The following is a 261898-nucleotide window of genomic DNA, read 5'->3' on the forward strand; positions in this document are numbered from 1 at the left end:
CTGCCATTCTGAAAGGGACTCGTTAATCCCTACACTTTGTTTCCTGTCTGCCAACCAATTTTCTATCCATGTCAACACCCTACCCCCAATACCATGTGCTCTAATTTTGCCCACTAATCTCCTATGTGGGACCTTATCAAATGTCCTGATTGAATGGCGGAGTGGACTCGATGGGCCGAATGGCCAAATGCTACTCCAATAACGTGAACTTGTGAAAGCATTGATGTCAAACCTTGGTGAGGCAGCACCTGGAGTATTGTGTTCAGTTCTACTCACTCACCCATGGAGTCAAGAGTCAAGAGAGTTTTATTGTCGTGTGTCCCAGATAGGACAATTAAATTCTTACTTGCTGCAGCACAACAGAATATGCAAACATAATACAAAACAGAAGATAAAAGTTCAATGTGTCTATTGACCATATATACACAATAAATAAACAAATATAGTGCAATAATAATAGGCTGTTACTGTTCAGAGCTTATTTGATGTTGTTTTTAATAACCTGATGGCTGAGGGGAAGAAACTGTTCCTGAACCTGGATGTTACAGATTTCAGGCTCCTGTACCTTCTTCCCGATGGCAACAGTGAAATGAGTGTGTGACCAGGATGGTGTGGGTCTTTGATGATGTTGGCAGCCTTTTTGAGGCAGCGACTGTGATAGATCCTTTTGATGGTGGGGAGGTCAGAGCCGATGATGGACTGGGCAGTGGTCACTACTTTCTGCAGTCTTTTTTGCTTCTGGACGCTCAAATTGCCAAACCAAGCCATGATGCAACAGTCAACATGCTCTCTACTGTGCACCTGCAGAAGTTCGAGAGAATCCTCCTTGACATACCGACTCTCCATAAACTTCTCAGGAAGTAGAGGCGCTGATGTGCTTTCTTTATAATTGCGTCAAGGAAAGATCTTCGGAAATGTGCACGCCCAAGAATTTGAAGATTTTGACCCTTTCCACCATTGTCCTGTTGATGTAAACGACCATAACCTGGAAAGCTTCCATTAAGCCGGAAATGGTGCAGAGAAGATTTACGAGGATGTTGCCATGTATCGAAGGTCTGAGCTATAGGGAAAAGTAGGGCTAGCCAGGACTTTATTCCTTGGAACGTGGGAGGTCAAGGCATGATCTTGTGGAGGAGTGTAGATAGGGTGAATGCACGGCCCTTTTTTCAGAATCATGAAAAGAGCGCCAAGTTTTCCGGTGAATTTAGAGAGATGCAGCATGGAAGAAGACCCTTTGGCCCACTGAATTGGTGCCGACCAATGATCACCCATACTATGTTCTGTGTTATCCCAAATTCGCAGCCTGCACATTAGGGGAAATTTGACAAAAGTCAATTAACCTACAAACCTGCACATCTTTGGAATGTGAGAGGAAACTGAAGCACCCAGATAAAACTCACATGGAGAACATGCAATCTCCACACAGACAACATCTGTAGTCAGGATCGAACTTGGTTCTCTGGTGCTATGGGGCTCTGGTGCTCTACTGCTGCACCATTGTGCTGCCTGTGAGAGAGGAAAAAGTTAATAGGAACCTGAAGGTTAACTTTTTTCACACGGACAATTGTGAGTGTAGGGAACAGGCTACCAGATAAAATATTTGAGGCAGGAACAATAACAACATTTAAAAGGCATTTGTAGGTACATGGACAGAAAAGGTTTAGAGGAATATGGGCCAAATGCTGGTAAATTGGACTAGCTTAGATGGGGCCAGTTGGTTGGCAGGATAAATTGGGCTGAAGAGCCTGTTTCCATGCTGAATGACACTATAAATCTGACATTTGCATGAACATTTCCACATGCTTCCCCTGGCATAAAGAAAGTGCATACAAACATTAAAGTCCTGCACATATCTCCTGATAGCAGGATGGGTTGGAAATTCCTTCATCTTGGTTATTGAGCTGCAATCTACTGATATGTTTGCAAGAGTGATAACAAGTGGAATATTGCTTTTATGTTACTATGACCAATTGATTCCATGTAAGCAGAACACCTCTTAATGATGTAAGAATTCCTGAAATTATTGCTTTAAAATTGAAGTTGAAATATTCTATCAGAACAAAATCAGTAAGTACTGAATTAAATTGTCTTTACTTTGGATAAAACATTGCTGTGTTGAAAGTGCATTTGCTTCGACAGCTAGATTGTTGTGATAGTGAAGGCAACATTGTCATCTTACTGTAATCTATTTTGTACATTCAGGGGTTAGAAAAGCAGTTGTAGCAATAGTTACGGTCCCTCAACATCAGCAAAGACATCATTTATTTCTATGACAGAGATGCAATCACCCATAAAATATTTTTACAACAAACATGGGGATTATGGTTTGGGGAGGTCTCGACACTGACTTGCATCAAAGTTCCGAATCAGCTGTATTAAACAGCTAAGCAATAACACTTGTGAAATAATGTGGAGGAAAAGAGTTTCCGCTGGGGTTTTTAAACAAACAATAACTTGTTGATAAGCTTGTGGAAACGTCAATGTGTATGTCCCCAGATGGAACTGGTATATTGGAAATATAGCTCATGTAATCTACTGTCAGTCCATAACTAGTACAATTCAAATGCAGTTTTTGGTTGCTTGCTCCTTCAAGTACAAGAAACATTTCAAAGTAGGCTTCACCTGTGGAGAGAGGAATAGAGTGAGATCTGAATAGTAACAGGAGATGTGGAAGGTATTGAGGCAAAAGGTGGAGAAACTGATAAAATGAGACTGCTAATCTTGGTAGTAAAGCCTCATTTCAAAAAATCACTGTAGATTCTCAGAAGAAACTGGTCGAACTGACCCTTAACTAATGGGCAGGAACAGAAATGAGTGCAGAAGGTTACAGCCATGGGGTCTATCTGAGCAGCTTCTAGGTTGGAGGTCAGGCAGAGATAGGTTAGATAGTCACAGACTTCATTGCAAGGTGAAGGATTTAAATTAATCCGAGCCCTCCTGTCCGTTTCAGCCACTGTCACATTTTCTCTCCCCAACAACAGACCATGGTTTTTTCCTTTGGAAGACAGTCCAGCAATGATCTTATCATCAGCCACAGCTTCCATGCCCTAAATTAGCCTCTAAAACCTCTAAAAGAATCTTATACATGATCTGAACAGCCAACATGCATTTATCAGGGACTGGGAATAGGATTTTCTCGATTGATTTTTTAATCTTAATGTTACTCCCAACCTAATTAGTTCTATACTAATACTTAGTAGTATTAGATATAACGATTCAAACTAGTAACATTAAGAAAAGCAGCATAAATAGGTGCTGCAACTAACAGGCTTTGGGACCGTTTAAATTAATTAGCAATCTTACAATCACCCGACAGGCATGGAGAGCCATGTCCTGCCACAGTTGCCTTGCATCCGTTTGAGCTCCAGTTAGGACCAGAAATGTCTCTTTGCATTCTTGATGGCTTTCTGAAGGTCGTACCTGGGCTTCAGCTCCATCTTTAAATGCATAACAATACCACTGTTGTTGGATGAATAATGGGTCAGAGTACAAGAGGGAGATGGATTATCTGGTCGAGTAGTGTCGAACAACAATCTTGCTTTCAAGATTAGCAAAACCAAGGAGATTATCGTTGAATTCAGGAAAGGAGAGCTGAGGGAACATACACCTGTCTTCCTCAGTGGGATGGTGGTGAGCAGAGTTTACATAGTCAAGTCCGTGGGCAGGCACATTCCTGATGAACATTCCTTGGCCCAGCACAATAATACAATTATAAACAAATCTCACTAATGCCTCTACTTCCTCTGTGTAGGAAGGAACTGCAGATGCTGGTTTAAATCGAAGATAGACACAAAAAGCAGTTTGAAGAGATTCAGCATGTTGCCGAATAGTCAATCAAACGTCTATAGGTTCACGGTGGAGAGCATTCTAACTGGTTGCATCATGGCCTGGTTTGATAAAAGAATTAAGGAGGCTGCAAAACGTGGTGGACATTGCCTGGTCCATCATGACCATTAACCTCCCCACTATTGAAGGGACCTGAGGGGAAATGCAGCCTTATGGGCCTGTCCCACTTAGGCGATTTTTCAGGCGTCTGCCGCAGACTGGCAGTCGCTTAAAACCGGCAACTGTAGCGGCGACTGTCAGAGTGGAACATACACACACACACACACACACACACACACACACACACACACACACACACACACACACACACACACACACACACACACACACACGCAAAGGCGGGGGCCAGGGCAAATGCGGGGAGCACTGTCTGAAATTCACATGGTGCAAAGCCAAGGTGATACACACACCGCGATGAACAGGAAGGTTGGCGCTGTAATTAAGACGGCTAACACAGTGTACGGTAAGTCCTTTAAAAGAGGGGGGGTGGTGGAGAAGGGGGGTGGGGGAGAAGGGAGAATGGAGGAGAAGGAAGGAGAAGGAGTGAGGAGGAGTGGAGACAACATTTAAGAAGCCAGAGATACACGGCTGTGAAGTTCGGCGGACATTTAACATTACCGGTCAGTTATCCTTGGTTCTGAAAACTCCTGCTTACGTTTTTTTCCCCCCAATGAGCCAATGAAATTCACCGGTCAGCACCGGCTACAACCTACAAGAGCCTAAGAGACCCACCAGGACCTCCTTGCGACCCACCTACGGCTCGTGAATTCTCGTTACTCTCCATGGCGACTTCATTCTAGTCGCCGCCAATTTTTCAACATGTTGAAAAATTCTCAGCGACCAGAATGAGGCCGCGACTAGTTCCCAGAATGTGGGAACTCCTCACAACCATGAAGGCAACTCCCCGGCAACCACCCATGAACATGTGGCGACTGCAGATGCCTAAAATGTTGCCTAAGTGGGACAGGCCCATAAATATGCACTGCAACTATCAGGAAGAAGGTACAGGAGCCTGAGAACCATTGCTTTCAGACTGAAGAACTGTTTCTTCTCATCAGCCATCCAATCTACACAGCCCCAGTTTGCACTATCATGGTCTGATTTATCCTGAATAATTGATAACCTTTTGCATATTTATTTGCTGTGTTGTTGTGTTTAATGGTCCTGTAAAACTGCAGTACATAAAATGTTAATTATTCCAGTCCTATCTTGAACTCCTGAACATAAATCCTTTTGGCTTATCGACATTATGAGGTGAAGTGGGTGATAAAACAAAATGTTACATTTCAGACCACTAACCACTTCTTCTTCTTGTCGAGTCCACACACAAGATTAGAATTTGTTCAGCCAGAGCTTCTCGGCATCCGCATACAATGATGTCTGTCTTGCGCTTCTTGTGCTTCTTGTGTGTGGTGGTGGAAAGATTGATGGAAACAGGGCCGCGATGTGAACGCTCTTTCCTTGACCCCATAACTGACCACTGACCTATCATCAGAATTCACATTTCCAGCATCCACCATGTTTTAGTTTTCATTATAAGTTGTAGTCAACATTTGCTGGTGTAGCCTTTGGCATTTCTGTCAGCAAAGCCATTAGACACAGGTGGAGCAACAAAATGAACATCATTAATTGAGGACAGCAATCTCAACAGCAATGTTTTAGTTTTAGTTTTAAAGATACAGCAGGAAACAAGCCCTTTGGCCAACCGAATCCACGCCGACCACCAATCACCCATTCACCCCAGTTCTGTATTATTCCATTTTTTCCATCCACAACCTACAATTGGCAGGACAATTTGCAGACCCCAAGTAACCTACAAAACCCACGTGTCTTTGGGATATGGGAGGAAATTGGAGCACCCAGAGGAAACCCACAGTCACAGGAAGAATGTGCAATCTCCACAGAGACAGTACCCGAGGTCAGAATTCAACCCGAGTCTCTGGCGCTGTGAGGCAGCAGCTCTACCTGCTGCGCCTTTGTGCCGCAATGCTCGTTCACCATTGCATCAAAGTCATACCATAACAAATACTCAGGTTTTAAAGACATATTTTACACTTATATTTACTGCATAACTTTTAGTTTCCTGCTCAGGGCTTTGCTTGAATTACATATTGCTTTAGTCAGCTGAGTTTTACTTGGCATCAAGAATTGTTCCCACTGTGATTATAATTTTACATTTCAATCCTAAACAAAGATAAACCGTTTGCTTGTGTTCCCTCACTCTGTTACTGCTCTATAGTGGAATCAAGTAGGACCTTCGTTGCACAAAAGGTAATGTGAAGCTTGTGCCATGTGAATAAGCAGCCCCCTCTGTTGTGTTAACATGCTCTGCATGGAATCTTTAATGTTGCAAGTTATGCATCTCGAACACACACTCTCTGTAATAGCAGTAAACAAGCTGAGGCAGCCAATGGACACAGATATTTAGTATTTCTTTTCTGAAACCCATTAGCCACTAATCTAGTCAGAAAAAAAGCAGAGTGGGCATATTTTTCTTAAATATACCCTCATAAAGTGTATGAAGCCAGATGTTATGTGAGAACCAGTTCAAGTAGTTTTGTACATGTTTAATGTTGTGTTTAATGTTAATGGAATGCAAATTTCCATTTTGGTAACTTAGAAATGGTTTCAATAATAGGAACCAGCGCTCTCCGAGCCTTTCAATTGATGCTTTAATTTCCAAGAAAGAAAATGCGTCTATTCAATGTTTGCCTTAATGCTGAACGATTTTCCCATAAATTCAGGGTGAAATTCTGATTTCCCAACCTATCCCATTGCAAACCTTGGTATATTTTTTATATGCACTTTCTCAGTGGATGAAATGGTATTACGCTAAAAGACTATATTCAACATTCTGGCAGGGGTGGAAATCCCAGGGGCGGGGGGGGAGGGGGGACACCCCCCCCCCCCCCATTTTGAGAGGTGGGGGAGGATCCCCCTATTTTTTTGTAATCCGGATTTTAAAACTCGGTGAAATCTCCGCTTTCCGCGCGACAGTGGAGGTGGGAATGCTGATCGAAGGCGCCGATTGGATGAGAGAGAAGTCGGTCAGCAGGCAATGGGGGCGGGACATGATGATTCAGCGAGATATTTGGAGGAGGGAGATGTTGGTCAGAGGCGGAAGTAGGAGGGGTGGGACTGAGGATAGATCACGGTGATTGGAGGAGGGAGACGTGCCAAAACACTCTTGGCAGCCCTGGTCACAGACCTGCGCTTCATCCACAGCCAGGATCGATCCCGGTCTCCGGCGCTGCAATCGCTGCCGAACCGCCACTGGACCATCCCCGTCCTCCCCCGAGTGCCCCCCCCCACGCCTGGGCGTGGCCAGAAACGTCGGGAGTCAGACGGGAGTGGTGCCCCCAGGCCCACAGCCAGCGCAGAGAAGTAGCGCTAAACCCAGCTCAACTCTGCCTGTCCCGCCAGGTTAACCTATAGCCCTGCCTGGAATTATGGGAATGACAGCCCAGGTTTACATCCAGCGCGGAGAAGCAGCACTAGCTCCACAACTCCAGGCTGGTGTCCCGTCAGTTCAAGCAGGGCTGTAGGTTAACCTGGTGAGACAGCTGCATTTAGCGCTGGATTGAGCTGTAATGACCTTCACTAGGCCCATGGCTGAAGCCGCCGAAGCCTCGTGTGGTTGTGTGTGAGTGTGCGCATGCACGCGTGGCCACCAAGAAATTCTGTCCCCCAGTCCCCCCCATATCTTGATAGTGATTTCAGTGCCTACATTCTGGTATTTTTCTCTTTGCTTTATTGTACCTGTTGCACTTGCGTTTGGCTTGATTGTACCCACGTATAGTATGATTTGAATGGATAGCATGCAAAATATAGTTTTTCACGATATCTTGGTACGTGACAATAATAAACCAATATCAATAAATGCTCAGCTATAAGTAAAGATGGAGTCTCCAACCAATTCCTCTTTTCTACCTACATCTTAGATCTCCAGCAAAGATTGAGAACAGTTTGGAAGCACTCAACGATTGCTCTGATGTCCTCAGATTGTAGGACTGCCTATACCTCCTGAACATTACCAGGTTTTATAACCCCTTCCTCAATCTGCTGAGTACTCACATCCAACATACTGAACCCAGAGTGAAAGTCAACCGACATTATAGGGTGACTTTACACAAAGAATTGGACAGAGTCTTCCTGCGGTTATGCAGGAGTATCTTTGGAGTACTGTGTGTGTTTCTGGTCACCACATTGCAGAAAAGATGGAGAGGCATTGTAGAGGGCATAGAAGAGGTTCACCAGGCTATTGCCTGCATAACAGTGTATCAACTAAAAGGAGAGGTTGGACAGACTTGGAATGTTTTAGAGCTTTAGGTCATCACTCTGGGTGTCAAAGGCTGAGGAGAGATCTGATAGAAGTATATGAGAGGCATACTGTAGATAGGGTAGACAGTTAAAATCTTTGTCCTCGGGTGGAATTGTCAAATACTAGAGTGCACAGCATTAAGTTGAGAGGATAAATACTAAAGAAGATTTACGAGGCAGTTTTTATTTATACAGAGGGTGGTAGGTGCACGGATAACAGTAGTAGTGGTGGAAGCAAATACAATAGCAATTTTTAAGAGATATTTAGACTTAACATGTGAACAAGGAAATAGAGGAATATTAAGCATGAGCAGGGCAGGTTAAATTGGCATCGTGGTCAGCATCAACATCATGGGCCGAAGTGCCTGCCCCTAGGCTGTAGTGTTCAATGTTCTATGATCTAAGCCAATTATTCCTAACATGATGTTCCATTCACTCCCATATCAATGAACCCCTGCAACAAGAACCATGCTTTCTGATGGAGAAACATCTCTGCCTTGTCCCTCATGAGTGGTTCCACCACAAAATACTTTTTTATTCACTGAAACAGTAAGATGGGACCAATGTGATTTTGATTAGCATAGAGTGAATTAAGATTAAAGAGATTTTAATCGACCAGATCATAGGGCAGCACTGTGGCACCTTACAGCGGCAGAGACCTGGGTTCGATCCTGACTACGGGTGTTTGTCTGTATGGAGTTTGTATGTTCTCCCCGTGACCAGCGTGGGTTTTCTCCGAGATCTTCGGTTTTCTCCCACACTCCAAAAATGTACAGGTGTGTAGGTTAATTGGCTTGGCATAAATGAATGTAAGATTATGTTAATGGGCGGGGATCGCTGGTCAGTGCAGACTCGATGGGCCGGAGGGCCTGTTTCTGCACTGTATCTCCAATTTAAACTAAACTAAACCAGATGCTATGCCAAGAAAATTTATGCTTCTATTATTAAACACAAGGGAATTAATCATTCATGGAAAGATAGATCATGGAAACAGGTCCTTTCACCCACTGCATCCATACTAACCATCGACTATCTGTTTATCCTAACCTCATTTGGCATGTTTCTGCAGTGTATCTCTAAACTAAACATTCAATAAAATATTTTGTTCAGGTCATTGCAAGAGGCAACTTTGACTATAAAATGTAGTGTTGTTTAAATCAAAAGAAAGTATTGACTTTTTCTATTATTAGCATCTGTATGCAGCAGGCTAAACAAATTACTGAGAAGGCTCGATGGCTTAACAGTAGAGTTGCTGCCTTACAGCAGCAGAGACTCGGGTTCGATATTGACTAGGGGTGCTGTCTTTATGGAGTATGAACATTCTCCCCGTGACCGCGTGGGTTTTCCCCGGATACCCCGGATTCCTCCCTCACTCCAAAGATGTGCATGTGTGTAGGTTAATTGGCTTCGGTAAAGATTGTAAATTGTTCCTAGTGTGTAGGATATTGCTAGTGTACAGGGATCGCTGGTCGGTGCGGACTAGGTGGGCTGAAGGGCCTGTTTCCGCTCTGTATCACTAAACTAACCTATACTAAACAGTCAAATAGTGACAATAGACAAGATTTTTAAACAAATGATTTTTGTATCTTGATTTTATGCTGAATGCACACATACTGTAAGATTTATTTGGACAACAGATGATGATTCGGGAACCTTTGCTCCCATAACATTACAAAAATATTTTCCCCTTAGGTCCCAGCTTGTGGATTATGGTCAAGGGGTTGAGTATTGTTTTTGGCTGCTCAGTTTAGAGAGGGATGAGATAAGATTGAAGAAGCCTCTTGGCTGTTAAATCAGTAAAGATTACTGTTGTGGTTTGGGACTTAATCCAAGAGAGAACCATAGTACTCGAGTTATTTGAAATTTACAACAGTGATAATGCAAGCCGTGTGTCCATATATCTCTTTAATTCTCCAGGAGCTACAAGCAGTTTTACCTAATAACAGGCTGAATAGTGTTAGCATCATGCTAAATAAGCATTCCAGTCAATAAACCTTCTCATTTGGTTGTCGAGCAGATTTAAAAGCAGTGATTACTTTTTTTTCCCACAATAATGTATAATTTAATACACATGCACATTTAAAAAGATTATAATGCTGAAAGGATCTGGAACAAATTGTGTATGAATCTTACTGAATGCTTATTTTTCCCCATTCTGAACAGAGATTTAAGGGATAGATTCAATGGTTTATTATACAAACACAGAACTAATTTCAACAAACAATTGATCAAATATTAAATCTAAAGTACCTGTACTATGTTCAACACAGGATGTTAGCTTGCAAACTGAGACATTAGGAATGGTATAATTGCTTTTGTACATGATTGGGTCCACAATAGTGATACCCCAACATCTTGGTATAAATGAAGCAATGATGATTTTTGTTATCACAAAATACAATCCAAAGAAAGCTAATGAATTATTTCCATGAACGTTTGAACTTGTTCGGCCACGGTGGTGCAGCGGTAGAGTTGCTGAGCGCTTGCAGCACAGAAGACCCAGGTTTGATCCAGACTATGGGTGCTCTCTGTGCGGAGTTTGTACATTCTCCCCGTGACCTGCGTGGGTTTTATCCAAGATCTTCCGTTTCCTCCCACACTCCAAAGATGTTAAGGTATGTAGGTTAATTGGCTTGGTTAATTGTAAATTATCCCTGTGCAAAAAGGAATTTACAAAAGTTAGAGGGAAAAAAAAGTGGATTGAGCAACTAGATCTCCTCAACTTGGTTAAAAAGGCCCACTTCAAAATTTAATCACTAATCTACTCATTCCGACCTGCGCGAGATAACCACTGATGAGGTGTTTGCGCAGTAATCAACCAGAACCAGAACCAGAACCAGAACTGCAGCTGCTGGTTTAAACTGTAGACTCAAAATGCTGGAGTAACTCAGCGGGACAGGCAGCATCTCTGGAGAGAAGGAATGTGTGACGTTTCGGGTCCCATTATCCCTAGTGTGTGTAGGATAGTGTTAATGTGCGGGATTGCTGGTCGGTACGGACTCGGTGGGCCGAAGGGCCTGCGTCCGCACTGTATCTCTAAAACTTAAACAAAGTACACTAGGAAGATATCATTTAACTAAGTTGTCGCATTATTTTGCACAAGTTTTCTAATTGTGCAGTAGAAATATTACATAAAACAGCAAGGTACAAAATGTCTCCTGGTACTGAGAGAAGCACAATCTTTCAAACATTAATGTCACAACAAAGAAGGGAACTTACAGAGCGGTGCTGAAAGCTCAGTTATAGTGCAATATTTTGAGAGGGGTTTGAAGTGAACAGAGATAAGTGGTTGGGGAAAGAGATTTGGGAAGGAATTACAGACCTTAGGTCTGGACAAATGACCACTAATTGTAAAACAATGAAAACAGGATTGAGCATGAATTCAACAATGGTGGGATGCAGATTCCCTGGAGGATTAATGAGCTGGAAAGAGTAACAGATGGCATCTATCCACAAAGAGATTTGAACAAGGATAGCATTTTTTCATTCAAGTTATTAGCACGCATTGAGCCAGTGAATTTGAAGAGTGATGAACAAGTTAGAGTTTGTGATCATTTGGATGTGGACAGAGGGCAGAGGGCAGAGGGCAGAGGGCAGAGGGCAGAGGGCAGAGGTACAAGTTTATGAAGGATGAGAAATAGGAGACCAGTAGAACAGTTTTGGAACAATCGGTTATTGCAAAACTATTCTGACTTTCATCTTCCATTTCAACTAATTATACATGCAGTCACAAGGATTTATACAGCAGGTGGATCAGAATCAGAGTCAGAATCAGATTTTATTCGCCAAGTATGTTTTGCAACATATGAGGAATTTTACTGGCCAGGTCAGTCATACAATTAAAAGCAACAGACTCAAAAACACATTTTTACATGAACACCCACCACAGTGACTCCTACACATTCCTCATTGTGATGGGAGGCGAAATAAAGTTCAAGTCCTTCCTTTTGTTCTTCCTCGGTCGTGGGCCTCGAGCCCCCGTTGACGGGATGATCTTGACTCCCGTAGCCGGTGGCATTTGGGCCCTCCACGTTGAGGCGATCAGCTCCTGCATCGGGGGGTTGTCAGCTCCCCCGCGCCGGACGATCGAACCTCGCGTCGGGGCTGGTCGAACCTTCTGCGACATTGGAGTTTCCCGACTCGGCCTCTCCCGAGACTGCAAGCTCTTGATGGTAAATCCGCAGGCCACGGTGGGAGCGATCTCAGGCAAGGGATCAGCTCCGATGTTAAGTCCGCGCACGACAGTCCGAGGAGGCCTCCAGCTCCATCGATGGTAGGCCGCAGAGCCCGGAGAATGTGATCCGTAAATGGATCACATCTCCGGGAAGGTAAGAACCTGAAAAAAAGGTTTCCCACGATCCCCTCCCCCCTCCCCCTACATAAAACAAACCGAAGTACATCAAAACAAACTTTTAACAAACGCTAAAAATACCAAAAAGATGAAATAATGAACAGACTGCCAGCAGGGCTTCCATCTCCCCGGCACCCCTGGTGAATTCAGGTAGGATGAAGACTTGTGGTGTTGTTGGAAGTGAAAGGGTGGCAATAAGTATGTGCTTCATGTTAGATGGATGATTTATGAAGGATTCCAGTGGGAGTGTATCTGGAACATGGTAACATATCCTCACCCAAATTGGAGCGTTGTATGATTATGTCAGGAATCACTTCATGCAGAGTAATGGAAATCTGAAACCCTGCTCTTCAAAATGTTGTTAATGATAAGTCAACAAAAAATCATGCAAATCTGCAATAAAAACAGAAAACACTGGAAACACTCATCAGGTCAGGCAGAAACTGTGGAATGAATTAATGTTTCAAGTTTATTCATCATAATTGGGAAAGAGAGGAACTAGTTAGCATAGGTAGCAAAGAAGATAGGGGAGAGAAATTGGAAGGGAAAGATATATAAATATTTTCCTTTCCACAGATACTGCATTTTTTGTTTATATTTTAGATTTACAGCATCTGTTTTGTTTTTGAAGATGTTACATTATGACACTAAAATGGGTGGCATTGAAGATAGTGAAGATGGTTGTCAAAATTGCAGCAGGTTCTTGATCAGTTGGGCAAGTGGGCTGAGGAATGTTTGATGGAATTTAATACAGAGATATGTGAGGTGTTACATTTTGGCAAAGTCTAACATGGGCACGACCCGCGCTGTGAATGGCAGGGCTCTGGAGAGTGTTGTAGAGCAGAGGGATCTATGTGTACAGGTACATAGTTCTTTGAAAGTGCCATCACAGCTAGATAGGGTGGTCAAAATACTTTTGGCACATTGGCCTTCATCAGTCAGAGTATTAAGTATAGAAGTTGGGAGATCATGTTGCAGTTATATATTGTGTTGGTGAGGCCACATTTAGAGTATTGTATTCTGTTTTGGTCACAATGTTATAAGAAATATATTGTTAAGCTGGAAAGGGGGGAGAGAACATTACGAGAATGTAGCCAGGACTCAAATACCTGAGCTATCGGGAGAGGTTGAGCAGCCTAGGATTTAATTCCTTCCACAGAAGGGTGAGGGGTGATCTTATAGAGGTGTGTAAGATCACAAGGGAATGGATAGGGTAAATGCTCAGAGTATTTTAGCCACAGTGGCGGAATCAAACTTCTTAAGCTCTCATGGTTGCCTTTGTAGTAACACTATGGCATTTTCATTCGTGTGTGCCTTTATCAAATCATCTCTGAGTCACATCCTTTCAGGTTTAAAGAGCAGTTTCCCACAGTTTTGTCTTATTATTCAGTCTGCCTTCAGCAGCTAAATTTCATCCCCGAGTTTTAATGAGAAGAAATGGATACCCCATTGAGACAGGATCTGTCTGCATCAAAGGCTAAATATGATTTCCCCAGGTCTTCAGTCTATAGTTTCTGCTAAAAGACTTCAGCATTCTATTGGTTGTAATTACCGTTTAGTATTGGTTGGCCTGTTTTATGAAAATGACTTTCAGCATGCTTGGACTATTTATATCATCCATTTCTCTTCATCTTCATCGTCTGCATTAAAATGTAACTTATCAGTTGCCTTTTCTTGCAAATAGTTTATCCAAGGCATTTTGTGTTTCCTAAATTACCTTCTCAGAGGTAATTGGCCATCAGGTTGATACATATCAGGGTAGAACTTGCTCCAGGAATGACCATCATCCTTGATCGTCGAGTAGACGCACAGAGTCTCTTGCCCAGAGTAGGGGAATAGAGAACCAGAGGTTTAAGATGAGGGGGGAAAGAGTTAATAGGAACCTGAGGGATAACTTTTTCACGCAAATGATGATGGGTGTGTGGAACGAGCTATCGGAGGAGGTAGTTGCGGCAGGTACTATTGCATCGTTTAAGAAACATTTGGACAGGTACGTGGCTGGGACAGGTTTAGAGGGATATTGGCCAAATGCAGGCAGGTGGAACTAGTGTAGATCGAACATGTTGACTGGTGTGGGCAAGTTGGGCCAAATGGCCTGTTTCTGCACTGTAAGACTATAACTCTGTGACTTGCATCTGCTAACTGTGCAACTTAATAGCCAATGCACCTTATAACCATATAACCATATAACAATTACAGCACGGAAACAGGCCATCTCGACCCTTCTAGTCCGTGCCGAACACATAATCTCCCCTAGTCCCATATACCTGCGCTCAGACCATAACCCTCCATTCCTTTCCCATCCATATAACTATCCAATTTATTTTTAAATGATAAAAACGAACCTGCCTCCACCACCTTCCCTGGAAGCTCATTCCACACAGCCACCACTCTCTGAGTAAAGAAGTTCCCCCTCATGTTACCCCTAAACTTCAGTCCCTTAATTCTCAAGTCATGTCCCCTTGTTTGAATCTTCCCTACTCTCAGTGGGAAAAGCTTTTGGTCATATGACCTTGTGGTCATAAGACACAGAAATAGATCCTTTATGCATATATCCATATCAACCATCAAAAACTCTGTTCACATTGTATTTACCAATTTTAGGTAACCGTGACCCCAGTGTTCTCCTCCAACACACATTCACCTGTCCACCAGTTTCCTTTGTTCACCTTTACCATCCTGTCTGCACCATGTTCCATCTACTCATTATCCTTTCCCTATCTGGTTCTGCTTTTCAGCTACCAGTGTATAGCACCAACATTGGCTGTGTGGAGGAAGATAGAAGAGAGTGGTGGATAGATGTTTTTCTGACTGGAATTCTGTAACAAATGGTATAGCCACAGGATTCAGTGCCTGGACCAATTTGTTGTTTATATGTAAATGGATAGTTTGAGAATGTAGGGAGTAAATCTTCAGACAACACAGAAATTGCTGAAGTCATACAAAATGGTTGTTTAAAGATATAGTGGGACATGGATCAGCTGGACAATTAGGCAGAGAGGTGGCAGATGGAATTTAGTCCATATTAGTTTGAGGCATTGCTCCTTTGGAAGTCAAATTCTGGAAGGACATATAGAGTAAATGGCAGAGACCTGAGGACCATTGATATGGTTTGGAAAGGCAGAGAGGGATATGAGCCGAAAGTGGACAATGGGATTAGCGTTGAAAGGCATTACAGTTAGCGAGGGTGAGATGGACTAAAATGCCACAATTCTATGCTGTATGATTGTAGGATTAATATGATTGGCACACAGGTCTTTGCAGTGATGGGTGAACAGTCAAGATATTGCAAGAAAATAAGAGCATCATAATGGCCATTAATTTCACGCAAATCTCCAGGAAAATCACAGAAAATGGCACAGTGTCTGTTTATTTGGTGTTATTGACATCTGAAACAAATCTCGGTCACAAAAGTAAGATGTGTGATGTTTGTCAGCACTGTGGGAAAGATGTCAGTGCTTTCAACTGACCAAGACTTGCAGGGTAAGCAGATTTTCTTGTCACTTGCGCTGCACTGAAATTGATGCAATGGACATCAATATTATAATCAATGCCACAAACGCAACAGCGTAGGAAAGGACATCCTTCCCAATATAATTGTAAATTACTTCCAGGTTGGAGGTAGCTGGAATTACTATCTCCATCGCAGGTGATAGACTTCTGACCGACAGCCACTATAAACCTACTGACTCCCATGGCTATCTGGACTACACTTCTTCCCACCCTGCTTCCTGTAAGGACTCCATCCCCTACTCCCAATTCGTCCGTCTACGCCGCATCTGCTCCCAGGATGAGGCGTTCCACACCAGGGCATCTGAAATGTCCTCATTCTTCAGGGAACGGGGGTTCCCTCCTCCAACATAGATGAGGCTCGCACCAGGGTCTCTTCCATACCCCGCAACACTGCTCTCTCTCCCAATCCCCGCACTCGCAACAAGGGTAGAGTCCCCTAAGTCCTCACCTTTCACCCCACCAGCCATCACATACAACAAGTAATCCTCCGTCAGTTTCGCCACCTCCAACGTGACCTCACCACATCCTCCCATCTCCCCCCCATGTCTGCCTTCCTCAAAGACCGCTCCATCCGTAACTCCCTTGTCAATTCTTCCCTTCCCTCCCATACCACCCCCTCCTCAGGCACTTTCCGTTGCAACCGCAAGAGATGCAACACTTGTCCCTTTACCTCCCCCCTCGACTCCATTCAAGGACCCAGACAGCTCTAGATGTCAGATGATCTACATCGGTGAAACCAAGCGGAGGTTGGGCGATCATTTTGCCGAACACCTCCGCTCGGTCCGCAATAACCAACCTGACCTCCCTGTGGCTCAGCACTTCAACTCCCCCTCCCATTCCCCATCCAACCTCTCTGTCCTGGGTCTCCTCCATGGCCAGAGAGAGCAACACCAGAAATTGGAGGAACAGCACCTCATATTCCGCTTGGGGAGCCTGCATCCTGCGGGCATGAACATTGAATTCTCCCAATTTTGTTAGCCCTTGCTGTCTCCTCCCCTTCCTCAGCCCTCGGGCTGTCTCCTCCCATCTCTCAGCCCTCGAGCTCCGTCTCCTCCTTTTTCCTTTCTTCTCCCCGCCACCCCCCATCAGTCTGAAGAAGGGTTTCGGCCCGAAATGTTGCCTATTTCATTCGCTCCATAGATGCTGCTGCACCTGCTGAGTTTCTCCAGCATTTTTGTGTACCTTCAATGTTCATACCGCTGGGGTGTAAGCTACCCAAGCGAAATATGACGTGCTGTTCCTCCAATTTGCGCTGGGCCTCACTCTGACAATGGAGGAGGCCCAGGACAGAAAGCTCGGATTGGGAATGGGAGGGGGAGTTAAAGTGCTGAGCAACCGGGAGATCAGGTAGGTTAAGGCGGACTGAGCGGAGGTGTTCAGCGAAACGATCGCCGAGCTTGCGCTTGGTCTCACCGATGTGCATAAGTTGATGTACAGAAGTTGTGTTTTGTGTGATTGAGAGCTAAACCCTTTTATCGACAAGGTTTGAGGATTAGCATCTTTTATCTGTCTCAATTATAATTAGCTTGCCTTGATAGCTGTCAAATTGCTTTCTCACAAGAACACATTAGGAGCAAGAGGAAGCAATTCAGCCCCTCAAGCCTGCCCCACTATTCAGTTTGATCACTGCTGATCTTTGCTGGCCTCCTCATTAATGTCAGTTCCCCTCAATCCTTAGTTCATTGATCTTTCAAAGATTTATCTATCTTAATTAAATAGATCACATGAACCAGCCTCCAGCACCCTCAAGAGCCAAGAATTAGAGATTCACCACACACTGCAAGAATTCACCTCAGTTTTAAATGACTGCCCCCTTATTCCGTAGCTCTAACCCTTGTTCATGACTCTTCACGTGCCTGTCCAAATTAATTTGACATGTTATTATTGTACCTGTCTCATCTAATTCATTTGGCAGCTTGCTCCATATATCTACCACCCTCTGTGTGAAAAGGTTGCCCCTCAGTTTCATATTAAATATTTTCCCCCTCTAGTTCTTGATTCACACACCTTGGGAAAAAGACGATGTGCATTCATCCTATCTATTCCACTCGGAAGTTTGTACACTGCCGTGTAATCACCCCTGAGTCTCCTTCGCTCCAATAATGTCAGCCCACCCAACCTCTCTCTATTGTTCAGAATCGCGGGTACTGAATACTTTCAGCACTCTTCCCAGTTTAATGGTATATTTCCTAAAGCAGTGATCAAAAATGAACACAATACTCCTGCTATGGCCTCAACAATTTCTTGTACAGTTGTCAAATAATGTCCCAATTTCTAAACTATTCTTAATGTCCCTGACTGATGAAAGCCAGCTTACCAAAGCCTTCCTCACCTCCCTATTCGCCTGCAACACCACCTTCAGGGAACTATGTACCTGTGTTCCTCGATCCCTACGCTATAACATGCCCCAGGGCCCTACATTCACTGTTCACATCCTTTCCTGGTTTGACTTCCCAAAATACAACATCTGAAAATTAAGATCCATTTGCTATTACACGACCCATTTGCCCACTTAGCCATAGAGTCGTAGAGTCATACAGCATGGAAACAGGCCCTTCAGCCCAACCTGCTGCACCTACCAATATATCCCATCTACATTAGTCCTACCTGCCTGCATTTGGCCCATATACCACTAAACCTGTCCTATCCATCTACCTGTCTAATTGTTTCCTAAATTTGCTGGAGTCCCTGCCTCAACTACCTCCTCTGGCAGCTCGTTCCATACACCTACCACCCTTTGTGTTAAAAAAAGTCACCCCTCAGATTACTAATCAATTTTTCCCCCTTCACATTAAACCTATGTCCTCTGATTCTCAATTCCCCTATTCTGGGCAATAGACTGTGCATCTACCCCATCTATTCCTCTCATGATTTTATACACCTCTACAAGATCACCCCTCATCCTCCTGCATTCCAAGGAATAGAGTCCCAGCCTGCACAACCTCTCCCTATAGCTCAGACCTCTCAAGTCTTGGCAACATAAATCTTTACTGTTCCCGTACCAGCTTGACAACCTGATCCTATTCCCACCGTAATTCATGATAACCATTTTCACTGTCAACGATACCATTTATTTTAGTGTAATCTTCAAACTCACTAATCATGCTTTATACATTCTCATCAAATTGGTTTTTTTGGTTTCGTTTTAGAGACACAGCATGGAATCAGGCCCTTCAGTCCACCGAGTACATGCCGACTATCGATCACCTGTTCACACTAGTTCTATGATATCCAACTCTCTCATCCACTTCCTACATACTCATGATAATTTTACAGAGGCCAATTAACATACAAATTTCGTTTAGTTTACTTTAGTTTAGAGATACAGCATGGAAACAAGCCCTTTGGCCCACCGGCTCAATGCTGACCTGCACTAGTTATATCCTACACACCAAGGACGATTTGCAGAAGACAATCAACCTACAAACCTGCACGCCTTTGGAATGTTGGAGGAAACCGGAGCAGCCAGGAAAAACTTATGGAGTCGCAGGGAGAACGTGCAAACTCTGCACAGACAGCTCCCAAGGTCAGGATCGAACCTGGGTCTCTAAGCTGTGAGGCAGCAGCTCTACCAGCCGCATCACTGTACTGCCATCAAATTAGTTGAAGTGTATGACAAACAGCAATGATCCCAGTAACGATCCCTTAGACAGATCTCCAAGCTGAAAATCAATCTTTCACCACCATCTTCTGAGTCATACCATTAAGACAATTCTGAATCCAGTTAGCTGGAACCTATGCGATCTAACCTCCCAGAGCAGCCTACCATGGAGAAGATGATAATAGGCCTTGATGAAGTCCATACAGACTAGTAATATGGTCTTGCCATCATCAATCTTCTTGATTATTTCTTCAAAAAAACTCAACCAAATTCACGAGACACAATCTCCAACACACGAAACCATACTGACTAACCCAAATCAACTCCTGTTTTTCCAAATACATTGTATTTGCAATCATGACGCTTGACCTTGTTGTGCAAGTGCAGGGGCTATTAGATAAGTATTTTTAAACCCTGGACTAATTTTCCTGAGAATGGAATAAAATCCCACACTGACTGTTTGTAAAAAATAATTCAGTTGAAAGATAAATATGGCAATATAACCATTAATTTCTAAAGCAAATAGCTTATGAACAAAGACAATAATATCACTCGTTGAACAGGCTTGGCTTGAATTCTGCTGGGAAAATGTGGATAGCTGTAACAATTCTGCACACAGTTTGTGTTATCAATGTCAAAACACATTCTCTGTCTCAAGCGCAGCTAAATTAAGCCAACTTTAACTTCACATTACTTTCCTGGTCTCAAGATAGTCAAAAGTTATACACCAAGGAAAAGTCTCTATTTTAGGAATGAGAACACTTGTTTCCAGTGTATTGCTATTACCCCAAGGCTGCTTGTGTGGAGACTACGTAGTATTTTAGTTTAAAGGTTTAACCCATTTATTAAAAATGAGGTATTGAGTATGCTGAAATACCAGGCACAAGTTTTTTGATGGAGCTAATATCCATTGGCCCACCAATATGTCCAACAGTAATTTCTGTATCTTTAATCTTTAAAATAAAAAAAATCAATAGAACAAAAAATATCATGATTATTTTGGATAACATTGAATTGATTGAAAATACGACATAGAAATGGGCACTTCGGCCCATCGAGTCCATGCCAAACGCCGATTGTTTATTCATACTATTTCTATGTTGTCCAACTTTCACACCTACACACTAGAATCAATTTACAGAGGCAAGTAACCTACAAGCCTACACCGATTTGGGATGTGGAAGGAAACTGGTGCATCTGAAGGAATCTCATGTAATTATAGGGAAAACATGCAAACAACTCACACAGATTGTAGATCCAGGGTCAGGATTGTCTATCTGCACTTCTAATTACTGGATAATAGTTAATACAATTTAAAATACTACATACTTTATTATTCAAAGTCTAAATTGAATAAGATCTTCCCAATTTGTGATAAATGTCTCCTTCAGGAAGCAATCATAACCCACTCTTTTGCCTCCTGTATAAAGTTACACAATTTCTGGATGGGAATTTTAGAAATTTTTTCTAAAATACTTTAAATAAAATTGGACCCTGACACAGAATTGATTACCCAAGTACGTCAGAAGCCTGTTCTGAGCTAACATAATTTCAAAGACGTTTCCTTAACTATGGCCTGATAACGGCGAAAAAACTAATACTTAAATTTTGGAAACACACGTTAGTGCCTACAGTGAAGATGTGGATTACAAACATGTCCGAGACACTCAATTTGGAAAATATTAAGCTTGTCTTGGCAGAAAAACCAGATCAATTTTTCAAGACTTGGACACCCTTTACCGAATTCTTACAAGGATAGTATGGCGCAACACAAATTTAGATTTAAATCCGATTCTGGGTTGGGTGAGGTGGGCGGGAGCGGGACGAGGGGCAGGTATATCTCCACTTTCTTTTTTTTCTTTCTTTTTTTTTGTTTTTGTTTTTTTTTTCTCTTATATCTTTATTCACTTTTTGGCCACACTACTTTGGTAGTCTAGGGGTCTTTTCTATGTGCTTTTTCGAGCTATCTTTTCACTTCTCACTTTTTCCCTCTCTTGGTTTTTCTCTCCTTTTCAGGTTAAAAGATTAAAATTAAAGCTGTACAATAATTGTATAATTTTAGATGCCGAATGTTTTATCCTTGTACAATCGCTTCTAATAAAAATAATTTTAAAAAAATTAAAAATTAAAAAATTAAAATAATTACTCGATAGTGGAAAAAATTCCATTGTTGAGCATATGTATCAAAATGCCCTTAATGCTAGTCATCTATCAATTATGCACAAAACCTGAACCAATCCTGGCAATTGGGAGAGGGATAAAAAACAGCAAAATGTAACACAGCAAGTGTAGAAACCTATTATATCAAAATCAATATAAATTTTACAATCTTGTTGGGATAAATACAGTCCCTTGTTGTGCTATGATACTGCGAATGAAAACAAGAAAGAGGCTGATATGTTAACCAATTTCTTTAGACCAATATTTGCAATAAATCAAGTGCATAGCAAAATTAATCGTGATATGGAAAGTATGATGAATCACAGTCGTATGATGAAGAAATGAGCCTGCGACCCCCCATGTCCATGTTGAACGTTGTGTCTATATTTGCTAATCCCATTTATCCGCATTATATATGTACCTTTTATACTTTGCCTATTCAGAAATCCATCTATATACCTCTTGTAACAGATTATTCAGAGGTTATAAAATTACATGGAATTAATTCAAAACAACAATCAATCTACAGAATATTTGTTCTGATGCCCATTGCAAACAGACAGTTTGTTCACATTCCAGCCAAATGCTAGACAATGGGTATATTAATTGGCCTACCTCAAATGTTCAGCTTTAGTTATTCCAGACCAGACTTATTTTATCACTTGATGTATCAAGCCATGTTCATATAAATATTTGTCTTTCTATTAATAAGTAGGCTTTTTATGAATTCCAGAAAGTTAACCCTCACAACACTAATTCCTGGTGCCTGAGTTCTCTGTCATAGGGTTCATAGGGTCATGGAGTAATACAGTGTGGAAACAGGCCCCTTTGGCCCAACTTGCCAACACCAGCCAACATGTCCCAGCTACACTAGTCCCCCATGCTTTTGTTCCGTATCCCTCCAAACCTGTCCTATCCATGTACCTGTCTAACTGTTTCTTAAATGTTGGGATGCCCTGCCTCAACTACCTCCTCTGCCAGCTTGTCCCATACACACACCATCCTTTGTGTGAAAAAGCTACCCCTCAAATTCCTATCTTTTCCCCATCACCTTAAACCTTGTCCCCTGTTCCTCAATTCACCTACTCTGGGCAAAAGACCTCAGAAGCATCTATACCATCCATATAAATGAATGTGTCCCACCAAAGATGTTTGTATATTCAGAGGCATCTTGGCAGCGACTGTTTGCTGCCATTATAAGTACATAATTCTGCAAAGTTACGTGCCTACACTAAAAATGTAAAAGCTTAATAGATAATTATGGCCATTGAAACTATAGTTAATCATATATTATAGTCTTTGTGTGCCATTGAAACTAGTTTATTGTTGCCTATATAAATTCAACATACTTTTGAGTTTGGAGACTCTACTGAGACGATTACCAGGAGAATGTCTGTTTCTCTTCACAAATAAAGACTTTTCTCAACTAGCTTCAGCCTCTGAAGGTCCTAGCATTGATCCTTGCTGTAAACCACTGTCACAGGCTTCTATTTAGAAAACCGTTCCTCCATCACAATCTTCTGTTCCCTATCACCAAATCAATTCTGGATCCTATTAGTTTGTTAATCTTGTATCCCATGTGCCATTACTTTATGGAACAGCTTGATCACAATCCTTATTAAAATCTATGTAAACAATGACCATCTCCTACCCTTTCTTCAGTCTTCTATGTTACGACCTCAAATAAACTCAATCAAATTAGATTAGACAAGAGTTTTCTGCAGGTTGAGGGAAGTTGAGGGAAGATCTGACAGAAGTATATCAAAGTATATATTAGCAGCATCGATAGGGTAGACAACCTGAATGTTTTTCCTAGGGTGGAAATGTCAAAGGCAAGAGGCCATAGCTTCAAGGTGAGAGGGTCATGTTGAAAGGTATTGTGCAAAACATGCTTATGCTTACAGTGGTTGGTATCCATAGGAAAGTGATCAAAGCTGATGCGATAGTAGTGTTTAAGAGGCATGTAGACAGACTCATGAATAGGCAAGGAAAAAAGGGATATAGACCTTGAACAGGCTAATGTGATTAATTAGATTGGCATCATGGACAATGCAGGAATGGCATGCCGTCGGGGCCCATTCCAGAGCTTACTTAAGAAGACACAAAGTGCTGAAATAACTTAGTGGGCCAGGCTGCTTCTCTAGAGAACATGAATAGGTGATGTTTCGGCTCAGGATCCTTCTTCAGAATAATAAGGGGAGGGCAATAAAAGCTGAAAGAGAGGAGGAGCAGCACAAAGTCTGGCAGATAACAGGTGAGGAAGTCTTTTTTGATTGGCAAATGGTTGGACGAAACCAGAGGTGAAAAGACAGGTGTTTCTTCTTAAACATTTTGTCTACTCCACAGCGAAATCTCCTCAAGGTATGCCTACTTTGAAGAAGTTCTCCTCCTCCCTCCAAAGACGGTTTAACAACCTCCTCTCTCACTGTGTTGCCCCCCCCCCCCCCTGTGATTCCCCCTTCCCTCCAACCACATCCTAACCCAAACCCGGTACCACAGCCTCCTCCATGGCCAGAGTGAGGACCACCGTAAATTGGAATGAGGACTCTGTAAATTGGACCACCGTAAATTGGACCACCAAAAGAAAGTAGTTTAGACTCAGGATCTGTGATTAATATGACATCAACTGCAGTTAACAAAAACATGGTGGTATCAGCAACATAGAAAATACGTTCAGAAATAGGCCATTCCGCCATTTGAGCCAGCACTACCATTCAATATGATCATGTCTGATCATTCAAAATCAGTACCACATTCTTGCTTTCCCCCCATATCCCTTGATTCTGTTACATCTATCTAAGAGCTGCATCTATCTCTCTCTTGAAAAAATCAAGTGAATTGGCCTCAACTGCCTTCTGTGCCAGAGAATTCCACAGATTCACAACTCTTTAGGTGAAAAAGTTTTTCCTCATCTCAGTCCTAAATGGCATACCCCTTATTCATAAACTATGACCCCTGGTTCTGGACTTCCCCAACATGGGGAACATTTTTTCTGCATCTAGCCTGTTCAATTCCTTAAGAATTTGATATGTTTCTATAAGATCCCCTCTCATCCTTCTAAATTGCAGTAAATACAAGCCCAGTCAACCCGTTCTTTCCTCATATGTCAGTCCTGCCATCCCGAGAATTAGCCTGGTGAACCTACCCTGCACTCCATCAATAGCAAGAATATCCTTCCTCAAATTAGGAGACGAAAACTGCACACAAATACTCCAGGTGTGGTCTCACCAGGGCCCTGTACAACTGCAGTAGGATCTCCTTGCTCCTAAACTTAAATCCTCTCGCAATCATGCATTAGATTTCTTCACTGCCTGCTGTACCTGCATGCTTATGTTCAGTGACTGATGTAGAATCATCCAGGTCTCGTTGCCCCTCCCCTTTTCCTAATCTGACACCATTCAGATAATAATCTGCCTTCTTGTTCTTGCCACCAAAGTAGATAATCTCACATTTATCCACATTATACCGCATCTGCCATGCATCTGCCCACTCACCCAACCTATCCAAATCATCCTGCAGCCTCATAGTATCCTCCTCACAGCTCACTCTGCCTTCCAGCTTTGTGTCATCCGCAAACTTGGAGACGTTACATTTAGCTAGTTATTGCTGATAGTGAGTAAGGTAGTCTTGGATCACAGTATGGTATTGATGAACTGATAAAATGGATAGAGCAATGGCAGATTGAATTTATTACTGATTAGTGTTTGATGATGCACTTTGGGAGAACTAGTACATAGGTTAGACATAATGATTGGTGGGGCTATCGGGTGAACAGAGGAACAAAGTGATCTTGGTGTACAATGATCACTGGCAATGGTTCAATGGTGCTTTTATTGCCATGTGTGCAAAGTGCTAATATAATGAAATTATTTTTCTTACACACAGTCCAGTAGAGTATTGCTATATACCTGATACTCGATGGGCTAGTGTACTGACACAATCTAATTATCCAGCATACAAGAGGCACAACAAACACAAACCAACCTCGCTTCTATTGACACCATTTATCCCTCACGCTGCCTCGGCAAGGCCAGCAGCATAATCGAGGGCGAGTCGCACCCTGTCCATGGCCTCTTCTCCCCTCTCCCATCAGGCAAAAGGCATAGAAGTGTGAAAACGCAAACCTCCAGATTCAGGGACAGTTTCTTCCCAGCTGTTATCAGGCAACTGAATCATCCAACCACAACCAGAGAGCTGTGTTGACCTACTATCTACCTTTCCGATGACCCTCAGTCTATCCTTGATTGGACATTACTGACTTTACCTTGCACTGAACCTTATTCCATTCATCATGGATCTGTACACTGTAAATGGATCGATTGTAATCATGTATTGCCTTTCTGCTGACAGGTTAGCACGCATCAAAAGCATTTCACTGTACCTTGGTACACGTGACAATAAGCTAAACTGAACTGAAAGCAAGGAAGTTTAAAATAAATCTGAGGAAGAATCTTTGTCACCCAGGGGATGGTTGAAATCTGGAATGCACAGGCTCTGGCGACAGTAGATGTAGGAATTCTCACAACTTTTAATGTATCAAGATCTTCTTCTTGCGTATGGCGTGCACAGCCTAAAGTTGTAGGACAACTTGTTCCATTTGATCTTATTTGATTGTGCACGCCGGGTTGATTGCATTCGTTGAAACACGGCGGACCACGTGAAGGTTGCAATCTTCCACCCCAGTATCAAGATGAATACCTGAATCTCCAAGATATAGAAGGTTATAAACCAAGTGCTAGTAAATGGTTTAGGAATAGATGGGTGATTTAGAGTCAGCATGGTAGGTTTAAGGGTCTGCTTCTGAGCTGTGTAACTCGGTGATTATCCTGTTGCTAAGGCGGGGCATAACTACAGCTTGGATGTTAGATCCATGGAGGACAAGATCACACACCAATTCCTCATGTTCTGCCAAGGAAGTGAGAACATCATGTCCAACATCAGAGGGCCCCTATGTCCAGGGAATTTCACCATGCTGGTTATAGGTAATAAATAAGAACCTCAGTATGAATTGGCTGCATTTAGAACGTTCTTGTCAACTGCATTAAATCTACCCTTATCTAATGCGGAATTGAGTTAAGGGTTCTGTCAAGTTGCAACTATGAATTACCAGTGAAGCTTTGCACAATTTTGCCTGATCATTTTACTGAGCATGACGATTAATTTTAGTAAACAGCAGTGCTGATGGTAATTGACTGTAAATTTTCATGGTTCTCTAAAGCCTTCCAGATCGCAGAGTTGTCCAATGTACTCACTGCATTTCTTCTACACGTTTGTTCACATTTATTTATCATAATCATTTAACTCTAAGATCATTCGGATCAACTGGGACATGAAGAGTTGACTGTTGAATTTCATCCCCAAATTAAAATTGTTTAAAATATGAATTGCACAAAGCTTGTATTAAAACACAACGTGCTGGAAATATTCAGAAACTGAGGCGGGAATGATGACTAGAGTTAATGTTACAGGTCAGAGGCTTTTGTCACAACTGTAAAGATTGTAAGCTGAAATTCAAATTTTTATTCCAAATTCAACTCTTTTATTTTTTTGCATAGGATTGCAGTTGCTATGAACATCATTTAGATCTCAGCATTTTAATATTTACAGAATGCTATACATCATTTTATTTGATAACATTATTGCTGTGATTATATTCTGGAATATACACTCACCGATCTAGCAGCTAGCATCAAACAGAATAATGATCTGAAAACATGAATAATTTTATGGGTAGAACATTATCAGAATGTGTGGTTGTAAATGTAAAACATTTCTTAATGACATTGGATTTACAAAAATAACTTTGGTGATAAATTTTATATTAGGCTGTAGACTTGGAAGCAGCCATAATTTAAGGGATTGGTTAAAGTACAAAATGTATCCGATGGCTAATTGTGTGTCTGCAAAGAAGTGTTTTCAACCAGAGTGAGATTTGTTCGTAACGATGTAAGAATTTAACAACAGACATGCAGCCCGATGGAAAATAAATTGTGAATATACCTCCGTGTCCTTAAATCATGTTATCTTTGAGATAAAGTCGTAGTTATAATAAAGAATACAAAACAATTAATTTGTATACACTAATACCCCACCAACCAGCAATAAGGTGATGAACGGATAATTTATTTAGATATTAGCTGAAGGGCAAATTTTTCAACCATGGCACCAGAAGAATTCTCTTTCTCTTAATTAAATTATGTTCTGTTATTTAAATCCACAGTATATACTCAGCCCACCGAGGCCACGCCGACCATCGATCATCCATTCACACTAGTTCTATGCTATTTCACTTTCTCATCCACTCCCGATATGCCAGTGGCAAGTTACAGAAGAAACTTAACCTATAAACCTGCATGTCTTTAGGTTGGGGAGGATACTTTTAAATGGGAAATGTTTCAGTATGAGAGAAAAAATGAACAAAACAGATCAGCAAAATGATTCATGGCAAATAGATTGCAACAGCCATTTATGTTTAGGCTAGCTACTGTTGGCATATTATATTCTTTTGTCTGGATATTAATCGCAGTAATATTTTGGACACTTGGGGGGTGGTCATTTGATGCATAGAGGGGCTTAACATATGGGCTTAGGTGACAGGGAGTGATCAGACCAGGCACAGGAGGTGGAGGGTACACAGTTCTCACCAGATCTGAGAGAACTAAAGCTACAACTTGTATGAGAATGAGGAGAATCTGGTATGTTCATCTCTTTGTTTGTACAACTACTTCAATAAAGAAGCAACTGGAAATAACGACAGGAAGATCTGTTCTTTTTGGTCTGCGTACGATCTACTTACCTGCGTGGTAATGGTAATGGAAAAGAAGACACTGGGAAAGTTATAAATTGCCATTACACAGATGGAACAGAAGAGATTTTAGTGGAGATAACAACATCAGTTAGATGGGCTGAACAGCCTACTTCTGGGTTGTATATTCAATGCAATCTGAAACTGCTGTCTCAAAAGTGGAACAAAAAAACAAGCTGAAAATTATCACAGGAGACCATGGAGAAGTTTAACGGAAGGCCACTGTGGCTGCAGTTTCTTATGTGATAAGACACACCGTAGATGATCGCTTACAGGGCTGTCCCAATTGGGTGACCTAATTGACGAGTTTAGAAGAGTTTGAAATAATGACATGTTGAAGACCTCCTTTGACTATGTAGAAGACCTCCTTCGACCTCCTTCGACTATGTTGAAGACCAGCTTTGACTAGCTACGACTAGCTACGATAACTTTGGGAAAATTGGTCACCGAATAGTGGAGAGTGAAGACGACAGCCTTCGATCTCCTTCAACCTCCCTTCGACCTTCCTTTGACTATGATGAAGACTATCTACGACTACCTTTGACTACCCTCGATTACCTACGACTAACATGACGACCTACTTCGACCTACAACGACTAAACCTACGAGTAAAAAAAGTATAGATTTTTTCCATGGCGACCTTTTTTAACTCGCAGGCATTTTTTAACATATTGAAAAAAATGCCGCGACCTAGCTGAGGCCTCGAGTATGTGGAAACCACTCTCGAGCATGAAGGAGAATTAGGAAAACCTCCTACGACCTCGTGTCGACCATGCTGCGAGTATGAGTCAAAGGCAAACTCGCCAGAACTCGTGGATTAGGTCGCTCAAGTGGGACAGGCCCTTTAGAGTAACATGCACTAAAGAGAAAGGACTTACTTCTTATAAGTGTGGAGTTGGTAGTTTCAATGCCATTGGGCCCTGTTCACCAACCATCTGATCTAGCCTGACATTGTGCTGAGCAGGTTGATAGAATAATGAGACAAATGAGAATCATGGCCACCAGTTCAGTGAACAATCTGAGGGAATTGACATGATGTGAGAGTGATTACACGTACAGGGATTTGTCTCCATGTAAAAGGCAAGATTTAATGGAGATGTAATGGAAGTGTTCAAGGTTGGAAGGATTCAAATAAGAAGAAACTGATCTTATATGATAGTTCCTCAGAGGATACATTGCGGCAATGCCTCTCTGTCTGATCTTTTTCGGTGATAACATGGTTAATATTGGGAGCAATATACCTGTGAACTGCATTTGTTATTCCTGTGTAAAGGATAATAGATTGTCGAGAAAGGGGTCACCAGTTACTGCCATTCAGCTGTTGTGGCAAATTTGATATTTAGAAACCTATGCTGCTATATTTAAAAAATTTTTAAGTCATTATAGTTGAAATTAGCACGTTGACACCCTGATATAGTTTATAAAATACAGCGATTTAGTATCAATCTGGTGGAGAATTATCAAGACACGTTTAAACAGGAATTGTTGTAACACAAAGTTAGTGGGACCCGGTATTGAATATTGAATGACTATAACGGTGGATCCGAGTTTTGGAGCGTGAACATAACAAATCTGCCAGTAAAAAAATCGGGTTTTTCCTTACAAAACTTCGGAATGTCCCAACGCCCAATAAACAGCTTTTCAAAAGCACTCGTCGCTGTTCTAATGTAAGATATGACAACAAAAATGTTTATTTATTCTCCTCCCTGGTGGAGTGTTTGAACCTCTGGACAGTGAAGTTTCCAGGAGCGACATAGTCGAACTCTACAACCCAGGGTGCGCGGGCCACGCACAATCCTTTCCCAGTCTCATCCTGAATGCTACAAGAAAACAATGGGTGTCGGAGCAGGACAGGTGGAGAGAGTTGTGGAACCTGTACATACTCTGCTGCCATTGCACTGACTGAGGTGGTGGTGGACACCGGGGGTGTTTCCATGGCAATCATTAATTAGTTGGTTGTTGTGCCTTGTGAATCAGGCGCATCGATTAGGGTGCTGAAAGGACAGTTCCCCTTGGGAACGCTGGATCAAAGATCTTAGAGCGGCGCTGGACCAAGCACACGACAACGCGAGTGAAGGCAAAGACACCGAGGAGATTGCAGTACAACACGCTCGGTATGCATTCCCGTGAATAAGGAATCACCTATGACAAATAAATGGGGCAAGAGTACACTTGGACTGAGATGATAGTTACCCAGACCGTTCGGAATGAGGCTGTTGTTATGGTCAACTATATTCGTGTAAGGTTAGATAAACATCGAGCAAAATACGATCCGATACGATTCAGACTTATGGTGTTTAAACAATCGCGAAATTTGGCAGTTTGCTTTCATTGGTTAAAAGCAGTCTTTTTTGTAATTAAATAAATGTTTGTATTTTTAATTTAGGAAGTAATGCCACCATTAGCACTCTGCTTTAGAAACATTTTAAAAAAAGTGCAGGAGTAGGCCATTCGGCCCTTCGAGCCAGCATCTTCATTCAATATGATCATGGCTGATCATCCAAAATCAGTACCCCGTTCCGACTTTATCCCCCTATCCCATAATTCCCTTAGCCCTAACCCTTTGAGTTTGAATTGAAAATATATATATATAAGTCACACTTGCTGTGAAATCATAGTAAAGAGCTTAACGTTGCATTGGAATTACCTGGCCCAGGTTTAGTGATATTTGTCACATCACACGGCAGCCTTGACAACAATTCAATACAATTGTCCTTCCGATTGACTGCAGACTTCCCCGTCAAAATAAACACCGTGATCCGGGAGCACTTGTTGCTCTCTCCGTTATTTCTATTCGGTGGGTGGGATAAACTGCAAGGTATATGAACAATATTAAAACGGTTCGTGTCTGATAAAATACGCGAATGACACGACTCCATGTCGATTGCTGGCGGATGATGAGTTAGCGACACTAGTTTGATTTAGGTTTAAAATATTTTTGGTTTGCAAATTACGGCAGATTTATTTTTGCATTCGACGCCAGTAGCCGAGGCGGCTGCGTCGATAACGTGTTTCGAATTCCATATCATTTACAAACTTCCTTCCAACTTTAATCTTTGCGGTGTTTGCATGTACAGCATATAATTGAGAAAACGGGCATTCGGCCCACAGCCCTAGTACCATCTTTATTATGGTGCCACTTCACTCCACAATTCACAATCAATCCCAGCTCCCCCCCCCAAAGATCTGCATGAACCCTAGTTCCCAATAAAGTCGTGCTTGATGTTTCTTTCAGTGAATGAGGCAGCTGATGTGATTTGTACTGCAATTTTTACAATGCACCCACATCACTGTGACCACAGTGGCAGAACAGTGTGATGCAAAGTGGGGGACGCGCTTTATTCTGTCATTTACCACCAAGAAGCCAAGGTTTGCTGGAAAATAAATTAAGCTGTGAAGCATCGACCCGTTTGACAGTATGAGGGCCCACATTGACCCAGCCTCCCACCCTAGCAGTCTTGTGCTGGTGCGTAAAGCATTGTAATTGAACGGAGTAAGAGGTAATTGATTTTATTATTCGTGCAACGTGTCTATCATTTGGAGAGCGACAACTCGCCAACGGTGAGCTGGCGATTGGCTCCGTTGTTTAAGGTGAGGGACAATATGTTCTCCTCTCCTCACTCCTCACTCCACTCCACTCCACTCCTCTCGTGTGGCATCAGCCTCGGTCGCCCAGTGGCGACTGACCGTAGACAGTCTACTGGGACTGCGGCTCCAGTCGCGCGTCTGCGGGCGGTCTCTTGCGAAAGTGCAGGCGAACCGGGAGGGAGGGGGTGGGGGTGGGGGGGTAACTGTGCTTTAAAGTGCGTTCAGTGTGCGGTGCTCACGCGTTATCACTTCCGTGTCAGGGGATTTCAGAAGCAGTCTGCCACTAGCGGCTCTCCACAACTGACTCCTGACTCCCCAACACCTCTCTCTCCTCGTCTTCCCACTTTCCCTGCATCTCTCCCCCCTCTCTAGGTCAATGGCCGAGGACAGGCGGTGCCGGAATAATGAGGATGATCTGCCTGTGTACCTGGCCAGGCCGGGCACGACTGCCCAGGTCCCGCGGCAGAAGTATGGAGGCATGTTCTGCTCGGTGGAAGGGGCGTACGAGAGCAAGACTTTGGATTTCGATGCGCTCAGCTTGGGCCGCAAGAGTTCGCGGAGCTCAAGGAGCGCCGGCCAGTACGGCTCGTCCAGGGACAGCGAGGCTTCCAGCGACACGGCCAGCGTCGCCAGCGAGAGCCCGGGGTCGGCCGACAACCCGGGAGTGCAAATCATCACCGCGGGCGGCAAGGAGAGGCTGCAGAACCGGGATGACCCACAGGTAATCTACCCCAACCCTTCCCCTCCCCTCTCTGCCCCTGCTTGATCAGCTGAATCTCCCAGAGTCAAACAGAACAGATACTTGCTAAACTTTTACAACATTGCATTTCTTTTGTCAATTACACTCACGAATTATCGCAACTGACCAAGCATATTTTGCACCGAGTCAATCTCCCCGTTTTCTTTGGCGATTGTCAAGAGACTGCAATCATATCCGTCATGCGTTTTGTTATTAGAAGTGAATTGCTTGACCTCGACAGCGATCGATAGTAATGAAATGATGCTCTGCAGATAGTTGCCATCTTATGTCAGTCTGTCTGTGACCCGTGGCACCGGTAACCGGATCCGTAGACGAACTGTTGAACAGTAGCAATCAAACAGCATTGAAGGCAACGTTATTCTGGGCCAGCGGCCAGAGGGTGCAAGACATGTCCTAAGAGACTTTATTTTTAAATCTTAAAATATCCATCCGCTGAGTGGATGTTTGTGTGTCCAGCACTGGTCATTCAGGCGTTGATCTGTCAGGCGCTGGTACTGCTCCATTTATTGAGTGAGAGCACCTTTAGAAATCCCTTGGAAAATAAAGGGAGACTGTCTTTATCTGCAACGGTGCGTTTGCAGAGGTTGTGTTTCAGCGCACACAAAGAAAAGGTTGGCGTTGAAGCGGCAAGCCGGTCGTGGGCTGGTGCAGGGTCCGGGACTGGTGCAGGAGCCCAGGGCTGGGGGGTGGTGGTGTAGAGTCCGGGGCTGATGGAGAGAGCGGGGCTGATGCAGAGAGACGTGGGGCTGGCGCGCAGACCCGAAGTGTTGGTGCAGAGGCTGGCTGGCGCCTGGTGCAAAGGGCTGGACAGGCGTTCGGTGTCCGCGCTGGGCTCCCAGGTGCGCCGAGGCAATGGACGTGGAGCCACGGTGTGGCGGCTGCCTGATACTGCACTGCGGTGGTGGAATGCGGTTCTCCCAATCAACCCTGGAAAGCGGGGCTGCCGCACTCCCGTCAAGCCCCCTGCACCTTGCTCAGGGAGGGGCGTGGGACAATAGTCAACAAATTTACATTGCACTTGGCCGGGCGCTCCTCACATTGCAAGACGCACAGACGCGGTATTATTTTCTTTGCATAGATTGAGTAGACTGATTACACAGAGAGTCGTTTAAAAGTGTATGCGGATTGTTGGACAAGACATCTGCTGCTGAGAAAGAAACACAGACATTACTTTTTGCATCAACAGGTCTAGCTTTGCCTTATCGCGGAAAAATAACTCGATATCTCACGAGCCTTTGATTTGAGGCATGTGTATGGAATAACTAATTGAACAACTTTCAAGCAATCCTTCAACGCTGGCCGTCATCTCTCTGTTTAAACTGGAAATCCTATGTGCTAAATGGCATCTAAGATTTACAAGATGACTGGAGGCACAGCAATTCTATTATTAACTGAGAATATATATTTCCCCTAATTTTCATTCATTCACTTAAGGGATTGTGCTAGGGGGTGAGCATTTGGACATGTCGTGTTATACTCAAGAAAGACTAAGAGGAGGCAGAATGATTTCCACATTAAAACGTAATCCTCTGCAGAATGGTCGTGACATGAATCAAGCTACCATATCTCTGTCAGAATACAGCCTCAACATCAGAAGAGTAAATTCCATTGTCAAAATGCAGCCTTCAATTTCATCATCCAGTTTTGGTCACCATGTTATTGGAAATATGTTGTCAAGCTGGAAAGGGCATAGAGAAGATGTATTTAACAAGGAACTGCAGATGCTGGAAAATCGAAGGTACACAAAAAAGCTGGAGAAACTCAGCGGGTGCAGCAGCATCTATGGAGCGAAGGAAATAGGCAACGTCTCTGAAGAAGGGTTTCGGCCCGAAACGTTGCCTATTTCCTTCGCTCCATAGATGCTGCTGCACCCGCTGAGTTTCTCCACCTTAGAGAAGATGTATGTTGCCAGGACTTGAGGACCTGATCTGTGCAGGTTCAGACTTTATTCCTTGGAGCGCAGGAGGATTGAGGGGTGATCTTGTAGAGGTATACACATTCATGAGTGGAATAGATTGGGTGATTGCACTAAGGTCTTTTGCTAAGAACAAGGGGAGTCAACAAAAAGGGGACATATGTTTAAGGTGAGGAGGGAAATATTTAATAGGAACCTAAGAGGTAACTTTTTTACACAATGTGTGGTGGGTCTATGAAACATTCAATTCAATTCAATTCAACTTTATTGTCATTGCACAGATACAAGTATGGGTACAACGAAATGCAGTTTAACGTCAGTCCGTAGTAATAGTGCAATATATAGAAATAAAAATACAGAATAAGCAAACAATTTGGACGGAGAGACTGGAGAAATCTATCAGCGGGACTCCGAGTTCAGCAATGTGATAGTGTTGTTGTAGAAGCTGTTCCTCATCCTAGTAGTACGAGACCTGAGGCTCCTGTACCGCCGGTACACAAAAATGCTGGAGAAACTCAGCGGGTGCAGCAGCATCTATGGAGCGAAGGAAATAGGCGACGTTTCGGGCCGAAACCCTTCTTCAGACTGATGGGGGGTGGGGGGGAGAAGGAAGGAAAAAGGGAGGGGGAGGAGCCCGAGGGCGGGGGGGATGGGAGGAGACAGCTCGAGGGTTAAGGAAGGGGAGGAGACAGCAAGGGCTAGCAAAATTGGGAGAATTCAACGTTCATGCCATCCGGACGCAAGCGACCCAGGCGGAATATGAGGTGCTGTTCCTCCAATTTCCGGTGTTGCTCACTCTGGCAATGGAGGAGACCCAGGACAGAGAGGTCGGATTGGGAATGGGAGGGGGAGTTGAAGTGCTGAGCCACTGGGAGTTCAGGTAGGTTATTGTGGACTGAGCGGAGGTGTTCGGCGAAACGTTCGCCCAACCTCCGCATAGTCTCCCCAATGTAAATCAGCTGACATCTAGAGCAGCGGATGCAGTAGATGAGGTTGGAGGAGATACAGGTGAACCTTTGTCGCACCTGGAACGACTGCTTGGATCCTTGAATGGAGTCGAGGGGGGAGGTGAAGGGACAGGTGTTGCATTTCTTGCGGTTGCAACGGAAAGTGCCCGGGGAGGGAGCATTTCTGCCACCTCCAACGTGACCCCACCACATCTTCCCATCTCCACCTATGTCTGCCTTCCGCAAAGACCGCTCCCTCCGCAACTCCCTTGTCAATTCTTCCCTTCCCTCCCGTACCACACCCTCCCCGGGCACCTTCCGTTGCAACTGCAAGAAATGCAACACCTGTCCCTTCACCTCCCCCCTCGACTCCATTCAAGGACCCAAGCAGTCGTTCCAGGTGCGACAAAGGTTCACCTGTATCTCCTCCAACCTCATCTACTGCATCCGCTGCTCTAGATGTCAGCTGATTTACATCGGGGAGACTAAGCGGAGGTTGGGCGATCGTTTCGCCGAACACCTCCGCTCAGTCCGCAATAACCTACCTGAACTCCCGGTAGCTCAGCACTTCAACTCCCCCTCCCATTCCCAATCCGACCTCTCTGTCCTGGGTCTCCTCCATTGCCAGAGTGAGCAACACCGGAAATTGGAGGAACAGCACCTCATATTCCGCCTGGGTTGCTTGCGTCCGGATGGCATGAACGTTGAATTCTCCCAGTTTTGCTAGCCCTTGCTGTCTCCTCCCCTTCCTTAACCCTCGAGCTGTCTCCTCCCATCCCCCCGCCCTCGGGCTCCTCCTCCTCCTTTTTCCTTCCTTCTCCCCCCCACCCCCCATCAGTCTGAAGAAGGGTTTCGGCCCGAAACGTCGCCTATTTCCTTCGCTCCATAGATGCTGCTGCACCCGCTGAGTTTCTCCAGCATTTTTGTGTACCTTCGATCTTCCAGCATCTGCAGTTCCTTCTTGAACGCTCCTGTACCGCCTCCCTGATGGGAGGAGGGCAAACAGTCCATGGTTAGGGTGGGAGGGGTCTTTGATGATCTTCCCGGCCCGTCTCAGACACCGTTTTCGGTGGAGGGCATCCATGGCAGGGAGCGGGGCACCGATGATGTACTGAGCGGTTTTCACCACCCGTTGTAGTGCCTTCCTGTCCGCTACGGTGCAACTGCTGTACCATACCGTGAAGCAGGTGGTCAGCATGCTTTCGATGGTACAGCGGTAAAAGTTGGTCAGGATCTGGGGGGACAGGTGAGCTTTCTTGAGCCTCCTCAGGAAGTAAAGGTGCTGCTGCGCCTTTTTGATCAGCTTGGAGGTGTTGAGGGACCAGGACAGATCCTCCGAGATGTGTACCCCGAGGAATTTGTAGTTGGAGACACGCTCCACCTCAGTCCTTTTGCTGCCAGAGGAGGTAGTTGAGGCAGGTACTATTGTTATTTTTAAGAGACATTTGGACAGCCACATGGATAGGATAGGTTTAGAGGGTTATGGGTTGAGTGTGGGCAAGTGGGACTAGTGTAGCTGGGGCATGTTGGCCAGCGTGGGCTAGTTGGACCGAAGAGCCTGTTTTCATGACGTATGACTCTATGACTAGTCATATGGCCACCAGTGAAAGTTTGACATTTTAATTGTTGTTTGTCTTTAAAGTGGCTGTCAGATTCTCTAGCTTGATTCCTGGGTTCTCTGAGATGATAACCCCATATTATCATACAATATAGGAGGCAATGTTGGTCCATCGGATCAATGATCATTCATGGAGCAACCTCATTCTTTCCTATTTTTCCATGTAATTTATTCTCCTCAAATGAGAATTCATTCAACCTCCCCTCAACCCAATTCTTCCCACGACTCTTTGTATACTTTGCGTATCGTATGCAAAACAAAGAATTTCACTGTGACCTGTCACATGTGATAATAGAGTATCAATCAATCAATCAATTTTATATACTTCTATCAGGTCTCCCCTCACCTCTGATGTCCCGGGAAAAACAATCCAAATCTCCTGATTCCAAGCATCATTCTTGTTAACCTCATCTCACCCTTTCCTAAGCCTCCACATCTTGATGTTTTGCACCTTAGATCGAGCTTCACCTTCAACTTCACTAAGGAAGGTTTGAGTTTGGAGTTGTGAGGCATATGCAGAAATTCTAACAGCTGCTAAAAAATTTATACTTATGACATCAGGTGGTTGATTTTAGATCATAAGATCATAAGTGATGGGAGCAAAATTAGGCCATAGGGCCCTTCAAGTCCACTGCACCATTCAATCATGGCTGATCTATCTCTCCCTCCTAACCCCATTCCCCTGCCTTCTCCCCATAACTTCTGTTACCTGTACTAATCAAGAATCTATCTCTGCCTTAAATATATCCACTGACTTGGCCTCCACAGCCTTCTGGGTATTGAGTAATGAGGAAGGGTTAGTTAGCAGTGTTGTTGTACGTGCCCCCTTGGGCAAGAGTGACCATAATATGGTTGAGTTCTTCATTAGGATGGAGAGTGACATTGTTAATTCAGAAACAATGGTTCTGAACTTAAAGAAACGTAACTTTGAGGGTATGAGACGTGAATTGGCCAAGATTGACTAGCAATTAATTCTAAAAGGGTTGACGGTGGATATGCAATGGAAGACATTTAAAGACTGCATGGATGAACTACAAAAATTGTTCATCTCAGTTTGGCAAAAGAATAAATTAGGGAAGGTAGTGCATCCGTGGATAACAAGGGAAATCAGGGATAGTATCAAAGCGAAGGATGATGCGTACAAATTAGCCAGAAAAAGCAGCATACCGGAGGACTGGGAGAAATTCAGAGACCAGCAGAGGAGGACAAAGGGCTTAATTAGGAAAGGAAAAATAGATTATGAAAGAAAACTGGCAGGGAACATAAAAACTGACTGCAAAAGTTTTTATAGATATGTGAAAAGAAAGAGATTAGTTAAAACAAATGTAGGTCCCTTGCAGTCAGAAACAGGTGAGTTGATCATGGGGAACAAGGATATGGCGGACCAATTGAATAACTACTTTGGTTCCGTCTTCACTAAGGAAGACATAAATAATCTGCCGGAAATAGCAGGGGACCGCAGGTCAAAGGAGTTGGAGGAATTGAGTGAAATCCAGGTTAGCCGGGAAGTGGTGTTGGGTAAAATGAATGGATTAAAGGCCGATAAATCCCCAGGGCCAGATAGGCTGCATCCCAGAGTACTTAAGGAAGTAGCTCCAGAAATAGTGGATGCATTAGTAATAATCTTTCAAAACTCTTTAGATTCTGGAATAGTTCCTGAGGATTGGCGGGTAGCAAACGTAACCCCACTTTTTAAGAAGGGAGGGAGAGAGAAAACGGGGAATTACAGACCAGTTAGTCTAACATCGGTAGTGGGGAAACTGCGTTAATAACTGAGTCAGTTATTAAAGATGGGATAGCAGCACATTTGGAAAGTGGTGAAATCATTGGACAAAGTCAGCATGGATTTACAAAAGGTAAATCATATCTGACGAATCTTATAGAATTTTTCGAGGATGTAACTAGTAGCGTGGATAGGGGAGAACCAGTGGATGCGGTGTATCTGGACTTCCAGAAGGCTTTCGACAAGGTCTCACATAAGAGATTAGTATACAAACTTAAAGCACACGGCATTGGGGGTTCAGTATTGATGTGGATAGAGAACTGGCTGGCAAACAGGAAGCAAAGAGCAGGAGTAAACGGGTCTTTTTCACAATGGCAGGCAGTGACTAGTGGGGTACCGCAAGGCTCAGTGCGGGGACCCCAGCTATTTACAATATATATTAATGATCTGGATGAGGGAATTGAAGGCAATATCTCCAAGTTTGCGGATGACACTAAGCTGGGGGGCAGTGTTAGCTGTGAGGAGGATGCTAGGAGACTGCAAGGTGACTTGGATAGGCTGGGTGAGTGGGCAAATGTTTGGCAGATGCAGTATAATGTGGATAAATGTGAGGTTATCCATTTTGGTGGCAAATACAGGAAAGCAGACTATTATCTAAATGGTGGCCGACTAGGAAAAGGGGAGATGCAGCGAGACCTGGGTGTCATGGTACACCAGTCATTGAAAGTAGGCATGCAGGTGCAGCAGGCAGTGAAGAAAGCGAATGGTATGTTAGCTTTCATAGCAAAAGGATTTGAGTATAGGAGCAGGGAGGTTCTACTGCAGTTGTACAGGGTATTGGTGAGACCACACCTGGAGTATTGCGTACAGTTTTGGTCTCCAAATCTGAGGAAGGACATTATTGCCATAGAGGGAGTGCAGAGAAGGTTCACCAGACTGATTCCTGGGATGTCAGGACTGTCTTATGAAGAAAGACTGGATAGACTTGGTTTATACTCTCTAGAATTTAGGAGATTGAGAGGGGATCTTATAGAAACTTATAAAATTCTTAAGGGGTTGGACAGGCTAGATGCAGGAAGATTGCTCCCGATGTTGGGGAAGTCCAGGACAAGGGGTCATAGCTTAAGGATAAGGGGGAAATCCTTTAAAACCGAGATGAGAAGAACTTTTTTCACACAGTGAGTGGTGAATCTCTGGAACTCTCTGCCACAGAGGGTAGTCGAGGCCAGTTCATTGGCTATATTTAAGAGGGAGTTAGATGTGGCCCTTGTGGCTAAGGGGATCAGAGGGTATGGAGAGAAGGCAGGTACGGGATACTGAGTTGGATGATCAGCCATGATCATATTGAATGGCGGTGCAGGCTCGAAGGGCCAAATGGCCTACTCCTGCACCTAATTTCTATGTTTCTAATACCACAGATTCACCACCCTCTGACTAAAGAAATTCCTCCTCATCTCCTTCCTAAAAGAACGTACTTTATTTATGTGGCTATGATCTCTAGTCCTATACTCTCCTACTAGTGGAAACATCCTCTCCACATCCACTATATCCAAACCTTTCACTATTCTGTATGTTTCAATGAAGTCCCCCTTCTTTCTTCTAAACTCCAGTGAGTACAGGCCCAGTGCCGTCAAATGCTCATCATATATTAACATACTCATTCCTGGGATCATTCTTGTAAACTCCCCTGGACCCTCTCTAGAGCCAATTTTAAGTTTTTGATACATCGGGAGCAGGATAGCTTGGGGACAAAAGTAATTACTCGCTAACTGCGAAGGAGGGTATCTGATGTAATTTTGCTGTAAGGGAACTAACTCAGCCCTTCCATTCAATATACGGCAGATGGTTAGGCAGAGAAAGCACCGAGGAAACATTTGTACATCAATAACTGCCCAGGGGTTAAAATGACAAATACAGGTCTTCCCAAAACTATGAATGTTGGGCTGCAGGTATCTCCAGCCAGGCTGGACCAGGGTATTTCCACCATACATTCTCTGCCAACCTACTTCTCCCCGGCCCCCACACTTCCCCTGCCTGCCCCCCACCCTGAGCTGCAACAATCAGAGGCTGGGTGGAGCTGAGCAGAGCTGGGAGCGATGAGCAGACACATTCGCCCATTCACTGAGTCAGTGAGGCTGGCTGATGGCCGCTCTCCCAGTCCCTGCTCGCTCTCCCGTTTCGGCTGTTTCTGTGGTCCTGTCCCACGCATACTTTTTGTTCATTTTTGACGTGCAAACAGTTTGGGTTATGAGAGTTCTCAGAAACAAAATCCTGTCCTTCAATTTAAAAAACGATCTTCATTTTGAAATCCTTCACGTTTTACCTTTTCTTGAATTTGAAACCATTTTCTTTCTTCCTGATGCAGGGTCCTGACCTGAAAAAAGAACCATTTCTTTGCTTCCACAGTTGCTGCTTGACCTGCTGGCTTCCTCCAGCAGTTTGTTCTTTGTTCCTATCTGGTTACACATTTGATACTCCAATGTTCCTTTTATCCCCCCCCCCCCCCTTCAAACAATATTGCACTATTTCAGTATTAAAGCTGTTCTGTCTCTGAAATGCTCTCTCCCTGCAAGAGTACAGTTGAAATCTTTCCATACAGTCTATGGCCGCGACACCCAATTCCTCCACTATGGCCTCATTTTATTCTTTTACATGGAAACATTTTTTATATTGAAGATTTTGTATTGGTTGTTATTGGAGGTGTAGAAGAGATAAGAATTTCAGTAAAAAAACAGCAAGAGTGGATGCTATGAGATGTTGAGCAGGGAAAGGCTAGCTGATCTATCCAGTTGATTCAATATTGGTGTGATGTCTCTGGAATGCTGGAAGTTGGAGAGAACAGTTTATACAATTATGTGTTATGTAGTATATACAATTATGAGAGGCATGGAAAGTGTAGGCAGTTGGAATCTTTTTTCCAGAATGGACGTGTCAATGATTAGAGGGCATAGCTTTAAGGTGAGAGAGGCATTATTTAAAGGAGATATGCAGGGTACGTTTTTTATACACAGAGGATAGTGGGTGCCTGGAACATGCTGCCAAGGGTGGTGATGGAGGCAGATACAATAGTGGCAATTAAGAAGCTTTTAGTTAGGCACATGGATATGCAGGAATGAAGGGTTATGGATCATGTGGAGGTAGATGGGATTAGTTTATCTTGGCATCATGTTCAACCTGTTCTTGTGCTGTACTGTTCTTCAATGTCCTATGTCATTTGCATCAGGTCAGGAGACTCTTCCCATCAGGCATCATCTCGGAAGGTGCCAAAAGCGAGATAAGATCCTTGGGACTAATTGGTGGAGGTTTAACATCCCTGTCTTAATCACTTATGTAATTGAGTGTAATTCAGAAGACCAAATTGAACATTGGTATATGAATCTTATTTGGCAGATTTTAAGGGAATATGGAAACAAACACTGGAGTGTTTGAGAAGCTGTACATATGGATGACGAAAGAAGAAGTTGGAAGTGGGAACACATTTTGAGCATAGCCTGTTACAGTGGAATTGGTCACATTTGCTGAACAGGGAACAAGCTTCTTCTTCTTCTTGTGTTTGAGGCAGCATAAGTTATATAACGCCCTCCAGGCGCTGTGGACAGTTGGGCCTTCTGCATTTAGCTGCAGCAGGGTGATGCCATCCGGTTCGACATCCGTAGATGTCCGCCCTAAAAAGGGCGCATGCTCCGGGTTGGCGACAAGCCGCGGCGACTGAGATTGCATTAGGGCTGCGAGCTGCGGCGACTGAGGCTGCATCATTCCTGCTGCTGTCTTTGTTTGTGGTCGTTTGCCTGACTGAGGTCAGTTGACAGGGCTCACCACGGAGAGGTCGACAACATGAGCCGCTGAGTTACTTCAGCAGGTAGACAAAAATGCTGGAGAAACTCAGGGGGTGAGGCAGCATCTATGGAGCAAAGGAAATAGACAACGTTTCAGGTCGAAACCTTTCTGCTGAGTTTCTCCAGCATTTTTGTCTACCTTCGATTTTCCAGCATCTGCAGTTCCTTCTTAAACGAGTTACTTCAGCAGTTTGGTTTAGTGCAATTATTGTACTTGCAGTGGCCTGTTCTGTTTCTGTTCATGCTTGCAATTGTTTTGTACATTAGGAGAGGGCAACCATGGCAAGTGTATAATTTTTATATTCTTAAACACAAAGCAATATTCACAAGGGTCATGACACGGTGCTTTGATTCAAAACTTGCTTTTAACAGTAATAACAGATAATAACAGATATATTATCCCATGTAGTTTATATATAAAAAACAATTGTGATCTTTCTGTTGAGAGATTTCTATTATCTTTATTATATTTCTATTATCTTTTAAATTAATGATATGGTGTGATGGCAAAAACATTGGTGCTTACATCTTTACATCACTGACATCTTTACATTACTACACCCGCATATTGTAGCATCTTCGGTTTCAAGGGAAGGCTCAGATAAATCCAAAAATGATAATTGTATTCCTGAATACAATAAACAGGCATACATTCACTGTTATAGAAACCATGTACGAGTGTTTACGCGGGGAGTGGCCAATGAATCAAGTACAGCAAGTAGTCATTTGCTTCCCTCGCAAGTCAAGGGATTGATCCAATGCAGCTAATTGTCTTTCACTTACAGTATGTGTTAGTTTCTTCCATTTGATCATCTATTGTGACTTGAGTGGAATTTCTGCCAGAGTCCAGTGAGATTATGGAGAGCAACACACAATTTACTGAAGGAACTCACTGGGTCAGACATTATCTGTGGAGAGCAATGGAAAGCCTACATTTTGGATTTAGTCCCGACCACAAACTCCATCTGTCCAATTCCCTCCGCAATGCTGCCTGATCCACTGAGTTCCTCCAGCAGATTATTTGTTGCTCCACATTCCACCATCCGCTTTCACTTGTATCTTTGGGGTTATGGAGATAGGGACAAGTTGACGGAGTCGGCAATACCATTGCAAATGCAGGAAATATGGAAAAATGGGAAGTTGTCAGGTTCAGTCCACAAGAAAGGTGTATATTTTTAATGGGGCATGGATGAGTTCAAAGGAATCTAAATGTTCATGTACAACAGTCACTAATAGCAAAAATAGAAGTGCAACAAGCAATCAGGAAGGCGACCAGCATAAAGTGCAGGCAGCATCTCTGGAGAACATGGACAGGTGACATTTTGGGTCTGAGTCTGAACAAGGGTCCTGACCCAAAACGTCACCTATCCATATTATCCAGAAATGCTGCCTGACCCACTGATTTACTCCAGCTCTTTGTGGGTTTTTTTTGTAAACAAGCTTCTACAGTTCCTTGTTTCTCCAAGACAAATTACAAGCTGGGGGGTTATTTTAAGAGGACTGAAGTACTGTAGAAGCATAAAGATGTATTACTGTAATTACAAGGACAATTCAAACAGGAAATGCTGGAAATACTCAGTCAGATATTCATTGTGGAAAGAGAAAGAGACTCACTGTTTCAGATTAAAGACTATTTGCAATGATGGAGGGCCTTGCTGAGACTACACATCCACTTTTGTTTAGAATTTTGCACTTCCTCACCTAAAAAAAGGTTTAGTTAAATTTATTATTGTCACGTGTACCAAGGTACAGTGAAAAGCTTTTTGTTGCATGTGATCCAGTCAATGAAAATACTATATATTACAATAACAATTACAATTAAGTTGTCCACAGTGAATAGATAAAGGGTATTACATTTGGTGCAAGATAAAGTCCGATTAAAGATAGTTCAAGGGTCTTCAATGAGGTAGATAGGAGGTCAGGACGACACTAAAGCTGGTGAAAGGACGGTTCAGTTACCTGGATAACAGCTGGGAAGAAATTGTTCCTAAATCTGGAGGTAAGCGATTTCAAAATTATTTACCACTTACCTGATGGGGGAACGGGAGAGGAGAGAGTGACTGGGGTTAGACTGGTCCTTGATTGTACCGGCTGCCTTGCCAAGGTAGTGTGAAGTGCAGATGGTGTCCATGGAAAGGAGGTTGGTTTGCATGATGGTCTGGGCTGCGTCCACAATTCTCTGCAATCCCTTGTGGTCTTGAATGGAGCCATTGGCAAACCATGCTGTGATGCATCCTGATAAAATGCATTCTTCGGTGCATCTGTAGAAGTTGGTGAGGGTTGTTGAGGACATGCCAAACTTCCTAAGCCTTCTGAGGAAGTACAGATGTTGTTGTGCTTTCTTGGCCAATGCTTTGATGTGGCAGGTGCAGGACAAATTGATAGTGCTTTTCTTCCTCAGAACTTAGAGCTTTCGACCATCTCTACTTGATATACTTGCCTTAGAGTGATGGTTCATCAGCCAGGTTCCAGGGACAATCCGTTCGTTATGTCACGAAAGATTCCAGAGACTAGGCCTGTAGCCTGTGGAGCTTAGCAGAATGAGATAAAAATCCAACAAAACCATCGTCATTAGTTACTGATTTTATTCAAAACTGAAGTCAATAGATCTCTGGATTTTAAGAGAATCAATGGATACAAGGATAGTGTATGGAAACAGTAGAAAATTAGTCTTGATCGTAACAAAGGCAGACAACCGGAAGCGCCAAATTACCAACTCTTGCTCCATCTTCTTATATTTCTCGATAACGGTAACATGTACATGTGTAGGAAGGAAATGCAGACGCTGACTTAAACCAAAGATGGACACAAAAAGCTGGAATAACTCAGCGGGTCAGACAGCATCTCTGGAAAAAAGGAATAGGTGACCTTGCAGATCGAGACCCTTCTTCAGACTGAAGGGCCTCAACCTGGAACGTCTCCTATTCTATTTCTCCAGAGATGCCGTCTGACCCGCTGAGTTTCTTACATGCGTTTGTATTGTGCTTTCATCAATGCTGAAGTTTGACATTTTTTACAAGAGTGTAATATCAATAAATGTCTTTTTCATGATAAGCCATGGAAGGAGATATCGGAACTGAGCAAAGACATGGGCATTCTAACTCCTTGTAAGGAGAAGGAAGAGAGATGGAAAGGCAGAGAGTTTCACGAATAACATTCCAGAGGATGAAACCACAAGTACGAGTACTGGACTGATTAACATCACGGTAATGCATCAATGAAAGAGTTCAATGGTCACAACTTCATGTGTGGCAGAAGGACTGAGGGATTGCTGCAACACTGGGTGGTTCATAAAAGTGAATCTTATACGGTGGGCCTGAAGTTCCTTACATCAGCAACCAGGGAAAGATGCCAGGGTTCATTTTAGTTTAGTTTAGTTTAGTTTAGAGATACAGCGCAGAAACAGGCCCTTCGGTCCACTGAGTCCGCACCGACCAGCGATCCCTGCACATTAACACTATCATACACATACTGAGGACAATTTACATATACCAAGTTAACAAACCCAACCCAATCAACCTACTCGTCTTTGGAATGTGGGTGGAAACCAAAGATTTCAGAGAAAACCCACGTGGTCATGGGGAGAACATAGAAACATAGAAAATAGGTGCAGGAGTAGGCCATTCGGCCCTTCGAGCCTGCACCGCCATTCGATAAGATCATGGCTGATCATCCAACTCGGTATCCCATCCCTGCCTTCTCTCCATAACCCCTGATCCCTTTAGCCACAAGGGCCACATCTAACTCCCTCTTAAATATAGCCAATGAACTGGCCTCAACTACCTTCTGTGGCAGAGAATTCCACAGATTCACCACTCTCTGTGTAAAAAATGATTTTCTCATCTCGGTCCTAAAAGACTTCCCTCTTATCCTTAAACTGTGACCCCTAGTTCCGGACTTCCCCAACATCAGAAATAATCGTCCTGCATCTAGCCTGTCCAAACCCTTAAGAATTTTGTAAGTTTCTATAAGATCCCCCCTCAATCCTCTAAATTCTAGCGTGTACAAGTCGAGTCTATCCAGTCTTTCTTCATATGAAAGTCCTAACATCCCAGGAATCAGTCTGGTGAACCTTCTCTGTAATCCCTCTATGGCAAGAATGTCTTTCCTCAGATTAGGAGACCAAAATTGTACAAAACTCCAGCAGTGGTCTCACCAAGACACTGTACAACTGCAGTAGAACCTCCCTGCTCTTATACTCAAATCCTTTTGCTATGAATGCTAACATACCATTTGCTTTCTTCACTGCCTGCTGCACCTGCATTCCTACTTTCAATGACTGGTGTATCATGACACCCAGGTCTCGTTGCATCTCCCCTTTTCCTAATCGGCCACCATTCAGATAATTGTCTACTTTCCCGTTTTTGCCACCAAAGTGGATAACCTCACATTTATCCACATTATACTGCATCTGCCATGCATTTGCCCTCTCACCCAACCTATCCAAGTCACCTTGCCGCCTCCTAGCACCTCCTCACAGCTAACACTGCCCCCCAGCTTCGTATCATCCGCAAACTTGGAGATGATGCATTCAATTCCCTCATCCAGATCATTAATATATATTGTAAATAGCTGGGGTCCCAGCACTGAGCCTTGCGCTACCCCACTAGTCACTGCCTGCCATTCTGAAAAGGACCCGTTTACTCCTACTCTTTGCTTCCTGTCTGCCAGCCAGTTCTCTATCCACATCAATACTGAACTCCCAATACCATGTGCTTTAAGTTTGCATACTAATTGTACAAACTCTGTACGGACAGCACCCGTAGTCGGAATCGAACTTGTGTCTCTGGTGCTGCAAAGTGCTGTAAGGCAGCAACTTTACCACTGCACCACCATCAGCTTGACAGCATCTTTCCTATAAAATGGTGACCAAAACTAGATGATGAAAATGAACATTGCATTTTGTAATGTACTTTATGAATCATTTGGGTTTTCAAATTAATTCATCTACTTCCAGATCCCATTTGGCAATTTTCATTTCCAGATTCCTTTTAAAAAATGGATTCTGGTTCTCCAAATTTTTCAATGGCACTTATTATCCTATACTCAACATTGTTTGTCCAGTAATTCTCCTTTATATGAGTAAAATAAGATATAAGTATCTGAGAGGCCTTGACAGGGAGCTGTGGAGAGGATGTATCCTCCTGTAGATGAATCCAGAACTTGGTATCACTGTTTAAAAATTAAGGTATAACCATTTAAGAGAAAGTTGAGACAAAACATTTTGCCATGGGTCCCGATGGTGTCAGCACTAGGGTACTCAATGTGTGTGCCAACCAGTTGTGTGGAGTACTCCAGCATATCTTCAAACTGAGCCTGAGCATGTAGAGGGTTCCTGTGATGTGGAAGACATCCTGCCTTGTTCCTGTACCAAAGAGTACGCGTCCCAGCTCCTCCAATGACTACAGACCAGTGGCACTGACTTCACACATCATGTAGTCCCTCCCTGGAGAGACTGGTGCTCACTCACCTGCGACCCCTGGTTAAACCCTACCTGGACCCCCTGCAGTTTGCTTACCAAGAAAAGATGGGGGTTGAGGACACCATCATCCACCTGCTCCATCGTCCCTATGCTCACCTGGATAAGCCAGGAATCATTGTGAGAGTCATGTTTTTTTTACTTCTCCAATGATTAACACCTGCACTGCTAGGGAGCAAACTGATGAAGATGCGGGTGGATACTCCACTGGTATCCTGGATCACCAACTACCTGACTGGCCGACCACAATATGTCAGGCTACAGAACTGTGTCTCGGACATGGTGGTGAGCAACATAGGGGCCCCACAGGGGACGGTCCACTCTCCCATCCTGTTCACCATCTACACCTCGGAGTCAGATATAACTCGGTCACCTGCCACCTGCAGAGGTTTTCAGGTGACTCTGCAATTGTGTGCCTCATCAGTGAGGGGAGGGAGGCTGAATACAGACGTGTAGTTTGTTGAGTGGTGTGAGCAGAATCACCTGCAACTCAACACAGACAAGACTAAGGGGTTGTTGGTGGACTTTATAAGAGGCCCACCCCTGTCTCCTGTCTCCATCAATGGTGTGGATGTGCAGTTTACCAGGGAGTACAAGTACCTGGGAGTGTACCTGGACAGTAGACTAGACTTGTCCAGGAACGCTGAGGCCCTGTACAAGGAGGGACTGAGCCGGCTGTACTTTTTAAGAAGGCTCCGCTCCTTCAACGTCTGCAGTAAGATGCTGCAGATGTTCTACCAATCGGTGGTAGCCAGTGCCATCTTTTTCGCTGTCGTGTGTTGGGGCAGCAGGGCGAAGGCCGTGGACACAAATAGGTTCAACAAACTCATCAGGAAGGCTGGCACCATCCTGGGGCGGAGTTGGATTCAAGGGAGATGGTCTTGGAGGGGGGGATGCTCCTCAAACTGCGGAGCATCCTGGACAATACAGCTCACCCCCTCCACGACACACTAGTCAACCTACCTTCAGCAACAGACTAGTTCCACCAAGATGCAGCACAGAATGCCACAGGAGATCTTCCTTCCCTGTGGCTATCAAACTGCACAATTCCTCCTCCTTCTGTCGTGGGGTAGACTGAGACTGACCATTGTGGGCTCCACCTTTCCTTCATCATCATTGCTGGCTTTGATTTGTTCCGTTGCATACCTTTCATTCATTTGTTCTTTGTACCTTTTCATACCTCTCGTTTTCATCTCCCCTGACCCTCAGTCTAAAGAAGGGTCTCGACCTGAAAGGTCACCTATTCCTTTTCCCCAGAGATACTGCCTGACCCGCTGAGTAACTCCAGTATTTTGTGTCTATCTCCAGTGTAAACCAGCATCTGCAGTTCCTTCCTGCACATGCTCTTATTAATTTGCTTGGTAGACAAAAATACTGGAGAAATTTAGCGGGTGAGTCAGCATCAACGGAGCGAAGGAAATAGGCAACGTTTTGCGTCGAGACCCTTCTTCAGATTGAGGAAGGGTCTCAACACGAAACGTTGCCTATTTCCTTTGCTCCATTGATGCTGCCTCACCCGCTGAGTTTCTCCAGCATTTTTGTCTACCTTCGATTTTCCAGCATCTGCAGTTCCTTCTTAAACAAGTTACTTCAGCAGTTTGGTTTAGTGCAATTATTGTACTTGCAGTGGCCTGTTCTGTTTCTGTTCATGCTTACAATTGTTCTGTACATTAGGAGAGGGCAACCATGGCAAGTGTATAATTTTTATATTCTTAAACACAAAGCAATATTCACAAGGGTCATGCCATGGTGCTTTGATTCAACCAGAGAGTAATATTGCTTTTAACAGTAATAACACTAGATATATTATCCCATGGAGATTATATAAAAAAAAACATTGGTGCTTACATCTTTACATCACTGACATCTTTACATTACTACACCTGCATATTGTAGCATTTTCTGTTTCAAGGGAAGGCTCAGATAAATCCAAAAATGATAATTGTATTCCTGAATGCAATAAACAGGCATACATTCAGTGTTATAGAAACCATGTGCAGGCCCGTACAAAGTTTTTCAAAAAGGGGGGTGGCATGACAGGATTACAAAAAACTTAATGTGATATAGTGTGCGTGCTGCGCACATCACGAGCGCGAAGCGTGAAGTCCCTCGATGCCAGGGTCCAGGGCCCGCTTAAGGACCCTGGAAGCTCAGGGGTTTTAGATGCTCTCTGATGCATTCTGAGCCTTAATTTGGAGCATTTTTGCACCAAATTTATTTTATTTAAAAAAATAAAAAAAAATTAATTAGAAGTAGACATATTATAAAGTATAGTTGCATATTATAGTAAAAACTTTTCATATACATCAATCATACATTATTAAGATTTTCAATTGTCGATTACTTCTACTTCTAGTGTGTTTTTTTTTTATATCGAAAAAGAGAGAAAGAGAGAGAAAAGTTACAAATATCAAAAAAAAACAAAAAAGGTGGAATGGATTACTTATAATACATCATTGGAGATAGGTTCGTAGATTATAAAGTATGACTTTTCATCTAATCCTGAGTTCGTTTCAGTTGGGTTTTCATGCCGGGCCAATCTATCCCGTCAGATAATTAATGAATGGAAGATAATTAATGAATGGATTTTTTTGCACCAAATTTATGACCAATATTTCAGAAATTAACAGGAATCTGAGAGGTAGCTTTTTCACACAATGGGTGCTGGGTGTATGGAACAAGCTGCCAGAGGAGGTAGTTAAGGCTGGGACTTTCCTAATGTTTAAGAGACATTTGGACACGTACATGGATAGGACAGATTTAGATGGATATATGGGTCAAACGCATGTGAGTGGGACAAGTTTACATGGGACATGTTGGTCGGTGTGGGCAAGTTGGGCTGAAGGGCCTGTTTCCACACTGCATCATTCTATGACTTAAAAGTGAAGAAGAAAAATGAATGTAAATAAGTAGAGCAGATTTGAAAGAGGAGTGAAATGTAAAGGCAGAGAGAGGTTTATGGGTGGAAAGGAACATAGGAAAGTAGGGGGGAGAGTGGGCTTGGGCAGATGGGTGAAGGGAAAATAGACACAAAGTGCTGGAGTAACTCAGTGGGTCAGGCAGTATCTGCAGAGAATATGAATAGGCGACGTTTCACAGTATTTTGTGTCTATCTCCAGTGTAAACCAGCATCTGCAGTTCCTTCCTGCACATGCTCTTGCTTGGTAGACAAAAATACTGGAGAAATTTTGCGGGTGAGTCAGCATCTATGGAGCGAAGGAAATAGGCAACGTTTCGCGTCGAGACCCTTCTTCAGATTGAGGAAGGGTCTCGACACAAAACATTGCCTATTTCTTTCGCTCCATTGATGCTGCCTCACCCGCTGAGTTTCTCCAGCATTTTTGTCTACCTTCGATTTTCCAGCATCTGCAGTTCTTTCTTAAACATTATTAATCTGCTTGGGGGTTTGTGGAAGGGATCTGTCATAAGAGCTACCATTTGCACCCTTCAGTAACCAGTCAAGACTTAAGTTCATTGGTTCATCCGTTTATTCAACCATATGCACAGATGTTACAATGCTACAGAGTTCCAGGATCACATAAATATTACAATTCGAACAGTGTATGGTTACATGTGATATATTATCCAGTTCCAAGATATACATATATAGCTATTACTTCTCGACCAGCCCAGGATAGGACCACTGCCCGTGGTTAGGCTGCGATCATAACAAAACATCCCCATGATTCATTCGATCAATTTTGCATCCCTCTAAGGTCAACAGGCCAGTTATTCACATTTCCTTTTAACGTTTGTTAGCAACATATCCTCTGCTGACCATTTGTGTTCAGAAACCTATCACCTCTCCCTGCATTCCTATACCGGTTAATTGCTTTAGGAACAAGCTTGTGGCTTCTCTATCCCTTTTACATCCTGTATCTGTTCCATAATCCAACCAGCTGAAGCCAAGAGATAATTTATATCTTTCTTGTCTATCTCTATTTGATGTTAAGTGTATTCCCCAAGCTGGCTTGCTCAATTACACAAAGCAGGTCTGACTTGCTTACTAGGACACGGACATTTGTTCTTTAATCAGCCGTTGCAACTTCCTGAATGCCTAACCTGACAGAGCAGAATGACCTTCCTTCCACTCTCAATTCATACCTAGGTGTATTTCATTAGGAATTCATATCAGCATAAATCAGGCCATCATCCTTCTGATGCAGATTCAGATGTGCAGCATTTGTTCTGAAGGTGATCATGGAATATATAGAATATAGAACAGTACAGCACAAGAACACCCTGTTTGGTCAACAATGTTTATGCCGAACATAATGCCATCAAATCCTGGGGATTTTTCCACTTAATGTTTTTCAAGAGCCCCAACACCTCCTCCTTTTTCATCTCAAACTGCCCTTGTTTGTTAGTGTAGGAAGGAATTACAGATGCTGGTATAAACCGAAGATGGACACAAAATGCCGGAGTAACTCAGCGGGACAGGCAGCATCTCTGGAGAGAAGGAATGGGTGACGTTTCGGGTCGAGACCCTTCTTCAGTCCCACTGCTTGTCCCGCTGAGTTACTCCAGCATTTTGTGTCTATCTTGCATATTAGTATTCTCCTCAGTGATCTCACTGTTCTCCGTGTTCTTTTTGTTCCGTCTTGGGGGAGGGGGAGCAAGAACAGACATTTACGACACAGAGGGTTAGGGTTCTATCTTTGACAACAGGAAGTTAGATGGATGTCTGAGAATAAATTCCTAAGTTTGGGAGCAAATGTGGCAGAGAAGCTGAAAATATGGGAGGGCATCTTTGCAAGAAACAGGGTTGGAGGAGGTGTAGTCAAGGTAGATTGTGGAAGTCAGTAGGTTTGTAGTAGGCATCAGTCGATAGTCTGTCCCCTGTGGTGGAGACAGAGAACAAGTAAGAGGAGAGAGGGTTCAGAGATAGTCCAAGTAAATTTGAGGGCTGGGTATAGAAATGTATTTATCCCAGGAGGGAAATTGATTTGCCAACAGTCATTAAAACCCAAAATACACAAAACACAAAACACATGAAATTAAAATGATGAGTGGAAAGGCTTGGGGGATGTGCAAAGATTGGGGAGGGGGGTGGAAGGGAATCAGTCTCAGTCTACCCCACGACAGAAGGAGTTGTAAAGTTTGATTGCAACAGGGAAGAAGGATCTCCTGTGGCATTCTGTCCTGCATCTTGCAGGAACCAATCTGTTGCTGAATGTACTCCTCAGGTTGACCAGTGGGTCACGGAGGGGGTGAGCTGTATTGTCGAGGATGCTCTGCAGTTTGAGGAGCATGCTCCCCTCCAAGACCACCTCCCATGAATCCAACTCCACCCCCAGGACAGAGCCAGCTTTCCCGATGAGTTTGTTGATCTTACCGCAGTCTTCGGCCTGCTGCCCCAGCACACGGCCGCGAAGAAGATGGTACTGGCTACCACTGATTGGTAGAACTTCTGCAGCATCTTACTGTAAATGATGAAGGAGTGGAGCCGGCTCTGACCCTTCTTGTCCAGGGTCTCAGCGTCAATGTCCAGGTACTTTCCAAGGTATTTGTACTCCCTGGTAAACTGCACATCCACACCATTGATGGAGACAGGGGACAGGGGTGTTCCTCTCCACCTAAAGTCCACTCCAACTCCTTAGTCTTGTTGAGCTGCAGGTGATTCAGCCCACACCACTCAACAAAGTCGTTGACTATACCTCTGCATTCAGCTTCCCTCTCCTCACTTATGCAGCCCACAATTGCAGAGTTTTCTGCTGGTGGCAGGAGACAGAGTTATATGTAAAGTTTGAGGTGTAGATGGTAAACAGGAAGGGAGAGAGGATCGTCCCCTGTAAGGCCCCTGTGTTGCTCACCACCATGCCCGTGACACAGTTCAGTAGCCTGATATATTGTGGTCGTCCAGTCAGGTAGTTGGTGATAGACACAAAATACTGGAGTAACTCAGCGGCACAGGTAGCTGGTGATCCAGGACACCAATGGAGCATCCACCCGCATCTTCATCAGTTTGCTCCCTAGCATTGCAGGCGTTAAAAGCACTGGAGAAGTAAAAAACATGACTCTCACAATGATTCCTGGCTTATCCAGGTGAGTTTAGCTTTCTTCCCAACCAATTGTTCAAGCGCTTTTGATTGCAACATGCGCCTTAATTTAGTTCAACAAAGAAACTGACAAGTTACTAAAGAACTTTGGATCAAATATTGATAATTTTCAGAATATGTCATCTATGACTAAACAGAAATTAACAATTGAATATAAAGCACAAAAAAGACGGGTTAATGAAATGAAGTTAATGAAATGCACCAGTTCTGCATGGATGCAGGAGGCAGCTCCAATGCAATAAATCCTGCACTGGAACAGTTAAATAACCTTGGACTTAAGGAGTCTTGAGAGAAAAGTGATCATATGAAATTAAACATGATTTGGTTAAGTCTGGAAAATTAATCTTAAATCTGAACAAAGCAAAATAGGTCACGAAAGAGGCAATAGAAATCTGCTCGAAAATCAGAATAAATATATATTAATTTCAAACTACATAGAAACCATTGACCTCAAGTGAAGAAGTGAAAGACAGAACTAGATTAAAGGGAAAAATGTTAATATTGCCAAAAATGGTGGTATGTTTGAGGGTTGGAGTATTTCAGAATTCAGCCAAAAGTGAAAGGGAGAAAATAAAGTATGAAAGTAAGATAGCAAGAGTGATAAAAAACAGATGCAATACCGAAAGGATATGATCGCAATTCTGCATCCCTTGAAACGAGATGCTGTGGAATTAATGATGGCAAATAAGGAAATGGGCAGGACATTGAACAAATATTTCATGACCCATGTTTGCCGTGAATAAACTTAATTTTAAAACCTAGGGTTCCATGGGAAAGAAAGTCTTAAATAAACAGTAACACTGGAGAGACTACAAGGATAGAAACCAACAGATCTACAGGATCTGAAGATATACATTATGGGGCTTTCAAATGGATAGTAGAAACAATTGCTTCCATCTTTCAGCATTGCTTAGATTTTCAAATTAAGTCTGTAAGTATGAGAAGATTTTAAGGTTAAGATCTGAGAATTAGATAGAGAGATGGAGAAAGAGGTGGGGAGCGGGAGAGGTGGGGAGCGGGAGAGATGGGGAGCGGGAGAGATGGGGAGCGGGAGATGGGAAGCGGGAGATGGGGAGCGGGAGATGGGGAGCGGGAGATGGGAAGCGGGAGAGATGGGGAGCAAGAGAAGGGAAGTGGGAGACAGGGAGCGAGATAGAACTGTTTCTCTGTAGAAGGGTTGGTCTAACATGCTAGAAAGCTAGAATCTGTTATTAAGAATGCAATAGGGCACAAAACCATAATGTGACTGGGCAAAGCCAGCAGGGATTTATGAAAAATGAATTATGTTTGACAACTTGAATTGTTTCATGTGTTAACTACTAGGAGGAACAAGTGATCATAGAAACTTTTCATAGGGCCTACAAGTTGAGATTTGGGGAGGAAGTTTACAGAAGGGTGTGGAGTTTAGAACTAGAGCTCAGAGTAGACCATTTATATTTGAAATGAGTGAAAATGTCTTCACTCAAAGATGGTGATACTTTAGGATTCAATACACTAGAGGGTTATGGGGATCAATCATTGATTGAGTTCAAAGCAAAGGTTGATATAACTGGATTTTAAAAGAATCAAGAAATACGGGTATAGGGCAAGAAAATGGTGTTTGAGGTCAAAGTTCAGTCATGATCTTATTGAATGATGAAGCAATCTGGAGTGGCCAAACAATCCAATTCATCTATTCCTTATGTTCTTACAATATGTTGTATTTAATTTTCCATAAACGATTGACAAAGAGCCACAAAGATGCTGGTAGCAAAAAAATTGAAGACTCACTCGGACTGGGACTGATATATCTATATGGTTTGAAAATTGATCAACAACAGAAAAATAAGAAGCCAAGATGCAGTATAGAACGCCACAGGAGATTCTTCTTCCCTGTGGCTATCAAACTGTACAACTCCCCCTTCTGTGGTGGGGTAGACTGACTCCCCCCCCCCCCCCCCCCCCCCCACCAATCTTTGCACATCCCCAATCCTTTCCACTCATCACTTTAATTTCATGTTTCTTGCATTTGCCATATTATGACTGTTGGCAAATCAATTTCCCTCCTGGGATAAATACATTTATTTCATATCGAATCGTATCTATCTACCTCTGCCTCAAAAATATCCACTGACTTGGCCTCCACATCCTTCTGTGGCAAAAAAATCCACAGATTCACCACCCTCTGACTAAATAAATTTCTCCTCATCTCCTTCCTAAAAGAACGTCCTTTAATTCTGAGGCTATGACCTCTAGTCCTAGACTCTCCGACTGGTGGAAACATTCTCTCCACATCCACTCTATCCAAGCCTTTCACTATTCTGTATGTTTTAATGAGGTCCTCCCTCATTCTTCTAAACTCCAATGAGTGCCGACAAATGCTCATCATAGGTTAACCTACTCATTCCTGGAATCGGAGAAAATGCTGACAGAAAGTTGGAATTGAGATGGAGAATCAACAATGGTTTTATGAAATGGCAGAGCAAGGTTGCAGAACCTGAAGTCTAACACTGCTCTTGTCCCTCGTGTTCCATCAGGTTAAGGATTTGCTGATCCTTGGATCCTGGTTCACTAACGTGCTCAGTGTCTGACATGGAGCTCTTGAATTACTGAATTTGAGAAGGGTCACAGGTGACACTTTTGGGTAGAAAGTTGGAAACAAATATGAAAAATGGGGGCTGGGAAATAAGCACAAGTGTTTTTGCCTTAACACAATAATGGTGTTCCTAAGAAACCTTGTGTTATAGAAAAATGTGTTATAAAACAATTGTGTCAATCGGGAAAGGGGGATTAGGAGCCAGAGGGTTTCAGATTCACAATAATAGTGAAAATAAAGGTATTTTTATTAGCTTATTTATTAGTTTATTTTTGTTACTGCAAGCTAAATATTCTATAGGCTGCATGTTACATTGTTTAATAGTGTATCATTGCATAAGTGTCATAGAGATGATTGATTGTCAATTCACTGCTCAATGTTGTCTGATTACTGCAGGAGATTAATTTGTTTTCTCTGGACTGTTTTTCTTTGCAAGACAGCTTTTTTTCTCTTTGTCAGTTTCCCAAGTAACTTTTAAGTGATCCACTAATTCCCGATCGAATTCACATTATAACCAATTTGGTGGGAGTATTACGAATAATGTTCCCTTATTCAGCACTTGCATGATATCCAATTAGTGTTCTGGGAGGGAACACTCGTTAAAGCAGAATGACCTGTATAAACACATCTTTAGCACATTTTAAAACATGTGCATTGATTTATGAATGGAAACACAGAGCTTTAATAATTTAGGCAAGATCTGAACACAATTGAAAACCAGAAAACTGCAGATGCTGGAAATATAAAGTAAAATTGAAAATATTGGATATAATCCACAAGTTAATCAGCATCTGTGGAAAGAGAACTAGGGTCAACATTTCAAGTCAAAGACCCTGAAATATTAACTTTATTTCTCTTTCGACAGTCTCAACCTCATCTGCTGATTGTTTCCAGCATATATTTATTTTTATTTTGAGTATTATAGTTTTTATCAGTGGCTGGAGTTGAAAGGGATCCTAGCACTGAGAGAATGAATGTGGATTCACACCTACTTCCTATTTTAAATCCTCCTTCACCTCAAACCGTAGTGTGCTTCTGTCTCGAACAAGCTCATATTAACTAGTGAGCAGTCACAGACTGCACCCTCACAGTGAAAGGAAAGATTTTGCAGGACAACTCACAGCTGAATTTAAATTCTAAAGCCCCTGTCCCACTTAGGCGATTTTTTTGGCGACTAGGCCATTGCCACATGGTCGCGGGGGTGACGCCTGTATGGTCGTGAGTAGCCTCCTCAAGTCGCCTAAAGAGTCGTAACGTTTTTCTGGTTGTTGCTGGATTTTGAAATGTTCAAAACTTTTTGGCGACTGTGGGCTTGACGTAGCTTGTCTACTCCTGTTGTAGGTGCTGTCGTAGGTTGTCGCCAGGATGACGCAGGTTGTCGCCAGGTGACGTTGGTTGTCACCGGGTGCTGAATTTGGTGAATTCCATTGGCGACTACCTACGCCAACCTACGTCAACCGGCGACAGGTACCGGCGACTGAGTTTTCTTCAGTTGTCGCCGACAGGGTCGTTGCTGGTCGTAGCTTGTTACGGGTGGACGTAGGTTGACTTTGGTTGCCATAGGTTGTCGCCTGTGTGGTCGTAGGTTGTCGTAGGTGTGGTCATAGGTGGACGTCCTAATGGGTCGGCGGTTGTCGATAGCTTGCCGTAGTTTGACGTCGACTAGGTGGTAGGTGGCCGTAGCTTGTCGTAGACATTGTCGTAGGGGGGGTCTAGTCGCCACTTTTTCGGCGACCTGCTACGAGTGTTACAGTCGCCGGCAGTCGCCGAAAATATCGCCTAAGTGGGACAGGGCCTTAACATGGTGCAATAGCAAATGGAATTTTTTCCATACAAGTGTTAGGCAAAGCTCCTTGGGGGGGGGGGGGGGTTCAATTTCTGGTAGGATGTAAAGTATAAATGGCAGGGACCCAAGGAGAGTTGATGTATGAGAGACCTTAGAGTGCTAGTCATTATACTTTTTTAAAGTTTCTACCTCCCCTTCCCTCCCCCCTCTCTCCCCCCTCCCTTCCCCCTCCCTTCCCCCTCCCTTCCCCCTCCCTTCCCCCCCTCTCACCCCCTCTCTCCCCCCTTCTTCCCACCCACCCCCCCCCCTCGGACTTACCTTACACTGTGCAGCCGTCTTTAACCTTCCTCTTAATCGCGGGGGCGATTAGACAGTGCTCCCCCGCTTTCCCTGGCCCCCGCCTTTGTGATGTATTTGTGTGTGTGTGTGCGTGTGCGTGTGCGTGTGCGTGTGCGTGTGTGCGTGCGTGCGTGCGTGTGTGTGTGCAGATGGTCGATCCAGCTCGCGGTTTCAACGCGGACGATCGATGCAGCTCGAGGTTTCAACGCGGACGATCGATGCAGCTCGAGGTTTTCCAGGCGACTGCCCTCGAGCTTGAAGGTCGAAGACACTCTTCTTAACTCGCGGATTAAGTCGCCGCAGTGGGACAGCCCCTTTAGGTTTCGGTTTTGGTTTATTGTAATCACATGTACCTAGATACAGTGAAAAGCTTTGTTTTGCATGCTCTCTAAACAGATCAGGTACACCATGGATGTGGTAGTAATGGAGTGCAGAAGAGATTCACCATGATATTGAATGAAGAATGTCTCAACCCGAAACGTCACCCATTCCTTCTCTCCAGAGATGCTGTCTGTCCTGCTGAGTAACTCCAGCATTTGTGTCTACCTTCACCATGATGTTGCTTGGAAGGGCTGTAGTTATAAAGAGAGATCAGATAGGCTAGGTTGACTTTCACTGTCGAGTTAGAGGCTGAGGGATGACCTTCCAGTGGTTTGCAAAATTGTGATAGACAGAAATAAGATAAAAGTCTATTTCCAAGGGCAGGAAATGGTGAACTGGAGGACATATTTAAGGTAAGCGTGGCAAAATCTTAAGGAGATCTGAGTGGTAAGTTTTTCAAACAGAAGGTAGTTCTTATCTGGAACAAAATGTCAGAGAAGATGGTAGAGTCAAATACGATCACCATGTTTGAAAGGCATTTGGAAATGTACTTGGATGAAAAATGGAGTAGAGGGATTCGGGCTTAGTGCAGGTATGTGGGATAAATGTAAATAGCCATCAGTGTCAGTATTCACAAGCTGGGTTGAAAGGGTTTGCTTCTGAGCTGTACAATTGTTTAATCATATGATTTTATGTGTCTATGGTACTACATTACTGGACCAGTAGCTGGTCACACCATGTTATTAGAAAATTCCATAAAACAGGGGAACATTGGAGAGAGGAAGACGAATGGCAAGTAATTCTTGCAAAATGAATTATTCTGTGTTAAGTTGTAGCTGCTATTTAACTGTGTAAGGACCGTGTTAATGAATTAATATATTTATAAGGCCCATGCCCTTTGATAACAGTTAATAATTCAGTTATTGTGAACCAATATATGCCACATATTGCACACAATCAGGATTCAAATTAACAGACTGGTTAAAATGTCAAATTTAAAAGGAAGGAAATGCAGATGCTGGTTTAAACTGAAGGCAGACACAAAAAGCCTTATTCAGTTTGAAGAAGGGTCTCGACCCGAAACGTCACCTATTCCTTTTCTTGAGAGATGCTGTCTGACCTGCTGAGCTGCTTCAGCTTTTTGTGTCTATAGATTTTGTTAATATTTCAAATTGATTGGTTATGTATTCTGTCAGAGAGCAAAGGTACTGAGACAATTATTTCTGCATTACATTGCCAGGATTTAGTGTTCCCCACTCCTCAAAGTCTGTGTGTCCGATTATTGGTGGGTAACCAAAATCCATCATGCTGATTCCACAAGTGACACCATTTTAAAAAAAAAGAATCAAACTCCGTGTATTAGGCTCTCTTAGTCGTAAGTTTAACTGTTTAGCTCCATAAGACATATATTTTCCTGTGTATAATTTAGCAATAAATGTTATTCACATAAGACGTGCAACATGGCTGCCAGAATCTTACAAAACATTAAAATGATTACTTTGAACTAATTAATGAGATTATTGGTTTCATAGTTTCCCAAAGAGGACCATGCCCTTTTTGCTTTTGCCTCCATTAGCATTTTACACTTCCAGAAATTTACAGAGCAAATTTAATGGATAAAAAAACAATTCCTGTAGCTCACCGCAAGATGCCCTGTCCAACAGGTTTGGGGCCATTATAATAGACACAATCCATTCCATTTATGTCACTGGTTACCTACTGCTTAGCACAGGAGATTTCCCCTGCTTTGTCAGAAATGGGAATTTTAGAGTACATAAAATATTTAGTTAAAAAAATCTAGCTGTTCCCAAATCATTGGACTCATTCCTGATACAGCTGTCAGAGGAGAGTTATAGAAATATCATCTATAATTGTGTTTGAAGTATCATCTGTTTCCTTTCTTTTTTTACAAATAAAAATTATAATCATTGTTGAAATTATGAGATTGCCTGCATAAACACTTGTAATACTTAAGATATATTGCACAGAAAACATAATTAGTGACATTGCAATGTTAAGATATCTACTGCATAGCGAAGGATATTATGTTAAGTACAATAATGTTTAAAAGTGTACTGGAAACATACTTTTCAGCTAATGTAGCAACAAGATGACTTTGGATAGCTCTGTTGCTGCTCTGGGAAGAAAGTTTGGTGTCTCTCTGGGTTTTTCAATCCAGTCCAATTAATCTAATGAGAATCTCAGTGAACAAAAGAACAATGTGCTGCTTTGAGAGTACCACATACACCAGACATTTCTGATTGAACCGTGACAAAGAAAATCCCACATGGGGCTGAGAGAAAGACACATTATTTCCAATTTTAGTCCGCGATCTTACATAAGCTGTTCAGGAACAAAAGATATTGGCAAAATGATGTCCAATTTTCCAATGCTTCAACGGCTGCTTAGGTCACAGGATGAGGAATGCAAGTTAACTTGCCCAGTTCTGAGCACAGTATTTCATGCCAAGGGAATAGGTCAGGCTTGAGGGGACTGTAAGTCTGTTTAACCATTTACTTGTGGGCAACAGGTTCTTAAAATACCTACACCGTTCTTCCAAAGTGACAAGCCCCATGAATGTGTATAGACACAAAATGCTGGAGTAACTCCGTGGGATGGGCAGCATCTCTGGAGAGAGGAATGGGTGACTTTTCGACTCGAGACCCTTCTTCAGATTGACCCGAAACGTCACCCATGCCTTCTCTACAGAGATGCTGCCTATCCCGCTGAGTTACTCCAGCATTTTGTGTCAATCTTTGGTGTAAACCAGAATCTGTAGTTCCATCCTACACATCCATGAAGGTGTAGACAGGTTAAAAATCATTGACGTTTACAGCTCTGTAGGTAGATTGGCCATTTGGCTTGTTTTTTTCCTGTTCTCTGCAGGAGTAATTCAGAACTGATTCCACTGTCTCAACCTCCCCATAAACCTGCATCTTCCTCTTGTAGACAGATGAATCTACTGTCACCTGGTCTCCATGGAGAGGCATTCCATAGTCGACAACCTTCTGAGAAAGGACTCCTCTGAAGGCTTGAGTGCTCGCTCTTACCCTGATGACACAGAAGAAGGCGATTCAGCCCATCGAGTGCTCGCTGGCTCTGAGAGAGTAATCCAATCAATGCCATTCCCCTTTCCTCCTGTACCCATCAATAAAGGGTCTGTCCCACTTGGGCATTATTTGCACGTCATTTAGGCGACATCATTTACACGTCACGACGCACGACACAACATCATTTACATGTCACGCGCACATGGCATGCATTACGCGCGCATGGTGCGTGGTGAGACGTGGTGGCGTAAGCAGTGACACACGGTCGCGGCGGCGCCCCAGGATTTTGGGATTCACGAAATCTTCGCGCGCCACCTGTGTGACGCGCAACTGACGCCCGCGTGGGACAGGCCCTTTATTCTCTCTCGCATATGCCCATCAGCTCCCCTTTGATTATTTTTTTTAACTATGAACTGACACCAAGGATAATTTTACACCAGCCAATTCATCTATCAGCACCACATCTTTGGAATGTGGAAGGAAAATTAGACAGGTACATGGATAGGACAGGTTTGGAGGGATATGGACCAAATGTGGGCAGGAAGGGCTAGTGTAGCTGTGACATGTTGGCTGGTGTGGGCAAGTTGGGCCGAATTGTCCTTTTCTATGCTGTATCTCTCTACGATTCTACGACTCTAAAATTAGATAGCTATAGGACCTGTGTCCTTGGACAATGATGTAACAGTGCTAACAGCTGCACCACCACAACCATTTCTGATGTATGATTCCTAATTCCAAGAAAAGTGATCATCTGCCCATATTCTCAATTATTTGTAAAATATGCTTTAAAGTAATCAGTGCTTTTGCTCAGTAAATTTACCATTAGTGTTCACAACAAAAAATTTAGATTGATTTGAAGATTCCCTTTAAACTGCAGTCAAGCCTCAAAGAATGCAAGTTTGCCCGATTTTTGTGCCAGTCACACATCATCATTAGAGTTAACGATACAACACGGATACAGGCCCTTCGGCCCACCGAGTCCATGCTGACTAGCGATCACCCTGTACACTAACCTACACACACTAGGGACAATTTTACAACAAACAAAGCCAATTTACCTCCAAACCTGTTCGTCTTTGGAGTGTGGGAGGAAACCAGGGCACCTGGTGAAAACCCACGCGGTCACGGGTAAAATGTACAAACCCCGTACAGACAGCACCCATAATCAGGATCGAACCTGGATCTCTGGCATTGTAATGGGCCTGTCCCACTTAGGCAATTTTTTAGGCAACTACAGGTGACTAGTTTGTCGCCACACTTTCGCCGGTGGTCGCCGGAGAGTAGTCTCCTCAGTCGCGCAAAAAGTCGTAGCGTCTGTCTGGTCGCCGCTAAATTTTCAACATGTTTAAATTTTTTCGGCAACAGTGGGTTTGACGCCAATGAGCATAGCTTGACATCTCCTGACGTAGGTGCTGTCGTAGGCAGTTGCCTAAAAAATCGCTAAGTGGGACAGGCCCATAATAAGGCAGCAACTCTACCGCCCCAAACATTATTTTCCAAAAAGTGTTGTGTAAAAGAGATATACAAACTGGGCTCACAATCTCCAACAAGTGTAATAACCCTGTCCCCACGGTGCGAGTTCATTCCAAGAGTTCTCCCGAGTTTGCCCTGATTCGAACTCGGAGATTTACGGTAATGGCCACTCGTCGGTACTCGGGGCTCTCGTGGACATTTTTCAACGTGTTGAAAAATCTTCACAAGTCTTCCCGTGCTTACCTGCCATTAGCGAGTCTTCCCGAGTACCTGCCGTTAGCGGTACGAGCCGGTAAGAGACGTCCCCGAGCTCCGACGTACCCGCTACGTTCATTCTCCATGCTTACCACGAGTTTGATTTGTTTTAAACTCGGGAGAGCACTTGAATGAACTGGCACCGTGGGACAAGGCTTTTATGCTCTCCCAGGCTGTAAATACAATGCCAATCTTCAGATGGAAGTGTGACCAGCCAAGTCATAATGACCACATTCTGCCAAATTAATCAGACAGGCTGCTATTCCAGCAACAATTTGACTTTCTCTCCTCTCAGAGCACAGGGTGACTGAGAATCGGACGGTGAGCAAACATTATCTTGTGGAGGTTTCTCAGATTATACATTAGGACCATACAAGAAGTAGAAGAACAAATCAGTTAGCTAGCTATTCTTCTCAGCTGTTTCCAGGACACTAATTTTGCAAAATGTTTATATTGAACACCAGCTCAGAGAAACATAGGATCATAGAAAATAGGTGCAGGAGTAGGCCATTCGGCCCTTCGAGCCTGCACCGCCATTCAATATGATCATGGCTGATCATCCAACTCAGTATCCCATCCCTGCCTTCTCTCCATACCCCCTGATCCCTTTAGCCACAAGGGCCACATCTAACTCCCTCTTAAATATAGCCAATGGACTGGCCTCAACTACCTTCTGTGGCAGAGAATTCCACAGATTCACGTCAAAACCTTTGCAGATCCAGAGCATTGTTATTTTCAGAGAGACTCAGTAAGATGCCACAGGAAAGCAATCCCTCTGTTCTGTCTTCAGTGGGGTGACCTATTTTGAAACTTTGCACCATGGATATTTACAACCCTTTGATGTAGAAACAAGGAGCTGCAGTTGCTGGTTTAAAAAACACTATGGCTCCGAGAACAGAAAGTCTTTTAATTTGATGGGGTTTTTTCACTATGTTGATGTTTAACTTCTATGGTGCTGCATTGGTTTTATGAACCAGTACAACACAGCCCATTTGATGAAATGTATTGGCTGGTGGCCAGGAATTTATATTATATACCATGCAGCGAATGTTTTGTCACCCCTCTATTAATCATCATTGCTTGTCCTGGCAATACAAATAACAGCAGGAAAGATGCATGAGAAAGTTCTATGTTGATGTCTGATAGCCAGTTGATGACAACCAGGCCAGTTGAAGAGATTCCCTTGACGATAGACCCAAAATGCTCAGCGGGACAGGCAGCATCTCTGGATAGAAGGAATGGGTGATGTTTTGAGTCGAGACCCTTCTTCAGACTGTGAAGGGAGAGGGAGACACAGAGCTATGGAAGGGTAAGGTGTGAAAATGAGAGATCAAAGGGGACAAAGCTCAAGGAAAATGAAGAATTGATCATTGTTAGCTAGGGGGAAGGTGACAACGAAGCGTACAAAGATAAAATGTAGTCAGGGGGGACAGTTAGACTGGTTGGACAACTGGCATGGGGGAGGGATGGAGAGAGAGAGAGGAAAGATAGAGAAGTCAATGTTCATATCGCTGGGTTGTAAGCTCTACCATTCAAGAAAAATATGAGGTGCTGTTCCTCCAATTTGCGCTGGGCCTCACTCTGACAGTGGAGGAGGCCCAGGACAGAAAGGTCAGATTGGGAATGGGAGGGGGTGTTCGAGTGCTGAGCAACTGGGAGATCTGGTAGGTTTAGGCGGATTGAACAGAGGTGCTCAGCGAAACGATCTCTGAGCCTGCGCTTGGTCTAGCCAATGTATAGGAGTCAACACCTGGAACAGCGGATATATTGGATGAGATTGGAGGAGGTACAAGTGAACCTCTGCCTCACCTGAAAGGACTGGACGGAGTTGAGGGAGGACGTATAGTGACAGGCTTTGCATCTCCTGTGGTTGCGGGGGAAAGTACCTGGGAAGGGAGTGTTTCCCTCCATGAACAGCACAGTGATGCAGCCGTTAGTAATACTGCCCCACAGTTCCAGCTACCTGGTTTACATGCCAATCCTCTGACACTGTCTGTGTGGAACTTGCACGTTAAATAACTTAATAAATTACGTTGGTTCACTTAGTTTAAGAAAAACAAGCAAGGTTCTCCAATATCATTACTCTCCCTTCTCTCTGTGCGACAGTTTGTGTTTCTCACTAACAAAACAATACTGAAATGAGTATCAGAAGGAAACTACGTTTAGTTCAGTTGTCACAAGGCATATGCACATTATTATAATATTTCACCATTGTAAGGATAATTGAAATCAGAGCATGTTTTAAACTTGATAAATGTTAAAATCAATAATAACTGGCAAACGTCACAATATTGCACAACTGTACTGATCCAACAGTACCTATATGCATCAATTCTCTTTGCCTTGTGGTCTTACCTTCAACATCAAGATGACAGCACTAATGTACTGTGCTGCACAAGGGAAGCCTTATGTAGAGCTCACCATCACACATCAAATTGTCCATCCAGTCAGCAAGTTCATCTTCCTTGTCAGTACACAGTAAAATTCCAAGGCAGGCGTGGCCTACGACAAAGCTACGTGCAAATGTGTGGGGGTATCACCAGCAATACTAGAAGTGTACAAATCCGTGGTGGTATCAGTCCTGGTGCCTGCATGTGTAACGTGGACTTGACCACAGGCTGCACTGCAAAACTGAACCACTTCTACTTGGGCTGCCTGAAATGAGTGGAGGGAGGATGACAAGACAGTTTCAAGATCAGGGACCTTGTGTGGGCAGGCATCGCAGTGTCCACACTCGCTGATAGGATCACAGATGCATGCGGAGGTTTCAGATAACCCAGTGCCAAATGGAGCCCATGGATTTTAGTTTAGTTTAGCATCACATGTACCCAGGTGCAGTGAAAAGCTTTTATTGGTGCGTGCTGTCCAGTCAGCGGAAAGAATATACATGATTACGATCAAGCTGCCCACAGCGCACAGATACAGCATAAAGGGAATAATGTTTAGTGTGAGATAAAGTCCAGTCAAGTCCAATTAAAGGTGGTCTGAAGGTCGCCAATAAGGTAGATTGTAGGTCAGGACCACTCCTAAGTTGGTGAAAGGATGGTTCAGTTGCTTGATAACAGCAGAGAACAAACTGTCCTTGAATCTGGAGATGTGCGTTTTCACACTTCTGTACCTCTTGCTTGATGGGAGAGGGGAGAAGAGGCTGAAACTCGTCGTTGATTATGCTGGTGGCCTTGCCGAGGCAGCATGAAGTGTGGATGGATCAATGGAAGGGAGGTCGTTTTGCGTGATGAGCTGGGCTGCGTCCACAATTCTCTGCAATTTTTTGAGGTCTTGGATGATGCTGTTCCCAAACCACGCTGGGATGCATCCCACCGGGTGGCGACGTCAGCGATGGCAGCCTCGCCAACAGTCTGTCTGTCTTTTTGTCTTTTTTGTTATTTTTAGTGTGTTTTAAAAGTATGTGTTAATGTTCTCTGGTTTGTTTTATGTGGGGGGTGGGCGAGGGGGTCGGGAGAAACTTTTTTTCAATTTCTTGCCTTGCCGGAGATGCATTTGTTTTCCGGATCGTATCTCCGGTCGCTCTGCGGCCTAACATCATGGAGCTGGCGGCCTTGCTTGAGACTGACCTTGAGCCCCACCACGAGGCCCTGGACTTACCATCGGAGCCTCGACCTCGATTCCATTTCATCATTATTTGATATTTGACGCACTATGGAGATGTCATCTGGGAATTTGTAAACTGAGTTGGATTTGTATTTCGTTGCACAGTCGTGAGTGTATAAGGAGTAAAGAAGGGGGCTGAGAACGCATCCTTGCAGAGCACCATTGTAGAGGATTATAGTTGAGGATGATTTGTCACCTACCCTCACTGATTCCCGGTGTCCCGGCGTGCAGTGTGCCGGGAGTGTCCCGGCAAGCAGTGGCCAAGCCCACCAGCAGGCCCGGTTCACCGCAGCGGACCAAAGACGGAGGATCTGCTCGGCACTGGCCGACCCCTGAGGACCTGCCAGTAGGCCTGGCTCAGCCACCGTGGTGTCGGAAATTGGCCCTGAGCCACCGGCATCAACGCGACCTACCTGCGTCACTGTGAACGAGGTGGGATCTGCGAGTGAGGAGGGCCATCAAGAGGGAGGTACACCGCCGAGAGGGAGGGGGACTGTCGAGAGGGAGGATGACTGTCGAGAGGGAGGGGGACTGTCGAGAGCCTAGGGGGACCTGTCTGATGCCATACGCGGCGGCAGACAGATGATAGGACTGTTGGATAAACTTGTGAAACTTTGTCAGTGCCAGACAGGTGGCGACTCTTGTCTACTGCCTCGGTGAGGTCTGCTGTACGATTTCACCAGGTTTTATGCAAAACAAAGCATTTCACTGTACCTAGATGCACAATAAAGTATCTTGAAATGATTGAATTATTATTGATTGTGGTCTGTTGGTGAGGAAGTCCAGGATCCAGTTGCAGAAATGAGTGCTGACTCCAAGTTCCTCGAGTTTGGAGATGAGCTTGGGGGGAGAGTGCACACAGGGTGAAATGTTTCAAAGGTGTCTGCAAACGTTTCACCATTAACCTGGAGTCTAGTGATAATCTTACTTATGAACACCCTACTATCACTCAGCTATATACTAGAGCTACTGTGTGTAGACAGGAGAGAAGTGTGGAGGCAGCACAGAAATACAAGGGAAACATAACTCACTACAGATGATAGGCACAAAATGCTGGAGTATCTCAGCGAGACAGGCAGCATCTCGGGAGAGAATGAATGGGTGATGTTTCATCTCCAGAGATGCTGCCTGTCCCATTGAGTTACTCCAGCATTTTGTGTCTATCTTCGGTGTGAACTAGCATCTGCAGTTCCTTCCTACACATAACTCACAACAGCATGGTCTCTGTGAACCATGTGACCCAAAGAACCACACCACAGCAGTAGAGTTGCTGCCTTACAGTGCCAGAGACCTGAGTTCAATCCTGATTATGGGTGTTGTCTGTACGGAGTTTGTACATTCTCTCTGGGACTGAGTGGGTTTTGTCTGGGTCCTCTGGTTCCCCCCCAAATTCCAAAGACATACAGCTTTATAGGTCAATTAGATTCTGTAAATTGTCCATAGTGTGTAGAATAGAACAGGTATACGGATGATCATTGGTCGGAGTGGACTCAGTGGGCCAAAGCACCTGCTTCCGTGTAGTCTAAACTAAACTCAACATGATAGGTCCCACATTTTTGCCCAATAGAATAGGTGTAATAAACCCTGCAAGCATCATGCACACTGAAACCATTTCCCCAATTTAGATAGACCGCAAGGAACAAATCAAATGGATTGCAGGGCTAAATTCAACCATGAATCAATAGAGCAGTAATATTATCAGACCTGGAGGTTAAATTTACCTGCTTATGAGATCAATAGTTAGAGAGAAGAAAAATTGTAGAGGTTGACCATGTGATTAGCAGCGAAGCCCTTTCTTCATCAAAGCTAATCTTGTTATCCCTGCACTAGTTGGGAGGTCATGTTGCAGTTGTATAATACATTGGTGAGACCGCATTTGGAATATTGTGTCCAGTTCTGGGCACCATGTCATAGGAAAGTTATTGTCAAGCTTGAAAGGACTAGAGAGTGTAAGCTAAAGGGAGAGGTTGAGTAGGCAGGGCCTCTATTCCATGGAGTGCAGGAGGATGAAGGGGAATCTTTTCGAGGTGAACAAAATCATGAGAGGAATAGATCGGGTAGATACACAGTCTCTTGCCCAGAGTAGGGGAATCGAGGACCATAGGACATAGGTTCAAGGTGAAGGGGAAAAGATTTAATAGGAATCCGAGGGGTAACTTTTTCACACAAAGGGTGGTGGGTGTATGGAACAAGCTGCCAGAGGAGGTAGTTGAGGCTGGGACTATTTCATTGTTCAAGAAACAGTTAGACAGGTACATGGATAGGACAGGTTTGGAGCGATATGGACCAAGCACAGGCAGGTGGGACTAGTGTAGCTGGGATATTATTGGCCGGTGTGGGCAAGTTGGGCCGAAGGGCCTGTTTCCACACTGTATTACTCTATAACTCTATGACTAATACATCCACATCTCCTCCTCAGTGTGCACCTCCTTCACCACGTGTAGTTTGAAGCTTCCACCCAGCTCACAGCAGTCATCATATTAATCCATCACACTTGACAATGTAATTTGTATGAATTTGATTTTGAAAAGTTCAAGGTTTAGAGCAATGACGTGGTTGAAATGAATCAACAATATTTTTATTCACTGAGGCCCCTGATGGTTCGTGCATGTCATCACATGGCCACTCGGGTAGGGATTGTTTCACAGTAGTGCCGATTATTGTTCAGTTCAGTGAGAGCATTGTTCATCACATGCTCATACAGTAGAAACATATGGCATTGTGGCAAAACATGCAGGGATTTCACAGAAAATTCACACTGTTCCGCTGAGTGGAAATTGGAGCCACTGCCCTGAATTCCATCAGGGAGAAGAATGCACGGCAAGAGAATTAAATATTTTTCTGCTTCTTAATATTTCTCATTTTATACTGTCCTTTATCATGTCCTTTCGCATAATTAAAGCAACTTCATATTGATTGATTGAATTGATAGAAGGATACAGAAGAGAAACAGTCCCTTCGGCCCACTGAGTCCAAGCTAACCATCGATTAGCTTAGTTTTGTTTAGCTTCGAGATACAGTGTGGAAACAGGTCCTTCGGCCCAATGATTATGCACCGACCAGCGATCGCCGCACAGTAATACTATCCTACACACACTAGGGATGATTTACAATTTTATCAAGCCAATTAGCCTACAGACCTGTACGTCTTTGGAGTATGGGAGGATACCGGAGCTCCTGGAGAAAACCCACGCAGGTGACGAGGTGAACGTACACACTCCGTACAGACAGCACCCAGCCGTGGTCAGGATTGAACCCTGGTCTCTGGAGATGTATCCCTACTGCTGCGCCACTGTGCCACCATTGATCACCTATTCATGGTATTTAGAATAGAATAGAATAGAATACATTTTATTGTCATTCAAACAGACAAGGTTTGAACGAAATTTCATTCCTACAGTCATGACATTACAAAAAAAAACCAAGACACACACTTAACACAATTTACACAAACATCCATCACAGTGAATCTCCAACACCTCCTCACTGTGATGGAAGGCAAAAGTCTTATCTCTTCCCATTGTTCTTTTCCCGCGGTCCAGCGTCCAACTGCAGTGTCGTGGTGACTGAGGCTCATGATGTTAAAGCCCCCGGTGGGCGATGGTAAGTCCCACAGCCGTTTAAACAGCGCGGGGCAATGTTAGGCCCCGCTCCGAGACATTTAAGCCCCGCGATTCCGGTGGGAGAAGTTGCCGTTGCGGGAGCTCCGAAAAGCGGTCTCCCACCAGGGACCTGCAAGCTCTCAATGTTCCTGTCCAACAGGGCCTGCGGCCAGAGCCTCCGAAACTCCGAAGTCGGGTTGCAGCCGCGCGCCACCACAGCTCCCCCCGTTTCAAAGTCGGCCAGCTCCGCGACTGGAGCCCTCAGGTTGGTTCCGGTTGGAGGCCGCCACCGGCTCCACGTTGTTAGGCCCAACGACACCGGAGACCCGACAGGGAAAATGTCAGGTCCCCGTACAGGGAAGAGATTAAACAGTTTCCCCCACACTCCCCCCACCCCCCCCACACACACACATATACACAGCTAAAAAATAATAACAATGAGAACCAAAACCATACATCTAATGGGACAAAAGACAGACAGACTGCAGTCGAGCCGCTGCCGTTAGGCGCCACCACACTCCAGCTTCCAGTTCAATTCAATTCAATTCAATTTATTGTCATTTGGACCCCTTGAGGTCCAAACGAAATGCCGTTTCTGCAGCCATACATTACAAACAAATAGACCCAAGACACAACATAATTTACATAAACATCCATCACATTGCTGTGATGGAAGGCCAAAAAAACTTCTCTCTCCACTGCACTCTCCCCCCCGATGTCAGAGTCAAAGTCAAAGCCCCCGGCGGGCGATGGCGAATTGTCCCGCAGCCATTAAAGCCACGTCGGGTGATGCAAGGTCGCACACCGGGTCTTGGTGTTAGAGCCCCCGGCGTGCGCTCGCAGAGACCCGCCGCCATTTCAAGCCGCGCGGGGCGGTGCTATAAGGCCCCGCTCCAGGAGCTCTTCAACCCCGCAACTCGGGCGGGAGAAGTCGCCGCTGCGGAAGCCCCGAAAAGCGGTCTCCCTCTAGGGACATTACCGTCCGCCAAACCCGCAGTTGCAGCCACCGAATCTCCGGGGGTCGGGCCGCAGCAGCGTCCACCACAGCTCCACCCGCTCTGGACTCGGCCAGCTCCGCGACGGTGAGGTGAGTAGTCGGCACCAGAGCCCCCGGTCTTCCTGTTGGAGGCTGCTCCTCGTTGCAGCCCCAACGACAACGGAGACCCGACAAAGAAAAGGTCGGGTCTCCCATGCAGGGAGAGATTTAAAAGTTACCCCCGCCCCCCCCCCCCCCCCCCACCCCCCCACACACATCCCCCAACAAAAAATAACAAAAACTACATAAAAACATAGACATAAAATAATAAAAACGCAGACGGACTGCAGAGGCCGCTGCTGACGAGAGTCGCGCCGCCTACCGGATGTTATCTATGTTATCTTACTTTCTCATGCACTCCCTACACACGACGGGCAATTTATAGAGATCAGTTAACCTAAAAACCTACACGTTATTGGGATGGGGGAGGAAACCAGAGCACCCGAAGGAATCCCACATAGTCACAGGGAGAACATGCAAACTCTGCAGGATAGCACCTGAGGTCAGGATCAAACTGGGCTTACTGGCACTGTGATGCAGCAGCTCTATCAGCTGCGCCTCTCTGCCCCTTGATCTCTGATCATCACGACTATTCCTCACCCTCGACTATTTTCCTTCCATGTCCTAATAACAGGTTAATTTTGCTTTCAAACATTCCCAGCAATGAAACCATACAAAAAATTGCCCCTACAGTTCATTTAGCGTGATCCTTATTCTATGTGGATTTGTATGTGAATTGGAGGAAGGTGATTCAAAGTCTGGGAATTAGGAAAACTGGTTCAGTGTCTGGGAATAGGGAAGATAATTCATTGTTTGAATCATTGGAGATGGAAGTTCAGTGTCTGGTTAATGGGGAGAGTGGGTTCGGTATAAAATTGAGGGAAGGGGATTCATCGATTGAGAACTAGATTTCAATATAAAATGCTTATTTGGGCCACACACTCTGTAAATGCTCTGTATTTTAGCCCTGATATTTGTGATGAATTATACAGTCACACAGCTATGCCTAATGTAAATAATGCTGCTTTCATTCTTATCATACCCAAGACATGGGCAAGCAGATAACTATACATAATGTCTTAAAAGGAAAATGAAGCAACAAAGCGTTTGAATGATAAAATAATAACTCTAGTCATACTGTTTGTTTTACTCACACACTTATTTCACTCCCCTCATTTTATTTATCTTACATGTGCTCGTTTTCCCTTTACTAGTACAACTTAAGACATGTTCACTGCCTTGACCCTCAACTCTTTTGATACAAAAGCCATTTTTTTTGCTACTTTCCCCAAGCAGTTCACCATAGCTACTTGTGCAACATACTGGTGACCACAAAAAGCAGGAGTAACTCAGCGGGTCAGACAGCATCTCTGGGGAGAAGGAATGGGTGACGTTTTGGGTCGAGACCCTCAAGTTCAAGTTCAAGTGAGTTTATTGTCATGTGTCCCTGTATAGGACAATGAAATTCTTGCTTTGCTTCAGCACACAGAACACAGTAAGCATTTACTACAAAACAGATAAGTGTTTCCTATATCATAATATAAATATATACACACATGAATAAATAAACTGATAAAGTGCAAATAATAGAAAATAGGTTATTAATAATCAGAGTTTTGTCCGAGCCAGGTTTAATAGCCTGATGGCTGTGGGGAAGTAGCTATTCCTGAACCTGGTTGTTGCAGTCTTCAGGCTCCTGTACCTTCTACCTGAAGGTAGCAGGGAGATGAGTGTGTGGCCAGGATGGTGTGGGCCTTTGATGATACTGCCAGCCTTTTTGAGGCAGCGACTGCGATAAATCCCCTCGATGGAAGGAAGGTCCGAGTCGATGATGGACTGGGCAGTGTTTACTACTTTTTGTAGTCTTTTCCTCTCCAGGGCGCTCAAATTGCCGAACCAAGCCACGATGCAACCGGTCAACATGCTCTCGACTGTGCACCTGTAGAAGTTAGAGAGAGTCTTCCTTGACAAACCAACTCTCCGTAATCTTCTCAGGAAGTAGAGGCGCTGATGAGCTTTCTTGATAATTGCATTAGTGTTCTCGGACCAGGAAAGATCTTCAGAAATGTGCACGCCCAGGAATTTGAAGCTCTTGACCCTTTCAACCATCGACCCGTTGATATAAATGGGGCTGTGGGTCCCCCTCCTACTCCTTCCAAAGTCCACAATCAGTTCCTTGGTTTTGCTGGTGTTGAGGGCCAGGTTATTGCGCTGGCACCATATGGACAGTTGCTCGATCTCTCTTCTATACTCTGACTCATCCCCATCAGTGATACGCCCCACAACAGTGATGTCGTCAGCGAACCTGATGATGGAGTTCGCACTGTGACTGGCTACGCAGTCATGAGTATAGAGTGAGTACAGCAGGGGGCTGAGCACGCAGCCTTTGGGGTGCTCCCGTGCTGATTGTTATCGAGGCTGACACATTTCCACCAATACGAACAGACTGTGGTCTGTGAATGAGGAAGTCGAGGATCCAATTGCAGAGGGATGCGCAGAGACCCAGTTCTGTGAGTTTGGTAACCAGCTTGGAGGGGATGATTGTGTTAAATGCCGAGCTGTAATCGATGAATAACAGCCTGACATATGAGTTTTTGTTGTCCAAGTGGTCCATAGCGGAGTGGAGGGCCAGCGAGATCGCATCCACCTTTGATCTGTTGTGGCGGTAAGCGAACTGCAGTGGGTCCAGGTTTTTGTCGAGGTAGGAGTTGATTTGCTCCATGATCAACCTCTCAAAGCACTTCATCACCACCGGCGTTAGTGCCACTGGTCGATAGTCATTGAGGCACGTCACCTTACTCTTCTTGGGCACTGGTATAATTGATGCCCTTTTAAAGAAGGTGGGGACCTCAGACCTCAGAAGTGAGAGGTTGAAAATGTCCGTAAAAACTCCAGCCAGTTGGTCCGCACAGGTTTTTAGAACACGACCGGGTATACCATCAGGTCCATGTGCTTTTTGGGGGTTCACTCCTTTGAAGGATTTCCTGACGTTGGCCTCTGTGACTGAGACTGAAATGCCATCACAGCGAATGGGGGATCGGGAAGGCACATCAGTGTTCTCCCTATCAAAGCGTGCGTAAAACGCATTGAGCTCGTCAGAGACCAAACAGTCCTGGAGTTGTTCCTCTGCCCCCCCCCCCCCCTGCCCCCCCCCCCCCCCCCCCCCCACGACCAGCTCTGTACTGTCCTCACTTCTGGGGGTGCACTCTTCAATTGCTGCCTGTAGGCAGGAAGAAGCAGCACCGCGGTATGGTCAGATTTACCGAAGTGAGGGCGAGGGATAGAACGATAGGCATTCTTGATGGTGGTGTAGCAGTGGTCGAGGGTGTTAGGTCCTCTGGTGCAGCAGGAGACATGTTGGTGGAAGTTAGGGAGTGATTTCTTTAGGTTTGCCTTATTGAAGTCCCCAGCAATGGTGGTAAATGCCTCGGGGTAAGACATCTGGTGTTTGTTGACCACGGCGTACAGCTCCTCCAGTGCCAGACGGACATCTGCCTGGGGTGGGATGTAGACCGCGGTCAGGATAATGGAGGTGAATTCCCTTGGAAGGTAGAAGGGACGGCACTTCACCGCCAGATGTTCGAGGTGTGGAGAGCAGGAGTTGGACAGGACTGCCACGTCTGAGCACCACGCAGAGTTGACCATGAGGCAGGCAACCCCTCCTCTCCCTTTCCCAGATGCCAGGGTATGGTCCATACGGTGGATGGAGAACCCTTCAGGCTGGACCGCTGAGTCTGGGGAGCTGGGGGTGAGCCATGTCTCTGTGAAACAGAACACAGAGCATTCCCACTTCTTCATACAGGACCCTTCTTCACACAGGAGAAATTCTTTACTCTAAAGAAGGGTCTCGACCCGAAACTCCACCTATTTCTTTTCTCTAGAGATGCTGTCTAACCCGCTAAGTTACTCCAGCTTTTTGGAGTAACTCTTTGGTTTAAACCAGCATCTGCTGTTCCTTCCTCCACATCTACTCATGACCACTCTGTTTCACATTTCCACTTGGATCCTGGCCTTTATTGGTTCAGGTAGATTGGCTTCATTTGTCGAGTTCAGTTTGGTCCCTGAACTTCACTTGAGCCACTTCTCCAGTTCACAATGTCTATCCTTTTTCCCATTTGCAGACTGTGAACCCCAATTGAACTGTGCTGATTCATTGAACCCCTTCCTCAAAATTCACGGATCATCAGCTCCCCCCTTCCCCCAATTCACAGAAACTAAATTTCCTTTCCCCAGTTCACCTGCACATTATCTTTGGTGCCATCAATATCTTGCTTTCCATTTTGCATCCCAACCCAGTACCACCTAGTAGTTTCTATTTAATTGCACCATTTCCCCTCAGGGCCCTGTTTCTAATGGAGTGTTTCCGCTGTCTGTGTCACCACTTCCAGCAAGTAGCAGAATCACTTTAAACAACGGCTAGAATCTGGAATGTTGTACTCACAATGGTTGAAGTAAAAAATTTTGACACGGTCTGTTAAATGATGCTTCAGCTATTAGTTTGAAAGTGGTACCACTTCCTGTTCATTTACAGCTTGCACAGATGACTGGAGAATAAAACACTATTTATTGCCCATGCCTAATTGTCCTAGATGAGTACATTATGGTTTGAACTGCTGGCGCTTGGCTGTTGTAGGTGCTCCGACATTTTTGTTGGATAAAAGGTTTCAGGTATAGACCCATTGATGAAGATTGAGCAACAATATATATTCCAAGTCAGGAGAGTGTGTGGCTTGGAGGAGAACATAGACCTGATGTTTCTGACTTTCTTGATGATCATAAGTTGAGTTGATATTGATATATAATTGACAGATTTCTGCAGTGCAACTTATGGATGGTACACCTTGCAGCCACGGAGTGCCAAGGATGGAGGGAGTGAATTGGCTACATTATGTTTTGGATGGTGTTAAGCTTTGTCGAAGCTATACTTATCCAGGCAAATGGAGAGGTCCATTACACTACTGACTTGAGCCTTATAGATGTTAGAATGGTTTTGGGAAGTCAGGAGGTGAATAGCTTGCCATAAGACACCCAGTGTCTGACCTATCCCGATAGTCATGATATGTATGTACCTGAGCCAGTTGAGTTTCTGTTTAATAATGACACTCAGGATGTTGTTGGTGCAGATTCAGCAATGATCCAAACACCATCTAATGGATGAAGATGGTCATTTGTGAATTTTTCTTATCAGTCCATACATGAAGGATGTCTACATCCTGCTGACTGTTAAAACAGTCATAGCTACTTTATTTTCTTTGTGGTAGCACAGTGGTGCAGTGGTAGAGTTGCTGCCTTACAGTGCCACAGACCCGGCTCCAATCCTGACTATGGGTATTGTAGATACGGAGTTTGTACGTTCTCCCTGTGACTGCATGGGTTTTCCTGTTTCCTCCCACACTCCCAAGATGTATACATTTTAGGTTAATTGGCTTTGGTAAAATTGTAAATTGTACCTACTTTGTAGGATGATGTTAATGTATGGGGTGATCTCTGGTCAGCACGGACTCGATGGGCTGAAGAGCCTGTTTCCACTCTATATCTCTAAAGTCTACATCTGAAGATACTGCAGTCATGCCTAATTTTGACCTTAGCACGTTGGAAAATTATGGATACAGTAGCTGAAGATGGCTGGGTGCCAACAGCCTCCTGAGGAACTCCTTCAGGGATATCTTGGAGAATAAATGAATGATGTCCCGTTTTTTCTGTGACATATGAGTTGAGTGCCATTGACTTTTGTTTTACGTGCTTCTGTTGATGCACCAGGAGAAAGGTTGCCTAGATATCAAAGGCAATCACTCTCAAAATTCAGCTCTTCTGTCCATGTTTAGACAAGTTTCATTTCGGAGCCTGCAACCAACTGGCTTCTGTAAGGAGATTATGGGTAAATAAGGAACACTTGGAAATATTACCAACAACACCTTGCATGGGACTATTATTGGGTTTTTTTCCTTCTATATAGAAGTATACAGTATATAGTAAGAGTATAAGAGGTTACACTTGCCTTCATTGGGAAGGTTACTGAGTACAACATTTGGGATATCATGATGCATCTGTATAACTCATTGGTGAGACCACCCTTGGAGTAATGTGTTCAGTTCTGGTTACTTCGCTATAGGAAAGATGTCATTAAGTTGGAAAAGATGTGTAAAAGATTCACCAGCATGTTACGTGGGTGTGCCACCTTGAATTATTGGGAGAGGTTGGAAAGGCTGGAACTTTTTTTCTTTGGAGTGTATTAATCTGAGGGATCATAATATTGAAATGTGCTGGATCATGAGAGCATGAACACCCACAGTGTTTTTCCCATGGCAAAAGATTTTAAAACTGAAGGGCATAGTCTTAAAGTGACATGGGGAAAGATTTAAAAGGGATCTTCAGTGCAAACTTTAAACTCAGGCGGTAGTCTTTATCTGGAATGAACTGCCAGAGGAAGCTGCAGAATTAGATACAATCATGACTTTCAATGACATTTGACAGACGTATAATTGAGTTGGGCTGGTAGAGATATTGTCTAAATGCGGGTAAAGGTGATTTGCTCGGAATGCCAACTTGGTTAGCATGGACAAAGTGGGCTGTAAGTCCAGTTTCTATGCTGTGCAGCTCTATCAAAATATGATCCTATCTGCATTTTACTGTACCTTGACCTCTGGGAGGGTCTGTCATTCCAAGGAGGTAGGACAATTACAGGGATTATGATGAATTTGGCCATGTCAATGCCAGGATATTGTGTGACTGGTCTGTGAGGCAACTCTCCTATATTAGGCACCAACCTAATGAGGAGAAGGCAGGAGAATGAGGTTAGAAGGGAGAGATAGATCAGACATGATTGAATGGCATAGACTTGATGGGCTGAATGGCCTAATTCTACTCCTATTCCTTATGGCCTGATGACCCCTTATGAGCCCCAGATTCACATGAAGAGGAACCTGCAATATTGATAATGCTATAAATGACTTTTTGTTGAGTCTGAATCTGGTTGCTGAGATCAATGCAGGTTGATAGACACAAAATGCTGGAGTAACTCAGCGGAACAGGCAGCATCTCTGGAGAGAAGGAATGGGTGACGTTTCAGGTTGGTCAATTCAGTTTTCTTTTTCTTTTGTTTAAACAGAGTAAAACGTGAAGAGTGTTTTATTGTTCTACAGACTGAAAATGGATCAATTAAATTCTTACTTGTAGCAGCACAACATGCTACAACCCTAAAATTCACTGGGACATTAAATAGGGCAGTAAAGATAATCACAATCTGCAGAAAAGGAAAAAGGAAACCAATCAAGTTAATTTCCATACTGTGCTTCAAGTCATTAATCTGTGGGTTGAATAAAAAACAACTTATTTATAAATAGATATCAGTCCAGTGGAATGTTGCTTTATGAAAAAGGAAGTTGCCTGACACACACGTCGTCCTGGTTCAAAGGTCATTTCCTGCTCAGCCAGAAGGTAATGGAAAATTATTTTATCTGTAATAAGGAAAATAAGCTCATTTCATTTCCTCTGAGCTTCAAGTGGAAGTGGAAGGGGAGAGTCTAGGACTAGAGGTAATTGCTTCAGAATTAAGGGACGTTCTTTTAGGAAGGAGATGAGGAGACGTTTCTTTAGTCAGAGGGTGGTGAATCTGTGGTATTCTTTGCCACAGAAGGCTGTGGAGGCCAAGTCAGTGGATATTTTTAAGGCAGAGATAAATAGATTCTTGATTAGTATGGGTGTCAGAGGTAATGGGGAGAAAGCAGGAGAATGGGGTTTGGAGGGAGAGATCGATCAGCCATGATTGAATGGCGGAGTAGACTTGATGGGCCGAATGGCCTAATTCTACTCCTATCACTTATCACCTTATTGTCTATATCACTGAACCACATTCAGTGTTTAATAGGAGTGATCACTGGTTAGTTCCAATACTTTGGGCCACTTCTCGCATGGAGACATTTTTATTAAGTTGACATGCCCTCACGAAAGCATGTAAATATATCAAATTTTACAGTAAAATAGTTGTTGAGGAATTCTATGCTGTGAATTACAATACAGAACAATTGTTGTCTTTGCCTTTCCACGTTGTCCATGACCAATTGGATTATTGTGACCGACGTGAATGCTTGTGGCCTTGAATCATCCCAGAAGATTGGTGCCTGAGACACAGTTTATTATTAACCCAGCAAAACCTGAAGTGCATCAAAATATTGAACATAACAGGATAATGGATTGAAGCAGAGCTTTTCGAAGGGAAATTGAATACAGGGCATGATAAACCACAACTCTGGAGGATGGATTTTAATTTTCCCCTACCATCCGAGTAATGATTATATTATATGATATATTGTTTAATGGTTTCTTTTTGCAACTTAAAATGTAGATAATATAATTACTCGCCACTTGCATCTAATTATTCCGCTTGTTTATTGAACTGATTTGAATCATTTCCTGGAAATAATATGTAGTAACTACATACATATGTTGCAGTTGTTTTAATTGCTCAAAATTTAAAAAAAAACTCCAACTCAAATCAGAAAATTCCTCTGTGCGTTGTTCAGAGTCATGCGTGGAATTATTTGACCGGATAGCACAACTGAGCTGTGTGTGGATATAAAGTGGATAATATTGATTCAATTGCCTGTTTGATATCTCTTTCAATTTGCATTATAGTTGTTTCCAATCGAGGCACGCGTGGCTGAGACAAAATTGCCATTTTTATACAATTGCTCTTATATAATATTGCTCTTGTGTGGCTCCAGGAAAGAGTCAGATTCCACTCCTTGTCTCTACTGCTTGCTCAGGGCCAGAACACTGTAGTTAATCTCAGCATCAGGATACCAATCTCCACCTTCTGCCTGGCTCTGGCAGGGGTTTCTGCAGTTGGTTGTCAGGCACGGACGATGCTAGCTGAATAATAAGCTCAGAGGGCAGTCTGGTTTTGTTTGGCACATGTTTGGAGGGTTCTGTCCTAAAATACATTGATAAGGAAGAGTATCCCAACCTTATGGTTCTTGACAAAACCTTGACAATTTTGCTAATTTGGACGTATATTGAGGTATTCTCAAAGACCACTTTATAAGGATTATTCTTATTGATTAAATATTCTTATTGATTGGATGAAGCCAATATAAATAGATCTTAATATGCATATTTGGCTATTTGTATTGGTTTATAATTGTCACATGTACCGAAAAAAAAAAGTTTTTGTGCTATCCGGTCAAATAGTTCCATATATGACTACATACATGAGCCTGAAGAAGGGTCCCGACCCAAAGTCGCATCCATCCTTTTTCTCCAGAGGTGCTCCTTGCCCCGCTGAGTTACTCCAGCACTTTGTGTCTATCTTTGGCGTAAATCAGCATCTGCAGTTCCTTTTTACACAGGAGTACAATCAAGCCATACACAAAAACATTCTTCAGATAAAGTCTGAAGAGGGTCCTTAGCCAAAACATCATCTGTCCATTCCCTTCACAGATGCTGCCTGACCCACTAAGTTCCTCCAGCTGTTTGGAATTTGCACAAAATCCCAGCACCTGGAGTTTCTTGAGTCTGCATATGCATATACAAATACAACAGTGCATGGGGAAAATAAACAAGAACACAGAATACATTGTTCGGGCATTACAGTGTTACAGCCGCAGAGAAAATGAAGATTTTAAAAAAAAATGCAAGGGCCACCATGAGGTAGGATTGGGAGATAGGGGGTATGGAGAGAAGGCAGGTACAGGATACTGAGTTGGATGATCAGCCATGATCATATTGAATGGCAGTGCAGGCTCGAAGGGCCGAATGGCCTACTCCTGCACCTATTTTATATGTTTCTATAAGAACTACACCCTTAGCCTATAAGAAAAGCATTCAGTAGTCTGCCAATAACAGGGAAGGAGCTGTTCCTGAATTTGGTGGTACAGGATTTCAAGCTTTTAGATTTTCTGCCTGATGGGAGGGGAGTGCAGAGGCGATGGGCAGGCTGGAAATGGTCCTTGATTATAATAACTGCTTTCCCAAGACAGGGAGAAGTACAGAAGGAGTTTAAACACTAGATCCTCTGCATCTTAATCTTCTGGATCAGTTGACCATGGGGAATTTTATCAATGTTTACTCAAATCCACGTAGACAACATCTACTGTCCTACCCTCTCCGATCATCTTTGTCACCTCTTTAAAAAAACTCGATCAAGTTAATAAGGCATGACCTGCCGTATACAAAGTTTTGCTGACTGTCCTTAATTATCACATTGCAAATGGGAGTAAATCTTCCCAAAGAATCCACTCCAGTGGTTTCCCTTCCACTGAGGCGAGGCTCACCAGCCTATAATTCATTAGATCCTTTCTTAAACTAATAGGCCTGTCCCACTTAGGTGGCATTTTAGGCGACTGCAGGAGACTATGCAGTCGCCACATGGTCGCCCAATGTTCACGGGTGGTTGCCGGGGAGTCACCTTCATGGTCGTGAGGAGTTCCCGCATTCTGGGAACTAGTCGCGGCCTCATTATGGTTGCCGTGAATTTTTCAACATGTTGAGAAATTAGCGGCGACTAGAATGAAGCCGCCATGGAGAGTTACAGAGAATTCTCGAGCCGTAGGTGAGTCACCAGGAGGTCCTAATGGGTCGCCAGGAGGTCAAAGGTTCTTGGAGGTTCTCGTAGGTTGTAGCCGGTGCTGACCGGTGAATTTCATTGGCTCATTGGGAAAAAAAAGTTAAGCAGTAGTTTTCAGAACCAAGGATAACCAACCGGTAATGTTAAATGTCCGCCGAGCTTCACAGCCGTGTATCTCTGGCTTCTTAAAAGTTGTCTCCACTCCTTATCCCCCCTCTTTTCCCCCTCTTTTAAAGGAGTTATGGTACACTGCGCTTTAGCTGCCTTTTTACAGCGCTCCTTTTTGTTCATCACGGTGTGTGTCTGTTTCACCTTGACTTTGCACCATGTGAATTTCAGACAGCGCTCCCCCCGCTTGCCCTGTCCCCCGCCTGAATATCGGGCTGGTGAAGGAAGGTGTGTGTGTGTGTGTGTCTGTCTGTCTGTCTGTCTGTCTGTCTGTCTGTCTGTCTGTCTGTCTGTCTGTCTGTCTGTCTGTCTGTCTGTCTGTCTGTCTGTCTGTGTGTTCCACTCTGACAGCCGCCGTTTTGCAGCCGACTGCCGGCAACTTAACAGTCACCGGCAGTCCGCTGAAAAGTCGCCAAAGTGGGACAGGCCCATCAGGGTCAACATTAGCTAATCTCCAGTCCTCCAGGGCCTTGCCTATAGTTAGTACGACATAAAGATCTTTGTTAAGTTTAGTTTAGTTTCGAGATATAGTGTGGAAACTGATCCCTCAGCCCATTCATTTCAACCCAACCAACGATCACCTTTACACTAGTTCTATGTTATCCCAGTTTCACATCCTACACACTTGGTACAATTTACAGAAGCCAATTGACCTGCAAATCTGCATGTCTTTGGATGGACACAAAAAGCTGGAGTAACCGTTTCGTGTCGAGACCCTTTTTCAGTCACTACCTGAAATGTCACCCAGTCCTTCCCTCCAGAGATGCTGCCTGTCACTCTGAATTACCCCAGCTTTTTTTAAATCTTTGGTTTAAACCAGGATCTGCAGTTCTTTCCTACACATTTTGTCTGCATGTCTTTGGAATGTGGGAGGAAACTGGAGCAACCAGAGAAAAACCACGCGATCACAGGGAGAACATACAAACTCTGTACGGACAGCACCCGTAGTCAGGATCAAACCCGGGTCTCTGGTGCTGTAAGGCAGCAACTCTACTGCTGTGCCACTGAGCCGCCCCGTTAAGTCTACTGCAACCTCCTCTCTAGCCTCTCTCAATAACCTGGGATAAATCCAACAGGTCATGGGGGATTATCCACTTTAATGCTCTCCAAGAGCCCAACACCTCCTCCTTCTTAATCTCAAACTGCCTTTACACATAAATGTACAAACTGTGGGTAGTTCAGGCAGAAGTACAGCGGAAGTATTTCTCTTTGAAGGGTCTCGACCTGAAACGTCACCTATTCCTTCGCTCCATAGATGCTGCCTGACCCACTGAGTTTCTCCAGCATTTTTGTCTACCTTCTCCTTTCGAACACATCATACCATGAAGTCAGGCCTACTTTTAAGGCTTTAAGTGATCATATCAAATAGTTTCAATGGAATGAGAAAGGTTTTGCAATGCTACTTTCATTCAAAGTCACTGACCATTAAATAAATATTTCCGACTTTCCAAGTTTCTCGAGCGTCACTTTATAACTTACATATGGTCTTTTACAGATGTTAAATGAAAAGGAAATACAAAATCCATCTTCTGGAACTTGAAAAAGCTCTCCCACTGTCAACTGCGAAGATTTAATGAGTAAAGCTGTAGTTTGTAGCGTGTATCCTGCTCCCTTTAGTCCATTCCAGCTTGAAACATCAAACACAAAGGCCACAATATTTGAACTTATTCAATAGGATCAAGCATTTCAGAGTTTGAAAGTAATGGTTTGAAATCGAATCCTCAAGTGCTGGGTCATGGGCTGGACACAGTATAGGAATATGATCAGTTCTTTAAACTTCTGTGCTTTTCCTTGTCATCAACACAAGGATGCTATTGCTGATAAATAACATGTTATAGGATGGCATGTCCTGGACAGCACAGCGGTAGAGTTGCTGCCTTGCGGCGCTGGAGACTCGGGTTCGATGCCGACTACGGGTGCTGTCTGTACGGAGTTTGTACGTTCTCCCTGTGACCGCGTGGGTTTTCTCTGAGATCTTCGGTTTCCTCCCACACTCCAAAGCCATACAGGTACTGTATGTAGGTTAATTGGCTTGGGTTTGTATACTTGGCATAAGTGTAAAATTGTTCCGAGTATGTGTAGGAAAGTGTTAATGTGCGGGGATCGCTGGTCAGCGCTGAAGGGTCTGTTTCCATGCTGTATCTTTAAACTAAAAACTACTCACTGCCTCCAGTAGCCTCTCAGGCTTCTGAGAGAGGCAACACATTTCCACTAGCTCATGGGCAATCCCCTCAAGCCGGACATACATCCATAACTCCTCCATTTAATGCCAGAAATGTGACTCAATATCCGTCCTATTTTAGCAGCATGAGTAATGGACTGGTTTGGTGTTCCACCATCCCAGACTTGTGGTTTGTGTAGCAGTTGCCCATTCATCCATTCCATAATTAATCCCAGAATTAATCCCAAATATTAAAGGTCAGACTTGTTAATCTATTATCCTCTGACAAATTACTGAATCACACGTTGAGTCTTGAACGGTCAGAATCTCCAAGTGGCCACAGAGGTTTAACCTCAGCACTTCTGTGCAGTCTTACATACCATTTATGGGCCTAATAATCAAAGAAGGGAGCAGTCTGTATTAACTATGGGACTGATGAGTTAACAGACTCGCAGCAAATGTCATTATTTCACTTACTACTTTCTGGATGACATGTCTCCTCTGTTTCACCACATTTGCATCTTTAGCAATGGACTACCGATAATGAACAATCACTAAGGCTAGAGGGGCAGGTTCCAGCTATAAAGTAAACACAATCTTTCCCTTCTTTTTCAAAGGGCCCAGAACTAATTGAGAGTTGGTGTGATCCGCACTGTCAAACAAAGAATCGGGCATCCAGAGACTCCAGAGTCATTGATGGTAGTTCATGTCCCCTGGTCAAAATACACCATACTTAATTTGCACATGAAAGACTTTGATGGATTGGAGAAGACTGTACACTATCTTCTCTTCATTGGATTTTGTTTGTACTGAATGTTGATGATTGGTGTCAAAGGTTGATCGTCACATTGGCATCCTTTAAGCTGGAAGGCACTATCTTTACCTTTCATTTATTTTGATGACATGAAGATGCTTTCCAGAATGTAAATTGTGTTCTTTCACTTTAGGAACGTTGGGATAGTGCTGATCAAGGATGCGTTATGAGTACAAGCTTGACTTAAAACAATGAGGGTTTAATTGCGTATTTGGGCAGCAGAGTGCAGTGGATATTGAATTAACTGAACATTATGTAATTTGTGCCTGGAATCTCCCCTGATCCACGCTCAGTGTCTGGACAATTTGGGAACATATGAGGAGAGTGAGGGGAATCAGACCCCTCATCGAGTGCCCGTGCACAAACCCCACCGTCGCCATAATGGTTTTTCCCACATAACAACTTTCAGTGTACAGCGTTGCAACTGGTCACATTTGGTCAGGAACCATGACCTTTTGAAAGCCCTGACAAAGCAATAAAGAAATAACAACCACCCATATTTCACCGCTATGGCAGGTGGAGTGAGCAAGTGATTATTGAATACTTACTTAAAAGAAGTGAAACCAGCCTGAAATGGAAGAGAAAATCAATAGAAATAGAATAATATTGCCCTAAAGCTAATGGCAATTGTATAATGACCCTTTTAAAGCACCAAGCTTCCTTTTTTAATGGCCATGGTTTCCAATCTTTGTCAATAACATACTGTATACTTAAACTATCCATATAGTACTCAAATGATTATTGCAATACCATTTAGCTCCCAAAGGATTGTGTTTCTTCTGGAGTGAGGCAGAGCAATTATTATGTGGTCGGAGAATGAACGTTGTCTTAATGGAGTGGGTGGTTTTACATTATGCATCAGATATCTTACTTGATCTTGTCCCATTTTAGCCCTTCGGTTGAAGGTGAGCAGACTGATGTTGGAATGCATTTTGTGTTTACGAGCGGCCCACGTTCTGTTGTGCTCGAATTTAAAGTCCCCATCCTTAGCCACAGAGAGTACCTTTAGAGCGAAGCTTTGCATTGTCCCGGCGGCATAGAAATTTGTACAGCCAACTCACAGCTCCAGCGAGCCAGTCTTGGTCCTGATCTCTGTGGCGTTTGCACTTTATTTTATGACCGTATGGGATTCATTCAGAAGCTCTGGTTTACTCCCACATTCCAAAGACCATTCCAGGTTGGTGGGTTCAGTGGATTCTGTAACTTTGCTCCCATCGAGGTGTATGGTAGAAGAATTGAGATAGCAGGAAAGGAATGGGTTGAAGGGAAATGAGTTGCCTGGAAACCCAGTAAGTTTTTCATGAGCTGAATTTCCTCTTTCTATGCCGCAGGAAAATATAAATTTAGTATAGTTTAGAGGTACAGCACAGAAACAGGCCCTTCGGCCCACCGAGTCCTCGCTGACCAGTGATCCCCGTACACGAGCACTATCCTACACACTAGGGACAATGTACAGTTTTTAACAAAGCCAATTAACTGACAAATGTGTATGTCTTTGGAGTGTGGGAGGAAACTGGAGCACCGGAGAAATCCCACGCGAATGTACAAACTCAGTACCGACAGCACCCATAGTCAGGATTGAACCGGGACAGTGGCTCTGTAAGGCAGCAACTCCACTATTGCGCCAGCCTTCATTCACACTCTGTCTCCGCAATATATTTAAAAGGTTAATATTGCCCGTCACCCTGCCATTTCCATGTCAGATAAGATTGCCGCAGTGCAGATAAAATTCAAAGAGTGAAATTATTGCCTCATTGCTGAACTCTCTAGAGGAGAAACATAAACCATTCTGATGGTTGAAAAGCAAAAAGCTTAAGAATTGTGCAACACTTAGCTTTAAGGAAAACATCTGAAATGAATATACAATGGGTTATACAAAAATACCATCTTGAGGACAACTCACTGGAGATTCTCACGGGAGTTGGGATTTTTGTATGTTGGGTGGATGGAGAGTTATTACTTGTCCTGTTTGGAATTTGACAATTGAATGAGTATGCCAAAACGTGCTGAAAATCAATTTCATTTATGATTTCTTCATCAGCAGAAGTAATTTAGTATTTTTTGCGAAATGACCCTCTTCTAAAATTAGAGATTGGAAAAGGAAAAAGAAAGTAATCCTGATTGCACATTGTCTTTCTTCCTGACATACATAATGTTTGATTAAAAACAATGCACATGCCACAGACTTGTGGAGAAGCTGGTACAGGGGACGGGGACGGAGGAGGTGGGGATATCAGATGGAAACAACTGATGTTCCCTGAATTTTTTTTTCGTTAGCTTCCTTTTCTGCTTGTCAATTGCTAAAGTACCTTTTAAGTGATCCTCTAATTCCCGAAAGAAATTCATTACAACTAATTTGGCCTGCGTAATACAGAAAATGTTCCCTAATTCATTAAAGGTATCGTATCCAATTCCTGATATGAATACAAGCGTTTTGTTCTACATTTACCTCGTTTAACTGAAGATGCTGAGACAAGAGACATAGGAGAAGACTTAGGCCATTCGGCCCCTTGAGTCTGCTCCATGTAATGACTTCAACAGAGGGATAGCATATAGTTTATTGACGGGAATGAATTGACATTATTGTCTGAAGAGTTGATGTCTGCTGCCCTGACATAAAGGACTCTCCACATTATTGCGCAGTAAGGAACTGGAGATGTTGGTTTACACCGAAGAGAGACACAAAATGCTGGAGTAACTCAGTGGGACAGGCAGCATCTCTGGAGAGAAGGAATAGGTGATGTTTTTGATCGAGAACCTTCTTCAGACCACGCTCCACATTAGGTCTTCCTGTCCACCTATCTCTTATTCCTCCGGCTCCACCACGTAGACAGGGTTTAAGGCCCCAGCCTGTATCGGTGGTGTCATTGGTTTATTATAGTCATTGTGTACTGCGATACTGTGTGCTATCCTGTCAAATCGGACAAGACATGTGTACAACCAAACCATACACAAATACAACATTAAGGCGAAGGGGAAAATAACAATGTGCAGAATATAGTGTTACAGACTTATAGTGTTACAGTCACAGAGAAAGTGCAGCTGAAAAAAATTGCAAGGGCCACCATGAGGCAGGTTGGGAGATCGGCTGCTTGGAGAAGTCCTTTCAGTAGTCTGATAACAGCAGGGAAGAAGTTGTTCCTGAATCTGGTGGTGCATGCTTTCAAGCTGTTGTATCCTCTGCCTGATGGGAGAGGAGAGAAGAAGGAATGAGTCATTTTGTTTGCATGTGGACACAGGACAGAGTGTTTACCATAAATGCAATGGTCAGTGTAGAGTTGCTTGTTTTTAATCACTCTCCTTACCCCATTGATCCAAGTTGTCTGCTGGAGGTCAGAGTGCTGTTCTGCTGATCTTGTGAATGCTGGTCCTCAGAGCAGGGTGAGTGCAATTTTAAGAACTGCATGACTCCCCCAAATGACCAATGCAGCAAAATCATTGCACAAGGAGACTAAAAGCTTGCTCTATCAGGTTATTATTACATGGTAGAATTGCTTTCATTGGGGCGGCATGGTAGCTCAACGGTAGAGTTGCTACATTACAGCGCCAGAGACCCAGGTTCGATCCTGACTACGGGTGCTGTCTGTACTGAGTTTGTACGTTCTCCCCGTGACCTGCATGGATTTTCTCCGGGATCTCCGTTTTCCTCTCACATGCCAAAGATGTACAGGTTTGTGGATAATTGTCTTGGTATCATTGTAAATTGTCCCTAGTGTGTGTAGGATACTGTTAGTGTATGGAGTCGGTGCTGACCCGGTGGGCCGAAGGGCCATTTTCTGTGCTGTATCTGTGCTGTAACCATGCACATTATCCTCACATGTAGAGTTTGTACATAGGAATCACAGATAGATTCACCTTTGTACAATCTATTTAAGTGAATGGAGAGATCTTGATCTCATTATATACGTGCAAGTTCATTCTTTATTCTTGCTGAAAACATTGGATATGGCAGATAAAAGTAGACCTTGTAATGTGAGGATATGCATCATACAGTATACAATTTCCCTGGATATCACTGCAGCATATAAAGTAGCCAGATTACGGACAACTATGTTCTCAGTCAGTAACAAAAAACTACTTTGTTCTTTTACAATGTCATGTGTAGACAGCCAGAGGTCAAACTTGGATAGATTTATTTGGGTAGGATGTCCAATGTCATTGAAACATAAAAGCTTTCTCTCCCTGTGTGCATACACACAGGCTTTGCAGGCACAGAGGAACTGTAATCTGCAGAACTCCAGGAAGCATATTAGGATGAGAGGGGAAAATGCTGCAGGTTTCCCGCACATGTATCCCTGAAATTGTGCTGGAATATCGCTGCATGGATTTTTGGATCCTGAAAGTCTAGATCCAGTCGCCAATCTTGTTTAAGATTTTCCCACATGTAATTGTTTTTCTACATCTGTTTTAAAGCTTTGGCTACGGTGCATTTATTTAATATAAAGGGATCTCTCTTGATATCTATAAAATGATGGAGAGAATGGTGGAGTTCGGTATATAGAATGTTTTCCATGTGAGAGGAATGTGACTTGGCCAGCACCCTTGATCTTGCACTGTGAAATTAATACTACTATTGTTACAAAATGCCATATCAACTACCGTGACAAATGCCTCTGCAGATTGGTCTGTAACATATCAATTGTCGCAAACTGATAACTTAACGCTCGGACTGATATATTTAGTTGTTTCAAGCTCTTAAATGATAGTCAAATTCTGATAATCTGGTAAGATATTGTTTAGAAATCGCAATGGATTGGCATCTGGCTCACCCCATTCTGTTTAAACTCTTTAAACGTACTGGGGCCACGTTTTCCACTTTCCCCTCATGATCATCATGGCCCTTCTAACTCATTTGGCCCCCATTTCCCACATTCCATTTGAACTCGTCAGGCTCCCCTTTCCTGCATTTCCTTTATATACACAGGGATCCTGTGCTGGTTTATACCAAAGATAGACAAAATGCTGGATTAACTCAGCGGGTCAGGCAGCATCCCTGGAGAATGTGGATAGGCAACGTTTCTTCTTTAGACTTCAAGTTGGAAAAGGAAGGAGTCAAAGGGTAGCTGTGGAGAGTTGTATTTCTGATTGGAGGCTTGTGAACAGTGGTGTGCTGCAGAGGTTAGTGCTGAGTCCACTGTCGTTTGTTGTATACATGAGTCATTTGGATGACAATGTAGTTAACATTGTCAGTAAGTTTGCAGATTATACTAAAATAGGTGGTATAGTAAACAGTGGGGAAGGTTACCCAAGTTTACAACAAGATCCAGATCAATTGGGAAGGAGGGCCAAGAAATGGCAAATGGAATTTAACTGTGACAAGTGTGAGGTGTTGCACTTCAGTATGTCAAACCAGGGTGGGACTTGCACAGTAAATGCTAGAGCCTTTGTGAGTGTTGCAGAACAGAGATATCTGGGAGGACAGCCATATCGTTACCTGAAAGGAGCAGTTCAGATGGACAGTGTGGTGAAGAAAATGCTTGGCATGCTTTTTTCTTTGGCATGTAGGTGGCTAAGGGGTGACTTTATTGAGGTGCACTAGATCTTGACGGGCATGGTTAAGGTGAATACCCATTTTCCAAGGGTAGAGGATTCAAAAACTGGAGACCATAGGCACAAGGTGAGAAGCAAGAGATTTAGGAGAAATCCCAGAAGCAACTTTTTTACTCAAAGAGTAATACATACAGTATCTAGAAAGAGCTGCAGAAATGGATTCAATTACAACCTTTTATAAGATACTTGAACAGATATATGGATAGGAAGGGTGTTGAAGGACATGAGTCAAATGCAAGCAAATGGGACTAGCTCGTTATGCAAACTTGGTTGGTATGGACAAGATGGGCTGAAGATGTCCGCAAAATGCTGGAGTAACTCAGCAGGACAGGCAGCATCTCTGGATGCATTGAAGGAATGGGTGACATTTCGGGTCGAGACCCTTCTTCAGGCTGAGAGTCAGGGAGAGGGAGACTCTTCCCCATAATCTTGAAAATATTCTGAGTACAAATGTAATTGTCGATTGGAAGTTACTTCAGACATTTTTTTAAATACTGGTTTTGTTACTTGATGTTATTCACCTTAAATTGACTCTATCATCTCAAAATTAAACAGCAAGAAATCTCTGGGCAGATTTTCAAATCACTGTTTGGATGAAAAGCGGTCAAGCTGAGTTTATTGTCGTAGGGTGAGAAACAGGTACAATGAAAATCTTAGCAAAAGCAGCATCACAGGCACATAGACACGGGCAACACACAAAAACATAAATCATACAAATATTATACATAAATTACCCATAAATTCTACAAGACAGTACATAGAACAAAACTGTGCAAAATGCAAGACATTTGTGCGAAACACAAATAGAAAATGAGCTCATGATAGTGCAAGAGGCAGTCTGCAGTGTTCCATTGCCGAGGTGGGATTGGGTTGTGCAGATCAATTCATGAACCTGATGGTTGTAGCAAAGTAGGTGTTCCTGAACCCGGTGGTGTAGGGCTTCAGGCTTCAAGTATGAGCCTCGGAATGAGTAGGTTAACCTATGATGAGCAATTGTTGGCCCTGGGCCTGTGATCGCTGGAGTTTAGAAGAATGAGGGGGGACCTCATTGAAACATACAGAATAGGGAAAAGCTTGGATAGTGTGGATGTGGAGAGGATGTTTCCACTAATGCGAGAGTTTAAGACTAGAGGTCATAGCCTCAAAATTAAAAGATGTTCTTTTAGGAAGGAGATGAGGAGAAATCGCTTTGGTCAGAGGGTGGTGAATCTGTGGAATTCTTTGGAATTATAAGCTGTGGAGGCCATGTCAGTGGATATTTTTAAGGCAATGATAGATAGATTCTTGATTAGTACAGATGTCAGACGTTATGGGGAGAAGGCAGAAAAATGGGGTTAGGAGAATACATCAGTCATGATTGAATGGCGGAGTAGACTTGATGGGCTGAATGGCCTAACTCTACTATTCCTTATGACTTTCTGTGCCTCCCAGCAACAAGATGAAGGCATGGTGGGGATAAGCTTTGTTGATTGATTCTGCCTTCTTGAGGCAACAACTCATATAGGTCCTTGTGATGGTGGAGAGGGCTGCGTTGGCCATGGACTGGGCTCTCCATCACTCTCTGCAACCTCTTGGGTGCCAGCGCATTGTAATGGCCATACTGGGTCATAATGCAACTGATCAGGATACTTTCTACAGAATACAGAGATACTTTCTAAGAAGTTTGTTAAGATAATTCGGCGAGATTCCGAATCTCTTTAAACTCCTAAGGAAATAACGGCACCGGTACATCTTCTTCATGATTACATTGATGTGTTGGGCCCAGGACAGGTCATCCGTGATGTTAGCATCTAGGTAAATGAACAAGTTCCAAGGGTCGGTGGCCCATTTAAGAAATTCAGTTCTATTGATTTAAGCAAATCTTAATTCATTTGTATAGTCTCCTGTCTGAGTGACCTGTGTAAAATCTATTCCTGCACCCACACAACTCCCCACTCGCATTAATCAGGTGCAAGACTATTTGGAGTATCACAAGGGGGCAATTTAGTGCAGCAGATGATGTTGCTGCCATATGGCTCCAGTGGCACAGGTTCAATCCTAACATCCGGTGTTGTGTGTGGAATTTGCATGTACTCCCAATGATTGCATGGGTTTCCTTTAGACCCTCGGTTTCCTCTCATGTCTCAAAGATGTGTGGGTTTGTAGGAGACCAAGCCTGTGTAATTCACCCGCTAGTACAACTGGGTGATAGAATCAGTGGGGGAGATGGGAGTCTGAGAGAGAATAATATGCAGGAAAAATGTTTTGGAATGTGATTGATGAGAATGCTCTGCCATAGATCAGCCATAGAATGGATGGGCTAAATGGCCTCCTTGGCCATCAGATGTATATTAGAATGCCTAGAATGTTACCATATGTATGTTAATGGTAATATTATTAAAATGTAATCTCTCATAAGATTTTCTTCTCTGTCGCTTGCAAAGTGTTCTACACAACATTCCACCATGCAGTTCAAAGGGAAGTACAAAGAGATAACACACCATATCAAAGCCAAGCTCACTACAATAGTTTAATGTCTTCCTGGTGGTACAAAAAAAGTAAATGTCACTGACTCAGGTGAACGTTTTATATACAAAAAATTATACCACATTGGGTTTTACAAGGTTCAAAATTTCTATTAAAATAGTGTGTGCTCGTAGTTGTTTAGCAAAGTCCAATATGCCACCCTCCCCAACCCCCTCCCACACAACATGCATTTCTCATTGCTCGCCCTTCCCTGTTATGTATAAGCAGCACACTCAAATATCTGTGTCACTCTTAAAAAAGATAAACAATGACAATCATTTCACACAGGAGCCAGAATGTCTAACCATTGAGTAGACTTAACAACCTCTTTTTAAAAATAAAGAAAATGAAAGTCAGAGGTTATGACCTCCAGACAGAAGATTTTAACAGCATTTCATGTATGCCTAACAGTGATAAGAATTTGTGATTTTAGTGTAACACTGTTCAACAGCAGAATTATATTTTTATTGTCATATTGTGGTAGGTCGTGTTCTGCAAGGGTTGGTTTTGTGATCAACCGTGATTTACAGAAATGCCTTAACTTCTGGAATTCAAAGTACAAATGTAAAAATGTGCAGAAAATGTAAATTTAGAGTTGTGCTTAATATGGAGGAAGATTGCAGCACAATGTAGGAATATGTTATAAATTGGCACTTAATTGGTAGATGAGGTGAGATATTTCGTTTGGATTGAAATACCCTTTGGAAAGTACGTTTCTCAACCGGATAAAAGAACAGAGGCATCTGAGAGGACAACTGATTAAAAGTGGGTTAATAAGGGGAACTAAAGCCAATAACACATTTTTACAGGATTAGAACAGAAAACCAGAGAGGTTAGGTTCGCAATAACCAACTTGATCTCCTAGTGGGTCAGCGCTTCAACTCCCCCTCCCATTCCGAATCCGACCTTTCTGTCCTGGGCCTCCTCCATGGCCAGAGTGAGGCCCACTGTAAATTGGAGGGGCAGCACCTCATATTTCGCATGAGTAGTTTACACCCCAGCGGTAGGAACATTGACTTCTCCAATTTCAGGTAGTCCCTGCTTTCTCCTTCTTTCCCCTCCCCTTCCCAGCTCTCCCTCAGCCCACTGTCTCTGCCTCTTCCTTTCCTCTTCCCGCCCCCCCACCCTCACATCAGTCTGAAGAAGGGTCTCGACCCGAAACGTCGCCTATTTCCTTCACTCCATAGACGCTGCCTCACCTGCTGAGTTTCTCCAGCATATTTGTCTACCTTGAACTTCTGTAAGGTAATTGACATTGTTTTAGTGTTGTCACATGCTCAGAGATACAGTGAAAAACTTTGTTTTGCATGCAATCAAGGTAAATCATCTATACATGGTTACAAGGAAACTGTACATAAACACAACATAAGTGTAAACAAAGGAAAGGAAACTGTAGGGAAAATATGGTGTTACAGCTACAGAGAAAGTTGCTGATTAAAATCAAGTGCAAGCTGTAGATTGGGCGATCGGGATTACTTTCTTAGCTTCTGAGAGGCTCGTTCAAGAATCTGATAACAGTGGGGAAGAAGCTCCCCTTGAATCTGGTGGTATGTGTTTGTATCTTTTGCTGAATGGGGGACGAGGGAATGACCGGGGCGTGAGTGATCCTTGATTACGTTGGCTGCTTTCCCAAAGCTGCTTGAAGTGCGGATAGAGTCAACGCTGGTGCTATAAATAATTCTGGTCGCCACATTATGCAAAGGATAAGGTGAAGGAGAAAAATAAATGTATCGAATAATACCAGCAGAACTGAGAAGATGCAGAAACCCATTGGGGAATATGGAACAGTTTAGAAGAAGCTATAGAAGATTGAAAAAGCAGACGAATGTTTGCAGTATTATAAAGAGATTGGATAGAGTGGACATGAAGAAGATGTTCATAAGGTGAAAACTATAGGCAAGAAAAACTATAAGATGATCATTAGGAAACCTCATGGACATTTAAGGAAAACCAAAATCTTCACACGGATATTGCCTAGAATGTTACCACATGGGAGAATAGAGGCTGGAGGTATAGATGGAAGGGGAGGCAAATATATAAGGATAGAAGATTATGTTGAACTAGCAGCCCCCCTATATTTGCTTGGCTGAACAACTTATATTGAACTTCTTCAACTCTACTCATTACCTCTAAATCAAGAATGGCATGGGGAAAGGGGGGGGCGGGGGGGGGGGCTGCCGAAAACCAAAGACCTAGTGCGGTGGGGCCACTGAGAATTAAGGGGGATCTGGTGTGAGGGGGGACACACACACGAAGAAAGGTTGAGTACTTTTTGTAACTTTGTTGGTGCCGTTGTGGCGACTCTCTTGTGTACCTCGTATGCAAAAACAAAGAGTTTTTCTGCACCTAGCTGGGTATGTGACAATAAAGTATCAGTATCATGTAAATATGGGAACCCACAGTGGCTCTAATGTTTCCAGTCTCATTGTGGGAGATGTGGAACATTTGCTCGTTCAACACTATGTCGACCCCCCTCCCTCACCTCATCTGACTGTCTGTATCCTAACTGTATTAATGTGGCTGGCAGCCTGAGTATATTTCATAAATGTCACCACCTTTACTGACAATTTCCACCTCAGATGGTCCACCTCTCATTCTTCCCTTCTTTTTCTCAACTTCTCTATGTCCTTCTCAGGGGACAGGTTAGCAACCAACATCCTTTGCAGGCCCACAGACTCCCACATCTGTCTTGACTATAACACCTCCCGCACATCTCCTAGAAAGGGCTCCATTCCGTTCCTCCGGTTTCTCCAACTCCATTACATTTGGCCTGATGATGACGTTTCCTATCCCACGAATACCCTCCTTACACCTTAGCCAGGGATTTTGTAGTTGACAGGTTCTCCATTGCTTATGTTCAATTTTTGGTATCTCTGTTCCCATCCCTCTCCTCCCAATCTAAAGCAACTATACTCTTGTTTGCCACTTCAATCCCACCACCCTCCAAGTTTACACTACCTCCAGCAAGATGCCACCACCAGGTGCATCTTCCCCTCCCTTCTTCAACATCCTGAAGGGCTCATTCCCTTCACAACTCCCTAGTTCTCTCTTCAATATGCACTCACACCCACTCCCTTATGCATGCAGCTGCAGAAGATAGCACTCCAGGAAATTTACCTCTTCCTGTTCACCATCCAGAGACTAGTGAAGCACTAATCCAGTTAGTGTACTCTGTTTGGTGAGAACACGTATTATCATCCTTACATTGGGGAAATCAACCACACATTACCTGTACAGTGCTCCACTGTACAGTACCCGTTCTGCCTGCAAGAGTGGATCTCAAGTTTAATTCTCCCTCTATGTATGCTGACCTCTCTCTGTTTGCCCTCATTCACTGTTCCAAGAAATACCAAAGTTAGCTCAAGGAACAATATTTCAGCCTCTGAGTAGACAAGATACAGGACTTGACACTGAACTGAATAATTTCAGATAACCAGCCTTTCTAGTTTCTATCTGAATTGGCCAGTTCTGATGAAACATCTGTAAAATTGACCATTGGATTGGATTCAATTTATTGTCATTGTCTCATAAGAGACAACAAAATGGATTTTCCTTACAGTCATAAAAAATATATATATATTTTCCCCTCTCTGCAGGTTGCTTTCCCTGCTGAGAACGAGATCAAAAGATTTTTTTAGATATATTGCAAATCAAGGGATATGACTTAATGTAGGACAGGTAAGTGAGTCTAAAATAGAGGGCCAGCCAGGCACCAGGGACATAAGGGGTTTCTCCTGCTTCTATTCCTTAAGTTCTTACTTATCTTCCATTTACATCTCTTCCATCAACAAACCGTCTCCCTGCCTTTCACCACCATTTATATCCTTCAGTCTCACTAAGTCATCACTCTATCGCCAATGCTGCCTTTGTTTTATCTGTTCCCACAGCTTCTTTGCAATTTAAAACATGTGTAACGTTTGTTCTCTAACCTTTCCTGTTGTGCTGAAAGGTCATCGACCTGAGACATTCCTGCTGTTCCTCTCTCCACTGATGTTACCTGACTATTTTCTATTTTACATTATAAAAATTATATTAGTGTGGTTAGATGAGGGGCAGGGTTATGTGAAGCATGATCATCTCCTTGAAACTACTGCTTCAAATAACTTATTTCCAGACCATGTATTCTCTGCATTGCAAAATGAAACCCAGCTGCGATTCATATTCATCTTCCAACGGCCTCTCATCCAAGACCTTGCCTGTGGGTAGCAAAGCTACAAACATCTTTGTAAAGATCCTGCAATTTCCACTCTTGCCTCTCTCAATAACAGGATAGATTCCATCAAGCCCTGTGACATTATCCACATTTAAGCTCTTCAAAAGCCCCAACACCACCACTTTCTTGATCTAACACTGCCCTTGCTTATGAGTATTTTACACACTCATCTCACTATCCTCAATGCTAACACATCATATGTGATCTATTTTCTCCTTTTATATCCTCCCCTGGTGTGCACACATATCTTCCACCATCACCATCGCCTGTCCTTTCCCCTCCTCCTTCCACACGTCTCATCTGCAAGTCCCACATTATCTTATTATCCTGCTATTTACTCCTCCCACTCGCCCCCATCCACCCATATCCCTCCTTCCTTCTTTATATTTAATTCCTCCCCTTCCTTGTTTGTCTGACACACTTATGTCACCTTTTCACTTCTAACTTTTGTCACCATCTCCACTCATATGCCTCTCATCCAGCAACCTGTATCCACTTATGTCTGAAGAAGGGTCTCGACCCGAAACATCACCCATTCCTTCACTCCAGAAATGCTGCCTGCCCCGCTGAGTTACTCCAGCATTTTGTGTCTATCTTCCACTTGTCAATTGCCAGGCTTTGCCCCACATCTCTATTTCTTTTTTCAGCTTCTCCCCCCTACTTCATTAGACTGTAGAAGGATCCCGTCAAAAACCATTGTCTGCCCATTTACCTCCTGAGATCCTGTCTGACCTGCTGAGGGCTCTTGGCAATTTGGTTTTGCTCAAGATTCCTGCATCTGTAGTCTCTTGTGTCTCTGTTTAAAAAAGTTGCTCCTCAGGTTCCTATCAAATTTTTCCCCTCTCAACTAAAACCTATGCCCACTAGTTCTTGATTGCACTAACATTGGGGGGAAATTGTGTGGATTTACCCTATCTATGCCCCTCATGATTTTATACGCTTCTAAACGATCATCCTTCGGTTTCCTATGTTCCAAGGAATTAAGTCCTAGCCTGCCCAACCTCTCTCTATAACTGTCCCTAAAATCCTAGCAGCATCTTCATAAATCTCTTCTGCAGTCTTTCCAGCTCAATGGCATCTTTCTAAAACCGAAGACAATACTCCAATTACAGCCTCACCAACATCGTGTACTACTGCAAAATAACACCCCAACTATTATACCCAATGCCCTGACTGTTGATGGCCAGGCTAAAAGCCTCCCTCCTCATCACTCTGTCCGCCTATCACGCCACTTTCAGGCAGGAGACAGAAGGAGGCCAGTCAGCCCATGCGGCTACTAGCTCTGAACCAAGCAATCCCATCATTCCCATTTCCTCTATCTTTAGATAGCCACGAAAAGCTGGAACAACTCAGCGGGATAGGCAGCATCTCTGGAGGGAAGTAATGGGTGACATTTCAGGTCGAGACCCTTCTTCGGACTAGTTAAGGAAAAGGGAATCGATAGATATAGATGATGATCTAGAGAGATAAAGAACAATGAATGAAATATATGGTAAAAGGTAATGATGATAAAGGAAACTGGCCATTGTTAGCTGTTTGTTTGTAAACGAGAAGCTGGTGCGACTTGGGTGGTAGAGGGATAGAGAGAGAGGGAATGTCGAGGTTACTTCAAGTTAGATAAATCAATATTCATATCACTGGGCCTTTCGTTACTGAGTGAGAAGGTGGTGTACAGTGAGGATGGATGTATAAAATTAAAATACTACAGATGGGGACTGTAGTAAATTACTACGCAAGCTGGAAAGGGTACAGAGAAGATTTACAAGGATGTTGCCATGGCTAGAGGGTTTGAGCTTACAGGGAGAGGTTGAGTAGGCTGGGACTCTATTCCTTGGAACGCAGGAGGATGTGGGGTGATCTTATCGAGATGCCTAAAATCTTGAGAGGAATAGATCGGGTAGATGCACAGCCTCTTGCCCAGAGTAGGTGAATCAAGGACCAGCGGTGTAAGATGAAAAGATTTAATAGGAATCTGAGGTGTAGCTTTTTCACACAAAGGGTGGTTGGTGTATGGAACAAGCTGCCTGAGGAGGTAGTTGAGGCAGGGACTACCCCAACATTTGAGAAACAGTTGGACAGGTACATGGATAGGACAGGTTTGGAGGGATATGGACCAAACACAGGCAGATGGGACTAGTGTAGCTGGGACATGTTGGCCAGTGTGGGCAAGTTGGGCCGAAGGGTCCGATTCCACACTGTATCACTCTATGACTCTATTCTGTAATTCATCAACACCAGGGGGTGTCTGGGGAAGATTGGCCGGAAGAGAGCGACAATAAAACCTCCTGTAGCACAGCCAACCAGAATTGGCAGCTCTGATTTCCACGTGTAATATTCTCCAGGCCTCATTGAACAAGTCACAAAATATCCATACACTTGAAAGGAACACTCCCTTTCAATGCAGAAATGTATTGTAAATTTGACCAGACCTTTTATATGTGGCTAATAGTTATTATAATTCTAAGTCGTAATGTTAAATGGTGTTATAAATAGAATACAAATATAAAGCACATGTGACTATAGCTTAGATATCACTAAGGAGGGAGAGGCGTTTGGAATTGAAGATAGACACAAAATGCTGGAGTAACTAATGAAGGCTTGCACAGAATTTTCTTCAGCACCAGCTTCAGGAATTAAGCTCTCCTCTCATCCTCTATCCTAAGCTTTATCAATGACCACATTCAGAAGCTTAGTCGCCTCAATGTCAAGGTCAAAATAGAAAGAATAGGCAGGCATCATCTCTGGATAGAAGGAATGGGCGACATTTCGGGTCGAGACTCTTCTTCAGACTGAAGAAGAGACAAGGAAGGTAAGGTGTGAGAACGAGATATCAAAGGGGATGGGGCAATTAATGAAAATGTAGAATAGATCATTGTCAGCAGGGAGAAGGATGAATTGAGTCCGATGCAGCAACAAAAAAAATCAGAAGCCCAAGAGGACGCAAATTATTTAGTTTTTCTCCCCGGCTGATTTCTGGGGACTTTTTTTTCAGGTGCCGGAGGTTTTGCTGGACATTGGACTGGAGTTGTGCTGGCTCCGCCTGGCGGTGTGGTTCAGACGCGGTTCCCCTGTTCTCTCGCAGTCTGCACACTGGGCGAGGCGAGCGCTGCAGACAGCGATCAATAGCAGGCTCCGGAGGAGGCGCCCACAACAGCCTATAGTCAGTCGCTGCACACTCGCACAGCGCTGCTATTGTATGGGCACAGGAGCAAATCACGTCCCCGTAACACTCGAGCAGACACAGCTAAAGAGAGTGAAAAAAGTGCTGCGTTTTTTTGTTGTTAACATTTTATTTTGTAAACTCCAGACTGTAATACCCTAAGCACGATGATGTCGGGGTATCAGGGTAAAAAGAATATTCCGCGGATAACGGTATGTATGCGAAGCCTCTTTTTGTTTGTTTCGTTGCATCTTGCAGCCGTGCATTTGGGCGTCTCTGGATTCTGTGCGTGGAGGCTAGAGGATTGCAAATGGTCAACAGAGAGGTATATTTGATGCAGCGCAGGACTGACGTCCAGGGCATTGTGCTGCAGATACGACAAGACTTGAGTAGGCTTTTTGTGTGAGAGTGTGTGAGCAAGCGCGCCTGGGATATACAGCCCTGTTGCAAGAAGCCACCGTGTCCCTAAAATAACTGAATCCGCATTGAATTGCAATCCCCTTGTTCTTTCCCCGACAAGGAAAATCCATGTTGATTTGATTCCCCCCACCCACCCAATTGCAGCTTAAAAATTGCACACACAAGTTGCTCGGTGTGTGTTTCACATGTTCATAGGGCTGAACAACGATATGGACTTGCACCTTTTCAATTCATTGCAAAGGCGTGTTCAAAAGGAGAAACCAGAGGCTGAAATGATGAATGTTTAAAGCAATTTATTTTTAAAAAAAGCGATGTATGTGTTTTTATTTAAATCTCCAGCGCAATTGGCAGTGGTTATGTTTTTCCCCCCAAACATGCCGTGTTTGCAGCAGTTGGCGATTGAACTGGGCTGGGGAACGCCGCCCCAGTTAGTGCTTTATGGCACAGACAGCCTCTCCCCTTTACATCAGAGAGGCTGCGTTTTGAACAGTGGAACAAATAGGGACACGCAGTTAGGTTTGGAGGCTGATTTGAGGACTGGCTGGCGGTTAACACAAGTCCCCATTTGGCTCCTGTGCCTTTTCCGGGCCAATTTTATTATTGTGTGCGGCTGTTGTCTTTGTTTGTAACGGTTTAGAGAATGCTTTTTGGGGGGACGGGAGAGGCACAGGTCAAACAAAAGAAATTAACCCAGTGCGGTAAATACAGCAGGTCTGAGATTTTCTTTTAATCTCCCCCCCCCCCCCCAAGGAAATTGGCTGCCAATCAGTTTATAGATCAATATCCAATCTTACAAACAGATTCTAAATCCTAAATGTTGTCCATTTGTGGCATTGTAACGTGAAGTGATTTAAAATCGTCTACAATTTGATTGTGGAGAGCACCAAGTGTTCTATCCTTTGGGGTGGAGTCAGGGAGTGGGTGGGGATCCCTTGTAACTCGTGTGCCCGCTCTCCTTGTCTGAACGAGCTGCATCTCATTTTGCTGAATCAATTACTGCCAGAATTAGTCCGAGACAAATGGAAATGAGCAGAATTATGGTTAAGACGTTTTTATATTTAATTGATGCATTAAAATGTCTCTGTTGTGATTTGTATGAGCAGAGGCCTCTTGTCATGAACACTCAACCAGTTTAATGGGAAATCTAGGAACTATCCCATCTAAAGGGAGTCTTTGTTCCCTCATTTCCTGCTGCCACCCCTCAAACGCTTGCACCTTTGCATCACTTTCTTTCTATTTTGCCTCCGAGTTTGACCTTGACATTGAGGTGACTAAGACTCTCAGCTTCTGAATGTGGTCATTGATAAAGCATAGGATAGAGGATGAGAGGAGAGCTTGATTCCTGAAGCTGGTGCTGAAGAAAATTCAGTACAAGCCTTCATTAGTGATTCCATTATCAGGAGCAGGATGATGGCAGATTTATTTTTATACGCCTATGGTTAATAATAGATGAATAGAGAGAGTGCGTGGAAACAGACCCATTCAGTCCACTGATCAAAACAAGATGATGGAGGCATTCAGCGGGTCAGGCAGCATCTATGGAGGGAATGGACAGGTGACATTCTGAGTTGGAACCCTTCTTCTCCTGGGTCCACTAAGTCTGTGACAACCATTGAACACCCATTTTTTATACACATACTACCATGACCGGTTTTGTATTCCCCACACTTGCATCAACTGTCCCTCTCCTACTCGAGATTGTACCGCTCTGCTGAACCCTGGCCAGCTAACCTACCAACATGCATGATTTGGGGATGTGGGAGGTACCTGGAGGACACCCGTAGGGTCATGCGAAGACTGTGCTCCCCCATTCCCCCATAGACATCTCCTGAGGTCAGGTTTGCATCCAGGTTGCTGGAGGTGAGGCTGTGGCTTTACCCATTCCTTCTGAGTGCCACCCAATAATCTGGAATGTGTGATCTAGATGGGTGGTGGAAGCACATGCAATGATTTCCAGTTATGTGTATAGAGAGACAGTTAGAACATGGAAGTTGTTTGGAAAGAATAGAAGAATTGAATTATTTTGATATCTCCTTTAAAGAGAAACTGGTCTAATATGTAGACAGCACCGCAATCTGCTTGGGTTGCCTAGAATCCAACACTATCAACATTGAATTCTCCAATTTCAAGCAATGCCCCCTTACTCGCCTTCCCATCCCCCTCCCCCTCCCTGTTGGTGCACACACATTTATCCCATCACCCTGAGCCTTTCCCATCCTCGTGCTCACCTCCCATCCATCCCCAAGTCTTTCTTTCCCTTTTTATCCCCCTCCTCCAACCAACTTCCACTTATATCCCTCCTTTGGCTTTACAATTTTCTTTTCTTACCTGACACTCTTTTGTCTCCTTTTCAATACCAGCCTTTATCACTATCTCTACCCATCACCTGCATCCACCTATCACTTGCCAGGCTTTGCCCCACCCCTATCTCTCTCTCTCTCTCTCTTCCAGCTGTCTCCTCGCCCCCTTACCTAGTCTGATGGAAACTGAGTTGCTCCAGCAGTTTTTGTTCAGATGCCGGCTTCTGCAGTCTTGTGTCTCCATGTAGACTGACCTGCACTAAATGATAGGAGGAAAATATAATTACAGTAGGGATGCATTGAGAAGGGAAATGAAAGAGCTTCCATAGAAAAGTGATATTTATAGACAGATTATTTTGATTATTCTTGAGAAGGAGAGGGTGACCTGTTGGATATCATTCCATTTTACCTAAACTGATTTCGGTGTTTTATTGAAATGGTAAAGAAAGGTGAACAATGCAGGAGATCCTTATTGAGTTATACTATTGAGGATCTATTGTGCTTGTTTTCTATCCTCCACCCAATGCGAGATGCTCTGTGGAAGCAGGGTATCTGTCTGATGGGGAAGGTTCATTCACTTTCATTGTTCTTTTGTATCAGTCACACTTGCCGTAGCCATTCTGATTACATTTGGGAATAATTGTTCAAACTTTCCAGCTGATAAAATGTCGAATACATGGAAAAGGTCTTTGGAAGCCCAGTGATGGAGGCGGGTATGACTAGCACAGGGAGAATGGAGAAAAATCTGTTATTTGCAAGAACAGAAGGGAGAATTAAGGCTGCAAACTGGAGAGACAAGAAAATGCAAATGCTGGAATCTTGAGCTTGTGATGGGTGCACAGGTGGTGGTTGGTGAATGGGTGGAGTAAAGGGCAATTTGCGCGTCATTTACGCGACATCCTAAAAATTGGTTGGCACGTCGTGACGCGGGCATGATTCGCGCATGCCGTGTGGCGGTGTATGCAGTTACGAGCGGCGCCCCAGGATTTTGGGATGGTTAAAATCCTCGCGCGCCACCTGCGTGACACCCAAGTAGGACAGGCCCATATGTAACAAAAGGCAGAGGTGAAATGGAGACAAAAGGGTGTCTGATAGGAAAGAAGAGGTGTGAAATATAAAACTGGTGGTGGCAGATATGGGGGAGAAGGACTTCCCCATCCATGCTCATCCCATCCCCAAGTTCCATCTTTCTATTCTTCTTCCTCACCCTGTTCCCTCCCACTCATATCCATCCCTCTGGTTAAATATTTCACTGTCCTTCTCTCTTTATCTGGCACCCTTTTACCTCTAGTCTTTGTCACTTACTGCACCCATCTGCTCATCACCCACCCATGTCTATATCCACCTATTACTTTGTTATTGCTTGAGTATTGAAAATTATGCTGCATCATGTACTAGAGGATTTTGTTGACAGTTTTCTATAGTATTAATGTTTTTTTTATTGGTATTATGGAATTTTGATGGGATTTGCAATTAACTATATGCAATATATTACCTTTTCTGTGAAAATTGGGATAGTGGGAGCAGAAACTGCATTGCCATTTGTGGATTGGAATTCCTGTATTTCATCTTGAGCAAGAAGGGTCTGCAATTCCCACGTGATGCTGGCTATGTTTCAGAGACGATTATTATTTAAACTAGAACTTGATTATATTCGTATTATATAATCAGTAGGATAGGTGGGGTGGGGGGGGGCAGGGAGGAAGATGTTGATCTTTTGCTAGATCTGAAATGTCACCCTTCATTCTCTCCAGAGATGCTGCCTGTCCCACTGAGTTACTCCAGCATTTCATGTCTCTCTTCGGTGTAAACCAGCATCTGCAGTTCCTTCCTGCACATGATCTTTTGCTAATGATACTCATAGGGTGTAGTTTTGCACTTGGGTGTCACTGATATGTTTTGCAAATAATATGTTAAAGGAGCTGTACTGTGGAATACCATACTAGGTCATGCAATTGATAATATTTTACATCCGAAGCATCCTGGATATGGTCCTTTCAATAGCAGATAAATTGACGTGGTTGAATGGATCAACAAATTAGAAGAATATGATTAACAAGGGCACTTATTCAGAACCCAATTCCACAAAGAAATACCATCAAAATATCTCTCCTAAATTACTGTTGAAATCCACCTCAATGGTAGGAACTAGCTGCAACTAAAGGTTTGACTTTAATAATTTGTCTTTTAATATGTAGGATAACAAAGCAATATAACATGTTTGTAAAAAATAAAATAAAAAATCTTGGCAAGGGATTAATGATCTTGCCTTGTTTGGTCTCAATATTAAAAAACTTCTCTATGGTTAAATATGCACAATATAAGTGGGTCAAAGTCAAAAGAGGATTTGTGAAAAATCACGACTCTTCAACGTGTGAGTTTACTGAAACAGGATTTGGCTGTTCCGTGGAGTGTGGTGAGGAAATGCGAGTCATTGCTGGATTGGAGTACTGGAGGAGGCACTTAGCTCTCTCTGCAAGGACACGCCTGCCTGGCTTTGCAGTGAAGGCTTCCAATAAGTCATTTGAACGTGAGGACTCCCTCTTGTGGCTAAGCCCTGCAGTGCATCACTCTGCTCTGCATTTGGCAGTCATTTAACTAGACTTCCTTTCCCCTCTTTCCTGCTCCACCATAATAACATACTCTTCAATCCTATGGAATCTCTCCATCACCCAATTCCTTTCCCCTCCATCCACTCACTTCTCACCCCTCCTCTGGGTACCTATCATCCTTCTCTCTCCCCCCTCTCCTCTTCCACTCTACATCTGTTTCTACATTACATTCCTTATCTTCCCTCCTTATCAGATTTCACCATTTACACCCTTTACCCTTGTCTGCTTCACCCCTGCATTGGTTACTATCTGCACCCTTCTCTCCCCACTTGTCCCATTTGCCAATCACCCCTCCTCGCCTGAATCTATCTCTCACTTGGGTCTGAACTAAATGTCAATTAAAAGCCATTCAGCTACTCGATGTGATCAATGCAATTGGCTGTGGGAGACATGTGGAGGGGCGCAGGGTTAGAATGGGGTCAGATGGCTGAGGGAGTAAGGGTACAAACGTAAGTGGGAGGTGGCCCTTTGGCACATCCTTCAGAGCAAGCAAGGACTGGTTCAAATCATTGTAATTTTTGCTGAAAATTCATAGTTCTCATTCACAAGTCTGTGTGCCCTCCCTGGCTTATGACTTGGATCTGATTTTCCTCCATTCTCTGCCTTTGTATTATTCTGCAGACCTTGCTGCCTGTTTCATCCACTCAGCCACACTCTCCCGTTTAATCACACTGCTTTTCCAATAGCATTTCACTCTTTTCCCTTGCACATTTCCAACCATCATGACCTAACTTTGTGCAGTGTGGTTGCTAACCTTTGGTGTTATTTCTGTCTCTTATCAAAAAGTTTCTTGATTTTTTTTATATCGGCGGTCTGCGTTCGCTAGCACTCATCTGTTGTTCATTTGGGGTATGCGGCTGCATTACAGTTAAATCTTTCTCTTAAACACTTTGACATTTTTTATGTTTGGGAGGAAAAAATAGGATAATGCTCCTGTCAGGTAAATATCTATGACTGTTTTTCCTGTCTTCCATCCCTTCTGAAGCAGGCGCCCATGTTTGGGTAATGGACATCATTTTGTACCTGAGAACCTACCCGCACTTTCATCAAATACCTTAAACAATGCCTGGCTGTAGATTGTTCCGAGCAGAATAGATTTTAGCATTGATGTGCTCCAGCAGGTGCTCCTGGGTAGCCAACATCCTCCTGGTTTAATTCTAATCAGTGTCATGACAATTCTTGTTCCTCTGGTGTCGCTTTTAGGCTTGATGACTAATACATGGAAGATCATGAATCAAACATAGGACTTACAGTCTAGTTGTATTTCCAGTTCCTCCCATCTGTTCTTTGTCCTTGCCTGCAAGTGCCAACTCGTGTGTGGCTATGGTTCAAGAGTCCTCAGCTGACATTCTGGACCTAGTGCAATTGCCCTTTACGTACACATGAGCCCACATACTGATCCATGGCTGGCTGCTCTGTCAAGGCAGTGCGTATGGATGGCTGGACTCTGGGCATTATACTAGGTTAGATCGATATAGTCTAGTTCACAAGGACATCCCAAATGTTGGTACTGATTTTTTTTTCTCTTGCATTTTTCTCATGCAATGGACAACAACGGTGATGTTTAAATTTTGTCCTCTGATCAATTTACCTCCTAAGAACTCCAACTCCTAACACCCTACCATGTGTCGAAAGCTTGGGGTGAGGGTGTCAGAAATAATTAGAGCAACATAGTGGCTTAGTCTCAATCTTAACCTCGGGTAGTTCCAGCTTTGGGTTTGAAACAACTTCTTGTGACTGCATGGGTTTACTTTGGCTGAGGGAGTGAGGGCAGTTACGTTCCCATATCACACAAACGTGTAGGTTTAAACATGAATTGGCCGCTGTACGTTGCCCCTCGTGTGAAGGCGAGTGATAGAATGGAGGGGGGGAGTTACTATAGACAATTGGTGCAGGAGTAGGCCATTTTGCCCTTCGAGCCAGCACCGCCTTTCAATGTGATCATGGCTGATCATCCCCAATGAGTATCCTGTTCCTGCCTTCTCCCCATATCCCCTGACTCCTTAATTGAAAATATTGCGGGGAGAATTATAAAAATAGAATGTAGGATTAGTGTTGGTTGGTTGATGATCGGCATTGGTTGAATGGGCTGAAGGGCCTGTTTTTGTATTGCGCATCTCTATCGTTCGTAAAATCTCTATTGTCCCTTCTAAGGTACCTAACCCAACACAGACTAACCATAGATAGACATGAAAAGCTGGAATAACTCGGTGGGCCGGCAGCATCTCTGCAGAGAAGGAATGGGTGATTTTTCGGGTCGAGGCCCTTCTCAGACTTTAGGGGTCATGCTGGAGCTGTGGTTTGCAATTGCATTGCATGTTGTATTTGTTGCATCGTGGGGAATGGAAACCATGATCTAGTGTTGTATGTTTGCATTGATGTCTCTTTGACCTGATCCATGTTGTATAGAATCGAAAGGCGGTTGCAGTGGCTAAAATGAGTAACACAACCATTTGTGTACAATAGGAATAGAACTGCACATGAGAATTTCAGTTACTTTTTTTTTGTCTCTTAGCCTGAGGTAGGTTGATTCCACCAAGTTTGAGCTGAAAATTGAGAGTGAGGGGTCCTGATGAAATGTGGCCAGCTCAATCTGTCTGTAACCTGGGATATAAGTGAGTTTGGTTTAATTACATGTTTTACACCATTACCCTGTATCTCCCACAGAAACACTGGCAATAGCAGCTGGTTTATGGTGAATATATGGACCTTATAGGAAATAGGTGCAGGAGGAGACCATTTAGCACTTCAAGCCAGCACTGCCACTTTGGACTTGGACTTTAATGTGGAAGATTAGGCAAATATTTAAAGGAGGAAAAATTGACCTAAACTGTTACTGGATAAATGTGAGAAAGGAAGACTGTTAAGTTTGCCCTGCTACTGGACTCGTAGAGACTGTAGTTTCTTGAATCTGGAGCAAAAAACAAACTGCCGGAGGAACTTAGCGGGTCAGGCAGCATCTACTTCGGGAACGGAATGGTCAACATTTTGGGTCAAGGTCCTGATGCAGAGTTTCAACCCAAAACTTCACACATCCCTTTCCCTCTGCAGATGCTGCCTGACCTGCTGAGTTCCTCCAGCAGTTTGCTTTTTAGCATTGTGTGCATGTCTGCTTGTTCTGTACTCACGACTTTAATGGCACAATGAAAGATTTGAGTGGTTTGCTGAACTTCGAGTGGTGTTGCTCGACTCTCCAGCAATGTTGAGATTACTACACGAACTGTAAATATTTGGCGTCTGGGTTTATTTTGCGTACTATAGGAAAAAAATTGGCCTGGACGACAAATTTCCATAAGGTAAGACTGAAGAAAAACTGATTGCTTTAGGCTGGTTATGATTGTCACAAAGTTTAGTATTTTCAGCATGTGAAACAGGGATGCATAAGGACTTAATTGGTTCAGTAACGATCATCTAATTGAGACTTCCAAAGTTGCTGAATAAATTGCCTGACTCAATACAGGTCTTTCATTATTTTATTTGCATCATTTTTTCCAGTTTAATTTACAAAACCTTTCAATTCATGGAAATCCAAACGGCCATCTGCCAGGCTGCTTCTCTTCTTCAGAAATATGTTGTCTTGTGTGGGATATAAATTCGGCAGTGACTTCCCTTCCAATATTACATTGGATTTCTCTCATTTGGATGTGCTGCCCATTCATGTTGGAGACACGACTTCTTTCTGTAATTCATTCTTTTTTTTTTGTATGCGTCTGTTCCTCTTCTAAAACAAATTGTTACTGTGTATGGGTGGGTTGGATCATGTGCCTGTGGTTAAGTGGCGAAATACTGCTTTTAATGGAAGAATGTTTATGATGTGATGTATGTCTGCCTAACCCGTGGTCTGAGCAACAAGCCTCAAAGTCTAACTTGCATTTTTATTTTATTTGCTGGTTTGCTATGTTTGAATATTTTAATGCCTGGATGTATGGAAAGGGCTTTTTGATTAAATCCTACCTGGACCAAAATTTGTTAATGACAACCTGATATGGATGGAAATTAAAGGGCGGCACGGCAGCGCTGCAGTAGAATTGTTGCCTTATAGTGCTTGCAGCACCAGAGACCTGGTTTTAATACCAATTATGGGTGCTGTGTGTATGGAGTTTCTATGTTCCTCCAGCGACTGAGTGGGTTTTCTCCGAGATCATCGGTTTCCTCTCGTACTCCAAAGACGTGCAGGTTTGTAGCTTAATTAGCTTGGTATAAGTGTCAAATTGTCCCTCGGGTGTGTAGGATAGTGTTAAATGTGCTGGGATTGCTGATCGGTGTCGACTCAGTGGGCCGAACGGCATGTTTCCGTGCTGTATCTCTTAAACTAAGCTAAACTAAAAGTCGTTTGATTTTATATGTGTGCCACCTACTAACGTGGCCCACAGAGACAAAAACCTGATCTTCCCTGATTCAAGTACATCTTGATGCCTGGAACACATGGCGAGCAGGAAGTGGCCTTTGCTTTGGAAGGAAGAGAAGACAATAGAACATACAGCTGCAATTCCTAGCCACGTGTCCAGCATCCCCATCTTGCTCACTGCACTGACATCTCAATGGTCAATCAGGCTTGCAGCAGCCTTGTCAGCTCTTGTGTAGTCCCTGATTACATCACTGATTTTAACCCAATTTTCACTTCACTGGCTCCCCTTTGTTAACGTATTGTTTGGGATTCTTTGATCCTCCAACAAACAGCAGCTGGGAAATAAGGGGATAGAATGGAAGGGTCTTTATACATTTGGACAGTAGTAATGGGTGTGACTTATGTGGACATGATGCTGCACCAAGTTCTAAACAATAAACCAGGAGCTCTGAATTAGAATGAGCATAAAATCCCAGTTCCAGCAATGTAGTGTGGGAAGTATTCTTGATCAGGTGCTGTCTGTTCTCTTAATATAGCACCATTTTGAAGAGCAAGGTCATTCTTGCCAATATTCATTCCACTATTTACTCTGGATTATCATCACTTTGCAGTTATTAGTGGGAGCTTGCTTTGTGCAGATTGGCTTGTATTTACACCAACATCTGCAACTCAGAAGTACTTATCTGTAGAGTACTTTGATCTTCTACAAAGTGCTGCATAATTTAAATTCCTTTTTTAAAATTAAATGTTGTACAAAACTCTCTTTGATATTTCCCCTGGCTGAGGAGTTCAGAAACAGATGGCAACTTCTCAAAGTAATGAGAACATGAGAGGTTGCTTCAGCCTCTGGTTGGGAAGGTCCAAGGTCAACATTCCATCCACACCATCGTGTGCTTGTCTTGTTGGGGACGATCACCACATTGAGAGAGGTATCTGTTCATTGTCTTGGCCACATAACATGTAGCAGCACAACGCATTTGACCAGACACAAAATGCTGGAGTAACTCAGCAGGTCAAGCAGCATCTCTGGAGAGAAGGAATGGGTGATGTTTTGGGTCGAGACCCTTCTTCAGACCCTTATTCAATACAAAACATCAGAAGGAGAAAAAGCAAATAGACCTTGACTCCAAGCCAAAGGTTGTGATAAAAGCTTGATCTTCAAGTGGGAGAGCTTTGGCAAAGGAATTCCACAGCTTCAACTGGTTGCCAAGTAAGATCCCAACATCGTAAAACTGAGATGGGGAGGAATAATGCTGAGGAAGGATTTAGTTATAAAGAAGAAATAAATAAATGTAAGGAGCTGGATGTCAAGTCAACAGTATGGTATGGCGAGGGAAAATCTACACGGGGATTCATTCCCTCATTAATTTCTAGATTAATTATTGTGAGATAACTGTGATAATTAACAACGAGCAGATTGAGCAGATGTTGTTCTATTGTCGTCATTTCCAAAATCCTAACAATTTCCAGTTGCAAATCCTATTACTTCGACTGAAGAAGGGCATCGACCCCGAAACATCACCTATTCCTTTTCTCCAGTGATGCTGTCAAAGCCGCTGAGTTACTCCAGCTTTTTGGGTCTATTTTCAGTTTAAACCAGCATCTGCAGTTCCTTCCTACCTATTACTTTGTAGTCGGGAAAATGATACGGATTATAAACACAAAATGCTGGAGTAACTCAGCGAGACAGGCAGCATCTCTGGAGAGAAGGAATGGGTGATGTTTCGGGTCCAGATCCTCCTTCAGACTCTAGGTTCTCGACCCGAGACGTCACCCATTCCTTCTCTCCAGAGATACTGCCTGTCCTGCTGAGTTACTCCAGCATTTTGTCTTATCTTCGGTTTAAACCAGCATCTGTAGTTCCTCCCTACACAAATGATACAGATTGTTGGTTATAAGTCCAACAACCTCCCTTTGTATTGTAATGTTCCTTAAAATTGCCTCAACTTAAAAAAAAAAAAATGAGGTACAGGACAGGGCATTATTATTGCTGAGGCTATGCATCACACTGATTGTGAAGCTTGCTGCCCATGTTTTGCAGCAATGAATGTGTTGTGAATCTGTGTTTGTGGGGGAGGGGAGTGAAGGAACAGGATCTGCTATTCATTGTGCGCAGGTGTACCTCGCTTCTAATTAACTCAATTAAGCTGCAGTGAGAGACATCCAGTCTATAGACCCCCATCTGTATGAGCTAATCAATGGCCATTGCAGCATCTCCAGAAGCATGATATTTTTAAAATGGCACAAAGCTTCATCTGTTGCCGATACTTGCCATTCTGCTTGTCGACGCATAACTCCTATGCTTCTGAAGAGTCTGCAGCATTTGGTGTGCCCCATTGCACACAGGCTGTGCTGCTAGCCCAGACAGATCTTGCAATTGTCTTTCTTCTAACACCAACTTTATAACCTTTGCCTAATTAAGAATGAGAAGATCTTGAAATATTTTTAATGACCAATACTACAGGAACGGTCTGAAGAAGGGTTTAGGCCCGAAACGTCGCCTATTTCCTTCGCTCCATAGATGCTGCTGCACCCGCTGAGTTTCTCCAGCATTTTTGTGTACCTACAGGAACCTTATTGAATGGTTTACAACTCTGCATTTCCACACCGTTGTCATGGGGTTTTGTGGCCAATTCATTCATGGTGCATTGTGCCTCGAATGGCTCTTTACATTCGTACTGAATGTTTTTCCTGTCAAAGGAGTCTTCTGTATCATGAATAGGAAATACATTGTTTTTAATATCTAGCATTATGCAGCAATAGTCAAGTCTGTGCGATGAGTAAAGGCCACCTATTAGTATTTGTACAGCTAATAGGAAAGAACAATGTTTTTTATTTTTTTTGCTGTTAGTGTCTTGTCTTTATGGAAGATTTTGGATTTGTATGGCTGTCTGTTCAAATTATTAGCAGGTCTCTTGGCTGGCCTGCTTCTTTTTAGTGCAAGTATTTGGGGAAGGAACAAAGGGGAATCTGAGCTTTTACCCTTTAATGATCACCAAATGTTGATGCAAACATGCTCGTGCATTCTCTTGCATTCCCTGGCCCAAATTAATCAACTGTTAACTAGAATAGCTCCTGTCAAATAGAGGACTGGATATTGCAACTTGGCAGCACAAACACAGCATCCATTGTAAGAAGCTGCCTCCCAGAACGATGATTCTGGAGTGCTAAACTACCATGGCACTTTATTTTTCCTTCGTATTTCCATCCCAGGCAATCCTAATTCAAAGCAGCTTCTGTAGTAGTGAGTGTGGCTGTTTTTAGACATGATGTCACTGAGCGAATGACTCCCTGTGTGCATTCCGATATTATCCTCCCAGTGCATGGCTTCTGATGCTTGAAAACAAAAGTGTGATATAGTAAATTAGATAAGAGTGTGGCAGAACAAACTTTGGCGAGCACCCAACTTGTCAGTCTCAGATATACCGAATGGAAACGGGCCCTTCGGCCCACCCAGTCCACATCCACGATTAAGTAAAACCAGTTCTACTTCTCTGCAGCATACAAGCAGCAGTTTGCAATGACTAAGTAATGTCTTAGTTTAGAGATAGAGGGCCTGCGACCCACTGAGTCTGCGCCCACCAGCGATCCCTGCACATAACACTATCCCACACATACTAGGGACAATTTTACATATATACCAGGCCAATTAACCTACAAACCTGCACGCCTTGGAGTGTGGGAGCAACCCCGAAGATCTCTGAGAGAACCCACACAGGTCATGGGGAGAACGTACAAACTCCGTACAGATAAGCACCCGTAATCACAATCGAACCCGGGTCTCTGACGCTGTAAGGCAGTAGCTCTTCCGCTACGCCACTGTGCCGCCATTGTCAACCACACGTTTTTAGGATGAGAGGAAACTGAAGCAATCGGAGAGAAATTATACTGAAGGCAAGTTTATCATCTATGCCATTTTATATTCTCTCGAGAATTGCCTGTGTTTCAGGCGACTTCAACCATGTGTGTTCTGCACTTGATTATTCAGAAGTTTCAAAAGCTTGCGGAGTTTAGATGTTAGTTCTGTATGCTTGTGACTCCCACTCTTGGCACAGGTAATGCCAAGACTCCTAGTTTAGACTCTTCCTGTTGGAGATGCTAGTGGTCCTTTACAACCACTTTGAATGATGCCACTTCACCCCTGCAAGGCACCTGGGCATTCCTTGCAGTCTGTTCATTTGAAGGCTTGATGGTGCTCGATGGGTTGGAGGATGAAATGAGAACAAACTGCAGTATTAGGCTAATGTTGCTGGCAGTCTTGAAACGTAATGAGTGGTCCACTGGAGGTTTTTGGGATGATTAAAGGATTCAAAAGGGAAACGGAGAACAACGCCTGTCACTGAGGGGCCCAGGACAGGATGCGTAATCTAAAAAATAATTGAAAGTGGACTTCCAGGAAGCACCTCCATGCAAGGAAGAGTGGAGACCTGTATCTCTTTGCCTCAGTGCTATGTTGGCTGCAGAGCGGTTGATTGAAGATTTGTTTGGGTTTGGCTATTAAAGGTTAAGTGACCAAAATAAGTTATCTAATTGAATAATGAAGCATGTTTGAGGCATTAAGTCTATTCTTGTTTGTGTTCCTCGTGATATATATAATCTGCATTTATGGTTGTACCCAGGAGGGTAAATGTCGGTCCATTGGCTAAACAAGCTAACGTTGACCAGGATGACATGGCTGATGCATTTGGATTGCAATTGAAGATCAGCCCATTGGGTGAGTTGGCGGGGAAGCCGTGAGTTTGTTCCACCTCCTGGAGACTCACTGTTGAGTGAGTGAAGAAAGTTGCTGATGCCTGGTAGCTTTTGCAGGGTTGTGTGCCTTGGCCAGACTGGATTGAAGTTCATTCTCCATTCCTTTTCATTATCAAACAGCTCAATCACACTTGCCATCTTGATTAAAAAGACTGAGCGAGCAACCCATGGGGCCTTGCCACAGCAGAGTCGATCTTTTCTGGAGAGGTTGAACGATTTCTGACATTCATCTGCAGTTCTTGTGTCTGAGGGGGGCTAACTAGTGCAGCAAACATTTGCTCTGCTCTGATCTGAAATAATGACGGAGCAAGCTTGAGGAGTTCAATAGCCAAATCCTGTTCCTAATCAGGCAACTCTTTGATGTTCTCTTCCACTCAAAGCCATTCCATTCGATTTTAAAAAGGAAATGCTTTCATACAAGTTGACCATGCCATGTGTTACTTTGATGTGCCTCTTCTACTTCTGTGCCACATGCAGAGACCACTGATGTATATGGTTGCTTAGTGCTGTCATCAGTTTGTTAGCCTTGTATTTTCCATTGAGGTTGATGCTGTGTTTTATGGGCAAATCCTGTTCTCGTACTGGACTCATTAGACCAGAGGACTCCTTGAAGTTGGCACATCAATCAAGGCTGAAGTGACTGGTTTAATATAAACATCAGAGTGGCCCTCTATAACCTGCTAACAACTAAAACTGGAATCTAAAGATTTTATTATAATCATTATATCTTGTGGGGGCAATAAGTATTGCTAGTTCCTTTCCTTTCAACATAAGCTGATTTTTTTCCCTTTCCTAGCATGTAAATCACGGGGCTAGATGAGGCCTGTTGATAAAGTGGAGGTTTGCTGTGCATTTTTCCCATTTTTATTGCACACGCAGCCATGTTATACCTTTGTATTAGTTTATTATTGTCACGTGTACTGAGATACAGGTAAAGATTTTTGTCAGATCAGATAAATTCAAGCCTAACACAAGTAAAATAGGTTGAGCAAAGGGGAAAATACCAGAATGCAGCATATAGTTCATCAGCATTGTAGCATAATAGTTTTGCAGAAAAAAATCCAATCTGTGCAATGATGTAGGAACAGGCTTCGGGTAAAAAAGTGTAGAGATGGGGTGTATGTCAAAAATTTCAATTATCACCACAGATGTGGCCAAATTTGTGCTAAAACCTTCCTTGCCCAAATTTGGATTACATCTGGAGAGTGCAGAGAAGAAAGATGGTGAGAAGCAGGTACAATATTTCCGATACATTGACCCGAGTGTTTTTTTTTGTTGTTTTTTTTTTTGAAGCTTTGAATTGACTTTGACTGCGGGAAATACTTCCCACATAATGAATGTTATTGCTAACGTGAAGATACACGAAACAAAACGAATAGAACAAATATTCAAGACTCGATTCTAGGTTGGGTTGTTGCAATATTGCCCAGGCAGTTGTGAACAGTCCCTGGAGAATACAGGAGCTTCCTGAATGGCTGAAAATCCCAGGTTTTTGTGCTGCTCCTTTCAAGGAGAGTTGAATGTCCCTTTTGGCCAAACAGGGACTGTGGATCCTGGTGCAATAATAATGTTTAAAAGACATTTGAGCAGGTGTATATGGATATGAAATGTTTAGAAGCATATGGGTCAAACAAGGGTAAATGGAAGTATGTATGTCGGCATCTCGGTCGGCAAGTGTGAGTTTGGCCGAATGTGCTGTATAACTCTGACTTTGAGCTGGAAATAACTCATGTGTTTCTGATCTGCAGAGTGACCGACTGCTGATCAAAGGAAGCCGGATCGTCAACGATGACCAGTCCTTCTATGCTGACCTTTACATGGAAGATGGCCTCATCAAGTAGGTGCAACTTTCCCAACCCCCCCCCCCTCCCCCAATTTTGTATTCTGGTGAGGGATGAGCCAGGGTGAGCAGTACCATTCTGTAACAACTAGTGTAATTATGTTCAGAACCCACCCAACTTGAGAATATTGATTTGATAAAAATTAGGGGAAATATCCTCTTTTTCAGGGAGGTTGGGTATTGATCATTAGTGATGTAACCCAGCAAGTTGTATCAAGATGTCGAAGTATACAGTGGAATATAGATCAGCTACAGGAATGGCCAGAGAAATGGCAGTCAGGGTTTAATCTGAGCAAGTGGGAGGTGTTGCATTTTGGGAGGTCGAATGTAAGGGTACAGCTAATGGTAAGACCCTGAACAGCATCGTTGTACAGAGTGGTCTTGGGGTCCAAGCTCGTAGCACCTAGAAAGTGGCAACGCATGTAGATAGTGGTAAAGAAGGCATCTGCTGTGCTTGCCTTCATTGATCGGGCCATTGAGTATAAGAGTCATTAAGTCATGTTGCAGCTTTGTTGGACTTTGGTGAGGCTGCATTTGGAGTATGGAGGGCAGTTCTAGTTACCCCTTTGCAGGATGGATGTGGAGGCTTCGGAGAGTGTGTAAAAAGATCTACCAGGTGCTTTCTGGATTGGAGCATATTAGGTATAATGAAAGGTTGGACAAACTTGAATTGTTATTTCTGGAGTGTCGGAGCCTGATAGAATTATATGAAATTGAAAGGCTTAAAGCGGGTAGACGGTCAGAATCTTTTCCCTCTGGGTGGATAAAGTTTTAAGGTGAGTGGGGTAAAGTTTAAAGATGTGTGGGGCAATTTGCATCTGCAGATAGTGAGTGCCTGGAATGAGTTGTCAAGGGTGGTGCTGTAGGCAGATTCTAAAGTAGCATTTGGGAGGGTTTTGGATAGGCACATGGATGTACAGGGAATGGAGGGATATGGATTGCTGTGGGCGAACAAGATTAGTTTAATTTGATATCATGTTTGGCATAGACATTGTGGACCGAAGTTGCAGTGGTGTAGCGTTCTATGCTTTATAACATGTTTTTTGTATTGTTGGAACTTAGGATATTGATGTCATTGATATCTTTAGTCTGCTACCTTGCTATTATTTATACTTTTGAAGTGGACATTCTAATTGTAAAACCCATGGGATTAAAAGGATTTTCTTCAGTTCGGAGTTTGAACTGAGGATTAAATTCCCTGTCCATTAGGTCATTTTGAGTTCCGAATTGCCAACACTATGAAGATGCTATCGGCCTTCAGTATCGCAGTCTGCCCGGACCTTATTTGGAGCTCCTGTACCATTTCCAAGTCTGGGTTGTGTATCTTGGCCCATCGTTCACTGTGAGCTGATGGCACTGGTGACTCATAATTCCTTTTAGCAAGTAAACTGGCCATTGACCGTTATTGTGCCACGTCCAGTTTTGCCTTCAATCGGAGGAAAAGGAATGGTAGAGAGGTTTGCACAAGAGGACTGGAGGGTGCTTGAGGTGAACTGAGCCCAGCCTCATGTTTTAGAGCAGGTTAGGAACAAAGGAGTGAAAAACTGCCTGCTGCAGGCAGGATGATGGCTGAATGTCCTTGTTCTCAGGGCTGAGACCATTTGGGGCATCAAGTCTCCACCCTACCAAATAACGAGCCTTGAAATAAAGGCACAGCAGCACAGCCAGTAGAGATGTTGCCTCTCAGTGACAGGGAACCAGTTTCATTTCTGAGCTTGGGTGCTGTTTGCTTGAAGTTTGCATTCTCTCCTTGTTATTGTGTGGGTTTCCTCTGGGTGGTCTGATTTGATCCCACTTCCCAAAGACCTGAGATTCACCGGATTCTTTGACCACTCTAAGTCCCCACAGATTCTACCACACACAGGAATGGGTCTTTTGGTCCAACTTGCCCATGCTGATGAAGCTGCCTACCAAGTTGGCCTCTCTTGCTTGCCTCTGGCCCATATGCCTCCAAACCTTTCCTATCCATGTAGCTGTCCAAGTGTACTTTAAATGTGTATATTTGTACTTGTCTCTACCACTAGCTTCATATTTCCGCCATGCTCCGTGTGGCAAACTCTTGGGTTCCTTCCTCTATTGCATTAAACTCATGCACTCTAGTTTTAAGCTCTTCTACCCAAGGGAGAAGACTGTGGCCATTCTCAGACCCTCTCTCACTCCGCCTGCTGCTGAAAGACTCATCCATGCCTTCATCTCCTCCCGACTGGACTATTGCAACTCACTTCTCCTTGGCATCAGCTCCACCTACATCAACCGACTCCAACTGGTCCAGAACGCAGCCGCCCGACTCATCACCCACACCAAATCCTGGCATCACATCACTCCAGTCCTCAAAAAAACTTCACTGGCTTCCCATCTCCCACTGGATCACCTACAAAATCCTGGTCCTCACCTACAAAGCCCTCCACCATCTGGCCCCCACATATCTCATTGACCTCCTCTCCCCCTACCAACCCTCACGGTCCCTCAGATCCACATCAGCCGGTCTCCTCTCCATCCACAAGTGCAACCTCCGCAGTTTTGGGGACAGAGCCTTCTCCAGGGCAGCTCCCAGGCTCTGGAACTCCCTCCCCCAACTGATCCGCAATTCCGTGTCCCTCCCCATCTTCCAGTCCCGCCTCAAGACCCATCTCTTCACCTCTGCCTATCCTTAGCCCCATGTCCCCGTCCCTTTTCATCTGTGCATTAATTGCCTCATGCTATGTTTTGTATTGAATTCTGTCTTTACTTTGTGTACTAGTCATGTCTCTACTATTTATTTCATTCCCCTTACATGTTTTTCCTATACATGCTCAATTTTTGTAAGGTGTCCTTGAGACTCTTGAAAGGCGCCCATAAATAAAATGTATTATTATTATTATTATTCTTATTGTGTGTGTGTGTGTGTGCGCCCCTCATGATATCATCTATCTTTATCATGTCACCCTCGGACTCCAATCATAGAAGGGGGTAGAAAGCTGGAGGAAATGTGGGAGGCAGACTGAAGCCTGGTAATTGATAAGTGGATGTAGGTGAGGGGGGTTATGTTTGGCAGATGGATAGCCAGAGATGGGAAGATGTCAAGAAATTGAAGGACACTGAGAGAAGAAGCACAAATGTGAAGCCAGAGGAAAGGATATAGGTTGAAGGGACCACGGGAAGGGGAGAGATTTCTTGTTGGTTAGTTAACTGAAATTGGAAAATTTAATGTTCATACTGTTGGGTTGTAATTTTTCTTGTAAACTAACATCTGCAATTTCTTGTGTCTGTCAGTAACAAATTGATGGGAATATGGGTAGTTAATGGAATTAATGTGGGATAATGAGATTCAAGTGTAAGTGGATGGTGGGCACATGACTGGGAGGGTGTAAGGGCCTGTTTCCGTGCTTTATCTGTGTTTGACTATAATATTTGTCCTTTACACTGTGCTGTAGCTGTGTGAATGGAAGGATGGAGGCAGTCTGCTGCTGGCCCTCTGACAGATCTTGCCTATGCATGTCACTGGTAATGTCATCGAACTTTAAGGTCGGAGAAGGAAAGTTTAAAAAGGGACTGAGGTCTAGTTTTTTTCCCCACAGTGTGGTGGGTGCGCTGGCGAGGTGGTGGTGTAAGCAGATATGAAAGTTCCCCTGAAGAGGCTTTTAGATAGACGCATGGATATATGGCGAATGGAGATATGCGGTTGAGTGCAGCAGAGGAGATTACTAAAGGGCCTGTCCTACGAGCATGCGACTGCATGCGGCAAGCACGACCAAACCGGAAGCTGGGGTCGCGCGGAGGTCGAGTGATCCCCATACAGGGCCGGTCCCACCAGCATGCGACTGCATGCGGCAAGCGCGACCAAACCGGAAGCGGGGGTCGCGCGGGGGTCGAGTGATCCCCGTACAGGGCCGGTCCCACCAGCGTGCGACTGCATGCGGAGAGCGTGACCAAACCGGGGGCCACGCGGAGGTCGAGTGAGTGACGTGAAGATCGAGCGAAGTCTGCGGGAAGTTCGAGCGTGACGTACGGCATCAAGACGCTGCGTCCGGCGTCGAGACGCTGCGTATGCCCGTCGAGGCGGCTGTGGGCCGGCAGGCCATTGCCGCGCTGAATTTTTGAACACTGTCAGTTTTTCGGAGCCCCGCGCGATGTCGGGACCATCTCCGCACAACTCCATACGGCTCCGGTGATCGAAGTGGGACCGGCCCCGCGAGGCTGTACGGCTCAAGCGACCACGTTAGGTCGTGCTTGCCGCATGCAGTAGCATGCTCGTGGGACAGGCCCTTAACTTGGCAGTATGTTCAACACAGACATTGTGATCTGAATGGCCTGTTCCCGTGCTGTACAATACTGTTCTAGGTCCAATGCAAGTTGTGGTTTGTAGCGAATCTGTTTCCTCCCACAAACTAACCACACAACTTTTTTTGTAAACGGTTTAGTGTTTTAGTTTTGGAGATACAGTGTGGAAACAGGCCCTTCAGCCCACCGAGTCTGTACCATACCCTACGCACACTAAGGACAATTTTACATATTAGAGTAAAGGACCTGTCCCACTTAGCCGTCATTTGCGCGTCACGCAGATGGCGCGTGAATATTTTGTACATCACAAAATCCTGCGACGCTGCGCGTGGCCGCGCGTCACTGCCTATGTCATCATGCACCATGCGCGCGTAATGCGCACCATGCGCACATCACTTGCATGTCATGACGTGTGCGTCGTGACGCGTAAATGACGGCCAAGTGGGACAGGCCCTTGAGTCAATTAACCTACAAAACTGTACAGCTTTGGAGTGTGGGAGGAAACCGGAGATCCCGGAGACAGGTCACGGAGAAAACGCACAAACTCCATACAGACAAGCAGTCGGATCGTAGTCAGGATCAAACCCGGGTCTCTGGCACTTTAAGGCAGTATTTCTACCGCTATGCCACCGTGCAGCACAGTCTGAATCTTTCTAGCTGTTTTTACAGTTTAGTTTATTGTCACGTGTACTGAGGTACAGTGAAAAGCTTTTGTTGGATGCTGTCCAGTCAATCTTCTTCTTATCGAGTCCACACACAAGATTAGAAGTTGTTCAGCCAGAGCTGAACACATTTCTCGACATCTGCACAATGGTGTCTGTCTTGCGCTTCTTGTGCTTCTTGTGCGTGGTGGTGGAAAGATTGGTTGAAACAGGGCCGCGACGTGAACGCTCTTTCCTTGACCCCGTCCAGTCAGTGGAAGGACATTACATAATTGCAATTGAGCCATTTACAGTGTACAGATACATGGTAAGGGAATAACGTTTAGTGCAAGATAAAGCCAGCAAAGTCAGATCAATGATAGTCCAGGGTCACCAATGAGGTAGGTAGTAGTTCAGCACTGCTCTCTGGTTGTATAATCTAGTGTATAACCGTCATTCATTTTTACAATTCATGAGCAACATTCTTTTCAAATGTTTTTGTCCGAGGCAAATAAGGTGAACTGTTGAGAGCGGTTGCTCCAGGTGGGACTCGGTGTTGCAGGTCTGTAGGAAAAGCTCTCCGGTTACAAGTGGTGGTTGGCCTTGCAGGACTGACGACTTGTACAAAGTAATAGGATAGTGTTTTGAACAGGTGTTCTATTGATTGTTCAGTTCACCGGTCCCTTGTTTGATATGAAACTGAGATGCACAACCCCTGAATGCCTTAGACCTTTGCAGTCTAGCACAATTAGCTGATACTTATCAGTACATCTCTTGGGTTTAGATGGGAGAGAGTTCAGCTACTATTAGCACATAGAACAGTATAGGAAAACAGGCCCTTCATCCCACAAGCTCTGTTCTGAACATAATGCCAAGTTAAACTAATCTCCTCTGCCTGCAAAAGATCCATATCTCTCCATTCCCTGCTTATCCATGTGCCTATCTAAAAGCATCTTAAATGCTACTATTGTATCTGCTACTACCACCGTGTCTGGAAGTATTCCAGGCATCTGCCTCTCTTCTTGTATATGTATGTGTATATATATATATGTGATATGCGTTTGTTTGTATATGTGTGTGTGTGTGTGTTATATATATAAGAGGTTTCTTCCCGCATCCTGAAGATGTGTGGTTTTGTAGGTTGATTGTTATTTGCTTCTAATGTGTAGGGGGTGGATGAGAAAGTGGGATAACATCGAGCTAGTGTAGGCGATGGCCAAGTGGTCGATGGCCAGCTTGGACTCAGTGGGTCGAAGGGCCTGTTGCCAAGCTGTATCTTTCATTTCAATTCAACTTTTTTTTAAAAAGCTTTGTAATTATGCTGTCGGTTTGTGTTAGAGAAATGGAAGGATATAAATGTTTCTTGTGACTTATTATGATGCTGCATGGTCCTTCTGAGATTTACCACAGTTAATCTCGATAACATGCATGATTAATGCAGGAGTGTTTTTTCTGGATCCATTTCGGTGTTTTAAAAAATATATTTATTTGAAAGAAAAATTAAATTGAGCTTGTATCTTTGTCTCCCCCACTTCAGGCAAATAGGTGACAATCTGATTGTCCCTGGAGGTGTGAAGATCATCGAGGCAAATGGCATGATGTTAATCCCTGGAGGGATTGACGTACACACCCACTTCCAGATGCCGTACAAAGGGACCACCACTGTGGATGATTTTGTTCAGGGAACAAAGGCCGCCCTGGCTGGTGGAACCACGATGATAAGTAAGTCGAGCAGCCGCCTCATTCATATTTAAAACAACATCCATTTAAGCTGCCTTTTGCTTAAAGCAATTTATTTTTCCAGTGCTACCTATTCGATGCAACAAAAGGAACTTGAAAAAACATACTTCAACAAAACACATAATGTATGGAGGAAGTGTTTTCATGTGTGCCTGTTTTCGTTTGCTTCTCTGTCACGTTTTAAATCTGCAGCATTCCGCCACCATTTTAGATTCATGTCTCTTTACAATGGATCTGTCAAATTAAATATTCGACGCTAACCTTTCCTGATGTTTCATGTTAATAGGTAGGCTCCAAGTTTGGAATTGAGTAGAATTGAATTCCTCCTCTTTGCACTCTTGCCTAAATGATTACAGCTCAAGCGTTAACTATGATGACTGGGAATCTCAGTGTGCAAGGCTCATGTCTGCCTCCATCCACTGTTGTATGGTGTGCAGTATAGTAGCTACTCCAGTCAGGGGCATCTGTCTCGTTGGCTTTACAACAAAGGAAATAAATTAGGTTAGGAACCTAAATTAGAAACATAGAAAATAGGTGCAGGAGTAGGCCATTCGGCCCTTATATTGAATGGAGATGCAGACTCTGATCTTCCAGAATCAGCACCCTGTTCCTGCTTTTTCCCCCATATCCCTTTACTTATTCCAAGTATTTGAAGTACAAACAATATTAGAGTAAAGGGTAAAGAGAGTAGTCGAGTCAAGTTGGATTTATGCCGTATGCACAAGGATGGTGAGGTATAGGTATGATGAATATGTTGCAGCAGCATTACTGGTGCATAGATTCAAACAACACAAATGTAAAAGATAGATAAATTATTGTGTAGGAAGGATGCTGGTTTAAACTGAAGATCGACACAAAATGCTGGAGTAACTCAGCGGGACAGGAAACACCTCTAGAGAGCTTGAGAGAAGGAATGGGCGATGTTTCGGGTCGAACCTCCCCATTTCCTTCCCAAAGGAGTGTCCTTTAATTCTGAGGCTATGACCTCTAGTCCTAGACTTTCCCCCTTTTGCTATTTGGTACATTTCAATGAGGTCCCCCCTCATTCTTCTGAACTCCAGCGAGTACATGCCCAGTGCCTTCAAACGCTCATCATCTGTGAGAATGCAAGGTACTTGGTAGCTGTCTTAGTGCATTACAATCGTTCAATTGGAAATAATGTGGAGACCAAGGCAAAGGACAGCAATGTGCTACCGCCCAGGAATGAAATTACAGCCACGGGCATCTCCTTGGGGACACAGACTGCACTCTGTAAGGTGGTTTTGTTTCATGGTTTCAGATACAAAGCACTCTTGGTACTTTAGAAGCTGATTGTAGGAAAGACCTGGTGTTGGTGATTGTGATTCGCCACCGATTCAGTGCTTACAATGTAAGCACATCTCCAAATCAGCAGCAGCTCCAGAAGTGGATTGGCAGTATGAGCGGAGCCTTTGCTTGTTAACAGCTCATTTGTAAATGGTGTGAAATATGAACCCTACTGTGGCAGGGCATTACAATGTGTGCACATTTAGCTATAGGTTGAAAAAGAGACTCCCTTCCATTGTAAAAATGTTTTGGAGGATTTCCCAAATGAATTGCTCAACAGGAGCTTTGAAGGATCAGGGAGGCTGGTTCCTTGCACAGAGGTTTTGAACATGCTTTTTCAACAGGCAAGACTGGTGCCTTTGTCAAAAGGGTCTACATTTAAATACAGCCTTTTGATATTCAAACAAGTTTCTAACAGTTGAATTTAATCCAGAGAACAGAGGAGGAGGATGTATAATTTAAGATTCTTTAATTGCCAAGCAAGATACGAAGGAATGGCAGTACAAACAAGCCACTTAGTCAAGAACAAGGTAATGTCCTGATCATGAGTTGTCCTGTCTGTAGTGAATTGAGTTTTCTTCCACCCTTGTGTGGAGGAAGGGGTTTTGGTAAAATATGTCAAATTGTTCATTAGGAGGAAGTTTCTGTTTTCTAACCACACTCTCCTATTCCAATGCTAATGAATCCAGTGAGGATGTTAGACGTAATCTGGGATTAAACCTGACATTGAGGCATTATTTCTATCGGGCGTCGTAGAGAGAGATGAGCCAGGCAGAAACATGGGTACGTAAGATAACACAATAACCAGATTATCCTAGGGTTCCTAGTTTCACAGAATGGAACAGGCCTGTCAGAGTACCGCAACAATCCAGACAAACAACAACCTATTTTGAAGAAGGGTCTCGACCCGAAACATCACCCATTCCTTCTATCCAGAGATGCTGCCTGTCCCGCTGAGCTACTCCAGCATTTAGTGTCTACACATTCTACACTATGCAATGATAACTCTTGATGAAGTAATTCATTGGCTGGGAAGCACTTTGAGATGATCTCAACCTTATGAAAAGTAATTAAGTGCATAGTTATGTTGCATTTTATGCACCAACTAACACATTTAGATTTTGGTTGAGTTTAGAGATACTGCGTGGAAACGGGCCCTTCAGCCCACCGAGTCTGTGTCGAGTAGTGACCGCCCCATACACTTGCACTACCCTACACACACACACACTAGGGACAATTTGTGAGAAAACCCACTTGGGTCACGGGGAGCACGTACAAACTCCGTACAGACAGCACCCATAGTCGGGATCGAACCCGGGTCTCGGGCAATGCAACTTTTATGGAGTTCTTTGGCAATACTGAAATATTTAGCTTGTGTGGTATTTAGTGTACAAAGAGGGAAATTGCATAGGCTTTTGCAAAATACATGGCTGGTTCTCTATTTGAATTGCATCTGGTGAATGAAGTGGTGACCCAGAATTTCCTGGCAAAATGAAGCCTGGCTTGATGCTGAGCAACAAGTTCATGCATACCCACGGCAGATCATTGAACAGTCACCTGCTCTGTTGCATTAAATCAAATCTGGTAGATGATGGTTTTCATAATCATTTCAAAATATATATAAATTACCTTGAGGCACGGGGTCAATGCAAATACCATCCACAAATTCAATTTTCTGTTGACAGCTGACCAAGCTGTACTCTGACTTGGCAAGCTGTCAACATTTTCAAACGATATGTAGATATGTAGATATATAGATATATGATATGGAGTTCGCATCTATGGAGCAAAGGAATAGGCTCCGTTGAGACCCCTCCACAGATGCTGACTCTCCCGCTGAGTTTCTCCAGCTTTTTTTTGTCTACCTTCAATTTTTCCTTCGCTCCACAGATGCTGACTCACCCGCTGAGTTTCTCCAGCTTTTTATTGTCTACCTTCAATTTTTCCAGCATCTGCAGTTCTTACTTAAATCTACATTTTGTATTTTTTTATAATTTCCTTACATAAAAATAAAGTCACCTACAGCTTGCCTCTCTCTTTTTCATTGAAATTAATGATGTGCCACCTTCATTGAATCAAAATTGGTGCCAGAATTGGTGACCGATTCTGCAGCATAGATGTAGGAGGTTGATGCTCACTAAGTGGACTCCATGAGGAGCCCAGTGGTGGAGAGTGGTTAACCATATCTAGTGAGGACATTTGGAAACGTGTATAGTGTCATAGCGTCCTGGCCCTTGGATAAGTAAATGCCACATGGAGCTGCTAGTTGGTGGTTGTTCCACAAGCAATCAATCTCCATCTGAAATGGGTCAATGAGCCAATTAGCTAATTATATTGTCACCTTTTAACCATGGTTGTTTAACTTCCATCGCCTGACGAAGACTGTAGATGGAAATGGTGGTGCTCTGAGCTGAAGCAATTGGATAAATAATTTGCAGGATCCAGATCATTGACCTTTGCGGTGAAAGCAGAGTCTCACTCAGAATTTTTTTTTTATGCCAGAGGTAAATGGGTTCCTATTAAGCAAGAGTAAAGGGTCACTGTGGCCAGATGAAATGAGAAGAGCAGCTTACAATGAGATCAGCTGTGAACTTAATACAAGGTTGACACAGTTCTGGAGTAGCCCAACAAGTCAAGCAGCATCTCGGGAGTACATGGGTGCGTGACGTTTTGAGTTGGAACCCTTCTTCAATGTGAGGGGACAAAATGTCCAAATCCTAGTCCATATGCATTGTGTCCATTCCTTTGTGCATATGTTTCAGTTGATTTCTAATTCTGGCCCTCAACTTTATGGATTGAAGTGACGCACAGGGAGGAACTACTTATTCACATTGCTGGTCCAACCAAGGAAATCGATACTTGCAACATTTTCTGATGGTTAGGTATTTTACGGGAGCAAGGGGTGGCAGTGATGGGAATGAATTTAAAAGCTGTCACTGCCATTGAGATTTTTAAACATTTTCAGGACAGTTAATAATTATCACTCTCCCTTTGCCTAACCTAGTCCTGGGTGAAAATCCTGTCTTAAATACCCACTGGTCAAAGGACATATGAATGGCACTGTAGAAGAGTCAATAAACTGAGTTCAGCTTTCTCAGCTGGTAAAACATCCCTTGATATTACTTGAAGTGATCTAGACAGTTCTGCTATTATTATATGTATTTACCACAAAGATAAATAATGTGGCTGTGTATTTTATTGATGTTCTAGTGTCCTAATCAGAAAATTGGCCACTGTATTTGTCTGCAAAACAGTATTGACTGCACTTCAAGCCAATATAATTGACTGTGAAGAGCTTTGGATAAACTGAGATTGTAAAATTCCCTCTATGAATGCAAGTTCTCCTTATTGGCCTTCCATTCGGTCTCTGACTTGCTCTACTCACTTTCCTGGCTTGATTGGTCCTGAACTTTATTATGATTAAGGTTATTATATTATGATAAGGGTGTCAAGGGTTATGGGGAGAAGGCAGGAGAATGGGGTGAGGAAGGAAAGATAGATTAGATTAGATTAAATTAGATATAATTTATTGCCACACAGCCAGGCTGGTGGAAATTTGGGTTGTCTGCAGCGATACAATAATAAAGAACACACAACCACAATAAAACTGTAACACAAACATCCACCACAACATTCATCACTGTGGTGGAAGGCACAAAATTTGGCCAGTCCTCCTCCATTTCCCCCCCGTGGTCAGGACCAGAGTCCAGAGTCAGTCCAGGATCGGCTCTTCCTCACCGGAGACCGCGGCTTTAAGTTGTTGTAGGCCACAGGCCGGCGGTCAAGATTTAAAGTCCCCGCCGCAGCCAGAAGCACCGTAGACTGCAGGGCCGATCAGCCATGATTGAATAACGGAGTAGACTTGATGGGCTGAATGGCCTATTTCTGCTCCTATCACTTATGAACTCATTACCGGTGAAGCCTTTGCTTTTCAGCCACTGCTTCTGAAAATTTTACTTTTCCGCACTGTGATCCCTAATTTTTGACAATGTGCCAGAGCATGCAAGCAGTCACTTTCACGTGTGATTAAGCAAGATGGGCATTATGGATACCACAGTGGTGTAGAAGAACTGCCTCCCTATGACCAAGACCCGGATTCAATTCAGATGTCGGGAGCTGTCGATGCAAATGTTTGCGTACTTTTCCTTTGACTGTGGTTTCTTCCTGGTGCTCCGGTTTCCACCCGTATCATGAAGACTTGCAGGTGGGTAGTTAATTGGCTGCTATAAAATGCCCTTGAGTTGTAGGTAAGAAACAGAATCTGGAGAAGTTGATAGGAATGTAGGATTATTGTAAATAGATGGTTAATGGTTGGCATGAGCTGATGCATCGTGCTGAAGGACCTGTTTTTGTGTTGCTTTTATCACTAACTTTAAACATTGAACAGTATAGCACAGGAACGGGGCCCTTTTGATCTAATGTCCATGATGGCAGGTTAAACTAATCTCCTTTGCCTGCACGTGATCCAGTCTCTGCCTATCCGTGTGCCTATCTAAAAGCCTCTCAAATGCTGCCGCTATCATATCTGCCTCCACCACCACTTCTGGCATCATTCAAGGTAACCACCAACTCATCTACATTTATGTCCAAGTCACTTGTATATTTAACTATGAGGAGATCTGAAAATTGGAATTGACCCAGCGATAGATTGCAATTAGTTAGTCGAATCTTCCCGCTCCCCATCCTGACTTGACTAAGGGTAAAGGGGCTGTCCCACTGTACGAGCTAATTCAAGCGTTCTCCCAAGTTTCCCCTGATTCAAACTCAAAGAATTACAGTAATAGCCACTCGTAGGTACTCTGGGCTCTCGTGGACATTTTTCAACATGTTGAAAAGTCTTCACGAGCTTACCGCGTTACCCGAGTACCTGCCGTTAGCGTTACGAGCCGCTAAGAGACGTCCCCGAGCTCCGACGTACCCGCTACGTACATTCTACGTGCTTACCACGAGTTTAATTTTTTTTTAAACTCGGGAGAGCTCTTGAATTACCTCGTACAGTGGGAAGTGCACATTTTAAAGAAGCATGCTCTTGCCTTTCCAGGCTAAATTAAGTTTAAGCGCATTGCTCCATACTCGATGTCCATCCCAATGATGCAGTTAATTGACGCATACCTTAGAACTCTTCCCTTGTGGAGAGTGAACTGCATGCAACAGCAGTGTGATCCAGTTGGTGTTTGGCTGCAACACGTTTTGGCTCTGTGCCGATCCTATAATGTGGGCCGTGTAATGAACAGTAGAGAAGGTGTTCTCGAGGGCTTCGGTTCAGGAAGCCAAAGGGCCGAATTTTACTGCCTTTGGCAGCCAAAGCAAAGCAGACGCTGAAGGCCTGGTTTCCAAGAGTGCACGAAGCTTCACAAAGGTATCAGGGGAACAATATAACTTTCAAGGTACCGTCACCAGTTTATTGATAAACTCCCGATGTCTGGCTTCTCCAACCATCCTTGGCGGCTTTTCAGAGCAATGAATAAGACTTCATTGTGCAGAGGAAAAGGAACTTTCATTTTATTGCATCATCTCAACCTCTGGAGGGGATGCTTCACTTGCAACCAAGAACTTTTTGGTCACTGATGTTAATTTTGGACGAGTAAATAGTTTTCCAGATCCTGTAAGGTGGTGATGAAGCTGTATTATTGGCTGTGGTGGGGAGTATTGCCTGCAGTCACTTCTTCATCCAAATGCCCTTTTGGCCCATGCATGCTCCCAGTAGAGCTTGTTGCTTCCCCCCCTGTATCCACGCAACCAATTCTTTCACATGCCAATTAACTCCTCGATTGTCAGCATGTATTGCCTTTCTGCTGACTGGATAGAACGCAACAACAGCTTTTCACTGTACCTTAGTACACGTAACAATAAACTATAATTCTTCTGCTAGCTGCCTACATTAAGGGGTAAATTGCAATCCCTAATTACCCAACTAGCACTAATCTGGGATGAGGGGGGAAAGCCCTTTGGTTACCTGCAGACTCCACACAAGACAGCACCCAAGGTTAGGATCAAACTTGTATTTCTGGGGCTGTTTGAGGTGGCAGTCTATTTGATGAGATATCATGTCACCGTGCTATGATTTGTAATGGTGGTTTGCCGTCTTTCACTCCCACCTGAGAGAATGTGCTGCATCTTGATCTTATATTGGCAGGTTTATGTGGACGTTAACTGGCAGGTGGTGTGGGCCAAAAGTTCTGGAAATTTTATTTTTTAAATGCAAGGGGAAGCAAGATGGCAAGAGAGTGGGAGGGGCACAGACTCTTCATTCCCTGTCCACTTCCATGGGAGTGATAATAATTTCCATTCTAGATCAAAGCATTACTTTCACTTTCTCACCCCCTCCTGCAGTTTGAAAGCAACAGAGAATCTGTTCTATGGGCAGAACTTGGTTTTTCACGAGGCTAGCATGTGACAGATCTTAAAGATTGATTTGTATTTGTGGCATATGAATTATAAACAGAATCTCCCTTGAAGTGGCTTCTGACTTCCAAGAATGAATTGGTAACTGTCTATAAATTATTTAAGGAAAAATGAAGTTTTAGTTGCAACCATCAACAGTTTTTCATTTGTGGAGCTGCAATGCCCTCCATGTTTTGGACAAAGACCCATCATTTATTTATTTGCCTCTCTACTCCACATTTTGAGATTTGTAATAGAAAAAAAAAATCACAAGAGGTTAATTTTTATACATTTTGGTTTCACCTTGTAGAAATTACAGCAGTGTTTATACATAGTCTCCCCCCATTTCAGGGCACCATAATTTTTGGGACACAGCAATGTCATGTGACTGAAAGTAGTCATGTTTAGTATTTTGTTGCATATCCTTTGCATGCAGTGACTGCTTGAAGTCTGCGATTCATGGACATCACCAGTTGCTGGATGTCTTCTCTGGTGATGCTCTGCCAGGTCTGTATCGCAGCCATCTTTAGCTTATGCTTGTTTTGAAGGGCTAGTCCCCTTCAGTTTTCTCTTCAGCATATGAAAAGCATGCTCAGTTGGGTTCAGATCAGGTGTTTGAACTTGAGCAGATGGGATGTGTCTATACACTTCAGAATTCATTATGCTACTACCATCAACAGTTGTATCATCAATGAAGATAAGTGATCCAGTACCTTCAGCGGCCATACATGCCCAGGCTATAACACCCCCACCACTGTTTCACAGATGAGGTGGTATGCTTTGGATATTGGGCAGTTCCTTCTTTCCTCCATACTCTGCTCTTGCCATTACTCTGATGTAAGTTAATCTTTGTCTCATCTGTCCACAAGACCTTTTTCCAGAACAGTGGTTGCTCTTTTACGTACTTCTTGGCAAACTGTAACCTGGCCATCCTATTTTTGCAGCTAACCAGTGGTTTGCATCCAAAAGTGTAGCCTCGATATTTCTATTCATGAAGTCTTCTGCGGACAGTGGTCATTGATAAATCCACATCTGACTTCCGAAGAGCGTTTCTGATCTGCCGGACAGGTGTTTGGGGATTTTTCTTTATTATAGAGGGAATTCAGCTGTGGAGGTCTGCCTTGGCCTGCCAGTCCCTTTGTGATGAGTAAGCTCACCAGTGCTCTCTTTCTTCTTAATGATGTTCCATACAGTTGATTTTGGTAAGCCTAAGGTTTGGCTGATGTCTCTAACATCTTTATTCTTGTTTCTCAGTCTCATAATGGCTTCTTTGACTTTCATTGGCACAACTTTGGTCCTCATGTTGATAAACAGCAATAAAAGTTTCCAAATGTGATGGAAAGACTGGAGGAAAGACTAGGTGCTGAGAGCTCTCTTATACCTGCATGAAGGAGGCAATTAACACCTGAGCAATTACAAACGCCTGTGAAGCCATGTGTCCCAAACATTATGGTGCCCTGAAATGAGGGGACTATGTATAAACACAGGTGTAATTTCCATATGGTGAAACCAAAATGCATAAAAAGGCCTTTAATAAAATCTGACAAGGTGCACCTTAACCACAAGTGATTTTTTTTTTCTATTACAAATCTCAAATTGTGTAGTACAGAGGTAAATAAATAGATGATGGGTCTTTGTCCAAAACATTATGGAGAGCACTGTAGATGCCTTTTCGCCATATTTGTGCTTGTGGTTTGTTAGTGGTTCCCTTAGAAGTAGGATTGAGGTAGAAAGTTCCTCATCACTATTCTTGTGGCCTATACTTTGTTGCTAAGATGTCAGCTGCACTCATTATGTTAACACTGCCTTGCCTCATGCAACAGAAAAGGATTAAAAAGGGAAAAAAATGAACCACAAGCCAGTGCTGGAAGGCGCAGCTGGTTCCCTGGACTGCCTGTTACGTTTGCTAATTTTTAAGGTTATCTAACAATGCTCAAGATGGTTGTTAGTTTCAGTAATACGTTTCCATATTGCACAATTTGGCCCCAGTCCATAGATGTTTCAGGAAATAATCAAGAATTATAAAGCACAGTATCAGGGCCCTTCAGGCCTACAAGTCCCTGGTAACTATTACCCACCCATTTACACCAATTACTGGTTTTTCTCCCCACATCCCTATCAACTCCTCTTGGACTCTACCTCTTAACTTGGGGCAATTTACAGCAGCTGCTTGTGTTCGGGATGTGGTAGGAAACCCGGACTGATGTGGTCACTGAGAGAATATGCAAGCTGCAATCACACAGTTGTGGAAACTTCGTCACTAGATTTGCAAGACATCAGCTGCCTTGCACTAAGGCCTCTTCCCTCATTGCTTTGCCTCCTTGCAACTTTTCCTCTCTTCCACCCACTTGCAGCTGTTCCTTCAGCATTTAAGTGTAGGAAGGAACTGCAGATGCTAGTTTATACCAAAAATAGACACGGTATACTGGAGTAACTCAGCGGACAGGCAGCATCTCGAGAGGAATTGGTGATGTTTCGGGTCGAGACCCTTCTTCACACTGAGTCGGGGAGAGGGAGACAGAGATAAGGAAGTGTAAGGTGTGAAAACGAGGCATGAAAGGGGATAAAGATTAGAGAATGTAGAATAGATCATTGTTAGCTAGGAGAAGGTGACAACGAAGCATACAAGCTCTGCTGTCGCTATTTCAAGTGGCTACTTAGCCATCCATCTCTTCAATGTTGCCAAATGTTTCTCTTCTTGACTTTGGTTTTCCTGTACGCGTGTTAACTGCCTGTACTCTCAGCTTTTGCCTGATATGGTCTTTGATGCTTTGCTTTCAGAATTTCCACATAAATCACAAATGTTTTTTTTGTGCGACATCCCCTCCTTTTGAGGTCTTCCTCTTGTATTCAAAGTATTCAAAGGTTTTTATTAGTCACATTCACATACACCGAGGTGTAGTGAAGTGAAATGCTTTTTGCCATATTGCAACACACAAAGAAAGAATACAGACATAACACCAATGACAGTCTTAAACACAAAGAACATCCCCCCACAATGGCTCCCACCATGAGGGAAGGCACAACACTCCCCCCCCCCAGTCCCCAACCCCAGTTCACCCATAGTCGGGCCTATTGAGGCCTCCACAGTTGCCTCTACGGAGGCCCGATGTTCCTGGCCGTTCTCGCCGGGTGATGGTGCTCCGGCGTCGGGAGAGTCCTCACAGCGGCATGGGAACCCTGGAACGGCCGCCTCCGTACTGGAGGCCGCGGCTTCCGAAGCCGACAAGGCCACGCCGGATGGAGCTCCACAACTAGCGATCTCATCTAGAGATCCCAGGCTCCCGGTGTAAAGTTCGGCGCCGCCGCCCGCAGCTGGCCGCTCCTCAGACCCGCAGCTCCGCGATGTTGTTCCCGGCGGTCTCAGCTCACTGGAGCTCCAGCGCGGCGACCCAGGCAAGGCATCGCCCGCTCCACGATAGCGCTACAGCGCTGTGCTGCTGCCGAAGCCGAGTTTCTGGGCGGTCCGCGACAGGAAACGCTGCTCCAGGCCCGCTGGTAGGCCGCGAGGACGGGTCGAAGCTGCAGCCCAGAGAAAAGCTGCCTCTCCGACCAGGTAGGGACACTGAAAGGCAGTTTCCCCCCCACCCCACCCCCCCACACAAAAAAGTAGACCTCCAAACAAAACACTTTAACTAACTAAAAATAAAAATAAAACGGTGAAAAGACAGACAACTGCTGGCAGGGCAGCCACGCACAGGACAGCGCCCCCTTGTAAAGCTTATTCTGCTAATTGGTCATGTTTCCATGCCAAGAAATGTGCATGTGATGAGTTGGATTTGGATCACATTTTAAATTGCACACTGGTTTTGGGTGTGTCCTTTTCAGACTTCACGGCTTTGGTTCTGTCTCTCTCCAGAGATGCTGCCTGACCTGCTGAGATTTTCCAGCATTTTCTTTATTTTGTATTTCTCCAATTGTGTTTGCACTGTGGTCTGTTTGGATCTGGTAATGGAGTGTTTGTGTGTCTGATTCGGGATGAAGAAAACTTAAATATCTCACGGAAACAGTTATGTATATTTTTTAACCACCAAAGTGAGGGGAATTTCCTGTCATCTCGATAGGCCCAGATTATAACTGGATATGTCAAGGATGATCTGAACACATTTGTGACCAAGGCAGGGTGGTCCATACAGCAAATGGCAAGTTGCAATAGAATTATTTAAAAAAAAAGGTATTTTACCCAAGGCTTGCAAATTCATGAAGCATGTTATTAGATTCAATTCGGGATAGGAGTCGGGTCAAAGTTAATGTTGCACACTTGGTGGAAACACTCGCCTTTTCCTCTTGAATATCTTTTATGACTGAGTCTTTGCTGTTGAATAGCATCAAGTATGTTGTGAGCTGATTTAATGACAGAGTGACAGGAAATGGAGATCTGACCTAAGTAGGCTTGGCACTAGGAAGGGCAGTCATTTGGAGAGTATACTTGTTCTTAACGGGATGTCACACAATGTTTTAAGGTCATTTGAAAAATGTTATTATTTCCAAATAGAATAGCGTTGGTACCATTGGGATGGTTTCTCCAGGCATTTTAAGCAGTTAGAGTTCTTTTCAGTAACCATTGTAGTTTTATTCAGATTACTTCTATTGGATTATGTTTACTTATTAGATAATCTATTCACTTAACCAAGTAAGCCATTCTCATTGGAGATTATTGCACAGACTAGGCCTAAATGGTTAAAATGGCTGCCTTTTGCTGTGCAGATTTCAAACGTCTTAATCGGTCCAATTTGTGGAGGGTGGGGGTGTGGGGGAAACTAAGAACCAGTGATGGGTGTTGATGTTATGTCTGCAAATCCTTTGGATGGATGCTCAAGTTAAGCAATAAGTTAGCCTGCTGTGGCCATTTGTCTCACTGAACCGCATTCCCTATGTTTACTGTGTCCAATTAATTAATTCTTGCAGAAATAAGATCCCAGGGGAAAGGTGCACACTCAGCGCAGCCCAATTTTTGTGTTTTTGCATTTGTCCTCGAGATGGAATTTTTGAGCGCTGGGATTTGGGTTTGAAAAACAATGCAATTGACTCATTCTGACTTGGTTGCTTTGTTCTCCAGCAGTTCCAGTGATTGGCCTCAGTCGATGATTCATGTCACTTAATTGAATTGCCATGGGCGATGTTGTTGCATCTCCCCAAAGAACGTAGATTGGAGCCACGTCATGGCTTCTAAACGAGGGTCCCTGGGGTGGAGTTCCCACAGGAACGCCCCACTGTTGGTATCAGGTGCAAGCAGGTCTTTGTATTAAGAGTCAAAACACAACTTTGCAATGAAAGTCTGCACATAATGACGCATGCTGGTTGTGTGCACCCATCTTCCTAATAGACATTAAAGTCATAATGTATTTGGAAGCACATCAATGCAGCCTGAATTGGATGTTTAGCTGTTGAAAAACCAAGATTGATTTATGTTGGCCAGGATTGGCATTGATACAAATGTAGGGCCAAGAATAGGCCACTCAAGCTGTTTCATCGTTTAATGAAATCATACCTGATTGACCCCAATATTGCATTTACATCTATCTCTTAGTAACCTTATGCTCCCTTGCCCCAACTCCATGGTTGAGACTTGTGACAGTTGTGTAAAGCATGACCTGAAGCTTGGAACATATTGTAGTTTGCACGTTTGCAGTTTTTTAGAAAACAACTTCCAACACAAACTGGGCAAGAAATCAAAGGAGACTCGAGGGACTGCAGATGCTGGAATCTTGAGCAAGACACAAAGTACTGGAGGAATCCAACTACTCAGGCAAGACCTGGAGCATGCAATGGACCACAACATTTTGTATTAGGGTCTTTTGTTGAGCTGAGTTGTAGGGAGACATTATTGAGACGTGAGAAAGGATATGGCCTGGAAACAATTTGTTTATGAACTTCCAAGATCAACCAATAAATCTTTAGTGGTTCTTCCAAGTTTGAATTTGTTGTATAGCTATAATGTTGCTCTAGGCTGTCGCATCATTCATAGGTTGAACACTTTGAGCAATCTAGTGTGCTCGATGGACGTTTTTGACTTTAAAGCAGGTCTTGAGAGCCTTGGTGACGGTGCAGGGAAAACCAGGGTCATGGAAACAGGCTGCTCCACTTCAGGTTTTCTCCCACTTTTTTTTGCTTCTCAACAAATACTATACTGTTTAGTTTAGAGATACAATGCAGAAATGGGCTCTTTGCAGAGCTGCCAAGTAGTACGTATTTTGCACAGAAATATTATTAGAATTACGGATGTACGATTTTGTGTTGTTAAATACGGATTTTAAATACGGAGTTCAGTTCAGTCTGAAGAAGGATCTCGACCAGAAACGTCACCCATTCCTTCTCTCCAGAGTCACTGCCTGTCCGGCTCCAGGTTTAAACAGAATGCTGTCAGTTTAACGCGTGGGAATTTAAACGAAGAGCTGTCGGCTACAGCGCTATGGGTTCTAAACATAGCGCTCCTGGCTGGAGCGCTATGGGCTTTAAACTTTCACAGACTGTTCAGGAAAATTCTCGTATAACGATGAGTCTTTGGAATTCTCTTTCTCAGTGGTAGTTGAGCCTTTAATTATTTTTCAGGCAGTGGTAGCATTCTGGATAAGCCTAGTGGTGAAAGGCTGCCAGTGGGGTTGCAGTTACATTGGGATTGGCCTTGATTTTACAGAACGGTGGGTGGGCTCAAGGGGGAGAGGAAGGAATAGGGGGAGAGGAAGGAATGGAGGGAGAGGGGGAGAGGAAGGAATGGAGGGAGAGGGAGGGAGAGAGAGGGATGCAGAGAGGGAGGGAAGGAGAGAGGAAGGAGGGAGCGAGGGAGAGAGAGAGGGTGGCTTCCAAAATGGCTTCTACATCATCTGGTGCTAAAAGCAGGAAGCAGCCATTCAAACAGCAGTATACAAAGAGATGGCAATGAATGCATTGCTAAGTAAGGTGCGTAGAAGACATGTCAATTGGTAGCAAAGTTATGCATTCTTGTACTCTGACATGGATATGACTGCACATAAAAAAAACATTTTCACCAAAATGGCACCGCATAAAAATACTGATTTCCTCAGCAAAATACAGATTTTCAGGTACTAGAATACTGAAATGCCCTGACAAAACTTGGCAGCTCTGTCTTTGGCCCGCCGAGTCCGCACCGATCATCGATCCCTGCACATTAACACAAGTGTACAAGCCTACACATACTAGGGACAATTTACACATATCAAACGAATTAACCTACAAACCTGCACACCTTTGGGGTGGGAGAGGAAACCGAAGATCTCGGTGAAAACCCACGTGGTCGCAGAGAATGTGCAAACTCCGTACAGACAGCACCCATAGGCGGGATCGAACCCGGATCTCTGGCGCTGCAAGCGCTGTAATGGGCCTGTCCCACTTAAGCGACTTTTTAAGCGACAGCAGGAGACTATGCAGTCGCCACATGTTCGCGGTGGTTGCCGGGGGTCGCCTTCATGGTCGTGAGGAGTTCCCGCATTCTGGGAACTAGTCGCGGTCTCATTAACGTCGCTAGAATGAAGCCGCCAAGGAGAGTGGCGAGAATTCTCGTGCCGTAGGGTCACCAGGAGGTCCTAGTGGGTTGCCAGGAGGTTGTAGCCGGTGCTGACAGGTGAATTTTATTGGCTCATTGGGGGGAAAAAACGTAAGCAGTAGTTTTCAGAACCAAGGATAACCGACCGGTAATGTTAAATGTCCGTTGAACTTCACAGCCGTGTATCTCTAGCTTCTTAAAAGTTGTCTCCACTCCTTCTCTCCCCCCCCTTTTAAAGGACTTACTGCACACTGCTTAAGCTGTCTTAATTACTGCGCCAACTTTCCTGTTCTTCGCATGGTGTGTCTATCACCTTGGCTTTGCACCATGTGAATTTCAGACAGCGCTCCCCACGCTTGTCCTGTCCCCCGCCTGTGATGTGTGTGTGTGTGTTCCACTCTGACAGTCGCCGTTCCAGTTGCCGGTTTTTTAAGGCGACTGCCGGCAACTTGACAGTCGTCAGCAGTCGCCTGAAAAATTGCCTATGTGGGACAGGCCCATAAGGCAGCAACTCTATCGCTGGGCCACCTTGCCGCTGTTGTTCATGCTATTAAGTGAACAGGTGATTTGTGGCCATTGTGTCCCTTGAGCAGAAAATGTACATGGTGGTACAAACAGAGGAACACTTGTCGAACTTGGTACCATTTTGTCAGAGTACATATGGAACCTAAGCTTTGGCAATGCTCCTTTGGATCGAGGTGCGGTTCATTCCCAAGAATCCAGCCATTAGATTCTGTCGTATTCTCCAGCTTGTTTCTGGAGAGTTTTCCATTCATAATTCCCAACATTGTAATTTTACTCCAGGGAAATTGCAGCCTCCTGAACTCTGGGATTGATTAGTTCTGTTGGAGGACAACAAAATATAAATTGCCATGGCAACACATTTTTAATCAAAAAGCACACTTCCTAGCAACAGGGAACTCTAAAATGAGTAGCCCACAGTATACAACCCCGTACAGCACGCTGAGATTTTAGTAGGACCCTGTAGTGATAATAAATGGGCCATCCTGGCTCCAGAGTAATAATTCTTCCATATTTCTGGTGCATGGCAGATTTAGAGCTCGTAACTTTGTTTGTTCACCTTCTGACTGACATCAGAGCCATGAGGCTCACTGCAGAAATATTATTTTTGCTGTCGTAAGTCTTTAAACAGATTGGTAAAGACACTTTGGGGATTTTAAGAATCTATAAGGTCAGAGTGTCTGGTGTTGTTCTTTCCTCTCCTCCTTTGCCTCCAAGTTTCTGAAGAGCAGCCCAGCTGAATATAATGAATCCTTGTTCCTTGTATGCCAGAGGAGATGGTGAATACTGTACAAATGTAAACAAGGGGAACCTGCTGTCAAAGGTTGTAGCAAAGCTAGGTAGTTTGCTCCTTTGTGTAGGAAGGAACTGCAGGTGCTGGTTCAAACCGAAAATAGACACAAAAAGCTGTAGTAGCTCAGCGGGACAGGCAGCATCTCTGGAGAGAAGGGATGGGAGACCTTCTTTGATAAGATGCCATTTTGAATATCTTTGTATGAGCGGCTGTAACTCAACTGAATTAAAAAAGAAAAAAATGCTCTTCACATTGAAAGCAGACCATTAGAGTACCTTTTATCCTGCATTAACTTTTAATACAATTAAAACTTCCGAGGCTTATTGAGGTGATGTTAATCTGCTTTGATGCTTTCTGCCGATCAACCTCAACTTGAAACAAACTTTAAAGAACATTGCAAATCTAGTTCAACAGCAATTGCATGGCCCAAAGGTTGTTTTCTTTTGTTCCATTTGGTTTCTTTATGAGATTGGTAGTCGCTCCAGCCTCAGGGCCTTGCTTTGCATCGAGAGTTCCAGCGATGATCTTTTCACTTCTTACACCTTGCATTGAGTTCACTCCAGGCTCGCATCGAGCGAGCTTCCGTGCTGATGAAGATTTTCTTTTCAAGGTGTTTAGTGTTTGTTCTGTATTTTTTAGATTCTCCCAGAGTGAACATTGGATTACATTAAATGTTAGACTGCATAACCACCACTCCACTACTGTGCATCTTCTAGGGATGTTGTACAGCAAAAGGGAAAATGATCTTCGGTATTTCTAATTCCATTTAAAAGGTGAACGATTGGACTGAACTACTTTTCTGAAGCAGCATTTAGAAAGGGCAGAGACGCTGGGTGAAAGGTAATTGCCCTGTGGGGCACAAGTTTAGGGAAAGGATAGGCATGTTCCAGTTATAAGACTACAGAGTATGCATTCAATCTGGTGAAAATGTTCAAGAATGTGTGGAGGTGAAGTTGATCTCCCAGGTCTAGATTTGTAGTCCGTACAGTGTGGACACAGTTCTTTTGGTCCACGGTGAATGTGCTGGCCATCAAGAATCTTTCAATCACGCTTTCCAGTCTATAGCCTTCTACGCCAAAGGATTTTAAGTGCTCATACGCACACTTAAATGTTGTGATCTCTTTGCCTCCATCTCCTCTGGCAATGTTTCAGATTTCATTCACCCGGATGGGGGAAAAAAATCTTCCTCCAATTTCTCCAGCTCTTGCTATAAACCTATCCCTTCCAGTTGTAGACACCTGCCTCAAGCCACTAATAATCAGCCTAAGCTCCACAAGCTGCACTTTTTCTTCTTATATTTCAGATTTCCAGCTTTTGCGGTTCTTTATTTTCATTTATTGGTGGGTTCTGCTAGTCATCTAGAAATGCAGGTCCTAAAAGAACTGAAGAAGGGTTTCAGACCGAAACGTCGCCTATTTCCTTCGCTCCATAGATGCTGCTGCACCCACTGAGTTTCCCCAGCAATTTTGTGTACCCTAAAAGAACTCTGTCTGAAGACGTGTGTCTACCTGAAATGTCAACAATTCCTTTTCTCCAGAGATGTTGCCTGACTCGCTGAGTTACTCCAGCATTTTGTGTTTATCTTCAGTGTAAACCAGCATCTGCAGTTCCTTCCTACACTTGAACTTAAGGATATAGTTTCACATCCCTAAAGCCCTGCAGGACAGCAAGTCCAAGGGGTAAATTGCAGGTATATTTATCTTGTTAAATGTCTACGCACCTTGTGAACATGTCAGAAGCTTTGCATCATTAGCATCTCAATGCTGAATGGAAAATGCCCAAAGAGTGTGCATGGAGTCTAAAAGATTTGAAGCTTTGGTTGAAGTGTGTTAACCTTCCATTTCCCTTTCTCCCCACAGTTGACCATGTGATCCCGGACCCAGAGAGCAGCATCATAGCTGCGTATGAGAAGTGGCGGGAGTGGGCGGACAGCAAGTCCTGCTGCGACTATGCCCTTCATGTGGACATCACTCACTGGAACGAAGGGGTGAAAGAAGAAATCCAGACCCTGATCAAAGACAAAGGTTTGTTTAATGCTTTACTGATCCGGGTTGGCGTTCACTGTCCCTTGTTAACGCAGTTCATGGGTGGCACACAACATCATTGTCCTCTCTCATTCTGCAGTTCTGGGAGATTCAGCATTTACTCTCTGTAAAATGATCCCATTTTGCAATCAGCTTTGAGCCTATCCCCATCTTGAGGAGAGAATTGCCATCCATTCTCCCATGTTTTGTGCATTCTAATCTTGCTCTATTTAATCTTACCATTTCACCTTGGTTAACTGCGAACACAAACCTTTCACTATTTTTCTATATCTCCCCCAATTCTCGTTTGTGTCCATTCACTTCTATTTAGATGGTCTATTTTCCACATAATGCACTCTCACACGTTTATCACTACTTTTCTGCTTTGTTTCACTCTTTTATTCCTCCTCTGATGGTCTACATGAAAAGGGCTCGTTCCATCCTGAACTGACACCCCAACTGAGCTAAGATTGGGGATTGGAACCTGAACTTCCTTCTGGCAATAATACGTCAATATTATATTGTGTAATAATTCACCCTCTAACTGCACTGGGAGGGTGTTGATATTAATGACATTCTGAGCCTTTTTCTTTGAAGTTAACTACGTTTCAGCAGCAGATGTTTGACTTTCTATTTCAATGCACTGCACTGCATACAGTTGGATGACCCAAGTATCCCCAGGTCCTTTGAGCAGGCTACTGAGAATTATGAGGGGATGTTGTCAGTAACTCCTCCAATAGCAAAAATTGGATTACAAACTAGTTGCTGTGGACTCTGTCAAATCTTCTGTCCTCCACTGATTTGATGGGAGAAGTTGTTCAGACTGAGAAGGGAGACAGCAATTATTGCAAACATGCAAGATAATGAGCAACACAATTACTGAGGAGGTGAGTAGTTCATAGTCATACAACTTGGAAACAAGTCCTTTGGCCCATCCAGTCCATGCTGACACTACACTGGATTCAGTAATTAACCTAGCGATCTGCATGCTCACACAATCACGGAGAAGGTGAAAACTCCACACTGGTGGGAGTGGAGGTTGGGATTGATCCTGGGTCATTGGGACTGGGATGCAACAGCTCTGCTAATCGTGCCACTGTGCCAGTTAATCAGTGTGTACCATCGCTGTTAGAGTCAACCCTGTACTACTGATGGGCTTTGGCCAGCGCAGGTTAATTGGTTGTTGTCAATTGCCCCAAGTGGTGAGGGGGAGAATCTGGAGTGAATTGGTGAGAATATGGGGGGAAATAAAAAGGAGTCAATTTATAATTAGTGTAAATGTGTTTAATGGTTTGTATGGAGTCAGTGGACTGAAGGGCCTGTGTTTCTTTGCTGTATTTCTGTAGAACACTGAAAGGGCAGAAAAGCAGCTTCAATTGTGGATCCTGATGTTTCACTTAGTGAAATGCGGGATTCTTTATCTGAAGTTGAAGAAAAATATAAAAAAGCTATGGTCTCTAATGCACAACTAGATAATGATAAATCAAATTGTGACGCCAGGTAGTTCTGCTATAACGTGTGTTTCCTTATATTGAATTATGAAACACAATTTGTGTTATGCGGACTCAATTGGTTATGACACAATTTTGATTGGAAACTAGAGAATTATTGAAAAGTTACTTGGGAAATTAACGAGCAGAAAAAAGCTGTCTTTCAAATTAAATAGTCTGGGGAAATAATATTCCCATAGTCTCCCGCAGTAATCAGGTATCATTGTCTCTTAAGAACACAGCCCATCAGTTTCACTGCTAGCCATTAAAATTGACAAGCAATTTGTTTTAATGACCCTTGTGTAAAGATTCACTTGTGTACAATGTAACATACAACCTTTGGTATTTTTAACATGCAGTGACAAAAATATACTTAAAAGCTATGACAAAGATCCTTTAAAAAATCCTGTAGGGAATAAGAACTGTTATTGTGTCTGAAACATTCAAGCCTCTAATCCCCACCCACATTGGTTTTTCTAACATATTCTTAGGAATACAACTAATGTGATAGAATATGTAAGAGTACAGCACAAGAACAGGCCCTTCAGCCCACAATGTCGGTGCTAAACATGATGCCAAGACCTTCACTCATCTACCTGCACAGAAGCCATATCCCTTGATTCTCTGCATATCCATATGCCTATTCAAAAGTCTTTTAAATCCCACTGACATATCTGCCTTCAAACACCATCTTCTGCAACACATTCCAGGCACTTGCCACAATCTGTGTATAAAGAAAACTTACCCTGCGCATCTCCTTTAAACTTTGACCCCTCACCTTAAACCTATGCCCTCTGATATTTTATTTTTCCCATCCTGTGCAAAAGATTCTGACTGTCTACCCTATCTATACCTCTCATAATTTTATATAAATGTTATGGCGGAACTATCTGTACCTGGGAAAAGAGAGCTCGAATACAGGGCCTCAAGAGGATTGGGACCATTTGGGTGGCGCAATGTAGGCAGAGTGGGCTAGGATGGTCCAGCACTCCACATATATTTCCCCTAAGTTGTATGACGACACCATGCTCATTCAAGCTCATAATGGGATTTACTCTTGTTTAAAATTTAAAGTAGTGAAGACTTGGAACACAGTTGAGTTTTGACTAGCAAAAATTTCGAAGGGAAAGAGGAGGAGAATAGGGCAAGGTGGAGAAGCAAGGGAGAAGTTCAACGCACACGGCGGCTACTGTACTGACTCCACTCAGAAGGTCAGAGAAGAGGTCACAGGACATTGGTGAAGCAGTGGAGGTATATAAGTCTAGAAATGACAATTGTGAAAATTAGAGAGAAAAATTAACATTGACCAAGGTCAACACGGTGGCGCAGTGGTAGAGTTGCTACCTTACAACGCCAGAGACCTGGGTTCGATCCTGACTACAGGTGCTGTCTGTTCAGAGTTTGTATGATTTCCCCATGACCATGTGGGTTTTTTCCGTTTGTTTCGGTTTCCTCCCACACTCCAAAGACGTACAGGTTTGTAGGTTAATTGGCTTTGGTAAAGCCTTAAATTGTCCCGTGTGTGTGTGTAGGATGGTGTGGGCAGGGATCGCTGGTCAGTGCGGACTCGATGGACCAAAGGGCCTGTTTCCATGCTGTATCTCAAAACTAAACTGAACTAAATCTTAACGAGCAATATTCAGGAAAAGATTAAAGTGTAAAATCAAGCGTGTTTCTGCTGACCTCCAGAGTCAACATGTAATGTTCAAATGAGAGTCAGGGTGAAGTTGCATTAAAGTCAGATCTGAAACCTGGCTAGTTTATAATTTTAACAGCAGTTAACAACTGCGCTTTGCCAAGAGCACAGTGGATACAGAAATATGGGAAAGGTAAATATATTAACTTGATGTGGCATTGTAATGTAAAGCCACCACTTACCATTAAGGTTTGTGTCACATATCTGATTGTTCTCCTCTTTGCAGTAATGTCTCGGATCCTGATAAACCTGCTTGCACTTTGTGTTGCTCATGTCTCCTGCGTGTGTTCAAATGAACATGTGCTGTGGACTCTGTGGGTAGTTATAAGCCCACTGAATGTCCATTGTTAAATGTTGGACTTTTATTGTAGATTTTTTCTTGCCTTGAGTTTGAGTTGCAGGTCGCTCCATTAGTGCAATGAACACAGGGTTCAACCAGAGAACGCCTGTCATATTCCATTTTATTAGATAAATTGCCTGCTGCCGTTTGAATTCCTTGGAGTGAAATTGGCCCTTGGCAGAAGCACAAACCAGCCAGTTTTGAATTGGAACTCTGTTTTATACCCTGCCTAATTTTCTTTTTCCGGCAGCTGAATCACTTTTATCCTTTCTGAAACTGTACAACTGAAATTGTAACATTTCTTAAATATGTCTCGGAATGTTAAAACTAACACTAGCAATTTAATTGTAAAATGCTGCACAATAGCTGGTTCCTGGCAACTGCCGTAGCAAGTTGGTGTGGGGTCGGTGCGAACAGGAACATGGGGAGGCAAACAGGTTTTAAAACGGATGTAATTTTGGGTACGAGTAGTTCTGCTCTCTGCTATAACACACATTTCTCTATTGTAAATTGAATATAATGGATTGGATGGATTAGGGAACACTATGTATTAATGGGGGCTGAATGCTTATTATGCAATTGTTGTTTAGAACTAAATATCCCTTTAAAAATTACATTGGAAGTTGACAAGTAAAAAAAAAGCTGTCTGCGGAAAAAAACAGTCCAGGGGGAAAAAAAACCCCACCTACCCCCTCAGTAACAGCACACAATCGACTCTTCAGAACAGTGTCAGTTTCACTGCCGGTGGCCATTGAAATGGACAAACAATCGCTTAGTTGACATTTGTGCAACTGTACTCTTAAATAACTCAACATTCAGCCTTTAGAATTTCTAGCTTGCAATAACAGAAATAAACTTCATAGCTATTAAAAGGATCTTTGTTTGAAAATCCTGTGGTGGATAATAAGAAATTGTTATTGTGAGTCTGAAACTTTCTAGCCCCAAACCTCCTTTCCCCCCTGAGACGCAATTGTTTTTGTAACACTATTTTCTGTAATATAGTTTCTTGCGAATGGAGTCTTTGCATTAGAACAGAACTACCTGTCCTGGTTTAGTACCGACATTGTTATTTGTGTTCAATGAGGAAATCGCACCTGACAATCATTGCATTCATTATAAATCAGATGCACTGAAAAAATGAGCTGTATAATTTGAGGCCTGGTGCATTTAAACTATGGGTAAAAATAAACCAAAAACACATGCTGGAAATAAAATTAAAAAACGGGTTCTGACAGAGTATCACTACCTGAAACATTGATTGTTCCTCTTTAGATAATGGTACCAGACCTGCTGAGTGCTTCTGCATTTTCTGTATTTATTTAAAAAAAGCCCAGAGTTGTGAGCAATTTCAAGTATGCAACGCTTCTGATGAGGGCTCTTCGATGTGAGATGTTACCTGTTTCTCCTTGCACAGCCATTGTGTTTTCTCATTCCTCTTGTTTCAAACAGCTGATGCATGGGGTAGCACCTATTATTCCTTGAACCTTCATTGAAAGTTTGGTTTCAATGCCTTAAGGAAAGCAAAACTTTAGCAGACGTGAACAATATTATAGGTACACAAAATTGCTGGAGGAACTCAGCGGGTGCAGCAGCATCTATGGAGCGAAGGAAATAGGCGACGTTTCGGGCCGAAACCCTTCTTCAGACTGGGCCCCAGAACAATATTATAGACTGGTTCCACCAAATGCAGTACAGAATACCACCTTTTTGCATGTGGCTATCAAACTGTACAACTGTGATAACCAAGGAATGTATGGATGCAAAGTGGAACTGGCAGGACAACTAGGGTGCGGGAGGGGCGGAGAGAGACAGACTTCGGTTAAAGGCCAGTGTATCAGGTATTCCTGCTTTGCCCTTTGAACTATAGAACCGAGCATCACAATAATACTCAATTAGCCAAGTATATTTTGCAACATACGAGGAATTTCATTTGCCAAGTCAGTCATACAAATAAAAAGCAACGGAACACAAAATACATTTTAACATAAACATCAACCCCAGTGACTCCTCCACATTCCTCACTATGATGGAAGGTGAAAAAAAGTTCAAATCTCCTCTTTGCTCTCCTGCGGTCGGGAACCTCGAGCCCTCCGGTGACGGGATGATCTTGACTCCTGTAACTGGCGGTGTTTTGGCCCTCCACGTCGAGGCGATCTGCTCCTGCATCGGGCGGTGGGGGGGGGGGAGGAATGTCAACTCCCCCACGCCGGGCGATCGAACCTCGCTGGTCGAACCTTCCGCGACATTGGAGCTCCGACATCCACGGCCTGTCCCGAGACTGTGAGCTCCCGATGTAAAGTCCGCAGGCTAGGGATCGACTCCGATGTAAGTCCACACCTCCGCGGTGGGGCCCAAGGTCGATGCGATCCAAAAATTAATCTCATCTTCGGCAAGGTAAGAAACTGACAAAGTTTCCTCCTCCCCCTCCCCCCACATAAAACAAACCGGTGAACATTTACACTAACTTTTAACACACTAAAAATGTTTTAAAAAGACAAAAAATAAACAGACTGTTGGAGGGGCTGCCAATAGTGCACTGCCCTTGGTGGACATATAAGCATTAACCTTGTATTAATTTCTGAGGGATTGTGCCTCGGGGCCCTGTGTTTTGATCTGGTGTGTCCGCAGGTATCTCTACGCTCTCCCCTCACCTTCTATTGAAGGTCCTGTGAGTTTTGCAGTCAGGTTTGGATGATACTAATTTTCTCAAGGCTGACCACAGATGGTAGCACTTACAGAATAATTGCTCCCACCATGAATTATTCAATGTGATTTGAAGGCGGTGCAGAATGTGTCCCGTTCAAATGGAAATGGAAATGGAAAATATTACTTATTTATGTAATGGATTTGGAAAGAATTTTGCTCTGCAGCACTTCAATAAAATATATCCGAGTCTTCTGTCATTGTCTTCCTGCAAGTGAGGAAATTTTATTTTTTAATAAATATATTGCTTTAATTTACACGCATGGGTTCTATTAAATGTTAGATGATATGCAGGTATCAGTCTAGAATTACACAGTGTTGTAAAACTAATAGAATACTTAATTTCTGTTTTTACTGAGAACATTGTTCATTTCTGGCAAACATTAATCCAGATCTCTGCCAATTTTTAGGAGGTCTAATCTTACCCTCTCTATATAGAGTCTGGTTTTAGTCCAAACACATTAGCCAACACAATCTCCCACAAACCATACTGTCATTTTTGCAGCATTCTAAAATGTATTATTTGTTTTGTGAATAAAGAAAATTGGCTTAAGTTATTCCTTGATTACGTTTGCTCAAACTGCAGCAAATCTATTGCACTGCCCTTCAGTTCAATTCCAATCCACCTTCCTTGGATATTAAACTTATAGTAATGGATCTTAAATCGCTTCCCAAATGTTTCTTCAGTTGCATTGATATTTAAACTTTTTTTTAAACAAAATCCTTATTTGCAATCTTAGTGCATATTGCTGTCCTTGAAGCTATTTTAAGTGCAATTAGGAGAAGGCGCTAGCTATGATTAATCTGACCTGGCAATGTGACCAATTTTTCAAGGTATCTTTTAGAGCAATGTTTTTAACATTTAAATCGATGCATTATGGGAACTTCTTTATAGCATCACCATTTCTGCTTAAAATAAAATCAAGCAATCTTTTGCACTGATTGCATCATTCGTTTTGAAAATAGAACTTGTGAGATCAATGTTCAATGTGGAGAATGGTGTGTTATTCTCCATAAACCAAATGCAGGGAGAATAAAATGGAATTAGTTTAAAAGACTGTTTGATGTCACTGTGGTCTTGATGGGCTGAAGGACCTGTTTCTTTGCTGTGTGTCTCTGACTTCCATGAACACCAATTTTATTTTATACATAGACACAAAGTGCTGACGTGACTCCAGCACATTGTGTCAATCTTTGGTATAAACCAGCATCTGCGTTTCTTTGTTTCTACCATTTTACTTTTGTTCTTTGAAGCTCTCTAAGGATCTATTTTGTCACCTGTGAGGTTAGATGGTGTGTAGGAAAGAACTGCCGATGTTGGTTTAAATCGAAGATAGACACAAAATGCTGGAGTAACTCAGCGCGACAGGCAACATCTCTGGAGAGAAGGAATGGGTGACGTTTCGGGTTGAGAGCCTTCAGACTGATTAGATTATGTCTCTGTTTAACCACCTATCCAAAATGGAATACAACTATTGTGATAGAACATATAGTAGTACAGCACAAGAATAGGCCCTTCAGCCCACAATGGCCCATTGTGTGACTATCCATATCATACTGAGAAGTTTTCTCATGTCCCTGCCCAATTGATGAACAGACCATAAATGGAGTGACTAAGATTTCTGAATGCTGATTATGAAGGCCCAGACTAAATATAATATCTGAAAGACAATGTAATCCTTCATCCTTCTGGTGAAATGTAATTGACCTGAAATGTTAACTTTGACTCTTTCCGCGGATGCTGCATGACTTGTATATTCGGCAACTCGACTGCTGCACCACCTGCCAGATTACAGGTTCAGCATGTGCTCCTTTACTTCTGAAAGAAGTGACGGACATTCCGGTTGCCTGTCATCCAGTAACATCTTGGAGCTAGAGTAGGATCTTCAGTGGATTTCGTGTTAGTTTTTGGGTGGGTACCAAAGTCCATGTAACAGGGACACTGAGACTCCTTGTGGTGCCAAACTGATGGATTAAAATAATCGTAGAATCAACAGAGGTGTTCTGTATGAAGTCAGTTGCAAATGTATTATTTGTGTCCCAATATGTGATTGAATCAGAAATTGTTTTTCATGCCCACCGCCATCCATGTAATATATTTGCTCGTCCTCCCATTTCATTGTATTTTAAAATTGTTTTGTGTTTTAATTTCTAACAGGTGTGAATTCCTTCCTTGTCTACATGGCTTACAAAGATTTATATCAAATGTCAAATGCTGAGGTAAAAATTAGAGTGAATTCTGCACTGTTGTATTCTGCTTTCAATTGAATATGCATTGATTCATCCAGCAGGCAAGTTCACAGAGCTGCTTTATTTAAGAACATGTACTTGTGGTTATCAAAGGTAGTTTGCCTTCTGTGGACTCCGGACCATTCCAAGGTTGTGTCTATGAGGAGTTCTTGATAGTTTGGGGAAGGTGCGGATACTCAAACTCAAATGGGCCTGGGTCTTAAGGAAGGTGTGTAGATTGAATTTGGAAGTATTGCCCAGGCACTATTTTAACTTCTCTTCCCTCTATCCTTGCCTTAGAGAGGTTTCCCACAGACTATTATCAATATTCAGTTACTATCCGAGTGGTTCCTTGCTCTCCTTTCATCTTTTATCTGAAATCGCGAAAAGGCCTCATCCATGATTCTCAGCCTCAGTGGTTATTAACTCAGAGTTGGCTACAGCCTAATGGTATTGCCAAATATGGATGCCTCAGGGTGCAAATATGGGTTCAAATGGAGAACTCAGCAATGCACAATCTCTGGCACTTGATTACATTGTATCTACTGTTCTAAAAAAAAACTTGCTTGGTAAATGGATATTAAAGCACACAGAAGTGTTTACACACTTGGTTCGAAGTGAATTAAATTTTATTTGTTACTTAATTGGCTTAATTCGTCCAGTCCAGTCTCTGGTGGTGGTAACTGCAGGCATGGAGATATAACGTGCAAGCCCTGATATTTTCAAGTTTTGACGGCATTGGAGATTCCACTGAGTGGATCAAGCGGTGTAGATGCAAGAGTTAAGAGCATCTAACCCCTCGTTCCTACACTGTTCAAGATGTTTGCAACTGGCCTTTTACGTCTGTGCCATTCTCCTTCACCATCCCCACAATCCTTAATCCTTTTGATATCTAAAAATAGTTTCAATATTCAATTCAATGACTGAGCTTCCACTGGCTGGGTGAGCTAGTGGACATGCATAAATAGTGACCCACACCTCTTCATTTACATTCAGTTGTACCTCTACCGTAGAGGCAAGGCAATAAATTGGAGGGGTGGTTGTGAGAGTGCTGTGGTTGTGTAGGAAACCAAGTGAACAGCCTATTTTGCAGCTGACCAGTTGCAAAGGTGAATCCGTTCCTTTAAATGATGCAGAGTTTGGTCAATGTTAGAGAGGAGTAGTGGCCCCAAGGCTTACAGATGGCTTTTATTTTGTTGCTATTGATGTTTGGCCCGGGCTCTATTATAAATTTGGAGAGGGGAGAGCGGCGAGTGTAGATGCAGAGCTAAAGTTGATCCGTTGATTCCCTGTGGCCCGCGAGAATGCCATGACCTGCCCTTGTGGCAGTAGGTGGAGGGTCAGTGTGGACGACCTTTGCCTTTATAAACATTGCATTATTTGCTGAGTGTGGTAGAAACTTTTTACTCCATTTGCCTTGCAGCTCTATGACATCTGCAAGTACGTGGGCGACCTTGGAGCGATCATACAGGTCCACGCAGAGAATGGAGACATCATTGCCCAGGTCAGTGGATTCGCATCTAGGACTTTGTTTCATCCAATTCTGCTCTTATGTTAGATTTGATCCCATTTTTTTTTTTGTTCCTGTTGTGTGAAGTGCAGCATTTTTGGAACGAAATGGTACCTTTGTGACCCCTCCACATTGAGCAATCCTTTGCCCACTGTACACTGATTGGGCAATCGGTTATCATACATGGTTTGAGAAAAGTAGAAGGGAAGTTTTTTGTCAGGTGCATCTAGTAAATCCAGCGTTCCAGTTTCTAGTAAAAACCCTTCTGATCATTCAAGCTCGTTCATCAGTTCTAAAGCTGCTTGTGGCTGTTTGTCTTACAGGAGCAAAAGCACGTGCTGGAAATGGGGATCACTGGCCCAGAGGGGCATGTGCTCAGTCGACCAGAGGAGGTAATGGATTGAGCAACTTCTAATTTTCCAATGTTCCAACAGTTGTGTCATTGGCTTTGAATGCTTGTGGTTATTCACCTCGGCTAAATTATTGCCTGCAATCTCCAAATACTGAACCAAACGATTACACCACAGAAGTGCCATAAATAGCATGGGAAGGAAATGGGTCAGAGGAGAATAAAAGTTTCTGTTACTTCATCCATCAGTTTGCCTGCAACTCTTGGCTTATTTGTAACGTTCATTCAGTCATTTTATTTCAGTCAATATTAATGGTTAATATGTAAAGTCTGTTGTTTGCTAGTTAAAGGACAACAATTACAAGGAACCGCACTATCACAGGATTTCTGTACATTGCAGATAATTCGAAAGACATTTGGACAGGTAGTTTAGTTTAGAGATACAGCGTGGAAACAGGCCCTTCGGCCCACCAAGTCCGCACCAATCAACGATCATCCAGTACACTAGCTCTACCCTACATACTAGGGACTCTTTACTGAAGCCAATTAACCTACAATCAAGTACGTCTTAGGAGTATGAGAGGAAAACAAAGTATCTGGAGAAAACCCATGTGGTCACGGGGTGAATGTACACACTCCCTGCAGACGGCACCTGTAGTCAGGATTGGACCCGGGTCGCTGTAAGGCAGCAACTCTACTGCTGTCCTGCCATGCCGTCCATATATGGATAGGAAAGGTTTAGAGGGATATATGGGCCAGGCGAGGGCAGGTGAGACCAGCATAGATGCAGCATCTTGATTAGCATGGGGATAAGTTAGGCCGAAGGTCCTGATTCTGTGCTGTCTGAATCTTACTCTATGAATCTAACTGCTGGTCTTTTTAAGAGCGGTGAACTAGTTTTCATTGTTTGGTCAAGTTGCCCTTTCTACCAAAATGGGTGAGGTGCCATTGTCGCTCTCCCCCCCCCCCCCCCAGCACACAATATATGACTGAGCAGCGTGCCCCTGGGCTTTCAAAGATGCGGTCGGGTGCAGTTTCTCTGGCGTTATCAGGCTCTGCAGCTCACCAATCACCTCAGTTGCTTAGCAACCATTGCTTATTGTTTGAATGCAAACACAACAATTTGAAGTATTGGGGACTGTGCCAGTTCTTTAGGCGTGGGCTTGCTTTTGTCTTGTACAATCCAATCACCGTACTGTCAACTATGCAAAACTGGAGTATGTATTTCCATGAAGACTGCGGATGCTGGAATCTGCAGCAAAACACTGCTGGAGGAGACATCTGTGGTGGGAATGGACACTTCGGGTCTGATGAAGAATCCTGACCTGAAATATCTATCCATTCCATCATATGTTGCCTGACTCATTGAGTTTCTCCAGTAACTTTGTGTTACTTTGTGTTTTGTCATATATTGACATAACAGTTTAACACAATCTTCTAAGGCTCGTTTTCAACTCAAGATATCCTTTTTTTCTACCTACCATACACGTATTTTTAAAAAAAAGAACAGTATCCTCTGAACTGCATTGCTTTGATATTTCTTTCCTCATACATTTCTGTACCAACTACAGTAACTCATTGTGTAGGAAAGAACTGCAGATGATGGTTTGAATTGAAGATAGACACAAAATGCTGGAGTAACTCAGCGGGACAGGCAACGTCTGTCGAGAGTAGGTATGGGTGACGTTTCGAGACCCTTAGTCTGAAGAGGTCCCAACCCGAAATGTCACCCATTCCTTCTCACCAGAGATGCTGCCTGTTCCGCTGAGTTACTCCAGCATTTTGTCTATCTTTGGTAACTCAGCATGTTCAGCCAAGGTAGACAAAAATGCTGGAGAAACTCAGTGGGTGAGGCAGCATCTATGGAGCGAAGGGAATGGGCAAACTTTCGGGTCGAAACCCTTCTTCAGACTGATGTAAGGGTGGGGTGGAAGAAGAAAGGAAGAGGTGGAGCCAGTGGGCTGAGGGAGAGCTGGGAAGGGGAAAGGTACTTTTCAGCCAAGGTACTTTTTAAAATAACATCGCTTTTATTAAAAAAATCCTAGTGATATATTTAAGAGTGAAGACCTGGTGATGTTTTATCAATCGATTTACCAAAAATGATATATTTAATCAGAGTACGTTGTAAATAACGTGAATAATAACATTCTAATATACCAAAATCAAGATTGGAAAAACTCTACACAGCCGTGTTTTTATATGACTAGGGAAGAGGCCCCTCAAGTCTCTGATGGTCCATAGGGAAAGTGTGCCACTTAACTTTTAATTGGAATAGAGTACAAACAGTTTCTTTAGGAAAAAAAAAAATCATATTCAGTTTTGTTGTTGAATGGGATGAACCGTGTTCTTCGGCATGAAGATTTAACTTAATAAAGGCCTCAAAGACCTGCAAGCAAGTATAATTATACAAAACATACAACATTGATTGATTCAGTATGGGACAAGCCAAAGTTGAAAGCGGATGCTGGAGCCATGTTCCTTAAACTAGTACAAAGATTGCAGGGCTACAATTTGAGCTGAATGCATTTGTATGGGAAAAAAAGTCACTGCATTTACATGAAATTGGCCAGAAGAGGTTGGGCCATTTTGGTTAATTACACTGAAGAAAATAGTACAATGGGAAAGAGGAATAAAAAAAATCGCAGAGCATCAATAAGGTCAATGGTGGAGAAAAGCAGGAAAAATAAAAGCGATTTTTTTGTTTATAAAGTAGAATTTGAGAAATTTAAAAAAAATGAAGCTAAGTAGGATATCTACACAAGGAAAAGGAGTAAGATATTTAATGTTATTTAAAATTAATTGCTAATTTTATACTTGTATATTAGCATCACTGTTTGTATACCATTTTAGCCTCTTTAAGCAGAAAATGATTTAGTTCACTCCGGTACTGGTGGTTTTAATGGACCTAGGATCCATTAAGACTAAAGGTTAATTTTCCAAGCAATGTAAGGAAGGTGCTTTTTTCTTTAATCAATTATCTCGTGTCACAGCACCTTTGAGATCAGAATGAATCGTGCAGCAGCCACAATGCCTCACTTAGAATTCTCTTCATAGTTTCAGGAATATTAATTTAGTTTAATGTCATGTGTACCGAGGTACAGTGAAAAGTGTTTTGTTGCGCGCTAACCAGTCAGCGTGAAGACAACACATGATTACAGTCGAGACATTCACAGTGCACAGATATGTGATTAAGGGAATAACGTGAATAATGATTAGTGCAAGATAAAGCCAGTAAAGTCTGATCAAAGATAGTCCGAGGGTAGATAGTAGTTCAGGACTACTATCCAGATGTGGTAGGATGGTTCAGTTCCCTGATAACAACTGAAAGGAAACTCCCTGAATCTGGAGGTGTGCATTTTCACACTTCTATGCCTTTTGCCTGATGGGAGAGGTGAGGGAGAGCCTGGGTGTGACTCGCTCTTGATTATGCTGCTGGCTTTGCCAAGGCAGCATGAGGGATAACAGTCCCGAAACGGAACAATGAAATCCCTCTTGCCGCAGCAGCACAACAGGCTATTAGTGCAAGATTTCCCTCTGGGTGTGCTCTCACTGGACTTGATTTTCATTTAGTTCACAGGTGAATGGTGTGGATAATTTTTTGAAGGAGAAATGTTTCTTCCTTCAGTCAGTTAATTTGATTAAACCCTCAAACTAGTGTTGTATTAATGGCTGCATTCATGGGAGATGCTTAGAATCCTAGGAGTGCCTTGTCGGTTGGAGTGGAGTCTGCAAGGACTCTGGTTTGAATATTGGGTGGGGATGCTGCTTGAAGTGTCTTTCCAGCCAAGCTCGCACCAAGACGATCATCAGTTGAGCATAGCACGAGAGGCTGACTCGGTTTCAGTTTAGTTTATTGTCACGTGTACCGAAGTACAGTGAAAAGATTTTGCTGCATGCCAACCAGTCAGTGGAAAGAGTGCATGATTACAATTGAGCCATTTACAGTGTATAGAAACATAAGGGAATAATGTTTAGTGCAAGGTGAAGCCAGCAAAGTGCGATCAAAGATAGTTCGAGGGTCACCAATGAAGTAGACCAACACAGTGGAGCTATACTGTCAAGCGGGCCATGGAAGGAAATTAACGAAGAACAATGAGATGAAACTCTTATTTTCTTAAAGGAAAGTTAAAAAAAAATGTAACGGTATTATTATGGATAATAATATGAAAATGCAGGCAAATGGGACTGGCCTAACAGCTGGTTTGGCATGAACAAGATGGGCCTGTTTCCATGCTGTTTAGCTCTCTGCCTCTACGTTTGCCTTGGTGATGCAGTGGTGATGAAAAGTGACTAACCTTTTGTTGAAAACTCTGATATGAGTGTGGCAGGACCCCATGTTTAAAGTATGAATCCATCCCTGATAAAGACCAGAGTTCACGAGTGGCTCATCGGTCAGGAATGCTCTCTCTGTGCCACGGATGAAATCATACATCATATGATGTACAAGAATTTAAAAAAAAACGATGGCAGCCTTTATTCCTCAGTGAATATTTATGTGGACACTGTTATTAGCAAGTAAACGGAACATAGAGCTGCCGAGCAGCTGCACATCAGTTGTAGGCAGCGAACATTTGGTTGGAGTGGTTGTTCGGCTCAGAAATCAAGTAAAGGGCCTGTCCCATTATGGCGACCTAATTTGCGAGTTTAGAAGAGTTTGCACTCGCCACAAACTTACAGCATGGTCGACAGGTGGTCCTAGGAGGTCTCCTTCATGCTCGAGAGATGTTCCCGCATACTCGCGGCCTCAGTTTGGTCAAGTAAAAATTGGTCGGCATGGTTCTTTTGAACTCGTAGTGCAGTGGTAGTTGGGTCGCCATGTAGTTATAGGCAGTCGAGGTAGCCGTAGGCAATCTCCTTTGCTGACAGGGCATTTTAATTGGCTCATTAGAGTTTTCAGAATCAAGGAAAACCGACCGGTAATGTTACATGCCCGCTAAACTTTATTCAAAGTTGTCTGGCTTCTTAAAAGTGTCTCCACTCCTTCTCTTCTCCCCCCCCCCCCCCCCCGCTCTCTAAACGACTTGCCGTCAAGTAATCGTGGGTGTGAATTGCAGACAGTGCTCCCCCGCTTTCCATGGCCCTTTGCTGTGTGTGTGTGTGTGTGCTGACGGTCGATCCTGCTCATGGTTTCATCGCTGACGGTCGATCCAGCTCGGAGGTTTTTCAGGCGAGTGCCCTCGAGTTTGACGGTCGAAGACAGTTGTTGAAAAGTCGTGTAATTGGGACAGGCCCTTAAGCCTCTCCCACTCATGGACATAGTAAATGGAAGTGGAAATTGGTTTCTTGGCCTCTTGTGGCTGTTCTTGACTTAATAAAAAATCTCGGCTGGTCTTTTCTCCAACAGCTTCCTATATTAATCCTGCGTCCTGAGATTGCCCAAACATACTGTTAACCTGCCTTGCGTATCTCTCGGGGACAGAATCCCAAGAGTTCATTTCTCGCTGAGTGAAGAAATCACGGCTGACTTCTCATACGCTAAAGATAGACACAAAATGTTGGAGTAACTCAGCATCTCTGGATGGAAGGAAAGGGTTGCGTTTCGGGTCGAGACCCTTCTTCAGATTGAGTCAGGGGAGAGGGAGATGCAGAGATCAGGAGGTGTAAGGTGTGAAAATGAGACAAAGGGGGTAGAGATCAAGGAAAATGTAGAATAGATCATTGTTGGCTAGGAGAAGGTAACAACAAAGCAAACAGATAAAATATAAACAAGGACAGTCAGAGTGGTCGGAAGACTGGGAAGGAGGAGTGATAGAGAAAGAGGGAAGGCAAGGGTTACTGGGGTGTAAGCTGCCCAAGCAAAATATGAGGTGTTGTTCCTCCAATTTGCACCGGGCCTCACTCTGACAATGGAGGAGGCCCTGGACAGAAAGGCCAGTGTGGGAATGGGATGGGGAGTTAAAGTGTTTAGCAACTGGGAGATCAGGTAAGTTTAGGCGGACTGAGTGGAGGTACACTAGTTCTCCATATCCCATCCAGGGAGATTGGATTGGCTCTGCATCAACAGTCTGAAGCCCCGTAAGAAGCATTCGGTCCCATTGGGAAGCAGGCTCAATGATGCAGATGTTGGCTGAGGTCCCCCACAGCTGGCTGCCATACCCAATACACTGCTGGGATTAAGCTAATGATCCCACACTTAGTCGGGCTTGCTTGCCGTTGCCATGGAAATTTGGAACACATTAAAATGTGTGGGAGGAGAAATATTCAATGGCTCTATTGCCTGGTTGGATGACTGTATTTTGCCTTGATGCATAAGAGGATCACCAGAACAACCACAGAGTCTGAGTGGAAGCAGGGATTGTGCAATTGACGCATCAAAAGCAAGTCTCCATGGTTTGAAGGTGAAAGAAGAGACTGTCAAATTAAAACCTAATGATCCCTGCGATGTGTTACACCTGGGAACTGAAACTGAAACTTTATTCACCCTTCATTGAACAACAGACCCGACAAATCAGTTGGAATCAATCATCTCCCGTGGGCCATTAAGTAGACATCACCTTGGACTACTTTAGACTCCAGAGATAGTGTGGAAATACAGGGCCCTCCATAATGTTTGGGACAAAGACCCATCAATTATTTATTTGCCTCTGTACTCCACAATTTGAGATTTGTAATAGAAAAAATCACATGGTTAAAGTGCACATTGTCAGATTTAATAAAGGCCATTTTTATACATTTTGTTTTCACCATGTAGAAATTACAACTGTGTTTATACATAGCCCCCCCCCCCCCCCCCCATTTCAGGGCACCGTACTGTTTGGGGCACAGCAATGTCATGGAAATGAAAGTTGTCATGTTTAGCATTTTGTTGCATATCCTTTGCATGTAATGACTGCTTGAAGTCTGCAGTTCATGGACATCACCAGTTGCTGGGTGTCTTCTCTGGTGATGCTCTGCCAGGCCTGTATTGCAGCCATCTTTGGCTTATGCTTGTTTTGGGGGCTAGTCCCCTTCAGTTTTCTATTCAGCATATAAAAGGCATGCTCAATTGGGTTCAGATCGGGTGATTGACTTGGCCACTCAAGAATTGACCATTTTTTAGCTTTGAAAACCTCCTTTGTTGCTTTAGCAGTATGTTTGGGATCATTGTCTTGCTGTGGAATGAACCGCTGACCAATGAGTTTTGAGGCATTTGTTTGAACTTGAGCAGATAGGATGTGTATACACTTCAGAATTCAATATGTTACCACCATCAGCAGTTGTATCATCAATGAAGATAAGTGAGTCAGTACCTTCAGCAGTCATACATGCCCAGGCCATAACACCCCCACCACCATGTTTCACAGATGAGGTGGTATGCTTTGGATCTTGGGCAGTTCCTTCTCTCCTCCATTCTTTGCTCTTGCCATCACTCTGTTAATTTTATTCTCATCTGTCCACAAGACCTTTTTCCAGAACTGTGGTTGCTCTTCTAAGTACTTCTTGGCAAACTGACCTGGCCATCCTATTTTTGCGGATAACCAATGGTTTGCATCTTGCAGTGTTGCCTCTATATTTCTGTTCATGAAGTCTTCTGCGGACAGTGGTCATTGACAAATCAACACCTGACTCCTGAAAAGTGTTTCTGATCTGTCGGTCAGGTGTTGGGAATTTTTCTTTAATATAGAGAGAATTCTACTGTCATTAGCTGTGGAGGTCTTGCTTGGCCTGCGATTAGTAAGCTCATCAGTGCTCTTTCTTCTTAATGTTCCAAACAGTTGATTTTGGTAACCCAGGATTTGGCTGATGTGTCTAACAATTTTATTGTTTCTCGGTCTCACATTGGCTTCTTTGACTTTCATTGGCACACCTTTGGTCCTCATGTTGATAGACAGCAATAAAAGTTTCCAAAGGTGATGGAAAGACTAGGTACTGAGAGTTCTCTTATATCTGCGTGAAGGAGGCAATTAAACACACCTTAGCAGTTACAAACACCTGTGAAGCCATGTGTCCCAAACATGATGGTGCCCTGAAATGGGGGGACTATGTATAAACACAGCTGTAATTTCTACATGGTGAGACCAAAATGTATAAAAATCCCCTATAATAAAATCTGCCAATGTGAAATTTAACCACATGTGATTTTTTTTTTTCTGTTACAAATTTCAAATTGTGGAGTACAGAGGCAAATAATTTAAATGATGGGTCTTTATACCAAACATTATGGAGGGCACTGTAGGCCCTTCGGCACACCAAGTCCATGCCGGCTAGCGATCCCCGTACCCTAACGTTATCCTACACCCTAGGGACAATTTACAATTTTACCGAAGCCAATTATTCTTCAAACCTGTACATCTTTGGAGTGTGGGAGGAAACCCGAGTACCCGAAGAAAACCCAGCGGTCACAGGGAGAGCGTACAAACTCTGCACAGACGGCACCTGTAGTCAGGATCGAACCCGGGTCCCTTGCACGGTTAAGCAGCAACTCTTCCGCTGCGTCACTCTGCCGCCCCAAGATGGAGATGATTTGGCTCCAGCCTTGAAATTTGCACTTCTGGGTTCATAGTCCTGGGTTGCACCCCATCCACACTTTTCTCAATTAAGCTCGGGGTTTGTGTTTAAACCTTTTCCGGGCTTATGTTCATTGAACTTTTTATAGAACTTGTAGAAGCTTTAAACTTTTAGAAATAAAAATGGTAAATGTTGTCAGGGTACCCAATAGCAGACTGTGTGAAATTGGTAGAAAGTCTAGCGGAGGTCTGCGTCAAACCATAAAGGGGCCAGAATAGGTTTTGTGGTTTGCTAAATTATTTTTTGTTATCACTTCGGGAATTACTGAAAGTATTTAAGGACCTTGCTGCATAATAACATGTTCAATAGGAATGAGGAAAAGGGCTCGAAGGTCTGAGCTATAGGGACAGGTAGAGCAGGATTGGACTTTATTCCTTGGAGTGCAGGAGGATGAGGAGGTATATAAGATCATGAAGGGGTTTTATAGGGTAGATGCATAGAGTCTATTACCCAGATTAGGAATCCAGGACCAGAGGACATAGGTTTAAGGTGAAGGGGAAGGATTTAATAGGAACCAGAGGGACAACTTTGTCACACAAAGGGTGGAGGTATATGGAATGAGCTGCCAGAGGAGGTAGCTGAGGCAGGTACTATCACAACATTTAAAATACATTTGGACAGGTACATGGGTAAGTAAGTAAGTTTATTGGCCAAGTATTCACATACAATGAATTTGCCTTGGTGCTCCGCCCACAAGTAACAACATGATATACAGTGACAGTTGCGAATGAAACACTAAACACTCAGAAAACACTAAACATTAATAATAATAAAACATTCATGATAAAACACCATTGATCAAGCATGTGAACCAACAAAATACATGTTTAGAAGGTTTAGAAGGATATGGGCCAAACACAGGCAGGTGGGACTGATGTCGATGGCACGTCTTGGTCGGTGTGGGCAAGTTGGGCTGGAGGGCCAGTTTCCATACTGTATGACTCTGAGGAAGATATTCTAGTCACTTTGGCACCTTGTACTATGTTGTTTGCAATTCTATTTGTGATTGTATTTAACCCCATGCCAAACTTCAGTGTAGGTTCATTTGGAAAGACCAGCCCAATCCCACCAACATAACACATTTGTCTTTGTCAGTGCACTGCACTCAACCATGCTGATCTTCATCCATGCAATGTGGCTTCCATCCTTGGCACCAGGCACTCGGCTCCGGGGGTTTAACATCAGTGTTTATCTTCCCATGCCTGTCCACCTCTCGCTCCTCTTATAAGATGTCTCCAGGCTGATATGTGACTGCATCAAACAGTTTGATTTTTGCCTGTGAAGCATCTTGCTGCATTAATACTTTTGCTGCAACTTCCTTACATGGGTGCTTCATTGTTCTGCTGGTGACTACAATATTTTGCATAGATTTCGATCTTCCGTATTGTCTTGCATTTGTATTTCAGTGCTCTCTTTTCCACCATCTTCCGTGCGTGCCACGTTATTCTCTGATTGTTAGGAGGCCATTTGGCCCATCCCACCTAAACTAAGTCATTAACATAAATCAAGTACTTGATCTGTACCACGTATCTCCCATCACACTCGTTCTCGTTGCCACCCGCTGTCTCTTGGCCAATGTCCACTTTCTCCAACTCTGCTACTGTCTCCATTTCAAAGTACTCTCTTTCATGTTTAACTGTCTTGGTTTAACTGCCCTTCGCTCACCCCTATCATTATAACGTTCCCTTGTCTTAGTCTTTTATCACTACATTTAAGGAGTATTTGGACAAATACTTCAATGACAAGACATAGGGGCTTATGATCCTAATGCTGGCAAATGAGATTAATGTGGATGTGTAAAAATGACTGCATGGATGTGGTGGGTTGAAGGGCCAGTTTCTCTACTGTATGACTGACTACTATTCTGTCAGCTGATACCTGCTGTGATGCTGTTCATCAATTTCCCCATTGACATTTGTGCTGTCAACATTTCTCCCCCTCCCCCTCTGATACTTTGTTATTTAAATCTTCCCTTCTACTGAGTGAGTTATAAAAGGTAGACACAAAATGCTGGAGTAACTCAGAGGGACGGGCAGCATATCTGGAGAGATGGAATGGGTGACGCTTCAGACTGTTGTCGGGAGTGGGCGGGACAGAGATACAATGTAGTCGGAGACAGTAAGACTGGTGGGAGAACTGAAGGGGGAGGGGATGAAGAGAGAGGGAGAGCAAGGGCTATTTGAAGTTAGAGAAGTCAATGTTCATACTGCTGGTGTGTAAGCTACCCAAGCAAAATATGAGGTGCTGTCCCTCCACGAGTTGTGAAAGGTGTTTGGTTCTCACATTAAAACTCCAAAGACATACAGGCATGTAGGTTAATTGGCTTGGTGGTTGTGTAAATTGTCCCTAGTGTGTGTAGGATCGTGTTAGTGTGCGAGGATCACTGGTCGGTGCGGACTCGGTGGGACGAAGGGCCTGTTTCCGCGCTGTATCTCTAAAAACGAAAAAAAATTTGTTTCCTTTTATTTTCAACTGCATCTCTCCTGCCTCAACTATCCTGGTTTTTCCATCGCTGTACAATCGATTGGTGGCCATGTTGTTGAGCTTCAAACTTCTGAATTTCTTTGCTGATTTCTTCCGCAACCCCGCTCCCATTGGCCTCTAAAATGTTCCCGAAAGGCAGCCTCTATGATCAAGAGTTTGGCGCTCTAGTTAGTGTTGAAGTGTGTCATATGTGAAAGGCTTTCTGGCATTCAAAGCCTTCTTTCCCCAGGGTGGAAATGCCGAAGACTAGAGGGCTTAGCTTTAAGATCAGAGGGGGAATGATTGAAGAAGATGTGCAGCAGAAGTGGGTTTTTTTTTTGCAGAGACGGTGGGCACCTAGAACTCGTTGCCAGGAGTGATGGTGGAGGCAAATACGATAGTTGTATTTGAGGTTTTTTTAGACAGGCAGATGGTTATGCAGGGAATGGAGAGATGTGGATTACATGAAGGCAGAGGAGATTAATGTGGCATCAAGTTTGGCACAGATATTGTTATAAGGTCATAAGTGATATGAGCAGAATTAGGCCATTCGGCCTATCAAGTCCGCTCCGCCATTCAATCCTGGCTGATCTATCACTCCCTCCTAACACCATTTTCCTGCCTTCTCCCCATAACCCCTGACACCTGTACTAATCAATAATCTGTCTATGTCTGCCTTAAAAAATATATCCATTGACTTGGCCTCCACAGCCTTCAGTGGCAAAGAATTCCACATAGATATTGATATTGTGGGCCAAAGGGCCTGATTCTGCACTGTATTCTATGTTCTATTTGTACCGTATTAAAGGTGATTAATAATTACAAGTTAATGTGGTTGTAGAAACTTCTACTGGTTACGAAAGGACTGGTTAAGTTGCTTGTGTTCAGAAATGCACTGTGGTTTTTTTTAAATGGGAGATGACAGACTTTCATAAAGAAGCTTTTATTTAATGCACGGACCTGGCCTGTAACAGATGTTTCTTGTTACTTAGCTGGAAGCAGAAGCTGTGTTTCGTGCAATCACCATCGCTGGCCAGACCAACTGTCCCCTCTATGTCACTAAAGTAATGAGCAAGACTGCGGCAGACATCATCGCCCAAGCCAAGAAAAAAGGTGGGGCCCAGTGTTATTTTCCTGCCTGTTGGCCAGATGTGTGTTTCCACTCACTGCGGGAAGGGCAGAGTTCTAACGCCACGCTTATTTAATTTTCTGGTTTTGCAGGAAATGTTGTGTTTGGAGAGCCTATCAGCGCCAGCCTTGGCACAGATGGCACACACTACTGGAGCAAAAACTGGGCTAAGGCTGCGGCATTTGTCACGTCACCACCTCTCAGTCCAGATCCCACCACCCCTGATTACCTGATCTCTCTCTTATCAAGGTAAGTCTGGAATGGAGGTTGAATTGAAGGAAGGGTCATTTTGATAGAGAGAGTTAGATATAGCTCTTGGGGTTAGCGGAATCAAGGGATATGGAGGGAAAGCAGGAACGGGGTACTGATTTAGGATGATCAGCCATGATCTCATTGGCTCGAAGGGCCAAATGACTTATCCTGCACCTAGTTTCTGTTTCTATAAATTAAACCACATGTGCACTTTAACCACATGTGATTTTTTTCCAATTACAAATCTCAAATTGTGGAGTACAGAGGCAAATAAATAAATGATGGTGTCTTTGCCCCAAACATTATGGAGGGCACTGTAGCTAAGTTGGCCAAATTACCTCCTATCTGTCTGCAATTTTTTTTAAAATATTGAAATAAGACACAGAAAAAAACCTTGTATTTATAATTTTCCGTGAATGTTTTGCATGGAGAAACTCACACAGTACAAGGAGCTTTGTGGATGACCACTGTAAGATTATTTTTGCAGTTTCCATCTTGTGCAAAGCCCCACCCAAACTGAACTGAGAAAAAGTTGGTTGGTTTGTCACATTGCAGCCTTTTAATCTTTGTCGGCCAATTTGCCGCAACTGAATTACTGAGTATTAACTGGACCGCAGTCTTGGAAAGAGCTTGAGTTGAGTTAATGAAGCATGTATCAGTTTGATGGCATGCAGACACTGGCAAGATTTGACATGAGAAGCCACGGCTGTCTTTAGTTATCTATCCTCCCTTCTTTCATGGGGCTTTGAGAACCATACTAGAAGTAACACTTCAGACATCACTATCATCACAATAAAGAGTTATTGTCCTTAGCATAAGTTGGCATATTCAGTTAGTTACGTAATACTTTGGCTTTATGCTTGGTTTTTTTCATTGAGTGCTCATCCTGGAGTTATAGCACAAATACTTTGTGTTGTAATTGTAATCTGGGATACTATGTAGGATTATTGTGCTTTTATTCTTTAATTAGTTTTGAACCCTGACTAGTACCATCGCTGATTAATGGACCTCGGTGATAGTCGCAAGTCCTCTCGTTGCCTCTGTCGCACAAGAGCACTCCAAACACCCTGGTGTGTTTTATTAAAGTCTCCTACATCTGGCAGCCTGTGGCCTCTTTGAATCCACCCTGTGGGTTCTCTGAATCATTTTGTTGTCTGAAACCAATGTCGAAAACTGCGAAGGATTATCCTGACGTTCTCACATTTTCACAATCAGTGGAGACGTTGCTTCATTAGTCTTTCCCTCCACTGAGGGGCCAAGACTTCGTTGAGATAAAACCAGCATGTTTCATACTTTCAAATTTGCATCCTTTACAGAATTTTTGATATCAACTGAACACTCAGCTTAGTTTCACAATCCATTGGTTTTGCCACACAAATAGAGATGGACATTTTCCCACTGTGTATATCTATGGAGAAGCCTGTAAGTTGTCTTAGAGCTGCGTTGTGGTGAAATGTGGATGTTACCATCTCCGTCCGAGAATTGATGCTATCCCGTCTTTATCCAGTGGTGACTTGCAAACAGTGGGAAGTGCCCATTGCACATTCAGCACGGCACAGAAGGCGATCGGAAAGGATGACTTCACCCAGATTCCCGAGGGTACAAACGGAGTCGAGGAACGCATGTCCATTATCTGGGACAAGGCAGTGGTAGGTAGATGTTTTTGCCCTCTGGTTTGTAGCAGCCCATGCCAGGATCTACCCCGATTCCTATTGGCAAGCAATGCCCGTCAGTACAGGCAAAAGAAGCTTACAACAGCGATATGAATATTGCTTTCTCTAACTTCAAGTAACCCCTGGTTTCCATCTCTCCCTCTGTTCCTCCTCCACCCTAGTTCTCTGACTAGTTTCACGGTCTTCCTGATTAATTTTATTGTTTGTAAGCCTTGTTGTCACCTTCACCTCAGCTAACAATGAACCATTCTACATTTCCTTGATCATCGACTGCTTTAATCTGTCGTTTTCACACCACACACCCTTCCATATCTCCAGTTTCCCTCTCCCCTGACTCTCAGTCTGAAGAAGGGTCTTAACCTGAAACGTCACCCATTCCTTCTCTCCAGAGATGCTGTCTGTCCCACTGAGTTACTCCATCACTTTGTGTCTATCTTCAGACAAAAGAAGTGTTTGTTTACCATCAATTGCTAGGATTCAGTGACGTGTCATGCTGTCACCACATATTATTATTCGGCATTCCTTCAATGGTGCTATGAACATGGAACCTACAGCTCAGAAGTCAACCGCTGGCCTCTTGATGCTGGGGCTATGACTTGAAAAAAGTAATGAATTAGTCCTGCTTGTCCTATATTCAAAGCTACTCATTTCTCCAATTCCACTTTGAACATTACTGCTGAATCCATTAACGCTGTCCCTTCAGGCATTTTATTCTGAATCAGAAAATCTTGTTGCATGTAAAAATAACGTAAAAAGCCACCTCTGCCAATCTCATGTATGTAATGAAAAAGATTGGTTACATTTAAACACTGGATGACAAAAAAAGCCGAGCAGTGTGCAGAATAATTTTGAAATTAAAATATTTGTAGTTATAACGAAACCAATGTGAATATTTGGGGAACATGGATTAGACTGACATTGCTACCCTGATGTAAACTGACACTGTGCCATGAAGCATTAAAAGATGCCTTGTATTAATCCTGCCCCTGTGGGTAAATTTATCTGAAGCTTTCATGTTTAAAGCAGTTTGGTCCAGATTATTTCTCCTCAGTATTCCTAACTTAACATTTCATTGACCATGCACTGCCAACAGTGTAGTGAAGCAGGGTAAGTGCATTGCATATCTATGGGCAGAAGGTACAGGAGCCTGAAAACTAACGTCCAGGTTCAGGAACAGCTTCTTCCCGATAACCATTTGGCTATTAAACACGACAACCTCAAATCTCTGAACTACATATTATTGGTATTGGTGCACTATTATTGTTTGTTTTGTATGTGTGTGTGTGTGTATACACACACACACACACACACACACACACACACACACACACACACACACAATATGTGTGTACTGAACTTTTTCTCGTTTATTATTTTCTTTACAGTGTACTATGTTTACGTAATCTGTTCTGCTGCAAGTAAGAATTTCATTGTTCTAACTTGGACATATGACAATAAAACACTCTTGACTTGCTTGTTCAACAGCTGATGACCATTTATAAAGCAATCCCAGGACCAAAAGTGTACGTAGGAACTGCAGATGCTGTTTTAAACTGAAGATACACCAGCTTTTTGTGTCTAACTCAACGGGACAGGCAGCATCTCTGGAGAGAAGGAATGGGTGATGTTTCGTGTTGAGACCCTTCCGCAGACTGGAGAAGAGTCTCGCCCCGAAACGACACCCATTCCTTCTCTCCAGAGATGCTGCCTGTTACTCCAGCTTTGTGTATCTATCCCAGGACCAAAAATCTTAGGCTGTTCAGTGCTCTCCTCCCCTGCCGCCGATGCTGACCTGAGATTTTACATTCTTTACCAACAGGCAACTGGTAAAATGGACGAGAACATGTTTGTGGCTGTGACAAGCACCAATGCTGCCAAGATCTTCAACCTGTACCCAAGAAAAGGCAGAGTCGCAGTTGGGTCCGATGCTGATCTCATAATTTGGGATCCGGATACAATGAGGACCGTGTCTGCCAAAACCCACCAGTCGGTAAGTGCCGGTCTCTAATGGCAATTTGTTTAACTTGTCCATTTGTCGGATATTGATGAGGCTCATCCCCTGTTGTCCTTGCGGACTTGGTGAAGGGATGCCACACTGAACTGCTGCAGTCCTTCTGCTGAAGGTGTTCCAATAGTTGGGACTTGCAGGAGTTAGACCCAGAACCAGTGAAGGAGACTTTCCAAGTCGGGATGGTGCATGACTTGCAAGGGAGCCTATATGGAGTTCGATGTTCTTGGCCTTATAAGAGGACAATCAAGGATTAGGGCTTCTGCTGAATCTGCAGGTGGCTGTGGTACATTGTGAAACTGGTGTTGAAGGTATTCGTGGTGTGCGGTTGTTAGTGGGAGTGAATGTGCTCCATGCAGTTCCAATCAAATGCTGGTAGAGTAACAAAGCTCAGAAATGGGCCACATGGTCCATCAAGTCTACCCTGACAACTAAACCCTCACTCAACACTCATCATTTTATTCTTTGCACATTCCACAGTCAAATCAAAAACATGCAAACTCCACACAGACAGCTCTGGAGGTCAGGACTGAAGCCGGGTCACTGAAGCTGTGAGGCTACACCTCAATATTGTTGGAGCTACGCACACCCAGGCAAATGAGTAGTATTCTAACACACTGTCATCTTGTGCCTTGCCGATGGTGAAATGGTTGAAGAGATGAGGGACTCGCTGTAGGATGTCCATCCGCCTTTGGCCTGCTCTTGTTGGCAGGATACCTAAGTGGCTGAGCCATTGCTATTTCTAATCATTGGTGACAGCTTTCCCATTTGCTGAACACACCACCAGGAACATTTCCTGGGGTTTGGTGATGGTCATGCCTTTGAATATCAATGGGAATAGAGTTGGATGTGACAGCTACATGGAACTGGAGCTGTGTGACTATTACTTGATCATATATCAGTAGAGTGTGAACACAATGGAGACTGCGGATGCTGGAATCTAGAATAAGAAACAGAATGCTGGGAGAACTCAGCAGGTCAAGCAGCATCGTTGGAGGCTAGAGGTATATGTCCGCATTTTGGGTCGAGACCCTGCATCAGGACTAAGAGAGAAGAGGAAAGGATACCAGTAAACAGGGGTATGGGGGAGGGGAGGACAGGGCAGAGGCTGGTGGGTGATGGGTGGGGTCTGGTCACCGAAAACGGTGTCTGAGGCGGGCCAGGAAGATCATCAAGTACCCCTCTCACCCTAACCATGGACTGTTTGCCCTCCTCCCATCAGGGAGGCGGTGCAGGAGACTCAGGTCTCGAACTAGCAGGATGAGGAACAGCTTTTTCAACAACACACTTACATTGTTGAACTCGGAGTCCCGTCGCTAGATATCTTTGGTCTCTCCATCCACATTGCTAACCAGTACTCTTCTTACTCTAATGTATGCTTGTTCTGTATTTTTTTTAAATTATTCCTATCTTGCACTATGACTATGACCAGACGCTAAACTGCATTTCGTTGTACCTATACTTGTATCTGTACAATGACAATAAAGTTGAATTGAATTGCTAGGGCTAGGATGCAGGACACAAAAAGCTGGAGTAACTCAGCGGGTCAGGCAGCATCTCTGGAGACAAGGAATAGGTGACGTTTCGAGTCTAGACCCTTCTTCAGACTGAGAGTCAGGAGAAAGAGAAACGAGAGATATAGACGGTGATATCGTACAAATTAATGAGATATGCAAAAAAGTAACAATGATCAAATAAACAGTCCATTGTTAGCTAGGGGCTAGGTGAAAATGAAACTCACCAGGACAACAGTGAAACTAGTAAACGATTAGGGTGGGGGAGGGACGGAGAGAGTGGGGATGCGAGGGTTACTTGAAGTTAGAGAAATCAATAGTTATACTGCTGGGTTGTGGGCAGATGGAGTCAGGTGGGAAGGGGTGAGGAAATGGGTGAGGGGTGAACAAATGATGAGGAAGCTGTGAGAACAGATGAGAGTGCATCAGCAAAGAACACCAAGAGAGTGGGTTACCTGAAATTGGAAAATAACGTATAATATACTTAGTACAGGGAAACTGCTGTCCTTGTTCAATGGTTTCTTCATTGTCACGTGTACCAAGGTACAATGAAACTTTTTTCACATATGGCTCCGCAAGAATATCACCATACATAAGCACAACCCCCTCTCCCCCCCGGTTAGTACAAGATGTACAGAGCAGCCCACTAAGTCTATATGGAAGGGGTGCAATTATACAGCCCCACAAAGCCCCGATGCAGCCGTCGCCTCCTTTGCGGTCGTCCCGCGGTCCGATGTCCTCTCCTTGCATAGCCCTCTTCACACCTTGATGATGCGGAAGGCAAGACCTCTCCCGGTTCTCCTTCCCGAGCCCTTTGTCCAGCCTCCGCTGCCCACTCCCTCCAGCTCCTTTCCCGGTTCCATGCCGGTGAGCCGGACCTGCCATTGGGATGGGTCGCAGTTTGTCGGGATTCCTTTCGCCGCGAGTCTATGTTGGCCTATAAACTGGTTACTTTTTGAAGGTCTTTTAATAGACTCCTTGAAGTGATGTAGCCAGTGCATGCAGTTCACAAGCCAAGGTGATCTCGGGGCCATGAAGGAAGCCCTCACCGCACCTGAGAACGGGCGAAGGAGTAAGCTGCCTGCACTTCTTGCACGCTGTATCTCTGGTTTAGTTTAGAGATACTATGTGGAAACAGGCCTTTCAGCCCACCAAGTCCATGCTAACCAGCAATCGCCCTTACACTAGTTCAATCCTACACACTAGGGGTAATTTGCAGGTCAATTAACCTACAAACCCACACGTCTTTGGAATGTGGGAGGAAACTGGAGCACTCTGAGGAAACCCACCTGATCATGGAGAATATACAAACTCCATACAGACAGCACCCGTAGTCAGGATCAAACCCGGGTCTCTGGCGCTGTGAGGCAGCAACTACCGCTGCACCACCGTGACGAGGAGCATGACAACATTGGGTGCTATATCTGAGATACAACCTTGCAGAGGAAGGGAGGTAGAACTTTAGAGCACATGCTATCAGCCGGGTGGAATTCCTCCACCTACCATTGAAGGCTGGAGATACAACTTGTAATTGAGAATTTGTGGTTGTCACATCTAGTAGGAATCAATCAATGTGTTCTGTTTAGCACCAGATGAAAGCTGGTATCTGTGAACGGATTGCTCTGGTCCCTACCTGCAAGCAGTTGCAGCCATAAACAGGATGAGGATGTTTATAGATCTTCCTGTATATCTTGTCACAAGCCTCAGCTCAGTTTACATATTTACACTGACACAGTTTAGTTTTGACGTTGGGAAGTTTTTCTGTTAATATTACTGCTTGTTGTCCCATTGCAACATGTTGCAATGCTAAAAGCCATACATACCTCATTGGGGTATGTGGCTCAGGAGTAGTGTTGTGTCTTTATTTTAAAAGAATGCTGTATATACTGAAATTCCAAACTGTTATGGTGTGGACAACTTTTTTTTCACTGTAGCTTTGAAAAACAACTTAAGATTTTGGGGGCAGGAATATGTTGGCCGGGTGTGGGCAAGTTGGGCCGAAGTGCCTGTTTCCACTCTATGACTTTTACCATCACAAAGGCATCTTGTCCCCGATCAAACTTTGGGCATAGTCACAGAATGCTGGAGTAACAGCGGGTCAGGCAGCATCTCTGGAGAAAAGGAATAGGTGACGTTTCGGGTTGGAACCCTTTTTCAGACTGAAGGATAGAGGTAAAGAAGGGGGGAAACTGGAGGTGAGAAAAGGTCGGAACTATTCGGGGAGGGGACCAGTTCCCGGAAAGACAGGACTCCATCCATCCCGAGGTTATCTGTTGCCGGCCCTGATCCGCTCTGGCATTTTCTCTCCTCCAGTTTTTATCTCCCACCATCTATCTTTCAGTCTGAAGAAGGGTTCTGACCCACAACATCACTTATTTCTTTTCTCCAGAGATGCTGCCTGATCCGCTGAGTTACTCCAGCATTCTGTGTCTCATCGGTATAAACCAGCATCCGCAGTTCCTTCCTAAGCATTGATTAGGGCATTGATTTTAATTGTTCCATTGTGAATTACCCACCCTGTCGGGTAAGCCTAGCCACTGGAGAAGTCCAAGCCCCAGTTTTCAATGGGGTTGGGATGAAGAGGGGGTACGTGGCATAGGGGAAGAAAGTATGAAGGAAGGGGACTTGGGTGGGGCAGAGAATGATGGCAATAGTGGTGGAGGGAATGAGGGAGAGTGTTGATGACTCTTGACGGTGGGTTAGATGAGGGTCCCCGCCTCACAGAATTGAATCATTTCTTCCTTTGAAGCAATAAATTCCAATTGCATTGGTCCATGAGTGTTCTTAACTTGGCCTGAAGGGCAAGATCAGAGCCAAGCCTCCAGAGAGGATTAGACTGGAGGCTTTGCAACACATGGACTATAAACCCACATCAAAGGCTGCAAAAAATATGGCTTTCTTTTTGCGTTCAGATTCTTCGTTGCAGACTTACCCATTCTCTGCATCTTGCTGAAGTGTTTAGCCTTTACTGCCTGAGATGCACGCTGTCAGCATGTCTATTTCGCCATCTCATCAGTTTTTATTTTATTTTGACGGCATCAGCAAACCACTGTCTTTCATAATTTACCGCCCTACTGCAACTATTAATTGTCCTGGTTTAGATGATTTGCATTCCATCCTTAAATGCGGGAACGGTGGTGCAGCGGTAGAGTTGCTGCCTTCCAGCACCAGAGACCCGGGTTCGATCCCGACTACGGTCGTTGTCTGTACGGACCATGTATGTTCACACCGTTTTCTCCGAGATCTTCGGGCTCCTTCTACACTCCTAAGACGTACAGGTTTGTAGGTTAATTGGCTTAGTATAAATGTAAATTGTCTCTAGTGTGTGTAGGATAGTGTTAATGCAGGTATCGTTGGTCGGTGCGGACTCAGTGGGCCGAAGAGCCTGTTTCCTCGCTGTATAACTGACCTAAAGCTGGCAGTGCCCCCAAGTATAACGGTGCTTCTGTTTCCCCTCAATCCGCACTGCTTGTGGTTGTTCTCTCCCTTGCTGCCACTGCACCCACTGCACCCACCTCCGTAAAGGTGCTGACGTGCCAGTAAGCTATCTTTTCCTGATTACCCCAGGGAAATGGCAGCCGGGGGAAGGAATGAGGAAGGGGCTCGTGGTTAGAGATGTGGGAGATCAGTGAATGGGCAGGAAGGGAACCAGTAAAACGCCCCCCAGTTAAATCCTCCTTATTTTAAAAGTATCCATTATGTCTTCTGTTCCAAGGGGAGTTCAAGCCTCTGTCACCCATCTGCTGAATTTAAGCTTAGAATTCAGTTTTATCATTTGTATGAATTAAAGAGCAAAGACGTAATTCATTCAACAATCGATTTCTGTGCCGACGCCATTAAGATCTGTATTAGTGTAATAGTTATACTGCAGGAAACGGACTCTGGACTAACTCGGCCAAGCTGATCAAGCAGCCCACTTGACCTAGTCTGACTCGCCTGCAATTAGCCCATATCTCTTTAAATGTTTCCTATCCATGAACCTGACCAAACGCCTGTCTAAACAGCAACTAAACCACCCTATCACAACTAGAGAGCAGTCCTGAACTACTAGCTACCTCATTGCTGACCTTTGGACTATCCTAGATCGCACTTTGCTGGCTTTACCTTGCACTAAACGTTATTCCCTTATCATGTATCTATACACTGTAAATAGATCGGTTGTAATCACGTATTGTCGTTCCACTGACTGGATCGCACGCAACAAAAGCTTTTCACTGTACCTCGGTACACGTGACAATAAACTAAACTGAACTGAACTAATGTTGTTTTGATATCTCCCTTTACCTTCCTCTCTGTGGAAAAGCTTCTCCTTCAGGCCCTCTAAATCTTTTTGCCTTCACGTTAAATCTTTGCCCTATAATTTTAGACTTCTCTATCCTGGGAATAAGACAGTGCTCATCCACCTTAGTTATGACTCTCTATAAGGTCATCCCTCTGTTTCCTACACTCTAGGGAAAAAGTCCCCAGCCTATCCAGTCTGTCTTCATAACTCAAGCCCTCCAAACCAAGCAAACTTTGCAACTCTATTCTGCACCCTCACCGGCTGAATCATATCCTGACAGATCCAGTAACTCGGCAACTGAGGGATTTCTGATGCATCGTTGCATTTTGTCATGTCCACTGGTTTCCCATGGCCATCTGGATGTGTGTGTGCTGACTCGTGTGTGGTTTTGTGCTGAACAACCCCCCCCCCCCCCCCCACAATTCCTTGAGTGCATCTCAGCTGGCCCTCCCTACCACGACTTCTGAGAAACCCAATGGCCCGTGTCAACATAGCACAGCTCGGTCTAGGCTTTTTGACACTTCTGGTTTTCCTGGCATGTTTTCTTCCTATTCACCCCCCTCCCCTGAGCTCCCACCAATTTCCCTCCCCTTCCTCTTGCATTCCTTCCTCCGGCTTCATAATTTGCAATCGAAGCAAGCTCTTCAATCAATCAGTCTCACACCTTCTGCTTTAATCTCCGGCCTTTGTTCCAACCATCTGATGATCAACCCCCCCCCCCCCCTCGCCTGTGTCCACCTATTACCTGCCATGCTTTAATGTCTCCTCCCAAGGAGGGTTCCAACCTGAAACATGTTCTTCAGAGATGATGCCTGACCCGCTGAGTTGCTCTGTGTCCTTTCATTTAGGCAATATTTCACAATTTAGGCTGTCAAACCTGTTTCCAACATGGCTTGATACTGTAGCCGGGAATTTGAAGTAGTACCTGTGAGGTTGGGGTGGTCTGGTTACAGGCTGCATGCAGGCATTTTGTTCAAAGGCCTGGTACTGCAAAATTCAATGTCTTGTGAATGGGATTGATGCAGGATTAGTGGTTAATACTGGACACGGATTTAATGGGCCGAAGGGCCTATTTCCACACTGCATCTTTCAATGACTTTTTGGAGCAGTTATTCCATGCTGTCCAATAATGTTCAGCAATAGTTGTCATTGAGTTCAAAATTGCTTCAGATTTATTTACCATGGTAAATGTGACTGAAGAGCATCTAGGGTGACCATGGAAACGATTGTGTAGTTGCTCCACTTAGTGTAATAGTGAACATCCGCAGTAATCTTTGTCCCATTGCACTATTCCCATCAGTCACTTGCACAGGGGTGTTTTAGCACATGTCGCTATGAATTCCTCCTGAAGATCGGGTTGTTCTTCAAGTCTTCTGGGCATTCTGTAAGTTTACATTGAGTAACAGTCTCGAAGCACGAAACAAGAGGAGTAAACCAGGCTGCAAACGAGTAAACAGAGGCTGAGCTTGTGGTGCATCCTTAAAGTCGGGAAGAGAACGGACATATAAAGGTTTTGGAGAAGGGTTCAGCGATCTGTAGGACTCATCGTACGGTGGTATTGATGGGTGATAAATGCAGTATTAACCCACAACCTCAATATTAGAGATTGTGGGCAGCACACAAAGTGGTGGAGGAGCTCCTTGGGAGGGAATGGGAAGGTGATGTTTTGCAGTGGGCCAGGGTAACTATTCTTTTACAGCCTTAAAAAATGCTTCCACTTTCATTTGTGTGTGTGTGTGCGACGGCGTGTGTGTGTGCGCTCGCGATGGCGTGTGTGCGTTCGTGCTTTGGCCCGTGTGTACGTGCGTACGCATTCAGCCAAAAGTGCATGGGTCTGGCCGTCATCTTTAGATGCACATGTGTCTCTAATTCAAGTGATGTGTATCTAACATGAAATGCCAATTACAAACGACTTCAGGGAGTATTTTCACTGTCTGTAAACATGCCGATGTAAGAACCGGAATTTGGCCTAACCGTTCTCCTCTTCAAAATATGATCTGATCAAATCAAGTCCACTTTTAATACACTTGAACCAGTCTCCACCCCGACAGGAAATGCTGCCATCTGTCATTTTCTCGGAAGAATGGTGGGGGGGTGGGGGGTTTGAAAATCCATAAATCTTCTTGTTTGCTGTTAAAAGCTCTCTTTGAAATGTGGTCAGATTTTAACCGACTTGCAGTTTTTTCCCCCTCAAGACAGTGCAAATTTAATGTATCCTGTCCCGTAGACTTCTCATTTAACATTTCTTCAGATACTGAAATCTGGCAAGGTGACCAAAATTTAAAGTGTTTGTCAAATAAACAGTAAATATTTTTACTGGTTCCATTTAATGGAGGAGCTGGCACCAGGTTTGATGCAGCTTAAACATGGATATCGTGGTGATCACCGAGCACTTAAAATGGCTGTTCTTATGCAATGTTGTTAAGTGCTCTGAATAGGATATCCAGTGCCACATGTTTAGTGATACAGCGGTGAAACAGGCCCTTCTGCCCAACGATTCCATGCCAACCAGCCATCCCTGCACATTAACACTACCCTACACACACCAGGGACAATTTGCATTAACACCAAGCAAATTAACACACAAACCTGTACGTCTTTGGAGCGTGGGAGGACACCACGTGGAAGATCTCTGAGAAAAACCACATGGTCGCGGGGAGAATGTACAAACTCCGTACAGACAGCGCCGGTAGTCTATATCGAACCCAGGTCTCTGGCGTTTTATGGCAGCAACTCTGCCACTGCGTCATTGTGCCGCCGTTGCAAGCAGGCCAAGATTATAGATGTTCTTTGTCTATTAATTTGTATAGAAGACAGTGATGGTGTAAGGAACTGGTTGCTGTCATCTCTCAATATCTGAGCAGGTTAAGTCGCTTCTCTCCCTTTGACAATTAAACATGCTTGATTCTTGTTGCTTACTTGAAACGTCGAGAATAAATGCTGTCTTAACCAAACCAAACGACAACATTGGGATGCAAGGTAACTTGATTATATTGCTTTGAGAGGTTTATTTAATAGTTGGAAGTCATTCCATCTTTCCCAGTAATGCTCAAGGGGACTGGTTCCAGGTGTTCATGTACCCAAGACTAAAGATACCAGGCACTGCTGAGGCTTGCCTTCCTACCACATCTGTAAAAATGGGTTGTGTTTGGTGCTCTCTGGTCTTGCATACCCTCCTCGCATCTCCTGGTCTGCTGATGATCATTCTGTTGTAGCCGCTCATGACAAGATAACGCTGTCCTGTATGGAAGGTAGACACAAAGTGTTGGGTTACTCAGCGGGTCAGGCAGCATCGCCGGAGAAAAAGGATGGATGACGTTTCGGGTCGGGACCCTTCTTCATACTGAAAGTAGAGGGGAGGGAACTGGGGGTAAGAAAAGGCCAGAACAAAACAGGGCGGGCAACAGATGACCAAGGAAGGGTGGAGCCCATAATGGCCCATTGTTGACTGGGGAAGAGGTAATAACGAAGGGATACATGGATGTGAACAGTGGAACTAGTAGGATGACTAGGTATGGAATCTTGGCCAATGCTTCTGCACTCAGTCTGGTCCATCGAGAATGATCTGAAGCAGGAGTTGACATTTGGGTTGTGCTGAAGCATAGGATAGTCTGGTGCATGAGAGGATCAGATTTCCTGCATTTTCATGGAGCAGTCATTATCCGTACTCCATAATTCTACCTCATTTCCCTTTGTCTTCCCCGAGCTGTTTATCTGATTATTTCCAAAGGCTGTGGTGAACCTCCCCCAATCTTGACAACTCACTGGGTACACTTCCCCCACATATCGCTCTGCGCCTCTGGTTCGTGCCCGTGTTGTCATTTTTAAGCCGCCCTGTCATTTTTCCCAGTTCCTTTCTCTGCTTTAAAGAGAACAGCTCCGTCTTCATCAACCTAATCCGAGATCTCTGGCTTAATTTGCAGAAATCTCCACTGCATCCTCTCCAAACCTCTGCATTTATCTTCGTGTCGTGTCCAGAATTAGTCAGCGTGCTACAGCTGGGACTGATCTCCTATCACACAGCTCTAGTATAGTATCCTGTTTTTTTCGTACCCTGCTTCTCCTAATAAAACCCAAGATCTCACACTGTTTATTAGCTTTTGTTAACCAGTCTTGCCACGTTTAAAGATTGCTGCAAATAAGCCCTCAGTGTGTGAATGCACTTGTACATGTGTCTTGTTGCAGGCTAGGAAGAGTGCCTCTGTTCTTCCCCTCTGTCTCCGGGGGTGAAGATGTGCCTTGCAGCAGCTGGTATACTGAGGAGCGTTATTACTGTTGCAAGGCAGGGAACATAGCAGCAAGTTTGACCCACAGCAGCCTTGTGTGAATAATCAGATAACCGGTTTTAGCCATGCTGGTGAAGAGACAGGAGAGCAGTCCCCAGACCCTCTTTAAAATAATACCATGGAATGTGTATCGTCTGCCCAGGAGAACAGTCTAACATTCTTGTAGGATTTAAAAAAAGAAAGATCTATGTGAAAAAAAACTCAAAAAAGAAACGGCAAGATGGACATCCCTAAAGTGCGTTTATATAAAATGAAAAGCCTGTATCTCTCTGATCTGCTGACAACTGATGTAGTTGGACTTTGAGTTGGTGTAATTAAACAACTCTAAGCTCCTTCAAGCAACACTTATCAAGGAACACTTCTCCCTTTGTTATCTCTGGAACTAAGCCATTTTTTAGCCTCAGTTTTGTTTTCAGTTTGTATATAAATGGTAATCATAAACTGGGGCCGAGCATGTTTCTATGTGAGGTTTGCACAGACATTTTTGGGCCTTAATTTTATTATTAAACTTGGGAGCCAATTACTTAGATGCCCTTGGCTAACTCATTAAATTAACATCATCCTTGTACAGATTTTCCAATTCCGTTTAGAGAATTGAAAATAATTGCTTCATATATTCCATGCTCTGTTATAACATAGGAGCCTATTCTGTCGGCCGTGTTCATGCCACCTCCCCCGTAGCAGTCTCTTTCTTTCATTCGTTTTCCTTGTAACTTGCTTTCCGCACATTCACCTCCTGCCTAAATGAGAGGCAATTTGCAGTGACAAATTCACCCGTCATCCTGCATGCCTTTGGGAAGTGGGAGGAAGCCCACGTGGTCACAGGCAGAACTTGCAAACTCCACGCAGGGAGCATTGTACACTGTACACTGACAATGACAATTAAAATTGAATCTGAATCTGAATCTGATTTGGTGTCAGGATTGAATCTGAGTAGCTACACTACTGTGTTCTAGCTTCTGCTGGTAACTACAGGAACAGCCATTATTATTCTCCCTTTCCAATCTCTGCTTTGCTTTTTGGGAGGTATAAAGATTCCCAATTTCTAGTGGTCAGGACAAAGTGACTTTGTGCCTGAGAGTGAAGACGAGCTGGGGGCATTGCCTGGTGATAGGAAATGGGAGCCCAGGCTTGCATTCCTTGCCTTCCCCAGGACGCTAAATGAGCAAATTTGTGAACCATATCTGAGGAAGGATGTGCTGACTCTGGAGAGGGTCCAGAGGAGGTTTTCAAGAATGATTCCAGGAATAAGTAGGTTAACCTATGATGAGCGTTTGTCGGCACTGGGCCTGTACTCGCTAGTGTTTAGAAGAATGAGGAGGGGACCTCATTGAAGCATACAGAATAGTGAAAGGCTTGGATAGAGTGGATGTGGAGAAGATGTTTCCACTAGTGGGAGGATCTAGGATTGGAGGTCATAGCCTCAGAATTAAAGGATGTTCTTTTAGGAAGGAGATGAGGAGAAATTTCTTTAGCCACAGTGTGGTGAATCTTTAGAATTCTTTGCCATAAAAGGCTGTGGAGGCAGTCAGTTGATATTTTTAAGGCAGACATAGATAGATTCTTGATTAGTACAGGTGTCAGAGGTTATGGGGAGTAGGCAAGAGAATGGGGTTAGGAGGGAGAGATAGATCAGCCATGATTGAATGGTGGAGTAGACCTGATGGGCCGAATGGCCTAATTCTACCCCTATTCCTTATGACCTAGCGAGTGGGGAAATTGCTCTTCTGTCATTGTCATGCTCCATCTCACCCAACTCAGTGTAGAGCAAGGATCAAACCACTGACTCCATAGCTCTCCTTGTCCATGGGATGCTGACTCTATGGCTGATGGGTAATGAAGGTTTGGTGACCTCTGACTAGTGGCATTGAACACTATGATAGGAAGAAAATTGTGTAGGAAGGAACTGAAGATGCTGGCTTAAACCGAAGAGAGACACAAAAAGCTAGAGTAACTCAGCGAGAGTTAATCTGTAGAGAAGGAATGGATGACATTTTGGGTCGAGACCCTTTTCCAGATCCTTCTTCAAAGAGGATTGACTGGTTCAAGCCATGTCCAATCCCCACCCAGTGCAACCTTAAACTTGGGCATTGGATAGACTGAATCAAGTTGAATTAAAGTCACAACACATGTTCTTTGTAAACAAATCTTCAAAGGAGTACCTCACACTCACAAATATAACTGGAAACTTCTTCTCAACCATCTTTATAGCTCCCTCCGGCTTTCCTGAGAGGCGGGTTGCAATATTCTCCACGGTTCGCTGAAAATCATTGTGGAAAGAGAAGCGATGGCTGCTCTATAAATGGGACTTTTACGTTCACTTGCCACGATCTGTGAACATTAGGGCCTATGCACATTAGTTACATTCCCCTCTTGCAATGTGGTGCTGCACCAGCACCAACTATCTCCTAATGGAGACACGAGATTACAGATGCTGGAATCTAGAGCAACAAGTAATTTTCAGGACCAGCTCAATGGGTCAGGCAGATCTGTGAAGGGGGATAGACACAAAAAGCTGGAGTAACTCAGGCGGTCAGGCGAAAAGAGATAGGTGACATTCAGACTCGGGAGAGAGAAACTAGAGGTATGGAAAGGTTCAGAGAAAATCAGAGCCAGCACGAATGGCCAAGGAAAGGTGGAGCCCACAATGGTCCATTGTTGGCTGTGGAAAAGAGATATGTATAACAAAAGGATATATTGATGCGAACAGTGGAACTGGCAGGATGACTAGGGTGGTGGAGAGGTGGAGAGAGAGGGAGTGCAGGGGTTACTTGAAATTGGAGAAATCACCTTTGGGTTGTAAGCTGCCCACACGAAATATGAGGTGCTGTTCCACCAATTTGTGTTTAGCCTCACTCTGACAGAAGGCGGCCAGGACAGAAAGGTCAGTATGGGAATAGAGAGGGGGCGTTGAACTGTATTGCAACCGGTAGATCACGTAGGCCAAGGCGGACTGAGTGTAGCTGATCAGCAAAACGTTCACCTAGTCTGTGCTTGGTCTCAGACTGGGTGATCGGAAGTGACAGGAGTGTACACACAGAGTAACGTATACAATACATGAGGATGCAGAAGGTGCAAGTGAACCTCTGCCTCGCCTGAAAGGACTGTCAGGGATCTCCCGGTTGCCAAACATTTTAACTCCCATTCCCAAACTGACCTTTCTGTCCGGTCACAATTCCGTACACTTCTATCAGATGTCCCCTCAGTTTCCTCCGCTCCAGAGAAAACAATCCCAGTTTGTTCAACTTCTCCCAATTCCTAATTCCCTTTAATCCAGGGAGCATTCTGGTAAACCTCTTCAGCACCCTCTCCAAAGCCTCCACACCCTTCCTGTAATGGGGTGACCAGAACTACACACAATATGCAAATGCGGTCTAACCAAAGTTTCATAAAGATGCAACACGTCTTTCTGACTCCTATAGTCAATACACCGACTGTTGAAATCAAGCATATCACATGCCGCCTTTACCACTCTATCTACTTGGTTCATTGTAACCGTTGCTAAGAATAGGTTTATTTGAATAATGTTGCACATTTTAATGAGTTACTTGAATCTAAGCTCCCCCAGCTGCCATTTGAGCTTGTGTCTCTGGATCAGTGATCCAGAACACTGGCGGTTAGGCTGTTCACTGAACACTGTGACACAAAGTGCCAGCTGAGTTACCCTGGATCTCCACCTTCCACATGCTCTGGTGTTGTTGACATTTGGATCCAGTTCATTGGAGGGGAAAGAGGTGGGGTGTACCTGGTTCTGTCTGAATAAAAGCAGCAAATTGGTGTTTGGCTTTCTCCACGTTCTTTACCTCCTGATAGTACCTATGACTCAGTAGGTGAGTTTTACGGTTTCATACCAAATTAAAGAATTTGCTTTACCAGAGGAACCACCGCCCCCCCCAATTTATTTCCCTGCAACTCATTCCCTCTCCCATCCCATAAACTTCCCCATAGTCCACCATTCACCTATGCATTTGGGGCAATTTACAGTGGCCAATTAACCTACCAATCCACATGTTTAGTTTAGAGACATGGCATGGAAAAGGCCACTGAGTCCACACTGACCATTGCTCTGAGCCAACGAGTTCTACTAGTACCAATCTGCTGCCTGATTACACGAACGATTGGATCAGATGTAGGGCATGATTCATTAATGAAAACCACTCTACTTATTTAACTCATTTTGAGTAATTGTCTATCTTATTGTTGGGTGAAGAAGATGGCTCCTGAGGTGAATCAGCTTCCTCAGCTTGGACCCAATTAACTATTCCTCTGAGCTATTCCGAGAGGCAACTGCCCCTGTTCAACAAGGAATTCATATCCATCCCTGAATTCTTTGAAAGGCAATACGATAAACTCAAGTGGTTTCACTGACAAAATCTGTTGTGGCCCCACTTGATTTCAAAGAAAGAGGAACTGCAAGAGAGATGGAATAAATTTCACTGGGACATCCAGGGGTCTAAGCAGCTGAATTGGTGAGACAGAGGGTGTTCAAGAGGTGAATGGAAGAATGCAGAGTTCTCAGGGTTGTGGCACTAAGTTTAAAAGTCAACTTGTTGCTGCTTTAACAATTAACAGGGCAGGTTTGCCTGATGAACGGTGTGGGGGCAGTGTTTTGCATGGACTGAATTATATCAAGAGGAGAATTTAGGTGGAAGGTATAAATGCTTCAGAATCATTGAGTTTTAATCCTCTTAAATAAAGAGGGGTGCATTGTGCCTTTGTTCTAATGTTCCATGCAGCTGCAGTGACTAGAATAGTAAGTAGGCGGCTGTGTTAAAGCATCCATTCCTCGCAATGTAACTGGGCAGTGTTTCATAGAATGAAGGAGTGCGAGATGACTTGCACAATATAATAAAGGAGTGGGAATATAACTGGTTTTTGGAAATTTTTCTTCTCTTCAAAATAATGAAACGGGTGTGGAGTGAGGTCTTGTTCAGAGTTCAGCGTGGAAACAGGCCTTTCGGCCCACCCAAGTCCATGCCGACTAGCGATCCCAATATATTAGCACTATGCCACACACTAGAGGCAATTTTTACAATCTTTACCGAAGCCAATTAACTTGCAAACTTGTACGCCTTTGGTGTGTTGGAGGGAACCGGAGCACCCGGAGAAAACCCATGTGGTCACAGGGAGAACGTATAAACTCCATACAGACAGCACCTGTATCAGGATCGAACCTGGGTATCTGGCACTGCAAGGCAGCAACATTACCGCTGCGCCACTGGAGTTAATCTTGCACCTCCGTGCCACAATCCTGTATTAACTCCAAATCCCTTGATTACTTATCAAAATATCTTTGGCACTTTTTCATGGTTGTCGTGACCTGCTGGATCTCCGCAGCCACTCTGGGTTGAGAATTTGAAGGATTCACACCCTCCGTCAAAGATATTTCTTCTCTCTGCTGAATGACCAACTTCTTTTGATGGGCTGAATGGCCTACTTCTGCTCCAATGACATGCACTTATCATGAGACTGGCTCTAGGTTCTAGATACCGAAACTTAGGGACATTTCTAGAAATATACCCATTAAAGCTCTTAGAATGTTGTACATTTTGTTGAGATTACACTCATTGTTTTAAGATCAAGAATACAAGCCTGCTTTCTTACTTGTCAAAGGAGGAAGGAGAGCAGTGTACACCATGTCAACAATTCAAGTTTCTCCAACCTCTCCCTGTAGCTAATTCTTCAGCAATCTGGTAAACCACCTCGAAGATAGACACAAAATGCTGGAGTAGCTCAGCGGGACAGGCAGCATCTCTGGAGAGAAGGAATGGGTGATCTATCTGTCAGTCTCATACACTCATAAGTTGGGTGTTCAAGCTGAGGGCAACCTGTCTTGTCTGATACTGTGTATAGATTTTATAATCTTTAAAATAGTCTTAACATTAAATGAAACTGATCATTGATCGGTCTTTATTGGACACTAAACGTTATTCCCTTTATTCAGTTTAGTTTATTGTTACGTGCACTGAGGTAGTGTAAAGCTTTTGTTGCGTACCAACCAGCCATATATCAGAGCATATCATATCACCTTAACAGCTTCTCCTTCGACTCCTCCCACATCCTCCAAATCCAAGGCATATCTATGGGCACTCACATGGGCCCCAGCTATGCCTGCCTCTTTGTAGGGTACTTCAAATAATCACTGTTCCAGGCGTGCACTGGCCCTATCCCTGAACTACCTCCGCTACATTGACGACTGCATCGGTGCTACCTCCTGCATCCAGAACTCACTGACTTCATCGACTTCACCACTAATTTCCATCCTGCACTCAAATTCACTTGGACCATCTCCGACATTTCCCTACCGTTTCTCGATCTCACTGTCTCCATCGCAGGAAACAAACAATTGACCGACATCTACTACAAGCCCAATGACTCCCATAGCTATCTTGTCTACACTTCTTCCCACCTTGCTTCGTGTAAAGACTATCCCCTACTCCCAATTCCACCGTCTACGCCACATCTGCGCCAGGAAGTGGTGTTCCATACCAAGGCATCGGAGATGTCCTCATTCTTTAAGAAACGGAGGTTCCCCTCTTCCATTATAGATGTGGCTCTCACTAGGATCTCCTCGATATCCCACAGCTCCCCTCTTGCTCCCCCTCACCCCATTCGTAACAAGGACTGAGTCCCTCTTGTCCTCAACTTCCACTCCATCAGCCGTCGCATACATCATATAATCCTCCAGCATTTTTGCCACGGGACCCCACTACTGGCCACATCTTCCCATCTCCACCACTTTCTGCTTTCCGCAGAGACCGTTCCCTCCGAATCTCCCTGGTCAACTTGTACCTTCCCATCCAAACCACGCCTTCCCCAGGTACTTTCCCCGGCAACCGCAGGAGATGCAACACCTGTCCCTTTACCTCCCCCCTCGACTCCATCCAAGGACCCCAACTGTCTTTCCAGGTCAGGCAGAGGTTCACTTGCACCTCCTGCAACGTCATCTACTGTATCCGCAGTTTCAGGTGTCAACTTGTCACATCGGCGAGACCAAGCGCAGGCTTGGCGATCGTTTCGCTGAACACCTCCGCTCAGTCCGCCTTAACCTACCTGATCTCCCGATGACTCAGCACTTTAACTCCCCCTCCCATTACCAATCTGACTTTTCTGTCCTGGGCCGCCTCCATTGTCAGTGTGAGGCTCAGCGTAAATTGGAGGAACAGCACCTCATATTTCGCTTGGGTAGTTTACACCCCAGCGGTGTGAACATTGACTTCTCTAACGTCAGATAGCCCTTGCTTTCTCTCTCCATCCCCTCCCTCTTCCCAGTTCTCCCACTAGTCTTGCTGCCTCCAACTCCATTTTATCTTTGTCCCGCCCCCTCCCCTGACATCAGTCTGAAGAAGGGTGTCGACTCTTCAGTCGAGAAGGGTCAGCCATTCCTTCTCACCAGAGATGCTGCCTGACCCGCTGAGTTACTCCAGCATTTGGTGTCGACCCATATCATATACTGTGGACATCTCGATCGTAATCATGTATAGTCTTTCAGCTGACTGGATAGCACAACAAAAGCTTTTCAATGTACGTCAGTACATGTGACAATAAATTAAACTAAACTAAGCCTCACCCATTTATCGACTATTTTTAACTCTGCCCAGTCTCTTCATAATTATTTCATGGCCCCTGCAACACTGGGTCCTTCATACACGTCCTTGCATTTGGCGATGTGTAATTGTTATCTGAAAACCTTCATTTGGACCTAGACTGGACGGATGGGAGAGCAGTTTACATTGCACTGCATACGGAAAAGCCATAAACCTTTTTCAAAAGCTCTGCATCGCCACATTCTGTTTGCTGAAGAAATCACTCCCCCCACACAATATTTATTCATACCTGTATCTCTTTCTTGGAGGAGTGATGACAGCTGAGCAGCAATCTTTTTAAGCACCCTATCTTGGCTTCTTCCTTAACTAATGCATGTTATAAATTATTGCTGTGTCTGGATTCTTCACACAGCAACACCAGGATGAAAGCAACTGTTACCAGGCAACACATCCTGTAGCTGCGATATGGGACAAACGTGTTTGAAGCCTGTTTCTCAACAACAAGCAGAGTTTTCCTTGGCTCGCCACAGATGACAGTTTTATTTTCAAGTAGAAAACCAGTTGTATTTCTCGAGTTTTTAACTTATTATTTCCTTTTCCTCTGTTATGTTGGAAGCTAGTTATCTGTCTCGCCAGCTGTGCTGGGACTCACAATTCTTTTTTTCTTTCTTTCCTTGGAACTAGGCGTATAAATCATAGGGTGCAGAACTGAGCAATTTTTATTAGTTTTCTCCCAAGGAGTCAGCAGTCCAGAGTCTAACACGATCGTGCTTCTATGCTCAAGAGACTGTACAATTCTTTGAAGGGAGTAAGTTCCTGGCATTGAAAGGGATCCTTTATTTGAGGATGGAAACCAGATCACAGCAGGGCAGCCAGAATGAGGCGGACTCAATTACTTTGTGCCCATGTCCATCTCTCAAAGATAGACTCTTATTGTATCATGGTTCCACTGGTGTTGTGACTAACTGAGAGAGCCTCATAAGTAAATACTGCAAAATGTTGGCTTTTGCAACCGTGTGTCTGTATTTCTCCATTCTTTCTTCCCCTTGCAAAGCCTACTGGATAGTAACTGGGAGACACAAGTACACTATCACTGGTCTCTATTCTCCACCACCACCCCAACCCCTGCCCCACAATCATCTTGGAGGGACCATCAATGACAAGTACTGTTGTGTACCCAGCGATTTGTCTCATTGTTTTTTGCAGTTCTCTCCAAGAAATCAAGAGGATGACTCCTGGGATCAGGCACTTGCCCAGCATATGGGCTTTCACAAGCGGAGTGGGATTGGTTGTTAGTTGGGGAGGCGGGAGGAGAAAGAAGATGAAGGGGTTAGAGGAGACAAAATATTTTTTAACTTCCATCTTTGATCTTAGTGCAGTCAGGTTAGCAGTGGCTTGCTCCTCCTGCAGGATGTGGGAGATGAGACAATCGTCCCGTGTTCTGGGGAAGTGTGTCCTGATTGTCTGCATAAAGGAACGGGAGCTGGAAGCACTCTGGATCATTTAGGAGCTGGGAGCATCATAAAGAGGCACTGTAGCAAGGTAGAGGCAGCTAAGTGCAGGCAGAAAGTAACTTGGTGAGCACTAGAAAGGGTAGGGTAAGGAGACAAGTGCAGGAAACTCCTGTGGCCTTTCCCCTCTACAAGAAGTTTACCATTTTGGATACCGTTGATGGGGGTGTGGGAGGAAGCTAGATAACTCTTCACGGGGAAAGTAGCAGCAGCAACCAAGTCTGTGGCAGTGAGACTGGCTTTGACACAATGGGCAGTGGTGGTGTTTCAGATAGGGTGATTGTATCAGGAGGCTCAGACGTTAAGGGGACGGAGGGGAGATTCTGTGGCCAAGGAAGGGACTCCAGTTTGGTGTGTTACCTCCTTGGTGCCAGGGTCCAGGATGTCTCTGAGCGACTGCAGGATATTCTCATTGGATATCTGGACCAAGCAGGTAGTAATCTGTGGACTATTCACGTGTATTAGTGAGAGTAGGATTAGAAGTATAGAAACATTGGTGCAGGGTTCAGGGAATCACGTTTTACGGCCAATGAGATCTCTGTTCTGGGGCAGAGGTGATCTGTGCCAGGAGGATGGGTTGCACCTGAATTGAAGGGAACTAACATCCTACAGGCAGGTTTGCTAGTGCTAAGAGAGAGGGTTTAAACTAGATTCACAGAGGGATGGGATCCAAAGCAGGAATGAGACAGATGAGAGGCTGGAAGTCAGTGCAGAAGTCAATGACAGCAGGTGCAGTAGACAGGTCAGGCAGGAGCATGGCAGAGAGAAAGGAAAGGCTGTTGGATTAAATAACATCTATCTCAATGCAAGGTACCTGGGAGGCAAGGCAGATAATAATAATAATAATGGATGGGATTTATATAGCGCCTTTCTAATACTCAAGGCGCTTTACATCGCATTATTCATTCACTCCTCAGTCACACTCGGTGGTGGTAAGCTACTTCTGTAGCCACAGCTGCCCTGGGGCAGACTGACGGAAGCGTGGCTGCCAATCTGCGCCTACGGCCCCCACGACCACCACCAATCACTCACACACATTCACACACATTCACACACAGGCAAAGGTGGGTGAAGTGTCTTTCCCAAGGACACAACGACAGTATGCACTCCAAGCGGGATTCGAACCGGCTACCTTCCGGTTGCCAGCCGAACACTTAGCCCATTGTGCCATCTGAACTCTGGGCATGGATAGATGTTTAGCTTAGAGATACAGCGCGGAAACAAGCCCATTGCCCATCGGGTCCAAGCCAACCAGTGATCCCCACACAATAACACCACACTAGGCACAATTTTACATGCTATTTCTGGCATTGCAAATGGTAGCCGCAACTCCCTTGCACTGTCATAATGAGGCATTGAGACCAATCCTGACCTTAGAAACCTTAATTCAGGGTTTTTCTTTGCCCTTCGTGTTTGGTTGACTCATTACGTCACCAGCTCTGGCCTTAGAAACATCAAGTGCGGTGCTTTTCTTAGCCTTTCATGTTCGGTCGAATGGTGAAAGGAAAAAGCACCAGAGTCATCTTGTGGATATCTGTTAAAGATTATTTCTATGTGCATCATTGCAACATAACATTATTGTATCACAAAATGGAATTGTCAACGCCCTCCTCCATCCAGAAATACACATTAAGCAGACGTTTGTCAAAATACTGCCCCAGAAGAGAACCTTAAGAGGTACCTGTCATCACCCAGTGAGTGAGTGCTTTGCTTGCCATTAATCAATTCTCATTGCTTTTGTCTTATATTCTTACAGTGCCCACTATAATGTTTGGGACAAAGACCCATCATTTATTTATTTGCCACAATTTGAGATTTGTAATTTAAAAAAATCACATGTGGTTAAAGTGCACATTGTCAGATTTTATTAAAGGGTATTTTTATACATTTTGTTTTCACCATGTAGAAATTACAGCTGTGTTTATACATAGTCCCTCCATTTCAGGGCAGCAGAATGTTTGGGACACATGGCTTCACAGGCATTTGTAATTGCTCAGGTGTGTTTAATTGCCTCCTTAATGCAGGTATAAGAGAGCTCTCGGCACCTAGTCTTTCCTCTAGTCTTTCCATCACCTTTGGAAACTTTTATTGCTGATTATCAACAAGAGAACGAGTGCCAATGAAAGTCAAAGAAGCTATTATGAGACTGAGAAACAAGAATAAAACTGCCAAACCTTAGGCTTACCAAAATCAACTGTTTGGAATATCATTAAGAAGAAGGAGAGCACTGGTGAGCTTACTAATCGCAAAGGGACTGGCAGGCCAAGGAAGACCTCCACAGCTGATGACAGAAGAATTCTCTCTAAATTAAAGAAAAAAAACCCAAACACCTGTCTGACAGATCAGAAACACTCTTCCAAGAGTCAGGTGTGGATTTGTCAATGACCACTGTCAACTGAAGACTTCATGAACAGAAATACAGAGGCTACACTGCAAGATGCAAACCACTGGTTAGCCGCAAAATAGGATGGATGGGTTAAAGTTTGCCAAGAAGTACTTAAAAGAGCCACCACAGTTGTGGACAATGGTCTTGTGGGCAGATGAGAAGAAGATGGCAAGATGAGAAGAAGAAGAAGATGAGAAGAAGATGGCAAGAGCAAAGTATGGAGGAGAGAAGGAACTGCCCAAGATCAAGTCAAGAGAGTTTATTGTCATGTGTCCCAGATAGGACAATGAAATTCTTGCTTGCTGCAGCACAACAGATTATAGTAAGCATAAATACAGAGCAGTTCAGTGTGTCGATATAGCATAGACCATATATATACACATATATACACATAAATGAACAGATAAAGTGCAATAGGCTGTTGTAGTGCAGAGTTTTGTTTGATGGCGATTTTAATAGTCTGATGGCTGTGGGGAGGAAGCTGTTCATGAACCTGTATGTACCAGATTTCAGGCTCCTGTACCTTCTACCTGATGGCAGCAGAGAGATGAGTGTGTGGCCAGGATGGTGTGGGTCCTTGATGATGTTGGCAGCCTTTTTGAGGCAGCGACTGCGATAGATGCCTTCGATGGTGGGGAGGTCAGAGCCGATGATGGACTGGGCATTGGTCACAACTTTCTGCATTCTTTTCCGCTCCTGGATGCTCAATTTGCTGAACCAAGCCACGATGCAACCGGTCAGCATGCTCTCTACTGGCACCTGTAGAAGTTCGAGAGAGTCCTCCTTGACATACCAACTCTCCATAATCTTCTCGGGAAGTAGAGGCGCTGATGTGCTTTCTTTATGATTGCATCAGTGTGCTGGGACCAGGAAAGATCTTTGGAAATATGCACGCCCAGGAATTTGAAGTTTTTGACCCTTTCCACCATCGTTGATATAAACAGGATTGTGGGCCCCTATCCTACCCCTCCCATAGTCCACAGTTCCTTGGTTTTGCTGGTGTTGAGAGCCAGGTTATTGTGAAGGCACCATTTGGTCAATCGGTCGATCTCACTTCTATACATGGCTCATCACCATCAATGATTCGTCCCACAACAGTGGTGTCATCGGCGAACTTGATGAGGGAGTTTGCACTATGTCCGGCTACGCAGTCATGAGTACAGAGTGAGTAAAGCAGGGGGCTGAGCACGCAGCCTTGAGGTGCTCCCGTGCTGATTGTTATCGAGGATGACACATTTCCACCAATACGGACAAACTGTGGTCTGTGAATGAGGAAGTCGGGGATCCTATTGCAGAGGGATGTGCAGAGACCCAGATCTGAGAGCTTGGTAACTAGCTTGGAGGGGATGATGGTATTAAACGCCGAGCTGTACTCCGTGAATAACAGCCTGACATATGAGTTTTTGTTATCCAAGTGGTCCAGAGCAGAGTGGAGAGTCAGTGAGATCACATCCACCGTTGATCTGTTGTGGCGGTAAGCGAACTGCAGTGGGTCGAGGTTCTTGCCGAGGTTGGAGTTGATATGCGCCATGATCAACCTCTCAAAGCACGTCATCACCACATCCATTAGTGTCACTGGTCGATAGTCATTGAGGCACGTCACCTTGCTCTTCTTGGGCACCGGTATTATTGATGCCCTTTTAAAGCAGGTGGGAACCTCAGACCTCAGAAGTGAGAGGTTGAAAATGTACATAAAAACTCCAGCCAGTTGGTCCGCACAGGTTTTGAGAACATGACCGGGTATACCATCAGGCCCAGGCACTTTCCGAGGGTTCATCCCCCTGAAGGATCTTCTGACATCGGCCTCCGTGACTCTGACTGAAATACCATCACGGCGAATGGGGGCTCGGGAAGGCACATCAGTGTTCTCCCTATCAAAGCTTGCGTAAAACGCATTGAGCTTGTTTGGGAGTGATGCTTCGCTGACAATTGAGCTGCCCACTGATTTCGCCTTGTAGGAGGTGATGGCATTCAAGCCCTGCCACAGTTGCTGAACAACCGTCTCAACCTCCAGCTTGGAGGAGAAGTCCCTTTTAGCCTTTTTGATGGCCTTACCAAGGTCGTATCTGGACTTCTTGTAGACCTCTGTATCTCCAGACCTGAATGCCCGGGATCTGGACCTCAGAAGTGTGAGGATCTTATGGTTCATCCAAGGCTTCTGGTTAGGAAATACTCGGAAGGTTTTTGTTGGGATTTGTCCTCCGCACATTTCTTTATGAAGTCTGTAACGACTGTGGCATATTCATTCAGGTCCATTGCCGAGTCCTTGAACATTGACCAGTCTACAGACTCCAAACAGTCCTGGAGTTAGTCCTCTGCCCCCCCCCCCCCCCCCCCCCCCCCCCGACCAGATCCAAAGCATACCACCACCTCATCTGTGAAACACGGTGGTAGGGGTGTTATGGCCTGGGCATGTATGGCTGTTGAAGGAACTGGCTCACTTATCTTCATTGATGATCCAACTGCTGATGATAGTAGCATAATGAATTCTGAAGTGTATAGACACATCCTATCTGCTCAAGATCAAATGAATGCCTCAAAACCCATTGGCCGGCGGTTCATTCTACAGCAAGACGATGATCCCAAACATACTGCTAAAGCAACAAAGGAGTTTTTCGAAGCTAAAATATTGTCAATTCTTGTGGCCAAGTCAATCACCCGATCTGAACCCAATTGAGCATGCCTTTTATATGCTGAAAAGAAAACTGAAGGGGACTAGCCCCCAAAGCAATCATAAGCTAAAGATGGCTGCAATACAGGCCTGGCAGAGTATCACCAGAGAAGACACCCAGCAACTGGTGATGTCCATGAATCGCAGACTTCAAGCAGTCATTGCATGCAAAGGATATGCAACAAAATAGTAAACATGACTACTTTCATTTACATGACATTGCTGTGTCCCAAACATTATAATGCCCTGAAATGGGGGGACTATGTATAAACACTGCTGTAATTTCTACATGGTGAAATTAAAATGTATAAAAATGGCCTTTATTAAAATCTGACAATGTGCATTTTAACCACGTTTTTTTCTATTTCAAATGTCAAATTGTGGAGTACAGAGGCAAATAAATAAATGATGGGGCTTTGTCCCAAACATTATGGAGGGCGCTGTATTTGCTTCAAATACAGGGGACTTTAAATCTCGACCGCCGGCCTGCGGCCTACAACAATCTAAAGCCGCGGTCTCCGGTGAGGAAGAGCCGATCCTGGACTGACTGGACTCTGGTCCTGTACACGGGGGGGAATGGAGGAGGACTGGCCAAATTGTTGTGCCTTCCACCACAGTGATGAATGCTGTGGTGGATGTTTGTGTTACAGTTTTATTGTGTGTTCTTTATTATTGTACTGCTGCTGACAACCCAAATTTCCACCAACCCTGGTTGTGTGGCAAATAAATTATATCTATCTATCTATCTATCTATGTGATGGTACAGCAGCTGTGACACACAGTTCTATTTTGTTACAATGGCTCTTCTGTGTAGTGATTCTATTCTGGGAATTGGAAAAAAGTTTGCCATTTGAGATTATTACAACCGAATCTCAACTTCTTCAAAGGCGCAGATCAGATGTTGGTCTCCTGAGGAATTGCGTAACTTATCATCAGTTCCATTTGGGTCAATAATGTAGAAACTTCATGATGTAAAGTTTAACTCTGTGTTTTACACTCAATCCAAATTTGAAATTCACATTGCTAGATTTTGACAGTAGAGATTCCTGGATATGAATTTGCACCCATGGTATCCTTCCGATAGATCTACCCAACCTTGCAAGGTGAGCTCTGTACCACCAGATCATCTCATGTCTGCCATCTTTGCCCTCTCATTGCTACTGCAGTATGCTTTCCTCCCTTAGACTCTTCCCATGTCATATTCCTTCTCTTGCTAAATACACTTGCCACTGTAAGAAATCCAAAAACAGCTCTTTCACTAATGCAGAATCATCTTCCCAGGGTCGTTCAGCAACATGGCTTAACCATTTCCTAAACCCAAACTTGTAGTTGTTTGCCAGTTTGTGCGCCTCAACCTCATTCTCTGCCAACATCGTGGTTTTTGTCATCAAGCAGCCTGGAAACGCTTTTCCTTTGGCACGGTGGCACAGCGGTAGAGCTGCTACCTTACAGCACCAGAGTCCCCGGTTCGATCCTGACTATGGGTGCTGTCTGTATGGAGATTGAACGTTTTTCCTGTGACTTACATGGGTTTTCATCGGGTTCTCTCGGTTTCCTCCCACAATCCAAAGACGTACAGGTTTATCATTTAATTGGCTTGGCAAAATTGTAAATTGTCCCTAGTGTGTGTAAGATAGCGATAGTGTGCGGGGATCGCTGGTCGGCGCAGACATGATGGGCAGAAGGGCCTGTTTTGGTGCTGTAAATCATTGGAAGCTGTTTGGTGTCCTCCCAGCCTCTGTTGGAGATTTCCACGGCCTATCACCCCATTCTTTGGAGTTCTCCAGCAACCTCCCACCCACCCACTCCACAATCCCCATTTGGTGACCGCCATCTTGTTTGGGATCCTCCCAACACCGTTTCACCTGCACAATCACCCAGAGTTTGGAGACCACCAGCAAAAAACACTGTGAGATGCCCTAGAAGCCCTCCGTCCTATTAAGTGCTCTGATACCCTCTGCCTTATTAGAATCTCTCCCCATTTCCCCCCCTGCCGGAGGGCTGGTTTTAAACCTACATGGTCTATCAGCTGGAAATATAACTGGTTGTGTAACTTTTGTTCCTAATGTGAATACAAGTTACTGTAACTCCAAGTTCCTGAAGGGACCTTGACAGTTAAAATCCATTTTGTTTTCATATTGTTTCAATTCCCTCCCCGTAAAGTGTTGTTTACCATCTTCTGGTGCTGTCAAATCCGTATAGCCCTGAATCATACTGTGAATGATCTCTGCAGAACTAGTCTGCCAGGAGGCACATGAATCTTGGCTGTTGTTCTTTCTCCGCCTCTCTTCATGTTTCCTTGTTGCCCATTATCCTGGACTAGCTTCAAGTACATAATCCCATAGGGAGTTCAAATTAACGGCATGGGTGAACCGAGAACCCAAGTTCACAGCTTGAAACCATGTGACCAAGGATCCTGACCGAAAATAACTTTGTGTGTCTTTTTTACTGTGAGCTGTCAATAGCTTGGCCTGTCATAGCCCTTGGAGCCAGCATCTCCTCGTTAGGAATGCCATAGAAACAGAAAATAGGTGCAGGAGTAGGCCATTCGGCCTTTCAATATGATCATGGCTGATCATCGAAAATCAGTACCCCATTCCTGCTTTCTCCCCATAACCCTTGATTCCGTTAGCCCTAGGGGCTATATCTAACTCTCTCTTGAATACAATAACAAAGGGGATGTTTTGAATTCTAGTTCGTTCTGCTGTCCCTTTCAGAGCGGCTGAGGTGAAAATTCATAGCTGAGAGTTTTCATGATACACTGGAAGCAAGGCTTCAAACTTGACTCTCTATTTAACTGTTTTATGGAAGCACCTTTGAATATAAAGCAACTTAATCTGGTTTTATTGTTCAGCAAAGCGTCTCTTAAAAGTGCTACTCCAGCTGTGTAAACATAGAAAATAAGTGCAGGAGTAGGCCATTTGGCCCTTCAATATGATCATGGCTAATCATCCAAAATCAGTACCCCGTTCCTGCTTTCTCCCCATATCCCTTGATTCCGTTAGCCCAAAGAGCTAAATCTAACTCTTGAAAACATCGTGAATTGGCCTCCACTGCTTCCTGTGGCAGAGAATTCCACAGATTCACAACCCTCTGGGTGAAAAAGATTTTCCTCATCTCAGTTCTAAATGGCCTACCCCTTATTCTTAATAAGGCTCCTGGCTCTGAACTCCCCCAACATGGATGTAGCCTGCATCTAGCCTGTCCAATCCCTTAAGAATTGTATATGTTTCTATAAGGTCCACTCTCATCCTTCTAAATTCCAGTGAATATAAGCCCAGTCGATCCTTTCTGGGTTGCCCCAGTGATGTCTTCAGGTCGTGGTTCCCCCAAACCCATCGCTGCTTTTGCAGCATTTCTTCTAGTTGTTTCCCATCTTTCAAATACAGTCTGTTTGTTGCCTTTGCTGGTTCTAAACCTCTTCCCATTTTGGGAGCAAAGGCAAATTTACTACCCTGGGGAAATAAGTGAGAGTGAATGGTATTCGAGTGTAGGTTTGGATGGTAAGTGCGAGCAGGTTGATCCAGATTGTGGTCGCTCACATCTGAATTGGACCCAGCCTCCAACTCTTTGCAGGGTTCACAGCCAGTGATCAGATACTGTGCTTTAACCGAGGCAGCCTTGTTTGAAAGCAGTTTTGTTGAGAGATCAAACTGAGCCAAATATTTACACAAAAGGGTACCTTGATTTTTATCAGGAGATGGAATCAAATGTCAACCTCGTCAGGTCAAGAGTGTTTAATTTTCATATATATCAAAACGAAAAAATGAAATTCTTACTAGCAGCAGCACAGCAGATTTGTAAACAGTTGAGAGTCATAGAGCGATACACCGTGGAAACAGGCCCTTCGGCACAACTTGCCCACACCGGCTAGCTACACTAGTCCCACCTACCCGCGTTTGGTACATATCCCACCAAACCTGTCCTATCCATGTACCTGTCTAACTGTTTCTTAAATGCTGGGATAGTCCCAGCCTCAACTACCTCCTCTGGCAGCTTGTTCCATGCACCCACCACCCTTTGGGTGAAAAAGCTACCCCTCGGATTTCTATTAAACTTTTTCCCCTACGCCTTAAACCTATGTCCTCTGGTCCTCGATTCACCTACTCTGGGCAGGAGACCCTGTGCATATATACCCGATCTATTCCTCTCATGATTTTATATATAGATAATAGATAGATGGATATAATAAACACACAAAAAAGTCATTAAATAAAAAACAATATAGCGTAAAAGTGAACAAAAGCCTCCCTAGTGCAACCAAAACTCTTCATAGTTTGAACTTTAGTTGGTGTTTGTAGTGTTCAATAGGCTGATGGTTGTTGGGATGAAGCTGTTCCTGAACCTGGAGGTCACTTTTCAACCCCTATACCTTCTTCCTGATGGCAGGAGTGAAATGAGAGCGGGGCCAGGGTGGGGGCCTGGGTCCTTGACGATACTGACTGCCCTTTTCAGGCAGCTCGTCTCCTAGATTTCTTTGATGGTAGGGTGGTCAGTGCCCATGATGGACTGGGCAGTGTCCACCGCTTTTTTGTAATCTTCTATGTATTTTGGTGTTTGTGTTGCCGAACCAGTCCTTAATGCAACCAGTCAAAATGACCTTTACCTGAAGACGTTCAGCATCCCAAATCTCCTCAATCTGCTAAGAAATTAGAAGCATTCATGGGCATTCATTTTGATTGCATCAATGTACTGGGTCCAGGACAGATCTTCAGAGATGTGCATGCCCAGGAACTTGAAGTTGTTGCCTCTCTCCACCAACGACCTGTCCATGACGACAGGTCTGTGGATCATCAGCCTTCCTCCTCTAAAGTCAACAATCAGCTCAACTGATGTTGAAAGCAAGGTTATTATTCTGGCACCACACAATCAGACAATCGACCTCCCTCCTATACTCTGTCTCATCATTATCTGTAATTCATCCAACAACAGTGGTGACGTCGGCAAATTTTAAGATGGAGTTAAAACTGTGTCCAGCTACACAGTAATGAGTATAGAGTGAGTAGAGCAGAGGGCAGGGCACACAGTCTTGATGGTTATTAAGGAGAATGTTTTTATTGTGTGTTTTGTTATTTTATTATATGTATGACTGCAAGGCAACGAAATTTCGTTCAGACCAAAAGGTCTGAATGACAATAAAAGATACTTTGACTTTGACTTTGTTGGCAATTCTTACCGATTGCGGTCTGTTGGTGAGGAAGTCAAGGATCCATTTGCAAAGGGATGTGCAGAGACAAAGTTTCCTGAGCTGGGCAACAAATTTGGAGGGAATGTTTTAAAAGTAAGAGCAAAAGATGCTGGAAATGCACAGCAAGCCAGACAACACTCGTGGAGAGAGAAATAGCGTTAACGCTCCAGGTCAAAGATCCTTCCGAGCTGGGAAACGAGAGAAAGCAGGTCAGTGTTAAGTTGCAACAAGAGACCACGAATGCTGGGATCCGGGAACTGCAACATGCTTTCTCACTGAAGAAGCTCAGAAGAAGGGTCCTGACACGAAATATTGCCTGCCCCTTCCTCCCACAGAGGTTGCCTGACCCGCTGAGTTTCTCCAGCACTTTGTGTTTTGCCCAAGTTTCCAGCATTTGCAGTTCGTTTTGTCTCCTTCTCACTTTCGCAGCTCTGACAAGGGTCTTCAATCTGATGATGATAAGAGTTTCCAGCATGTTTTTATAAGAGGTTTCAAACATGTGTTTTTTCATTTTTTACATTCTATCTGTTTGTTTGCTGGAACATAATGGGAACACTTTGACTTTCATACAAGATAAACGGTAGTTGTGTCAGCCACATGTTCGACATCCCCCACCATTTTCCTGCCTTCCTTTTGCACTGTTAATGAAAGGGCTCTATTGTTGATGTAATATTGTTGAAACAATTTTGGCTCCATTTTTACTGCCCGTCTAAATTAATTAAGATTTAGCACTTTGTAATTTTTATGCTGATTTTAAAGCATGTGAATATCTTTGTTAATAGTTTCTTTGTGCTCTTTTTCTCCTTGCTGCACTTAGGCTGCCGAGTACAATATCTTCGAAGGGACAGATTTGTGCGGGGCTCCTGTTGTTGTCATTAGCATGGGGAAGATCGTGCTGGAAGATGGAAATCTGCATGTCACCCCAGGAAATGGCCGCTTTGTCCCCTGCAAGCCCTTCTCAGACTACGTACACAAGCGTATCAAGGCACGGAAACAGGTAAAGTGCCCACCGTTCACTGGAATAGTCTTTGAATAACATTTTATCATGGCTGTGATATTGACACACATGCCTTCAGATCCCTAGATCCTGCTCTTTGGAATTAATCTCCACTCCTGTCCTAAGTCCTTCTTTACAACCTGCCGTATTGATCAACTTATTTAATGATCATCTATGCCAAGGGTTCCCAACCTGGGGTAAATTTACTGGATTTGTGCATATTTTTTCTCATTGACAGAACTGTGTTTGGTCCCAGTATACCGGTATCTCTTCATCATTAGTTGTTCATAAATAAGTGAAATACCATTGTTATATGCTCTTAAAGTTGCCCGGCCTGATCTATGCCCTGTATGGTTGAGTGTCTGTTCAAGTTGCTTTGAAGTGTCTATGTTTTTTCTTTACCGGATGCGCAATAAAAATGTAGGTTATTGGTAGGAATAGCAATTGATGAAACGTCGGATGCTGACAGGAGACCTATTAGAAGTTTTGTAAAATGATGAGAGACATTGATCAGATAGACAGTCAGAACCTTTTTCCCAGGGTCGGCACAAACTCAGTGGGCCAAAGGGCCTGTTTCCATTCTGTACCTCTAAACTAAAACTAACCTTCAGCCCTCGATGTCCATGTTGAACATGATGCTGACTTAAACTACTCCGCCTGAACTATGTCCCTCTATTCCCTGCATATTCATCGGCTCATCTAAAAATAAGTTAAACACCACTTCTATATGTGTGGCAGACTTTTGCAGTTGATTAGAAACCCATTGAACTGGAGAGTGGTTGGTGGCAGAAGGAGGTATTGTAGTAGCAATGTTACAAAATTTTGAGATTTTAAAAATCAAGTCTGTAATTTATCCCATCAGATAAAGCATAAAAATAAGTTTAATTTGACACCTAATTCACTTTCATATCTCAAGTATTTAAAAAGTTATGGCCATTTTCATACTCGGAAATGAGCATCTTGTTCCCTATTGATTTTCTATGGACATAACAAAAAAGTTGTGATCGTGAACAGTCAAAAGCCCATAACTTTCTTAAAAATTAAGAGAACTGAATGAAATTTTCAGTTATCATAGATTGAAGCATTCTGAAACAAATATAAAATAATCTTACTTGGATGACCTGAAATTAAAGCATATAATTAGTTAGTTACCTAATTGTAGCTAATTTCAGACTTCAATTACTAGATCTAAACATCTATCCATTTCTTAATAAATGATTAACATTTTTAAATAGCCTAAATGTCCAAATAATATTCACAAATAATTCACAATAAAACATGATTTTTAAATCTCATTTACATTAATTTATAGGCCAAATGGAAGGAATTCAGTGTTCAATTGCTGTAAATAAATGCCCATTTAAATCAGCTTTCCAGTGGGTCTCTGTGGAACGCGCTGGTTTAGAACGTTCACATTGCGGTAGATTTGTGCCCCAAATGCCCAGAAAAATACTGCGCGATATAATGGGCCCAAAATGAGCCACTCGCAATATTAAACTTTGTATAAAGGGATCTTTAGAAGCCCTTTTTAATGTAAAAATATACAACCTACCTTCAGCTGTCTGCTTTATGAGACCCTGCGGTTGCTGGTGGTCGCGGGTTTAGAGATTGATTTTTAAACTACTATAACTATTATTCAAGGCCTTTAAACCTAATAATAGCTTTTGCGACGGGGTCTTCCAGCGATTTTTCGTTAATAATTAACTAGGCTGAACATCTTCGATTTGAACAGCCTAGAGAAAATCGCGTTTTAAACCCGCCCCCTCTAAACGGCGCCAAAATCGCGCACACCCGCAGCGGCAGATTTTCAAAGACGCTTCAGGTAGGCTTTGCAACATACCTAATTGTAGCACAGAACACCACAGGAGATCCTTTTCCCCTGTGGCTATCAAACTGTACAACTCATCCCCCTTCTGTCATGGGATAGATTGACTCCCCTCCCCCCCACCTCCCCCTCCCCAATCTTTGCACATCCCCAATCCTGGACTTTAATTTCATGTTTGCATGTATCTTGTTGCGTTTTATCACTGTTGGCAGACCGATTTCCCTCCTGGGGTAAATATAGTTCCATCGTATTGCATCAAGCCAGCAGCAGATCTTCAACCTCCTTGTGTGATCATTCAATGATGGCTTGGTTCAGTGACAATGTGGTGCTCATTCAGTCCTCCACGGCAGAGTTACACTTGGAGAAGGAGGTTTAGGCTTTCCGTGGATTTGGTGGGCCTGACTGGGCCTGGCTTCTGTGCCATGCAGCTCTACGACTCGAGTGCTTGAAAGGGAGCAACCAGAGTTGGTGGTTCAACCGATCCACCGTGTGGCTTCAGCAGCTGGGTCCACTTGCCTATCGCCGGTGAGAGGTTTGCCAATGTTACTAGCCAGTGATTGCAGACAAGAGATTTAGGGCGACACCGTAGAGTTGCTGCCTTGTACCGCTAGAGACCTTGGTCTGGTCCTGACTATGGGTGCTGTCTGTACGGAGTTGGTACTTTCACCCTGTAACCGCGTGAATTTTCTCCGGGTGCTGCGGTTTCCTCCCACATTCCAAAGACGTGCAGGTTTGTAAGTTAATTGTTGTCTGTAGATTGTCCCTAGTGTGTAGGATAGAACTAGTGTACAGGTGAACATTGGTTGGCACGGACTCGGTGGGCCAAAGGCCTGTTTCCACGCTGTATCTTTAAACTAAACTAAACTAAATTGTGCTGGGAGGGGTGCATACTGGGAGCAGGAGAGTGGTGAGGTAAACCAGCACTGCATCTGGTGCTGGCAAACAAAGGTAAATCCATGGCCCTCCACCCTTCCCTTCACACCCAACTGTGGTGGCCTCTCCCACGAGATCAGCCCTGCAATGACGGCCTGTTCAGACAGGCTTTGCTTCGATAAATCTGCCTTCCCAGAGACGAGGAAGGGATTCAGAGAGCGACAGACAGGCAGTGCTGGACTCGGCCTGAGAGACGATTTATTACTCTCGCCTCCCCAATTTTGAATGCCGTGATGTGGCCAGTGGCGGGTATGCAGAATGTCTGCCTTTGCGTTCTCGCTCTCTCACTCTCTCTCTCACCCCCCCCACCTGCAACGTCACTTTCCACAATCTCAAGATGCTGAGTATTTGTGCAAGAGCTCAAGAAAGATAAACACTGTCAAGAAGAGTAACCAGCTGAAAGGCCCATTGCTAAATCAGGAAGGGATCAGCGGGTGTCTGTTCACTCGTTCAGCATTTAATTCCAGCAGCTTGCCAAGGCTTTTTGTGAGTTGTAGCCTCACTCCGAGGATCAGGTTGAACCTCCCAAATGCTGGGCATTCACCTCCGGCTAACCTGGCAGAACACTGTCAAAAGCAGGCTTTTAAAAATCTTATCGACAAGTTTACAACGTTTCATCGAGCGAGGTTGGAGTGAAACGTGATTTTGTCATTTATTTGTGGATGTCCACAGGTTCTGGCTCCATTTATTAATGTGTCAGGGCCTGGCTGATCGTGGTTCCGGCTGCTTCCCCAGCACCCCACAGATTGCCTGGTTCCCCAGCCCAATGGAACGCTTCCCCCCAGCATGTACTCCTGCATGGCCGTTCCCCTAATTCCCATAATGTCTCCCCCGAAGGCAGGAGAATGGGATTAGGAGGGAGAGATAGATCAGCCATGATTGAATGGTGGAGTAGACTTGATGGACAGAATGGCCTAATTTTACTCCGATCACTTATGATCTAATCGTTCAATATTTACGTGTTTGTCATCCACTGCGGTAGATGGCAAGTCTCATGGAAACCCATCATTTCTCTGCTTCAGCCACAGATCCTGCTGCATTACAGTGTTTGCAGCTTCCAAGAATAACAAGATGTCTCTGAAGAAGGGTCTCGACCCGAAACGTCACCCATTCCTGCTCTCCAGAGATGCTGCCTGTCCCGCTGAGTTACTCCAGCATTTTGTCTCCGTCTAAGGTGTCACTAAATTTTTAGTAGCTATACAGGTGCGGTGTGGCACAATTATTCAATAGCCTGTAGCGTCACTCAGTTTAGTTTATTGTGCATTGTCACGTGTACCGAGGTACAGTGAAAAGCTTTTGTTGCATGCTATCCAGTCAGCGGAAAGATAATACATGATTACAATCGAGCCATTTACGGTGTGCAGATACATGAAAAGGGAATAACGTTTAGTGCAAGGTAAAGCCAGTGAAGTCTGATCAAGGAAAGTCCGACGGTCACAAATGAGGAAGATCGTAGTTCAGCACTGCTGTCTGGTTGTGGTAGGATATGTGATATGTTGTAGGATGCAACACCTGATTGTCTAGGTGCTGCACAACCTGGGGAGTTGTTACAGGTGTCAGAGGTTATGGGGAGAAGGCAGGAAAATGGGGTTAAGAGGGATAGATAGGTCTGCCATGATTGAATTGCGGAGTCGACTTGATGGACCAAATAGCCTAATTCTACTCCTATTCCTTATGACCTTAAACTGTGTGGGGTGGTGTTGCACAGGCTGCTTTAGCTTATGATTCAGTTGATGGTAGACACAAAATGCTGGAGTAACTCAGCGGGACAGGCAGCATCTCTGGAGAGAAGGAATGGGTGACGTTTTGGGGCGAGACCCTTCTTCAGAGACACCTTGTTATTCTTGGAAGCTGCAAATCAGCCACGAGCTGTCAGGGTAGGGAAGGTAGGCACTGACTAAAATTATAAAGTGATAATTATTAAATATAAGTAGTAAAGGCACGGGAGAATTATGCCTACCAAAGAGATCGATCTCTTAGGTTGGCTTAATTCTCCGTGCCTTTCATGCGCAGTACTTGCAATAGTGTGCGCAGCCCACGTGCCGTCGATGCTGCTTCAAGCCATCAATTTCAAGGGGAGCTGAAGGCAGCTGAAATTCTGCCTTTGCACCGTGGACTGTGTACTGCACATGCGCAGCGCAAGTTTCTTGGCGGGTTTTTCAAACATGGATTGTCATTATCTTAAGAAACAAAGAGAGAAGAATGGAGTTTGTGTACAAATAATGTGGTAAGTAGATTTCTTTGAGCTATGTTTTTAAATACCGTATTTCCCGGCAATGAAGACACTATTTATTACCTAAAAATAAGGCAGGAAAATGTACATACATATTGGAGGCCGAAGGTTAGGTTGTTAGCCAAGAAAGATAGACTTGGCTATCCCTCAGTACAGCAACATCAAGAACGATGTTTCTGTACTGAGGGATAGCCAAGTCTATCCCTCATTGCTAGCAGCTGATGGGAAGCGGCTGTAAAAGGACAGCGCCGCTGGGGGGGGGGGGGGGGGGGGGGGAGAGTTCCTTTCACAGCTTGTGGGGAGTCTGGCCAGGGATAAAGTTGCGTGAGGGCAGGAGCGTTGAGAAGGAGGGGGTCGGGGATCATGCCAGCAACCACCTCAAGAGCGGGTCAGTGGGCGGTGGATAACTGGACAGCGGGCAGTGGAGCTTACTCATGTGTCAGCGAGAGTAACCTCAATTGGTCCCTTGTTCGCGCTGACACAGGAGTAAGCTCCACCGCCCGCTGTCCTATTATCCATCGCCTGATGACCCGCTCCGCTCTATCTTTGCTCTTGAGTTGGTCCTCTCACTGTTCAGACTGAGAGCACTACCAGAGGTGAGTGGGCCGGCAGAAGGCGCTGAGGTCCCGGCGGACACTCGCAGCCACCCAAGCTACTTCCCTTCCCGGCCACAATGCGGTGGCTGTGCGCCCGCAACGCCGTGGCAGCGGAGAGTGAGTGGGTTACTGGCATGATCCCCGACCCCCTTCTTCTCAACGCTCCTGCCCTCCCCGCAACTTTACCCCTGGCCAGACTCCCCACATGCTGTGAAAGGGACTCTACCGCCAATTGGTCCCTTGAACTAGTATTGTGATTCAATAAGATCACAACTGATTCAACTTGTGCTTCTGTTTTTCCCACCATCTCTCCACCTGCTGTCACCCTCCACCTCCCACCCATTCAGTAATTCAGAATGAAGGAGATTTAGAAACCTTGGGCAAATTGAATTGTTACTTTCTTTATTTTTATTTTTTTGAGCGTGAGAAATTCTATGTCCCGCCAGCCTTCTTTCAAAATTTAGCAACTCAAAATGGGGGTCGTCTTAGACGCAGGTGCTTCTTCATTGCCGGGAAATATGGTACTTTATTAAGAGATATGGCTTTTGAAGACTTTACAAAAGTTGACTAACAGCTTACGGAGAAGAGAACAATCTGCACATACGCGGTTTAAGATTTTTTTAAAAGCCGACTGACTGCCTACCCTGAGTAATTCCTCACGGCACATGCCTGCTGCAAACACTGGTATGCAGCAGGATCTGTTCACTGTACTGTGATGGTAATTGTATCACAGGCTTAGTGAGTGCGATACACTGTGGGGTCACCTTTGGATTGTCAGCGTTATCATGCTTTTTTTTTGTCAATCAAAAATAAATGTATTCAATTATGATACAAAATACTATTTACAAACAAAACCGTGGTAACACACCCACTGCCATAATACAAGATCACCAAATTATCTATGACACTAAATTTTCAAATAACTATAATACGATGCTTATCGAGGACACATTCCACCCCCCGCGGTGCCCAGCGGTCCCGGAAATCCCTCAGGGTGCCCCGTGGACAGCGTGTTGTCCCTCTCTAGTGCCACCCAGGCACAGACATAACCCCAGAAAAGGGGAAGGCAGCCGGCTCGGGAGGGAGGGGGGAGAGCGTTATGCTGATCACAACCAAGTCTGTGGGCCGTCCACGGACAATCTGCACTTACATGCAACACAGTCCGTTCACCCCTCCGCATTTGTTCTTCTGGCTGACGGCCCCTGGGATGGATTATTATGTAAAGGTTTGGAGTGGCACACTGCCACTTCAGCTTGCGAGTACTCTGTTGGTTTTAATTAATTTTTATTTGAGGTCTGCAGTCGTGAGGTTTTAATTTGGAACGCGCGGCGAGCAGAACAGTGATATGTATAATGCGGCCGGATGTAACAGGATATCACGTTACGTCCCAGCGCTGGGTACTCAGAGGCGACAGAACACGAGAGTGCATTGGCCTTTGTGCAACGAGAACAAAACCAACAGCCACCTCTCCCACTGCCTTTCATTTCACTGTAAGAAAAACATGGAATTTTCCAACCTCCCCTCTCGATTTTCTTCCCAGTAATTCTTGTCAAACAAAGCAGTTATAAGCCCCCTGTGCAAAGCATTAGCGGGTCGGAACAGTGAGCCTTGATATCTGAAGCCAAAGAGAAAGGTTCTCTGCCCTGTGCTTGCAATGTATCAGGTGACAGCACATTTAAAGCCAGATCGGAGATTTAATATTATTTTTATTTTTGTGAGCACTTAATGGAATTTATACATTGTTAACAGCCATTGGGGCACTGTGACCCAAGTGCCCCAGACAGTCTCAAGCAGACTGTACTGTGAACAAAGCGGATGAGTTGTGTGCAGGAGTTCAGGGAAGAGGGACACCCACCTCTGCACTGTGGGGTGGATGCATGCATGCAGCAAGCACTTCGCTTTGCTCCAACATAGCTGCCAGGAGGTCCCGGGACCCAGCAGTTGGCAGACGCACTGTTCTGGGCAGAACACAGATGGTGGTCTTGGATCTCAGCCTGAGTTGGGGTGAAGGCCAATTATCCACAGATCTCCTCATCTGGGTAAGGGACAGTTCAGTCTCTGGAGCACCTTTACTGAAATGTTACAATCATTGACTGTCGGCACATAATAGGGAGATTTTGTCAGTCCTGTTCCTTTGTTCTATCATGATTTATTCACTCTCTCTCTCCAGGCCCTGCCTCTTTAGAATCAAATTCCCCTTTCACTCTCCTAGCTGGCAGTGAGTTCCAGCTCCCCATTTCTCTGAGTTAAACACTTCTCCTTCTGCACACACCACTGGCCTTTTGCATCTTTGGCTCAAAACATTTAAACCTCTGCCGCCCTGCAGTGGGTCATACCTACATCATTAACCTGACAAGACGAGGTAGTTTAGTTTATTATTGCCACGTGTTCCAAGGTACAGTGAAAAGCTTTTGTTTGCGTGCTGTCCAGTTAAAGAAAAAAATTATACATGATTACAATCAAGCCGTCCAGTGTACAGATTAATGATAAGTGTACAACATTTATTTCAAGATTAAGGTCATAAGGAACAGAGTAGAATTAGGCCATTCGGCCCATCAAGTCTACTCCGCCATTCAAACATGGCTGATCTATCTCTCCCTCCTAATCCCATTCTCCTGCCTTCTCCTCATAACCTCTGACACCTGTACTAATCAAGAATCTATCTATCTCTGCCTTATAAAAATATCTACTGACGGTCTCCACAGCCTTCTGTGGCAAAGAATTCCACAGATTCACCACCCTCTGACTGAATAAATTTCTCCTCAGCTCCTTTCTAAAAGAACGTCCTTTAATTCTGCGCTATGACCTAGACCAGGGGTGGGGAACCTGCGGCCTTCTAGGCCGATAAGTGCGGCCTTTTGAATGAATCCAAATTTTGTAGAACACATCCTATTATTTTTATTCGTATGTTTTTGTTTGTCTTTTATTTTTATTTTAATCTTAAAATGAACGTATATAAAATACCAAAAAGTAATAATAATAATAATAATAATAAATTTTATTTTCGGGCGCCTTTCAAATCTCAAGGTCACCTTACAAAGATTAAACAGAAGAGAAAAAAAACATATAGTCGGAGAAAAATAAATAATAAGGACATCATCAATACACAAATTAAAGATAGAAATCGCTCCAAAAACACAAAAATCAAAAAATCAAAAAAACACAATGTGAAGAGAGAGCAGCGGCAGCTAAAGTGCGCCAGCGTCCACTCTCTCTTCCGACAGCCATCTTGGACACAGACTAACAAAGTACCTTACACACAGAAAAATCATCCCCCCACAGTGGTTACCACTGTGGGGGAAGGCACAAAAGTCCAGTCCCCATCCCCAGTTCTCCCAAAAGTCAGGCCTATTAAGGCCACCGCTGTTGCCTCAACGGAGGCCCGATGTTCCTGGCCGTTCTAGCCGGGTGGTCTTGCCCCGGCGTCGGGAGAGTCCTCACAGCGGCTGGGCCACCTGGAACGGTCGCTTCCTAACGGGATTGTCGGCTTCCGAAGCCGACAAGGACGCACCGAGTTGGAGCTCCCAGGCACCCGATGATAATGTCGGCGCCGCCCGCTCCGCTCCGCAGACCCGCAGCCCGGAGGTGTTGCTCTCGGCGGTCCAGCTCACAGGAGCTCCAGCGCGTCGATCCAGCGCAGCGACCCAGGCAAGGCATCGCCCGCTCCGCTCCGCGATGGCGCACCAGCGCTGTGCCGCCACCGAAGCCGAGGTGCTGGGCGGTCCCCACCAGGAAACGGCGCTCCAAGCCCGCTGGTAGGCCACGAGGACGGGTCGACGGGCAGCCCAGAGAAAAAGCTGCCTCACCGACCAGGTAGGGACCTAGAAGTAAGGTTACCTCCTTCCCCCCACAATAAGAAGTCCATTTCTCCGAAAAAACGACGAACAAAACTAACTAAAAACTGGAAAAAAAATGAATTAAACGGACGGCTGCTGGTTAGCAGCCGTTCCCCAAGATGGCTCCTCCTCCTGATGAAGTAAAAGAAGATTCAACAAAATAATCCTCCCCGACTGATGGCCACAATTAACAATTAGTAAGTCATGAGAGCTATTTTATTGCTATGAAGAGTTACTCGCTTTGGGCAGTCTTACAGGTAGAACACGAGGAATGGATTTCTTCAACAACTTTCAAGATAAATGTCGTGAAGTGTATCTAATTGAAGTTTCTTGGATGCGGCCTTATTAGACTATAGCTAACTTAATGTGGCATTCCAACATGAAAAGGTTCCCCACCTCTGACCTAGACTCTCCCACGAGTGAAACATCCTCTCCACATCCACTCTATCCAAGCCTTTCACTATGTTGCATGTTTCAATGAGGTTCCCCCTCATTCTTCTAAACTCCAGCGAGTACAGGCCCAGTGCCGACAAACACTCATCATAAGTTAACCTACTCATTCCTGGGATCATTCTTGTAAACCTCCTCTGGACCCTCTCAAGAGCCAGCACATCCTTCCTCAGATATAGTTCCCAAAAATGCTCACAATGCTCCAAATGCGGCCTGACCATCATCTTATAAAGCCTCAACATAAAGTCGGATTAAAGATAGTTCAAAAGTAATCTTTGCATCCAAAATGAAAACAGAAAATGCTGAAAGCAATTAAGAAGCTTCTGTGGAAAGAAAGAAACAGTTAACATTTTGGGTCGAAGGCCCTTCATCAAAACCTGGAAAGTGAGGGAAAAACAAATGAGGCTGAATGTTGCGGAGAAGGTGGGGAAAGAATGGATTGGGTGCTACCTCTGGCAGAGAGAGGCCATTTGGTTGACAAGTGAATGAGGGAAGTTAGAGAGAGAGGGAATGCAAACTAAGAGCCATGTGAAAGCTTGGAAATGCAGGTCAGAGTTATGGGAAATTTATTTTGAGGCGTTTCACTGCAGAAAGTCCCTATGCTATTTAAAAGAAAAAATGGCCAGTGAGATCAGGACAACGGCGTTAATATTACAGTTGAATAACCTGCAGCCGGGTCTTTATGATACAACCTTGGCTCTGATTCTCCAGATGCTGCCTGACCTGCTGAGTGTTCCCAGCATTTTCTGCTTCAGCATCTAACACGAGGATTAGGTGTCTTGCATCAGCACCAATTTATTTTGATATACACGGCATTACAGGAAAATGCACTACCCGTATCTTTTACCTATTCCAGACAAGGGTACTTCAGTTCTTCATACTTAAAAACCAAACAGCATAACTGCTCAAGAAAGTCAGCACTTGTTTAGCAAATGTAAAATGCCATAAATTCAATTAAAGAGCCCTCGGAAACAAACTACAATTATGTGTGCAGAATCACAAGAAATATCAAGATGAAATGATGACATTACAATTCGGATTTTAAATTAGACTAACCAAAAATAAAATATTGAAGCCAGAACATTGGGAGAAGATATTGCACGATATTTTTTCTTTTAAATAACATAGGGACTTTCTGCAGGGAAACGCCTCAAAATAAATTCAATGCTAAGCAACCTAACAAAAGAGTAACCTTCATGGATGTTAGATAAGAGTTGCAGTGGTCAAAATCTAAGGAAACATATTGTATTATCCCAAAGTAATAGAATTCAGAATTAAAGGACATTCTTTTAGGAAGGAGATGAAGAGGAATTTATTTAGTCAGAGGGTGGTGAATCTGTGGAATTCTTTGTCTGTGGAAGCAAAGTCAGTGGATATATTTAAGGCAGTGATGGATAGATTCTTGATTAGTACGGGTGTCAGAGGTTATGGGAAGAAGGCAGGAGAATGGGGTTTGGAAGCAGAGATAGATCATCCATGATTGAATGGTGGAGTAGATTTGATGGGCCGAATGGCATAATTCCACTCATATCACGTTCAATATTTACATGTGTTATATTTTGTGCTCGTTAGAGCCTGTGTGTTGTGATTGCTTTGCCAAAAGAGACACACAGCTAAGGTTTACCCATGTATCGTCCAGGGAAGTGAAGGCAGTTCTTGTCAGTAACATCCTCCAGAGGTGCTGTGACCATTCACTTCATTATCAGTTGTAAAACTGTGTACTGTGTACATGCCTGCATCTAAATGCAGGCAGATTGGGCCCTGATGCCTCCCTTGTGGATGAGCACCCTCTGATGGAGCACATGTGCGGACAGCTCATTTGGTAGGCAGCATAATGACTGTCAAAAAGAGCTTCCTGAAATATTTTGCTAAAGGGATGAGAATGGTTACAATGCCCATGGTCTGTAGATGAATTGGCAGTCTTGGCAAAAAAAAATACATGGAGCAATAATTTTTCAAGATAGCAAAATGTCTTGAGGTCCTTTCCAATGAGTGTCGTCTGAGGCAGGTTGACAATGTCAGGTCAGGTGCCAAAAATCTTGTTCTAAAAGCTGGGATTTAAACAGAGGAGAGCCTGAGAGTTGGGTGGTTTTGGGTGTCGAGGTCTGAGGTAAGCGTTCAGGTACTGTGCTGAAGAAAGGGAAGTCAAATCAGAGTACCTGCCTGGCACTGGGTCACGAGCAACATACATGAGCAGGGAGGGGTTAAGACAAGATGATTTACAATCAAGATATTGTTTTAGTTTAGAGATACAGTGCGGAAACAGGCCCTTCGGCCCACCGAGTCCGTGCTGACCAGCGGTGCCCACACATAAACACTATCCTACACTAGGGACTTTTTTTTAAGACATTTATACCAAGCCAATTAACCTTCAAACCTGTACATCTTCAGAGTGTCGGAGGAAACTGAAGTTATCGGAGAAAAGCCACTCAGGTCACGGTGAGAACGTGCAAACTCCGTACAGACAAACACCCGTAGCCAGGATCGAACCCGGGTCTCTGGCGCTGTAAAGCAGCAACTCTACCGCTGCCCCACAGATTTTCTTTACTCCAAACTAAAAATAGTGGTGAGGCATTGTTTCAGAAACCTAGAATCAAATGCAAAGTTTATGAAGGAGAGAAATATTCCAAGAATCGTAGTTTGAATGGATATAGTAAAAGGATTGAAAAATATCATTGGTGGGGATAAAGAATGTGCAAGTTTTATAAGCTGGTGGAGCAGACCTTGATGGGCCTGACAAACTATTTCTTTCCCTATATCTCCAGATGAAAGTACACAGGCAGTAATAGTTTCCTTATGTTAAACGGACCTCTCAGCACATCAGAGCGTAATGCTTTACAAATGTGTGTCTGCAACAGGATGTCAGCACCTCTCTGTCCTGACAGCAGACAGAGGGAAGAGTTCAAAGGATTTTTCTTCTCTAATTGAGGTACAAATGCACTATATATGGAGCTGTCTCTTGGATAGCAGCAACTGGGCAAAGGTGTAATAGTGAAACATTCCTAAGGAAAGAGCTTGGAGCACTTCTGCATCTATTAAAGTGTATTAACTCATGTCAGGAGTTGTCACTTCAGTTAGGCTACTTAACCATATAAAACAATGCTTTTTCAACCAACTCAGACTGGTAACATCCCTTGCTATTTTTTTTAAAAGACAATCTATATCAATCTTGTCAACCTGGAATTTCTGTTTTAGTTTGTAGAAAACGTGTATGTGTTTCATTTATTTTTTTGCTTCAGGTATTTTAGATGCAGTCGCAAGATCTTTAGCTTCAATTAAAATAAGCCTTAACTTGTTAGAGGAAATCAAAGCATTGGAGACGTTCAGTTTTATAGTCCTGCAGGAACATTACTTGTTCCCATTCCCTGTGAATATGGCAGCTACCAAGGGCAGTGAAAAGAAGTAACAGAATGTTGGAATACCGAGTGCTTCCGACTCTGAATCAGTTAATCAGCCTTTAGAATCCATGGCAAGAAATGACTTCACATAAACTCCCACAAAAGTGCAGTGTTGTTGAAAATCAGCTTGACCCAGAGCAGAGCAAAACCTTTTGCTTCGTACCTGTCAGAAACTCAACTGACTTTTTGGTGGTGTTTTTGTTCATAAGTGATAGGAGCAGAATTAGGCCATTCAGCCCATCAAGTCTACTCCCCCATTCAATCATGGAAGATCTATCTCTTCCTCCTAACCCCATTCTCCTGCCTTCGCCTTATAACCCCTGACACCCATACTAATCAAGAATCTATCTTTCTCTGCCTTAAAAATATCCATTGACTTGGCTGCCGCAGCCTTCTGTGGCAATGAACTCCACAGATTCACCAACCTCTGACTAAAGAAATTCCTCATCGTCCTAAAGGAACATCCTTTAATTCTGAGGCTATGACCTCTGGATTAGGGGTGTTCCTTTAGGTAGGAGATGAGGAGCAATTTCTTTACCCCAGCATCTTTTTCTTTCACCAGTATAAAACTCTCCCAAAGTGATTTCATAAGTCGTGCAACACCCAGACTATATCTCCTGTTAGATTGTCAACAATATAGGTTTGAGAACTGACAGCCCTTACTTACTCACCATATGGCTAACTTTTACTAACTTCTTTGTCCTGAGACTTTCCTCTGTAAAATGACCGGTGCTCAAATCTCAATTCCTTAGACTATTTGATATCTGTGACCTTGCCTGTAACTGGATGGCTTTGCCCAAATAGATTGCAGCCATGGTCACTCACGGCCATCTAGCCTTGGGGAATTTGAGAGGCAGATGTTGAAACTTTCTGCCAGTTTGTTGCTGCATTAGAAAAGACATCCAGCGAGGAGAGGAGACATCATCCTTTTTTTCCCCCCTTCGGCTCCCAAGTCAAGTCAAGTCAATTTTATTTCTATAGCACATTTATAACAACTCTTGTTGACCAAAGTGCTTTACATTGGTGCAGGTACTAACGTGCTACATACAGTGGTACATAGATCTAACAATACATACATAAAGACATATGTACAGTACTCCCTCCGAGGACCTCAAGAAATGCTTGTGAGTAGAAATAAGGAGTTGATGGGGGGGGGCAGTTCTGATGAGAGGAGGGATGCTGTTCCACAGTTAACCGGAAAAGTGCAGTCGCCCCTGTGCTTATACCTGGACCGCGGGATAGTCAGTAGCCCCAAGTCGGCCGACCTGAGGCACCCGGAGGTAGAATGGTGGGTTAGCAGATTTTGGTTGTAGGTGGGGGCAAGCCTGTTAAGGGCTTTGTATACACAAAGGAGAAGCTTGAAATTGATTCTGACCCGCACTGGGAGCCAGTGGAGAGAGGCCAGAATCGGGGTGATTTGGGCCATTTTTCGGGTGCCCGTCAGATGTCTCGCTGCGGCGTTTTGGACCAGTTGCAGGCGGGACAGGGATGATTGGCTAATGCCAGTGTAAAGGGTGTTGCAGTAATCAAGGCGGGAGGAGATAAATGCGTGGATGATCTTTTCACGGTCATTGAATTGGAGGAATGGTTTGATTTTAGTAGCTACCACAGGGTTTAGCTATCACTGTAATGCCCCTGTCCCAATTATGCCCCTGTCCCACTTAGGAAACCTGAACGGAAACCTCTGGAGAATTTGCGCCCCACCCAAGGTTTCCGTGCGGTTCCCGGAGGTTGCAGGTGGTTGCCAGAGGTTGCAGGTAGTGGAAGCGGGTAGAGAGACTGACAAAAACCTCCGGGAACCGCACAGAAACCTTGGGTGGGGCACAAAGTCTCCAGAGGTTTCCGTTCAGGTTTCCTAAGTAGGACAGGGGCATAAGTCACCCATTCCCTCTCTCCAGAGATGCTGTCTGGAGCATTCTGTGTCAATCTTACACCAACATTCTGTGTCAATCTTTGGTGTAAACCAGCATCTGCAGTAACTTCCAACAGAAGTTTCCCAAAGATTCAGGTATTCAAACCCCACAGTAGCCTTCACAAAGATCCCACGGCAGCCTCATACCAGAGGCAACTGGCTGTGGCCAAGCCTTGCTTCGGTGGACACCTCTTTACCAACCTGTCCAGGTTTCTCTGTCTCTGTGGGAACGTTCTCCCACGCCCCAATGCTGTTGCAACATCCGTTCCCTGAGCTACAACGTGCCCAAGTGCCTGCAAGGTTGTGTGAATTGTGAAATGTCCATTTTAAGAGCAAGCTGCAAGGATCACATCTACTACACTAAATTATGGCAGCTGAGATAATATGCAATAGATCAATAAGGGAGCACTGGGCTAACACTGATGTACAATGCTCTCCATAATGTTTTTGACAAAGACCCATCATTTATTTATTTGCCTCAGTACTCCACAATTTGAGATTTGTAATAGAAATAATCACGTGGTCAAAGTGCACATTGTCAGATTTTAATAAAGGCCATTTTTATACGTTTTTGTTTCACCATGTAGAAATTACAGCAGTGTTTATATATAGTCCCCCCATTTCAGGGCACCATAACGTGTGGGACACATGTAAAGGATACACACTACAATATTAAAAAAATATTGCTATATAGCAATAGTTGCATTCCTAAGAAACCTCGCATTATTGAAAAACACGTCCTCTACAGATGTTGCCTGTCCCGCTGAGCTACTCCAGCACTTTGTGTTTTGCTTAGTATTCCAGCATCTGCAGTTCCTCGTTTCAGTCGTCATAATGGGGTTACGGGCTAGAGAGTTTCAGACTCACAATAACAAAGTTATTTTTCCTTGCAAGATCTTCACAAATAAAATTATTTTTGATAACAATTGAGAGACTGCGATCATATGAGACAATGATCTGTTGGCTACCGTATTTTTAGCCTCAACTGATTTTATATTAGCAAGGCAACTTTTTTCTTGTCAGTGTCCAAAATAGCTTTTAAGTGGTTCTTTTTTTCCACAATTGAAAACATGTTACAAATAGTGTTCCCTAACTCATTGTTTGTGTTAAATCCAATTAGCATTATGGAAACATGAGTCATAGCAGAACTACCAATACTCTTATATTGACAATACTAGTCACAGAATCATACAGTGTGGAACCAGGCCCTTCTGCCTGACTTGCCCATACTGACCAACATGTCCCACATACACAAGTCGCACATGCCTGTGTTTGGCCCATATCCCTCTAAACCCGTCCTATCCATGTACCTGTCTATATGTTTCTTAAACATTGCAATAGTACCTGCCTCAGCTACCTCCACTGGCAGCTCATTCCATACAACCACCACCCTTTGTGAGAAAGGATGCTACTTCAATGAATTAATATCTTAAATCTGGCTCCCATTTTGAATCTAGGACTACACAATCCACTCCTTTAACTTCAAAGTTGTGGAGTGGAGGAGTGGTGCAGCGGGTAGAGCTGCTGCCTCAGCTCCAGCGAACTAGGTTCAATCACAATCTCCGGTGCTGTCTGTATTCCACCAGCTCCCGGAGGCATGGGCGTTGGTCGGTTTTATTGGCCATTGCAGACTGCCCCAAGTGTGTGGGGAAGTGGTGTCTCTGAGGGGAATCGATGGGAATCCAGAAACTATAGCGTGGGAAGTGAACGATGGCGGACGTAGTCTCTGTGCTGGGTCGTATGAACTTGACTCTTTTAGCTAAGTGGACATATTTCACCAAATTGGTTCCTACTTCACCTCCTCACTGTGTCCATACTAAAAGCAAGGTCTGTCCAGCTATCAGGCTCAAACCCAGTTTCAGTCCAAGCCTATCCTGCAGCGAAAGGCTTTAACCATTTTTTCCCCTTAACAATCAGAGCATCACCATAGATACAATGGTCTCAGGAGTCCAATATGTTCAAACAGCAAACATTGATCAAAGAAAGGCATCAGATGTAGTAATATTAAACAAACCTGATGAAATTATGATGCAACACAGCCCAAGCCCCAATATGTAATCAAAATGCTGACCTGACCTAAATCTTGCAAGCTCTACATCATGAATGCCAAGTGGCTTTGCCTATCCACGATCACCTGAATGTGAATGGAAAAATAGGGGATACGATGCAAGCTGAAGATGGGTGTTTGGGTCATTGTACCTCACGCTTGCACAGTGAGCATTGGCGATTAAAGACTTAACCATATACACAGTTAAGGCTGAGAGAGGGGTTGAGGTTTGTCGATGGGCGGGGGGACTCTGAGGAAGGGTTTTGTTTATAGATAGAGCATGGTAACAGGCCCTTTCGGGTAACCAAGTCCACACCGACCTCCACTACCTATTCACACTGTACTCTTGCACTTTCTCATCCATTCCCTACACATTAAGGGGTGTTATACAGAGGCCAATTAGCCAACAAATCCATGGATTCTTTAAGATTTTGGAGGGGAGAGAAGCACCCGTAGGAGACTTACACTGTCACAGAGAGAACCTGCAAACTCCACTCAGACAGCACCCGAGGTTAGGACCGAACCCAGGTCTCTCACGTTGTGAGGCAGCAGCACTACATCTTTGCCACAGTGCTGCCCTTAGGATATGGTTAGACGGGATTATTTGCCCTTAAACCTACTATCAGGACACCCCGCCTCATTCTCCATCCCAGTCTCCTCCCTCAATGATAGTGACCATATCAAAGTTGTCAATGGGATTGGCCCTACCTTTTGCCTGGTAAAGGGGCGAAATGAGTGAGTGTAACTTTAAATTGGATCTCCACATTAACATCTGACACCACTTTACATGGAGCAGCAGTTACAATGACTCCTTTCACCAACCTCAGGGTCATTACTCTGGCACAATGCCTTGGTTGTTGCAAAGCAGTTTTGGAAATGTCACTTAATTAAATCTTTTAAAAGCACTGCACATGTAACCAACATAAAATAAGACGATATTGGTTCCATTATGCCTGCGAGGTTTGCAACTTTGCAAACGTTTTGTTGAATTTTGCACTCATTTTTACTTCTCCTATAAAGCTACTCCTTACCCCGTCAGAATTATAATTTCCACAAAGGTTGAGCATTTTGCAAAATTGCATCATGCTGATTATGATCGAGGGCGGAATCTGGAAAGAGGGTGAACTCTGTCATCCCGCTGACTGAAAGAAAAACAGCCCTTTTAACCCATCTCCAATTAGGCTTCAAACCAGCAGTTTTCAAAATGAGCGCTTTGACCCTCTGAATACTTTAAAAAAATGGTTACTATCTCCGATCCTTTAAACAAAGTCTGCTGCACAGATTGGAGAAATTAATATTACTGGGTGGACTATTTGGTTAAAATGTGTTGCTGAAAAGTGCTTGAAAGGCACTGCGTTAAATTGCTTGTCGGTTAGTTTATTTACCCTGCTCAACTCCAGGTGAGTTAAACGATAGGAATTATCTTGCTCCTATAGTTCTGTTGCAGGTCTTTCTACTAATTGGTGTAAGCTGATCCAAGGATGCATGCTTTTGTGTCATGGAGTTCTGGTTTCTTTCATGTTTCTTTGTTAGTATATTTGCAGATGATCCAAAACTGATGGTATTGTGAACAGTGAGGAAGGATATCTAAGATTACAACTGGACCCAGATCGGTAGGGAAGGTGGGCTAAGGAATGGCAAATGGAATATAGCAACAGTGAGGTGTTGCGCTTATTTATGTATGTACACAGTAAATGGTAGAGCCCTGGAGAGTGGAACATTGAGATCTAGAAGTATAGATGCATGAAGTGGCAAGTCAGGTGAGTGAAGAAGGCAATAGGAAGGGTATTGAATACAAATGTTGGGACATCATGATGCAGCAGTAAAAATCTTTGGTGAGACCTCACTTGGAGCAGTTTAGTTTATTGCCATGTGTACCAAGGTACAGTGAAATGCTTTTGTTACATGCTAACCAGCCAGCGGAAAGACAACACATGATTACAATCGAGCCATTAACAGTGTACAGATACATAATATGAGAATAACGTTTAGTGCAGGGTAATGCCAGTAAAGTCCGATCAAAGATAGTCCCATTATCCCCAATGAGGTAGATGAGATTCAGGACGGCTCTCTGGTTGTGGTAGAATGGTTCATTTGCCTGATAACAGCTGGGAAGAAACTGTTCTGTGTGCAGTTCTGGTCGCCTAGCTATTGGAAGGGTATTGTTAAGTTGAAAAGGGTGTGGGAAAGATTCACCAGGTTGTTACTTAGACTTGTGGACTTGAGTTACAGGAAGGGGTTTGATCGATTGGCACCTTTTCCCTGGAGCGTAGGAGGCTCAAGGGTGACCTTATTGAGTACAGGATCATGAGGGGCATGGATAAAGCGAACACTCGGTCTTTTTCCCCGCAGTAGCGTATTCTAAAACTAGAGGGCATAGGCTAAAGATGGGAGGGGAGAGTTTTAAGTGGAACCTCTGGGGGCAACCTTTTTCACTTGGAGGATAGTTCATATCTGAAATGAGCAATTAGAGGAAGCTACAGAAATGGATACAATTATGACTTTCAAAAGTCATTTGGACAGATATATGAAGTGTTTTGAGGAATATGGGCCAAACGCAGGTAAATGGGACTACCCTGTCCCATAGTACGAGTTCATTCCAAGAGCTCTCCCGAATTTGCCCTTATTCGAACTCGGAGATTTACGGTAATGGCCGCTCGTCAGTACCCGGGGCTCTCGTGAACATTTTTCAACATGTTGAAAAATCTTCACGTCTTCTCGAGCTTACCTGCCGTTAGCGAGTCTTCCCGAGTACCTGCTGTTAGCGTTACGAACCGCTAAGTGATGTCCCCGAGCTCCGACGTACCCGCTACGTTCATTCTCCGTGCTTACCACGAGTTTGATTTTTTTTTTAACTCGGGAGAGCTCTTGGAATTAACTCGTACCGTGGGTCAGGGCCATAACACAGATTACCAACTTGATCAACATAGACAAAGTTGGCTGAAGGGTCTTTTTCTGTGCTGTTTGACCATATTACCATTCGTTGGAGTACGAAGGGATCTGATCCTGAAAGCATATTGTTGCACAAACTTTCATGACAAAGACAAACTGGCAGATGTGTACTATGGGTATTCTGGATAAAGATATGGCTATGGGCAGAGAGTGTTTCTCTGTTTGTTATAACAGAAAATAATTTTGTACATGGAGGATACCAACCCTAACGAATTAATGGCATTATAGCAAACGTAACATGGTTCCAAATTAAAGGGTTGGTCATTTTATAACGTGTGTTTTAAATTGCACCTTTTAAAACCTCACTGCCTGCTGCTAATTGATCTCCTCCATTGCTCTTCTGTGGTAATTGTTTGGGTCAGTATCTCACCTGTGCACCTTGCCATTCTGTGGCTGGTGATTGATTCTTTGGGAGCTTGCACACCAAGTTATAACATGGGCTTGCTTGTTCACTGTCGCCATTTAAAACAATCAGCTGAATTCCGCAATACAGCATTCCCCCTGCCTAATCAATAACAGTCTCGACTCCTCGGGTACATGTTGGGCAGGAAAACTATTTGCTCATCCAGGACCCAGTTCAGTTTAGTTCATAATGTGCAATTGGACCCAAGTCTGCTGGCTAAGCACCCTGTTGACTTTTCCGAAGAAGGGTCTCGACCCGAAACATCACCTATTCCTTTCCTCCTAAGATGCTGTCTGACCCACTGAGTTACTCCAGGTGTTTGTGTCTGCATAAACATTTGTTAAGGGCCTGTCCCACCAGCATGCGTATGCATGCGTCTAGCGTGACCAAGCGTGGTCGCTTGAGGCGTACGGTCTCGCGGGGCCGTTCCCACTTCGATCGCCGGAGGTGTATGGAGTTGTGCGGGGCTGGTCCCGACATCGCGCAGGGCTCCAAAAATCTTGTACTGTCTGAAAATCCCGCGCGCCAACGGCCTGTCGGCCCGCAGGCGCATGGAGGGCGTATGCAGCGTCTCAACGGGTGAACAGCGTCTTGGCGGCGTACGCCTAGCGCGTGGCGTTGTGTGATGACGTCACCGCCCGACGCCGTGCGACGTCCAAATTCAGTCTGCCCGCCTCCTGCCCAGCTGATTGGTGAGTATGATGTCAGGACCAGCCCCGCACAACTCCATAAGCCTCCGCGGTTCGAATTGGGACCGGCCCCGCGAGGCTGTACGCCTCAAGCGATCACGTTTGGTCGCGCTAGACGCATGCAAACGCATGCTGGTGGGACAGGTTCTTTAGTTCCACCACTGATTAACACACAGTAGCTATCGTGGCCACCAGCTACTAAATGCACTGTAGTTACTTGCCCGGGCGAATCTGACGGTACCTTGCAAAACTCTGACTGTCAACACCCAGAAGAACAGATGCAGCAAGCAACCTCATACAGGTTCCCCATCCAAATCACACACCAACCTCTGTCTCCCTCCAGTAGGGGGTTTCGAGGTATTGCTATGGCGACTGTTCCTGTTGATTATCACTTCTCAATAATGGCAGTGTTTCAATGTCACTTCTACCATTGAGTCAGAACGTTACACAAGGTGCTAGCGTAGAGGCTGGAAAAATACCAAAAGCTTACACCGAAGATAGACACAAAATGCTGGATTAACTCAGCGGGACAAGCAGCATCTCTGGAGAGAAGGAATGGGTGACGTTTTGGGTTGAGACTAGTTTCAACCAGCATCTGCAGTTCCTACACAGGAGATTGCAGCAGGACAATGTTCTTGGAAGTGAAGGGTAAACAGGAGATAGGAGCTGGGCCTCTATTCCCCAGAGCCCTGGGCAATATTTATCTCAGAACCAGGACTATTAAAGTACAACAATTGCCTTGTGGTAGTTTGTTGTGCATCAATTTGCTGGCACAGTTTCCTCATTGCAGTAATTGCATTTTAAAACCATTGCATTAGTTATAAAATATCTTGGGAATCTGGCACTCATTAAATAAGATCTACAAACAATTTATTTCTGTTTGTGTCTTTCTCTATCATCGTTTGTCAATCTAGCTATGTCTGCCACTCTTCATCTGTCTGGCAATCTCTCTCCTTCTGTCTGTCTCTTGCTGGTCATCTGTCTGTCCATGCATTTGTCTCTTTTTCATCTCTCTTTTCACCTCTTTCTCTCCATTTGTCTCTCTCCATCTGTCTGCTCTCTCTCTCTCTCTCTCTCTCTCTCTCTCTCTCTCTCTCTCTTACTCCCCCCAAGTCAAGTCAAGTTTATTTGTCACATACACATACGAGATGTGCAGTGAAATGAAAGTGGCAATGCTCGCGGACGTTTGTGCAAAAGACAAACAACTAAACAACCAAACAAACTATAAACACAATCATAACACACATATTCTTTTACATGATAAATAATGGAAGGAAAAACGTTCAGTAGAGTTAGTCCCTGGTGAGATAGGCGTTTACAGTCCGAATGGCCTCTGGGAAGAAACTCCTTCTCAACCTCTCCGTTCTCACCGCATGGCAACGGAGGCGTTTGCCTGACCGTAGCAGCTGGAACAGTCCGTTGCAGGGGTGGAAGGGGTCTCTCATGATATTGTTGGCTCTGGAGTTGCACATCCTGATGTATAGTTCCTGCAGGGGGGCAAGTGAAGTTCCCATAGTGCGTTCGGCCGAACGCACTACTCTCTGCAGAGCCTTCTTGTCCTTGGCAGAGCAATTCCCAAACCAGATGGTAATGTTCCCGGACAAGATGCTTTCCACCGCCGCTGCGTAGAAGCACTGGAGGATCCTCGGAGACACTCTGAATTTCCTCAATTGCCTGAGGTGGTAAAGGCGCTGCCTTGCCTCACTCACGAGTGCTGAGGCGTGTGATGCCCATGTCATATCCTCGGAGATGTGGACTCCCAGATATTTAAAACAGTTCCCCCTATCCACAGGATCCCCATTTATCCTCAATGGAGTGTACGTCCTTGGATGATGTGCCCTCCTAAAGTCCATGATCAGCTCCTTTGTTTTTTTGATGTTCAAGAGGAGGCTGTTATCCTGGCACCAGAGTGCTAGACCAGCCACCTCCTCCCGGTAGGCCTTCTCGTCGTTGTCTGAGATCAGGCCCACCACCACAGTGTCACCCCCCCTCCGTTTCACCTGACAGTTCACTAGCGTTCCCCTTGATTTTTCCCCCACACTCTTTTTCCCACTTTCCCTCTCCCATCATATCTGCAGCAGATCGGTACTGAGCCAGACAGTAGTTTTCAGACCTGATCACCACATCAGCTCATTCCTCAAGTACATAAGCAACATAGTAAAAGCCAGCATCACTTTAACCAGTTGGGGGCAACGACTGGGCATTGGGTCAAAGTTTTGAACCCAGTTTACAGCACCTTTCAGTTAAAAAGATCCAATGATAGACCAGACAGGGCAGCACACTGACGCAGCTGGTCAAGCTGCTGCCTCACAGCGCCAGAGACTCGGGTTTGATCCGGGTCTTGGGTGCTTTCTGTGTGGAGTTTGCACCTTCTCCCTGTGACTCGGTGGGTTTCTCTGAGTGCCAAGGTTTCCTCCCACATCTCAAAGGTTTCAGACTCGGAGCTGAGGCTGTGGCGGGCCGAGCTGAGGCGTGGCGGAGACGGCGTTCCGGCTTTCGGCAGCGGCGACATCACCACGGAGGTCCGCTGGACTGGAGAGCGGCATCTCCGGCCTGGATCGATCGCCTCAGCGCAGAGGGAGAACAAGGAGGGAAGAGACAGAGACTAAGACTTTTGCCTCCATCACAGTGAGGAGGTGCTTGGTGAACTCACTGTGGTGGATGTTAATTTGTGTTTATTGTATGTTTTGTTATTTATTGTTACTGTGTATGACTGCAGGCAACGTAATTTCGTTCAGACCGAAAGGTCTGAATGACAATAAAGGAATCAAATTCAAATCGAATTCAAATTCAAGAAGTCTGGGTTGGAAGATGAATTGACTGTATGGGTAACATAATCAATGGTCAACAATGAATGGTCTGTTTCAATGCCATATAATTGACAGTATAAAAATAAAAGTGAAGTACAACGTAGCAAAGATGAGCGGGAAGCAAGAGGATTTGGTAATGTTTAAAGAGCAACTTAAAGATAACTAAAATGGCAATACGGGGAGAAAAGTTGAGGTACGAAGGTAAGCTAGCCAAGAATATAAAGGAGGATAGTAAAAGCTTCTATAGGTATGTGAAGAGGAAAAAAATAGTTAAGACCAAAGTTGGACCCTTGAAAACTAAAAAAGGTGAATTTATTATGGGGAACAAGGAAATGTCAGATGAGTTGAACCGATACTTTGGATCTGTCTTCACTAATGAGGATACAACCAATCTTCCTGATGTACTAGTGGCCAGAGGATCTGGTGTGACGGGGGAACTGAAGGAAATCCACATTAGGCAGGAAATGGTGTTGGGTAGACTGATGGGACTGAAGGCTGATAAATCCCCAGGGCCTGATGGTCTGCATCCCAGGGTACTTAAGGAAATGGCTCTAAAAATTTGTGGACACATTGGTGATGATTTTCCAATGTTCTATAGATTCAGGATCAGTTCCTGTGGATTGGAGGGTAGCTAATGTTATCCCACTTTTTAAGAAAGGCGGGAGAGAGAAAACAGGGAATTATAGACCAGTTAGCCTGACGTCGGTGGTGGGGAAGATGCTGGAGTCAATCATAAAAGATGAAATAGCGGCACATTTGGATAGCAGTAACAGGATTGGTCCGAGCCAGCATGGATTTACGATGGGGAAATCGTGCTTGACTAATCATCTGGAATTTTTTGAGGATGTAACTAGGAAAATGGACAAGGGAGAGCCAGTGGATATTGTGTACCTGGACTTTCAGAAAGCATTTGATAAGGTCACACATAGGAGATTAGTGGGCAAAATTAGGGCACATGGTATTGGTATTGCTGACATGGATAGAAAATTGGTTGGCAGACAGGAAACAAAGAGTAGGGATTAATGGGTCCCTTTCAGAATGGCAGGCAGTGACTAGTGGGGTACCACAGAATATTGTAGGAATAAATACAGAAATGATCAGTGTGTCCATATACCATAAAATATATATATATATATATACATACACATAGATAAACAGATAAAGTGCAATAGGCTGTTATAGTTCAGAGTTTGTTTGAAGTTGTGTTTAATAGTCTGATGGCTGTGGGGAAGAAGCTGTTCCTGAAACGGGATGTTGCAGATTTCAGGCTCCTGTACCTTCTACCTGATGGCAGCAGAGAGATGAGTGTGTAGCCAAGATGGTGTGGGTCCTTGATGATGTTGGCAGCCTTTTTGAGGCAGCGATTGCGATAGATCCCCTCGATGGTAGGGAGGTCAGAGCCGATGATGGACTGGGCAGTGTTTACAACATTTTGCAGCCTTTTCCGCTCCTGGACGCTCAAGTTGCCGAACCAAGCCACGATGCAACCGGTCAGTATGCTCTCTACTGTGCACCTGTAGAAGTTAGAGAGAGTCCTCCTTGACATACCGACTCTCCGTAATCTTCTCAGGAAGTAGAGGGGCTGATGTGCTTTCTTTATGATTGCATCAGTGTTCTGGGACCAGGAGAGAATTTAGGAAATATGCACGCCCAGGAATTTGAACAGCTTTCTACAGCAGGCAGTGAAGAAAGCAAATGGCATGTTGGCCTTCATAACAAGAGGAGTTGAGTATAGGAGCAAAGAGTTCCTTCTGTAGTTGTATAGAGCCCTAGTGATACCACACCTTGAGTATTGTGTGCAATTTTGGACCCCTAATTTGAAGAAGGCATTATTGCTATTGAGGGAGTGCAGCGTAGGTTTACAAGGTTAATTCCCGGGATGCCGGGACTGTCATATGCTGAGAGAATGGAGCGGCTGGGCTTGTATACTCTGGAGTTTAGAAAGATGAGAGGGGATCTTATTGAAACATATTATTATTTTGACCCGCTAGGGACAGGAAACATGTTCCCGATGTTGGGGGATTCCAGAACCAGGGGCCACTGTTTAAGAATAAGGGTAAGCCAATTAGAACGGAGATGAGGAAAAACATTTTCACACAGAGAGTTGTGAGTCTGTGGAATTCTCTGCCTCAGAGGGCGGTGGAGGCTGGTTCTCTGGATACTTTCAAGAGAGAGCTAGATAGGGCTCTTAAAGATAGCGGAGTCAGGGGTTATAGGGAGAAGACAGGAACGGGGTACTGATTGGGGTGATCAGCCATGATCACATTGAATGGCGGTGCCTACTCCTGCACCTATTGTCTATTGTCATATTTTTCCATTTCAATCAATGGTGCATAACCTGAGATGTATAATGGAAAATAGAAGATGGACACAAAATGCTGGAGTAACTCAGCGGGACAGGCAGCATCTCTGGAGAGAAGGAATGGGTGATGTTTCTTTCCCTTATCATGTAGCTATACACTGTAAATGGCGCGATTGTAATCATGTATTGTCTTTCAGCTGACTGGGTAGCATGCAACAAAAACTTTTCACTGTACACGTGACAATAAACTAAACTGAACTGAACTGATTTACGTTCTGGAGATAGATACAAAATTAGTGTTCTGTACATTTCCCTGGTTGTAATAAAAGAGGTTTTATAATCAAGAGCTGTGGGAAGGTGCATAGTAACCCTGAGCTGTTGGCACCTGGTTCTCACCGTTCGACACAAGGACCCCTTGTTTGCTTGCTCCTTTTCTGTCTGCCCTTCGATGCTGAAGCTGGCAATGTTTAACTACCATAATTGTAGGTATCTCAAACAATTTCCCTGCCGCTTCACTGTGGCTGTGCCTCTGCTACAGGGCTCCTTCACTCAAGAAAGGATAAACCCCTTTCATCAGTTCCATTTGTCAAAGATTGAAAATGGCAGGTTGTTGATCCGTCTATTAGCTCAGCATGAATTCAGCTGTAATTCTCACTAATCCCGTTGGGAATGTATTTTTCTGTGGGGCATCTGGCTTTAGTTTGCCAAGCACCGTGCTGCACGATAGTTTAATTAGCACGGACTTGTAATAATATTTATGTGTGTGCCTGCGACACATAAAATAAATTACTTCTGGCTTATGGATACTATGCGCATCTTCAGCAGTTTCCCATTGGGCATTCCACACTCTTGGTAGTCATGAAGAATCTTGCAATGATGTCCAGTACATTCCACAAACTTAACCATTAAACTTCATTCCACGGCCAGCCTAGTTCTAAACCTGCCTCATTTGGGCAGAGAGGGATTAGATAGTTGCTGTTTAGGCAATGAAAGCAGTCAGATTGCTTTTCATGGGCTTGTATACTTTACGTTGTTCGATATCCATGAACATTGCTGTATAAAACACATAGGAAATGGGGGCAGGACGAGGCTATTTGACTAACCCGAGGCCACCTGCCTTTCAACAAGATGGTGGCTGCTCTTCTGTCTCAGAACAGTTTTTTGTCCTGCCCTGTCCTTCTTAACCCCTCTAAATCCACTAATCTCTGCTTTGAATGTAATCAGACTCACCAGCCCTCCTGGGTGGAGAATTCCAAAGGTTCTTTTTCCTTGCATCCTAGATGCATACCCATTGTTTGAGTCTGTGACCCATAGACCTTCACGATTCCGCTAAGAGACACATTCTCCCTGCATCTAACCCATTGAGCCCTCTAAGAATGTTGTACATTTCAAGATGCTACCTCCCCTTTCTACCCAGCTTCAGAAAATGGCTGCCCAGCCCACTTAATTCTTGCTCCTCCGACAGTCGGGCGAGCCTCTACTGCATTCCCTCTCCAGCAAGTATATCCTTTGTTAGCTAAGGAAACCCATATTGTATTCCAGATGTGGACTCTCCCTGGCCCCATATCATGGTAGTAAGACTATTTATTCGCATACTCCTGCAATAAAGGCTCACAAACCATTTATCTTCATAACTGCTTAACTTTCATGTTAGCTTTCAGCAACTTGTGCACAAGGATGTCTAATGCCCTCAGCATATCAACACTTCATAATCCCTGCCATTTAAACATTCTCCATTGAAGCTTACATTTTTGCCACTTTGCACTCCATCTATGTTGTTGTTACCCACTTGCTCTGTTTACCTGAGTTCCCTCTTTGTATCCTAATCAATACTCAAATTCCACGTGATTTTGTGAATCTGCATTTAGATTTGATAGTGGTGGGGGTGGGATTTGAACTTGTGGCTCTCGTTTAACCAACGTGCCACAACTATCACTTCTCTCTTTACATAGTGATATAAATGATTGGGAAAATAATGACAGGTTATTGTGATGTGCAAGTCAGTTAACTCATAAACCACCGTAACACTTGCCAGAGCTGTTACTTGTGAATGTTGAGAGTTGTATGTTGGTTTGACATTTTTAGATTATGCATGATGAGTGGGTTTCACAGGATGAACATCAGGCACGTGCCGTGAGTCAGGGTAGGCAGTCAGTATCTTTGGTCAGTCGGCTTTTTAAAAAATCCCGTAAACCGCGCATGCGCAGATTGTTCTCTCGACCTGTATAAAGTAATTTGTCTTCTAAAGTATTTCAAAACATATAGCTCAAAGAAATTTACTTACCACATTCTATTTGTTGACATACAACCGCATAGCCACTCTTTCCTGTTGTACCAAGCTGTTTAAAATGTTCTCATTATTTTTGTTCCTTTGCGCAGTTGAAGTTCGTTAAGGTCCGGCGTTGTCTGCCATTTTTAATTAGTTTGATCTTTTCTTCGTAAGTTTGCTTCGAGAAACTCTTCAGGTAATCACTATTCATCATTTGAAAAACCCGCCAAGAAACCTGCTCTGCGCATGCGCAGTAGGCTGTTGCGCATGCCCAGCGCAGCACATGCACGCAGTCCACGGTGTAAAGGCAGAATTTCAGCTGCCTTTATATAGCAATGTTACAAAATTTTGAGATTTTAAAATCAAGTCTGCAATTTATCCCATCAGATAAAGCATAAAAAGAAGTTTAATTTGACACTTAATTCACTTTCATATCTCAAGTATTTAAAAAAGTTATGGCCATTTTCATACTCGGAAATTAGCATCTTGTTCCCTATTGATTTTCTATGGACATAACAAAAAATCTGTGATCGTGGACAGTCAAAAGCCCATAACTTTCTTAAAAATTAAGAGAACTGAATGAAATTTTCAGTTATCATAGATTTAAGCATTCTGAAACAAATATAAAATAATCTTACTTGGATGACCTGAAATTAAAGCATATAATTAGTTAGTTACCCAATTGTACCTAATTCCAAACTTCAATTACTAGATCTAAACATCTACCCATTTCTTAATAAATGATTAACATTTTTAAATAGCACAATAAAACATGATTTTTAAATCTCATTTACATTAATTTATAGGCCAAATGGAAGGAATTTAGTGTTTAATACCTGTAAATTAATGGCATTTAAATCAGCTTTCTAGTGGGTTCCTGTGAACGCGCTGGTTTAGAACGTTCACATTGCGGTAGATTTGTGCCCTCAAATGCCCAGAAAAATACTGCGGGATATAATGGGCTCCAAATTAGCTACTCGCAACATTAAACTTTGTATAAAGGGATCTTAAGAAGCCCTTTTTAACGTAAAAATAAACAGCCTACCTTCCGTTTTCCCTTGTATGAGATCCGGCCCGTTGTCGGCGGTCGCGGGTTTAGAGGTTAATTTTTAACCTACTATAACAAGTAAATAAAGCCCTTAAAACTAATAATAGCTCAAGCGACGGAATCTTCCAGCGATTTTTCGTTAATAATTAACTAGGCTGAAAAACCTCAATTTGAACAGCCTAGGGAAAATCGCGTTTTAAACCCGCCCCCCTCTAAACGGCGCCAAAATCGCGCACACGGGCTGGGACAGATTTTCAGCTACCTTCAGGTACGTTTTGCAACATACCTACTTTATAGACCGTTGCCACTGATGGCTTGAAGCAGCGTCGACGGCACGGGAGTAGCACATACTTCTGCGTTTTAAATGTATTGCGGACGAAAGGCACGGGACAATTATGCCTACCTATGAGATCGATCTCTTAGGTAAGCATAATTCTCCCGTACCTTTACTATTTATATTTATTAATTACCATTTAATAATTTTATTCAGGGTCGGCACTGCCTACCTTGCCTACCCTAACGGCACGTGCCTGCTGAACATCTACAATCTCATTTGGTTGCTTCTGCTTTATTATTGGCCACAAGAGGCATTGCATATGCGGGGATTACCATGGTTCTGTCCTGCACACTTCCAATCCTATAAACCCATTCCTGTTTGACAGCCATGTTGAAGGATCAGGGCCAGATGCCCTGGTGATGTCCATCTGAGGTGAGACTGCTGGGTGAACTACCCAACTAACCTACTGGCACAGATGCCAGTGAACCTATATTGAACAGGGATGTTTACTGGGAGAAGGTACCTTAAGTAGTTATTCGCATCATGAGCTTTGTCAGAATGCAGGCTTACTAATGATAGATGATTTTGGAGAATGAGACTGATTGTCTCTAGATGAAGTTCGGGACTGTTGATAAGATGCCCATCTGACATCTTGGTTGGAAGATTATTTGGTGTCCAAATGTTGAGGGGTTGGCGCAGGTATGGTTCACTATGGGAGGAGCAGGTCCAGAGAGAAGTGCGTTGTATTGTTGTCAAGGAGACGATGGAAACATGTCTTCATCATTATCTTGACATGGCTGATGTGTTCCTAGCATTGTCCTTGCGTAGCTGAAATCTTCATCTAATGCGTTCCTTTTTCTTTCCAAAGTTGGCACAGGTGCGTGGTGTACCCAGAGGAATGTATGATGGTCCAGTGCACGACTTAGGCACCCCCAAAGCAGGAACCCCCTCAGCTTCAGCCAAGACATCTCCTTCGAAACAGCCCCAACCAGTTCGAAATCTACACCAGTCTGGCTTCAGCCTTTCCGGTAAGAACTCAACATTGAAGGAAACATTTTCAACTCATAACATGTCATCTGAGATTCATCTACCAACATACACCATATTGGTCAGATTTAAGATAACAACAAGCAAGGTGGGGTTGCTGTTACTTCAAGAGTACTTGCCAGTTTAGTAGTTTATAATTGCCTTCATAAATCGCCACTTAACCCTAAGCTAGGTTTAATGGATTTAATGGTGGACACCACATTCTAAAATTGATATCTAGGCTTTGCAGAGGGTTTGAAGGACAATGGGTTAAACAAGGATTTCTAGTTGCTTGTAGAGACCAAGGAAGCAGGGACTGTTATGGTGTCGATATGTTCAAAATTAGGTTGAATATTGCTCTAAAACTATTGGTAACTAGAGGACACAAGTTTAAGATAATCAGTGAAAAGGACAGAAACATATTTTTTTGGATAGAGAGATATATTCTGGCCTTGCCTGAAAGCATGATGAACACATACAAGATGGTGGATAAATATTTTAAAGTATGACATTTGAAGGACATTGTGGAAAGAGCAAAGGATGGGAGTTATCTGGATTCCATTTTCCAAGATCTGGTCCAAACAAGGTGTACCAAATGGCCTGTTACTGTTCTATATACTTCCAGGCAGCAGACAGCCCACTGTGGGTGGGCTGCATCAGTGATAGCCTTTTATTGGGTTCCTCTATTCATTTAGGGAGTTGTAATATGAGTGATGAGGTCCATCTTGTACCTGCAGCGTATGGGAGGGTAGTAATTGAAGTAAATCTCAGCTGACCCAGATGTAACATAAGAATATTAGTTTGGAGAATACATCTTAATTCATATTTGTTGTATAGATCCAGTCACATCCCTTTTTGTGAACTTCGTAGAGACACAGACTTTCTCCCAGCTGGTGATTTATAGCTTAATATGGAAAACTAAGTTGTTTTGATATTCCCCAGATGACGTTCTGTACCTCTGTGTGGTTTTACATCTTGATTGGAAATCAATTCCTGCGTTTGTAGGTTTTAAAATTATTATTTATTGCCTTACATGAGAAGAAACTGGGTCTTTTATTTAGGTTGGCTAGCGTGCTTGTAAATAGATAGGTATCAGCTGCTTGTTCTATTGTGGTTGGCAAAATGCGATTGTGGCCATCTAGAGTGGAGAAAAAGTGAGTGATCTTTGTGAAGGGAGCAGGAAAGGGAAGGAGGGTGTTTTCAAAGGACAGGCATCCTGGAAACTACTTAGTCTCTGCTCGATTTGGATCATTGACCATTGCATTTGAAGGAGAACTTGATTGGAAGAGTGAGAGTTATCACAAGCTCTGGTGAGTATTGTATTTTTTTTATAGAAATGAATTTTAAATATAGTTGTTTTCAGTGAACTTAATTTTGTTTTTGGTTTCCTTTCCCCTCTTTGTTAAGTTTCTTCCCTTCAGCCTGTCCATTCAAAATGGACTCTCTCAAGCAACTGGTGTTCCTGTATAAGGGCAGGCAGGTGGTTCTGTCTCAGAGGAAGGACCCTCATCTGATTTCCAGTCCTAACTATTAGGACATGATGCTCATGCCTCATTGGGGTGTATGAGCATTCTGTACGGGGCAGCAATGACTGATCATATACCTGTTGCTATGACAATAAATGTTGAACACATACCTGTGGTATCCAGAGATAGAAATAGCTTTAATACAGAAAAACTGGACTGGTCAACGCTTACAAAGGAAGACATCCTAGCCTATTATGCCCATCCAGATAAATCCTTAAGCAATATTCATCTACCTAAAGATGCAATAATATGTAGCAATGTTAATTGTAAAGATATGAAGCATAGGAGAGATATCTGCTCCATGTATAATGATATAGTAAGCGCCTTGTATGTAGGCAGTAAGCCCTACTGCAAGCATAAAAATAAGACACATAACATCAGACCTGGCTGGAATAAGTATGTAGCTGAGTATCATACTGAAGCCCGTGAAGCCACCAAATCATGGGCTATGGCAGGTAGATCCAGACAGGGGCCTGTGTTTGAGCACAAGAAACTCACTAATGCAAGGTATAAGTATGCTGTTTGCTTCATCTGTAAAAATGAGCAAGCTATGAGGGCTGATTCCATGGTTAAGAAGATGCTAAGTAACAATGCTACAGATTTTTGGAAGGAAGTGAGAGCTCTTAGCAGTTGCAAAACATCTCTACCATGTACTGTAGATGGAATCTCCGGAAGCTAATATCGCGGAGTTATGGCGACAACATTATAGTACTTTATTCAACTGTGTCCAAGGTGACTTGTATAGGGTGGACAATATTGAGAGTAATGACTCGATGGCGATTATGTCACATGAGGTGTATCATGCCATGAACAAGCTGTCCAACAACAAAGCAAGTGGCTTGGATCATATTTCTGCTGAACATCTTAAGTATGCGAGTATGAGGATAGCTCCTCTCCTAGCTATTTGTTTTACTGGCTTTATGATTCATGGCTTGTTACCAGACTCAATGTTGTCTGTCCTGTTAGTGCCGGTCTATAAGGACAAAGCTGGTAAAGTAGGCAGCCTAAATAATTACAGGCCCATAGCTTTAGCCAGAATATTGTCAAAAGTTTTAGAAAGAGTTCTGCTGGATAGAATAAATGAGTTTGTTAACTCCACAAATAACCAGTTTGGCTTTAAAGCTAAACATGGCACTGACTTATGCATATATGCCCTAAAGGAGATTGTAAACAAATATAGAGGCAAAAACTCTTCAATCCTTATGTGCTTTATTGATGCTTCCAAAGCCTTTGACCGTGTTAATCACAGAAAGCTGTTTGGTAAAATGAGTCAAAGAGGGGTGCCTAAATACATTGTGAGAATTCTGGCCTACTGGTATGCCCACCGGACTATGCAAATAAAATGGGGCAATAGGGTCTCAGCCCCATTTGGGGTTAGCAATGGTGTTAGACAAGGGGGAATTGTGTCCCCAGTCCTTTTTAATCTATATATTGATGATCTGTCTAAACAATTGAAAGCACTGTAACACTGGGTGCGTGATTGGTAATATTTTAGTGAACCATATTATGTATGCAGATGATCTTGTGGTCTTTAGTCCATCTAGCGCTGGTCTCCAGCAGCCCCTTACTATATGTTCCTGTGTATGGTGTGGAACATGACAGTAAATATAATGCTAGTAAGAGTGCTGTTATGATCTGTAGAACCAAAGAGAATAAATGCCTAAAATATCCTGTTTTTAAATTGTCTGACAACAATCTTAGTGTCTGTAATAAGATAAAATATCTAGGGCATATTATTACAGAACAAATGACAGATGATGAGGATATTTATAGGCAACGACGCATGCTGTATTTATAGGCAAATATCCTCTTGCGTAAATTTGGTGCGTGTGCAGATGTGGTGAAGATGTCGCTATTTAGAGCATACTGCACACCCCTCTACACTGCGCACCTGTGGTCGAACTATTTAAAGACAAGTACGCAGAGACTAAAGGTGGCATATAACGATGCCATGAGAACACTGCTAAGGCAACCTAGATGGTGTAGTGCCAGTAATATGTTTGTGGCTGCAGGAGTCAGTACTTTAGAAGCTATCCTAAGACACCACATGTATAAATTCATTTGCAGGATAAATGACTCTAAAAATGTGCTTATTGTGGCCTTGACAAACATAAGGGTTAGCACTACACGCTACGAATCCCAGTTGTGGAGACACTGGTATTGTTGTCTCGTTGTAGGACATTGATCATCTTTTAATCTGGATTTTTAACTTAAGTATTGTGGGTTTTTGTTAACTATAAATTATGATGTTTTTATGTGATATACCATGATTTTATATATATTTATGATATTTGATATGCAATGCATTTTTAATGTAATGTTGCCCCTTGTCTGGACCTTGAGTCCCTATTAAAGTTTATTATTATTATTATTATTATTATTATTATTATTAACCCAGCATTATTCCCTGCTATTTTTCTTCTCCCTTCCCCAAAGCTGTTCTGGCACTACGCAGCCCAGTACCACAAGAACAGGGCACTCATTCACATTAGCAATTGAACAAGAAGGAACTGATTCCGTAGCCCCTTATCCCCTTGGCAGCTAAAAAAACATCTATTTTTGACTTAAATAAATTTAACGTTACTGCTTCCACTGCTCCCTGGGGCAGTGAATTCCACAAACTAACCACCCTCTGGGTGAAGAAGTTCTTCCTCATCTCAGTTTTAAAAGAGCCCCCCCTCACTCTGCAACTATGTCCCCTAGTTCTAGCCTCCCCGATCATTGGGAACATCCTCGGTGCATCCACCCGATCAAGGCCCCTCACGATCTTATACGTTTCAATGAGATCGCCTCTCATTCTTCTAAACTCCAAAGAGTAGAGTCCCAGCTTACTTAACCTTTCCTCATATGTCAATCCCCTCATTGCAGGAATTAATCTTGTAAACCTTCGCTGCACTGCCTCCAGGGCTAGTACATCCTTTCTTAAGTATGGACCCCAGAACTGTACACAGTATTCCAAATGTGGTCTCACTAATACCGTGTACAGCGCATTTAGATAAAGCACTTTCAGATGATTTTTACTACCCTTCCTTTCCGTTTTTGCCCCTTTTACATCTAGAGCTTTATCTTCACACATTCTGGATCCTCCTGTCACATTTTGATTTTCCGCTTCCCTAGCCTCCCTTAGCTCACTGTACCCTTACTAAATCACTGTACCCTTAACCAAAAAGCAGAAATGCTAACCTGAGGTTGCACCCAATCAGCTGCTTCCTCTAGTCTGCTCCCACCAATCAGCGGCTTCCCCAGAAACCCTCCCTATGGAGTGTGGAACGTTACGGGATTTGGTAAGCTCCGACCCTCCACCGCTGTCTCCAACGGTCCTGGGTCTCCGCGAGAACAAGCCCCGTGCCCGACCCAAGCCCTCACCGCTCTGACCCTCCACCGCTGTCTCCAACGGTCCTGGGTCTCCGCGAGAACAAGCCCCGTGCCCGACCCAAGCCCTCACCGCTCTGACCCTCCACCGCTGTCTCCAACGGTCCTGGGTCTCCGCGAGAACAAGCCCCGTGCCCGACCCAAGCCCTCACTGCTCTGACCCTCCACCGCTGTCTCCAACGGTCCTGGGTCTCCGCGAGAACAAGCCCCGTGCCCGACCCAAGCCCTCACCGCTCTGACCCTCCACCGCTGTCTCCAACGGTCCTGGGTCTCCGCGAGAACAAGCCCCGTGCCCGACCCAAGCCCTCACCGCTCTGACCCTCCACCGCTGTCTCCAACGGTCCTGGGTCTCCGCGAGAACAAGCCCCGTGCCCGACCCAAGCCCTCACCGCTCTGACCCTCCACCGCTGTCTCCAACGGTCCTGGGTCTCCGCGAGAACAAGCCCCGTGCCCGACCCAAGCCCTCACCGCTCTGACCCTCCACCGCTGTCTCCAACGGTCCTGGGTCTCCGCGAGAACAAGCCCCGTGCCCGACCCAAGCCCTCACCGCTCTGACCCTCCACCGCTGTCTCCAACGGTCCTGGGTCTCCGCGAGAACAAGCCCCGTGCCCGACCCAAGCCCTCACCGCTCTGACCCTCCACCGCTGTCTCCAACGGTCCTGGGTCTCCGCGAGAACAAGCCCCGTGCCCGACCCAAGCCCTCACCGCTCTGACCCTCCACCGCTGTCTCCAACGGTCCTGGGTCTCCGCGAGAACAAGCCCCGTGCCCGACCCAAGCCCTCACCGCTCTGACCCTCCACCGCTGTCTCCAACGGTCCTGGGTCTCCGCGAGAACAAGCCCCGTGCCCGACCCAAGCCCTCACCGCTCTGACCCTCCACCGCTGTCTCCAACGGTCCTGGGTCTCCGCGAGAACAAGCCCCGTGCCCGACCCAAGCCCTCACCGCTCTGACCCTCCACCGCTGTCTCCAACGGTCCTGGGTCTCCGCGAGAACAAGCCCCGTGCCCGACCCAAGCCCTCACCGCTCTGACCCTCCACCGCTGTCTCCAACGGTCCTGGGTCTCCGCGAGAACAAGCCCCGTGCCCGACCCAAGCCCTCACCGCTCTGACCCTCCACCGCTGATTCAGGGTTTAACTTTGCCCTTGTTAGTGTTTTTTTTTAGTTTAGTTTTTTTTTTTGAGATACAGCACGGAAACAGGCCCTTCGGCCCACCGACCAGCGATCCCAACACACTAACACCGTCCTATACACACAAGGGGCAATTTACATTTTATAGCAAGCCAATTGCCTAGTAACCTGCACGTCTTTGGGAGGAAATCGAAAATTCACACAAGTCACGGGGAAAATGTGCAAACTCCCTTACAGACAAGCACCCGTGGTCAGAATCGAACCCGGGTCTCTGGCGCTGTAAGGTAATAGCTCTACCGCTACGCCACCGTGCCCCCCTCCCCCCGGTTTCGGTTCCAGCTTAAGTTATAGCCTTACTTTAACATACAATCTAATAGAAACGTCTTGCTTCTAAATGTACCTTGGTGAGGCATTAGTCATGTGGTATTAGCTGCATTAGCCCCACCCCCCTCACACACCCACTCCATTAGACTCAACTGCCTCTGGGCTGGTTATTAGAGTAATGGTTCACAGGACACCCCCAAGTGTACCTGATTTCCACCAGGATTAACGGTTGTTCCTCAGGATGTGGGGCAATTGCCGTATTGTGGTGGGAACATGGAATGAATCCACCAGGGCCTGGCGTTAACAGTTGATTTGTTTGAAGCTTTGGGATATTGTATTACATTAAAGTGCTTTTTTAATGCATGTAGCTGTTTTCATTTAAGTTCCTATTAATTAAAATGAAATCTCAATATTTTTTCTGCCTAAAAAAATATTCCTGTTCGCCAAAATACCTGAATGTACTTTGTAAAGCCATTATATTTTTTATAAATGAGAGCAAAAACAGCTCCAGATATGATCATTTGAAGCCGTAATTAGTATATAGACTTGAGCCCTTCAGAAAATTGGCCTCTTTACGTTGTCAATTAAACGTTTCCGTTCATTTCAATAGGAAGAACTTCTGATGGTTTAACAAAATCTAATGCAGGTATGGAACAAACAAGTTTAAAAGTAAAACAAAAATAATATTGGGTCCTGGAGACCAAGGAAGTTTTATTTTCTTGTGTTAAACAGCTCAAATTGCACTGACTGGATTTACTCTACTGAAATAAATTGCACCCAAACCATGATCTGTCACCAGCCAGTCCCAACACTTAGAAGCTGCTGATTTGTGCATTGGTAGGGTTTTTAAACAAAGCTTAGCAAGGTAAATGGTGTGGGAATGGAACTGCCGAGGAATTACCTCAGGGTTATGGATCGTATGTTGAGATAGGAACAATTTTTGTTCTGCAAATTGTGAACCATTGGAGTTCTCTGCCTCATGCACTGTGCCGTAAACTATCTAAGGGAGTTAAGGGGTATAGAATTCAGGGAATTCTGAATGGTCTCAACCCGAAACGTCACCCATTCCTACTCTCCAGAGATGCTGCCTGTCCCGCTGAGTTACTCCAGCTTTTCGTGTCTATTTTAGAATTCAGGGGAGGTTGAAATGGAACTGAGGCCAGAGCAGGCCGCCCCTGGCATTATTGAATGGTGGACCAAGGCTCGAGCGGCTCAAACGCCGACTCCTGTGGCTATTTCCTAGTTTCTTAAGTTAAAGAATTACAGTTCCTTGTACTGATTTAGAAGAGTCTTGAAGGATCTGAAACGTCGACCCGAAACTATCCAGAGATGCTGCCTGTTCCGCTGAGTTACTCCAGCATTTTGTGTCTATCTTCGGTTCCTTCCTACAAGTAAAATCATTTGGCCTTAAGGAAAACCAAGTATCCCTACACTGTTGGCCGAATATAAGTAAAGATGGGGAAGCTGCAGTGATGGGAAGGAAGGTGGAAGGAAACTTGTTCCATGCTAACAGGATGCAACAACAAGGAACTGCAGATGCTGGTTCATACCAAAGAAAGAGTAACTCAGCAGGTCAGGCAGCGTCTCTGGATGGGTGACGTTTTGGGTTGGAACGCTTCTTAAGATGCTGGCTATACTCAGCAAGTCAGTCAGCGTCTATGGAGAAAGAAATAGAGTTAATGCGGCAGGAAAGTATCCCTTAATCAAATGACCTGAGGCGTTGACTGTTCATCTCTCCAGAGAGGATGATGCATTTGAGATGCCTTGAAGTCCAGTGTACCAACACTTGGCGTGCAGTGCTGGTTGGTGCTGTAGAATTGGGGGGCTAAATGTTGTGGGTAAAGTGGGTAACAGATCATGCAAGGAAGGTTTGACATGATATCAGATAAATGTAGCTCTGCCTTGACAGAAAATAAGGGCAAAACCGCCTGGTGCATGTTGGCGGGGGTTGGGGGCGGGGGTTGGGGAGATGACACCGTGATGCAACAACTGGAGATCGCTACCTCACAACTCCCAACTGCCTGGGTTCAATCCTGACCTCGGGTGCTGTCTGTGTGTGTGGAATGTGCATGTTCTCCACGTGACCGTGTGGGTTTCCCTTGGGTGCCTCAGTTATCTCCCATGTCCCAAAGAGTCACAGTCAGTTGGTTAGTCGTCAACTCTAAATTGCCCACCCCCACATCGGTGGGTGGGTATTGGGACAATAGTCAGGAAATGGAATTGCTCTGTGAGCCAGCATTGACACTGTGGGCTGAAAGACTTCATTCTGCATCATAATGGAATATGGAATGGGGCAGATAAAGCTGCAGAATAGAAAAAGGCCCTTCAGCCCACTGAATCCATGCTGGCCATCGGCCACCAATTCTTACAGCACTCCTACACTAACCAGTGTTATACTGCCCATATTGCAATCAATTTATTACTCCAACCCCCCCGCCCCAGATTTTATCACTCGTTGGTACACTAAGGGCAATTTTCACGATGAACAATGTAAGATATAGAGTGTGAGGGGAATGAGGACCCCTCGCCTCCCACTGGCCTCTCTCATCTCATGCCTCCCTATCCTCTCATTCACAGGAGCTCAAGTGGATGACGGGCCTCGCCGCAGTGGTCACCGCATCGTCGTGCCTCCCGGCGGCCGTTCAAACATCACCTCGCTCAGCTGAAGTCTGCGGCAGGAAAGGGGGAGAGAGACAGAGAAAGAGAGAGAGAGGAGAGAGAAAGGGGAATGGGAGGGGTGGGTGGGGAAGAAAGAAATCATGCCATAACGATGACACGTTGCAAAAAAAATAAATCAAAAAGCAAATTGTTAGTCCTACTTAAAAAATAAATTGTTACTTTGAATTGAATATTGACAGTGCCTCAAGCCTTATTGATGAGAAAGCTACTTTGCCATTGCTTTAATAAAGTCTTGTTGTTTTATTATTTAGCCTTAAGTCATCGGAGTTTAACTGTTGATAGTAAGGATGCAAAGATTACAGTTGCCTATTAATTGATTTCAACAGCAAATTAAACCCTGCCATTGCTACTTGTTCCAACAATTCCAGGGCCTCTGCTTTTCTCGACTTCCATTCCAAACTTCTTGTTTGCAGAGGTTCCAACAGATGATGATCAGGTCTGTTTTATCCCGTTGCCTTATCGTGTAACACTGCCAATCTGGAAATGAATATTCCACTTCCTTTTATATCTGTAGTGAGATGCCCGTCAGAATAGGCTTCAGGTCAGGTCCAATAACAAGCCCATGTTTTACATGTTACCTTTATGATCCTTTTGCTTAATTTAAGGGAAACCATTGTTGGTCTACTTTTAGCACCCTTCTTCAGATGGTTCCTAATTTATTGGAAGTGTTATATTTCTCATCGTGCTGACAAAAATTTGTTTCTGTGCACTTTGATCGCAAGTATCAGCTTTGTCAAGGAATCTTATTTACTGGTTTCCAGGTCAATAGACTTTGGTGCAAACCAAAGATGTGAATCCAACCTCTGCTGAAGCCATTCTGTCAGTGCTGGCTCCTTGTAAGAGAGAGGGAGAGAGAGAGATTGCTGGTTGTTTTTTCTTTAGGGAATTAGCTAAATTTAATTGGAATTAGTGATATTTTGACAGTACAGTGCTCCACGCTAACTTCTCAAATCCACCGTGAATTCCTTCTTAGCAAGCCAGAGATTGCTGGATAGCAATGATGTCAACATCCACCACATCTGATAAATTGGACAAGAGACGAGTCATTCACCATGAAATACCAATGTTTAACTTGTTCAATAGCGCGATTCATCATTTCAAATGTTCCTTTTACTGTTGATTGGAAATGACAGGGCCATCACATTTCTCCACGGGGAGACAAGAGGGAAAGCAAATAAGATCCACCGCATGGGTTCTCGATGGAATTCAATAGCCGTCAGAAAGAGTTTGTAAATTAATGTTTTGCAAATGAATAGATTGATTCAAAACTTGTTTCTACAGTTGGTCTGCCCAAGTTGATTCAATTTAGTCAGCTTCTAAGCAGTCCCGAATTAGAATCTTATTTTTCTGCTGAGATATTTGTATCAACTGCTGAAGATCCGGTATACCAATGATGTGATCGAACTTAAAGCGGGGGAATAATCCAACACACATCACTGCTTGTTTGCTGTCCACTGATGCCAATGTAAAACCATGTGTGGTAAATGAGACTCGGATTGGAAATGACTGTGAGGACTTTTGCAGTGGGATAGTCTGGCAGCTCCCTGTACTCTTGCACGTTCAATTAATAGTGGGGAGGGTCCAATTAGTGAGAAGAAGCTTGAATGTTCCTGATGTCTGAACATCCCAGATAGTTAAAAACAAATTTGTGATTTTTTTTCACCTATGCTTTTCTGTACTTTATGAGTTCCACATAACTGTAATCAGTGCATCCTGTTTAGGAAGAGTAGCCTTTGATCTGTATTCACTTCAAATCTTGTGCATGCTGACGAATCCTCCAGGAGTCGGCTTGACAAGTCATACATTGCATACTTCAAAGACCTAAAGTGCTTTTACACTTTAATTTTGCTGCTTGCCTGTGTGTTCGTATGAACACACACACACACACACACACACACACTGACACTCCCTCTCCACTCCATGCAACTTAGAACCATGAGGTATTTTATCAACACATTACAACATCATGACCTATTTAGAAAGGATTCTGTATCAATGTTAATGGATATATGTTATCCAGCCTTCAAGCAGCTTGTTCTTTTGAACACCCCCCAGATTATTTCCCTTGGTGTGTAGGGATATTCATCACATGACTTGAGGGCCCTGAATAAATCCTTCCCATACCTACTGTTTGTTGGGGTTCCTGCTTTATAGTCGAACATATAGGAAGCTTCATTATAAGCAACTGGGAGAAATTGTGTAAAAAGCTGCATCTTTTCCATCCCCAAATACACATCGAGGAATTTTGGTTGAGTAGGTGTGCTCCCTTTAGTCAGATCCAAGCCAATTCTGATCGTGCAATTTTCCACGAAAAAGTCATGCAAAAATACATCTAAGGCTGCTCCTCCAGTACCCTCCCTTGCTTTGGATAAAGCATCGTAGCAACTATCCCCAGTAAGACTTTCTTCTTATTTACGACTGGCCTATTGACTGACGCCTTTCCCTAATACGATTTCATAAGATCTGAGAAATATTCCAACCAAAATGTATTGTCCATCTGATGGTGACTAATTGAAAACACACTTAGATAAAGAGCCCATTTTTTAATTTCAGGAAACAAGTGAATTAAAATTATTTTAAGGGTTAATAAGATTGCACCATGGGTAGTGTACTAAAACAGCACATCATGGATCTCTGCAATGGTAGGGACCAATGAAATGTGATTACGTTTTACTTAAACATTTTCTGGAGAGCTGGGTGCTATGAGAAGATACAAATTAATAGGACACCATAAAATGTACTTTATTTGACTTTAAAATGACTGCCTATTCCCACCATTTTATCTCGTTTTGATGCTCATTAATTAAAGAGGGCGATCTCATCACCAGATATTTATTCATTGTTACCTTCAAGTATCTAATGCTCTGCTTTAAAAAAAAATTCCTATTAATAAGAAATGCATTATTTCACAGTTTACTATTAGACAACAGAGTGATACGAGGCTGCTTTTTGAGTCTGTGTTTTGGGATGTACTGCTCATATTAGCAGGCACAGAGTTTTTTTTAACCAAAAAAAGAAGGTTAAATTCTGCCGTTAATGAGGTTTGAACAGCTGATGACTTTTAATTGCCATTTTCTTCCAAAATCTTGTTTAAAAAAGGTGTAAGGACAACATTACCAAGGTGGTTGATGTTTAGAATTCTTGTATTTATGTTTGTACATGCCTTGGACTAATAAATTTATGCAAATATGGCTTCACAAAGACATTTGTATTTGTCATTTTTTTCTTTCTCGCGTTACATGTAGTTTATGGCATTGATTCTGTAGTTTCATTTAGATCCAGTTTAGTTTAGAGATATAGCGTGGAAACACTGCATCCATTCGGCCCACTGCATCCATGCCGACCAGCGATCCCCATACATTACCTTGAATGAACCCCAGCCTCTGGGCATTTGGCCCGTTCTACCACATTAAAGAGATAACACAGTTCCTGTAGGTTTTTGTATGAACTGAAATGAGGAGGAGTGGAGTAGGAAGAGAACCTATTTTAAGTCAACTATTGTGGCATAACATGTTGAGATACAGAAGCAACATTGCTAATTTAGTACATGGATGTATGAACGATTTTTCAATTCCATTCTGTCACCATGTATTACAAACACGGGCGTCTTTTCTAAAGTTAAGCTTATCATAGACATTTAATAAGACATTTCTTGGTGTGTTTCTTAAGGGGTTGGACAGGCTAGATGCAGGAAGATTGTTCCCGATGTTGGGGAAGTCCAGGACAAGGGGTCACAGTTTAAGGATAAAGGGGAAATCCTTTAGGACCGAGATGAGAAAAACATTTTTCACACAGAGAGTGGTGAATCTCTGGAATTCTCTGCCACCGAAGGTAGTTGAGGCCAGTTCATTGGCTATATTTAAGAGGGAGTTAGATGTGGCCCTTGTGGCTAAAGGGATCAGGGGGTATGGAGAGAAGGCAGGTACAGGATACTGAGTTGGATGATCAGCCATGATCATATTGAATGGCCTACACCTGCACCTATTTTCTATGTCTATGTTTCCTGCCTCAGCTGCCTTGACTCCCTTACATAAAGTTGCAAGTCAAGGGCATGTGGCGAGACTTTCATCAAAACTGTTCTTCAGTCACCACCCAGTGGACAAATAAAGAAATGGAAATTCAATGAAGTATAAACAATCTTTTATTCATAAAGACATGATTTATTTAATCTTTTAATGATATGTCCATAGAAATCAGCATATAAAATTAAAGGCAAAACCTAATACTTTTATACATGTCCATATCATGTTCTGTCACTTTTTCACATTTTGTTTCTGAACGTTCTTAAGCTTAGAAGTCAGGTATCGCAGCACTTGTTTTTTTTCAATGATCCAAAATGAATTATGAAATGGGAACCAGGATAGTGATGGTTTCCAAGAGAAATTATGTCCTCAAAGCTAGATAAGGGACTTCCTTCTATATTTGCCTGATGTGCAATGCCAGCACTTCAATGCAACCAATTGTTCTGAATTGAGTAGGGTAGTTAAGACTCAAGTCAGATCCGGAGTCCCAGTACCTTGGAATGCCGAACCAGGTGGGTGTCTAGACATTCTAGTTATTTTACTGATGTTAGGCTCATAGGTCTGTATTTGCTAGGCCTTTCACTGCACTCGTTGAATAGTGGGACCATATTTGTTGTCCACCAGTAATCTGGGGTACATCACTTGTGGTCAGCAACGTTTTAAAACATTCTCAGAGTCCCGGAGTATTACAGCACGGAAATAGCCCTTTCAGCCTAAGTTACCCATGCCCGCCAAGTTGCCAAACCAAGAGGGTATCACTTGCTGGGAATGTCAGCCAGAACCCCAGCACTTTCCTCCTCTGCCTCCTAGACCAGAATGGGATAGTTTGCATATAGTCCTCGTGTTTTACCCACTTTTAAGCTCGCTAAGACATCGAGTACCACTTACTAATTTATGGCGACTTGCACTAGAATTTCACCTTCCCCTTCAATGAGTTCTCCAACGAAGTGCCGAAAGCTATTCAAGTTAGCTTTCTGTAAAGTCCGGAATTATTTCAGTTATTTGAATGTACATCCCCCAGCTTCTGTGGTGGGATTTGAATTAATTTCTGAAGATCCATGACTCAGAACTCTGGCTGCCGGTCCTGTAACTTAACCACCCTGCTACTGTACCTCATAACGGAGCAACACTGTCAGACACAACTAATAAAAACCAAGTAGCACAAGTGAATCATGATTTAAATAAAGAGTCGCTGTGCAGACTCTGATGTTCCAGTCACAACATCTGACAGGCTCATATTCCGATGGTCATAATTGGGCTCCAGCCATTTTCCCTTGATCCATCATTATTCACGTCCTTTCTAATCTACGCTACTGTACAATACACTCTGCCTCTCATATTTACCGATACCTGCATGCAATGTGCAGTCATTTGTGGAGGATACTGTCCATACGGTGCATTGTGTGGGGATAATAATAATAATGGATGGGATTTATATAGCGCCTTTCTAATACTCAAGGCGCTTTACATCGCATTATTCATTCACTCCTCAGTCACACTCGGTGGTGGTAAGCTACTTCTGTAGCCACAGCTGCCCTGGGTCAGACTGGCGGAAGCATGGCTGCCAATCTGCGCCTACGGCCCCTCCGACCACCACCAATCACTCACACACATTCAAACACATTCACACACATTCACACACAGGCAAAGGTGGGTGAAGTGTCTTGCCCAAGGACACAACGACAGTATGCACTCCAAGCGGGATTCGAACCGGCTACCTTCCGGTTGCCAGCCGAACACTTAGCCCATTGTGCCATCTGTCGTCCCAATGATGGATGGGATTTATATAGCGCCTTTCTAATACTCAAGGCGCTTTACATCGCATTATTCATTCACTCCTCAGTCACACTCGGTGGTGGTAAGCTACTTCTGTAGCCACAGCTGCCCTGGGTCAGACTGGCGGAAGCATGGCTGCCAATCTGCGCCTACGGCCCCTCCGACCACCACCAATCACTCACACACATTCAAGCACATTCACACACATTCACACACAGGCAAAGGTGGGTGAAGTGTCTTGCCCAAGGACACAACGACAGTATGCACTCCAAGCGGGATTCGAACCGGCTACCTTCCGGTTGCCAGCCGAACACTTAGCCCATTGTGCCATCTGTCGTCCCAATGATGACCCAAACACTGGACATTGCATTGACCCCCCCCGGCTATCCATGTCCCCTCACCTCGATGGCAGTCTTTTGCTCTGGGGAGAGCTGCTTTAAGCTCTGACAATCATCCCAGTGATGTTTAAGAAGGAACTGCAGATGCTAAAAAATCGAAGGTAGACAAAAATGCTGGAGAAACTCAGCGGGTGAGGCAGCATCTATGGAGCGATGGAAATGGGCAACGTTTCGGATCGAGACCCTTCTTCTGACTGATGTGTGGGTGGGGGGGGGGAGGGGGAGGGGGGGCAGGAAGAAGAAAGGAAGAGGCGGAGACAATGGGCTGAGGGTGAGCTGAGAAGGGCAGGAGAAAGCAGGGACTACCTGAAATTAGAGAAGTCAGTGTTCATACCACTGGGGTGTAAACTGCCCAAGCGAAATATGAGGTCCTGCTCGTCCAATTTACGGTGGGCCTCACTCTGGCCATGGAGGAGGCCCAGAACAGAAAGGTCAGATTTGGAATGGGAGGGGGAGTTGAAGTGCTGAGCCACCGGGAGATCAGGTTGGTTATTGCGAACCGAGCGGAGGGGTTAGGCGAAACGATCGCCAAGCCTACGCTTGGTCTCACCGATGTAGAGCAGCTGACACCTAGAGCAGCGGATGCAATTGATGAGGTTGGAGGTGAACCTTGGCCACACCTGGACTGCTTGGGTCCTTGAATGGAGTCAAGGGCGGAGGTAAAGCGACAAGTGTAGCATTTCCTGCGGTTGCAAGGGAAAGTGTCGGGAGAGTGGGTGGTTTGGGTGGGAAGGGACGAATTGACCAGGGAGTTACGGAGGGAGCGGTCTCTGCAGAAAGCAGACAGGGGAGGAGATGGGAAGATGTGGCCAGTGGTGGGATCATGTTGGAGGTGCAAAAATGTTGGAGGATTATTTGTTGTATATGACGGCTGGTAGGGTGGAAGGTGAGGACAAGGGGGACTCTGCCCTTGTTACGAGTGGGGGTATAGATGAGACCCTGGTAGAAGAGGGGAATCCCCGTTGCCTGAAGAATGAGGACATCTTCGATGCCCTGGTGCGAAACACCTCATCGGTTCGGTAGGACATGAACAGACGGAAACAATGGGTCTGCCAGGACAGTCAGGTTTGTGGATTTTGGGGAGAAGGTAAAATCGGGCGTGCAGGGCTGGGGAACATAGAAACATAGAAAATAGGTGCAGGAGTAGGCCATTCGGCCCTTCGAGCCTGCACCGCCATTCAATATGATCATGGCTGATCATCCAACTCAGTATCCTGTACCTGCCTTCTCTCCATACCCCCTGATCCCTTTAGCCACAAAGGCTACATCTAACTCCCTCTTAAATATAGCCAATGAACTGGCCTCAACTACCTTCTGTGGCAGAGAATTCCAGAGATTCACCACTCTCTGTGTGCAAAATGTTTTCCTCATCTCGGTCCGAACGATGAGTTTGGAGGCTTGGGAGGTCAGGGAGCCGGAGGTGATGAAGTCAGTGATGGTGCTAGAGATAGTGGACTGGTGCTCGTCTGTGGGGTCATGGTCCAAGGATAAGTAGGAGGAGGTGTCTGAGAGTTGGCGCGTGGCCTCAGCCTTGTAGAGATCAGCGCGTCAGACTACCACGACATCTCCCTTGTCGGCAGGTTTGATCACCCAGTCTGGGTTGTTGCAGAGTGAGTGGAGGGCTGTACGTTCAGGGGGGGGAGAGGTTAGAGTGAGACAGGGGAGTGGAGAAGTTGAGGTGGTTGATGTGCTGCTGGAAGTTTAAAATACAAAGGTCTAAAGCTGGATGATGGCCATGAGGGGGAGTCCAAGAGGAGGGGGTCCGTTGGAGATGGAAGAAGGGGTCATCACTGGAGGGGCAAGGACTCCTTCCCAAGGAAGAACGCTTTGAGGTGGAGGCGACGGAAGAAGAGCTCCACATCATGGCGGAAGCGGAACTCATTGAGGTGGGGCCGGAGGGTAACAAAGGTGAGCCCCCTGCTGAGGACAGACCGTTCGGTATCAGAGAGGGGGAGGTCAGGGGGGATGGTGAACACATGGCAAGGATGGGGGTTGGGGCTGGAGGAATGCAGGTGAGTGGACTGAGGTCGAGACAATGCCTGATGGGGGGTGGTCAGGGGGGAAGCGGGTATGAGGACTATAGTCCATTTCACCACTAACTTCCATCCGGCACTCAAATACACCTGGACCATTTCTGACATTTCCCTACCATTTCTTGACCTCACTATCTCCATCGCAGATGATAGACTACTGACCAACATCCACTATAAACCCACTGACTCCACTCTACGCCGCATCTGCACCCAGGATGAGGTGTTCCACACCAGGGCATCGTAAATTGGAGGAGCAGCACCTCATATTTCGCTTGGGCAGTTTGCACCCCGGCGGTATGAACATTGACTTCTCTAATTTCAGGTAGCCCCGGCTTTCTCTTCCCCTTCTCAGCTCTCCCTCAGCCCACTGTCTCCGCCTCTTCCTATCTTCTTCCCGCCCCCCCCCCCCCCTCACAACCTCACATCAGTTTGAAGAAGGGTCTCGACCCGAAACGTTGCCTATTTCCTTCGCTCCATAGATGCTGCCTCACCCACTGAGTTTCACCAGCATTTTTGTCTACCTTCGATCATCCTAGTGATGATCACAACAATCTCATGGATTCACACAAAATGCTGGAGTAACTCAGCGGGGACTGGCGGCATCTCCGGAGAGAAGGAATGGGTGACGTTTCGGGTCGACCCAAAATGTCACCCGTTCCTTCTCTCCAGCTGCGGTTTAAACCAGCATCTGCAGTTCCTTCCTACACATAGTCTCATGGATTCTCTGCAGCTCCCATCAGGAACATGAATCGCAGGGTTCCTGGTAGGAACAGGCATACAATGATTTCAATGACAACCGATCATGTGAACTTTCTGAGGAGAGCATACTTGGACTAGAACTCATTACAATGACCTGTTCACACACCTGCGATGGGTGGAAACCAATATAAAAATAATTTAAGTAATATTATGAGTTGAAAGAAATTGCAAACTTGGTAATTCTGAAATCTTGCATTCACCACACATAACGTAACTGTTGGTTGTACACTTCACAGGAAAGGCAGGCACTATATAAATGCAAGTTCTTGGCAATTAGACTTTGGATCATATGCATTTGAATCCTTATATATAGTGATACAGGCCCATCGGCCCACCAAGTCTGTGCTGAACTATTAAACACCATTTACTCCAATCCACACTGACTCCTATCTCCTTAGCTCCATAGATGCTGCTGCACCTGCTGAGTTTCTCCAGCATTTTTGTGTACCTCTGACTCTCTTGATGTTGATTGTATTTCGGTTGCACACTATTGAGGCGGGCCTGGTGTTTAACGCAAGATGGCTTCAGGCGAGGCCACTTTTTGCAAGCTGGCAACAGAAAATCTATATACATGTATTGCAATTGTCCCACTCTTTTAAACCTCTAATTAAGTGCAACCCAGCAATTTAATGTGACATGGTCTGAGCACTGTGTGATATACCAGTTTGACGTGGCAATGTTTTACGCACTATAAGATACAGCATGTGGATGTGAAGATATACTGTGCACTGTCATGCAATAGTTTGATGCAATGCTCTTCCGTGCACTGTGTGATCCAGCAGATTGATATGACAGTGTTCTGTGCACTGTGCAACAGGGCAAGTTTATTTTGCAATGTTGTACAATGCTGCAACTTGATATTTCTCCTGCTGGTGGCACTACCTCCTACACAATCTTCCCCTCTTAATCACTCCATCTCTGCCGCATCTGCTCCCAAGATAAAGGCTTTCCTTCCAAGGACATCCGAGATGTCTTCTTTCTTTAGTAAACGTGTGGCTCTATGACTTACGTGCTTAAGTGACTTAAATAGAACAACCCGAATTGTGGCAGGAACTAGAGGAATTTGTTCCATTTCACTGCAGTGGGGGTGGCGAAGAGCAAGGCTCACCCACAGAACACACAAGAGTGAGATGATACTTGGCAGGCTAGATGCAGGTTGCTGTTACCCTCGGCACCGCGTCCAGAACCAAGCGTCACAGTCTCAGAATAAGAGATCGGCTTCTCAGGTCTAAGATCGGAAGAAATCTATTCACCCAGCAGGCGGTAAGTCTTTGAAGTCCCTGCCCAAGAGGGGCAGTTGCTGAGTGTAGTCACAAAAGTATTTTTTGATTTTAGGGGAATCAAAACATACACGTTTAGAACAAAGGTTTCAAATATCTTTTATTGTCACATGTACCAATAAAGGTATAGTGATATTTGAATTATCATACAGCCATTCCTAAAAAAAAAAGCATCAAGAACAGGAGTGCGGTGCTGAGGTAACAGATCGACCATAAATTTATTGAATGGGAATGCAGGCACAGAGGGCAGAATGGCCTATCGCTGTTTCTATTCTTTATGTCCTTATGTTCTGTTCTCCCCTGCTTCAATCTCTAGTCGTCTCATTGAGTCGTTGAGTTTATTGTCTTACATACAAGTGCGGTAAAGTACAGACACACCGACTCAGACGAATACTCGAAAATATAATATTCATCAATTATACATTAATTACATTTCAAATTTCTCAAAGAAAGAAGATCTCAAAGTGATAAAAAGAAGCAAGACATCAGAGCAATGCACAATTTAAAAAAAATGCAAGGCTATGGTATTGCAAGATGTCGACTGTTGTCAAGATTCAGCGACTTTGTGGGCAGTACAGTGTGGCACAGCTGGTAGAGCTACTTCCACTCTTTACCAGAGACCAGGGTTTGATCCAGACCTCAGGTGCTGCCTGTGTGGAGTTTGCATGTTCTCCCTGTGATCGAGTGGATTTCCTCTTGATGTTCCAGTTACCTCCTACATCCCAAGGATGTGCGGGTTTGTAGGTTTATTGGCCTCTGTAAAATTGCCCCTAATGTGCAGGGAGTGGATGTGAAAATGGGATAACATAGAGCTGTTGTCAATGGATGGTCGATGGTCAACGTGAACTCGAAGAGTTGAAGGGCCTGTTTCCATGCTGTACCTCTAAAACTAAAAGCTAAAACCTGTCTGAAGAACAGTCTGAGAAGGGTCTCGACCCGAAACATCGCTCATTCCTTCTCTCGAGAGATGGTGCCTGTCCCGCTGATTTATTCCAGCATTTTATGTCTGCATCTGCAGTTCCTTCCTCCACACTAAAACCTACTAGTTGTAGGAAAGTAGCTTGTTCCTCAACCTGGTGGTGTGGGACTTCAGGCTCCAAGCCTCCTGTCTGTTGGTAACAGTGAGAGGAGGGCATGGTGTAGATGGTGGAAATACTTGATGTTATAGTACATGCCATCTTCTGGACCTCCTCTGATGACCATTTGCTTTGTGTAAGCTGACACTCCCATAAAAGGGGGTGTGAGTGCCCTTGGCAAGGTCAGCTAGTATCGCACTAAGTTTTATACGTATAAATAAAAGTGATGGTTGACAAAACTAAAACAGATTTCCAGTCATATCACCAGCAATCTTTATTGAAAGGACCATTTGAATGTGTTCCCAACAATCCTGGCCAGCAAATTCTACAAATGTTATGTGGAGTTAAGCCTCCATTGGGTGAATTCATCTCTCAGTCTCAAAGACATAGATGCTGCATTTCTGCCACTAATTTTTTATTTAAAATTTTGATTGAAATAAGCAAAGTAAAGAGTTTAAACCAAACTAAAATAGAAATATGACCTTTTCCTCATGATGATCATATAAAGCTAATCAAGTCTTTTTCTTCAATGTTTCTGGAAACTCATCACAGAAAACAGGAATACGTGGTCCTTCGTGGTTGCCTGGTAAACCCTCGACAAAAGAATTCACCAAATACTTGGCATCTTGAAATACAGATCAGTCCGAAGAAAGGTCCAGACCTGAAATGTCGCCTATCCGTGTTCTCCCGAGATGCTGCCTGACCCACTGAGTTGCTCCAGCACTTTGTGTTCTGCTTAGAATCTCTCTGCTGACAGTTGACAATCACAATTATGCAAACTACAATGGTCAGTCCAAGAGAGATAATTTGGGAGCAGGGACTGGTGCACTTTTGTGTGTGGAAGAAGTTTGTGAGAGAACTTAATGACAATTGTTATTTTCCATTTTCTGTGATCTTTGTTCTGATAATTTGTCAGCATTAATTGTTATCTTCCATTTAACTGTTAAACACTAGAGGGCATAGCTTTAATGTCAAAGGAGGGAAGTTTCAAGGACGTGTGAGGTACGTTTATTTATCGTGACATGGTTGCCAGGGGAGATGGTGGAAGCAGATTTGATTGCGGCATTTAAGAGGCCTTTGGATGGGCATGCGGATATGCAGGCAATGGAGGGATGTGGATCGCATGCAGGCTGATGGGATTAGTTTAACTTGGCATCACGTTTGACACAGATATTTTGTGCTGGAGGGTCTGATCATGTCCTGTACTTTTCTAGGTTCTGTGTTGCATGGTCAGCAAAGCCAAATTGACAGGCTGTCCATTGTAGGAAAGGGAAACTGAAGGCTGGAAGCCATTACTGGAACAAAGACAGGAATGACTGATACCTGGGCAGTTGAGGATACTGATTGCTCTAGAGTTGGTGAAGTTGGTAGGGAGAGTGATGGTTCTTTCAGAAGGGAGGACACAGACATTCTTGGGGGTAGGTGCTGCTTGCTGCTGGACTTTCCATATTTGTGTAGGAAGAAACTGCAGAGCTGGTTTAAACTGAAGGTAGACACAAAAAGCTGGAGTAACTCAGCGGGACAGACAGCATCTCTGGAGAAAAGGAATAGGTGACGTTCTGGGTCGAGACCCTTCTTTAGACTAAGAGTCAGGGGAAAGAGAAACAAGAGATATAAACGGAATTTGGAGAAATATAGAACAAATGAATAAAACATATGCAAAAAAGTATCAATGATAGAGGAAACAGGCCATTGTTAGCTGTGGCCGAGGTGAGAATGACATACAGACAATGAGATTCAACAAGACGGCTTTGAAGCTGTTACGACGGGTGGGGTAGGGATGCAGGGGTTACTTGAAGCTTGGCCATATTTGGACAGGTGGGTGCTTGACTGGCAACTGTCAAATCCACCTCCAAACTTATTTATTTTATGAAATACCTCATCTCTCAAAGGCAGGTCATTCAAGCAGCATGCTCCTACTGGTGTTAACATTGGCACTGGGTTCCTGCATGGCAACTTAGCAAAGCACCCTATGTTTTACAGTTGCCAAGCCCATCCTGTACGATGGATGCACTTCACTGAGTTGTCAGTAGCCTCAGCCATTCCTGTTCCTCATGAGGTACAGACCACCTCTTACACAAAGGACAATATTTGCCGTCACAAGGTTCTACTCTCCGCACAAGTTCTACCATTCCATACACTCAGGGATTTCTCCACTTCAATCACTGTGGGATTTTAGAGTGAAACTTTCCAAACTTTCTCTCTATAGTCAGAGAGCAATAGAGCACAGAATTAGGTTGAAACTTACCGAGTTGTCTAACTGAGTTGGCCCCACTTGCCTATCTAGGTATCTGTCCAAATGAGCTTTAAATGTCGCTGCCTCTACCACTTACTCTGACAGCTCATTCCACATACGCATCACACTCTGCGTGAGAACGTTGCCCATCAGGTCCCTTTTAAATCTTTCCCCTCTCGATTTATATCTGTATCCTACAGTTTTAGTAGGAATGAACTGCAGGTGCTGGTTTAAACCGAAGACAGACACAAAAAGCTGTAGCAAAACCTCCAGATTTAGACTCCTCTATTCTGTGGAAATGACTGTGACCATTCACCTTATTTATGCCCCTCATGATTTTATAAACAACTTCAAGGTCACTCTTCAGTCTTCTGCCTTTAGCAAGGACCTAGACCCACTATATTTCTCCTACCGCGAATGTGAACATCCTGCGCCTTCACTCTGCACTGGACCACATGGATAAAAACAGCACCGACCTCAGGCTAAATGTGCAGGAAGGAACTGCAGATGCTAGTTTAAACCGAAGATAGACAGAAAATGCTGGAGTAACTCAGCGGGACGGGCAGCATCTCTAGAGAGAAGGAATGTGTTGTTCATCATCAACCACACCTGCACATTCAACACCATCATTCCTAAACTTGTCATCAAATACAGATAACTGAGTCTCTGTTCATCCCTATGTAAATGACTCCTTAAAGGGCCTGTCCCACTTGTGCGACATTTGTGCGACATTTAGGCGACGGACGCAGTGACGCACGGTAACGCGCGGTGCTTCCCTGTCACCCCAGGATTTTGGAATAGTCAAAATCCAGGGGCGACATTTGGGTGTCTCATCATGTCATGCTCCCTGCCACACGCTGACGTGTGCTGTCCTGTGGGTGATGCCCGGTTAGGGTTAGGGTTGGGGTTAGGGGCCAATGATGGGCTGTAAAATATTCCTCCTTCAATGCATGGATTTTAAACATTAATATATTAAAATTAATACAATAAAATCAATTGTGCAAATTAAAAGATGTCTGAGTCGTTCAGTTTTATTTATAGGTGTATTGATCCGCTTCCAGATCTAATCACCGTCTCTATAACTTTTCACAGGGATGGAATCAGTGAGTGTAGACTGAACTCCCCTCTCCCCTCTTCCCCCCTGCCGCCCCCATCCCTCCTTCTCCACTTCCCCCTACCCTTCTCCCCTCCCCTCTCCCCCCCCTCCTTCCTTTCCGCCCTCTTCCTCCCTTCTCCCCGCTCCACTCTTCTCCCCCTTCTCCACTCCCCCCCTCCCCTCACATCCCCTTTCTCCCCCGCTGCCTCTGGGGGTTTGGAGAGACCATTGGAAAAGAGATCTGCCTCTGGGACAACTCGTGGCCAACAGTTGAGTTCCCATGAGGAGCAGGCAGAACATTGGGGGTTTGAGTCCAACCCCTTGGGCGCCTGTGTCACATTTAGTTTAGAGATACAGTGCCCTTCGGCCCACCGTGTCCACACCGACCAGCGATCCTCCGCACACTATCCCACACACGCTAGGGACAATTGATACTTATACCAAGCCTATCAACCTAGAGTTAGGGTTAGGGTTTGGGTTTGGGTTTCCTCCCACACTCTAAAGGTGCACAGGTTTGTATAAATTGTCCGTGGCGTTCGTGGGATAGTGTGTGGGGGATCGCTGGTCGCAGGCTGGGTCCACAAATGGGGGGGGGCGTTGGGGAAAGGTGGGGGGGGGGGGGGGGTGGAGAATGGGAGAAAGGAGGGAGAGGAGGAGAAGGGGATGTGAGGGAGAGAAGAGTGGAGCGGGCAGAAGGGAGGAAGAGGGGGAAGGGAAGGGAAGAAGGGGGGAGGGAAGAAGGGTAGGGGGGAGTGGAGAAGGAGGGATGGGGGCGGCAGGGGGGATTGAGGGGAGAGGGGAGTTCAGTCTACACTCACTGAATCCAATCCTGTGAAAAAAATCGCGAAGTGGGACAGGCCCTTAACTTCCTCATTTGCAAGGCTGTGTGCTCAGTCCCCTGCTATACATTCTCTATACCCAGGCATTGTGTAGCCAGCCACTGTGCCACATCATCGTTAATTCTACTGACAATGCTACCATTGTTGGCTGAATAATGGATAACGATGAATGGCAGTATAGGGAGGAGATTGAAAATCTGATAAAATAGTGCCATAACAACAACCTTGCTCTCAATGGTAGAAAAACTAAGGAGTTGATTATTGACCTCGAGAGGCAAGGGGGGGAGGGGAAGCCAGGGATCCATGAATCTGTCTTCATTGATGGGAGGCCGTTGGAGAGAATGAACAGCCTCAAGTTCCTGGGCCTGGTACATCGATGCAATCACAAAGAAATCTCACTTCTGGATAAGATTGAAGAGATTTGGTCTGTCAATGAATAAGATCGCACTTCTACAGGAGTACGGTAGAGTATACTGGCTGGTTGCATTATGTGTAGGAAGGAACTGCAGATGCTGGTTTCCACCGAAGATAGATACTAAATGCTGGATTACCTCAGTTGGACAGGCAGCGTTTCTGGATAGAAGGAATGGGTGACTCTTCGGGTCGAGACCCTTCTTCAGACCAGTCACACCTTCCTCCTTATCCTTGGACCATGACCCCACAGATGAGCACCAGGTCATATTCTCACAGACCTTTTACAATATATCACTTCCGGCTGTCTGCCCTCCACAGCCTCCAGCCTTTTTGCTCCCTTGCACCACACGGCCTGGCTTTATCTTCTCCCCAAAATCCATAAACACAACTGCCCAGGTTGCATCCTGTCCTGATTTGGCAATTTGAATATCCAGAAACATAGATACATAGATACATAGAAAATAGGTGCAGGAGTAGGCCATTCGGCCCTTCGAGCCTGCACCGCCATTCAATATGATCATGGCTGATCATCCAACTCAGTATCCCGTACCTGCCTTCTCTCCATACCCCCTGATCCCTTTAGCCACATCACCCATACTCACCTTCCCAATGACCAAAGGGAATGCCAGAAAGTCCTGCCTTAAGAAGTTAGCTCGTATCATCAAAGGCCCACACCACCCTGGCCATACTCTCTTCTCTGCTACCATCGGGAAGAAGGTACAGGAGCCTGAAAACCGTAACCGCCAGGTTGAAGAACAGTCCTTTCCAGCAATTATCAGGCACTTGAACATTATATACCAGGGGTGGTGAATCTGTGGAATTCTTTAGCCACAAAAGGCTGTGGAAGGCAATGTCAGTGGATATATCTAAGGCAGAGATAGATAGATTTTACTTCGGAGTCACGTGAGTGACTACGTGAAGAACCCGCTTACGACGCATGCGTGTCATTACGCTACACGCATTCGAACTCGTCATTGCTGGAGGAAGGACGTTCCTCCCAAACGGCAGGGGTTGAACCTGCAACAGTAAGGTGAGGGAACGTCGTTTCTTTTACTTACCTTTTTTCTTTCTACAGAAGGCTGATGAGAACTGGCTGGGGAGAGTCTGCAGAACTGCAGGCAGCCAGCAACGGCCGGGGCACTGCTATCTCCCTTAAAACGGGAGCCGGAGCCGACTTCAGCTCCATGAGCACGCCGACAGCGGTGGAGCATGTCTGGAGCAGTCATTTCCGATGACTCGGACTACAGCCCCACGGACCTATACATGGGTCCGAGGCGCTGGAAGGAGCGAGAATGCTGGCGGGGGAGAACCTGCAAAATTGCGGGCAGCCGGCAGCAGCAGCAGCAAACGGCACGCTGATCTCCCGTAATGGGGACAGCTGTGCCCGATTTCGCTCCCGACTTCGCTCCCGCGCCGGCCCCGGCCGGTCGGGAGAGGAGCAGCCGCGAGCGACCAGTGCCCGTGTGCATGGGGGTCGGTTTGAGCGACTGGAGGAGATGGCAAGCAGCCGCGAGCGACCAGTGCCCGTGAGCACCGGGGTCGGTTGGAGCGGCTGCAGCATGACCAGCAGCCGTGACGGCCGGTGCCCGTGAGCACCGAGGTCGGTTGTAGCGGCTGCAGCATGCAGGATAAAGAGCAGCCGGGAGCGGCCAGTGCCCGAGAGCATTGGAGCCGGTTGGACCGGCTGCAGGAGCAGTACCCCTTGTGGGGCTGCAGAGTGGAAATACTCCAAAGTGGCAAAGCCACAGTGGGCAACTAATAAGCCCCACAGCAGTACTCCTTGTGGGGCGGCACAGAGTTTCTCACTCATCAGAGGGGAACACCGAGAGTCAATCCTGGGCTGGCTGCAGGAGCTGGAACAGGAGCAGCCGTGACGGCCATTGCCCGTGAGCATTGGAGCCGGATGGAGTGGCTGCAGGAACTGCAGCAGGAGCAACCTCAGGAGTAACGGCTTCAGGAGCAGCCGCGATGGCCAGTGATCATGTGCACTGGAGCCGGTAGGGTGCCCGAGAGCATCGGGACCAGCTGGAGCGGCTGTTGGAGCATGGAAGTGGCAGCTCCATGAGATGGAGACTAGTCACAGAGGGGCAGCTAGTAAGTCCTACAGCAGTACCTCTTGTAGGGCTGCATAGTGTTCTCCCTCATCAGAGGGGAGTATAGGGGTCAAATTTGGGCTCCACTTGAACAGGGGAGCAGAACATACCCCTAGTACACTTAGGGTGTGGAAACCCTATGGGAAAACACTTACCATCAGGGAACTGCAAAACCTGAATGTTCCCAGTATCAACCTAAACATGGTAGGGCAGGGAATTGAAATGAAAGAATGTTCTAAGTCCTAACAGATGAAAACCTGGAACCTCCCAACCTCCAATATTAAAATTTGGAGGCATCTTATCTTAACAGAGAAAGATCTTCACATCGAGGGAACTCTGGGACACATTAAGGAACGTCTTAAAAACTACTTCCTGAGAAATGTGCTACCCTCATCAGACACCGGCACCTCAACGACCACGGAGGATGCCGAAATAGTAACTAACCTACTAATAGGAACCAGGGAGGTTGGTAGTGGATAACAGATCTATCTGTATGCATAGAATTATTCTACCGACACTTAAAATTCAGAAGTACAGGGGTATACCTTAGAATTCTTCATTCCATTACCCTCCAGTTCAGCATGTACCGAACTGAATGTTCATGCTTACAGGGAAAGAAACAACTAAAGCGCATACTGAACTACAGTGCCCATATATTATAGGACTTATGGAGGACATCCACACGAATCACAGGGATTCGTGTCCTAAATATCCTTCTCATAATTTAGAGGTGGTTGCCACTTCATCTTAGATTGACTAATTTGAATACTTCGTACTTTATATTCATTACAAATGGGAACCTTTGGTGCAACTAAGGGATTGATCCTAGGGTACTACATGGCAAGCATGGTATTAAAATACGCTTGCTATATAGGACTAATTGAAGGTGCCCACAGATGTATTTAACACAACAGATCGTCTGCGATCCACCGTTAACACACTTCACATGGCAGTAACTTTGCCGTAAGAAAGGGTACAGCCTTTATGGAGGCTTCCAGGGAACTAAACCAGCCATCAGACTGGTAGTAGAATAATTGGCATTAGGGGCTGTGTGACAGCCACATGATATCGGACCTTTACATAATCATAGTACAGAGCGCTACACGCGTCACTCAAGAAATTATGTGGGGGTCATTCTGACCGACTTATGAAACAACCAAACACAGTTATCCGTCTATGGAACCACATACTGATGGGCCTTGGATTGGGATGCTACTAATTCCATCTCCAGCTGTGGGGGAGATGGAATGCTCAGGAGGCATCACTACTAACGTTGGGCATATATACCTGGGGAAGTGAGAGCTAGTCATGGCTTTAAGTCAAATTGTTTTGGGTTATATCACCAGTATGTTAATCTACAAATTGACAACACCACCGGGGTAGCATATGTCAACCATATGGGTAGAAACATATCGACACCATGTGACTATCTGGCCAACAATATTTGTGAATTGAATTGAATTGAATCCTTCTTGTCAATCAGACCTTTCGGTCTGAATGAGATGTTGTTGCCTGCAGCCATACATGTAATACTAGCAGCACACAATGGACACGGGCTGGCATCCGCCGCGGTGAGTTCACCGGGTACCTCCACTCTGTGACGCAGGCAATAGTCTTAGAGTCACTGTCTCTATTAATCTGGATTAATAGCGTATCCAGATAGAGATTGGATATCAGCTTCCAACTACCAGGAAAACTGAATTAAGTGGCAGACAACAGGTCACGCTAAGTCTAAACACTCTGTATGGATGTTGGATAAAATATGTATTGCTGGAACAGCTGGTATGGAACACCAGATAACGACCTATTCACATCCATGCTCTTACCAGTTATCAAATTATGTTCTTGGGAGCCAGAACCTGGGGCAGTGGTTCAGATGTATCTTCGCTGATTGGGGGATCATTTATGCATCCCTCCCTTTTGCCTCATCAGTCGGTTATTTAGGAAGAAACTATAGACTTCACGTCTCGAATTTTGATAATACCTGATTGCCCTATGCAACCAGAGGTACTGGTGATATCAACATGGGTCAGAACCATACATCACCATCCATCATAGACCTAACTTACTGGGTCTTCCCGCAACAAGGGGAGTTACCCGTCACTATTATATATTAACCTATTTATTTAGAGTTGGAAGCACCTCTTCTACACCTGGGACTGACGGACCGAATGCGGAATTATTTCAGCGGGTCACAGACAGTCCACCTAAACATCAGTACTTGGTATCATCTAGTAATGGGAAGTACTGTCACAACAACAATCATCACCCACAGATCTATGAACATCCCGTCTGTTCTGGAATTCCTGGCAAGCCTCCATTACGATCAGAGGCTCAGTCATAGTGCCATCAACTGCGCCAGAGGTGCTCTGTCAATATACCTATTGAAGGTGTTCAAAAGGGAACTGCAGATGCTGGAATGAAGGTACAGAGCAGCATTCTGTTGCGACAAACCCTGGTAAACAAACTCATGAGGGGCATTTTAAAATTAGCCCCAAGAACCAGGTACTCCCAAATATGGGATGTGAGCATTGTACTGACCATGTTAAGAAACTGGTCTCCAGCTACAGCTCTGTTCCTACGGGAACTGACTATGAAAACAGTCATGCTGATGGTCCTGGTCACGCCACAAGGGTCCAGTCACCACAGAAAACAAGGTTGGACAACATGATTAATTCATCTGGAATTTATGGTTTACATCAGTGTAATAGTCATACAGAACAGACAGGGGTCAGCAGGCCTAAAAAACAGAATTCAGGGTCTACCCTACAGATGGTCGTCTCTGTATTATAACACACTTACTATCATACTTGAAGTATACTAAGATCATCAGAGGGGAGGAATGTCACTTTAATCAGCTACTAACAGCCATTTAAAACAGTGACAGTCCAGACCATCTCTGGATGGCTAAAACAAGTCCTAAATAGGCTGGAGTGGGAACTAGCATTTCAAATCTCACTCCACCAGGGCTGCAGCTACATTAGCAGCTATGAAGTTGGACGTACCAATGGACCAAATCCTCAAGACAGCAGGATGGCCAACGGAGGAATTTTCCAACGACTTTATAACAAACCAGTCATTGAACCTGAAACATTTACAGAAACAAATTTAAGTTCTGTAATATAATAGACCCATAAATAGGGGCAATAATTGGTGTTCATAATTTTACTGTAGGATTTCAATATCGTATTGATGTCTAATGTTGTTAACTCTACTCTCCCCAAAAATCAAGGCAGATGTGATGCATGGACTCGTTCCACGGCATGAAATCACAGAGCTTTAAAATCTTCACGTAGTCACTCACGTGACTCCGAAGTAAAATAGTAAGATTAAACGAGAACTTACCAGTTTGAAGTTTGATCCTTATTTTATGAGGAGGAACGTTGAGGGACTACGTGCCCTCCGCTCCCACCCTTGATCATAGTCTGAACTGGTATCTGTTGTCTAATCTTACTATGTTTAGTCATTATAGTTATCTGTGATTCCACACCGCTGCTTTGAAGAATGACACGCATGCGTCGTAAGCGGGTTCTTCACGTAGTCCCTCAACGTTCCTCCTCATAAAATAAGGATCAAACTTCAAACTGGTAAGTTCTCGTTTAATCTTACTATTCTTGATTAGTACGGGTGTCAGGGGTTATGGGGAGAAGGCAGGAAAATGGGGTTAGGAGGGAGAGGTAGAGCAGCCATGATTGAATGTGTAAGAAAACTGCAGGTGCTGGTTTAGAAAATAAGGGTCTCGACTTGAAACATCACCCATTCCTTCTCCCTCGGCGTCACACACACACTAACCACCCCCCACAAACACACACTAACCACCCCCCTTGATATTATATTAATATTATTCATTGGCTCCTTTTACCCCATCCCCACCCTATCCACTGACGCATAGCCCCCAACTTGCAGGCGCGTCTAGAGAGGGAGGGGGGTAGAGAGAGAGGGCAGAGAGAGAAAGGGGCAGAGACAGAGAGAGAGAGAGG

General features: G+C 44.1%; 1 protein-coding gene across 3 annotated transcripts; it reads left to right on the plus strand.

Annotated features, from left to right (window-relative positions):
* The first annotated feature begins 32430 nt into the window (after window positions 1-32430).
* On the plus strand, window positions 32431-243099 carry LOC116978653 (dihydropyrimidinase-related protein 3-like). Of its 3 annotated transcripts, none has more exons than XM_033029944.1 (15): window positions 32431-32905; window positions 117886-117974; window positions 124416-124600; window positions 142986-143150; window positions 151538-151599; window positions 153032-153112; window positions 153442-153510; window positions 165410-165530; window positions 165639-165795; window positions 167306-167447; window positions 169291-169461; window positions 199682-199861; window positions 230710-230869; window positions 237828-237863; window positions 239795-243099. In XM_033029944.1, the coding sequence occupies exons 1-15, from the start codon at window positions 32561-32563 to the stop codon at window positions 239881-239883; spliced, it is 2052 nt and encodes a 683-aa protein (XP_032885835.1). In that variant the 5' UTR covers window positions 32431-32560; the 3' UTR covers window positions 239884-243099. The 3 variants fall into 3 exon arrangements, with proteins under 3 accessions (XP_032885835.1, XP_032885836.1, XP_032885837.1); XM_033029946.1 differs by lacking the exon at window positions 32431-32905 and adding an exon at window positions 101631-101917 and having other exon boundaries at window positions 239795-242205; XM_033029945.1 differs by lacking the exon at window positions 237828-237863 and having other exon boundaries at window positions 32561-32905.
* Window positions 243100-261898: the final 18799 nt, after the last annotated feature.

The sequence above is a fragment of the Amblyraja radiata genome, chromosome 11 (assembly GCF_010909765.2).
Source record: "Amblyraja radiata isolate CabotCenter1 chromosome 11, sAmbRad1.1.pri, whole genome shotgun sequence".
In the NCBI taxonomy this organism is placed as follows: Eukaryota; Metazoa; Chordata; class Chondrichthyes; order Rajiformes; family Rajidae; genus Amblyraja; species Amblyraja radiata.

Bases quoted from the DNA above. Each gene is read 5' to 3' on its own strand.
- LOC116978653 (XM_033029944.1), top strand. From the start codon at position 32,561: ATGGCCGAGGACAGGCGGTGCCGGAATAATGAGGATGATCTGCCTGTG. The intron at 151,600-153,031 runs GTAAAAATTAGA...TTTGCCTTGCAG, and splicing joins ATCAAATGTCAAATGCTGAG to CTCTATGACATCTGCAAGTA. The intron at 199,862-230,709 runs GTAAAGTGCCCA...TTCTTTCCAAAG, and splicing joins GTATCAAGGCACGGAAACAG to TTGGCACAGGTGCGTGGTGT.